The sequence below is a fragment of the Amblyomma americanum genome, chromosome 7 (assembly GCF_052857255.1).
Source record: "Amblyomma americanum isolate KBUSLIRL-KWMA chromosome 7, ASM5285725v1, whole genome shotgun sequence".
In the NCBI taxonomy this organism is placed as follows: Eukaryota; Metazoa; Arthropoda; class Arachnida; order Ixodida; family Ixodidae; genus Amblyomma; species Amblyomma americanum.
The window spans coordinates 143,064,266-143,352,623 of NC_135503.1; the positions used below are offsets into that span (position 1 = coordinate 143,064,266).

Sequence of the window (288,358 nt, forward strand, 5' to 3'; positions counted from 1 at the left end):
TTCCTATGTGAGGAGCGTTCCTTCACTATGCAGGCCTCACTTCCAGGACGCTCCGCAAAGCGCCATCTCTCGCCTCCACCCTTAGCCATGAAGCACTCTCTGGCGTTCATGAAAACCTTGAAAACCGCATCTCCATCTATTTAGACAATTCTTCCGCCACAGACTTTACTGCAGCTGCTTGCTATTCTTCCGGAATTCAAATGGCCTTTCAAAATCGCATTCCTCTTTCCACCTCTTCCACCACAGCAGAATTCTATGTCTTGTACTTCACTCTGGACTTCTTGACAGGGTGGAAGTTCCCTGCTGCAGCCATTTTAACAGACTCAAGGTCCGCCCTCCTCTGCCTCCGAGGACGCAAAACCACTACATCCTGCAGAGCCTTCCGCACACCCTTCTGCCTTTCCTCTCAAGGCCCTTGCACAGTCCTCCAATGGATCTCTGCTCATCTGGGCCTCACAGGCAAGGCAATTGCAGAAAAGGTTGTTAAAGAGGCTCATCACCCCTAGACACCTCTCTACGCTTATGTTAAACGAAGCCTTACGCTTTTTCCGCAAGCACTTGATTGTCTTACATCCCGATCCTCGCATTGTCTCTCCTGACACCTTAAACCTCGAAACATAACGCGAAACGGCACGACGGCTCCGCTCTTTCTTTCTACGCCTCCGCATTGCCTGCGTCTAAAAGGCCGAACGAATGTTTCGCAACGTCTGTGCTACCTGCTCAACCTGCAGAGTCCGGCTGGCGGTAGATTCATTGGAACTTAATTTCTTCCCCTGTCCTTCCTTCTCCGCACCACGAACATCCCTACTCCTAAAGTATACAAACCTTACCTTGGTCTACCTTCTCTACCTTTTCGGTTGGTCTACCTGTTTCGCAATGAGCGCTTTTTCTTTAATAAGAAAGTCTTTAGATGCATCTGCTCTCTGTATTCTATCCACCTTTCCTGCGGAAGCAGGCCTTGTCTCTTCAATACAGGCACGTTCCCGCATAACAACCTTCACGCAACAGAAATTTTTTTTCTCTTTCCTCTCCTCCCATTTCTGTCCACTTTGAGCTGGTGCAGTTTTCTGCGGCGCACCATCACTCCCAGTGGCCTTCTTGATCTAAACTGCTTCTCCACTCGCCTCTCTTTATCCCGCCTCATCTCATCTTTATTGGTCTTCCTCATTCCTTCAGGAAACAGGTTAGATAAGCTGCAACATAATGGAAGACAGGCTTACCGCCACCTTACCCCCACTCCCTTTCTCTCTTCATAAGCAAATATATATCTGCATATTCGGCACGCCGTTCGGATGGATCTGTTTTCTTAGCAAGCCATATTGCCTGGGTTCAGCTCCCGACCTCTACGATGAAGACATGTCTGAAGTTTTCGACATCTTTCAAAGTTTCAGAATCTGAGTTTACGATATACTTGTACGGGGTTCAAACAAATAGGAGCTTGAGCAGCGGCTGCTGGCAACATGGAATGCGGCAGCAAGGCATAGCGTCATATTAAATGTAAGTAAATGTGAACTTTGAATCGCAGAAATTAAGTTTCTTAGCAATTGGAGCGCCGTGAGAGGCATCGAGTCCTCATCAGCCGACATCAATGGTGTTTTATAAACGACAGAGCCTACTTTGAAGAGAGCGCTCCAACTAGTTCTTCGCTTAGTAACATTTTCGGAAACATCGTATTAATTTTTATTGCGAAGCAATACTACTTTAGGTCGCACTTCAGCCCGTTCAGTGGCGAGGCGGTGGTAGGCACCATTGACCTTTAGCGTGACCTCGCTGCGTGACGTCACACCACGTGACCTAGAGTGACATCACACCAGCTGTGTAAAAACAGGGCCCCATCTCACGCCGTCGCGAGGCGAGGCGGTAGCCACCAACGGCGGCCTAACTCCCGCTCCTCTCACCAGGGGCGCTACGGTCGGTGTGACGTCACACCAGCTGTGTAAAAACTGGGCCCCATCTCACGCCGTCGCGAGGCGAGGCGGTAGTACAGAGGCTAGAAGTTTTGAAAACCTTCTAGCCTCTATAGCGACAGCCACCAACGGCGGCCTAACTCCTGCTCCTCTCACCAGGGGCGCTACGGTCAGAGTGACGTCACACCAGCGGTATAAAACAGCTCCGCTCCTCTCGCCAAGGCAGTCATACAGCCAGATGTTACGATGGTGCCTACGAACAAGGCAGCTCTGCAGAATGCAAAGAGGAAGCATCAGCGAGCTACGGAGACGGAAGAAGAACGACAAGAACGACTTTCTAAGCGGCGTGCCCAGTATTCAGCTCGGCGACAACGTGCAACCTCCTCTGTGGAAACAGCAGAAGCAAAGGAAGAAATTATGAGTTTGCCCGACAGTGAGTCTCCTTCTACTAGTTCAGAACGCTGGAACGTGACTAAACGGCAGAGGCGTGTCCAAGAAACCCCCGAACAGCGGCAGCAGCGGCTCGAGAAGGAACGTGCGTTTCATTAGAAGGAAAACGAAAAGCGACGAAAACAGCGTGCAGAAGAAACACCCCAGCAGAGACAAGAGCGTTCGAAGAAAAGACAAGAGAAATCTCTCACCAAGACTGGCCCGATTCAACCCGAAGGACACATTGCAGTAGAACGACGTGAAGAACATGCGAGAAGAGTAAAGGAGTTTGAGACGGCAACGCGTGAATTCAACAGACGCTTTACTAACAACCCGTTCGGCTATGCGTGTGCAGTGTGTGACCGGTTGTGGCATAAGGACAAACTTACGCCGGTGAGTGCTCTCATGTTTCCCACATTGCTTAAGGCTTACACGGACTGGAAAGAAGAGACTTTAGCCGGTGCCGTGATGTGCAATACATGTAAGAATAGCCTTTAAGAGGAAAAGATTCCTTTGTACAGTGTTTCTAATCGCTATAGATACCCGCCGATGCCAGAAGGGCTACCGCGTTTGAACCCAGTTGCCGAGCGGCTTCTGTCTCCGCGTATACCGTTTGTACAGATTCGGAGACTAATGAATTGGAAGAACGGTCAGTACGGTATCAAGGCACCAATCGTGAATGTGCCGGTAGAGACTGACCATATGAATGAAGCAGTTGCCCAGAGACGTGGACGATCAACAGCAAATATTTGTGAATATAAAGAGACACCGCTTTGCTAAGACCTTGTATCTAGCCGATGAGGTTTCACGTGAACAGTTGCTGCCTTGGGTACTTTGACATATGGTTCGGGTAATTATGCAAATCCTCTGCAATAAGCGGCTTAGCCCATTTAAGCCTAACCACGTGGTTGAATACTACAAACGCATTGAATTTCAGCATTGAGGCAGTGCTCATGCTCACCTTCTACTTTGGATAAACGATGCGCCAAACGAAGAGGTCGCCAACAACGACATGGCGGAGACGGTAGCACTGGCCGAACGACTGCTTTCACTGGGTCACGATGCTTTGAGTAGGCCTAGAAGCCAACGACACGAACATACTCATACGTGCTATAAGGGGAACAGGAAGAATTGCCGATTTAATTACCCACTGTGGCCGATGCCTTGCACCAAAGTGTTGACACCGTTGGTTGCCCCGGACAAGGAAGCAGATCCCGAGGGTGCTAAACGATTCGAAGTACTGAAGGAAAGCGAGATGCGCTTCATGAAGCATTAAACACAACGATTTACGACACGTACGAATCAATGTGGGAGCAGCACGGCATTGAAGACTTTGAGCAGTACGAAAAGGTTATCCAGACTGGACTTTCACGGCCTACCATGCTGTTAAAGCGAGATTTAGACCAATGTAACATCAACGCCTTCAATCCTTGGATAGCCGAAGTGCTAAACTCGAACATGGATCTGCAAATCATTCTTGATGTATATGCCTGCGCTGCCTACGTAGTCGAGTACGTGAATAAGGCTAACCGCGGTGTATCGTCTCTTAGCAGAGCCATTAAGAATGTGACTGCCGAAGACCCAGAGGCTCAACTGTCTTACGAACAGGCGTTGCGAAAACTGGGTGTACACATGCTGAATGCCATCGAGATGTCTGCCCAAGAAGCTGCCTGAATGCTACTTCAGTTTAAAATGAGCCAAACAAGCACAGATGTAATCTTTGTGAACACTGTATGGCCGGAAGAACGGGTCAGAAGTAGGAAAAGTGGACGCGAAATGGATGCTGAACACTTGGAATTAACCAGCACTGATATATGGCGAAAGAGCGCTGTGGAAAGTATGAAGAACGCCCCCCTAAATTGGAGCACGTCAAGCTCGCAGAGTTTATGACAGATTACAACATCAATAAGATGACCAAGCGAAGAAAAACGGCAATACTTCGGTGCCGGGACTATGGTATAAACGATGTCGTCAACTACAAACGAGAGCACGTGATGTTGTACTTACCATTTAGAAGGGAGAACGACTTTCTGGATGTCAATGCATTTGAAATCATCTTTGACGAGAACAAAGAAAGAATCATGGAAGTGAAAAGCAAGTATAACAGTGCAGTTACGAAGGCTGAACTACTGTAATACATTCGTGACATCAATGGTCAGAATCGCCAAGAGGTGTCATCCACAAGTGTGCAGGAAGAAGACGAAAACGGGGATGGGGTAAGCGAACGAACTCGCGCTAGGCTGGTCGAAGAGAACGACGACACGGACATTGTACCATAAAGCACAGTTACAAGCGTCGTCGTGGCTGAAATGTGCCCAGGCGTGAAGAAAAGGGAAGACTGTATGCCTTTGGATGAATTGTACGCAAGAATGAAGATGACCAACCATCGCCAAAGAATGTTAATCGAAGAGGTTATAAATCGCGTCACCAATGAGGACGCCAAGCCTCTTAGAATCTACTTCACTGGACCGGCCGGGTGCGGGAAGACCTTCACTCTCCGTTTAATTATGGATGTCTACAATCGGTACTGTAAAAGTCGAAAGATTGGTTACGGAGATGGTGAAATATCGGGAGTAAACGCCTACATAGCGTGCGCCACACCAGGTAAGGCTGCCGTTGCACTTAATGGTATAACTGTGCACTCAGCCTTCAAGATCGTCATGACATCAGGCCGTGAAGACAAGGGCCTTTCTGCCTCGGATCTGAACACATTTCGAACCCTGTTCAGAGGAGTGAGATGTATCATTATCGACGAGGTCAGCATGTTATCTTCGGACCTGCTTCGACAAGTGGACCGGCGGCTTCGTCAAATAAGGCCGGACAGGATGTTGGAACCCTTTGGGGGCTTCGATATCATTCTATGTGGAGACATGAGGCAGCTGCCGCCCGTTAGTGCATCCGAGGTGTACAAGCGGCCAAAGTCGTGTGGAGCCGTGTATAACACAGATGTTCTACCGTGGCATCACCTGGAATACTTCCCCCTAACCCAAGTTGTCCGCCAAAGCGACGCAGTCTTCTCAACTCTCTTAACCAAGATTGGCGATGGCGAAATGTTGGAGGACTTTGAAGTTAAACTACTGGAATCTAGATTTATAGACCCGGAGGATAATGCAGCGCAGTGTTCCGACGCTTTTCGTCTGTACTACAGCAACAGCGAAGTGGATGCATATAATGAAAAGGTTGCCCCTGCAAGTCGAAACAAAGTACAACATCTAGCGAGAGACTTGGTAATTGGCCACAGGTCACAAGAGGAGAAAGATTTGGCTAAACGGTCATTGGAAACCTTTAGTCGAGTTGAGACGGGATACTTGCCTTCACTAGTCGTCTTGTGTGTGGAGGAACCGTACATGTTGATACGGAATTTAGATATTAACGGATTGTGAATAGTATGGTAGGGACACTAAAGCTGATTCAATATGATGCACAGGAAGAACCGTGCAGAATTTGGCTACGTTGTCCACCTGCAGTTGGCCTCATAGCTAAGGCAAAGCTTGCACAGCGCGGGTACGGTCGTCATATAAACAGCTGGATACCCGTAGACTTGGTGTCCATGGAGTTTCAACTGAAGGAAAAATTAGTAAAGCACATGTCAGTTAAGCGGACACAGTTTCCTTTGATACCTGCCAGCGCCATGACCATACACAAGTCTCAAGGAGGAACCTTCGATGCTGTCGTGTATGAGTACGCATCAAACCATCGACAGAAACTTGTCTATGTAGCCCTGAGTAGGGCTACAAGTCTAGAAGGGCTGTATCTTACCAACAAGGAAGGATGCCATAAGTTTACACACAGACGACCTAATGCAGACAGGTTCCTCAAAGCGGAGTTTGAGCGTTTAGAGAGACATAGGCTGGACACTGCGTTTAATCGATGTGAGCAGTTGGTGGCGAACAGCACGATTACATTGGCCACACTGAACGTTAGATCACTCGATGCTCATAAACACGAAATAGCCATGGACTCATTCCTTATGTCCACTCATGTCTTAGTCTTTACTGAAACTGGATATTACCCAGGCGAGTGTCCTTGGGATATGCGTGGTTTCAACTTTGTGGGTGCAGCCAGACGTGTTGACCAGACTAGAAATGCAGGAGTTGCTAAATATGTAAGATAACCTCTGCCAGCTACCGTTGTGACGCCTCCAGTACCGACGGAACAAGGAGAAGCACTGTGTATAGCAATTTCTGCCTTGGACATAGTTGTGGCTGGTGTTTACATCTCGCCGCAAACAGGAAATGATGCTGCTCTTAACATCTTGGCCAATGGTCTACCGGAACGAACTGACAGAAGAATGCTCGTCTGTACAGGAGACTTCAACAAAGATCCTACAAGAGACCCATCGTTCATCGAAGCCCTCGACACCAGATATTCCCTTGACCTATGGCCACTACAGCCAAAGTCTACAGCTCAGTGGGGTAGCAGTTCAGATTTAATCATGTACAGACATTCTGACAAATATGTAATAAGTGATGTACAAACCAAAAGTCATTACTTCACAGATCACCAAAGCGTATTTATAGGTTTAAATAAAAGATGAAACAAAGTAACACGTGTGTGTCGTCATTCTTTACTACGACTTGGTAAAAACTCCGGCGTTGGGCATCGGGTGCCATTCCCAAGATGAAATTCAGCTAAAAACGCGCGTGTTAGTTGACGTTCTAGAGATAATCGCACAACTCTACTAATACGTGATTTCAGACCCAGGGTCCACGATGCTCGATTACTACTACATCAATAAATATGCCTATCAGAAGTTGCTCGAACATTGGCGCGCCAAGGGAATCGACGACTTTAGGTTTTTCGGTGACGACGCTGTAACGTGGGAACCCCTTCCAGTGGATTACCCGTGCCCGGACGGTTTGACGTGTAGCAACGGTCGATTCGTGTTCACGAAAAGTGGGTGTGAAGCCACGTCGTGCACGCCGTTCGAGCCATACCGTCGTCTCGGCGGTCCGTCAAAGACGCCGCCCAACCCCATAAAGCGGTCTACTCGAACCATGTTCAACAAAAACAATAAAAACGCGTTTTGCTACCTGGACGAGGTCTCTATAGGCGACGCGTACGAGCGCGTACCGCGCTACAAGAACGACATTGTAAGACGCAAGATGGGTCTACCGCCGGACACCGGGGCAACCAGCGACACGCCGGACACGCAGATGCACAAGTGGGGCAAACTTAAGATGACCGACGAACGATGGGGGTGTTATGCTGACAACTTGGCCATCTACAACGTGGCCGAAACATACAAGCTACCGCTAATGCATCGTGAAGACGACGAGGAGACGTACAACAAACTGTATCGCATTTTAGACGGGGACAATAACCCCAACATTTATTACGGCGTAACGCTACCGTACTTTAACGAACGCTACTGCAAGCACCGAGTGGGCATATCTTACGACGCGGAGAAAATGGAGTGTTACCGCACCGTCGGCCAATCGATACTGGAAGATTTTGTAATGGGCACGCTGGTGAGGGAAATGTTTGTCGGCATACACGGATTCGACGGATGACTTCCTCTTAGATGATTCACTGTAAGCCGTAACCCTAGCATAACCCAAGACTACCACCAGCCATACTACCAGCTGATCCGAGAATAACACACTACTGCTTCGCAATCACCAGGCTTAACCAAGCTAAGGCACGGCCGTTTTTTGACAAGACCACGTCGCAACGACAGCTGCTGAATGAAGACCGCAGCTTCGTGCGCGAACCTGAACCCACACCAAGGAGTTCAACGGCACGGAGACTGCTCTCACCAACGCTACTGTCCACGCAATCTTCGAGCCCAGTAAAGAGAAAAAAGTCTCAACAGATGTACCAAGGCATGGTTCTGTTGCTGTTTCAAAAGCATGGTTCTGAGTGGCAGCCGGAAGCTTACAGTTCAAAACGATTACCTGATTATGAGATAAGGCACTCGCATATTGAGAAGAAAAAATTGTGGACTCCCTATGCCTATGAAAAGTGTCACAAATTGATTTACGGCAGAAAAATAATCGCTGAGACTGATCATCAGGCTTTCATCAAGGCATTAAGAAAATGGTTTGGTTATATGCCAGCAAGACTACAACGCCTCTTTCACAGGCAGGGTGCATGACGACTGAATTTTTACGTTCCCGGGAAATTTCTTATTTTAGCCGATACGCTCTCTCAAACCAAAGGCATTCAGAACGAAGGGGTTCCTCCAGACGACAACGATGTCGAAGTTCGTGTCATCTCCGTCTACTCCAGCGCGGTGTCTGAGAAAACAGGCAGGAATCTAGAACTGGAAATGTCCCATTCCTCTCAATGATCATGAAGGCTGCCGGAGACCATCAGCCCCTCAAAAGTCAGTTCTAGCTCCATGCCTCGAAATTGTCACTGAGAATTAAAGGCAGCAATGTGATCATGCCTCAACCATTCTGAGCGAAGTACTCAAGAAGGCAGCATGTACGAGTAAAACACTTGGCTGTCAGTAAATCGAAACCGAATGCTCGACAGTTGACGTTTTTGGCGAGGAATATACGAAACTATCAAGATTATGACCGATAACTAAGAAACATACAAAGTTCATTCGTATGCCCAGCCAGAAAAACCATCATAGATCCGGTGCTCTCCAGATAATCCATTGAAAAAGGAAAGCGTTGAGCTGTGTGAGTTTGCAGGCAAAAGGCATGTTGTATTATAAAATGTCTATTCAATCTACCGTATTTTCCGGGCTATATTTCGGGGGATATACATGTTTATAAACTGAAATTTCTCGTGGGTCGGACCATTTATGGATCACACTATGGATTATTTACGTTTTTATACTGCTTGCCAAAGCTGAAAAACTCTACCGTGGATATGACATTAAAAATATATAGCTCAACTGCGTCTGCGACATTTACGGTGTTGAAACGTAGAGCAAAATCAGGTCTCATTTGTAATCAACTTCGATATTCAAGCACATGCTGCTCATAGTGGCTGGTTTTCATTGCTTGATTTGTCGGAATTTTTGCTGACGGATTCTGTACTCCTCGCTGACGATTATAAAAAGTTATTTTCAGCCAAAATTTATACCTGCGGACTATAAATTCGGTGCGAATTATAGTCTGGGAGTTATGAAACACTGAATTTGAGGAGGTAAAGGGCACTAAAGTTGAGTCAGTCATTGTCAATAGTTCCAGTATGTGTACACGACACTGCACACTACTTGTGGTCCTTTCTGATGATGGCTCACCGTTTTCTTCTAAGGAGATTTCTTCATCTACAACCAGTTATGCTTTTACGCACATCTGTTCAGGCCAGCATTTCCACGCTCAAACAGGCTGTACAGATTGCCAAGAAAATAATGAAGACTTGATTTGCACGTAGAGACTTCTACCGTGGACTCATCAGCTACAACACATCACCGTTGCAGCATGGACGAATTCAAAGTGAGCTGTTGCGGGGGCGTCGACCGCGCTCTTGCCTGCCAGACAACACCACACTCACAAATGTGGCGAGTATTTGCAGTGTATTAGAAGATATTGCCCACCTGAAAGACCACGAATCATTAATAAAATATCACTGCAGGAAGTTGCACCCCTCTCTCATAAAGTCTTCACTTAGACATTTACTGCACAGTACCGAAGAAACAGGCAACACCTTAGACAGCCAAAAGATGGCACAGACGATCCATGTGATGCTACATCTTTTCCTATTCCACTCCCTCAACAAACACACGTACTATCTGCAAAATGGAATTGCACACCACCGGTCACTGTGACTCCAGACGCTCCAGTTTCAGGTCCAAGATGAGCCTCTGCCCGCTAGTGTCAACAAACTACCCAACTAAACGCATATGTTTGAGATGAAGTGCTAGATCCTGCCCTGAAAAAAGGGGTCTGCAATGCGCATCTACTCCTGAAACTATTCCAGAGATCCATTACGATCAAAGCCAATAAATGAGGTTTGATAGTTGGCAATGCAGAGCCTTACTAGCTGCTCGTGCGCATTCCTCGCTCTTATGTTATGGCGGTCTGCACCGCACTGGCATCACTGTTACACACCTGAAAAACATCAAGGTTTGAGCGGACATAGGCACCCTCACGAGAGCGAGTCCTCATGAGGGTGTCCTTACCCTCACCTCACGAGGACTTCACTTGGTAAGGTGAGAATGAGGGAGGGAGGAAGTGGTGATGTGAGCGTGAGGAAGGAAAAAATGCACGGATTGAAGATGAGGGTGCGTCCAAGTGTATGCCCCTATCCTGGCTTATGTTTTACCCTCGGGGGCCCAGCCGATTCCAAAACACACACGCACGCACGCACGTAGGAGCCTACAACTAAATGAAACCAACTAAACAACAAAAATTAGTTTAACAGCAGGGATACAAACGCTTTCTTTGAACGACGTTCCTATCTGATGCACCCCATGGACATTCCTCTTTATACCATCGCCTTTTCGCCAAACGCCTCCTCCTTACTCTACCCCCGCACGTGCGCCTAGCCCCGGGTGCTGCCAAACGCGTGGTAGAAAGAAGGTAGGCACACAGCTGCATGGTGGCGACCATTTAAGAGCAGAGGTTGCTTGGCAGCGTGGTGTCCGACCCCGCGGCACCCTGCTATTTCGCTGCTACTAAGGGAGCCGGGGATTATTTCGTGTTACTTCTACAAGAGTGCAGGGGCTGTTTTGCGACTTGCGGTTCCAATTTGTTCACTGCCTCTTCTGGTGATATTCAGGATGAGAGAAAGGAGCTGTGCACTCAGCTTAATCACGATCGCCTGGCATGATTCGTGAATAAGAACGCAGGAACCGGGACGAAAATGTTTTAAGAGCGTTACTCATCACGTTTCGAGATTTCGTAGGGTCTGCTACGGCCCTTGATGACAGCGCCATCTGTGGCAGCAAAAACTCTTCCCATTTCGAGATTTCGTGAGGTCTCCTCCAACCCTGAGATCAAAGCGTCATCTGTGGCTGCAACTGGGAAACGGAGCATCTCGCAGTGAAGACTTGTAGCGCCATCTACAATAGCACTGCAGAAACAACTACATGCTGCGTGTCAATGATGACGCCACGGTCCAATATGACGGATAGAGGTAGAACTATGTCAATATGACGTCAGGGGACAAAATGGCGGTGTAGTTTCGGTTTCTCGAATCTAAGATCGCGGCTTTTAAAATTGGTTGCGCCCTCTCATTCCTTCCCGCCCCCACCCTCTCCCCCAAAAATAACCTAAAATGGGCAGGGAAACTTTCTCATTAAGGGACTGCTATACATGCGTACATTCGTTCCACCTTATATAATCCGAAAACAACGGGAAGCCATACGGGGACAGTTGTATACCGAATATGGTAGTCAAATCGAACCCTATAGGTTGTGGTATAGAAATAAAACCAATCAAATGATAGGTAAACAATGCCTATGTGCAGTTACTAATTGAAGAGTTACCATATCGCACCGCAAGCCGAATTCTAGGCCCACCTTGACCCCACAAACGAAGCAAATTCCATTTGGGACGTATCTTGAGAGGGTGCAACTCGACAATGGTAGCCGTGTATCGTAATTTCTCTGATAGATTTCGCCAGGCGGCGATCGTTCCGCTAGGCGGCGTGCGTGCGCGCATAGACGAGCATGGTGGCAATCCACCCCGTTTCAAAAGGTATTACATTCCCTTTCTCGACACGAGCGGCGCGTTCTTCGCTTTCTTTATGTGGTAAACCAAACAGCTAACGCTCATTTCTTCACTGTCTTCCAGACGGTGACGGCCTTTTTTTCATAGCTAAAACTCAGACTGCATTTTAAGCCGCACATTACTGCGTCTGAAATTGGCACTTGGTAGCGATTCGATCCTTTATATATTAAGACAACGCATGTATCCTGAAATTAGGCGACTAATTTGTCATCAGGGGGCGTTAGGGGTTATATATTTAGTATGAGACGAAGCGCCTGTGAACTTTTTCTGTCCATGTCAATGACTTCATAGAGGACATGTTTTGCTCTCTCCCTCAGGAAGGGTTGCTTCTGGCGGTCATGAGGACATTGAAGCCTACGGGGCTCGGCCTTTTCAGAATAACGACGATGTGTCAGCAGGCGGGTTCTTTGGGTTGGTGATTGCCATCGTTCTTTTTCCGTTTGGAATATGTATTGGGTCGTGCATTTACGCTGTTCTGGGTCGCCTGTTTCTCGCGTCTAAGGAACAAAGACTCTGTGCTCTAGAAGACTTCGCAGCAGCGCCAGTTTTCAGTTACGTCGATGACTACTTCATCCTTTCGGATCAAACCCGTCAATCTTCAAAGACTGGCATATCTCATGTTCGAGAGGAATTCCGTGACGCCTTTGCCCCCTCAAGATTACTTCTCAATTCGGTCTAAAATAAAATTGTTTTTTTCACTGAATGGTAGGTCTTCATTCTGCTCATAACTGCTACGCCTATGCATTAAGACAGGCAAAACCAGTTCAATCGCACCATTCCGGTAGCGCACTCCAAGCAAGAGAAATGAAGCACTCTCTAAATGGCATTTTTTAATGCCATCAGCAGATCCTTCACCCACTGCATGCAGCCCAGCTGCAGCCAACATGCAGAGATTCTCATCCCCACCAAGTTCCCCATTAAAGTCTTCAAATTCTACGGCAAGGAACCTGAAAGTTCAGATAAAGAACGAGCTCGCTTCGAAGTATTCGTCGCAGTTCTCTCCTCTTAAAAAAAGTGAAAAGAAACAAGGCGCACTGCCATTTCTTATAGCCACAGTTTCTCTCGCCACTTAAATAGAATCGGCCAATTTCTCCAGCAGGTATATGCTCTCCGACACTAACACGCTTTCTAGGTTTTGCAACTCATGCAACAGAGAGGGAAGGTCAGGCGCCACGAACCACTGATTGCAGTTCGTGCAGTGCGCTCTCCTAATTGACTCCATTCCCTTACGCTATCATCGTCATCAGCAGCGCTTGCCCAGCAGCATGACTGCGCTCACTGCGGGACAAAGGCCCCTCTCGTATCTCTCCAATTAGTCCTCTCCTGTGGCAGCGGCGGCCATCTTATCCCCGAAGACTTCTTAATCTCGACCGCCCACCTAACCTTCGCCCCCTCCTGCTACTCTAGCTTCTCTTCATATCCACTCTGTCACCCTTGAGAACCAGCGGTTGATTTGCCTTCGCATTACGTGATCTGTGTATACCCATTACTTCTTGGTTTCAACTACGATGCTATTACCCCCGTTTGCTTCCTGATCCACTCTGCCCTCTTTGTATCTATTAACGATACACTTAAGTTGAACCCGTTTCGTTTCCCGGCACTCACCTCACAGGTGAGTGCCGGGAAGATGATACTGTTATATACTTTTCTCTAGACAAATACAGGTAAACCGGCATTCATGATCTCAGAGAACCTGTCAAATGCGCTCCATCCCATTTTTATTTTTTTATATTGCACTCTCGTGATCGGGATCTGCGGTCACTATTAGCCCTAAGTAGACGTACTCCATCACCACTTCAAGTGCCTCGCTACCAATTGTAAACCGCTGTTCCCTTCCGAGACTGTTGAACTTTACTTTGGCTTTACCAACCATTCTGCTCTGCCTGTCCAAGTCGTTCATGATACTTTGCAACACATTCAAAGAGTTACTTAGCAAGGCAAAGGCATCAGTGAATCGCAGATTACTAAAGTATTCTGCATTAACTCTTATAGTCAACAGTTCCGAATCTAGGACTCGTAACACCTCCTGTTAAAAGACGGTGAATACCACTGGCGAGATAGTGACTCCTTGCCGGACGCCCTTCCTTATTAGAATTTTATTTCATACTTTAAGGACTATGATGGCCTTGGAAGTTGTTTTGATATCTTATAGTATTTTCAAACTAGGGCTCATCTAGAACCTGATTTCATAATGCCTGCATAATTGCCGAGATTTAGCCCGAGTCAAATGCTTTCTAGTAATCGGTGTAGACTGTATAAAGGGTTGGGCTATATTCTGTGCATTGCTGTATCACCGGATTGTCAGTATGAATATGGTCTGTCGTCCAGTAGCCTTCGCTAAATCCTGTCTGATTATTAGGTGAATTGAAATGTGAGGTCCTCTTTCTATAATAACTTTTTGGTAAGAGATAGTAAGCTGACCGGCCTGTATTTTTCATATCCTCGACTTCCCGCTTTGTATGGATTAAGTTGATGTTAGCGTTCTTCGCAGCTTCTGGTACGCTCGAATCCTTAGACATTTCGTATGGAAAGTGCTTAGTTTTTATAGCTCAATCCCCACCTTCCCTCCACAGATCTGCTGTTACCTGATGCTCACCTGCAGCTTTCCGCTTTGCATGACTCCTGTGGGTTTCTTTACTCTCTCTTGCGTTACTAAATTGGCCCAATCAGTACAGGCGTCAATGAACACCTACGTAAATAAAAAATTAGGTGGCACTCGGGCTCCGCCTTAAGGGCATGACGCATTCTTTAATGGGTCCTTCCAAAGGCCTGAGGTCCTCTTCGCGTATTACATCGCAGACACGAAGAATATTCTTTCTTTCAACGTCACATAACACTTAGCCTACCAATTATGTTACAATGCAATAGCATTAGGGATCCCTCCCACGAAAAAACTTGTTTGCTGTCGCCCATATTCGGCTTACATGTCTATAAATGCTGAATTAACCAGTTTATACTTTACATTCATAGATAGCTGTGAGTCTTCATTTCAATGCTGGCGCAGTGGTGCAGCAGTTAAGAGATGAGCCACTGCCCCCGCTGGTGGCTGTTTCAAATATAGCCATTGGTGGGGCTTGTGAGGGATTGCTCCTCTCGAGCATCCTCTCGCGATCAGTCATTAATTTAACTGGCACTTGCCACGGTGTGCGGTTTACTTACATTCCGATGGGCACGTTGTGACAACTTCACAAGGTTATGTGGCCTATGTGGTAGGTGGACCACCTTTTCTCGACACACGAACGCTGGGGTTGCCACTGAACGGCACCTTTAACAATATCGTGTTAATGAAACGCGGAGAAAGTTATTCTGGGCACCTCTGTGTCTATTGCATGGATTCTGACTGCCTGCCACTTTTTGGAAGCTGCTCCATAATCAGAAAATGCGTCTATCGACTCGTTAGAGAAGTACAGAATCCTTCAAAATTTACAGCGCCGAAGACCACTGCGTGAGCATCATATTGGTTGCATTCGCGGAAAAAGAAGAAGAGCAGAAGGAAGAGGAAAGGCAGGGAAGTTAACCGGAAGAATAAACGCTTTGCTCCCGTGTACGGAGGGAAAGAGTTGAGGGATAAAAAAAAACTCGCAGGGCGGCTATGTCTATGTTACCCGAGATTCAGCGACAGCTGTTTAGGCGTTATGTTTTGGGGTTATTTTGAGGTAGAAAGTATATACATTTACCTCATGACCCACTGGTGTAGTGGTCAAGCGATGCACCCTTGCACTGGCAGGCGGCTGTTCCAGAGACACCCATACGCTTATGCGAGCCAGGTTGACCGTGACATAAGGTGAGTGCGTTAATGACATCCACCCACCGGGTGGATGTGATTAACGCACCTACCGGTTGCGCCGACGGGACGAGACCGTAGGAAGCGCAAGGCAGGGACGGGCGCCTAACAGCTATCGCTTTAAGAGATGAAGGAGTAAAGATTAGCAGAAAAATGAAGTCAGTATGCAAAGTCAGCAAGCATTAGGTAATGTCACAGCCTATCGTACAGGCCAGAAGTTCGCAAGGAGCGGAGCAGTGCCTTAGAGGTCTTCAGATCCGACGATCACTGTGGCCAGTGGCCGAGGGTCTTCATTTCTGCGAGTGGGCGTGCATCTAGACGCTCCAGCGCACGGCAGAGTGACTGGCTTTCGGCACTCTAGGCCGAGAATTCACAAAAAATGTGGGCTATAGTCTCGTCACACCCGCAAATGGCACATGCAGTTAAACGAAGAGAGCGATGAGACACAGACACACGAAGAAACGACACACACGAGCGCTGTCCGTGTTTTATCACGCTGTTTCTTCGTTTAAATGCACTACCAGCTAGCCCGGAACCTTGCTCTTCCGGCACATAAAGGTTTGTCAGCCGTACTGATTAAGAAAGAGTAATGGTCGATTAAAGCTGCACTAAGCCACAGGTGAAAAAGCAGTTTCTTCACGTCGTGGCAGGCCAGACGGAAACCGGAGCTTCAGATCTGGGCCCAGGGATTTTTAATGTGCATTCGAAAATTGACCTGAATTTCACGCGGCAAGCGCGATCTCCCGCTCAAATGCATGCGCGAAGCGTGCCCGCTGCGTCTGATCTCGAGCATTGTTTATGTCTGTACATATTTTTCTCGATCATTATCCTTGTGGTAATTCTACCATGCCTCTGGTTCTGTCGGCCACCGCGGTCGCTCAGTGGTTATGGCGCTCGACTGCTGACCCGGAAGACGCGGGTTCAATCCAGGCCGTGGAGGTCGAATTTCGTTGGAGGAGAAATTGTATAAGTCCGTGTACTGTGCGATGTCAGTGCACGTTAAAGAACACCAAGGGGTCGAAATCTCAGGAGATTTTCGCTACGGTGTCTCTTATAGCCTGAGTCGCTTTGGGACTTTGAAACCTCATATATTAAAGCTTCTCTTTTTATTTATGTCTCATTGCAATTCGTTAGTCGCGTACGCTTCAATGCCTTGCGATTTTGTAGTCACGTTGTTTGCCAGTGTTTATTCGAAGCTCGATTCGGGGTGAAGTGCTCTGTTCTCCTATGTGCCGTGTAGCTCAGCGCGTGTAGAGCGCAGCGGTCCGCGTCTCCTTCTTGCGCATGTGGGGATGAATAGTTTATCGCTCCCTTCCCACCCAATTTATGGAGTGTGCATCCGTAATCTGTTTGGCCCGATTAGTTACAGCGGTGCCTCTTGTTACTGGCAGCAGGGAGAATTTCCTGGCTGAAATTCTCCCGGCACACGGCTCTGATTGGCTACCTGGGGCGTCGTGAGAAGCGTTCTGCGCCTTTCACGGCCCTCATTCTCCTGGCATAGTTCATTTTATCCGCTCCCGGGAGAAGCACCAGACTGACTCGACTTTTGAGAGTGATAGGCCACAGCATCAACCACAACGTCCGTTATTTCTTGCGAAAATTCTTGACTATTGTCACAAAATATCGGCGCACAGTTGGACAGTTGGAAAGCCGGCGTGGCGCTGAAGAAATCTCGCCCTCGCGCACCGTAGACGATTGGAGAACTTTACTGGAAATTGCACTCATTGCCGACGGAGAGCGCATAACCGTAAGGTCTGATGCCCTCTCCACCACACTCGCGCATGGCTGCGCCGGGTTGGAAAGACGTGGCTCGGGCTTTCTGGAAAACTGTTTTCTTGCCTGACCAATGGATGCGAACCTCGACGGCAGGGGGAGAGGGCGGTTGTACGGTTAATACTGTGCGTATGTGCGCATCTGCATTGGCGCGAGTTTTACGAACAGACGCGGTGCGCCTCACACAGGAAGGAAATTTAGCGCCGTCGGTAAGCCCGTGCCGTAGTTCTAGCTTCGAAGCAGCGCTCCCGCACGACTCCTGGTTCGACTCCACTCGCCCAGCCACGTACCTGCGAGGGAGTGAGCGCCAGTGTTGGGGGCCCTATCGTGGTCCTTCGGTTGTCGGACTGTAGCAGTGCCCGATGAACCAATTGCGTTCTGTTTTGTTAGTTTCTCTCGTGTATTAGGGCACTTGGGGCGCAAGATCTCTCTTGTACTGTAGCCTATATCTAGTGTGAGTTTGCAATAGCATTGTTTAGGAATCATTTTGCATGTGTTGTTACGTGTGATCCTAAATTTCTCTGTATCGTCTTTTTGTTATACAAAGTTCGTTTCCTTTTTGAACCGCCCGTTTACTCCGGTGCATCCTCTGGCTTGCTACCCGTGAAAGCTGGGCACTGCCCCGCCATCCGCTATGACTTGGTGGCTGGTTTCTGGCTGAGGTTGCCACGATCAGCCGAGGGCATCTCCTCTGAAACTGAAACCGCTGCCCCAATACGCTGCCAGGGTGTCTCGGTGACAGCTATTGGGAACATCACAGTGCTACGCTTAAGAGATTCATTTGGCTCCAAACAGCCGAAACTCTTCGCAATGTACCATAGTTTGCGCCTAGCGCACCGGCATATATCGGTAACTCGAGTGTTAAAACTGCTGATTGTGAAGGTGAGAGTGAGGAACGAATTGCGAAGTCAGGGTGAGGGCTAGGCACGGCAGGAAAGGTTTATAAAATCAGGGTGAAGGAGAAAATGCGAAAATCAGTGCTTTTGACCGCATCTGGCTGCAAGTGGGATTAAAACCTACCCTTATTAGCGGTTCAACCAGTAGTACGCTTGACTGGCGCCTCCAACCACTCACCCGTCTCCGCCAGGCTACTTATGATGCTTGTAGCTGCTATTTCCGTCTACACCTTTGGAATTTACGCCTCTCCCCCCGGTCCCCAGCGAAAGTTTTACATTTCTGCATAACGCACTTGTTATATTTTACTACAGTGCACGCTTCATCCAATGCGTCTTCGATGAAAAAACTGCCCTTCGCATGGCCCTTCGCATCGCCGAGTTGAAGTGCCTTGAGTTGTAACTAGATGGCGTCACAGTCTTTAGCGTTCGCGGTCTGGCAGCGGCCCCCTCTCCTCACTATAAGCATGAGTTTGCTATTGCGCTCACGTGTAAAATTTGGATGCGTTAATTTAAGTTAGTAGTGAGTTTGGAAGCACACTGACGGGAGATCAATCCAATTTTTGTCCGTATTAAAATGAAATTTCGCTCTTCCTGGTAGTGGTAACGATTGCGCGGAAACAAAAGACGCATTTATTCCTGAGAAACATGCATGTAGAAACGTGTAGAAATGGGCATCCTGCCACTCGTTCCAAACTTTTGACGTTCACCCCGAAATGGATCCCGTGATCATCATTTTGCAAGCGCGCTCTGTCGACGCTCCGCTGCTTACATGCGGAACTGACCATTGATGCCGATATCTCACATCAGTTTAAGTTCCTTTCTAGCTTATAGAAACTGTTTTCAATGAGCATAGCAAGATTGTTATTAGAATGGGCTAACCTATCTGCACGAGCCAACTTAAATTATTCCTAATTTTTTCTTTCAGTGCATTTCCGGAGCTTTCTTCTTGTATAAGCGTGAATCGGGTACTAACATCACAACAATGCGGTCGGTCTAAATTAGTGTTGAGTCAGCGTACGGTTTTGTTCTCGTCCTTGCCCCTTCCCCTTGCATTCTTTTCACTTTGTATACGCGCATGGCGGAGAGAAAGACTCAGTGTAAAGCATGTTATGCACCGGACAAAATTGGTTTTTGGGAAAGTGAGGAACAGCGTGAAGAATCAACTCACCCAGCTTTAGGTTTCACTAAATTAAGGAAGCAGTTACTGTCCCACTTCTCGGTGGAGCCCTCAACAGCGGCGTGAGGCACGGAAGGAAGGTAGGAGTCAAAGAAGAAAGAGAGAGGGGGGTGTCGGACAAAAGGACTCCGCAAATATTTCCGCCACCTGAGCATCTCTAATCCGCAATGTCATCGCACTAGTGTTCCGGTTTATGCTAGCATATACACGAGCACTTGTTGGCACAGCACACAGGCGACTATCGCGTTTTGCCTCCAAAAAAAGTGGTCGCCGTGGCCCTGATTGAACCCTAGTCCGGCGGCTCAGTAGCCGACCTGCTTAACCGCTCTGCCAGCGGGAATGATGTGAGCCGGGGCAATAACGATAACACGAACATAAAAGAAGAAACTGTACAGGCCTGTCAAGTGCCGATCACTGGGATTCTATAACTGAGTTTGCGGCGGGTAGGGAGTTTAAAGAAGGGGAGGTGAAGGGCATGCGTCGCGTCAAAGCGAGAGACAGAAGAAAACATAATTTAATGCCGAAAAATATACATGCAGGTGCTCGACTCTCTTCACTGAGGAGGAGGGTGTTGGGGTAATTAGGGTACTGTAAGGACATGGGTCTGGTGGAAATTATTTGTGAAACGGCGATTGATTTGAACAGCAACAGCGTGAATTTCTGGCCTAAATGAGACGGCTGCACTACGAAGGAGGGGAGAGTTGTGGGAAGAATTTATCGTAAAATGTAAGCGTCAGTTTTATTATCGATGTGAAGACCTCCCCCAACATCGCCCAGTTGCCGAGAGCGAAGAACCATCAGGTTCTCTCATAGATCAGAGAAAGGTAAAATGTTGCGCGTAGCCGATTTGGCCCGGTGATCAAAGAGGTAAGTCGATTACGAGCGACCTCTGATGCTGATGTCCGCCGGCTGACTCTAGGTGCTCAACGTATAAGACCTCCTTCGACATCGTATAAGACTGCCTTCGACATCGGCGGTGGATTCTGGTACGTTGTCCAATTCACAGGTGGTGGTGGCGGTAGTGGTTTTTTTAATAATAGTAAAAAGGAAGGAAAAGGTTTTTGCTAGCCCCGGCATCTGCCATCGATACTGAAGCACCTGATCTGGGGCAGCGGAAATAAATGATAGCAGGCAGAATGGAGAAATGAAATGAAAGAGGTGAGGGGACAGGAAGAGAGGATAGGGGGAGAAGTAACATGTACAAGCTATTTACACAATAAGAAATGTGTCCAGGTTGTGCACGTGATTAGTTCATTTTAGAGTAATTAAATCACACACGCGCACAGCACTGTGTTGGTTACAACTGGAGGGGGGCGTCCAGTTATTAATCGTTCAAGGTAGAACTCGCGAAGCGTTCAGTCACTGCGGGCAACTACCTGACGGAAAACAGACGGGACGTGAAGCCCGTGTGTTCGAGGAATGCACAGAGGCTCACCAAGGTTCGCTCACGAGTGCGCGCACTGCTCTGCAGCCACAATAGCGTCTTTATGGAGTCTGGTAGTATGCCGTGCGCCCTATAGGCCGCGAGCATATCGCGACGAGCATCGGCGAACGCGGCACAGTGAAGGAGCAGGTGTTCTAGTGTTTCCACTGCACCGCATCCGTCATACACATCACTCGTCGCGATTCCGTGACGCACCCGTCGTTCCCCGAGCCACACGCAGCAAATGCGCGCGCGGAGGATCATTGCACGTTGTGACCGTGTGAGTGCGCGACAGCCGGTCATACTGTCGATGCGCTCACGTCCTGCGATACTTGGGTCGGGGTGCTGCCTTCGGAGATGGTCGTGGATGGCTGCACGCACGTCCTCCAGCGCAAGGGGCAGATCGCTGGCAGGTAGTTGGTGTGCAGCGGTCGCGAGGTCGTCAGCTTCTTCGTTGCCGGCGATGCCGCAGTGACCAGGCACCCACTGTGCACGCACGGCACATCCTCTCTGCGCGAGGCGCTCGATGCGCGAGCGAATTTCCCGCACTAGTGGGGTACCGCGGCCGTTAGATTGCAGGCGGCTGAGGGCAGCGCGGGAGTCGCACAGCAGAGCCCTCCTGGCCGGCGGAGGGCCGAGAGTGAGTAGCAGGTCCAGCCCGAGCCGGATCCCCATCAACTCCGCCGTGGTGGAGGAGCCCAGGAAGGTTGCGTGTTGCTGGCTGTGCAGTCGTAGGGCGGGGAAGGTAGCCGCCGCGGCAAGGGAGCAGCTGTCGCGGGCCACTGAGCCGTCGGTGTACACGAGGAGATGGTCCTGCAGCTCCTCGTGCATGACGGCTCTGGCCAGGTGCTGCACAGCACAGAGGGGTGTGCTCCGCTTTCCCGCAATGCCGACGATCTCTCGCTGTACCTCCGAGGCAGCAGGCCAGGGCGCGCAGGAGCCGTAGAGGGGTGGGCCTTGTGTCAATTGCTCATACTCGAGCAGCGCCACGCCCATTCGTGAGCGCGAGAGCGAGCGCATACGCTGCAGCAGGGAGCCGCCGTCCGGTGCGCGGTGAAGCCGGTCGATGTGGTTCAGCGCCCTGCACGCTGCTTGGAGCTCAAGTGGCTACGCTCCTGCCTCGGCCAACGTTGCGGCGCACTGCGAGTCTTTGGGCAAGCCTAGGCACACGCGCAGAGACTTGCGGTGCTGGAACTCGAATTTCTTCCAGCAGGGCTTATGCACCGTGACGAGCGGCAGCGCATAGAGCACCGCCCCCAAAGCTGCGGCATTGTATAGCCGCAGCGCGGCTTGCTGGGAGATGCCCTGGCCACGAGCGGTGAGCTTGTGCACGACGGCGGTGATCCTCTTCATCTGCAGACAGGCCTTGGTCGCCGCGGGGCGGAAGGAAAGGCGTCAGTCGATGTCCAGGCCAAGGTACCGCACCGATTTACGCCAAGGAATCGAAGTCCCGTCCAGTGACAGTGGCGCAAGGTGCGCGCGCGAGCGCGAAACGCAGGCCATGGCCACCGATTTGTCCGCGCTCAGCGACAGACCAAGGCCGCGCAAGCTAGCATCGATTGCGGTCAGAGCTCCCTGAAGGCACCCCCGCACGCGTAACGCCTCGCCCGGTGGTCCCCGGCACCACAGAGCTATGTCGTCTGCATATATGGACATGTACACATGGTGTCGGCCGCTCGTAGGGAGGGAGGCCGGCACCACCGACATGGCCACATTAAACAGAAATGGTGATAAGACAGAGCCCTGCGGCACGCCATGTCCACCGGGCGAGGCTTGGAGAACACACAGAAGAGCTATCGTCTCCACATGCGACCGACCAGAAATAATTTTTTTTTGACTGGTTTTTCGGGGAAAGGAAATGGCGCAGATCTGTCTGATATATTGTTGGACACCTGAACCGCGCTGTAGGGGAAAGGATAAAGGAGGGATTGAAAGAATAAAGGAAGAATGAGGTGCCTAGCGGGAGGGCTCCGGAATAATTTCGACCACCTGGGGTTCTTTAACGTGCACTGAAATCGCACAGCACACGGGCGCCTTAGCGTTTCGCCTCCATAAAAACGCAGCCGCCGCGGTCGGGTTCGAACCCGGGTATTCAGGATCAGTAGCCGAGCGCTTTAACCGCTGAGCCACCGCGGCGAGACTGCTACCGACCAGAGCTTCGGCTTTCGAGGAGCAGCAAGAGCAGGAACGATGTCGCAGGCTGCAAAATTTGGCACTGTACGCTTGTATTCCTGCAACAGGGGCAAAGTACTTATTCAGAGTGGTCGGCGTCAATGTTAAAATCGCAAATGAGAAGCGATGGCACAAAGCGTTGTAGCGGAACGACGACGGTGATAGGAGATAGGCGTTGATTTGTGATACATCGGGAGGCGTGCAGCCTTTGTCATAAGTAAAGTTCGGAAGGGGGATTGTTCTAAGCGTATGGTGGGGCTCCTTCATCAGGCGTGGAAGTGGGAACGTTAGGAAGCGTGATAACGAGAGTTCCACCGACATTCAAGCGATTTCAAATACTGCCGTAGCATAACGAGCCACGAAGCATGGCTAAGATGATTTGATAAATAGGTTGTTGCAGAAAAGAAGTAGCGCAATATCTGTCTCACTTCTGGACGGACACGTGAACCACGCCGTGAGAGAAGGCATGAAGGAAGGATAGAAGGAAAGGAAGGAAGAGATGCCGTAGGGGAGTGCTGCGGAAAAATTACGACCCCCTAGGGATCTTTAACGAAACACTGGTTTTTGAGGAAAGCAAATAGCGCAGTAACTCTCACATCGGTGCGCAGCTGACCTCGGCGTAAGAGGAGGGATAAACGAGAGACAAAGATGAAAGTTGAGAAAAATGCACCGTAGTGGAATGTTCTGCATAATTTGGACCATCTGAGGATCTTTAACGTACACTTACATCCCACAGCACATGGATGCCTTTTGCATTTTGCCTGCATCGAAACGCGGCCGCCGCGGTGGTGTTCAACTCGTGTACACCGGCTAAGTGGCCGAGCGCACTAGCCACTTCGCCACTGCAGCGGTGTCTTGGCCCTGCACATGCGGGGATCCTGGAGTAGCATGCCAGGTCAACAGCCTGGCAGGCCTCTCCTGCTTCATTAAAAACCCTAATCCTCCGTGCGGCGATAAAGGCGAATAAGGTAGGGGGCGCTACTACCCGCGCGCTTAACCACCGGGCATCACCTCTCCCGCTGCCTGATCCGGCTCCTGATTTCAATCCGGCTATTACTTTTCGGGAGATCTGTATCAAACCACTCACGGCCGGTACCCACCCCCTGTAAAGGCCTCCAGAAAGTGGAGGAGCGCTGGCTTCTTCGCCTCTACACCAACAAGGTACTGTGCCCGGCAGTGTTTAAACATTTCAATTCGGCCTTTTCGGGCGGGTGTGCACACTGCTCGGAAGTGTTTGCGGACACTACCACATGGTATAATCATGTCCTGCCCAACTACTTTCCCACCCCCCACCCCACCCTACCAGACAGGACTGGGAGGCTGCCCTGCTCGACCGCTCAACTCTAGAGGACCAACGAGCCTTGGTGACAATACCTCAGGACGTCGCAGACGCCACAGGGGTCCCAGACTAGGAACACCTCCTAGTGATTGTGAGGACCGGGCCCCGGTCCAAGCAATTGCTTTTTATAAATAAGCAAAAATAAATGCTTTCCACCACCGCCTCAGAAAGAAACCCATGTTCGCCCGCCGCTAAATATGACAGCTACTGCGTCTTTTGTTTCCTCAAACTAATGTTGTTAATTGACAGAGGCGTTCTTTTCCCCTTTCGATCCCGGCCGCGGCGGTCGAATTTCGATGGAGGCGAAATTCTAGAGGCCCGTGTACTGTGCGATGTCAGTGCACGTTAAAGAACCCCAGGTGGTCGAAATTTCCGGAGCCCTTCACTACGGCGTCTCTCATAGCCTGAGTCGCTTTGGGACGTTAAACCCCCATAAACCAAACCAAACCGTTCTTTTCCCAGTCTCTATTTTTGTATTCCTGCATGTGTAATTTCTCATGGTCCTCTTTTCTCCATTCTCGTATGTTTGCATTTGATCCAAGCGTAAGGATTCTAAGTTATGGGGTCAGACGCCACGTTTCGCGTACATATCGAACGAACAACTGCAGCCCTAAAATTAAAGATTGTGAAACAGATAATGCGCTCCAAGTATTGACAATTAACAAATGCAAGAATCAGGTAAAGTGAAGAAGGTAAAATTAATTTAAACAAAATTACACTAAACAAAAAATCAAATAATGAATGTATGGGTACACTCTAGCGAAGAGAATATAGATAGCTCCTAGAAGATTGTTGAAAAAAACAGCGACGCCAAGATAACGGCACAAGAAAAGAACGCGTACGTTGTCTTTTTCTTGTGCTGTTGTCGTTGTGACGCTGTTCATTCAAAAATACACCAACTCGCCCCGTCATCATCACGTTCATAACCATGACCACGCCAACTCAGGACAAAAGATCTTTCCCGTGTCTCTGCCACTACCCTCTTTTTCGTTAGCTGTGACCACCGTATCACTGCCAACTTCTTAATCTCATCATCCCATCTAACTTATGCCACCCCCTCCTACACTTCCCTTTTCTTGGAGTCCAGTCTTTTACACTTAATGACCAGCGGTTATCTTGCTTTCACATACCAGATCGTTGTCGGATCCTACAAAGCATCCGCGGCCGCAACGGAGACTATATAGAGTGGGCTTGCTACCACACAGGCTGCAATCACACTGCTGAAAAAATCCTCTAGTACCTGTGGAAGTGTACAAACACAGGGCACAAACGGCGATCTAATTGCCTCGCTAAGTAACTCAGGAAATTAGCTGCAAAACATGATGAATGAGTTACACAGGATGAGCAGAATGGTCGGTCTAAACATTAACATGCAGAAGACCAAAGAAATGTTCATCAGTCTAGCAAGGGAGCAGCAGTTCACAGTTGGTAACCAGATGTTGGAAGTGGCAAGGGGCAGGTAGTGACTGCTGATCCGGATCATGAGATAGAAATAACTAGAAGAATAAGAATGGAATTGAAAGCGTTTGACAGATGGTAGATTCTCAGATCATGAATAGCAGTTTATACCAATATCCCTCAAGACAATGTTTTCTACGGCTCTATCTTGTCGTTACTCACGAATGGGGCAGAAACATGGAGGATAACGAAAGGGGTTCAACATAAATCGAGGATCAGGCAGCGCTCTGAGGAAACAAAACTGATAGACGCTACATTAAGAGACAGGAAGGGTGTAGTGTGGGTGAGCGAACAAACGGGCGCTAATGACATCCTAGTCGAAATCAAGGGGAAGAAATGGGCTTGGGCAGTGCATGTAACGTGAAGGCAAGATAACTGATGGTCCTTAAGAGTAACGGAGTGGATTCCAAGAGAAGGCAAGCGTAGCAGAGGGCGGCAGATAGCTTGCTATGTGGGTAGATAAGATTAAGTTTGCGGAGATGGGACGCATGCAGCTGGCACAGGACAGAATTAATTGGAGAGATATGGGAGATGCCTTTGCCCTGCAGTGGCCGTAGTCAGGATTCTGATCGTGATGATCACGCAAACGATGGGCTTGCGCGAACTGAAGGCTGTTCCTTAGTACTCTAGAGAGCAGTACACTCCAAAATTTTTCACGCTTAGCAAGCGTGAGTGTCGATGATTTTTTTGCACGCTTGTTCAAAATGTTGCGAGTTTTCACGCTTAGTAAGCGTGAGTGTCGAATGAGAAATCACGCTTCCTAAGCATGACTCACAGGAGGAGTAACGCTAGCCAAGCGTGAGTGGAGGCAATTTTTTGCACGCTTGTTTTATGCGTGCTGCGCTTTCAGCGCTTACGCTTGACATGCGTGACTGGCGATCTGCCGAAGCTAAACGCGAAATAAAGGTTTTTCACTTACTCGATGCGGCATCCTCGAGCTGTGTAGGGCGCCAAAACACATTTAAAAGGAAGCTGAAAGGAGTAAATTCTTGTTGTGCCGCATTTATGGGCTTGGCGACTGCTTGTAAAATAATGATGATTACTATTAAATAGCTAATTACAAAAATTAACTTTAACTTTTCATCTCGCGGCTATATGAAAAATAACATTGCGCTATGATAACGTTACAAAAGATAGCTAGCTTTTTAGAAAATCAGAATGTCATTTATAGTCCAAGTATAAAGGAAAAAATTAGACATTCCTCCGCTCATTCGTTGGCTACTCTCACCATTTTGTGCTTAACGGCACATATCGCGTGCTTACGCACTGCTCAAGACCGGCAATTCGTCATTGTGTGCTATGTTGCCTGAAACGAGTATGCCTTCACAAGAACGCTTTTTCTCACGTATATACTGCACGTTATTACAAGCGAGTTTCAAAACACTTAAAAAGTGGCCTATCTACTCTTATTCACTGCCGTCGCCTTTAGAATCTTAACATGAGCCTGAATGTTGTAAGAAAAAATTTAACATTTTGTTTTTGCTATAACTCTAGTTTCATGACATCTTCCTACATATGGACAGCGTAGCTAATGAATGAAGTGCAAAAGAAGGTCCCCTCATTTCAAGAATATTTAGGAGGTGCATTATCAAAATAACTATTCCACAAAGTTGGTAGGTTTTATACCATGCCAGAAAATAAGCTTACAGAGCGCGAATTTGTTTAGTTTCCTGACGAACCCAAGCTCCGTTGAAGGCAGTGCAAGATAAATTTTCATAAAGTATGTTGCCCCCCAGATATGCATTCTTACTGCGTCATCGCATCACCTATGCTTTTATAAAGAAAGTTAAGTAAGAAGTGTGGTCAGGTTTTACATGTAGAAACAAAGCTAAGGAGCACTCTACGAACGCGAAGTAAAACGAATTTTAAATATGAGTGGAATATTTTATTGATCATAAGTTACAAAAATTCTTCTCTAGAAGAACAATCTGAGGAAAAATATATGTACAGTAGAATCTCGTTACAACGAACTTCACGGGACCGCCGAATTTCAATCGTTATTTTGAAATATCGTAGTACTGAAAAACCATTATTTTCATGTCAGTAATGCATCACAAGAACTAAAATTAGGTACCTTTGCAGCAGATTTATGTGTTGGTAAGTAAATAATAAACGATAACGCTGGGCACAGTTTAACTACAATTTATTGCTTTAATGCATCTCAAGAACTAAAATTAGGTACCTTTGCAGCAGATTTATGTGTTGGTAAGTAAATAATAAACGATAACGCTGGGCACAGTTTAACTACAATTTATTGCTTGAAAAAGTCTTATCTTCTTCTGGCGAGTAGACGACAAACGCTGCAGGACGAACGTCTCCACATCCTCGACCTTCCTGTGCACGTCATCGGGGACATCTTTGCAGCGCCCGAGGAATGATCGGGTCTTCTCTAGAAAGACTAGGACATCCGAGCTGGAAACAATCTCTTCCTCTTCGTGCGCTGATCCAGTGTTGGCATCGTCTTGCTCACGCACTTGATTCACGATGTCTTCGGTGGTGAGCTCCGCGGATGTAGCCGCCGCGCTGTCGCTATCCACATAATTCGAAAGTCGCTGTCCACGGTAGTTGCCCAGCCGCAGACGTTTTCTTGAGGGAGCCAGCTGCGACACTCGATGTAGTTTTACGATCTTGTCCCGATCTTGGAACATCGTTGCTATTGTTGACGGTGTAATGCCAAGCTCCCTGCACAAGTCCGCTTGCTTTTTTCCAGCAGCTGCGACAGAATGTCCGCTTTTTCTTTAAGCGAAAACTGGCGTCGCTTCTTTTTAACGCGGGGGCCAGGAGAACTCATTGTCAGCAAAGCTAATGCACAACACAATCACAGCGCCGATAACTTCGCAGATCCTAACGTTCGCTGTCGACGTGGTGACACTGCGCTGAATAGGCTTAAGACTGCTGCCACTGCTGCGCAGTACGTATGTGACCACACGCTGGGTGGATGATAATGGCCTTACCCTTTGTATCGGGCGGCAGCTCGCGCCGCCTCGCGTGATGGCGATACCGCTGGGGCTGTATCCGTTGCAACGAGTTCCCCAGCGCATAGCTGATGCTTCGGATGATGATGACAGGCGTCAGCTTCAGGGATTTGGTACGGAACTTCGTAATAACGAAGCGTTTTGCGACGAATGCGAGATTAAATTACATACGTTATTCTGAAATATTCGGTAATTTGAAATTCGTAGTACTGAAAGTTTTTTACATTGAAAGTATAGGCATTTTGGCGGGGATTTTAAAAAAATTCGTAAATCTGAAAATTTCGTTAATCTGATGTTCGTAGTAACGAGATTTTACTGTAGTTGAAAATAAGCTCAAGATGCGTCCTTGATGGTGTTTTAAAGGAGCGCATGAAAACTGCTATGCAAAGTCATGCCGGAATGAAACACCAGTGCGCATATACCCTACTTTTCCACTTTGCAGGGAGATATAAATTTCCAACTATTTTATAATAATAATAATTGGCTTTGGGGGAAAGGAAATGGCGCAGTATCTGTCTCATATATCTTTGGACACCTGAACCGCGCCGTAAGGGAAGGAATAAAGTAGGGAGTGAAAGAAAACTATTTTATGAATATGTACTTCGGTAGACCTTTTGCCCTTAAACATGAATGATGCTTGTTATTGCCAAGTACACAGGTAGGATATTGTTTTGTTGGCACGCGCTGTTTGCTTTTCATTACGGCCTGACTGTATACTTCTCTCAGAGTGGAGCTTCGACAACAAAATCCCGTAGCCTTTTTTGCGCGCATGTAATTTCGATTATACCGGCACATCCTACAACAGCTTGAATAAAGTCTCTGTATACGTAATGCCCTTTACGTAACATACGCGCAAACAAAGCACTAAGGACTTCTCTCAGATGTGTCAGGTTGCAAGCTGACGATTGCACGGGCTCTCTGCAGCATATCAGCTGTTTCCTGTCGCCTCAAAAAATGCACGGGCCAACGTTGACTGCGGGTGAAACATGGCAAAAGAAAAAATTAACAAAATAAAGTGGTACCTGATGGAGTGAACCGTTGACAAATCTCACTGAGGGAAGTAACTGCAAATTTATAAAAACTTTTTCACTGTCGCATCCTAACATTTCGACTGCGCCGTTAAATCTTCGTTATACACGACTCAAAAATGAGAGTCTTGGCAAAATGGAACAAGTTTAGAATTGCGCATGAAACTTCGGTTGTGATAAACGATTTTGCTCACCGTTGAGATTGGGGAAGTTAATGCGAGCGTTGGCAGCAGGTATGTGCCGAGGCCAGTGTACGATGTCCAGTTTCGCCGCTGCTTCGTTTCAAGGCTCACCACACAGCTCTTCATTGCAGAATACCTTCTTTGTCCCGAGTTCATTAGCTTGTGTGTAATGAGTTCCACTTGACAGGAGTGTTTCGATAAATTTAGTCGTCATCTGTGAAGAGAGCGTTTAGCTCTGTTAAGAAGAAATACTATTGAAAATGCTGGCGAAATGCAGACGTATAGAAACTTAATATCAAAGGTCATCGTGGTTGCTCCCCAGTAATCGTCCCTAGCCGTGGGCTCCGGGCCATGTTGGGCGCATTTTTCAGCAGGTGGTGCAGACTAGTCTGAAGAAAAGTGTACAATATTAGCTTGCGCCTTATCACTTTTTGTTTAAAAATGGATTTGATCGCATGATTTAGTCTTCTTCAGTTACGCACAACGTGGAGTTGTTTTGTGCGCACCACGTATGTGAGTATGTCGTTGATTTCTTCAACCTGAAACGAATTTACTCACTACAAATAACTCCAGATTTTGCGCCTATTTATAAGGCGCAGAGTTTAATCGTTTAAGGACACAATGCCTCACAGGATCGCAACATTAAGTCGAGCAGGAAACTTCATGCTGAGCAGAATTACGATATATACTACCATCGATTCTAAGCTAACGCTACCCAACCAACTGCAAGGAGCCGTTCTAGATTTTCTGTACCTCTGCTCTGTTGCAGAGGCGAGGTGCTCGCTTCGTGCTCTTGTAGTCCGCTTTTACTGTAGCTTGTTATGCGATTTGCCGATGGCGGTACAAGCGAAGTTTATAAACATATCGGTTCATAATTATAAATTTCGTAGCATAGGAGAGTTAATGACACCCGTGAAAAACAAAAAGATGGGCGTAAATTGTTTAAATGATTGTCATAAAAGTCACTATTATGAAATTCGTAGTAGTAACTGTATCCACATCCAAATAATATGTGCTCAGCACATGGTGTGAAAAATATTCGTCAATCAGAAAAAATCGTTAGACTAGAGTTCATTGTGACTACGTTTCGTTTATCAATAGAGCTTTCGACGTGAATTTCAGGAATGGCATTCCAGAGATCAGCTCTTCTATAGTCGCAGCAGTCGGTACCAAACAAAGCACAGGCTTTTTGTTTTCATGGCATTTTTGTGGATCAGCAGTTAAATGTGCAAGTCATAATTCACGGCTTTAACACGTCTGCTGTTCTTGAGCTGCTAAAAAAACAGCTTTTCTGCCCGTTCGTATACAATCATTGCGAGAACATAACATGACCTCCACTATGCTGCATCTTTGCCGCCGCGACAGCTAACAGCACCGCCCGCAGCAGCACTGGCTCTACGTACCAGACCGCAAACCTATTTGTGCTGCCTCCCAGCAATGCAAATATTAGTTACACACGAATGCGACTTCACCCAGCAGACTGAAATTTGTAAAGGTAGCAGAATTGTGTCTTAAAATATAAGGTTAGGTTACAGTGCCGCCCACAGTCACATAAGATTTCAACACAATACTATTATATAGATGCGTCGCGCACTGTCATAAAATTAGTGAACTTCAGCCGCGATGCGCAGCATAAACAGGCACGTTTTAGTGTGGCCTTAACGCTCCGGTTCTGTGTAATGTGACAAGTTTGAACGCGTCGTAATGTTCGCTTCTACTGTGAATTGCAATATGCCATTTTTATCTCATTTTCGATGCTCTCCGCGGAGAACGGTGGAAGCAGACGCTTTCTACCTCCCCCCCCCCTCCCCTCTGCTCCTCTCCCGAAAATGGCCACCGACGCCAACCGCAACGAGGCCGCGAAACTTTACGCCAAAGAGCAAACGCTAATGAGCGCAAGACGCCGAGACAGGTAAAACCGGATCGCAAACGAGACGACTCACAGCAACGGCAGCGAGAGAAGAAAGGAAGAAAGAGGTGCCGTAGTGGAGGGCTCCGGAATAATTTCGACCACCTAGGGATCTTTAACGGGCAGTGACATCGCACAGCACATGGGCGCCTTAGCGCTTTGCCTCCATAAAAAGGCAGCCGCAGCGGTTGGGTTCGAACCCTGGAACTCCGGATCAGTAGCCGAGCGTCCTAACCACTGAGCCACTGCGGCGGGTCCTAAAAAAGATGAAGCAGCAGCATTCGGTGAGGTGGAGAGAGATGAGTGGTAGAGAACAGAAGAAGAAGAAGACGACAACAAGGCTTACGTGGACTAACAAAAAAGAGTAATTCAGGAAAAACTGGTCACCACAGCATTTTGGAAAAGGCAGTTGCTGCTGCAGATCTCTCGGCAGAATCGGGTCTCTGAGAGTGCTGCAGTGGAACTGCCGTTCCATTCAATCAGCCTTCACTGATTTAGTCTTTCAAATCGATTTTCTCCTCATGTCATTGCGCTTCAAGAAACCTGGTTGTCGAAAGAGTTTTCATTTCAAATGGGCGGTTTGCTTCTGCTGGTTTCATCCAGATTCTGTCACAAGGCACGATTGGTGTTTCAGCGTGTGGACGCTCATTGCGAAATTCAGGCAGTGGAACTTTCAGTTCCTGGTTTCCATCCCATTACTGTCGCAAATGTATATTTTCTATCTGGGGTTCATGACACACGGCCATTAGATTCCTTACTCTCTGTCAGCAGATCACATGTGTTGCTTGTTGGGGATTTCAATTCGCATCACTTGACTTGGGGTTATCGAACAGACCAGTGCGGTTTGCGTTTATGGGACTGGGCTTGTGTGAATAACCTAAACTGTCATAACTCGGGTTTCCGACGTTTCTCCGTGGGCACTCCTGATCAGCATTGGATTTAACGTTTTAAACCCCAGGGGTAGCAGTTTCCTCCTGGACTCCGGTTGACTCTGCAACAAACAGTGACCATTTCCCACTCACTTTTGACATTGTGTGTCCGATGACTTCTATCGGCGGATTCAGTTGCACCTTAGTCGATTACAACAAGTTCAAAAGTTCACTCAGTTCAGAACTGCTCTCTTTGCCGAATTTGTCTCAGGAGAGCAGGGTGTTAGGCTTGTGCTCTATTTTAGATCGGGTACGGAGGCAATCAGAGTTTACAGTATGCGAAAGCATAGGCACTTCTATGAGCCCTTGGTGGAATGCAGAATGTTCAAAGGATTATAGGCGGCGCAAGGCAGCCTGGAAGAAACTTATCCATAATCAATGTCCCCGGAATTGGATCGATTATAAGTTTCTTGCAGCTACCTTCAAGCGCACAGTCGCTAGGGCAAAAGAAAAATATGATGAAGAGAATTATTACCATCTATCAAAATCTAATAACAGACAAGCCTTGTTTCGCTTTCTGAGGTCAAGGAACAGGCTGCCACCGCCTCACAACATTCCCTCTAATGTGCTGACTCCAGAAGTGCTTTCCGGGTCATTAGAAGCAATTGGCAAAGGCTTGGAACACCGTTTTTCGGCTGCGCTCTCTCGCCCACAGCTGCTTGGGAATCACTATGATTTCCTTAATGTCTCGGTTTCTGAGCTCTCCCAGGTGATAAATCGGTTACCTTCTGCAGCTCCTGGTCCTGACCGTGTCACCTCTGCGATGATTAAAATACTGTTCGACGAATCCCCCAATGCTATTTTGGAGCTGGTAAATTACTCTATTAGAACCCCATGGATCCCGGATGTATGGCGTGTTTCCAAAATTATCTCGGTGCTTAAAAAGCCAGGCGAAGGGTTGGTCTCATACAACATTCGACTAATTTCATTGACATCGAATCTGGTGAAATTGGTTGAACGCGTGCTGTATGGACGAATCATGCCAATTATTACTGAAAAGGGACTTCTTAACCCCTGTCAGATTGGTTTCAAGCTTGGGTGCTCTATATGGTGTGCGCATACTGACCTCGAAAGCCGTGTCCGACTAGCGCGCCGGCGTCGACAGTATGCTGCGCTGGTAACTCTAGACATCTCGAAAGCATATAACAGTGCCGAACATGGGCCTCTGATGTACAGACTAGGGCTCTGGGCTTGCCAAGTTATTTTGTGGAATGGGTGTCAGCTTTCCTGGCTGACAGAGAATTTCATTGTTGTCAACGCGGAGTTTCTACAAGGAAATTTCATCAATCTAGAGGAGTTCCCCCAAGGTGCAGTTCTCTCCCCTGTTCTATTCAACCTCTTACTCAGTTCGATTCCGACTTCCCCTGACGTGACTACGTACGTGTATGCAGACGATATAGCTTTCTTTGCTGCTGCGAGTGATTTACATTCTGTGTATATGGTTTTACAGTCATATTTAAATTCCCTTGACCGATGGTTATCTGAATTAAACTTAAGCCTTAATGTAAACAAGTGCGCTTTGTTACCTTTTCCGGTTACTCAACAGGTACACATTTCATTGTCTTATCGTCATCATGTCATTCCTCAGGTATGTTCCCTAAAGTATCTCCGGGTAACTTATGACTTCTCTCTCTCTTGGCGGTCACATATAGATCAGGTTGCTGCGAAAGGGATTCGGGCGGTAGGCCTTCTGCGAAGGATGAGTAGTCCTCGCTGCGGTATGCGCAGACATGCTCTTCTGCTGATTTACAAAATGTATATCCGGCCAATCTTGGAATTCGGTTGCGTTTTGTTTTCTGGAGCAGCTGCATACAAACTGCGCCCACTTCTGCTCTTGTAGCGAGAAGCTCTGCGCCTGTGTTTGGGTCTCCCTAAATACGTGGCAAACAATGTTTTGTATCTGGAAGCGCGGGTGCCGTCTCTTACTGCAAGGTTTCGCCTTTTGACAGTACAAACGTTTTTAAAGTTTTGCGACTCGGAGCAGCATGCATCCGAGTTGATCTTCCTAGGGCAGCGAGCGGAGTTCTTGGGTGTCGGATGGTCTCGCCTTCAAACTCCCCAAATCTGTTTCGTTGAATCTTTGCTGGGCCCACTCAACGTGCGAATACCTGAAATTGTTCCGGTGCGGTCCATCCCCGCAACTGTGCCTATCATCTACGATGACATTTATCTATGTAAGGCAAAATTACTGCCTTTCTCATGGTTAAATGGTATGTTGCAGGGTTATTTGTCGACCTTCAGCTCACATGTTGCAATTGCGACTGATGGATCGGTGTGTGCAGAAAAGGCAGGTGTAGGTATTTACTCCCAGTCCCTTGACTGGTCTTTTTCTCTCCGTCTCCAAGATTTCACTCCTATCTATCTGGCTGAGTTTCTAGCAGTGGTTCTCGCTCTGCGCAAGGTACCAATTTCTTTATCAGCAGTAATAATAATTACGGACTCGTTATCTTTATGCACTTCCCTCTCGGCGTCCACTGAATCGCAGCTTTTTCGGATACTAAAATTCCTGATCTCTCCACACATCACATCAATTCGATTTCTTTGGGTTCCTGGGCACAGGGGTCTTCTATTAAATGAATCAGCTGATGCTTTAGCGAAGGCAGCCCTGAGTGGACCGATTGATGACCCGCTTCCAACAATTGCTTACATCACGGCGGCACGCTTTCGACGGTACACTGCAATGAACGAATTGGGCGCATCAGCGCTTACTTCCTTGGACGACTTCCAGCACCTACTGTTCCCTTGGAGAAGCTCAGTCTGGCGATCGCGCAATCTTGAAGTTTCCTTCACGAGGCTTCGTTGCCGGGTGCCGCAACTTAATTTTTACCTCTACAGGCCTGGTCTGGCGATCTCCCCATTGTGTCCGTATTGTGCGGAGCCGGAAACAATAGAGCACTTTCTTCTTTTTTGCCGTCGCTACTTATCGATTAGGAGGCGACTATTAGAAGTTCCAATACAGAATCTCAGTTTGCGCCTGTCTTCTGCGGTTGTTCTGTCTCTTGGCGCTTCTATGCTTGGCCATACCAATGGGAAAGTTTGCTCTGCCGTTCAAAATTATCTCCTAGAATCAAAACGTCTACCATCATGAGCTTTCGTCCTGCCCATCCCATTATCAGCTTCTGTATTTCGGTTTTTACAACCACTTATAGTAATCCCTACCCCTTCTTTGCCTAAATTTTAGTTTGTATGACCCCCCTAACCTCCTGCAACCACCTCGGCTACGGAAACTGAGCGATCCAAATTTGGGTAGGTCATCCCATGCTTTCCACATGCAACTGGTCATTTAAATAGTCACCGCCTGGTTATGGCCAATCCCCCTTGTGGGTATGTGCCATTGTGTGAGGTCAACAACAACAACAACAAAGGACTAACGCCAAGGCTATAAAAGGAGGAGGGAGAGCGAGGTCCTAGGGGGAAGAAGAGAGAAGATTGGGAGAAAAGATAATAATAATAATAATTGGTTTTTGGTGGAATGGAAATGGCGCAGTATCTGTCTCATATATCGTTGGACACCTGAACCGCGCCGTAAGGGAAGGGATAAAGGAGGGAGTGAAAGAAAATAGGAACGAATAGGTCCGTAGTGGAGGGCTCCGGAATGATTTCGACCACCTGGGGATCGTTCCCTTACGGCGCGGTTCAGGTGTCCAACGATATATGAGACAGATACTGCGCCATTTCCATTCCACCAAAAACCAATTATTATTATTATTATCTTTTCTCCCAATCTTCTCTGTTCTTCCCCCTCGGACCTCGCTCTCCCTCCTCCTTTTATAGCCTTGGCGTTAGTCTTTTGTTGTTGTTGTTGTTGACCTCACACAATGGCACATACCCAAAAAGAAGAAGACGAAGACCTAGTGGGTGGCTACGTGTCTGCTTCTAGGTCTGTGTTTTCGCTTTTCGCTGTCTTCTCGCGTGTGGCGTGGGTCGGACAGTGCCCTCCGTGAGACCGAATGCTGACGACGCCCCTGCGGAGAAATTCCCGGCACGGTGGGCGCATTCTCAAGTGAGAAAACCCAGCCGGAACCCTCAGGGGCAAGCTAGGCTTAGCTCGGCGCTGCCCAGCGAGGCCGCGCTACGCGTCTGCATGGATTCTGCGTTGTCGACGACAGCTACGCGGATGCCCGCTGTGTTGCCGCCTGACGCGACCTCCACGTTCACGCAATCGTCAGCGCCTCTGGCCCTCCAGCCTGCGCCGTCTTCCGATGCTACGAATTTGGCCTGTGACATGGACTGCTCTACCGCCTCCGTGCCCGTGGCACTCCCTCAAGAAACTGTACCCGTCGCGCCGGTTCAGTATTCCCACCAAGGGCCGTCACCAGCGTCTGAGCCTCCTCCACAGATGCCTCCCGTGAGTCAAGGCTCTCTTCCGCCTGCTGCGAACTCGTTCCGCGTTACCATCGAGCCTACATTGCGCTTTGATATGACTGCCATCCCTGCCCGGAATGTTCAAGCCACAAGTGACCATGCTCTTGGCTCTTCGAACTACTGCGGGTTTGTCGTCCACCGCCCATCGAACACCATCACGGTAAACTTGTCATCCTTGATGGACGCCCAGAAACTGCGCAGTTACGCGGATCCCCCTGGATGACAGCAAGCATGTCCCGGTGCAAATATATTTTGCATCTGGTCCTGACACACTCCGCTTCATGGTTTATCATGTCGACAGCAAGAGCCCTCCCGAGGAGGTGCGCGCAAATATTTGCAGCTCAACTCATGTTGTACTGCATGCACGGCCTATGGGTCGCCGGGGATCATACCTGCTCATCCTGCAAGGCCCGTTGACTCTCCCGAAGTACCTTACCTACTACGGTGCGATCGTCAAACCACAGCCCTTCCGACCACGTCGTATTTTTTATCACTGCCACAAAGAAGGACATATGCAAAATACCTGCCCTAATCCAGCAGCTGTGGCCGACATGAATGAACCAACAGTTCATTGTGCCCTGTGCAAATCGCCGGACCATGACATTCGCTTCCCCGCTTGTCCAAAGAAGCAAGCGAAGAAGTTTCACAAGTCGCCTGCAAAAATGGTTGTTCCTACAAGTAATCGCTTTGCGGCTCTCGCATGTGACGACAACGACTTCCCTGAACTTCCTTTATCTGAGCCCGCTGCTCACCATACGTCTCCTCACCAGCGTACATATGCACAAGCGGCTCACCTTCCCGGATCAAATGGTACGCCAAAACATCCAGTGCATCCATCACATGTGGATACCATAGATGAAGACACAGCTTTAGACAATGCAATCGCGGAGGCTCGCCGCCGACTATACGAACTCACCCAGCGCCGGGAGCAGCGTCGATCTCAATCCTCTCGAAGAATTCTAATAACTCGGGAGCAATCATCAGAGGAACCACCGAGGGTAAGCACTGGCCCACAATCAGGTGCCGACCTCCTGTTAGTCGTGACTACCCCGACAGCGGATAAGATATTAGCGCTGATGAAGCAGGTGACATCCCTCATCGTGGAAGCTCTTCGGCCTCGTCATGGATAGCGCATCATCATCGGTGGTGGTGCAGTGGAACTGTCGAGGATTCGCTAATAAGGCCTCTGAAGTGAACATCCGCCTTCGCGACGAAAAGCTGAGGGCATGGGCGTTCCTACTGCAAGAGCATAATGCACTCCCGCGCCTTTCAGGTTTCTGCGCATACCATTCACGCTCTATCTTTGATCGCCGTTGCACCGCCTCCCCCCTCAGCCCAGGTAAATCTGCAATTTATATTCACAGTTCAGTTCCGCACACACCGCTCGACCTTTCACGGTGGTTCAACACACGTCAAGAGGTTGTCGCCCTTCTCATAAAACCTGCACGCACACCCCTTATTCTAGTTTCTTTTTATAGTCGTCCTGGCTCCGCATCTCCCAATCTGGGATGGGTTCGTTTTCTACGTTCTACCAACTCGGGTATCCCTATTCTAGTTGGTGGTGACTTCAACGGCGCACACACTGCGTGGGGTTACCCATCGGATTCCTCAAGGGGTGCACACATCCAAGGTAGCTTTTCGGATCATTCCTTTCAACTTTTAAACCACCCGAATACTTCCACCCGCCCACGAGGTGGCCCGTATTCACCTGATTTGACTTGGTGGTTAGGCCCCGGTAACCCTCGTTGGGCTGTTGATTCTGATACTTGGAGTAGCGATGACAGCCCTATTTTTATCTCCCTCACGCCTACGCGTCTACGGAAAATACGCCGCACTGTACGAATAACATCATGGGACTCTGTACGCGCAGACGATCATTTATCTACATTCAACCCCTCTTCAGCATTGTCTACTCTCTCTGCTGTTCTCGCTACTCACACTATTACCACTACTGTAAATGAAGATGACCCAAACCCGGACATACATCTCTTGAATCTGTGGGCTCTTCGTCGACAGGCGGATCTTTACGCTACTCGTCACCCCGATGACCCTTCGGCTCTTCCTACTCTTCACCGCGCTACCGCACGGGCGCGGCGCTACGCAAAGCTTCTAGGCAGGCAACGTTGGGCTGCATGGTGTGCCGGCCTGTCCTCTACGCAGGGCAATCGACATCTTTGGAGAGTGTTTCACGCCATAGAGCGCCCTTCTCAGGTTGCAGATTACACAGAGAGCATTCGCCTCGCGCTAAATGTGGATGAGGACACATTTGCACAACAAGCGGCCCGTCGATATTTTCCAAACCATGACTGCACCGCTACGTCTCCACCTGACTTATCGGTAACCGAGGCCCCCGATGGGATTACTTCTGACCTCACCATGGCAGAGCCGCTGGCCTCCAAGGAACGTTTAAAAACTACTACTACTCCCGGGCACGGCGGCATACCTAACTCCTTATTCCGTAACTTGGAAGGGAGGGCTTTGCAAACCCTACTTGATACTTTTATCGAAGTGTGGCTTTCTGGCGTCATACCGGGAGACTGGAAGCATTCTATTGTGGTTCCAATACCCAAGTCAGGGCAGCCCAGTATCTCTCTCGGCCCTTCGTCCAATTTCCCTTACGCCTACCATCTGCAAGCTTTATGAAAACATTCTAGCCGCACGCTTGTCGTGGTGGCTGGAATCCCATGATTGTTACCCAGATTCCCAAATTGGTTTCCGCCCACAAATTGGAACGGAGGATGGCCTTGCTACTTTGGCTGCTGACGTGCTTGACCACTTTCTGCAGAGTCACCTTGTACGAACCGTAATCGCTACAGACATAACAAAGGCATATGATAACATCCTTCACTCTGCTATTCTTGCCTCCCTTCAAACTCTTGGTCTCCCTCACCGGTTCCTCCTCTCCATTCACGCCTTTTTAGCAAATATCGAAACTTCAGCGTGCATGTCCACGGAAAGCCCTTTGGTAATTTCACTTCCAATAGAGCAGTGCCGCAGGGCTCCGTTCTCGCCCCCACATTATTTAATGTGGCATCAATTCCTCTTGTTCTAGCCCTAGAGACCATCCCTTCTACCCGCGTGCTTGCATATGCCGATGATATCACCTTGTGGTGCTGTCATCCAGATGCGTCTATTCATCAGTCGGTCCTTCAACACGCGCTGGATGTATTGACATCTTGCCTCCCACCTCTGGGTCTAACACTCTCTCCTACTAAATCATGTTTCATTTGAATTGGAAATAAAGCCGGCTTACGGAAAGCTCCCCCTTTAAATTTTACGGTACATAATTCTCTGATTCCTCAGGTAGAAACTGTTTGTATTCTTGGTCTTCTCCTCCATACATCTGGGACTGGCACCTCGTGGCTGACAGCCACCCGTAAATCGGCTCACGCTGCTCTAGGTCTGATTCGCCGCATAACTATGCTCTCTGGTGGCGTACGGGCTCATACGGCCCGCCAGCTTGTGCGCTCTATCCTTCAGCCACGGATAGTGTATCAGGCACAATTTCAACGTCTCACCCGCAGACAGTGGGACTCCCTCGAAGCTATCAATCGTGAGGCTATGCGCGTCATAACATATCTGCCTCGTTTAACACCCATACCTGTGCTACAGGAGTTCGCCCAACTTAATACACTCAGTGAAATCATCGACCAACGGGCGGCAAATAGAGCTCGAAAACAGTCTCTCAAACTTCATCGTTTAAAGGCACTGCCACCGTGGTCCTATTGCCAGCTCACTGACAATTGCCCCACTGTTTCCCCGTCGGTATCAGCAGCGTATCTGCCTGAAGAGTGCATATTATACACGGATGCATCACATTCTGCAGAGAGGGGAGTTACTGCTGTGTATAGTCCATCTCATCCGCATCTCAACTTTTGCGCGATGTATACTGCGGATACGTGCACTCCCCTGGCATTGGAACTTGAAGCCATTTATAATGCCAATGCTCCCCTTCCGCTCGTTCCAACATTCAATACAGTTCATATTTACACCGACTCCCGCGCCGCCCTTAAACAGCTTAAGGCTGTTCGACGAACGTTCCAGATTTCACAATCTATTCATGTGCTCTGCGCAAAGTATCCATGTCCTGTGCGCATATACTGGATTCGCGGCCATGCCCAGGATCCACATAACATTCAAGCGGATGCTATGACTCATCTTCATACATTAGACGATCCGCCACCTTCCCCTCTTCCCCCAGGTCTGTTCCTACCCCATGTTTCCGATTCCGAAGTTCTTCGCCAGTGAACACGCGCTCTAATTCCTCCGTGTTCGCTCCCTCTCCCCCGTAGTCTTACTCGGCAGGAGGAGGTATCCGTGCGCCGGATTCGGGCAGGGGCGGCTCTGACACCATCTGTCCGTCATCGGTGGCGTGCCAAAGATCTGCCAGTACCTGACAGGTGCCCTCACTGTAGCGCTGCACCGGACATTTGTGATGTGCGGCACTTGTTGTGGACGTGCCCAGCGACGGCTGCTATCAGAAAACGGCTCCTCAGGGAGGTGGGCTGGCGGTGGAACCGCAAAAATGACTACGTGAAGTGGGCAATAAACAACCGTTTCATTAACAACCTCTGCGACTACCTCAGCGCAACGGTTCTTCACTCCTTCTTTTAACTTTCAATCCCGTGCATTCATTTTCCCCTTTCCTTTTTCAACTTAGGCCTCATGGCACACTTTTCGAATAAAAAAAGAAAGAACATAGAAGCGGAGCGGAGAAGGAAGATCGACCGCACGGGTTTTTTCTTGGCGTGAGTTTTCGATCCTCACGCATGGAATCTTGCATCACGCGTAAAAGAAAGTGAGTTGGTGTTCCCTGAACGCGCGTCACGCTTGTATGGAGGAAAACAACGCTTATTTTCAGTCACGTGGTGCTCAAAACGAAGTTCATGCCACGAGGACCGCGTTTCATGCTTAAAACCGGTCCGCGGCAGGACTCTATGCGTGAAAATATTTAGAGTGTACTTTCTCAACACCAAGAACAGCTGTGTCCGATTGTTTCTGGCACTCCTTTTGTCAGCGTAATGCGGCTTTTTCTTCTGCCAGGTTTGCATTCTGCTTTATGCAGGCTTCCAAATCTAACTCTCATGTTTCGGCAGCTGTCGCTCTTTTGTGCCCAGACGCCAAAGCTAACGCATAAAAGCAAAAGCGGGTTTTGCGTTGTTTCAGGATCTTGTTGGTAGGATCTTGTGGTTGTAATGCATTTTTTGAGCCAAAAATTAGGCAGGACGCTATAAAGAGACACACGCAAGACAAACGCTGAACTTGAACTGATGGTTTAATGATATGAACCATAAATATGCATGCACAAGCAAAAAGCCTGAAACAGCCAAACCACAAGCGCTTGCCCCATTAATTCGCTCGCTATTAAGAAAACTACCTTTAAGAACGAGCAAAATTAACATGCTGCTCTTTAGAAAACGGACCTCTTTGGATACCAACACAGCGCAGTGCTAACGTACTTTTCTTCTCTGTTATGTATTTGTAGAGCGCTCAAAATTTTCACTGCTCTGTTCTTGAAGCTGCTCAGAGCACAAGCGCTTGTGAACGCAAGTGTGCAAGATTGTCCGCTAGGACTTGAGCAGGGGCTGCAAGTTTCGGCTCAGAAGCCAAGCGTTACAAGAGACTGGACTGCGGGCTTTGAGCTGATGACATAGCCAAATAGAGCTTGCATACACACGCAAAAATTCTTAGCGCGGAGTAGGCACGTTTGTTCTTGCGTGAATGTCTGCCGCTGCAACCAGGCGCTTCTTGCCGCACATTGTTTGTTCACTTCTGGCTCAGCCGCTGAACGGAAACTCACAACGTTGTGTATAAGGTGTCAAAAAATATGATATAATTTTTTTTTTGGAGGGGGGGGGGGGGGGAATGGCACTGTATCTGTGTGACATATCGGCGAAAAATATCTAAAGTTATTGACGCGGTTACTGAGGTACGTGATGCCGTACGCATATAAGAAGATGGCTAACAAGGAATAGACAATATTGGGAGTGAGAAACACATGGCTGAATACAAGTCACAGAAACCTAGGAGCATAGGGCGTGCTTTCTTTAATAAGCGGTGTTGATCGATGAGAGGTTAATAGATAAATAAAGTAAAGGTAATTGAATGGAACCCAGAAAAAAGCACAACGACGTTCCGGAGGCAAAATCCGAACCCAAGAGGGCGACGCTGGTGAACACTCTCAAGTATCGGTTACACTACACATAAATACCCCCAAAGCAGAAGATTGGACAACCGTCGCAGTAGCTTTGATGGTGAGGTATTGGACGCAATATAGAACGTAGTCTCGTGGTCGTGGTCGTGGCCGTAGTTCGTGGTCTCAACGCGGAGACCACGAACGGCCTACAGTGACGCTGCTCCCTGAAATGGCCGTTGTGCGTCTCCATTGCGATTGGGATTTTAGAGGAAAGGAAAGGCGCTGTATCTGTCATACATAGCGGTGGACACCTCAACCACGCTGTAAGGGAATGGAGGACGTTTGTAGTGAAAGAGAAAAGACAAAAAGAGAGACCGTAGTGGTGGTCTCCGTAGGCGCCGCACTCGTTGGCCAGAACAGGACGCAGACGCGTACTACAGGGCAGAAAACTGAGCTAGTTGGTATACGTTCATCAAATGCGCTCGGGTGGTATCGGTTCAAGGACATTGCACTGACTGACATTGGCACAAAGCATGGCGCAAACTGGTCCGGTCTCCGCTGCCTGTCCGTCTGAAGTCCGAAGAGGTCGCAAAGGGTTGCACCTATGCTACTGCCCACAGAAGAGACACTGTCGTGTGGTTAATGCGCTCGTCTACTGAGCCGCAGTACCCGGGTTCAAACCCGACCACGGCGGCCGCGTTTCGCTGGAGGCGAAACGCAAAGACGCCCGTGTGCTGTGCGATGTCAGTGCACATTAAAAATCCCCAGGTGGTCAAACTTATTCCGGAGACCTCCGCCAGGGCACCTCTTCCTTTCTTCTTTCATGCCCTCCTTTATTCCTTCCCTTACGGCGAGGTTCGGCGGTCGGCCGATATACGTGAGACAGTTGCTGCGTGACTTCCTTTGCTGAAAACCAATTTTTCGTTTTATCACCGGGCTCCGCTTCCGGACCAGTGGACGTCTTCAAAGGTTTCGTCTGCCGGTCCTCCAAATTCAAACCGACAACCCCTGACCGATGTCAGTGCATGTTAAGTCGTAGGTCGCCGAAATTACCGAAGCCAGGGTAGCGGTTAAGTACCTGGCGGTATTGCGCTAGATTGCTCAATTTCTTCTTCTTTTTGTCTGTGCCTGCTTGCTCCTGTCCTAGGGTGATTCGGCGCGGGACGAGAGCTTACTGTCTACTTCTTCTACCGGCCGGAGGTTTTCCCCTCGGTCGGCATCTCCTCCTCAATGCCAGCTCCCAATTGATCTCTTTTTCCGCAGTGGAGTTTCCAGCATTTTGGTCGCTTAAGTGCCTCCTGATGGAGGTGCGATCCGACTGAACTTCCCAAAGGCAGTACTGGCAGACCTTCAATCCACATCGAAGCACTTCATGCACATTACTGATGTCCGGCAGTTCGGCAGGGGTGGTATCTTGTGCAGGTCACCGGATAAAGACTGTATTGAAGACCTGTTGAAGTGTACGTCATTAGCCAACCACCCGGTGAGAGCATTCATTCCGCCTCAACTAGCGTGTTCCAAGGGCTTAGTCTGAGGGGTCGACTCTCGACTGAGCCATATGGAAACACTTGATAACCTCTCGCCTCCGGGAGTGATTGCTGTCCATCGATGCAGCAGGATGGTCGACAGAGTAAAAGTTCCTACGGAGTCCGTCATTGCCACATTTGCAGGAATATTCTTCCCGTCAGATATTAAGGTGTGGCCACTGGTATTTCGTGCAGATGCCTTTAACTCTCGGCCCCTTCAGTGTCAAAACTGCTGGCAATTTGGCCACAGCCGTAAAGCCTGCAAATCAGCCTTACGCTGCTGTGCTTGTGGAGAAGGTCACGGCAGAGAGGAATGTCCTGAACAGCAAGAGAAATGTTTTTGTGTAGTGATGCTCACCCTGCTGATTCGCCTGACTGTGTTGCATGAGCACAAGAAGTTCAGGGTCTCGAGCTTATAGACAAGCGCAGATGCACGCGGAGAGAAGCTTTTGCCGCAGTCAAGGAGAGAGCCTTAGGCTACTCTAGTGTGGCCGCCAAATGCCCACCCAGAATGGAAGCCAGTTGGTCCCAGTCTATTACAGCGGCAGTCGAGAAATCTATGGCAAATGCAATAGATTGCATTATGGAAACCGTATCCACGTGCATTTCGCCGGTAATAGCTACCCAGATGACCAATATGCTGCAGGTGCCCAACGCTTCGCTCTTGCCTTTGGCTTCGGAAGCTGTTCCTCCTTCTGTGGTAATCAATTCCGCTCCGCAGGGCCAAAAACAATATTAGCCAAAAAACACCTCTCAGACCTCTCCTCCGAGCAGCGTTATGGACGCATCCTTTATGGACTGTGTGGATATACAGCCTGATCTCTGCGCCCAGAAACGAAGTAGTTCTCTTTTCAAGATTGCAGGTCCATCTTGCCCCAGTTTAAGACAAAGAAAAGTAACGCTAGTCAAAATCCTAAGACCAGGATTCTAGAAAAGGCAGTCGCGGCTGCGGCCCTCCTGCCAAGATAGAGTTATTAAGCGTACTCCAGTGGAATTCCCGATCTATATTCTCAGCTTCAACAGATTTAAATTGCCTAAACTGTCAGCTTCTACCACAATTAATTGCATTACAGGAAACATGGCTAACTAAAATTTTCAATTTTCATCTCAAAAATTACCGTTCGTTCCAGCTTGACAGGTCATCATGAGGGAGAAGGTTGTTAGTGTTCAGCTCTACAAAGTTTTGTCACAGGGCATGCATTTCTTTCCATTATGCGGACAATTAGTGTGAAATCCGTGCTTTTGGCCTAAGTGTCCAAGGTCAACAGCCTTTTACGGTAGCAAATGCATATTTCCCGTCCGGTGTGCATGACACTCGACCCCTTGACTCACTGATGTCTAGTAGGCGTTCTCAGGTTTTATTACTTGGAGACTTCCATTTTGCACCATGTGACGTGGAGTTTAAAACAGACAGATTTGGTTCTAGGCTATTTGTATGGGCTTCTGACAACAACTTCATCTGCAACAATTCTCGATTGCCTTTGTTTCTTCGGAGTGAATGCCGCTCTGCCTTGGATTTAACTTTTTTCTCCCCAGTAGTCTCTTTTATGTCTTAGGCGCCTGTTTACGGTGCAACAAACAGTGACCATCTACCAATTAGTTTCATGGTTGTGTGTAAATTACAGTTGCTTTAAAGACACGCTTAAATCAGCTCTCAAAATGACTTCAGACCCTTGCTCTGAGAGAAGTGCCGAAAGCAAGGCTACACATCTATGTTCAGGACTGGACAATGCAAGCCAAAAGTCTGAATTTTTGGTTAAGGAAACCAAGGGTGCCATCGAGAACAATTGGTGGAATGCTGATTGCACGCGTGCATATACACGACGGAAACCAGCTTGGAAGAAACTTCGCAACAATCAATGCCTAAAAAATTGGTTGGTTTATAAGTATGTTGTAGGAACATTTAAGCGCACTGTCGCCAGTGCAGAGAAGGAATATAATACAAAGCATTATGATTTCCTTTCGCAATCAGGAAATAAACAAGCTTTGTTTATTCGCATGAGGGGCAACAAGGTGTTTCTACCGGCTGCCAACATTGAATTCCTCGTTCAGTCCCCTGCTGACATCGCAAAGGCCTTAGAGGACAATGCGTGTGGCCTAGAGCTTCGCTTCACATCTGCTCTACCTTCTCCTGCTATATTCACATGCACCTCAAGTTATTTCACTGAGGTCTCTATGCCTGAGCTTTCGCAAATTTTTCTGCGCTTATCCCCAGCGGCTCCTGGGGCCAGATCCCACTGCGGTTCCGTTCGGGAACCAGTTCCTTTCGGTTCCTCTCATTGGCCGACCGTCGTCACCGGCCGGCCGGCACAAGAGCTGATACGAGTAGGTCCACTTCGCGGGAACCGCTGCTGCACACTTGTAAACAAAAAAATTGCAGCGCTCGTGAACCCGTTTCTTTTCGCGGCTCTTTGCGGCCGTACTGGACAGAGAAGACCAAGAAACAGGGAAAATTCCTTCGATCTGCCGGAGGAGGATTTCCACCGCAATTTCAAGATGAGTAAGGTGCTGGTTCGTAGGCTGGGTGCTGATCTTGAGGGCGAAATCGGGACAAAGTGGCCGACCTAACTGCCGACAGAAGGGAAAGTTCTCTGTGCGCTTCGGCTTTTGCAACCGGGAGCTTTTAGACTTCTGTCGGCAGTGAGGTGACCATCCAACTCTCGCAATCCTCAATGAGCCGCGGCATCAGCGCAGTAGTGCTAGCTATAACTCGCGCCGGCAAGCGAAAAGGGTGGGTAACCTTTCCGTGTACGCCAACTGAAAAGCAGTAGGCAGTGGCAGAGTTTTTGCACCGCGGCCGAATTCCTGGTGGTGTTGGCTGCATCGATGGAACCTTCGTTGCCATCAGTCAGTTCAAAGGCCTCACCCTTGATGAAACGAAGGTATTCATGAGCAGAAAGGGCTACTACGCCCTAAACATGATGTTGGTAAGTAGTACAAGTACGTCCGCTCCTTAAAACAAAATCATAATTCGCGATCTTCAGCCGCCTGCGTGGATTGCGTGCATTTGTATTCTAAAATTTGAATTCACTCGTAATCGGAGTGAGGAAACGTCACTTACATTGTCGGGTAACATGTTAACGATACTCATGAGAAACAAATTCTGCCGAGGTTTCCCCATTATTTTCTTAATATATTGCATTCTGCATCGCAATACGGTTATTGTGGCCCCACATGAAAACATTTGCCCCACATGAAACACATTTCCAGAAATAGTTACCATCGCATCTGAGAGCAAAACACGCTACTCCTTTAAAAGGCGAGTGAAAGAAGTACTATTGGGAAATGCCGCACAGTTACACCAAGTATGGCCACCAAACTATGCCATGAGGGCGTTGTTCACACTTCGGAAGTCCAAAAGGCACACTTGTAAGAAAGAAGCAAAAAAGGCAACCAAAACGATTTGGCTGATATCGCAAATTAACACGGAAACATGTCTCGCTTTCACTTGCAGTCTTGTTACTAATCCGTACCCTTATCACCTGTGCAAACCAAACCCTCTTTATTTATGCTTCCTGTCGGTGTTGTCAAAGAAAATGTGCAATTGTATTGTTGGTTGTCCGTTTTTTCGTGCAGATATACTGCTTTGCCTGTATTACTTACATATATGTTTTTTTTTTTCCAAAACATGTCGCGTTTGGCTGTCCATTATATTTTCCTTTTCGAAACTTGTCGCGTTTGATCTTCTGTAAAACTGATGTCAGACAGTTCTGTTTATCGCCATCTAGAATCTACTGCCACTGAACGCTGCCGCACTGCGCACGTGAAGGCCACGAGGCCATGTCAGGCGCAATATGACACCTTTTGCCTCGGGAACCTCAGCAGATGTAATCACGAAATGAATCCTATATGTACTGCAGTTCTGCTGAAAAATAAAAATACTACTACTACTATGAAAACAGTTAAAATTGATACGTAAGACAGGGATGCTTGGCAAGTCAACATATAATAGGCATCATTTTTTATTAGAATAATCTCAACTTCACTGTCTTTGCAAAAACGTAACATGAATAGTTAATAAAATTATGCTCATATCATGTTCCAACAGTGTGCTGCTTTTATGGAAATTTTAGAGTGCATTAAAGCCATGGCTTTTTTTTCTACGCATTAGTTTGTCTCCAGCATGTTTCAATCTTTATACTACCTTTCTATATTCGTAGGTCTCAGATTGAAAACTGAGAATCCTCACTATTGATCCGCGGCAACCAGGATCCACTCACGATGCCTTTTGCTAGAAATACTCATTCCTGCGGAGAATTGCCGAACAAGGGCTACTTCGTCCTGGGGAGTTTCTGCTCGGTGAGCCGTCTTATCCGAAGCAGGAAAATGCAGAGACGGAGCACGGTTTTATTTTTATTTTTACACAGGTGACAGTGGCTACCCGCTGGAGCCCTGGCTGAAGACCCCTGTGCCTGGCCATCCAAGCCTCCAGACACCAGAGGGCGTACAATCATGCTCACTCTTCAATGAGTACAGCTTTAGTGCGCTGCATTGGGGTGCTGAAAAGCAGATATTGGTGCCTTCAAAGGTACAGAAATCTGCATTACAGCCCCAAGCGTTCAGCTACCATTATTGCAGCATGTGCAGTGCTCCACAACCTGTGCCTTGAAGAAGGTGATTCTTTTGACGGCTCATGTAGCAGTGATGACAACAACGACAGCGAGAGTAGTGAGCAGGAGGATGACACTGCTGCACAAAATGTACCACCATCTTCCACTCGCTCCACACTAATAAAAGCTAAGGCAGTGGGGTGCCGCATTATACATTTCTTCTCCCTACCACACCCTAAGCACACTGCTTATTTGAGAAGTGTGTCAGCGTGTGATAATGCAGCTCGCCAGGCAGAGACGATACACCTCACAGTGATGCATGCACTACGGTGACTCAGATCTGTATTCACACAAAAAAGTAGTGATTTTTGTAAGGCTTATGCAATGTGTTCGCAGCTGGTAAGGAAAGAGTAAAAAAGGCAATTCATTCAATTTTGGTATCCTGTGATAAGTCGTCATAAAAAATGTCAGGTGGCTTTCCAATACACTGTAGCATATACGGTTTGGCTCAGATTGGTGGATTGTACTTCCCCAAACAATTCAGTTTTTGAGAGATCCCATACTGAAGGGCTCCACTAAATATTTTTTAACGCGCACTGACGTCTCGTGCAGTGCATGAGCCTGAAACATTCTGCTTCCATTGAAATGCGATTTTTGTGTTCGAACCCAGGCCTCCACTATAGCTGCCGAACACCATAACCACTGAGCCGCCGCAGCGGTGATAATTTATATGGCATGCATATAATTGAATAAAATATTTGTGAAGTGCTGTTGTCTTGCCGTTAGCTCTTTTATTTATATTCATCTCCCTTTTTGTTTAAGAAGCAGTCAAGGTGACATCAGCTTTTTTCCAACAATGAACTGCTTATGCATGTGTTGTTGTGTGAGAGCATGGGTAATATTCAGTTCAGTACCAATTTATATCGCAATTATATTGCAGTTCGTATTGTCGTTGTTTGGTTCATTTTTAATTTGTTGAGCTATTTGAGTACTTATTACTGTTGTATTTTTCTATTTTTAATTTGTGTCCTTGAGTGTAGAACACAATTTCATCTGTACCACGCTGTTTCTCCTGTGTATGAGGTTCTAAACTTAGTCAGGTGCAAGAAAGCACCTTTTGTTCGGGGTCGTTTACTATCTGTATGAGGAAACTGAGAATAAATGTAAACAACTTCAACCTCAACTTTCAGCATTATGACTTGTTTCTGGTCCTATTTGCCTTTTGCAGATGAGATATAACATTGTAGAAATAGCTGCTGTTAGAAGACCTAACACAGCTGCCTAGTTTGGTATGAATAATTCACACTGAAAATAAAATCTTGCTTGTGGCTATTTAACATGCACTGAGCCTCTTCATCAGCGGTCATCTTCGACACAATCTTGGTAGAAATGAACAACACTGCTACAAAATGTGCTCGACTGAATTAATGACAGAGAGCATTCTTGGTAGCAAAATTATATATCCCATGGTGCTTCTCGTTGACTTTGATACTTATGCAAAAATCACAGCAGAACTTGTCTCTACGCGTTGGCTACAGCAAGAAGCTGCTGCCAAGTGTACGCACTGCTGCCATAACCTCACAGAGTATTTGGCTGAGATAGGATAACATTGTGAAAGAAAATAATATAGTGGGCTGAAATAACAAATTGCCGTTATTATTGGTTCCACACTGCCCAGAGGCTACCACAGCTGACAGGATTAACAATGTAAAATAATGGTATTAACAAGAAAATGTTATGGGAGTTTAATGAGCTGAAGCTGCGCATGGGCTATGCGAGACATCGTAGTGGAGTGCTCCAAATCAATTTTGACCTACTAGAATTTTTTTAACGTACTACACTCGCATTGAACAATTTCATCATCATCAGCTTGACTATGCCCATTGCAGGGCAAAGGCCCCTCCCATATTTCTACAATTAACCCAATCTTGTGCCAGCTGCTGCCAGTTTAAACCTGCAAACTTCGTAATCTCTTCCGGCCATGTAGCCTTGTGCCTCCTCCTGCTACGCTTGTCATCTCTTGGAATCCATTCTGTTACTCTTAAGGATCATTGTTTACCTTAACAAAATCGCACAGCTCACAGTTATCAGTATACAGTTGGCACAATGCTGTAAACATGGGCTTAAGGTGTTACTAATATTTTTCTAAGACCTGAAACCCGGACACCATGATCGCCTTTAGGTCTTCGAAAAACTTTGGTAAAAGCATGTTAATTTGCGAACAAAAAAAGGACGACACAAGAAAAAAGCACGACACGACAAGCACAAGTAATAACTGATTGTATTCAGTGGTTGACACTTCCAAATATGAGAGAATATGAAGTGATTGAAGCAGCAATGGTGAAATTAGTTAACTTGAACACTTTTTGTCTTCAATTGTTTGTTTTTGTTTTTATAAGTAGACCTCCAAATGTATCCGTGATTTTATATCCTGTCAACTTTTTCTCCCTTTGACCTCGATATGCTCATGAGTCACTGCAGTACTCTATTCACCATGAGTGTCATACTCGGGCACGGTCATGCAAGCGAGCTAAAGGCTTATACTGGCCTGTTTGTGTTGTAACGCATTATTTGGTTATAATAAACATTATTATTACTTCCTTTATCAAAGCAGATAATTTTGTGTTCTGAGTATTTGTGCTTGTATTCCATTTGCCTCTCTACATATTGCGATATTTGCTGCTGTCATGATCTAAAATGCTATGGGACCCAGAAGCTTGTTAAGCTCGTCCGAGGATTTTGTCTTAGGGTCCTCAAACACAGCAGAAGTTGTACTGTCACGTGAAGCTGCAGCCTTGTAAAACTGGCTGGCAATTCACGACAGGGCGCATTGCTGTCAGTAGTTTGAATATATCACAGTTACCATGATTCCAGACACTTAGCAACATATGCAAAGTACACTTTGTGAATTACGTGAAACAGAAATAATGTACGCAGCCATGGAATATTGAAGCAGTGCAAACAAGGAAACTATGAGACACACAGAAAAATGCAGTTTGATGCACTGCGGTATTGAACTTAGGCAACAATACATAGCCATGTTTTTCATTGAAATTTCCTGATGCTGTTACACTGAAATGTGTCTGAACTCAAGAATTTCATTTTTGATATGCTTGGGCGAGCTCCACATCTATGTGAGCAGCTTTCTTTGCACCGGATGCATTCCAAATATGGTAAACATGCTTAACGATATCTGCTGTAAGGCTGTTTCTTTGCCCCTACCCCTACAATAATGCCCACAAGAATACTCCAGCCATCTGAATAAAAAAATAAATGTGCCTCTTCCACTTAAACAGCCAAATCTGATGTTTTCTTTCTCTTGTAATGAGATTTAAGAAAAGCTTGATTTACATCATTTCCTCACTTAGTTCATTCATTCATTTTTTCTTTATTTATATTTTTCGCAGTGTACACTGAAAAAAGGATCCAAAGGAAAAGCCGCTCAAGCACGGCTTGAGTTGTCCTTGGCCCCACTTATCAGGCCGGGGCAGCAGCGAGAAAAGCGCAAAAAGCAATGTCCTAGGACGCAGCTTGCTCGGTCAGCATAAAGCAAAATACACACCAATAAAAATTGAACCGTAGCAAGGGGCACCAACATTCAACTTATCAAAGTAAACTACATCACACTGGAACAATTGAGCGCATAACACATGGCATATCATATGGACGCCCTTAGGGGATGCAAATCTATTCCACCTTGGGGGGTCCCCTTATGCACAGAACTAGTATAGGATAACACTGATAATTTCTGGGATACATAGTTGCATATTAAGACAAATAAGGCAAATAAGGTAAGGCCTATTAATTGGAGGGGGGTCGTATCAAAAAGGCACAATTGTATGGTAAGTAAAATGAAATAGCACAGTAAAATGAAGAGACAGTAATCATTCTGGGTGGGCATCATTATTAAATTATAACGGTGTCTGACTAAGGTGGCAGTAGAGGAAAATGAAATAAATGCAATCATTGTCCCTTACACATGACTAATAGTTAATGCACTGTACACGGCTGAAATCTGGGGTACGTATAAAAAGAAGATGAATAACGATACTCTTTGGAAATAAACATCATTACAAAATTATTGCAGTGTCTGGCTGAAAAGATGCAGTTAAATAAAATGAATTGCCATTAATCTTGGCAACACACACCTTGAAGTTGCCAAAGTCAACTGGAGTAACATACAAAAGTGAAATAAGAGTAGTAACATGATAATATAAAATAAGGACGTAGTGGCTCTTGACTACAGATATATAACAAGTATTTGTACTAAATTTCTTTTGGATAATAGCGCACATTAAAAATTAAATGGGAAACAAAAACCACAAGCTGCTGTTTAACTACAGCTGCTGCCTTCCCGAAGGTGCCGCATCAACATTGAGAACGGCGGCAAGCCAATGTAGTTGCTGCACTATCATCTGGCATATAATCACTTTCCGCTCAGCTGCAGAAAAAAGGCGTGCCTGGGATGCAACTTTGTTGCTCAACTGCAGCTCTGCAATTGCTGCCCAGCGCCCCAGCGCCCCAGCGCAGCGGCCTGGCGTGCCTGGCACTCATCCTGTGCCTCTGCTGCGGCTGCCAAGCGTTGCAGGGCAGCAGACAGGCCCACGGCGGTCTCGACCAGTTGGTGCGAGCTTGTGGCGACCATTGCCACAGCATCTTTGAGCTGCTGCGCCTCTTGTTTACAAAAGGATGCCGATATCATGGGCCAGCATATTAGCTCACAGTCATATACAAGACAACTAGTGCAAAAGTTTTCAAATACACAGGTTGCACGCTATTCTCGAAACTATGCTAAGATGTCTGTCCCAAATTGAAATACATCAATCATCAATCAAAATCGATCATAAACATCGTGATCCGCAGCATGTGCCAAGTTGCAGCCAGGCTGATGCTCCTAGCTAACTCTTTATTTAATGTGTTTTGTGAACGATGCTCCTAGCCAACTCTTTATTTAATGTGTTCTGTGAACTCTGCATAGCATGTCGGTACATAGTGCAACACAACATCACCGTCCTAAGCATCGTCTGGCCTTGCATTCTCCTTCATTGCTAACAAGAATGTAGTAAACAGGAAAACGTGTACGTACAGACGATCTAGGAAGCCAACTCCAAGGTCTTCTGATATCCAGCTGCTATGCCGGGGAGAAAATCTGCAGGTGACCTGCGTGCTGGCGTGCGCCGCTACTGCTGGCCTGAACCTAACAATATACACACACACAAAAAAATTGCGGTACTCAATTGCTGCAGTGTAGATATTCTAATCTCATGGCAATGTACACAATGACGTGCACCAGGGAAGCTTGTAACCACTAGTAGCAACTCTTGCCGCCGCGTTTGGTGAGTGGTTATGGTGCTCGGCTGCTGGCCCGAACGACGCGGGATCGATCCCGGCCGCGGCGGTCGAATTTCGATGGGAGCGAAATTCTAGAGCACCGTGTACTGTGCGATGTCAGTGCACGTTAAAGAACCCCAGATGGGCAAAATTTCCGGAGCCCTTCACTACGGCGTCTCTCATAGCTTGAGTCGCTTTGGGACGTTAACCCCCCATAAACTTAACTAAACTAACTAGTAACAACTCATGCACATGGTTTAACTTACGTGACGAGCCACTCGTTCCTGGCTGTTCCCCAACAGATATATGTTGGGACAGGGACTTCCGCCGAGAGGGCGTGACTTGGGCAGCAGGCTGCAGGCTGTGCGCTGCACATCAGCAGCTGATGAGGAAGTCCGTTGGGGATACGAAGTACGCCCATCCAGAGACTACGCAGCAAAAGGTGGTGGACTGCTATCCTGAATGCACAAGGTGACCACAATAAATATCGGTATTGTGATTTTGCTTTCAACATAAATAATCTCAACTGGTCACATAAGTGTTGCTGCAAACAAACGGTAAATTAAACACAAACAGATTAGACCTCAGAACCATACAAATTCACTGAATGTCCATGAACGTTCACAATATTTCACATCGTAATTCATTGAAGCCACATTTGCAGGATCATTTTGAACAGATAAATATGTGTGCATTTTCTAAACATGTCACTCAATGTAAATCGCAGACCTTCTAGCAGGTCACTTTTTTGTGGAAAGTAAAAACAAAAAATTTACACTGTTCATTATGTGTTCAGATGGAGTTAATGCATGTTGACCTCAATTGTCTATTTTAAAAAATGTGTGCTGCTGTTTATATGCATCGTCTTACGACCGAGCTTTCGACACTTACCTTTTAATGTGTTTTTTTTACTATATCCTATACATTTTACCATTGTTCATAGCAAACATAATGAAAGATTGAACTATTCATGTTTTTATATATCGAAAATTGATGTGCTCACGTCTGTCTTTTGTTTTCATGCAGACAGATTTCTGATCTGAGAAAATTATGACTAAACTTCTCTACTTTAGTCATGCTAATCAAATGGGCAACACATCGCCACCGGGTTCAGTATGCAGGGACCTTCCAATCACTTGCAGACCTAAGAAATAAATTTTCGAATCAACCTAGATCGATATCCCTAAACATGTAGTTTTTGTCGAACATACCTCGTCGAAAAATCCCCCGCACACACCTACGGCTCTTGAGCGGCCGACAAGGGCGAGCATGCGGCCACGTAGCCCGGACAAACGACCGCCGCCGGTGCCCCTTCGAGTCAACAAACCGCTTGTTACACAACAGCAGAGCCACATACCCGATCATGGAGTTCAGTAGAGTCAGTTCTTGGGGTAGTTGGTATTCTTGCTTCACGTTCATAGTATTCCAGCACAACGGCACATAGCCAAAGAAAAGAAGACGAAAAAGAAGAAGGACGAACACAGCTCTGTGTTCGTCCTTCTTTTCCGTCTTCTTTTCTTTGGCTATGTGCCGTTGCGCTGGAATACTATTAACGTTAATCGATCATAGAGCTTACCTGAGTTCGGCGTCCACGATGGCTGCGTCGTGGCGAGAGTTGTAAATTTTCTTTGTACAGATGTTGGGCCACTATTCGACTGTTTTCTCCGCAGGCCCCTCATTCTTCAAAGCTGCGGCGAGCCCACGCCACAACAGAGCCTTACCAGCTTTCGTTATCTCCGGTGTTAACACCGAAAAAGGTCACTTCATCTATGATCAAAATTTTGCTCAATGGACCTCCTGAAGTCCTGTTGACTCTAGTTAACCATTTCATTAAAGGTCCTTGGATACCTCATGAGTGGCGTCTTGCTGAAATGGTTCCAATGCTTAAAAAGCAAGGGGAGGGCTTTACTTTAGAAAACATACTGCCTATTTCATTAACATCGAACCTAGTGAAATTGGTGTAAAGTGTCCTCAGCCGTGTCATGACAATCATTTCTAAAAATGTTCTCTTGAATCCGTGTGAAATTGGTTTCAGGCCGGGTTCTTCAATTTGTTGTGCTCATACTGACCTAGACAGTCGTATTAAATTTGCTCGCAATAAAAAACAGCTTGCTGCGCTTGTAACTTTGGATGTCAGCAAAGCATACGACAATACGACAGCGTTGAGAACTCGATTCTGTTACTGATATTACAGGAGCTCATCTTCTCAAGGTATTTTGTAGCCTGGATTTCTGCTTTTTTGGAAAATAGAGAATTTTATTGCTGCCAAAATGGTTTCCTCAAGGAGATTTCAACAGACAAGAGGTCTACCGCAAGCATCAGTTACCTCACTTGTCCTTTTTAACATTTGTCTAAGCTGAATTTTATGCATTCAAAATCTGAAAACTTATTTGTACGCCAACGATATTGCTATTTTTGCATCAGCAGGTGATATTCACAATCTTTATCGAACCCTGCAAAATTACCTCCATATTCTTGGCTACTGGTTAGGAAGAATTCGTCTGTCCCCCAACGTGAGGAAATGCGCATTGTTAGTATTTCCGGTTTCTGTTCCTTTAAATGTCTGCCTGGTCTATAGAAATAACAAAATTCCTCAAGTTCAGGCGGTGAAGTACCCCGGAGTGATATACGATTCTACTCTATCCTGGCCCTCAAACATTCAGAAAGTTTCTGCAAAAGGAATTCGGGCCATTGGCATCCTGCGCAGGCTTTGTAGTGCTAGGTCAGGCATGAGAAGGCATACACTTCGGATGATTTATAAAATGTACGTCCGTCAAATTTTGGAGTTCGGTTGTGATTTATTCTCAGGAACTCCTGCCTATAAACTTCGCCCTCTTGTGCTGTTGGAGCGTGACGCGCTGCGCCTCTGTCTGGGGCTTCCAAAGTATGTCGCCAATGCTGTTCTGCACCTTGAGGCGCGAATCCCATCGTTATCAGCTTGGTTTCGCCTTATACGAGTTCAAACATTTTTAAAATTGTGCTACTCACATCTTCACACCTCGAGTATAATATTTCTAAGTAAACCTTCCGCCTTTTTTTAGTGCCGCCTGGTCGCGTTTTCATACTCCGCAGATATGCTTCGTGCGGTCTCTCCTTGATCCCATAAACATTCATTTCTCAGATGTCCGCCAAGTGTATAAGAACTCATTTTTAGTCCAGATTGAATTCGATTACATTTTCCCATCGAATGCAAAGGTGCAGCTCTTCCCTCTTCTTCAGGGTTTGTTGCAGGACCACCCAAGCTCCTTTCCCTGTCATGTTCTTATTGCTACCGATGCCTCGCAGGATCGCGAAAAGGCACGTGTGGGAATTTTTTCGCCTTCACGGGGCTGGTCTTTTTATCTCCGTCTTTCTTCACTCCGATTTATTGGGCTGAATTATTAGCAGTAATCCTAGTCCTACGAAAATTAGAAACTACCGTTTCCCAGGTAACGGTTATGACGGGCTCTGTCAATTTGCTCTTCATTGTACTCACCCACTGAGTTTCGGGCATTACGCCTCTTTAAGTTCCTGATTTCGCTCCATCTAAATTCGGTAAGGTTGCTTTGGGTACCAGAACACATGGGCTTTCATTTAAATGAGGTTGCAGAATCCTTAGCGAGGGCCTCTCTCTGCGGCCCAATTGTTGCAGTACTGCCAACGTGTGCATATACAGCTGCAGTGAGGTGTCGCAGCTACAAAATATTTCAGGAATTTGCTGCCTCGGCTCTTACATCATCTCCCGAATATCAGCATCTTCTGCATCCTTGGGGTAGCAAAGACTGGCGCGCACACAGACTAGAGGTCTCTTTCACGCGATTGCGTTGCCTACAAAGTGTTTGCTAAGGTAATCGCTAATAAACTCAGGGCAACATTAGGTTTCAATCGACCAAATAATCAGGCAGGCTTTCGTAAAGGATATTCCACAACAGATCATATTCACACTATCAATCAGGTGATAGATAAATGCACAAAATATAACCAACCTCTATATATAGCCTTGATTGATTACGAGAAAGCATTCGACTCAGTGGAAACCTCAGCAGCCATACAGGCATTGCGTAATCAGGGGGTAGAAGAGCTTAATGTCAAAATACTGTAAGATATATATAGCAGCTGCACAGCTACTATAGCCCTCCAAAAAGTCAGCAATAAAATTCCAATAAGGAATGGCGTCAGGCAAGGAGACACGATCTCGCCAATGCTGTTCACCGCATGTTTACAGAAGGTATTCCGAGGCCTGAATTGGGAACAGTTGGGAATAAGAATAAATGGAGAATACCTAAATAATCTGCGATTCGCTGATGGCATTGCCTTGATGAGTCACTCAGGAGGTGAACTGCAAACCATGATCAATGAGTTAGACAGGCAGAGCAGAACGCTGGGCCTTAAAGTTAACATGCAGAAAACCAAGGTAATGTTCAACAGTACGTCTATCAAGGGAACAGAACTTCACAATTGGCCGTAAGAGCCTGGAAGTTGTAAAGGAATACGTCTACTTAGGGTAGGTAGTGACAGCTGACCCGGATCGTGAGAGGGAGATAACTAGAAGGATAAGACAGGGGTGGAGCGCATATGGCAAGTTCTCGGAGATCATGAGTGACAGTTTACCAATTTCCCTCAAGAGAAAAGTGTACAACAGCTTTATCTTACCGGTACTCACCTACTGGGCAGAAACGTGGAGGCTAACGAAAAGAGTTCAGCTTAAGTTACGGACAACGCAGCGAGCCATGGAAAGAAAAATGATAAGTGTAACGTTAAGAGACCGGAAGCGGGCAGAGTGGGTGAGGGAACAAACACGGGTTAATGACATCCTAGTCGAAATCAAGAGAAAGAAATGTGCTTGGACAAGGCATGTAATGCGAAGATAAGATAACCGCTGGTCCTTAAGGGTAACGGAGTGGATTCCAAGAAAAAGTAAGCGTAGCAGGGGGCGGCAGAAGGTTAGGTGGGCGGATGAGATTAAGAAATTTGCAGGCAAAGGGTGGATGCAGCTGCAAAGGACAGTGTTAATTGGAGAGACATGGGAGAGGCCTTTGCCCTGCAGTGGGTTAGTAAGGCTGATGATGATGATGATGATGATGATGATGATGATGATGATGATGATGATGATGATGATAAATTGAGAGAGGTCCTGCCCAGTTACGCGCTGCGACAGATAGCACTTCAGGAAGACAAAATCGGGCTGAAATTAGATGGACTCACAGAAGTAGTCGACGCTATGGAGACCAGCCGAGGGAAGCCATCAGGAGCTAGCGTCCTGCGCATGAGTACGGCCAGTGGTGAAGGACGTAGAATAGAGAAGATGGCTGGGGCGTCTCAACTTCAAGGGGAAGTACAGATTGAAGTGAGGTATGCCCCATTTAAAGTCCATGCGACAACACAACAGTGTTACCGCTGTGTCACATGGCTTGGGAGTGTCAGGAAACTGTAGTAAAAATCAGAAACGGTGATTACAGTGAACGTTGCTATGCAGGAGAATTCTGCTGGCAGAGAATGGGGGCAGGATTGAGAACAAGACTCCGCGTCACCTCATTCTTGCCGCTGTGGCCGTTTAGGTCATATGGTGCGAGAATGTCAAGAGTCAAGCTATGAAGGTTACCGCCACAGTGACAGTGATAGAGGTGAACACCCACAACGCTGAAGTTCTGTGCCAAAATCAGGAGTCAAAGAAAAGCACTCAGTGGATGGAGACATATAATGTGGGTGACGTTTCCCTGTTTTCGGGCGAATCTGTCATCTTGGCACGAGTGGATTCGGGCGCTGATATCACAGTGGTCATTAGGTCACTGCTGCCGCAGGAAATGGTAGATCCACGAGGCAAAGTAGCATTGAAATGAGCCGCCAGACATTACATTAAGGCTGAGCTCGCGTATGTGCCGCTAAAAGTCGACCCGGGGGGCGTGTGGGGGGGCGGGGGCTCACATGTTGCCATCTTGTGCGCAGTAACAGAGGAGTTGGGGAGCGAAACTGACGGCTTGTTAACAATGAAGGACTATAACGAACTGGTCAAGCAGAAGGAACCCCTGAGATTGGAGAATGCGAGCAGCGATGTTCGAGGCTCGTCTCGGTAAAATGGTGTTGCTTTTCTGTTTATTTGCATGCATGCTTCTTATATAATTGACGTTAACTTGAACTATGCGATCCTGCGGCGTAAAGTGCGATGTGTAGCAGTGTACCTTCCTTTCTTGTACTCCGCCAACACAGCCTTAGCTTTCGACTTACGAGCGTTAGTTGCGGGAGCTTCAAATGTCTACATCGGTGTGCTCAGCAAACGAGGAAAAGAACAAATCCAAACATTCGCGGATATTTTCCTTCCGGGCAAAATTCTTTCTAAGACACAGGCAGCGCCATCAACTTCATTGATTTTACACTACTATTGCGATTTATAGCAACCTTCTCTATACCTGGCACATTTACTCGTTATATCAGGTAATACACTTAAAAAACGTGCGCATCACAATACGACGAATCGTTTGACACTATCCTGAACCCGGTGCTGCCGCGGTGGCAAAGTGGTTATGGCGCTCGGCTGCTGGCCCGAAAGACGCGGGATCGATCCCGGCCGCGGCGGTCGAATTTAGATGGAGGTGAAATTCTAGAGGCCCGTATACTGTGCGATGCCAGTGCACGTTAAAGACCTCTAGGTGGTCGAAATTCCCAGAGCTCTTCACTACGGCGCGTCTCTCATAACCTGAGTCGCTTTAGGACTTTAAACCTCCCTAAAACATAAACAATCAGCTATCCTGAACTACCTGCAACTAACGGTTCGACCGTAATGGCCGTCTAAAGATCCTCGGAATGCACGGTTTGGGGGAGAAAAGGTCATCGGTGCGAATCTCACACATATATTAAACTTCATCTCAATTAGTAATTTTATTCTGAGGAACATGGCAATTCATTTGACGCCCCTTCAAACATTATGCGTCCAACTGGTGGCCCCCAATATTTATGAAAAATGGTGGTCCCGGAGGTGCACATATATAACGGGTCGAAAGTATCGGTATCAGTTGAGGTGCTACGCGCCCACTTTTGCTATGTAATATAGTGCGGTCACGCTGCTACTGTATTTCTCACTTTGACTTTCACTTCAGACAAACGTGTCCTTGACACACGTAAGCAGTAAGAGCTCACGCTCGTAGAAATGTCACGTAATTGCTTCTCCTGACTTCTTTCCTTCCCCCATGTCTTCCACAATTGTTTGGGCGGATAAGATGTCTATGTTCGCAGAACTGAAACGGAGCAGGAAAACTGAAAGAAAGCGCCGCAGCATGCTTAAATTTCTGTCATCCCAGGGAGATAGTTGCTCTCCGTTCTGCTAGGGGTTTGAACAACGTTGCGCATTCGAAAGAGACAAACACAGGAAAAGGCCAAGAAGACGGAAAAAGCGCAAACTATCAACTGAGTTTATTTGTGTGAAGGTGCCATATATAAGCAGAATCACAGCAAAAGGACTAGGGTAATGAGAGAGGGGGGAAGGGGGGGTAAAGCCAGTCATCTCCTGATCAACATGTGCGCAGAAAAGTCGTGTCCTTCTTGTACAATTTGACAGAAGTGTCGCTTATACATTTATCGCCATTTTCTTTTATGTGGTAGGCCTCCAAAAGCTCACACGCTGTTTTGTTTTTACTTTTCCTTGAATTTTTATCTTAAGCAGGGGCTTGCATCCACTGCAGGCAAGTCAGTAAGCGGGCAGATTCGCTCCTTCTTTATTCTGAATTGATCGGGAATGTTCCCCTGCGCGTTCATTCACGCAACGCCTGTTTGTCCCACGTAGGCGCCACCACACTGGAGCGGGATTTCATAAACCACGCCCGTGGCACATTTGACAAACGTTTCAGCTTGTTTTTTGCCACATCCACTGCCTCTAGCTCCTTGGTTACTGTTTCTCGGGCACAAACCTGCGAGTTTCGGTGGGGCAGAAAATACGACAGGGACACCATGCCTCCTGGCCACTTTTTTTTACATTGTGCGTCACTTTGCGTATATATGGCACCACTATGATCTTTTTTGGCAGCGGCTCATTCGCGCTACCTTGATCTGTTTTTATTGCGAAGCAATACTACTTTAGGTCGCACTTCAGCCCGTTCCGTGGCGAGGCGGTGGTAGGCACCATTGACCTTTAGCGTGACCTCGCTGCGTGACGTCACACCACGTGACCTGGAGTGACGTCACACCAGCTGTGTAAAAACGGGGCCCCATCTCACGCCGTCGCGAGGCGAGGCGGTAGCCACCAACGGCGGCCTAACTCCCGCTCCTCTCACCAGGGGCGCTACGGTCAGAGTGACGTCACACCAGCTGTATAAAACAGCTCCGCTCCTCTCGCCAAGGCAGTCATACAGCCAGATGTTACGATGGTGCCTACGAACAAGGCAGCTCGGCAGAATGCAAAGAGGAAGCATCAGCGAGCTACGGAGACGGAAGAAGAACGACTTTCTAAGCGGCGTGCCCAGTATGCAGCTCGTCGACAACGTGCAACCTCCTCTGTGGAAACAGCAGAAGCAAAGGAAGAAATTATGAGTTTGCCCGACAGTGAGTCTCCTTCTACTAGTTCAGAACGCTGGAACGCGACTAAACGGCAGAGGCGTGTCCAAGAAACCCTCGAACAGCGGCAGCAGCGGCTCGAGAAGGAACGTGCGTTTCGAGAGAAGGAAAACAAAAAGCGAAGAAAACAGCGTGCAGAAGAAACACCCCAGCAGAGACAAGAGCGTTCGAAGAAAGGACAGGAGAAATCTCTCACCAAGGCTGGCCCTGCTTCGCAATCACCAGGCTTAACCTAGCTAAGCCACGGCCGTTTTTTTTTTATCTTCCTTAGAAGATTCTCCGCCACAGCTCTTATGACGTCGCAGGGGCCACCGGCTGAAAGCAGAATTTCAATTTGGTTATTAAAGCTGATATGCACTGCATGCGGGCATGATTTGGTAAGAGCAGATTCCAGGCATGAACTTGCAATTGCTCCCTTGACTATCTTCGAGTGCGCGGAATCATACGGCAGTAGCTCTTTCTTTGCTCGTGGCGCGTAGTGCCAGCAGGCACGTTGTAAGCCGACGTTCAGGTTAATATCTAAAAACTACAACGACCCATTAGAAGGAAGTTCATGCGTAAAGGTCAAGTCTCGCCCATGCTGTCTAAAGACAGTTAAAATTCTACTCACTGAATCAGTGTGGGTCAATGCTATTTGTTTGGATAATACAATAATAAAAATCTTCAACATACCGAAAACACTTCAGTACCCCCAGGTAAGCAAACTCGTCATTTATGGAGCGGTCAGTGGCGGCTAAAAATGTTACTAAAAACAGGGGCGACGCAAGAACCGGTACAAATTTCTTGCCGTTGAATGTAAAAGGTGGCTTTCAAATAAAATTCGAGCAAAGACACAAAGCCATCCGCTGATACCCCAGCTGAGTTTTGAAAGCCTATTATCGCACTTCTTTCAATGCCACCTCTGACAGCTACAAACAACCCTTGATGCGGCAATGAATAAAACAAATCCTCACCATCTACAGAAAAGGAGTAGCTGATATGGCCATTGGAATAGAAGAAGGCTACTACATCAGTCGAGTTCTTAGTATAAAAAGGGTCTTCAAGTTGTAAAACATTGAGGTGCTTCAGTAAATACTGGCTTATGAGAAACTGCCATGATCCCTTCTCACTAACGATCGTTCTAAACTGCATTGAGTCCTTGTGCGCTTTTGGAGCGAAGAATACAGACAGTGCTTTCATTTTATATGTAGTTATTGAGCTACGGAGCCTGGACAGTCCAAGGTCACTTCCTTTCCCTGTGTTTGGCTCTTTTCAATGCGCAGCGTGGTGCGGAACTTGTCAAAAATATTGCGGCTGCGGGGTCTGCTTCTTCGCCTGAGGCCAGCACGGACAAACTCCTGCAGCGAAGGGCACATGAGTACACTACAGAAAATAATCCAGGCCAAACAATCTTAAAAACAAAAACCTTGCGCACCACCGTCCATGGCCGACGCATACTGAAATATTTGGGATGCCTTGCTCTGGAGAAGACATTGAACGTCCCACTCTACCCCACTACACTGAAGGCTGACAGTCTCCGCCTACATTGAAAAAAAAGGTTTTTGAATGGAAATGGCACATGAAATGTGTCAAATTTCGGTGGACAACCGAATCACGCCTTAAGGTAAAGTGGGATGGTAGGAGGGAAAGAAGAAACCGATGGGCCGTAGTGGAGGTCTCCGGAATAATTTCGACCACCTGGAGATCTTTAACGTGCGCTGACAGCGCACAGCACACGGGCGTCTTTTGCGTTTCGCCTCCAACGAAACGCGGCCGCCACGGTATGGTTCGAACCAGGGCACTCCGACTCAGCAGCCGAGCGCTCTAACCACTGACCCACCGCGGCAGGTCCGCCTGCATCCGTCCTTCTGAAGCTTCCACGGCGAAATACATGCGGGACGCCGGTGCACCAACGCAGAACACCTCAGCCGCTGATACGGAAATATACACGATATCCTAAATAGTGACACGGTACTCCACGTCGACATCGCCGCCGCCGTGTGGTCCGAAACAGACTGGACCCTCAAGACGGCAACCACTATCCTCTCCAGGGCATCGGGGGTGAGTTGCTCTAGCTTTGGCAATCGCTCACGCCGCCGCCGTCGGCGCCCTTTTTCGAGCAGTTCGCGTAGCACGACTTGGAATGACCACGAACAGTTTTTCGTTTCATCGCATTTATTGCAACGTTCTCTTGCTTGCGTCAAGAAAAATCTACGTGCGGCGTGAACGCGGAGATCTCATTTCGTGCCGAAGCCCTCGCATGTGGCGCTGTGCTTTTCGTTCAACCCGAGCCTGGGCGCCAACTTTTTCATCCACTATGCAAAATAGGCGAAAGGCGTCTGCCGTTGCGCCTCTTCCGCTTCATCACTGAGCCTTGAATGGAAAAAAAAGAAGCGGATGGCCGCGCTTCCCGTCGCGCTGCCGCGGGTCTCGTGAGCGGAGGGCGAGGCCGCATCTCAGCTTCCTCCGTACGGCGCCTGTCTTGAAGCGCATCTGACGTAAGGGCAGCGTCTATCGAGTTGCGAACGACAACCGTATGCGACGCTTTCATTGTATTCCATACCTTTAGCCGCTAGCGTATTTTCAAGCCGAAATCTTCGAGCGAGCGTTCTTGCTTTCATGCTATACAACAGCCTGCGTTGCGTGGCTAAAACCCGTGTGTTCTCAGGATCGCGATAGGCGAAGCCTCCAGACCTCATCACGTATGTTTCTTCAAAAACATTTTTGATAAAGAGCTTGTTATTAGCATTCGCTGTAGCTTTTGACGACAGCAGAAACGTCAATGTAAACAAAACACAAGTTTTATTGAACTGCACACGATTAAGACTGCTGACAAATAGCTAGAGATCTTTAGATTGCGCCGAATGATATTTGTGAGGAACCAACCGACATGTCCCTGCTACATTTCATCATCATCATTATCATCATCATGCCCGACTTTTCCTACTGCGGCGCAAAGGCCTCTCCCATGTCTCTCCAATGAACCCTGTTTTGTGCCAGCTGCGCCCATAATGTTCCTGCAAATTTCTTAATCTTATTCACCCACCTAACTTGCTGCCACCCTATAGGCTATGCTTGCCTTCGACATGCCATGGCAGGCCTATTTTTTCCATTTGATTTCGATAAAGATATTAACCCGCGTTGGTTCTCTCACCTCCTCTGCCGGCTTCCTGTCTCTTAATGTCAAACCTATCATATTTCTTTCCATAGCTCGCTGCGTTGTCCTTAACTTAAGCTGAACCCTTTTCCTTAGCCTCCTCGCTTCTGCTTCATTGGTGACTACCAGCAAGATACAGTTGTCAACTTTTCTATTGAGGATATTGGTGAACTTCCATTCATGTCCTGAGAGAAAGTGCCAAATGCGCTCCACCCCATTCTTATTCTTCAAGTTATTTCCCTGTCATGATCCGGATCTGCGGTTGCTGCCTGCCCTACGTAGACGTTTTTCCTGACTAGCACCTGTGTACTGCTGTTTCCTTACGAGATTCTTGAGCATTACGCATTACTTGATCATGTTTCACACTTCATATCTGAGTGACTTAGAAAGAGAATGTCATCAGCGAGTCACAAATTATTTAGGTATTCATAAACCTTTATTCTCAACCTCCTATAAATAGGCAGTCCATGTCCAGCATTTTTTGGCAAAATTTTTTAAAATTGTTAAACTCTAAGTCAATGTTATGAAAATATTGAAGTTAATGGTTCATCCTTCTGATATGTACAAAAATCTTTCTTTTAGAGTGTTTCCATCGGTCGCATCAAAAGTTAAGAGTGGCAGAGGAAGTTAATAGGGAACGCTTTTGACGACAGCAGAAACTTCAATGTAAACAAAATACAAGACTTCCGTGAGGTGACCTGCGGTTATATTGATTGTGTTAGTGAAGTCTCACATTATATAAAAAAATTGCATACCTAAACGCTTTCGCACGCAAAGATGCTTTTCTCCATAATTTCTCTGTATGTTTTAGTTCAGAGAAAAGTAAATGATGGAAACTACCGACCTATTTCGCACATATGCACGTGTTGCAAGTGCTTGAGCATATAATAGCCGAGCATGCATAGACCATCTTGAATCGGTCAGGCCTTCATCGAAAGTCAGCATGGTTTGCGCAAAACTATCCCTACAACGCAGCTTTTATGCGTAATTGCCGACTTCTCCCTGATAATTATTAACCCGGAAAGAGAGATGCAATTTTTCTGGATTTGTCAAACGTATTCGATTGTGTACCCTACAACTTCCTTATTGAAAGGCAAAAAAAAAATTCGGATGTCACACAAGCTCCTCATTTTGTTCCAAGCTTACCTACAGAATCACAGACAGTTTCTGGAATGTGATGGAATGAATTCCGAGTGCTTGCCGGTTCTGTCCGGTGTACTGCAAGGAACAGTGCTCGGAGCGCTATTGTTTCTCATATACGTCATTGATATTGCTCAACATGTTGACGAAGGTATCGCTGTGAACTTCTTTACCGATGATTGCGTCACTTACTCTGTCTTTAATAATTCCTTCAGCCAGTAACTATTCAATACCAGTATACTTAAACTCGTGGACAGAAAGTTTACATTACGTTTACTAAATTGGGGATCCATGCGTAATTTAAGTAACATCCATTAATTACCTATGTCTAAAAATTACTTCGATCTTTAATGGAATAGGCATCTTAATGATACGCACTGAAAATCATACTGAAAATTGTGCTACCTGAGCAAAAAATTATAAGTTCCTCGGCAATCGTGAAACATGAAACGTATCACACTATGATTCGACCAGTCCTAGAGTACCCCTCTGTTGTGTGGGATTCATACTATACCGAAAACATTGAGCAAGTGGAGCTCATCCAAAGCCATGCAGCAAGGTTCATTTCATTCATTTATCAGAAACGTTCATCTCTTACTGAGGCAGCATAATTTAAAGACCCTCCAGTTGCGCAGGCAGATTTTCATGTAAAAATTTTTGGACTTGCTGTATCACAGCAAACCAAGATTTCCACTTGAACCGTACACCTTTTCAGCATATTGTCAACCATCAAAATTAAACCACACAGAAGTTAAACGGCGATATTACGCCGGGAATAAAAAAAAAACAGAAATCTTTGTTCCTTTACACAATCCAAGTATGCAACCGCCCGCCTACTTTGATTGTTGAATGTATTAACGTTAATACTGTTGAGCGCTCTTTAAAAACTCCACTTTTGTAGCCCTCTCCTGCTTGGGCAGCACTGCTGCCTGCAGTATTTGGAAGTAGATAAACAGAATGAAAAAATTTCCAGTACCGTTCAGCCACCCGCGTATAGGAGTTGCTCTTATCAAGAGCGTCACCCCATGTGGACGAGGTGCAGAACTCAGTCTACAGAGACGCCGGATACTCAACCGTTTTATATCGTGTACAAGCACTGTTTGGCCTTGCTATCTCCTTATCTGGCGGGGAATCCTTGGTTAAACAGGTCCTGGACACCATCTCGCATAGGCCGAAAACGCGTTTGCCAGGGATCATCTGCAGTTAAAATCAAATTGTCCTCAAATATCGGCGTGCGGTGTGCCTGCGAAATTTTCTAGATGGTAAGAAGGTTGAACATGTAAACTTCACTTTCTTGTATAGTCCGGCCTAGTGGGTGGTGGTGTTTTTGTTTTGTTTTTACCACCTCTACGCAAAACAAGTGAAAGGCGCCTTCTGCTGCCCTTCCTTTGTGAAATCAGTGTCTCGCGTGAAAGTGGATGCGCGCTGCCTAAGTTTTACGGGTGCAAGCAGTACGTACAGGCGCGGAAAGAAGTAAACGGAGCGCGCCGCGCAAGAAAGAACTAAAGTCACCGGAGAAAGAACTCGTGTCAGCGGCGCCTAGTCGAACCAGACGAAAGCTCGAAATCGCCACGCGCATGTGCAGGCCCTCTTCCGGCGCGACCCTCTCAATGCTCCGCTTGCCTCGCATTTGTCCGCCATCTATGTCTTGCTGATGATCATCGTGATCGGATGGTCACTCTCTCTGTAGCTAGCGAGCATTTCGGAATACACAGACCGCTGTCTTGATAAGGCAAATTGCGCAAGGACCGAGTTACCATTAAGCCGAATTTTTTTCACCCCATTCGTGTGAGACAGCTGGAGGCGCGTTTGCGCCGAAAATAACCCGCTTGTTTCGAACTTTTGCTTCCGCTGGAGCTCTTCTGCGTCTCGCTCGCAACCAAACGCGCTCGAAACATTCGGCGTACTGCCGCAGCTTTGTGTTAATTTTCTACAGTAACCACTGATGATTCGCATTGTCCTCACCAGGCGCCGACGCAGCACTAGTGCATGCACCCTGCATGTCTACACCGAAGCACACTGTCCCTATATGGAACCTGCTCTTATCTCCACCGAGAGAGTGCGCTGCGTATCGCGCAGTCATGTGCGGAGCCGAGCTCATGGGAATAACCTTGCCTGCAGCTTCGGATCTCAGGATGAATACAGGCATCCACTGTCTCACCCACGTGAATGCTGCGGCAGCGGTGCTTCACCGCTGAGTTCCCCGCGTGCGAAATTCGGCATAACCGCGTACCCGTGTGCGCCCACTAATCAGAGCATGAGCCACGACAGACACCGGCAAGCGATCCGAACTATTCTGTGCGAGCTGTGTTACTTCCCTGCTACCGGTTACATATGGAAATTGGTCTGTTTGACAATATAGGCTTGGCAACACAGCAGCTGCATCCAGCACATTTGGAAGCAGTCACTATTCTTGCGAGGCTTGATCGCGCTAAGAAAGCGCCAAGAGCGGCAGTTTCGTCTTATTTTAAGCTGACCTCCTAGGCCAGGCTCCAATGCAGGAGCAATGTGCCGCAGGACAGACGCACAGGGCGCATCATTTGCTTCTCCATCGGTTCCTCGTAGTAGCAAGCGGGGAATGAAGGTAAATGTATTATAAAAGAACCCGAAAGTGTGGTGGTGGATTCAGTGTTTTGAGCATATTTGGTCAATAGCGAGACGGAAATAAATCCCAGAGGCAACTAAAGTTCGAAGGACGCGCGCTATTTGCGATCGAAACGTGCCTAGAGCTGTCTCAGATGAAACGGCATAATTGTAGCGTCGCCCCCACGGAATTTGCGGCATCAAGGCAGCGGTCTGTGAGTTCCCAAATGCCCGGTCGCTACAAAAGGCGCAACCATCCGACCATAATCATCATCAGCTGCGACCCTGACGCCGGCCGAATGCGAGGCAAGCGGAGAAATGAAAGGGTTCCGCCGGTAGGGGACCTGCAATTGCGCGTCGCGATTTTGAGCTTATGTATGGTTTGGCTAGGCGGCGCTGACGCGCAGTTCTTACTTTTTCGGCGTGCTCCGTTTACTTCTGTCCGCGCCTGTACATTTGCTTTAGGTTATGGCAACCCAAAAAGAACGAAAATAATAAAGACGTACAAAGCGAGGCGACGTTTCGCATCCGTTTCCGCTCTACTGCATGACCGGACGGCGCCGTTCTTGAAGCGCAGGTGGCGGAAGTGTGCGCTGTGTCACGTTGCAAGACATTAATCTATACCGACTTCGCCATTGCATTTCATATCTTCAGCGGCTAGCATATTTTCGCAGGCAGCGAGTTGCAGCTCGCTTTATTGCACATTGTGACGCAAAGCGACTGTATTTATTCGCTGGCACGTGTTCTCTCCCTTCAGATTCTTATAAGAGAGTGGCCTGCGTTCCGTGGAGACAACTTGTTTGTTGAAAGATTCGCGGCAGCCGCAGTTTCCACAAGTAACCAGGTATGTTGCAGTAGCTGCATCTTTGCTAAATCGCTTGTTATTGGTCTTCTCTGCTTCTCCTTGGCAAGCACCGAACAATGCACGTCCACTGTGTACCTGAACGGTCTGAAGTTTTTTTTGTGTGTTTGTGTAGACCATTAACCCTTTACGTCCACTGTCGCGAAATCGCGCCGTCCGTAAGCATCGCTGTCGAGGCACAACAACGGCGATTACCAGACAATGAAAATTGGTTCGGGATATTTTTCGGAGGACATGCACCTCGAGAGTGCGTATTGGGCGTCTGTTTGCCGAGACAGCAAATCTGCCTATAGTGCTAAATTTGTCGTAGAAGGTGGCCGCGCTCTCGCCTGCAGTCACATGACCAACCTGTTCATGTATGGCGAGTCTCACACCGCGCTTGGTGCAAACTGTTCGCCTTTATTCAACCCCTCCAGGTGGTAGGAAGCTGAAGAGAAGGGCATGAACACATGGTTGAATACCCGCAAGCATTGGCTCTAGGGCTGTAGAAGGTTGAAATTTGGTAATAGAGCGGCGGTGGAAAGAAGTGAAACTCCTCCTAGCTCTCGTTCGCATTACTCGCACTGTTCACGCCCATTTCCTTTTATTGCTTTCGCCGCCACGATGGCTCAGTGGTTATGGCGCTCGGCTGCTGACCCGAAGGACGTGGGTTCGATACCGGCCACGGGAGCTGTATTTGTATGGAGGCGAATTGCCCGTGTACTTTTCGATGTCAGAGCACATTAAAGGAGTTCAGGTGGTCGAAATTATCCGGAGTCCTCCACTACGGTGGCCCTCATAGATCTTGGTTGTGAATAGGATGTCATTTACTCGCACTTCGCGCTTTTTACCGTACTGCTTTCTTTCGATCGCTTAATCTTACACCAATCATTTTGCTTTCGATAGCCCGCGGCATTGTCTTCAATTTAAGCTTAATTCTTTTTCGTTAGCCCTCATGTTTCTGCCCCATAGATAAGCACCAGTAAGATGCAGCTGTTATTTACTTTTTTATTGAGGAATATTGGTAAAATGCTATTCATCACATTACATCGCGTGTTAAATTTTATGTACCCTCATTTCTATTCTGACAGTTATTTGTGGTCCGGATTTGCGTGCATTACGTTTCCTCAGTAAATGTATTCCCTACCCACTTCAAACGCTTCTTTTGATTTCGTAGTCTGCGGTTCTCTTCCAAAACTGTTGAATATTACTTCATTCTCAGCATATTAATTCATTGGAAGGTTAGGAACTGCGCAAAAGGCCAAGGGAAAAAGGTAATGAAACGAATCCACAGAGCTGGGTTACATAACAAGGCTACTTAACTAGCTAACTGTGATTACTGAGGTATTCTTCGTTAACTTCTCTCCCCAGTTCCTGCCATACCAGTTCTTTCAATGCATCTTGTAAACTCGGGGGAAACTACCAGCGAGATTGTCTCCTTGCCTGACACCCTTCCTGATCGGTGTTTTATCATCTTCTATGTGAAAAGCTAAGGTCCCTGTGCGACCGCCATAGACATTTTACAGAACCCTTACATAGCCCTTTTCTGCAGCCTGGTTTCTCAATATCTGCATTGCCACTCGGGTATCGGCTGAGTAATATGTTTTCTTGAAATCTGTGAACACTTTATATTGAGGATAGGTTTACTCAGCGCATTTCCCGGTCACCTAATTGAACATGGTCTGTTGTCGAGCAGTCTTCGAGAGCCAGCACGGTCCTTTCGCTGACAGAAGTCTGAAAGTGATCCAATTGATTAGCAAGTGCCTTAGTACATCGAGTACCTTAATAAATACGTTCTGGTCCGCCGCGGTGGCTCAGTGGTTATGGCGCTCAGCTGCTAACACGAAAGACGTGGGCTCGATCCCGGCCGCGGTGGTCGAATTTCGATGGAGGCGAAATTCTTGAGGCCCGTGTACTGTGCGATGTGAGTGCACGTTAGAGAACCCCAGGTGGTCGAAATCTCCGGTGCCCTTCACTACGGCGTCCCTCACAGCCTAAGTCGCTTTGGGAAGAAAAACCCCCTTAACGTAAGTAAGTAGAGTAAATACCTTCTAAAAAAGCGACAGTAAGTTGATCGGTTCGCAATTTTTTCAAGTCCTTGACGTGTCTTTTAACGTAAGTAAGTAGAGTAAATACCTTCTAAAAAGTCGACAGTAAGTTGATCGGTTCGCAATTTTTTCAAATCCTTGACGTGCCTTTTAACGTAAGTAAGTAGAGTAAATACATTCTAAAAAAGCGACCGTAAGTTGATCGGTTCGCAATTTTTTCAAGTCCTTGACGTGCCCCTTCTTGTGAATGAAGATGATGTCAGCGCTCTTCCAAGATTCTAGCCTGCACGAGGTCATGAGGCAATGCGTATACGTAACGGCGCGTCTTTTATCACAATGTCCTCGTAGTCCATCGGCAGGTCGGCTGTTACCCGATTCTCTCCAGCCGCTTTGCAACTTCATATTCCATGTAATGCTTTGTTTGCTTCCTCTATTTGTTACGAACCGGGTGTCCTATTCTTCCACACTCCTGCCTTGATCGTTAGCATCCTGAGTACCTTGGCTGCTGTAATAATTCGATATTTTAAATATCTATGTTCGTCATGACATTGTCTTCCTTGTCAACAGGCACATGAACCTTATTTTTCTCTTAGTAATTACCTCTTGAACGCTTTTATAGTCAGCGTTCATTCTTTACAGAATGTTCAAACTTCTTTTTAATATACTTATTACTTTCGTTTACCTTGCACTTGATTACCTTTGATAGTTCTGCTAGCTCTATCCTATCTGTGGGGATCAAGGCGTTTTAACCAGGCTTTTTACCAGCTTGCCAGTTTCATGTCTAGCTTCCCTACCATCTGGTTCTATGGCCTTCTCTGTAATAATGTACTCCTAACTTTAAGGCCATTGTCCTCCGTTAAAGCGGAATAACTGTTCTCCAGCGAGATACCCGATTCCTCCTCTTTTCATCGTACCGACAGATTGTTGTTAGGCTTCCACCTCAAAAGATGTTTTTTCGTTTCCTCCTCAAGGCTACTTCGAGACCTTATCTTCATCTTCCACAATACAGCTCAGATAATAATAATAATAATAATAATAATAATAATAATAATAATAATAATAATAATAATAATAATAATAATAATAATAATAATAATAATAATAATAATTGGTTTTAGGGGGAAAGGAAATGGCGCAGTATCTGTCTCATATATCGTTGGACACCTGAACCGAGCCGCAAAGGAAGGGATAAAGGAGGGAGTGAAAGAAGTAAGGAAGGAAGAGGTGCCGTAGTGGAGGGCTCCGGAATAATTTCGACCACCTGGGGATCTTTAACGTGCACTGACATCGCACAGCACACGAGCGCCTTAGCGTTTTTCCTCCATAAAAACGCAGCCGCCGCGGTCGGGTTCGAACCCGGGAACTCCGGAACAGCTCAGATCCAAATCCCGTCGCTCGGTAACTTTTGGGAAAGGGGGTACCTACTTGAAGTTCCCCATCAGAACAATGGGCGGCGTTTTTGCTGTAGCCATTGCATACTTTACATAATCGTAGAACGTTACAACGCTCTCGTCGTCATGACTGGATGTACGTGCATAGGCCCGTACGACATTCAGTTTGAACATCTTATGAAGCTTTCTTACTATAGCTGCCACCTTCTCGTTTGTAGGTGCGGGACGCGAACGATGACGACGCTTTGTTTTGGCCGAAAATGCATTCTGCATTGAAAAGCATGAGCAGGGCGATGAATGCAAAGTGGGATTTGGAAAGACTGCAGCAGCTGCGACCGGAGGCAATGTTTTTGGAGATGCTGTTGAAAGAAGTGGTCTTAATTCGTTCTTGAGGAGTAGACTGTAGAGCAGCAATAGAAAGATGATACCGAGATGGAGTTTCGAGCAAAGCCCTTATAGAATAGATTTCATTAAGACATCGTTGCTGCATTTTCGTTGATGTTGTTGATGTCTTTTCATTAGACCAGGGTTGTCATGCCATTTCTCGTTCTTTTCTAGCATGTGCACTTAATGGGCACGTATGCGTATGTCTCTTCGCGCAAGCGCCGTTTGCCGGGGTGTCCAGATTTGAAAGCGCAGGACCAGACGGCGTGTTTTGCCAAAACGTCCCGCCAACAGCTCCCGATGTAAAATTAAAATTAAATATTGAGAAAAATTAAAAGCGCCGCAAATTTGGACACTTAACCAATGCATTAATCACGTGAACAGAGAAATATGCAAATCGTTATGAATGAATATTAGTAATGTCTTAAATTATGATCCTCAAGCCACGTTTACGCTGTTCGAAAAGTAGGCTAGGCAGCACAAAAGCAGTTAGCACCATATTTTGTATCCGCTCCTCTATGCTCTCATGATCGTGTGTATTCAAACTCCGATCGTGTAATGAAACATCGCGTTTTCTAGCGGAATGTTACAAAGCATCGGCGGCGAAAGCTGAGGACCTCAGTAATGTAGTTGCACGGCGTGCTGCACAGAGTCTAGATAACAGTTCCCAAATAATGCTGAGAAATTTGTGAGTGCACAACACACATGATTGTCTTGTGTGTTAACTAAGAGCGTCCTTTATTCTAGAGAAGTGTACTCTTAGCACCGGGTACATCCGGCTTCGGTTTTTTTCCAGTTTCAGCGCTCTGCAGGATTCTCCCTGTCCGCTTCATTACTTTTTTCTTCCTAATAGCGGAACCAAGGATTGCCCGAATTTGCGCGGATCATTTTTCAGCAGGAAGACAACATATGATTATTATTTGTGCCATGTTCTGTCTCTGTTTTTTGTACAGAGTTTTGTTCAGCGAAGGTTCAAGGACCATTTTTTTTTTAGTTTTAGGAGAATGCACGACTTTAAGAGTTGAGAGTTTTTGCTTAAGTGGCCCGACAAAGACCTTATAAGCCAATCTTGGAAGACAGGGTTTTTTCTACCGTAAGGCTCCAGCTCCTTATTATGGAAACAACACAAGGCAACTGTAAGGTCCGGCACGCTGTCGCATCTATTTGTACATGTGTTGCAAACATTCGGCAGGAGGGCAGTGGTCTAGCTGCGCGTCGCGTTTTGTTTTTTGCTGCAGGTTCTCCACTGTGCGAGAAAGTGCAGGTTTACGCACACAATATTTGCTACATTTGTATGGCTTTCCCGATGGGAACCGTTGTGTCGCGATAACCTATTTATTTCTCTAGAGTCTGGTGGAATCGGCCTTGTTCAATTATTTGTGGATCAGCTTGCTTCGCGTCTTTTTTCTTTTTCAAACCTACAAACCACCATTTTTAGTAGCTGTGTTCAAAGGCGTCTCAGTGCTCATTTGCCCTTCCTGTTCGCACCGCCTGGACATATTCGTGAGAGGCCTTTATGGAGGTTCCTTAAGGAAGCTGCTGACACCTTCAATTTTCTCACTGAGTGCTTTTCTTTACGCTACCTGTAATGCCATTTCAGAAGGCAGACGACTCAGGCACTTAGAAGAGTATTTCTTTCCTGTACCATTATATCGGCAACCTTTTCTGGAGTTCCTTGACACCAGCGTTTTAAAACATGTTCGGCGAATGTGCATTTCTTCTGGCGCAAAAACATTCTTCTTTAAACCGTACACATACACGCTGCCTGTGAAAGCACGGCTTCATGCTAAAGAGATGCTTGCGCCATGCACGGTGAATTGCCGCCTGCGTACTACAGCAGGGACATTTGACCATTGTTTTATTCTGTGCATTGACGCTATGTTCTCCTGGGACATATTAGAATGAACAATTAAGAACGACATTGACATAACACACTACAGTATCCGTTTTTAGCCTGTGGCGAATAACTGTGTTGTGCCATATGATCTATTTATATTGCTGCTACAATTTAGTCTGTGGAAAACCGCAGTGGTGGCCAAGTGGTTGAGCATCCGCCTCGCATGCCGGAGGTGCGGGGTTCGATTCCCCGTGCCTCCGGGTACGCACCGGTGATAAAATGAATACAAGCTTTCCCCAGCCTGATGCTCGGCTTCTTTAGGCTGATATTCTTGATGAATGGGTCTTCGACCGCACCTTGAGTGGTCTAAAAGACCTTGTGCCATGGCGCTCTTTGGCCACAGACGCCATTGCACCATAAAAATCAATAATCATCCTATTTAGTCTCTGGAAGAGCCGCATGATGGACCGCTGCGCCAAATCACCACGGTCGTCGAAATCTTTGTTTCGTGAACAATGCGCTTTCGTGCGGCGAGTATATGGTGCCCTGGAAGAGCCGCCTAGCTGGCTCCCCTCTCTGGATGCATGTGTGTGCCTCCCGAACTTTCGATCTTTTGGAAGGTGGGATAATGCAGGGGAATGGTGGCCTGATGTTTTGTGGCGTAAGCATGCTTAGATTTTTCTTTTCGGCGCTATTTCAGTGAAGGCAATAAGGACAAAAAAGTCGTGCTGGAGTGGAAACATCCCATGCTCGAACGCCTATTTTCCGCTGGCCTCAAGAACAACACATCTAAGCATTAGAAGTGGTGGGTTATGTTGTTGTATCTCCTTCCTACACTGGGGTTTCCAATCGAGCATTTCGCGGTGCATGGAATAAGCCAGTTGTAAGCATACGCCGTTACCATGACAATTAGAGAGGAGCAAGGTGAGGCGTGCGCTTCACCATCACCGTGGCCGCGCGCCCGCTCTACTGTTGGAGCCGAGCGTGACGTCACGCGGATGAGCAGTTGTGTGCATGTGCCGATACCATGGTAACCAGAGGGACCCCACAGCTGTGCCGCGTTCTTCGTGCACCTGCAGTGCATTCTGTACAGCTGGTACGTGCATGCTGGAAAGCAGCACACGCATGGCATTCACGATTGGCTTTAGCATTGCAACCCGACCAGCAGTAGGCTCAACAAACTGGGTGCGCGGTGCTGAGGTTGGTGCTGGGTGCTTCGGGAGCGATGGCCAAGTCACTTGCCGGTCCCGGTCTTGGACCGGTGTTGTGACTTGTGCTTGATTAGTAATGGGCTCGGGACTCATTACCTGCTTAAGTACGCATCACCTGCTTGGTCACTGCGGGTGTGTGAGCGTGAGTTGCCGCACACTCACGTGCATGCCAGGCGACACGCAGCGAATGCGCGCCTATTTTTCGCTAGCTTCATGAACACATCTAAGCATTAGAAGCCGTGAGTTATGTTGTTGGATCTTCCTCTTGAGTGCCTTGAATCCTCCTTCCGTGGTGATGTTCGCACTGCGAAGGTGAAATTGCACGGATTCACGCGGCTATGCGGTAATCATAAAGTACCAGTGTCGAGCTTATGGCCCCTTTCAGCCTGAAGAGCCACCGTCGCTCCCACGCGTACTTCCTCACATACTTTTTGCGGCATACAAGCTATTGCGTCACTTATCACTGCAATAGAATATGTCGCCTTAAGAGAAGGCGGAAAGAGGAAGGAGTATGCCCTTATCGCATGCCTTGTATCGTCCGGGTTTCGCCATGAGCGGATGAGCCGCCACGAGAAAATAAACGCCCGTTGTCGGCAGAACTAGCAGGAGCGTGGTGCGGCCGCGAGCGATCTGATTGGCTGTGATGAGCCCTTTCAAAGACTTCTTGCCATTTCTGCGCAAAATAAATTTTTTGTCAGTGGTAGGCTGTGAAGGTCGGAAGGAAACTAATTGACTGGTTTTTACATGATAAAAAGTCTATTTTAAACAGGTATGTACACTAGCGTGTAGAAAGCGCCGTGATCACAAAGCTCAAACTTGTAACAAGGCACGTTAGCTTATGTAAAGTTTCTTTTCATTCAACCTTATCTTCGCAACCAAGTCGGCAAGTAGCAAAAACGTAGCCAAAGCCTGCGATAATTGGGTATTGAAGATGTTTGGGGCAATGAATAAAACTAAATAGAATCATTGCAGTTAAATGGCCAATTAACCGGAAAATGCTTTTCGAGGAGGTTATTTTCTTCGGACTGTCTAGAGATTTTTACTGTCCGTTTTTATTGTTAATCACGGAAGAAAATGAAGCAATCCGTTCGAATCTAAATTCGAACTGTTTTTTAAACTCGTTCAAATCTGCTTCTGACATAATCACGATATATTTTCCGTGTAACAGCTGATTATTGAGGTCACACAAGAATGTCTTTTGTTGCGAATGCCAATACAAACAGCAGCATGAACAGATTCTGATCACCGCTAGGTCGAAGCCGACGTGTCCTCCCAAGATGGTTTTTGCCAAAATTACGAAAATATAAAGGTTTAAGTCGGGAATAAAGTCGGCTCATGTTAACGTATGCTTCCTTATTTGGTGAACGGTATACATTTAAGGGATGAAAAAGTTTTATTCAAGAGGCGGAATATATGTCCAGGGCATGAGCTTTAAAACGTTATGTGTCACTTTGAAGGCAACCAAAATCTTCGAAGAATGCTAACATGAGCTCAATTTATAAGAAATGGGTTGTCAAGGCATTGAAAAGTTACAGACCGATCAGCTTACTGTTCGTTGTCAATTGCGTATTTACTGAGGTAATCGCTAATAAGGGCAGAACAACCTTATATTGAGTCACCTAAATAATCTAGAAAGATTTAATTAAGATAACTCTACAATAGACCATATTGACACTATTAATCAGGTGAGAATAAATTGCGCAGATTATAACCAACTCCAAAATTTAACCTTCATAGATTACGCGAAAGCACTTCACTATGTCGAAACCTCGCCGTCATGCAAGCATTGAGAAGTCAGGGTGTAGAAGAGCCCTGTGTAAAAATACTGGAAGCTATCGATAACGAGTTCAGAGCCAGAATAGTCCTCCATTAAGTAAGTAATTAAAATGAGAGGGAACACTGCAGCTCAGCCTTAAGGTGTGACGCCTTAGAGTAATGGGTTAATTCCTTTAAAATGCAGAACGTCATTCTCTACTTAATATTCATAGGGACCTGTGAGTCCTCATACCCCTCCTGGCGCAGTGGCGCAGCGGTTAAGCGATGTGCTGCTGCTTGCGATGGCAGGTGCTCCCAGCGGTGGGCCTTGGCGACCCAAGTTGCTCTTCTCGAGCGACAAATCATTATTTTAACTGCCACCTGCCACTGTGGGCTGTTTGCGCACTATCCGGTGAGTAGGTTGCGGCCACAACGTCACGTGACATAGATGACCGACTTGCCTCCTCGGTTGCTCACTGGGAGCCACCTGCCAATGTCATGCTCGTAATTTCTTGCTGAAGACGCCGATGCCGGATATTCTGTGTAACGGGGTCTTGAATACTATCGCGTTAATAAGTATGGAGCAAAGCTCAGTTGGCAGGTTCTCCCAGATCATGAATGGCAGTTTAACAATATCCCTCAAGAGATAAGTATATAACATCTTTATCTTACCTGTACTCATGTATGGCACAGAAACGCAGAGGCTAGCGAAAGGCGTTCAACTTAAGGATAACCCAGCGAGCTGTGGAACGGAATACGAAAGGTCGAACTACAGATGGTCTTGCGGTTCAGAATCTACCACGGCCGTTTGAAACAATTGGGTGTCGCCGGGCATCATCATCTGCCTGACTACACCCACTGCAGGGAAAAGCCTCTCCCATGTCTCTCCAATTATTAACCCTGTCCTTTTCCAGCTGCGACAATCCTATGCCAGCGAACTCCTTAAACTCATCCGCCCACCTAACCTTCTGCCCTCCTTGCAACGCTTCCCTTCTCTTGGAATCCACTCCGTAACGCATAAGGACCTACCGATAAAATCGGTACGAGGGCTCTCCCGGCCTGGTGCTCGAGACGCGGCCGCCGCGGTCGGGTTCGAACCCGGGTACTCCGGATCAGTAGCCGAGTGCCCTAACCACTAAGCCACCGCGGCGGAAATGGGTACAGATTCTCCGACTAGTTGCTCGGCCGCTTAAGAGCTTCATCTTTATCGTTAGGTTCTATGGTACTTTCTCCAACGCGGATTGTCTAGACGCCTTGTCCAACTACAGCCGTCGTTGTGGTCGAGCGTCCAGCCAAGCCGAGGGAGACACTTTGGTGTCGCCGGGTCATCATCATAAGCCTGACTGCAGGACAAAGGCCTGCCACATGTCTCTCCAATTAATAATGTTCTGTGCTAGCTGCGGCCAATCTATCCACGCAAACTTCTTAAACTCATCACCCCACCTAACTTTCTGCCGCCCCCTGCAATCTAGTCTGTTACCCTTGAGGATCATCGGTTATCTTCCCTTCGCATAACATGCCCTGCCCAAACTCATTTCCTCGTCTTGATTTCAAATAGGATGTCATTCAACAGTGTTTTATCCCTGAGCCACTCTGCCCTCCTCATCCTGTCTCTGTCGGCCTGCGCGTACCAAAAGATAAAAATAGGTACTTGGGCGCTGCCGGCCTGGTCCTTGGCCGTAATGTGACCTCAAAACTGAAAAAAAATGGCTATGCTTGTTTTTGGGAAGTGGCCTTGTCGGTAAGGGCGGCCATATTTTCACTCTCCCTCAACAGAAAATCTATCCGCCAGGAACCAAAACCCACCTTTTGCGGTAAAGCCCAACATGGGCTATTTTTTAAAGTGAAAGCTTTACTGGCCGCGAACTTGCGATTTCGTCGTGGCGCTGCTCCGAGAAGGCAGATGACTTCACAACGCGCGCCTAGCCGTGGAGCCGAACCGGTCTGGCCGAGCCCGGAGGCGGCTGGCGCACCCGGCGCAAAATAAGACATGCTCCAAGTCTCTGCCAGTGCGATCAGAGTGCGCCGAAATCGCCGAACGCGTCTGTGGTCGAGCGCAGCTGAAGTGTAGAGGGTCTTGCTTTAGCCGACGTGACGTCGCCATGCAGCGCGAGCGCGCGCGTCACGCCGGAGTATAAACGCGCCTTAGTAGAGCCTGCGCTTAACCGCTAACCAACGTATTCGGTGGCGGCATCCATGGGAGCCACTCAAACCCCCCGCCCACTCACTGAATAAAAAAAACAAAAATCCGCCACGCTGGCTCACTGGTTAGGGCGCTCGGCTACTGATCAGGAGTTCCCGGTTTTAAACCCGACAGCGGCGGCTGCGTTTTTATGGAGGCAAAACGCCAAGGAGCCCGTATGCTGTGCGATGTCAGTGCACGTTAACGATCCCCAGGTGGTCGAAATTATATTGAAGCCCTCCGCTACGGCACCTCTTTCTTCCTTTCTTCTTTCACTCCCTCCTTTATCCCTTCCTTTGCGGCACGGTTCAGGTGTCCAATGATATATGAGACAGACACTGCGCCATTTCCTTTTCCCAAAAGCCAATTATTATTATTATTAGTGCCGAGGCTCGGAATCTAATCAGGGCCTTTGGCATTTAAGGCGGAGACGCTACCACTCCACCACGACGGATTTTTTTGCATGTAAATAGTGCCGAAAAGAAAAGTCTAAGCACGCTTCCGCCACAAAACAGGAGGCCACCTTACCCCTGAATCACCCCTCCTTCCAAAACATCAAAAGTCTGGGAGGCACACACATGCGTCCAGATAGGCGAGCCAGCTAGGCGGCTCTTGCAGGGCAGCATATACTCCCCGCACCAAAATGCATTGTTCACGAAACAGGTTTAGACGACCGTGGTGATTCGGCGTGGCGGTTCATCATGCGGCTCTTCCAGAGACAAAATAGTCCAAGTAACATAAATAGATCATAGGGCACAACACAGTTTTTCTCCACAGGCAAAAAAATGGGCACTTTAGGGTGTGATGTCAATGTCATTCTTAATTGTTCGTTGTAAAATGCCCCAGACGAATATATCATCAATGCACAGAATAAAACAATGGTCAATTGTCTCTGGTGTATTGCAAGGGGGGCAATTCACCGTCGAGGGCGCAAGTATCTCCTTAGTATGAAGCCATGACTTCACAGGCAGCGTGGATGTGTGCAGCTTAATGTTTTTTGGGCTGAACAAATGCACATTCACCTAACACGTTCGAAAACACTGGTGTCAGGGAACTCCAGAAAAGGTTGCCGGTACAACGGTACAGGGAAAAAATACTCTTTAAGTGCCTGAGTCATCCGCCTTCTGGAGAGGCTATACAGGTGTTCTAATGAAAAGCGCACAGTGAGGAATTTGAAGGTGGCAGCTACTTCCTTAAGGAGTCCCCATAAAGGCCCCTCACGAGTGTGTCCCGTCGGTGCGAATAGAAAAGACAAATGAGCAATGAAACGCCTAATAAGCACAGCTACTAAAAAGGGTTGTTTGACAATTTTAAAAAGAAAAACGCGGAACAAGCGGATGCACGAATACCTGAACTAAGCCGATTCCACCAGACAGCAGAGAAAGAAATAGGTTACCGCGACGCAAGGGTTCCCATTAGGAACGCCATACGAATGTAGCAAATATTCTGTGCATCACCTGCACTTTCTTCCTCGCACAGTGAAGAACCTGCAAAACACAGGCAATTTTTGAAAACAAAATGTTGCAGACTTGAGCCCGAGCAATCACTGATAGTTCCCCACCCATCCAAGACTGGGTTTGTCGCCTCATGGAGACTATCTGTGAATCCCAGTAGGCGCCACTGTTGAGAATTTCGCGAGGAGGAACCCCTAGGTAGTGAAAGGTCCCGCAGTCCCAGCTTATGCCACAATAATGACTTGGCATTGTAACATAGTCACCCAACCAAAATTCCTAGGATTTAACTAGATTAAGAGCTGCACCTTTTACCTCGCAAAACAGTTAAGTCAAATTGAATGCCTCAAGCACGCTTTTTTTGTCAGAACAAAATAGGGCGACATCATCTGCATAGGCTGAAATCTTAATTTCACACTGCGCCCAGGAGAAAGCATGGACAGATGTGCAGTTAACTGAGGCAAGGGGGTTCAAGAGGCAAATGGGTTCAAAAGGCAAAGAGATTCAATGGTAAGGGCAAGCAACAAAACCGATAATGGACAGCCTTGGCGAACAGATAATTTCAATGGGATAGGTTTGGTTAGCTCTTGGGTAACAATTAGCCTTGTATAGGACTCCTTATAGCACAGTCTTATGCCCCTAAGCAAAACAACTCCAATATTTGCATGCTCTAAGACCGCAAACAAGAAATCCTGGCGAACTTTATCAAAGGCCTTGGCAACGTCAATCTTAATTAGAGCTACTTGTCTGATCTCATCTGATACTGTCGCCACTACTGAACGTGCAATTTGAATATGGGTTTGTATCCTGCGACCTCTGGTACCACAGACATGTAGCGTGCTTATTAAGTGACCGAAAACTAGCTGCATACGATTACAAAGAACTTTTGCGAAAATTTTGTAATCTACATTACAGACGGAAATTGGACGATATCCGTCAACTGTTTTCAACCGATTTTAATCTGTCCTTTTTGGAATTAATATATTATGCCAAAAATAGAAGGAGGGGAGGGGCAAAAAACAAACATCGTATAAAGCCTAAAAACATTCATCAAGACAGGCTCTAGGCAAGTGGAAAATGTTTTATAGAACTCGCTAGTAATGCCATCTGGTCCAGGATATTTCTGAGCCGTCAGGTCATAAATCACAGATTTAATTTCGTCCAAAGTGATAGGCCTCTCCACTACAGCACGCTGCTCATCGTCAAGTCGTGGCAACGCTTCGAATAAGTGACTGTGATCTGACGTCACATTTGTGCCCGCACGACTGCCAAACAGCTTCCGATAATAGTAAAAGAAAGCCTCGACAATACCAGGACCATCGCTGTATGTGCAACCACCACACTGAATTTCCAATATTCCTTTAGCTACAGCAGTCTGCCTTTCATCTCACAGGGCCCGCCGAGATGGTTGCTCATCCAGAAACCTACGTGCCCTAGATCTTATCAAGGCCCCTTTGAATTTTTCGGTGTCAAACTGCTGAAGCTCTACTTTTACGCAGTGATTCTTCTGAATAGGCACCTGGGCTAATCCTCTCTAACTCATGTAGCTCAACCAAAGTACGTCAGAGCTTTCCAAGCTGATGTCTCTTCATAAACGCGATTCTTGCTGAGGCTTCAATAGCAATGTTTTTGTTCTTGTTTAAATAAGTCCCACTTTTGAAAAACAGAGAGATGACCGCGTGACAACGTGTCCTTCAAGCAAATAGACACAGCACGTTTGAAGATTTCATCTGAGAGCAGGCAGCTATTCAGCTTTAACAGCTCCCATCAAAGATGTAGTATGCGCGACTGTACCTCTCTATCTGAAGAGACAACTGCATCACTGAAGACAATGGGATGCTCCCTGTAACCAAAAACGGTGGACAACATGTCTGCTGAAACGTAAATCCTGTCAAGCCGAACGATAGAGGAGCACTGAAAATGAGTGAGATGAATGTTATGTCCCTTATCATACCCAACATCCACCAGGTTGTATTCGCATGCCAAATCAGTAAGTAAAGCAGCACTAGGGTCATATCGCATACTTAACACTTCAACCCTACAAACATAATTGAAATCACCCAACAGCATAACTTTACGATCCGTGGACTAATGGTCGACTAGCGACAGGAAAAACAGCTTTCTATCACGCTGCTTTACAGGGGCATAAACACAAACAATGCTCCACTACACACCCGAAATTGCGAGGTCACAGCAGATAAGTCGCCCGCCAGCATCTGTGCTATACGACACAGCGCTAATCCCCCCGTGTGTTGGCCAGGAATAGCATGCACCCACCTGATAAGCCTCTCGAGTGACTAACGATAACATCGAATTGTTACAAAAAAGGCTCGACAGCACCTTCAACCTCCTCATCAGAGGACAACTTGGTTTACTGGATGGCTCCCACACTCACACCCCATTTGTATAAAAGATGCCGCAACTGATGTTGCCTTCGACGATTAAGCGAGCCCCGAATGTTGAGGGTAGCGACCTGAAAAGCTGTGACGCCCGCCATTTTTGGTGCTTGTCTTATGGAACGCCATCCCCTGTACTGTGGTGGCCGGCCTGCCAATCGGCGGCCTGTAGGGCAGACATCGCCCTTCATTTTGAGGTGACCCTTCCCAATGCCACCCTACCAGGTGCCTTCTGCTCATCGCCTTCGACTCACACTTCATCCCCTGCAGGACGCTTCAAAGGTGCGCTGTTGTCCATTGCCTCTTCTGAGATAGCCAAAGCTTTGGTCCATGAAGCCGAGTGGACCGCGTCACTCGCAACCACGCTGACAGCCGATGCAACACCGAACGCACTAGAAGCGGACACTTCAGGCGACACACTGCTGCACTCCGGCGACGAAGGGGCATCGTCGACGCAAGATGCATGTCGCACATTCACTGGCTGAAACGCCTCCACTGATTTTACAGCAGGGGTGTTCTGCTCTCGTGATCGTTGGGTGACATGTGGCTCCTGAGCAGCAAGCACAGGACTCAAATGTACCAGGCCCGGGCAGATCCGGGCCCGGTGGCTTTCGGTCTGGAGACAGGGAATGCTGTTTGTCCGTACTTGCAGGCGGACCCTTGCCGTTAATCGGTGCAGAAGCCTTTGGTCGATCTTCTGTTTGGAGCTCATGACTCAGTCCACCTGACGTTTCCACAACATCCGAAACATCCATAATGTGCCCTCACTCCACTTCATCCTCATGTGCCCAGATGATTTGGCGTAACCTGTCAGCATAACTCATACCACAATTGTCTACTGTGTGCCCGAAGCGTCAGAAGTGGGTGCATCGAGGCGTACGGCACAGACGCCGTACATAACCCACACGGTTACAACGAAGACGCAGCGGCGGCCTGCCTGGGATCACAACTAAAACTTGCACCCCGTAAACGTTGAGCATGTGAGGAATTGTACTTTCTGACTGTCACGGATCTCCTCGGAGAAGACTCGAACAGAAAGAATGGACTAGGCGACAGGTGTACCCACACAGGCGAACATTTAATACACCCTACGTGGCACACACGCTAACATACCAAACTAACAAAATTAACACAAAACACAAATACTCCAAATACACACGACCCGGGAACACTGCTACCAGCGTCTACTACCACCGTTCTACTGTTAGTGGTCGGCGTTCGTGCTCACGGTTGCTTCAGTGCGGCCGCATCGTTGTATGGGTCCAGTAGCCGGCGTCGAGTTGGCGTTCGACGTGCTCAGGCTGGCGTCGATGGCGGCGTCGTTGGCTGCGTCGTACAAGCTCCCTGTCCAAGCGCCCGTGGAGGTGATGCCGGTGTTGTTGGCGTTAGGGGCACCACCCGGATGGTGGCAACAGCGCTGGAGACACGCCTGGCCGTAGCAGGTGGTAGCTTCCTCAGTTAACCCCCCGAAACTGGCTCAGGAACGGCAGGAAGTCCACGATACGAAGCCGTAGAACGCGAGATCACCGGAGCAGTAGCCGGTGTCGCTCTCTTCCAGCCGAAGCGTCCCTGACCCGCCGGTGCCTCCGCTTCTCGATTTTTCCACCTCGTGCCTCGCTCTCTCTCGCCCTTTTCTGGCCTTGGCGAGAGTCCACGTAAGCCTTGTCGTCTTCTTCTCCTTCTTGTCTTCTCCGCCAATCATCTCTCTGCACCACACCGAATACTTCTCCACCAATCCTCTCCATCTCACTGAATGCTTATCCTTCATCTTCTTTAGTCTTCGGTTAATCGACGTCGTCTTCTTCACACCTCTTTCCTTCATAATTTTATTTTAGACTCCCTATTATATGGAACAAGGGCCCCCTGTCTCAAGAGCTTTTCCATGAAAAACTGGTCACATCATCCTCATCTTCAACCCATCCAGCCAACCGACTCTTCTGTGGCGATTTCGGACTCAGCCCACAACACACCGCAGATATCCAGTACACACCAAAAGCGTACCACTAACACAGCACACCATACTACATTTTCGGAACATTACAACACCACTGCCGTTGTCCGTACAGTCATTAATAAACATGTTGATGTCCACAACACACTCCCTTGTATAATCACATAATAACAACAACATCAACAAAAACATCAAAAAGATACATTCCAAAGATAGCTAGAGCCATTTAGTTTGGTCTATCGGTAGAGAGGTCTTATTTGCAACATATGACCTCCGTTTTGCTCCCTGCATCTGAAAACACCTCCCCCTTGATTTGGAGTAGAGCTATGATCGTCTGTCTTCGTCCAGATTGGGCTTCTTTAGTGCGTCATCCCCTCCTGCATTTTTCTTCCCACTGCACGCGAGCACCACGACAATAGCACCTGTCTCCTCGGCCACTACCGAACAAGCTATCCTTTTGGCAAACCATACGGGACCCCGTTCTTCGTATTTCTTCAACATATTTACATGGAAAACCTTCTTAGTGTCATTTATCAACAACTCATAATCCATGTCCTTTTTTTTCCGCGTCACTAGGTACGGGCCCTTCCATTGCATCAGTAAGTTATTATGATCCATGGGTAGCAGGTTGAGAACCCTGTTGCCGGGATTCAGATTTCTGTGAATGACTTTGTTGTCATAATATCCTTTATAGCGTTCGCGCGTCCTTTCCACGCCTTGAGGTGCAAACCTGCATGTTTTCTTCAACTTTTCCCACAACTCAAGAACGTATGTACATGTGTTGAGATCTGACGCAATCTCTTTACTGGCCCACAGCTCCTTGAGTATTGTAAGTGGACCTCTAACAGTTCTCTCATACAACACATCAAAGGTCGAGAAACCGAGACTCGTTTGCGGTACGTCGCGGTAAGCGAACAAAAGAGCTGGGAGATACCTATCCCTAGCAGCAGGTCTGCCCTGGCATATATTCTTGATCATATTTTTGAGGGTGCCGTTGAACCGCTCTCCAAGCCCATTACACATGGGATGGTAAGGCGTTGTCTGTAACTGCCTTACAGACAAAAGGCGGTTTACCTCTTTCAATAGTTCTGATGTGAAGTTCGAGCCCCGGTAAATCAAAATTTCCCTCGGCAACCCATAACGCGAAAACATTTCCTCAAGACCCTCCGCTACTTAGATACTGTCAATAGTCGTCAATGGAATAGCTTCAGGATAACGAGTGGCCACGTCAACCAGAGTAAGCACACATCTATTGCCTCTGGCAGAAACTGGAGAGGTAGGCCCCACAATATCAATAGCCACTCGCTGAAACGGTAGGTCGATGGCTGGCATCTTTCCCAGAGGTACGGGACCAACTCTTCCCTTCGGAACTGTGCGCTGGCACAAGTCACATGAGCGAACAAAGCGCTTAACGTCACTGTGAACACCCGGCCAAAAAACTCCTCGGTGATCCTAGACACCGTCTTTTGAACACCCTGGTGTCCGGCCATAATGGCGTCATGCCCTAAGCGTAGCACTGTCTCTCGCATATCTCTCGGTAACACCAGCTGTAGGACCCGCCTTCCTGAGCTAGCCTGATCTAGCCTACATAACTTACGTATTGCCGAAATTAGAGTATGCAGCCATAGTATGGGATCCCTTTCATCTAAAGCATAAACATAAACTTAAAATGGTTCAGAGCCGAGCAGCGAGGTTCGTTTTCAACACGTTCAGGCCCACTGATTCCTCGTCACAACTCATGGCTGACAAGCATATTTCAACTTGGAATTGCGAAGAACTATAGCACGACTTAAATTTCTTTTCACGATGTATGACCAGTCACTATAATTTAATGGACGGCCATACATTCAAAGTTACCTGCCACGCGTGTCAAGGCATCGTCACGCTCACAATTTGCTGCCTTTTCTTTTTTTCCTCGCACAGTTAGTCAGTGGAATGGTCTCCCCTGTGAAATTTTTTCAACTGATAATTTTGACCAGGTGCTGCTGCTGTATTTTTCGTCGTGACATTCTGTGACATTTTTTTCGTAATTTTATCAGGTTATCATTATTCTGAGCAATAACTGAAATGCGTGCTTGTTCACTTTTGTTCTCTTCCCATGTTTTGTTCTCTTTCACGTGTTAAACTCAAGAGCTTATTTATAATTGATGTTAATCGGGATAAAATGTTGTACGACATGCCCACCTGCTTGGTCTCGTTGAGACCGCAGTATTTGTAAATAAGTAAAAATAAAATATGCATTCTCTGAGCAGAAGGCCATTTACCAATTGATATTCGAATGGCGTACGACTCTTCTTTTCACCTTTTCCCCGACTCTTTCGAAGCACGCCTTCAAGCTCGGGTCTTCTTTTTGCCTAATTGCAATTTCGCCCAGAGTTACGCTCAGGCACATCGCAACAGGAGTAGAGAGCGGACGCTGCGTTGCTCGGGCTGTCGCTTGAGCTCTTGTCTCAACTGCCGACGAGAAGCTGACTGCACCCGTCTGAGCTGTCGCGGGCCTTTCCTCCTTTGGATGTTCTTCAACGTCGATCATCCTCCACTCGGGGTCGGGGTCCTCGACCCTTATTGCACCCGTAATGTTTCCTAAGTTGAGATCGTAGACTGGATGCTCTAAGCATTTTGCCACTACCTGCCCAGTATAATATGGCGTTTACATTAGAATCGTGGCTTCAGGAAGGTACCTTACTGTGCTATCTACAAGAGTGACGGCCGACGCTTCCCCTGTAAGATCCTCGTCCTTCACCAGGCTTCTACGAACCAAAACTGTGTTGGCTCCGCTGGCTCTAAGCACCAATATAGGACGGTCCCCTATTCGTCCAACCACCACCGGCATTGCTGCTTTCGACTTGTGTGTTCCGCTCACCGCTTCATTTCCCAGCGGCGTTTGCTCTCCTTTCAGCTGTGGAACCTCAGGTGGCGTGATAAGTTCTACGCTAGAGTCGACAACGCATGCAGCTCGTTCCTGCGTTCTGTATCGGAACTCATCGAGAGTATGACCCCTCGTCTTACAACCTTGACACACAACCTGTGTCTTCCGGGCAACGCTACTAGTCAGACAGTCAACTGCACGGTGTCCCACCTTGCCGCAGAAAAAAACACCTTACTGGCTCCTTAGATGCACCGCCATATGCTATAGGTTTTGCCTTACTCAAGCTTTTCAGCCTTTGAGCCTCGAGGAATTGATTGATCTCCAGTGTTGGCAAACTCTTCCAGTGAACACAACTTTCAGGAACAGCGCTAGCTTCGAGCTGCAACATACTAAAAATTGCTCTGTGACCAGCTTGTCACGCACCCCTTTAAAACTCCTTTCTGTGTTTGACATATCAAGTCACGTATCGAAATAATTGGTCAGCCTGCAGGAAAACTTCTTAGCGGTTTCAGAATCCTCGGGTTTCGCGGTGCGAAATCTCTCACGGAAACCCTCTGCCGTAAGCCTGAATCTTTGCAGGAGTGCCTCTTTGTCTTTCTCATAGTCCATGGAATCAGCCGCAGGTATCCTTCCAAACACATTCAGTGCCTCCTCGACTAAACACATGCTCAATGCCGTGGCCCATTCACTGCGCTCCCAGCCTTGCCCCAAAGCTATCCGCTCGAATCGTTGCAGATATGCGTCCAGATCATCTCTTTGGTCATCAAAAGCAGCCATCAGCTTCCTGGGACAAACTCTGGTGGGTCTAGCACATTCTCTATCCGCTAAGAAACGCTGATCATTGTCCGTAATCTCCTCATATTCTCCCGCGACATGCGCCTGTTTCCACAAAATAAATTCCTTCTCTCTTTCTATCCTTCTTTATTCCTGTTCTTCTCCTCTTCTCTCTGCCTCGCGAGCTCTTTTATCTTCTCGCTCTTCTGCGTTGCGAGCATCTGCGCGTGCTTGCGCCCTTTCCTCTCTCTGCCTTTTTGCCTCTTCTTTGTCCTCGTAGCTGGGACACATCGCCTCTTCCTTGCTTAACCCTAGCTTGAAGGCCAGTTCAAACGTTCTTGACAAATCAATACTTTCTGCCGTCGATAGAACGGAAAAATCCGAGACAAAGCAAGAAGAAAAAAGGAAATGACTCCTGGCAGGCTCCCCACTTTGTCAGAGATCTCCCCGGAGAACAATCCGACGGAAAAAATGGAATAGACGACAGGTGTACCCACACAGACGCACATTTAATACACCCTACGTGACACGCTATCAAACAAAACTAACCAAACTAACACAAAACACAAATACTACAAATACACACGACCCAGGAACACTGCGACCAGCGTCTACTACCAGCGTTCTACTGTTAGCGGTCGGCGTTCGTGCTCACGGTTGGTTCGGTGCGTCCGCGGCGTTGTATGGATCCAGTAGCCGGCGTAGAGGTGGCGTTCGACGTGCTCAGGATCGCATCGCTGGCGGCGTCGTTGGCTGCGTCGTACAAGCTCCCGGTCCAAGCGCCAGTCGAGGTGATTCCGGTGTTGGCGTTGGGGGCACCACCCGGACGGGTGGCAACAGCGCTGGAGACACCCCTGGCCGTAGCAGGTGCTAGCGTCCTGAGTTAACTCCTCGGAACGGGCTCAGCAACATCAGGAAGTCCACGATGCGAAGTCGTAGAACGCGAGCTCACCGGAACAGTAGCCGGCGTCGCTCTCTTCCAGCCGAAGCGTCCCTGACCCGCCCGAGCCTCCGCTTCTCTGTTCTTCGCCCTCCTTCTTCGCTCTCCCTCGCCCTTTTATAGCCTTGGCGTTAGTCCACGTAAGCCTTGTCGTCGTCTTCTCCTTCTCTTCTCCGCCACTCATCTCTCTCCACCTCACCGAATGCTGCTTCTTCAGCTTCTTTAGGACCCCCCACGGTGGCTCTGTGGTTAGGGCGCTCGACTACTGATCCGGAGTTCCCGGGTTCGAACCCGTTTGACGCGGCTGCGTTTTTATGGAGGAAAAACGCTAAGGCGCCCCTTGTGCTGTGCAATGTCAGCGCCCGTTATAGATTCCCAGGCGGTCCAAATTATTCCGGAGCCCTCCACTTCCGACACCTCTTTTTCCATTCTTCTTTCACTCCCTCTTTTATTCCTTCCCTTACGTCGCGGTTTAGGTGTTATACGATATATGAGACAGATACTGCGCCATTTCCTTTCCCCAAAAACCAATTATTATTATTATTATCTTCTTTAGTATGCAGTTATACCACGTTGTCTTCACACCTCTTTCCTTTATAATTTTATTTTAGGCTCCCTATTATAGGGGACACTAACACTCCGTCCTCAAGCGTGAGCGAGATTTCACGGTTCGCTGTTTTCATGTGCTCCATTCCGGGGCACCGCCACTTCTCACGCTCGATATTTTGTACATTTCCAAAGGGCTCCAAATCTTCCAGAGTCGTCCGGTGCTCCATATAGCGCCGCGGGAGCCAAAACAGCTTAAGCTGCACGTTTTTGGTGTCCGGGTCAAACAAGATATATTTTAGACCTTTGACGTGGAACGCCACGACGACTTTAACCATGAATAAAGGTGCATCTAGTGAATGCACTCTTTCGATGCAGAAGTCGCCGTACCCGCCGCGGTGGCTCAGTGGTTAGGGCGCTCGACTACCGATCCGGAGTTCCCGGGTTCGAACCCGACCGCGGCGGCTGCGTTTTTATGGAGGAAAAACGCTAAGGCGCCCGTGTGCTGTGCGATGTCAGTGCACGTTAAAGATCCCCAGGTGGTCGAAATTATTCCGGAGCCCTCCACTACGGCGCCCCTTTCTTCCTTTCTTCTTTCACTCCCTCCTTTACCCTTCCCTTACGGCGCGGTTCATGTGTTCAACGATATATGAGACAGATACTGTGCCATTTTCTTTCCCCAAAAACCAATTATAATTATAATTCCAAGCAACCTGTGCATTGACTGCACCGCAGCGCTCACGCTAAGCATGTGAATTACTTTGCGTAAAATATAAACAATACTAATGAAGCCCTTAGCTCTTTTGATTCTTTGGTTCAGGTGCCTACTACTCCTTCAGTCTTTTTCTTTCATTGGCTTCAGTACCAAATGCTTATCTTGTGCCCCAGATATCGGACGTTGCAGTGAAAGACCTTCAAGTTGTCCGCGCTTACCTGGATTGCATGCTTTCGCAACCGCTGTAAAACCTGCTCAGTGTTTCATGCACACTCCTCGCGCGTTCTGCATGCCATTAAATCTTCAAGCAGGTAGCAAGCAGTTCTCAGTTCTTTGAATGCCTCGAAGGTTTTATCCATCCCTGACTGGAAAAATACAAGCGGACTTGAGTCGACGCAAACGAAACAATCATATGCGTATGTTCACGGTTCGAACTTGTCGCACATGCTCTTCGATCTCTAGTCATTAGAGAGTTTGTTTCACGTACGTAGAGGCTTCACGTACGTAGAGCTCTTACGGGTGACCAGTGCGCATGCGCAGAACGCAAAGGGTATGAGCGAGTCTCACGTACGTACGTGAGATTCGGAATTTTACGTTGCGGTCTTTGCGTTGCTTGCGTACGTAGCGTTGACAAGCATGGCGGCGCCCTGCCCGCCGCTTCACGGCGATAACAGCTTCGTCGCTAATCCCTCGAGGCGATATGTTGTTCTAAACTGCTGTATTCGCCTTCGATTTGCCCATACTTACCCTCGCATAAGGTTTCAAGCGACAAATAGCTTTCTTTTTTCAGACAGAAGGGCGATTTTTTAGCTGCTAAGCCTGACGAAGTAGCGTTGGTCGTCGTCATAGCAACGGTCTCGCTATGAATGGCTTCGCTTAATGACTTGTCTTCGATGATTTTGGCTACAACCAGTGTCTGTGTTTCTTAGTACATGGCGCTAGCCGTAACGCGCGGCGTGTTTCGCGTACGTGTAACTATAAGGGTTTCAAACCACCTCTGTGCAGGCTACGTAGACTTCTCACGTTTGCGTACGTGAACCCTCTGCGTACGTGAAACTAAAACTCTCTATTATACCGCGCGTCTTTTCTATCCTGTCTTTCTCATCTTCTAACTCTCCTACTATCTGCACGTGGTAGCGATCGTGGCTCGGCTTGAGCCAGTGGGCAGGCCTGTGCACTTTCCTTTTCTTTCTTCTTGGCAACAACAGACAGACTAGTTGGCGATAAGCGTTCGACAAGTCAGACTGTCAACAACATTTCTCCCCAGAGAGACGCAAAATATCTTCAGGCAATGAAAGCGGATAGTGATTTTCTTTTATCTTCGATTGATTCTTTCACGATAATCTCCGAAAAGCCTCGAAGTGTTGTCTTTTTTTCGGAACGATAAACGACACTTTTCGGTCGCTGTGCAGACCGTAGGTTACCTGGCTTTGCGCCAACGTCTTTAGATGTTCTTCCACTCGTTCTCGAAGCGCGTAAGGCATCGGCCAGACTTTGCAAAATATCGGCCTAGCGCTCTCTTTAAGAACAATGCTTACCTCGAAGACGTTGATTGTGCGAAATCCCTGCTTGAACACATCTCTCCACACTTCTTTCAGAGACGTTTGAGTTTCTGTGCGTTGGCGTGCACTATCTCTTGCCAACGTATGCGTCCTTTTGACCCCAAGTTTCGCGTCACTACTTCTTTCACACTCCGCGCGGTAATCAGCAGCACACTGTGGTCATATCAATCACAAGTAACCTCTAATCGACTTGTCCAGTAACTATATGCAGATTAAAGCTGCCATTTTAGCTTTTCAACTCCTGAACCAAGCAGTAGGTGAAGGGATAAAGGAAGGACTTAAAGAAAGAAGGGAGAAATAGGTGCCGTAGTGGAGGGCTCCGGGATAATTTCGACCACCGGGGGACCTTTAACGTGCACTGACACCGGACAGCACACGGGCGCCTTGGCGTTTCGCCTCCATCGAAACGCGGCCGCCGCTGTCGCGTTCGAGACCTGGTACACCGGATCAGATGCCGGGCGCGCATTGGCGCATTGCGATTGTGCACGCGTTCGGTGCCCCGCTGATGAGCGTTCCATGCAACGCCGGTGAACTTTCAATGCAAAGCTCGTCTTTCGTGGCTCGCTGATGATGGCGTTTGGGGAGGCGTTTCTCCTTCTCTCCAGTGCCGATATAAATGCCCTCTAGAACACCTTGGGCGGATTCCGTAGACCATTGTACTCGCTCAAGCGCCATCGTATAGTCTGCGTGCCTGCTGTTCGTGTCTGACGCCCACACCAGTCGCAATACTGAAGAGTACCAGCGAGAGTACCAGCGAGGTTCGGCGAGAGTTCTGCGTTCTGTCTCAGAACAGTCAGGCGACGGCGTGTGCACCTCGCGAGGTGGGAGGCACTGTCCTGGAGACACCGTGGCGTTGTGGTGAGCTGGCCGACTGACGCTGCAGTCGCACCGTTCTCTGCAGTGCAGAAAGGCTGCTTTGTCTGCATAGAGGAGGAGAGGACGTTGCGCTAGTGTATGAGCGCTTCGCTCGCTTTTAAGCCGCGTTCGCCGGAGGGAATCATCTGTAGCAGCAGGCGAGGTCGTTAAGAAAATTAGGCAGTGGCTTAGCTCTGGTTAAGCCTGGATATACAAGCGAAAAGCTTCAGTTATGCTTGGTTTGACGTCATGGTTATGCCCCGTAGTTTAGCTGGTATTGTATACATTGTTTATATATAGGCTTAAACTTAGTTCCTCAATGGCATATGTTTACGAGTTAGATACAGAAGCGACAGTATTAAACTTCTTTATATATTATTCTTGGACACATTGTCTTGCAGTTTCTCTGCAGCCACAAAGACAGCCCGGCGATCCGAGTAGTAGCAAGCGGCTGTCTCTATGCTTTCGCTGTTGTGCAGCCAGCTCCCAAGCGAGTAGTTCTGGATCGGACGAATTTAGTTTCTCAGCTTTTCTGCGTAGTCTAGCAGAAGCCGCACTCTACTTCCCTTCCATGTCGAGTGGGCACGCCTATTCTCTGGCAAGCGCTTTAAATAGCCTCCTTGCGCATGCCCATGACGCACATGTGCAGCAGCTCGCGGCCGCGCCGAAAGGTCAGGCGACAGAGTCGGTGGCGGCGACGGCTGCGGCAGCGGCGAGGAGCGACCACCTGCGCCGTGCGTGACGTCACTCGTTTTCGCGCATGCTCACAACTCTCCAGCCCCCGCCTGCGCCGTGCGTGACGTCACTCGCGCTCCGACATATGCCGGCTCGCGGGAAGCGCGGTGTTGACTAGCCTAGTGAAGCTTTTCGCTTCAAAACTCGGCTTGGCCCGCGATGGGTGAGGCAAGCAGCGTTTACGGAGCTTCCCAAGGGTACACCCAGAAGAAAGAAGGGCACCAAGCTCAGAGACGCTTGTACCGATTTTAACAGCGAAAGATTTTACTACTCCCCTTCTCAGCTTCGCCGTGCGCGCGAATTTGACCTTGAACGACTGAAGCTGCAGGAACGTTCTAGACTCCGATGATTTTGAGGATTTTGAGGAAAAGGGCGCGTAACTGGCTCCCTGGGTCATTGGATCGCCCTTTGAGGTGCGTGGCGGTGGTGAGAGACAGATATGGGCTGCATGCGTTAGCGTTGACAACGATACGGCTGACACGCGCCACTGCAGCAGCACTGCCGGACGCAGCGTTCATTGAGTGAGCAACCTCGCGCGATCAACTATTAGTTTAACTGCCACGTGCCAAAGTGGCAGGGTTGGCACGCTGCCTATCCAGTGTCCAGAACGCACTCAACGTTGCAGACGCGAAGCCACGTGTAGTTGCCTGATACACCACAGCTGTCGCTTTCTAACCAGGTTTAGCAGTAAAAGCGCGGCTAATGTTTTTACCGGTGGATGTACGCCGGTGGATTTCAAACCAACCCATCCTGCTGCCGAGATCAGCGCGCAAACTGAAATATTTTGGTGGTCTTCAGTGCAGCATTACTTGCAGTTTACTCATGTGGCTAATGATTTTTGCTTCTAGTAACCCTGGCAAGACAAGCATAGAGTTGCTTCTGTTAACATTTCCCCCTTAGTAAACTAAGCTGCTTTATTATCTAGGCTTCTCCGCTTGGCATTACGCTCGCTGGCATTAGTGAAAAATCTATACAGAGGGCAACCATCAGGGAACATGCGAAATAATCAACATAAGCCTAACGTGATGTCATCATTGTAGAATAAAAACAAAATTGAAAGCAACACTTAACCTTGGCGTATCCCAGAAGTTACTGGGACGCACCTGGAAGAAACATCATTCACAGCCACACATTGTCTCCGTAGTAGCAGTTATTCACATATACAAATAATTACTAACTCGTGTAGGTTGTAGCTGCGCAATTTTGAAACAAGGGCGTGAGAAACTATAAAATGCGTCATTAAAACCCAGAAATATGCAATTAGCTGTCGACTGCCACAACAACATCATGGACGAACCCAAACTCTGTTACACAAGGAAACCCGCTAAGGAAACCGCGCAGTTGCACAAGGAAAGCCGCTATGGAAACCGCGCTGAGAGGGATTTAGATGCTTATGTTTGTTCTAATGTGTCTGTATACAACTGCACAGAACGTGTCTCGTATATATTTTGCAATAGAAACGAGCCCATAGTTGCCGACAAATTTTTTTGGATCACACGTCATAACTTCCAGTCCGCCGGTATCTGTCAGCGCGGTTTTCATAGCGGCTTTTCTTGTGGAACAGAGTTGTTTGAGTTCGTCCATGATGTGGTTGTGTCAATTGACAGCTGATTGCATACTTTGGAATTTTAAAGACGCGTTTTATAGTTTCTTACACCGTTGTTTTAAAATTGCGCAGCTACATCCTACACGAGTTAGTAATTAATTGTATATGTGAATACCTGCTACTACGGAGGAAATGTTACACTGGCCCACTCAGCGATTTTTAAAACAACCGCACGAAGTACACTACAGAGTGCCTGAACTGTTCCTCAGTATTGCTGCAGGTATATCATGTGGGCATCAAGTTTTAGATAGTAGTAGTCGTAGTTCGAGACTTTATTTGAGCGCAACATTTAGGCGCCTAAGACGTACGTCGGTGGCCTGCTGCACGGCAAGACTCTGTTCTTCACCTTCAGCTCCAAGCCAGTCCAGCCAAGTCACGACAGTATGGGAGGGGGTGGGAAAGAAACGCGATTGCATAGCAACCGGGCAGGAGAAAATCAGTGGGAGAGGGCGTAAGGGGCGGGGCAGTTCGGACATGAAGGATCATGACGGAATTTGCATAGACAAACTGTGCATGTGTGAAAAGTGCATTGAGTTTTATCTGACGAAGGAGATGAGGCTCCCGCACAGAAAGACTAGGGTGACGGTCAGGGTAGAGTTTACTATAAAGGAGGAGAGCATCGTAAGGGTCTTTGATGGTAGCACAAAGCGACAGTCTCGACCAGCCCACCGTAGGCCTTGGCCGGATCAACGGTGACCGGATGAGCGTTTCACGGGCGAACTGTTTAGCCAGCTTATTGCCGTAAATCCCCGTGTGCTCAGGGATCCGCCGGAGCTTCAGACGGGGCAAGGCTGCAGCGACGAAAGTGCGGCCTCGAGTTCCGTGTACGGATGTGGTGGGAGTGTTTTTGATTGAATGGCAAGTATGGCTGCATGGGAATCAGTGCAGATAGTATATGTAGATACAGGTGGAAGCGAATGAAAATTTTTAGTGGCGTGGATGACGGAGAGGACCTCGAGCGAGAGAATGTCAGGGGGGCGTAGGAACTGGCCGCTAGTGTGAGTGACAGGGGTAGAAAGAAGGGGATGAAAGAGGACTTGGCCAGCGGAGCCGTGAGGAGCCACGTGAGAGGCATCCGTGTACCCCACTCCATGGGTATTGAAGTGGGACTGTGATGAGAGGCAGCAGCATGTCGGCGGCTAGCATGCAGCACTGGTGACGTACTAGAGGGAAGAGAAATATACGCCGGTTAGAAGACTCCGAATGGGAGGGAATAACAGAGGGGCCGTCTGGATGGGGGGTAGGTTAACGGTTAATGGGGATTTAAGGTCCCAAAGTGACTGAGTCTATCAAGGACGCCGTAGTGAAGGGTTCCGGAAATTTCGATCTCCTGTTTTTTTAACGTGCATGAAATCGCACAGTGCACAGGTTTCTACAATTTCTCCTCCATCTAAATTCGACCGCCGTATCTTTCGAATCTGCATCTTTCGGGTCCGCGCGATACTTGTTGTTCATAACCTATATTCACATCATCGTCCTATGCTTGCGAAATGTTTTTCTCTTGAAGCAATTCTCTGATTTTTGGTGAATCCCATTTCAGCGTATTGCTGGGGGTAGTGTTATTCACGCGTGGAGCAACGAGGTGTACGAATGTGAACATGAAAAAATGGCCAGCTAAGACTCTGCTGTTAGATCTGTGTTAACTTAATTGTCTTCAAGATTGGAAAGAACATGTTCGATGATGGCAGAAGACGTGTCATTTTTTAAGCCGTAGGATGACAGCAAGATTTGATACTCAAAGCTTTCTTGACGGCATATGTTAATATTAAAATCTCCAGCTTTTAAAACCCTTGCGTACTGATTCGAAAAGCCCAGTATTTCTTCCATTTTTTTTCAAAAATGTTGGTAGTCGTGAATCGGGTTATCTGTATATTATTCCGATCATGACGCTGCCTTGTAGTTCAACATATTGGATGTTATATTCTCCTTCCTTTGTTACTATGTGCCGCGCTATTTTCTGCATTTCAATTTTGATATGTTCAGTACCACGTCTGCGCATCTAGCTTCTACCATGTTTTCATTAGGTACATTCAAGAATTCATTTTCTTTCAGACAAGTTTATTACACTGCAATAATGCGATACTGTACATTCCTTCTAATTATCATAGATAATTCACGATTTCATTTGATGCTACATACATTACAGAGCAACAATCCTAAATTACTAGGCAAGGCGGCAGCGGCGGTTGGAGCGGTGAATATTTTGTTGAAATGATCTCGGTCGGATTAATGACGCGCAATGTCATTGAACTACACAATTTTGTAGACGCCAGCGGGTGTGGCGATATTTACAACTTTCGAGTTTTCTGACTTGACGGCCAGGGTTTTCGGATGGGCTACCGACACAAACTTCTATTTCTTTTCCTTCTTCTTGGCAATACCCATACCCAGCAGTATCTTATATTCAGGGCAGAGGTGTCCGTAGATAAACGCCGATTCTTTGTCAGAAAACCACTTTGATTGGCCGCAAATGTTTTCTTTTTTTAGTGGCTTCGAGAACTGGTCCCTTTTTGCTCGCGACGCGAACCTGACGAAAATGTTCCTTGTCTCTTGTGGACACGCGGTGCATCGCGTCCATTAAGATTGTGCAACTCCCTGCCAGATTTGGTCTCTAATTTTCTTCACAATTTTCTCCAGAGATTCCTTTGGTTAATGTCAGATGCCCTTTATTTCTATGCAGTTGCTTCTCCTATACTGTTTGAGCCCTGCCAGCTCTTTTTTGAATCAGACAGCGCCTGTGCCATCTGCTCCTTCTCTGCCTTCAAAGCAGCATGCTCTAGCTTTAAGGCGTGCAATTCTTGTTTGGCCGCTAGACGCTCTTCAAACGTAGCATTCATGTGAAGCTCTCTTTTACATCATCTATTTCTTTTTTTCAGACATGCATCTGTATCTGTCACAAATTTAAATTGTTCCTTGATGGTGGACGGCGCTTTGTCACCCATATCGAAAAGCCAGCGATGCAAGAACCAGCGAAGTTATTGATCTCGTTCGGGTGGTTGATTTGGTGGCTTCCTCATTCCATGGTTCGAATCCCAGTTGCGGTAATATATGATTTTTATTCATTTATTTGATTTCACACAAACCCACAAACGTCGCAATTAAACCCACATACATCAGAAGAGCTTTCTGCGAATTTACCCATCGGAATAGTGCTTCCACACTACCGTTGATATAAAGGACAACTTCGTCGTATCCTTCGGTGTTGATATATTCGATTCGACTGTATCCCCTTTGTTCCCCGTCTTCGCTGCGAGTAAAGAAATTGCACATGGCCCGAAAGGTAATTGCTGTCTTTTAGTGCGGCAACACTGCTAGGCGCACATGCAGGCCTTCCAGGTAACGAGGAGGCTCACTTTGCCTGGCCCCAGGCCTCACTTTCCGGGCTGGGGAGGAACGGCCATCCTCGAATGCAGGGGAATGCCTACTGTCCTTTCTCGACATCATTACATACCACCGCTAAAATAGGAGAACATGTTTTCCCTCTGCCCTGACTCCCACAATCACACAAGTCGCCCATTATCGCAGACTACAAAAGCGCACAACCCCACGCCCGCTCTCCTGATCAATTTCCTAGCACCTACAAGCTCTGTGGCAAACCTGGAGACTTTCTACACATACTATTCATCTGCCCCTCATTTCCACATCCTTCCGCACCAGAGGTGTCCCTAGACTACTGGGAGCGCCTACTCACCAGTACTTTCGATGGGTCCAGCGCAAGGTTATTACTAGCGCTCTCTCTATAGGATAGCCCTTTAAGGGCTATCCTTTCCTTTGTAAGGGGGCCCTCCCTACACGGGCAGGGCTCCCAAGTGCATGTAAAGAGCTGTGCCCCAACCTCTGCAATATTGGCATTCGATATGTCCACCACCAAACCTTCTGCTACTGTTCTATCCTCAGTTTGGCGTGTGAGGGCTTTTTATTCCTTTGCTCATTTGAAAAAGGGTGCACCACGTTTATTACCTATTACGGCTCTAAAACAGTTCTAAAACCTTGTCAATTTTTATTTCTTCGTAATAAATAGCACGTATATATGACGATTTCATTTCTCTTCTGAAATTCGCCTTGCGTTTGCGCTTCTGCTGCGACAGTGATGGAAGACATGAAAGAAGTCGCGCTGAGATGTGCTGGAATGTGCTGAATGACATATTTACTGAGGTAAAGAAAAAGATGATGAGCTGGAAGCTCGCCTCTGGGGTTGTCTGCAGGTTGCCTGGCTCCTCACTGTAAGCTGGCGGATGATTGCACGCTCACTGCGACTAAGTGAATGGTAGGTGACACCCGACGTCACCAATGGCGATGAATACAGAAGCGGCGCTCTTTGCACGTGTATACCGTGCGGCGCATTGCCGCAAGACGTTTCCGAACGAACTCCTCTCGCTTATCCCTTTGTAGCTCTGGCATCAAGGTGCACTTCTGGGCATATCGGAGGCATAACGACCGAATGTTGCCTAGGCTTACGCACACGAACGAGACGAAACATTGAACGACACTAAGGCACGGATTGGCGACGCTCAGTCTGCATAAGTTCCTAAAAACGCAGCGGTGTTGTTTATTCTCGTTATTCTTCTCCTTGAGTCTTCGCCATGCCCAAGCACCGCCTACACCACGTTCCATCGTCAACGGTGTTTTCTTCGTTTTACCTCGCTAAAACATCCAGCACGCATTCCATAAAAAAGAGTCGTCTTCCTTGCGCGGTTCCCTGTACTAACGTGACGCAAGATGCCTCGTGCACTCGAAAGTTTCTTCTCATGCTTCATCTGTACTTGCTTGCTTTGTGATCAACTTCATCAAGGGTTCTAAATGTAGTTTTTTTCACTGTTCGTATCTTCCGTTACGGACCACGTCAAAAAATTGTGTGACCACGTTTTATGCATTCCACCGAGGAAACTCGCAAGCTTGTTTTGATAGACTGCAATTCTTTGCAACACTATACAGACGCACTGTGAGAGGCAGTCCGATTGTGTACTCAAAATTTGATGTTCCATTTCCAAAACTGGCGCATTGGCTGTTGTTGCAACCAAGATAACACAGCCCTGCCTTTTCTTTTCAGCTATCAGCAGTAATGGCTCTCATCAGTGAGTCCTGCATTGGCGGAAAGATGAGGGACTGTGACGACGTACCGGAGCCGAGCTTTCCGATGCCTAAGATAGAACCAGGTAATTATGATCAAAAAATTCTCCTTCTCTTTCTTACTGAAAATCAATCGCTAATTGGACCACTCCCATAGCGCGCAGAGTCCTATAATAGCTTTGTCGCATTACTCGTTTCTCTGCATAAAAAATGAGGTATCCTGTGGGAATACAAAGAGGCAGACTAAATTACAACCGCCCCCAATCAGCTCCATTGCGCAATAGTCCGCAAATTTTAGTAAACCAAGGCAACTGAACACGCTCTGTATAATCGGGTGGATATGATCAAACAGCTTTAAATAACTTGCTGTCTATATACTCTCATTACTGCAACTATTTGCCGCTGTCTTTTGTGATCAGTGATCTCCCGCATTTACGCGTGACATTTTGGTGGAGGTTTGCTGGGTGGCGCACCCCATGCCCAGAACCCCTCCAAGAACCCGGGACTCCAGCCCGCCTGAATCCTTGAAAGTCGAAGTTACGCCCACCAACCAAAGTAGCCAGCGGCTGCACGGACTGCAAGCAGAGTTAGGGCCTCTGCAGTCTCGTCCGACCGTGAGGACACTGACCTCCGGTTCAGCGCGACCATTACTGTCCACACAATCCCCCGTCAGCATGCCGGATGGCATTCCTTCGCCGTCCTTTGTGCTGCAACCGCCACGCGAGCCACCCACCTTCCAAGGTTTTCCAGGCGAGGGCCTGGAGGACTGGCTCGAGAAGTTCGAGCGCGTAGCCCAATACAACAGGTGGGCTGACGACTCGACGCTGTAGCACGTGTTTTTTTTTCGCTGGAGGGTGCAGCTTGTACTTGGCATGAGAACCGCGAGGCCATAATGACAGCGAGGGGTTCTTTCAAGACTCAGTTTTTGCAGGCTTTTACCACCGTCCTCAGGAAAGAACGTTCCGAGCTGCTCCTCCAGACACGCGTCCAACTACCAAACGAGACCGTCCTCGTTTACTCCGAGGACATGGCGAAGCTCTTCCGCCGGGCTGATCCCAACATGTCCGAAGAGAAGAAGCCGCGTTTTCTTATGAGGGGCATCAAGGAGCAGATCTTCACTGGGTTAGCTCGAAGCCCGCTCAAAACGGTCGCCGAATTTGTTTCCGAAGCCACTACGATGGAAAAGATGCTCGACATGAGATCCAGACAGTACGAGCGTCCGCCGTCGCTGATGGCTACCAGCGGCGTCGATGCTTCTAGCTTCGACGTCCTTCGGGAGACCATCCGGACCGTCGTACGCGAAGAGCTTCAAAAGCTCTTTCGAGCCCCGCAGTCGCCGCAGGTTTCTTCCATTTCCGACATTATTCGTGAAGAGGTCCAACAGGCGCTCAAGCCGCCAGACCCTCTTCAACCGAACACAATACCCCAGATGTTGGCCTACGCCGCAGCCGTTCGCCGTCCACCGCCGCATCCAAGTCGCCCCAATACACCTGTCCACATTCGCCGCCAACCACTCCTTCCTCGCCCTTCTCAGGTCCCCCTCTCTGAAGAGCGACATCTGGCGTACTGCCGATCATCGCCCTCTGTGCTATCACTGCAGCGGGTCCGGTAAAGTCTACCGCAACTGTCGTTACCGAAGCACGGGTCTGCAGGGATACAGTGCCGATGCACCCCGAGCGCAGCGTGCATGTCAATGGGAGCGAGAAATATGCCATTACCTGGCCGCGGCCCCCGAAGCACCACACTATGCCCGATCGCTGTCTCCACGTCGTTTCTCGTCTCCACGACGTTCTTCCGGCGACATTTCGCACGGAAGGTCTCCTAGTCTCCGTCGGGAAAACTAGAAGCGGCAACCTTTGGGAGGACGGTTGCTCACCGGCGACACGTCCAAGATCCTCCGCCGCTGCACAGACATGACGGACCGCTTCTACGACGCACCGACGATCACCAGACCGATATCACGCCTCGCCGCATCAATTCTCCGTCGCAACGAAACCGCCTGGCGCCGCACCGCCGCCGTGAGCGGACTCCGCGACGTTTCCGTACACCTACGGCTACAACTGCTGATCTGAACATTTAATTCGACGGTACGGACGTCACCGCACTTGTGGACACCGGCGCCGACTACTCGGTAATCAGTGGACCTTTTGCCGCGACTCTCAAAAATGTGACCACATCTTGGACGGGCCCACAGCTTCATACCACCGGGATCATTTGATCACCCCAGCTGGCAAGTGCACGTCACGAGTGACCATCGAAGAGGACACGTATTTGGCCACCTTCGTCGTAATCGACCAGTGTTCCCGGGACGTAATCCTTGGAATGAATTTTTTGACAGCAAATGGCGCGGTCGTTGACCTTAAATCAAAGAAAGTAGCGTTCTCTACCGAGAATGCTTCCGAACGTCCCACGGCTCTTTACATCATTGATGACGTCAACATTTCACCCCGTTTGAGCGTTGTGGTATCTGTCGGCTCGAAGACGCTGCGGAAGTTTGAGGGTGTCGTCGAAAGCAAACAAATTATGCTTTTCGACCGCTGTCTTGCTGTCGCCAGAGGGGTCGTTTTCCTCGAAAATGGAGAAACCGAAGTACTGCTTACGAATTTGGGAGGTGAGCACCAACATCTCGCGCCTTAGGACCACTGTGGCCCTCATTCCTGGTATTGCCGACATTCGATGAGCACCCAGCTTGCCATGGTGTCGTCAACAGAAGTTCACACCTGTATTTCCGACTTCCACTGGACATTAACACCGTAATAAGGTGGATTGTTGAGCTAGTTGGTGCATGATCGAATAAATGGCAGCGGAAAGTAAACGAAGACATCGAAGAAACACACAGACGAGGACGATGCTGCTCTTCCTCGTCTGTGTGTTTCTTCGATGTCTTCGTTTACTTTCCGCTGCCATTTATTCGATTAACACCGTACTTTCGCCGCAGCAGCGAGGCCAAGTAGAAAATCTCCTCTTGTGCTGCGGCGATACCTTCTCGACTTCTTCCCGCGTCGGAAGAACACACTTGGCCAAGCATCAGATAATTAAGGATGACGCCGTGCACCCTCTAAGATAATAACCTTACCGTGTGTCTTCCACTGAACGCACCGCAATCAGCCGTCAAGTTAAGGACATGTTTCGAGACGACGTAATTCAGCCCTTCCGTAGTCCATGGGCGGCACCTGTTGTCCTCGTGAAGAAAAAGATAGGACACTGCGGTTCTGTGTTGACTACCGCCACCTGAACAAAGTAACAAAAAAATTTTTTTCTCCCCTTCCTCGAATCGACGATGCTCTCGATCGCCTCTGCTATGCAAAATATTTCTGATCCATGGACATCAAATCAGGATATTGCCAAATCAAGGTAGATGAACAGGAGCGAGAAAAAAACGCATTTATTACTCCGGACGGGCTGCATGAGTTTAAGGTAATGCCATTTGCTCTGCACCCGCAACGTTCCAACGGCTTATGGAGAGTTCTGGCTGATCTGAAGTGGCAGACATGCATCGTCAACCTTGAGGACGTTGTTGTGTTCGCCCCAACGTTCGATGAGCACCTTCGGCGCCTCGAAGTTGTGCTGCAAGCCATAATGTCTTCTGGGCTAACATTAAAAAATGAGAAATGTAACTTTGCTTACACTGAACTTAAGTTCTTGGGCCACGTCGTCTGTTACGAAGGAGGGCGGCCGGAACCAGGCAAAACCAAAGCTTTTGCCAATTTCCCGCCTCCGCAGGACCAAAAGGCAGTCCGCCGCTTTCTAGGGTTATGTGCCTACTACCGTTGCTTTGTGAACGATTTCGCTCCAATCGTCCAGCCCCTCACGCGTTTGACGAGGAGAGACACGCCTTTCACGTGGGACGCCCCTCAAGCACAAGCATTTGAAACTCTTCAATGCCACCTGCAAGCACCTCCAGTTCTGGCTCACTTGGACGAAAACGCAGATACGGAGCTTCATACTGACGCAAGCAACATAGGCCTGGGTTCCGTTCTGGTTCAAATCAACAGCAGTCGAGAACGAGTCATCGCTTACGCCAGCCGCTCTTTGTCTCACGCTGACGCTAAATATTCAGCAACTGATAAATACTGTCTAGCGAATGTGTGGGCGACGTCGAAATTTCGACCCTACCTTTATGGAAAACGTTTTACGGTAGTTACGGACTATCATGCCTTGTGTTGGCACGCGACCTTAAGGATCCGTCAGCCCGCCTTGTCAGATGGAGTCTGCGCCTCCAAGAATACGACATGGCAGTGGCGCACAAGTCCGACAGGAAGCACTAGGACGCCGATTGCATCTCGCGCGCCCCGGTCGAATCCTCAACGAAGGACGGCAACTATGACGACGGCATCACCTTAAATACGATCAGTGCAACGAGCCTCGTTGCAAAATAATACGCCGACCCCGGAACTTCGGCACCTCATAGAGTTTCTTAACGGTACCCGCCCGACTGTCCCGAAGGCTTTCTTTCAACCGCTCGGTAGCGTCACTCTGCGTTCGCCATGGTGTTCTCGTGAAGAAAAATTTCGCCACAAACAATGAGCAATACCTTATTGTCATACCGACGAGCCTATGTGACGAAATCCTTCAAGATTCACACGAGGAACCGGCTTCTGCACATTTGGGTGTAGCCCGCACGCTTGCAAGGATCAAAGAGAAGTATTACTGGCCCTGCCTTCAGTCGGACGTTGCACATTACGTCAGAACGTGCCGAAGCTGTCAGCACCGCAAAGTGCCCTCAACAAAACCAGCTGGACTCCTGAAGCCTATAGCACCACCATCGCAGTCTTTCCAGCAGATCGGGATGGACATGCTGGGCCCATTCTTTGACATGCGGGAAACGAGTCATCGTGGCAACTGACTACCTGGCAAGATACGCGTAAACGTCAGCTCTGCCAAGCGCCACAGCCCTTGACGTGGCAAAATTTTTCATCCATCAGATTGTTTTGCGTCACGGTGCACCGGAGATCCTAATCACCGACAGGGGAACAGCATTCATGGCTGGCCTCTTAATGCAGATTTTACGCCAGTCATACAAACCACCGAGAGGCGACATCCTACCCCTCAGACGAACGGTTTAACGGAACGATTAAACAAAACGCTAGGTGACATGCTTTCAATGTATGTCGACGTACGGAACAGAACTTGGGACGAAGTGCTCCCATACGCCACCATCGCATACAATACGGCCGTACAGGAAACGACGAACATGCCACCGTTCCGTCTCGTTTACGGCCGCGAAGTGACCACGATGCTGTACGCCATGTCACCGCATGTGGACGACATCGACCCGAATGCGGATCTTCACACCTTCCTGCACCTCGCTGAAGAGGCTCGTCAGCTGGCCAGAGTGCGGTTTCTCGACCAGCAATGCCGAGATGCCAAACACTATAACCTCCGACGCCGTGATGCTCAGTACACATCAGGAGACCGTGTGTGGGTCTGGTTTCCCATAAAAGCTCCTCTCCGGGTATTTCGGACCCTACAAAGTGATCAGGCCAATTAGAGACCTTAACTATGAGGTCGTTCCTGACGGCTTTCAGAAGTCTCGGCGATCCCTGCACCCTCAGGTGGTATACGTTGTCCGTCTCAAGCCTTACTACGAGCGGTAGCGGTAGAGCTGGACTTTTGCGCGCGCATCATGCTTCCCCTAGTGAACTTTTTTTAAACACACTAGCTGTACGCATCGGGGCGATGCTCTTTCTTTCCGGGGGCCAGTGACATAGTTCATTCCGCATGTTCGCTTCTTCAATACATCCTTTGATGGCACGTGCCAGTTCTGTGGGGAGGTGTCTGACACCTTCCACATGGTTTGGGAGTGTCAATCTAACCCATCTATCCCCCCCAACCCCAACCCCACCAGAGAGGACTGGGAGGCGGCCCTGCTCGGCTGTCAAGACCTGAAGAGCCAAAAGGCCTTGGTTCAACGGACGCGGGCGGCGTTGCTTGCCAATGGGGCCCCGGAATAGGGGCTCCACCTAGTACTGTGAGGGGAAAGGGCCAATAGGGTCCTACCCCAATCACCTTTCTGTAAAAAATTTATTGCTTATAAATGTTTTTCACCACCACCATGTTCGCTTAGCGCTGACCTGAAGCACGCGCCGCCTCAAAAAGAGGAAGTGGAAGTGACAGCGATCTGGAGCTGTGGTCCATACGTTCGTCGAAGGCCACCGCTGTCTCTTGTGATCAGTGATCTCCCGCATTCACGCGTGACAATATACTCTCATTACTGCAACCCTCTGCGTACTTAATTCTAACGAAATTCTTTTCTTTTATTTTGCAGAGGCTTCATTCGCGTGGCTTTCTCGAGGACGACGGCTTCAAGAAGAACCAGCTGTTAAATGTGTAAGCTTGGTTAATTTTGCCTTGACACAACAGGGTCATGCCGATTGTCACTCCTACCTTTTACTGATTCTGTTGCTCATTCTAGCCTCTTAATTCTGACGACTTTAGATCTGAGCTAGGTTGTAAGAAATAAACCGTTTGCTACGGTTATATCTTCCAAAATATGCAGTACCAGGTCCCTAAAAAAAGTTGAGGCTAAAAATTCAGCAGTCGATTATTCACCTTCATCTTGCGTGCCTTACAGATAAACGACCTTACAGATAAGCGACATTAGGCAGCTGCGACTGCTGCGGTAGCCTGAGCTTGAGTCGCGGGTAGACGTCTAAACCGTCGAAATCTCCGATGCGCGGCGTGCCTTTACTGTGAGGGGCCAGAATTTCGAGGCAACGCCGTGAAGTCGAAGCTAGGCCCGAGAAGAGTCGGGTGTCTTGCAATCTTTAGCAAACTCTGCGGTCTCGAGTGACATAACGCGGCCCGGGCAGCCTGGTGGCTTAGTGGTGTTTTTCACTCCGCACCCCTCACTGCCGCCAAATATCATGTGGTGCTGAGACGACGGAAAGCGCAGCCTGCATAGAAGCAGGCAGGAAGGCCTTCGTGTCGCTCAGGAAAACTTGAACTGGGGAGCTTGAGCACACATAGAATAGAAACTCGCTTACGAAGGTAGGGGTGCGGACTAGTTGGTTGTTCATGCTTGAAAACCAGCTCAAGTGACACGAACTGCGACACACTGCGTTGAACTCAGCTGCGCAAAAAGCGACTTTTGTTTTTTAGGAAAAGTTCATTCGGCGATAGTCAGGGCAGAATGCAAATGGCTTCTTTCTGTGCTCTGTTTAACCGAGACTGAGATTACCATCTTTCCGGAGAGATTTCATCTAATGCTACCAATCAGAAGGCCGGTAAATCTAGCCTCGCCTATGAAACAGTGTAGCTTTGCACTGTTCGAGTGTGCCGTGGGGTGTGTTGTTTAGTTCTCGTAGGCTCTCTTATCCACTGTATTTACGTTGGAAGGTTTGTTTACTGATATTGCGCTTGTTATCATCAGCTCATGAATGTTCCGTACATCGTTCCCAATGACTTGCTTAAAATATCTGGCGCTAACTCCTCACTGCGAGCCAATGAAGTTGACAAGTACTGCGCTTACTTCTCGCGGACTAAAGGTTGCAATGTGCGGCGCGTGTGTAAAGTTATGAAACCGGAGAGAGAAAGCGGAAATGCGACACGTACTTTCAGGGCCTTTCTCCTTAGGAAACAAGAACACGCCCCTTTTAGGCAAGTTGCATCTATGTTGTGTAAGAACTTGATATCAGAAAAATAAACATCCGGCCCGCGCCGGCTCCTCTTGGTCGCGTAGCTCACCAGCAATGCTCCGAAGCAAGTTCGCTCGGAAATTACCATGATCATAATGCTGTTATGTACATGCGCCATTCATGAACATCGTTTCTAGTGCTCGTGGCTTCGAAATTAACCATGCTTTAAAAGCAGTATTCCTAAAGATCAGGCGATGTTTTTTTTATGATCGGCTTTGAACTGTATGTAGTAATATAAGGTAGTGCCGATTACTAGGTCCCTCCCCAAATATAGGCGCTTCTGTTCCACCTGGATCTCTTTATGGCCTGTTTTTATTTTCACTCTCGCACGAACCCGCATAATCGCCAAGGAAAACGCACTCCATCACCCATGATAAGTGTGTTGAGCATTTCACATCATTCGGGGGAGCTGTTTGCACTCTACCGCATTGGCAAGAGACCGCGTGCTGTATTTGAAGCCAATTGCACTCTTACCTGATGTTTTCTTTCCTCATCCGCAGGGAAACATGGGCGGCCAAAGGACCCTTTGGAGTAAAAATGCTGTGGTCATTGTAGGCTTTACTGTCGCCGTTACCGTTGCCTTGCCACTATCCGTCCTCTCATTGCTCGATCAAAAGAAGGACAGCACCGACGTGCCAATTCACCGCTTACTGGTACCATCGCTGAAGTTGTGCGACACCAAAGAGTGCGAGTTTGTGTCGGGATTGTACCGTAACACGTTGCCGCAGCCCTGCACTGACTTTTATGAATACGTTTGTGCACGGTGGAAGAAAGGGGACGACTCTTTCAGTACCAGCGTAATTAACCAACGGAACAACGAGATTACAGAGTCCGTGATAGCAGTTCTGCGTGACATGTTAGTGCCCCCGTGCGACCAGACAGCTGTGCAAAAAGCAGCTGGCTTGTTCCAGTCTTGTGTGGCCCTCAGCAACCCAAATGGCAGCTCAAGTCAAGACCCGAGGGCTGACATATTGAGGTTCCTAGCCGAACACGGGGCGACGCTGGGTCCTCAGTCGGCCGTAGGTGCTTGGTATTCATTCCTAGACTTCTCACTGGTTTACGGCCTGCCTACACTCGTCGATGTACAGTTCGGCAGACTGTCGCACGACACGCAACACACGCAAGTGGTTCTTGGCATGCGACCAGACTTTACTTACAAGCATCTTCGGAATGAGACGGTTATTGTGAACCACCTGAAGTGGCTTGAAATGGAGGACAAACTGATTCCGGCGACTTCAAGTGTGATAAAAATCATGGAACGATATTTAGTTCTTGTCAGTGAGGCCATCACGACCAATGACGAGCCAGAGCAGAGTAACATTAACGTGCACGCTCTAGCAAAGCTTGAAGAAGCTATCACATCCAGGACAGGGCAAGGCTGGAACGGCTACATGAAAAACATCAGCGACGGTTTCCTGCCGGGAGATCATAATGTGGTCTTTCTAAACAACCGCATAAAAAACTTCCTACGGAAGTTGTTTCGGAGTGTGGACGAAAATCGATTGGCGCTTTGGATTTCTTTTGATGTGTCGTGGCAGCTAAGACAGATGACGCATATGGCAATGCCAGGAACACATCTTGAAGAAAAGCTGAAACTTTACCACGTTCAAATGCGAAGGCCTTTCTTACGGCACCAGAAATGTCTGATTTATACATCGACAGTCATGAATAGCGCCACATACTCTGCTTATTATCATCCGGTTGTGACGAAAGATGTGCTTTCGAAGGCGATCGACACGGTTTCCAGCGTAAGAGTTTCTTTGCGGACGAAGATAACCGAGTCGCGCTGGCTGGACGAGGGAATGAAAAAAGACATGCTGGAACAGCTTGGAAGTATGAAGCAGCTAATCGGCTATCCCAGTGGTACACAAGATGAAGAGTCCTTGAATAGTTTCTACGCCTCGTTCGAGGACACAGGAGTCTCCTTCATAATGAGCTGGCTAAGCGCTTCGCGCTCCAGGACAAGGAGGGCACTCAGCTTTAAATCTGAAGAAGATACCATTGTGGCTCTCAATGAGGACATGTCTCGGGTAAATGGCAAATATGCGCCCACTCGGAACACGATTGTGATAGGCTTGGGACTTTTGATGCCACCGTTTTTCGACACGGTTCCGTCGATCGACTACGCATCGATGGGGCACTTCGCCGCACACGAAATGGTGCACGCTTTTTACGAGCTGCACACGAGCCGCACCAATCAAAAGTATTTGACATCGAAAGAAGAATACCAGAAACGACTAAAATGCATTCGAGACGCCTACTTGCTGCCCAACGACAAGTTCAGCTCATCTAACTGCGCAAAAAATCCTGAAATTGTGGCCGATTTCGGTGCTCTACCCGTAGCCTACGACGCCTACGTGCTTCAGAAGAACAGGACTAATTCCCCGCTGCGGCTGCACAGCCTACCAGAAATGAGTGACGAGCAGCTGTTTTTCACCGCCTTTTGCTACATGTGGTGCTCCAATTTGCCACCGTCACATCGCTATCCCGAGTTCAAGGCCAGGTGTAACTCGCTCGTCAAGAATATGCCGGAGTTCTCAACTGCCTTCAACTGCCCGGCTGGATCTCCGATGAATCCAGCCCTTAAGTGTACCTTTTGGTGATGTGCAGTGTATTACTCGCTTCCAAACTTCATTGCTAGCTATCTTTATTATACTGTGTGTTCAAATACCTTGTAGTCAACTCTCTTCGTGGTAGCTAGGAAATTTATACCATTCCAGCTGTCCTTGGTCCTCTTTATGCAAAAAGGCACATAGGCTCACACGCCGTGTTTGGGAGAGCAAAACCAAAGCGCCTTTTATGTCTAATGCCACTTGCACTGCAGATACTTTTTGCCCAATGCGGCCGGTGCAGCCAGTGGCAGCATCAGGCACCAGCCGCTTCAAGACTGCGGTTACAAGCATATTCAGAATCGTGCACGGGCGCCAGCATTGTGCGTAGAGGGACTTTGGGAATGTTCTGCGCATTTCCTGCTGCTAATTCGTCCATAGCTTAGACGCGGACGTCTTAATTATCCGTCTGAATGAACTGTTTGCAGCAGATGCTGCTTTTTTATGTAAAAGCCATGTTTAAATTCCAGCGTATTATAATGTGGCATTGAATTCAGTAAATCATAAATGTCATTTTCCCCCTTTTGTGCTTACGTGCTGTTCCACTGCTGTAATTGTACCCGAAACTACGTGCATGCCAAAAGCTACTAAGCCGCACATGGTGGCTTTGAACTGAGGCAGTTTTGCTAGCAGTGTGGAAAATAACTGCTACTGCATGGCTTAAAGTACTGGAGTTCTCTGTTAAAAAAGACAAAAAAAGGCCAGTGTTACAGGTCTTCCAGGGCGGCGGCGTTGTGGAATTTTTCGCAACCGTCCAGAATCCTCGTGCATCTGCGTGTGTCCGTGATGTAAAACATCTCTTTACATTGAACTCAGACACGCGCATGATCCTTTAAGCATTTTATAATAAAGATCAGTGACTACTTTTAATATTAGTGGAGCATCATAATATACCATTGTGTGAACTGACCACGACACGGAAGGCTATATGTAACACGTCTTGATTATTAATGTTTACAAATAGAAATTCCCTCTTACGCCGTCAGTCTTTAAAATATCAGGACAGGTAACCCAATGCATCCCATATACACGATGCTCATTGAATAAAATTGGTGTCATACTTTGAACAAACAAACCGATGTGAGACGCTATGAGTTGCCAGCGCAACACGGAACCTGAGGGGTAGCTGCGCATTGTCTGTATAGATATGATCGTGATGTGAGCAGCATTTGCTGCTAGTGATCTCTTGACTACGTTCTACAATATTTGTGCAACGTCACCAACATTGCAGTGAATTAAACGCTGTTCATGCAGATAATAGAGTTTATTAACACTAATATTTTGTCTTACTGATTGATAACACTTTGAAAATGCTGGAGCGCGCTGGTGCTCTGTGTACTTTCTTCTCGCACGCCTTTTAGATGTCTCGGCAACGTTCACGATAAATCGCTACTTTCTTCAAGCACTCTTCTCATCAATACACCTATTTTGCTTGCCTTCCCTGGCGCTTAATCTGCCACTTTTTTTTATTTTTGTCTCTCTCTTTCCTGAGCTTTCATTGCTCGTCACCGCGACATGAGTGACACTCGCGCTCACGCTTTTCACACGAACCTTCTACTGGGAGAATAGACACTGTAATCGTGCACTCAACGAACAGTCCAGCGGCACTGCCAGTACCGATCTACCGGTGCCGATAATCGATAGAACTGGCGATGGGACGAGTAGAACGGGCCGCACTGCTCAATCGAAACCTTACCAAAAAGTGCCTCATTTACTTGTTGCCCTCCTTCCTCCTGCATGATTTGTTTTTCAATCTTCACGAACCATGGCGCCGTCGTAGCGGAAGCCTCTGCATGTGTGACAAAAGCAAGAGAAGCTTTCTTTTAGAGTGTTTCAGTGAGCACCTTTGGCGTGCACTGTTAAGATATTCGTTAACGCTTGAAATAACGCAGCATTCGATTGTGCATTTTAAAAATGAACGATGTAGCGCGATTACGCCAAATGCAAATTAGTTGCGCAAGCACTTCAGTTTAGGTTTCGTTTCGAGGGTCGGATTTCTAGGCCAAGCAGATTTCAAACAAAGATCGGGGAAATCGGGGCGTGGGGCCCTTAGTGCTAGCGCAGAAAACGGGAGAGGACACTTAATTTCCACCTTAAGAGTATGACGCCATAGATTTAATGGGTTAACGCCCATCTATGCAGAATTAGTCATTCTCCATTTTGCATTCATAGATCGCTGTGAGTCATCATACCGCTCCAACCGTGGTTAAGTGGTGCACAACTGCCCTGCTATGACAGGTGCTACCACCGGAGGGGCTCGTGAAACCCAAGTTCCTTTTCCCGAGTGACCTCTCGCGACCAATCATTAATTTACTTGCCACTTTTCACATTGGGTACTCTCCGAACAATCTCATGGGAAGGTTTTCATAGCGCCAAAAAGTTGCGTAACCTATATGACTAACCTAGGCTGCTTGAAGGTCAAGCAGGCTTCGTTGGAGGCGGAGAGACAGTAGCGAAATCGGCGAGTTGTGGTCTTAGCTTTAGCGCACTAAATGTTTCGGATACTGGCTGATCCCTGGATGTAGGGCGAAGCCGCCTTGGCTAACCGAAAGAGAAGAGAATTCCAGCAGCGTGAAATGATGTGGGAAATGACGGTTACAACCAAGTTAAGTATGAAGAAAAAGAGCCAATGGCCTACATTGTCACGTAAACATCTTAAGCGCTGTTCTTACCATTTAACTATATATCTTTGCAGTTCACAAAATGCTCCGGGCCCACTGAGCGCGTAATTACGTGTATGAATGTGTATCACAATTAAAGAGTCTCCCAGCACAGTTCTTTTAGGCTGTAGTCGGCGGTCTCATATCCCACACTGCCCTTTTCGGTGCATTTAATTAACTGACATCTAGCTTATCTAGTCATTCCAGCATACTTGAACAGATTGCTTGGTAACACAAAACCACATGTGTTATTCGATCGAGGACTCGTTTATGCGTGAGGCAGTAGAGACGCCTACATTTGGTTTTTTTTGTGGGCTCACAGCCGTTGCCCATTCGAAAATTGCTTCTAGTCGGCCTTTCATGCCACTTGCGTTGTAACTACCGCCACACGACAGGATATCGCACGACCCCCCCCCCCCCCCCCCCCTGCCAGCAAATGCAATTTGTACACGTTTCGTACAGGGCTTGTGGCGTTCGCCAACCTTTACTATCACGAGCAATATGAGCAGCAACACGAGAGCGCGTGTCAGATAGCCTCGAACCTTCCTTATGGCGATGCACTGCGGCCACTTTTCGCAGCACTGTGGAAAGGGTTCTGTGGCGTTGCCTGCTTCTGAGAAATAGAGGAATGCGCCCTCCTTTCCCCTTTATTTCTGAAAGCGGCTGCCACGTATCGCTACACGTAGGGTTCGAGACTATCGGGCACGCGCCCCCGTGTTCCTGCTCATATTGCTCGTGGTAGTACAGCTACAAACCCTTTGTGGGAAAGGAGCGGGAACGAATGTTCAGTGCTGTCTGTACTCGGACACAGCAGCCATGTTCCGATTTGTGCCAACGCTCCTGTGGATGGTGTCCCTGCATTTCTTCGGGCTTCTGCTGCTGGTTCCCCTTCTCCTCTCACTCAGAGCTCGGCAATGGTATTTCGCCAGCTTCTTTCGCCTTGGCAACGTCGTATGGGCCGCAGGCTTTGCCAAGGCACGAAGCCTCGCCCTGAAATCGCTCTGTTCGTTTGAGTCACACGACCCCGAGCTCAGGAAAAGCGGTTCGCTCAGGGTGCTGGAGATCGGCGCAGGACATGGCGGCAACTTCGAGTACGTGACGCGGCCCATCAAGTACACGAACGTGGACCCCAACAGGGACTTTGGCGCTGTCTTCTTGGAGCAACTGAAGAAGAACCCCAAGGTATAGGTCACCATTTTGGTGGTGGAGAGAGGATTATGCAGGACACAGCCCGGTTTAATCACTGACAAATTTCATTTGGGCGTTGTTTCTCCTTCGATTGCATCTTACACACGGACCGGTATAGGCGGCGGGCAGGTCTCACCCAAGGGTAAGACCCCCTTTAGCTTTCCATGGTTGCCTACAAGTTAATGCAGAAGCAGCATGCAGCGCCTGTCGACGAGCTCCTGACTGACGAAAAAGTTGACGTGGTGGTGGTGGTGGCAGTGGTTTTATTAAAAATAATAGCAAAAAGGAAGGAAACGATTTTTACTAGCCCCGGCATCTGCCATCGATACTGAAGCACCTGAGCTGGGGCAGCGGAAATAAAGAATAGCAGGCAGAATGGAGAAATGAAATGAAAGAGGTTAGGGGACAGGAAGAGAGGATAGGGGGAGAAGTAATATGTACAAGCTATTTACACAATAAGAAATGTGTCCAGATTTTGCGCGTGATTAGTTCATTTTAGAGGAATTAAATCACACATGCGCACAGCACTGTGTTGGTTACAACTGGAGTGGGGCGTACAGTTATTAATCGTTCAAGGTAGAACTCAGAAATTTCCTCCTAAGATGATGGCACGCGCCGTAGGAAAAGTAATATCTGTCGATCTTTTGTGTTGTAGCATAACCGGCTCGCAATAAACGCCCACATAAATTATTCATTACGCTCGTAGCCGTAAATATTTACAGGGGAGGGTGGGCTTACAGAGATATCACTCGTATCATATTTGGAGGTTCATGTTCACGAAGCATACATTCGCCAAAGGAAGTACACAGCATTAATAGGCATGATGGGCATGAGGACGTGAACCTTCCGCTAAATACAAAAAGGGCGCAGAAATATACCAAAAGGACAGCCTACTGAGCACACAAGGGAATGGAAAGAGGTAGCCATTATGCCATACATGACGGGAACTAACAGTGGCCGAAACCAAGGAGCATAGGAGCAAAAGCCTTCATCACGCATGTAGTGCAGTAAAAGGAAGAATTGCGGTATTATTGCTTAAATCATGATATGTAATGTAACAGTCGCGTTGCCTCTGTTCGAAAGGAGTGTCAGAATTCTTAAATTCTCAAAGTGTGATAAAATGTCTTCCTTTCTGAGCGTATGCTTTATTTTTCAAAAAAACCCAAAACCTTCGGGCCCTCTGACTAGTAATCTATCCATAAGCCTTTGATCCTACTTTATGTCCGCAATTTATAGGAATCAATCCTGGCTTTAAAAGAGACCGAACACTGAGTTTTAACGAGCCAGTTTTTTTTCCCTTTTTTAACAGCGTTAGGCCTTGTTACTTATGTTTGTCAAGAACGCATTTGTCTACAGTTGAGTCTGCCAGTGTAGCAGCCATCGAAGTGGGACAATCCCCCCTCCCTAACCCCCCCCCCCCCCCTCCATTCTGCATAAAATGTGCGGGCCACCCGTTTGACGCAGAATGTTCGAAGTGCTGTCAAATGACTTGGCATGTGCCACATGATAAAATTACTAATTGAGATGAAGCCCAAAGTATGTGTCGAATTCGCAACGATGACCTTTCCGCCCCCAAACCGTGCATTTCGAAGACCTTCAGACGGCCCTTACGGACGAACCGTTTCTTGCAGGAGTTTCCGGATGGTGTAAAACGATTCGTCGTGTTGTGATACTCACGTTTATATTAATTATTAACTGATATACCCAGGAAATTTGCCCCATATAGCGAAGGTGGCTGTATACCACAACAGTAGTGCAGAATCCATTAAGTATAGGGCGCTGCTTGTGTTTCAGAAAAAGTGATGGTGATTATGGTGATTATAGATTTTTATGGCGCAAGGGCATCTGTGGCCAAAGAGCGCCATGGCAAAAGGTATTTTCCACTTCTCAAGGTGGGGTTAGGAGCCTATTTCCCAAGCATTTCACCCTAAATAAGCCGAGCACCAGACCTGGTGAACGCTTGCACCCATTGTATCACCGGTGGGTACCCGGCCGCACTAAGGATCGAACCCCGCACCTCCCGCATACGAGGCGGATGCTCAAGTGACTAGGCCACCGCTACGATTCAGAAAAAGTATGAACTCATAAAAGTATGAATCTTCAAAGGGTTAAACTGGGATGCAAGGAACATTTATGGCTAAAAGGAAAAGTGGCAGGGGAGCAAACAGTCCCTGGCTTTGTATTCCTGTGGACCAAGCCTAATGCCAAAGAGGGAAACATGAAAATGGTAGAATGTGTCGCAAGGAACATTTCTGAGCTAGGAGGACAGGCCTGGATAATCATATTAGGCGACATGAATGCACACATAGGTACACAGATGGGTACACAGATTCGGCAGGATATGTGTGACAGGCATGATTTAGTTGTATGCAACACTACACAGAAGTGTGATGGGTTCATAACATGGGAGGCAGGGAGTCTGCACTCGACGATAGATTATGCACCTATGTCACATAGGATGTATGACAGGTTAGGGGTAATGAACATAGATGAACATCGCTCCAAAAGTCTAGGTAATGACCACAAACGTATTAAGTTTAGTTCAAGCAGTAAAACCAATGTCGGACTGAAGCGAGAAGAACAATCAGAAGGGAAATTTTTCTCGGAAAAACAATTGGAAGCCGCAGCCGAACAACTTAAGCAAGTAATTTTCGATGATAATGAAACAAAATGGACTTATACCAAATTACCTCGATTACTTGTGCTAGAGCTAGCTAAGAGGCGAGTCAAGCCAAAAAGGAAATGAAAACGTAAACCCAAGAGTTGGCGAGAGAAGGAAGTCAAGAAGGCCGGGGAACACAGTTATTCCAAGAAGAGGAGGGAGCCAGAAGCTAGTGTAGACAGAAAATGGTATACCTTCATAAAGTTTAGAAGGGTAGCATCGTACCTGTTCAATGAGAAAGAAGAAACGGTGCCCAATGGATGTCAAAAGTAAATAAAAAGGATAAAAAAGTAGCTCAGAAATTTCTGAAACATCTCAATTCCATGAGTGATAAGACTAGGCAAGAGCAAATGTTTACTATTACAGATCAGGGTATTCGGCTAGAAGGGGATGAAGCAATGCAACATGTAGGAGCTAGGATCGCAGAAAAATTTTAAAAATAAAGAAATGTTACACATAATTTATGGAAGGAGGATAGACCGCTTACCTCAATTGTTTCGCTTGAGCAATGAGAATGGGAAAGAGCAGGGAAGAAGGTTCCTAGTAGCACGTCGACAGGACCACATGGTATTCCGATTACGTTAACAAAGAAGCTAGGACCAAAATCAAAGCAAACATTAATAAAGGTAGTGAACAAAATGATAGTTTATGGCAAAGCCTTCTATGGATGAATATGCAGAATGCAGAATGAATATGATATATAAGGAAAAGGGGGGACAAGGCTGACATAACTACCGTCCCATAACAGTGACACTGTGGTTTACAGCGTTGTGATGCAGATTATAAAAGACCGGAGGCAGGCTTGTGGGGAGAACGATGGGGTACTAGGGGAGCTACAAATGGGTTCCGCAAACAAAGTAGGTTGGAGGACAACCTGTTTTCATTGACGGATTGTATAGAGATTGCTGAAAAGGAACACAAGTCCCTATGGCTAGCATTTCTGGATATCAGAGGAGCCTACGACAACGTTATTCAAGAGGATTTGTGGGACATACAGGGCACATTGTATGTGAAACATAGAGTAATTAATCTTTTAAAAGATATATATAAATATATAAATGTAGCAGAGTGGTTATAAAACAAAAAAAAATGTATCAGGACCTATAGAGATACAGCGCGGGCTTAGGCAAGGTTGCAATGTCCTCTGTCTCCTTGCCTGTTCATGTTGTATCTGCAAAGATTGGAGACCAAGCTAGAGAGGAGCGGACTAGGCTTCAACGTTTCTTTTTTCAAGTAACAGGAATGAATTAAACAGTCATTACCGGGACTAATATGCGCGGATGACAGAGTGCTAGTGGCTGACAACAAGGAAGATTTACAGAAGTTTATAGACATATGTGGTACAGAGGGAGATAGATTAGGTTTCAAGTTTAGTAATGAAAAATCTGCAGACATGATATTTAATGATGAGGGCGGCGAGCATAGACTACAGGAGTTCATGCTAGAAGTATTGGATGAGTACAGGTATCTTGAGGCGTGAATAAATAACGGTGCTGAGTATCTGACAGAGCATGAAAAATATGTAATGAATAAAGCTAGTAGGAATGCAGCTGTCATGAAAAAAGGGCACTGTGGAAATTACATTTGGTATGAAGTGGTAAGAGGGATCTGGAAAGCGGTGATGGTTCTTAGCCTGACTTTCGGCAATACGGTCCTGTGCATGAGACCAGACGTTCAAGCAAGGTTAGAAATCAAGCAACACGGCGTGGGAAGGCTAACTTTGCGAGCACATCACAATACGCCTAATCAGGGGGTACAGGGTGATATGGGATGGGCGTCGTTCGAGAGCAGAGAAGCTAGTAGTGAGATAGCATTTGAGGAGCGATTGAGAAAAATGGGGGAAAAGCAGTGGGCTAGGAAATTTTTAAGTACCTGTACACGAGAAATGTGGACATAAAATAGAGAAAGCGAAATAGTAAATTTACAAGCAAATATCTGTACAGCAATTTGGCCGGCAAATCAGCAGTTTTCGTTAAGAAAAAGGTTAAAGAAACAGAGGGAGCTTCATGGAAAACACGGATGCTGACGAAATTGGCACTGGGAACATACAGGATCTTGCATGTATGTATTTCTCGTTTGCAATACCAGTTTTGCCATTAAGGACATTATAAAAGAAAGAGAGTCTCAAATATTTTCTTCTTTTTTCAAATAACGGCCACGCCAACGTGTCGCGCAAAACAGAAGAGGTTTTTTCGAAATTAAAATCGTCAGAGGCAAACCTAGCAGCCCGTTTTTGGACACGCTCCAGTTCCTCAATATTCTGTTTTTTATGCGAGTCCCAAGCGGTGCAAGCGTATTCAAGTGCAGGGCGTACGTTGGACACGAATAAGGTCTCCTTGAGTAGATTTGGCCCAATCCTTAAGTTCCGTCGTAGGAAGCTTATGTGCGGCTGGCTTTAGCCGATATATAATTGACATGTGTATTCCATGAGAGGTCAGCTGAGAAAAATTGGCGGTGGTTTAGCCCTGGTTAAACCTGGAGTGACGCGATAGCTACAGCTGGCCGACTAAAACTTGGCTACATGACCAACCACGTGGCGAACCACGTGATCAGCCACGGCGCCGCGCCGCCGGCTGCTGCTCCACACCACGTGATAGCGTGGCGGCGCAGTCACGGGGTGGCAGCGCTGCCAAGCTGAAGGCTCGAAATGCTACCGTAATGTAGCTATCGCTACAAAAGACTCTCAAGTACTTTTAACTTGAAACAGCAGATAAGTCTGAGCTGCCAAGAAAATTGTCTGTTAGGAATTTTTTTCATTTTCGTAAACCGGATGAGATTACATTTGGAGAAATTTAGCGCCATATTCCATTTTTTCGCACCAGCAGAGCACGGAGGTGAGGTCATGTTGTAAAGTAGCTTCATCTGCTTCCGAAGAAATGTTGCGGTAGGTACAACAGTCATCTGCATAAATTCTGATTTTACTTGAAATGTTGCTAGTGGGATCATTTACAAATATTTAAAAAAAGAAGAGGATCTATAACCAATCCCTGCGAAACACCTGAAGTAACGCCCAAACTTGCAGAACTGATTCCGTCGTAAACTACGCATTGTTTTCTTCCAACAAGATATGCCTTTATCCAGGTTATGAATGTAGTAGGGGTATTTAAATATGAAAGCTTCTGTAGTAATTTGTTGTGAGCAACTAAATCGAACGCTTTTCGAAAGTCTAGAAAATACAATCTATCTGACAAGCGGAATTTAAGGAAACAGAAATGTCATGGGTGAATTCTACGAGCTGTGTTTCACGCGAGAAACCAAACGTAAATCTATTTGATGTCGAACAGAAAAAGTAATTGTTTTGTAGGTGGCTAACTGAGTATATATTGCAACCCGCTTTGTGTCGACGACGAAGCGGGGGAGATCGGAAGCGTAGAGGAAAAAAGCTGGTCGGCCTGGCCGGGATGAGCTCGCCGCCCTCTCACTAAACCTTTTAAATAGACGCCCCAGACGTGCTCAGTGCCAGCTGAGTATCTAACAGTTGTGGTGGACGTTGCTGGGTGCCAACACGAATCCCTCTCGTCCTCGACGGTGTCGCAGAGTTGTTGGATTTCCTCCCCTTTCCTTGGATATTTCTCAGGACAGCGACGCCGAGCAAGCAGCAGTTCTTCATTTCTACAAGATCGACCGTCAAGAGGAGGAGGCTTACTCATACTAGTTTCTTCTAAATTTTGTAACAGGACTAAAATTACTTTTCAGTCCTCTGACCACAGGACCACAGGAGTAATTTGACCACAGGACAGCGGTATTTTATACAGTGTACAGTGTACAAAATACCGCTGTCCTGTGGTCAAATTTACATTGGTCAAACAGGACTGTGTATTAACACACGACTGAGAGAAAATCTAAACTCTTTAGATTCTAACCGCTCCACGAATTTAGTTGATCATTGCCGAGAGTGTAAATCATGTTTTCCTGCCTTGTACTATAGTGACATATTGTATAAACACCCCGTTCAATTAACCAGAGAAATCGTAGAAGCCTACAAGATGAGAAAGAAATCAAGATTGTGCGTCAGCAAACCATCCCTGCTCCTGCGTGACAGCGAGGTTGCCTATCTTGACCCAACATAGTGCACGTGCCTTGTGGTTTTAATGTTTGGTTGTTGCCTGTTCACTTATATTTGCTTGTTTGCTGTGATTAAACTTTAGTTGAGAGTCAGAGCTTGTCCTGTGTTTTCTACCCTTGAAGTCCCCGTCTTCCGCGCTGTAATTTTTCAAATATGTATCACCAACTCGCCCGCCTTGCTATCGTATTGACTTTAAGAATAGCTTGGTCGAAAAGTAATGTTCGGCTGGGATCAGGTTGTGGTGTTTCGGCGTGTTGGGGGTGAAACATTAGTTCCACTTGGTGCCTGCTTTGCGAATGTTATTATCGATGGACAAGTGTTCAGGACAGAATTTACTGTGCTGTCGCATTCTACACATGACGTCACACTTGGAATTGACTTTTTGCAGCAGTGCGGTGCAACATTAGACTGTCGTACTTGAGGGATTCCATTGAACGCTACTCTGATGTCGGCGCTACCGTTATGTCGGCTCCTCTCTTGATTTCGGAGCGTTCTCAGTGTCAGAGGACACAGTTGTCCCGGCGATGTCCGCCGGATTTGTGCCGGTTGTTTCATATCACATTTTCTGTGACGCTTTTGACGCCGTGGTGGAAACCACTGCGCTTGCGTGCGCTAAGAAGAGTGTCCTCGTGCCCCGCTGCATAGTCCCCGTGATTAGTGGCCGAACCACGCTGTGGACAGTGAACTATTCGGAAGAGGCCGCCGTAGTACCTCGTGACATGAAACTTGCCCCTTTCGAGGACGGCTTGTATGTTGCAACCGCGGCGCTCAGTAACCGCGCTCTTGAAGAGCCGGAACATCCCTGTGAAGAGTCCAAAGCTCAGGCTATGATAAATAAGTCTTTCCACAAAAGAGAACCGCGTTTTGGTGGAACTGCTTTCGAAGCATGTCACTGTGTTTGATTTTTGCAGGGACAAACCAACACCGATTCCAGGTTAACGCATTCATCATGTGATCAAAACTGGCTCCGCACCTCCAATACGACAAAGGCCTTACCGCGTATCGCCGGCCTAACGTGAGCTGATAGACCAACAAGGTCATAACATCTTAAGCCGAGGAGTTATCCAGGAATATTAAAGCCCTTGGGCGGCTTCAGTTATCCTCGTAAAAAAGAAAGATAATACGTAGCGATTCTGTGTAGACTATCGTCGCCTGAATGGCATCACAAAAAAGATGTGTATCCGTTCCTGCGCACAGACGATGCCATCGACTGTCTTCACTCCGCCTCATACTTTTCCTCGGTTGATTTGAGATCAGGACCACCGGCCGACCTCTTCTCCTTTCCTCTAATTAAAAAAAATTCCCTCTCTCTTGGGATTAGGTTACTGGCAAATACCTACGCACCCGAACGATAAAGAAAAGATGGCATCTGTCGCACCTGACGGACACTACGAGTTATGCGTTATGCCTTTTGGACTACGCAATGCACGTGCCGAATTTTAAAGATTTATAGACACTATTTTGCGCGGTCTGAAATGGCAGATTTGTTTGTGTTATTTGGATGATGATGTGATCGTTAGGAAGACATTTAGCGAGCATAACAGCCGCCTTGCTTTGTCCTCGACTCCACTGAAAGAGTGAGTCTAGCGCTTAACTCTAAGAAGTGTCACTTTGGCGAACGCCAAATAATTGTCTTCGGTCATTTGGTTGATAAGGACGGTGTCCGGCCTGATCCCCACAAAGTTGATTCTTTCACCAACTTTAGAGAGCCGCAATCAGCCAAGGAACTGCTCAGCGTTTTAGGGCTATGCTCGTATTTTCGCCGTTTTGTTCCGCGGTTTGCCGACATCGCCTCCGCTCTCGCGTGCCTCGAACACAAGGACGTGTCATTCAAGTGGACCCCTGACTGTGACTCGACTCTGCATTACGCCATCTGAAATTTCTCCTGACGTAGAGCCCTATACTGCACCATTTCTGCCCATCTGCTGCCATCGAAGTTCACACCGGCGCCTGTGGTGTCGGAGTTGGCGCTGTGCTCATCCAGCTCCTCTGTGGAGATCAGCATGTGATATCTTATGCCAGCCGGTCGCTGAGCAAGTCGGACAGCAACTACACAGTTACCGAACAAGAGTGTCCCGCGGTAGTTCTCGCTGTGCAACACTTTCGTTCCTACATATAGTATATGGCAATGCTTTTACCATCGTCACCACCCATCATTCGCTCTGTTGGCTCGTGAACCTCCGTGACCCATGCGGCCGGTTTGCCCACTGGGCTTTGCGGCTACAGGAGTTCAACTTCACTGTCATGTACAAATGCGGTCGTCAACACGTTGACGCTGAGTGTATCTCGCACTTGCCGCTTCCGATGCCTGGTTGCGATGGCGACAACTTCGACGACTACCTCGCTTCTGTATCACCAACGCTTCCTCTTATGAAGTGGACAACGCACGGACACGACGTTAATGGCGCTCTTCGACGCCGCCGGCCATTTCCCTGCTGCCCGTTTCTGTATTAGTGCCGGTTTACTTTTCATGAAGAATTTCACGCCAGGGTGCACGGTTTCTTCTCGTCGTGCCGGAAAGCCTTCGCATCCCTGTTCTTCAACTGACGCACGACAATGCCACGTCTGGCCACTTGGTAGTTGCCCGGACCGTTCACCGCACACAAGAGCGTTTTTACTGGCAAAAAATGCGTCAAACGATCCAACAATACCTAGCCAGCTCTGTTCAGTGCCAGCGTTTTAAGCTTCCTACGTCGTGTTCGCCAGGCCAGCAGCACCCTGTCACACCTCCAACCACACCATTTGAGCAAGTGGGCATCGGCCTGCTGGCCCTTTTCCCCGGTCTGCGAATGGTAACCGCTGAGTTATCATGTGTGTAGAACACCTAACACGATACTGTGAAAGAGCCGCCATTTCGTCCGCCACTGCTTCCGATGTATGTCCTTTTCTCCTGCGCTTTCTCATTCTCCGTCATGGACCTCCTCGCGTTCTCATCAGTGATCGTGGGCGCCAGTTTACCGCGCAAGTTGTCGAGCAACTACTTCGTCGCTGTGAATGCAGTTTTCGTCACTCGACACCGTATCAACTACAAACGGACGGTCTCGTCGAACGCACAAATCACACGCTCACCCCTATGCTGACACTGCACGTCGATTCGGACCATAATAAACTGGGATGACATCCTCCCATTATTACGTATGCGTACAGCACTGCACAACGTGAAACAACTCGTTACAGCCAATTTTGCCTTGTGTACGCTTTCGTTCTCTGCCGCTGTATAGACACCATCCTTCCTTTTTCTATCCACGATGCGCCTTCCATTGCCGCCAGACACTGCCGAGCTGTCGAAGCACGTCGAATTGCCCACCTCCGCATTTTGGACTCACAGCAGCGCTCTAAACACCGCTACGACATCCACCGCCAACCCAGTTGTGCAGTTTGCTGACCTTTCCGCAAACCCGTTGGTCGTGTGTTTGCAACGAAGGCCGCTCGGAACTCGCCAACAAAGGGACCCATTGGCGCCCGCGGGCCATACGGGCGGAGGTCAGAAGAGCGCCGCACCACAGGCGACATCGACGCAGTCAGCGATACTGCAACTGCGGTTGCAGACCGAAGAAGTCGAGAGGGAATCGCTGGAACTGAAGCGCGAAACGGATCATCTTCGTTCGGAGCGTATCGCACGAGAAGAGGACAGCTAGACAGAAAAAGTACAGGTGCTGGAAACACAGGGAGCGTGGCCGGAATTAAGACATGTTAATCCTGAGTCTCACGTCACGGTCCCTGGCAGATTAGTTCCTCAGAACTGCGAAAGCGCACGACAAACTTTAAAGGTAACAGCAGGTTCCGATCAAGTTGTCTCCGAGGTGGCCCGTAGGCCATCACTGGCAGCTGAGGACGCGCCGCTCGTGTCGGTCGAGCTGTCGATAAAAAGAACGCCGATTGCGCTAACTAGGACAGTTGTATTGGCAGACACATTGCGCGCACCGGGCGACAGCAAAGAGCTGCGTGAGGATTCAGCGACGGTTTCCATGCATGATTCAGGGACAAAGGAAGCGCACGCAGAAAACCATCGGACACCTAGAAAGAGTCGTCGCCGCCGAGTGTACCCTAAACGCAAGAAAACCGAGTCCTCTCAGACTACGCCTGCGGGTGCCTCAGACGGTAGCAAGAGGAAGGGCAAGGTGAAGGCGTGCTTATCGGCCGCAAGAGCCGTTCACGTTGTGGATAGGCAGCGGCAGGCGGGAAGTGGCGCAGCACGTTATCAATGGGAACAGCACTGTGCACGGAAAATGAGAGGTGAGCGAAATCAGGGCATAAAAGATTCCAGAAGACGCTGGAGCGCCGCCCAAAGCAGAGAGTACCTGGCAGGCGACAGTCAGGGCTAACTTGTCGCGCACCCCACATTACAAAGCAAAAACGCTCATCGGGCGCGCCAAATTACCGATTGCTGCCAAAGGGGGAAAGCTTCACAGGGAACGGCGCTTTCATTCCAGAGTCTTTGTACGGCCGGACCGTTCCACCATCACCACGCTGCCGGGCCTTTGTCGGTTTATTACCGAAACGTGGAGGCGCTTGCAAAGGGGGCGCGGGAGTTGTTCTTTTTTGTGACCGGTCGGCACCAGTGAGACCGCGTCCCAGCCGGGCGCGGCTGAAGAGATTATAGCATACCAGTTCTCCGAGTGCTCAATGTTTGCATTCGTTAGTAACCAGTAGATGTAATGTGGGAAGTGGAGGCTAGGGACTAGCTTGGCAGTTGGCATGCAGAGAGCGGACATGGCAAGTTCTGGAGCGTGAAGATTGGTGTCCTAACCTTTTGTGCACGGAACGAATTCAGGCTGTGTGTGCGAACCCGCAGTGCTGCCTGGAACCTTGTGGCCGCACTTTTATGTCACACTGACAGCAAATGTCCGCGTGACATTCTTGGTTGGGAGGTGTGGAGTTCGCTGACCTTTCCGCAAACTCGTTGGTCGTGTGTTTGCAAGGAAGGCCGCTCGGAAGTCGCCAACAAAGGGACCCGTCCCGTACCGGCCTCCCCTGCTTGCGGCGGACGTCCTTATCTCATCCGCGCCGTCACGGGCATAGGCCGTCTTAAAGGGGCTGCGAAACACCACTTGAGCAGATGCCGGTTACGCTTCAGATGGATTCTTTATGTCACACAGATGCTGACTCAAAAAGAATTGCGAGAATCGATGCATAGGAACGGGAGTTATTCAATGAAGAAATTTCAAAATACAAGCAAACAAAATGCTACCTTAACTCAAATTTCGCGAAGCTTCCCATTCCCATTTCACTCTCCCAATGACGACGATTAGTGCGACCGATCAAAGCAGCCTATCTTAGCACGTGGCGGAAGTTTGCACTTCATGCTTGCCTGTTCTCGATAACTCGTTCATGCCAAGGCTGGCAGCGCCGTTTGCACTGTAACAACAACCATGTCAACGCCCAGCTGACCCAGCGATGCTTCACCGTCACGTCGACGGCGCAGAAGGGAACACTGATCAGTAACGTTCCCTTACTTATGGATCCGAACTCGAGCGCAAGACACTGCGATGGTGTGACAGCCTACGCAAGATATCAGACACATTTAGCATAGCTTGAAGGCTTGGTTGGTTGGAAGATTGGGGTTACGGGTGCGGTATTTGGCTACCCTCTAGGGTATCAAAATGCCAAATACATAACGCGTACCGCTACTGCTTACCGCCAACCATCGCCCGTCGCTCCTAGCGCGCTGGTTGGTCACGGAGAGAAAGGAGCGCGCGCTGTTGAAGAGAACGTGGCGCCATCTGGCGCCACCGCCCGGTCATCCTCCACAAGCTGACGATGCGCACTTCGTGCTAAATGTGAAACGAACGCATCCTTCCTTCGGACCGAAACTAACGCTCATAGAGTGGAATGGCTCAATCGGATCGATTCTGCAAAGCCGCTCTCAGATACATAGAGAGTAGCCATAAGTATTTTGTGCTAGGATGTAGGATGTTTAGAGAGAGGCTCAAAGTCCTTCGATGCAAAAAGTAGCCAGAGCCTCTAGTGGTGTTTTTTTGTTTTACTTGATTTACAGTGCTTTTATCTAGGGCAAACAAGTTGGTTTTGTTAATGTAATATAAACACAAAATGTTGACAAAACATATCTCTAGTTATTAACTCAATTTGCAGTATATTTACTTTTTGTCCAATCATAAAGCTCGCACTAAGTGATGTCATTTCCGCTGCTAAAAACCGCCACTGTATAGTGACACCGTCAGCGCCACGAATTTGTTTTTACGAGCTAATGAAAATATTAAAAACCACAGTATACGCGGTACGACCGATGCTAATAGCATCACTATAACTCATTCTATGCAACCAACAGGCAAAGCAATGCACTGAAAATGTGTTTCGGGTCCCCTTTAAGAAGCCTAACCATGCACAGTTGTCGACATTTGTGCGTTGTGAAGGGGTTGCCGAGGCTTCGGGAATACACGAGATACGGCTGAGCAGGAGCTGAGTGACCATGAAACCCATTATTCCCGCACTGTAAAAACAAACCGTCATTTTGACGGCCACTTTTTTATCTATTTTGACGAGCCGCCGGCGTCAAACGGGAAAGACGGAGACTTCGCCGTGAACGAGCGGGCGAGGAGAAAGAGACGGAGAGCGCAACACAAAACGAGAAACTCTATTGGCTGGCGCGTAGGGGTACGTCATGTGAGACGTGGCTCAACGCGCGCTTCCGGCCCCCGCTGTCAAGGAAGGAGTCCGGTTGTCGTGGTTCCCTCTCGCTTTTCTTTGTGCGCGCTGCTTCTGCCCGGGTGTGCGTTGTGCTTTTTGCGCCATTTTGCCTTTTTGTGTGCGACGCGTTGGAAGGCCGCGAAGACGCAATCAAGGAACGTATGGGCTGCAGCCGAAAATCAACTGCAGCGGGTAGAGGTAAGTGTTCTGCTTATATGCTTCGTTCGTGCAGTACGCGTTCTGTGCGGCACATAGCTACGAGGAGCACGCTAGTTCTCACGCGTAATGTATACACGCACTGATGGCCGTGGGCCCGAGATTGCCGTTCAGAGACGTGCTTCTACGTAAAGCGTGAATCGCGGCCTCATGGTTCAGCCACGTGCAGCGATTTTCAGGGGCTGCGTGCGCCCACGTGTAAAAAAAAAACTTCCTGTGAGGAACACTGAAGCGTACGAAGAGCATTGGCGCACGTTAATTGAAGAAAGTCGAAGAAAGTCGTTTATAGTATCTCTATCATGCGGGCACATACAATCGCGATCGAGCCTGACTTTCGGTTACGATTACTGCTACGCAGGCCAAGGATCGAAATCGAGTTGGTCGAGCTCTAGCGCGCCATGCGCCTCTGTTTAAATGCAGAACACCTTATGAATGGGCTTAATGGGCAGTAAAAATAGTCGTAAAAACCATTTTTTACATTTTCAGTTGTAATTCAGGCCAAGACATGTGCTATGACTACCATGCTGGCCATCTGCAGCTCCCTTGAATTCATGCTGTCGGCACTACTGTCGTAGGTTCGTAAAAGTATTCGTCAATAAAAAGCAGACTACTTTTCGTGCACTGATCAGCTTTTTTATGTTTTATTTCTTACGCTCTCTCTTTTTTGTTGTTCCTCGCTTCCTGGCACACCGAGCCCCATACGTCGGTGTCCGGTGGCGATGGGGCAGCTCAGTGTTTAGTTCGTGTACTGATAGTGTGCAGTTTCATTCTTGTATAGCATTAAGATATGGGCCTAATTATTTCAGCAATAGTTATTTCCAAATAAATTCTATTCATTTTTATAGCTTATTGCCTATAAGCCTCAAACAAGGGCCAAAAATTTCTTTCGACTGGCATATCCATTAGCTGGGAATTATTGAATCAAGTAAATTTGTAGTCTTGTAATTTTATACCGCGTTTTCATCCATTTCTGCTGAAATGATACTGTACCCGAGGTGTAGAAAGTGCCTTGATGACAGCAGGATCGTTGGAAGTATGGTTATGATTTATTATTGAGATGCATGTATCTGATCACTGATGTTTTCTCTGGAGTCTAATAACATGTGGCTTGTGAATTCCCAGCATGCAGCTGAAGGGGGGCTGGAAGGACTGCCAACAACTCCGCACCTTGCTGTGATTGGTATGTATTTGTCATTTATAGAACTTTGGCTCAAAACATGGCTGTACAGTGTATTTTATTATTTTACGATGTAACCTGATTTTGTGTAACTTCACTCTACTTAGTAGGACATATTCAAAACTTAGGAATGAGGCTAGCCCTGGATGAAAGGCTTAATTGCTGCTTCATCTTATGTATGTACAGTTTGTTTAATAATTAAACATGATAACAATGTGCAAGTTTGGCCAGTAGTTTTCCATTCTTATTAGAGTGTACAAAAAATTTGGAACTCAGTAGCAGTACTGTTGATAAGTGGGGAGGGTGGGGCAATCTCCGCACTATAAGGTGATATGCCAGAGTTCATCGAGACTAATGTGCGGCCTTTTGACTTGCCAAAAGCATGACGTTCTGCTGGAAAGCATGAACGAAGCTGAGCTTGGCTTTTCTCATCAATGTCATGGCAGGCTAGGTACAAAATGGAGGGCCTTTGAAAAGTTGCCTCGGTGCTTGCCCAAGTTTCGTTACCTCATCACTATTCCCCATTATTTAAAAAAAAAAACGAAGTATTCTGTCGACAAAGTTAATTCTTTTTTGTCGTGCAATATTTGTAAAGCTTTTTCCATAAACAAGTTCTATGTAGTATGTTTACATGAAGCAAGCATCTTCAACAGATATAATTAGTGGCGTGTAAAGCACTGATAAGGGAGGGCATGTTGCATGTGTCTGTGTACTGCCAGGGTACCATAAGGCCTAGCAACAAGACCCAGTATGGCTTTTTACGAGGACATTTGAATTCGGCTTCTCTCAGTGTACACATCGAAGGCCATAGAGTTACTCGAATTATTAGATCACCCCTTTAGTGGGTAGCGTTTGCGTGTGACTAATTTTTTTTCCTTGCAGGATCAAGCATGGGGGACATAAAGAAGATCATCGTTGCAGTGGATTCTACAAGAAGTCTTGAGAAGGCCATGGGCCTCCTCCTTGGTGCCTTCTTTGTGTTCAACGTTGCGTACCCTCCCGACTGCCCCCTCACCATGGAGCTTTTGCAGAGGTAAATGAGTGAATGTGGATGATGCGTTTGATAAGCAATCGGAATCCGAGGCAATAGTGTGAGCAGCAGGCTTCTTTTTCCTGAGGAAAGGCACTCGCCCTCCTTAGCCAGTGCCTGCAAATGATCAGTTCTGCCCTGTTCCCCTGAAATTCTGATGTCGTCACATACATTCCTCTCGTGCATTTCTTCGTTCTCTGGCACAGCACCGTGTTGCTTTTTTGGCACACCTGTATGGTGATTTGCCAGTCACAGGCGTCTTTAGAAAGTAGAATGGTAAGATTATTGACATAGTGCTGCTTGCCAGCAGTACATGCTAACAAGCCTTGCACATTGGCTAGCTCTGGCAATTGCGAGATGAAGGCCGGACTTTTAATTTTAAATTGCACCCAGTTCTGGTATTCTGACACTCGCAGAATTGCGGATTTGATCATTGTCATGTAATGAATGCACCAGGCTGGCAGTTTGCATTGCCTAAACTTGGTCACGTGTCCTGTGAGTGCATCTAGATAACACTTTTCAGTGTTTTGCTTATTTTTTTGGTTGGCTACTGCGAGAAAGGGGCTAGAACGAAGAACCAGATAGGACGGGCGACTGTCAATTATTGCTAAATGTAATGTGTGCAGCACTTTTATAAGTACCGACGTCAGGAAAAATAGGAGCGAGGATTAAGTGTAAATGCAGTTATTTTAAGTCACTCTACTATGTATCGTGTCCACTGGCTAATGTCCTAGTGCAACATTACAGTGTGTCTGACTATGGGTTGCGTCCACACATGTGGCAAGTTGCCGGATGCCTCTCTGCACTTTTACAGGCCTCAGGTTCCCTTGTTACCATTGATGCAGTGCTCGCTGTAGCCTGTGTACAATCAGCCCCGAGAAAGTAGAGCTCTCTACCTCACCTTCTGGGCACTCAACAAACCTTTTGAAATGATGAATGTCAGATTTCATTTTGCATTGAAACGGGAGACGTGACACATAGGCAGGACAGCTTCACAGGTACTGTCACAACCATTACATGGCACTTTCCCCTTTCACCTGGTGATCTTTTAGGAGCTGGCAGGGTTATTAGCCCCTTTCAAAAAAAATTATGCTGTGATCCCATATTTGTCCAGAATTGCTCAGTACTTGAAATGGACAGGTGAAAGAGCCATCGTGAAGTCTGCTATGTTGGCACCTGAGAAGTTGGCCACCCTTTGTGTCAACAGTTGCAGTGTAAAAGAAAAAAAATTAAGACATTCATCATCGTGACAGGTTTGTTGATTGCTCAGAAGATTTCAGGTGTGATATTCCGCTTATTTGTGGCCAAGGGCACAGAAATTAGAATGAGCATTGTGCAAATGGTAAGATGATGAGGCATGATAATGAGGTTTTTAAATGTATGCATGGTTGCCACATGTGCAATTGCAGCCTATACCTGGACATCAGGGTGTTACATCAATACTGACCTATGTTTGCGGCTGATAGCTGAAAACACTGAAATGCAGCAAAATGCTCTTGCATAGTTATGGTTTCTAGACTCTGTGTATGGTTCCTGTACATGATGAGCACCTATTGTTACTAGAAATACTATACGGTGTGTATGTGCAATTGTGGGCTGTTTTTACGAGTTATAATAATGGTTACATTTAGGTACATCATCTATTGTTAGTGCATGTATATGTAGCTATTTAAGCGCACTACTAGTGTGCTCACATTTGTTGCTACCTGATTTTAATCTCGTCTTTCAATTTCGTAATGCTGTGTGTTGCAGAAGGTAGTGCAGTTCACACATTCATGGCATTTCACGCGTGTAGGCAGAGTATGTGATTGGCACAGTTTATGGAGCATGGATTTATTCTATCCTCGTTTTGTTTCCAGGTACCTTGGGCAGAGCAACCCAACGAAAGGACGCGGCAAAGGCAGGGCCTGCGGAATCGCACCAAAGTTGCTGAGCCTGCTGAATGCACTTTAATTTATGAATAAATGTGCAAGTAGAAATGTAAATTTGTTTTTGTTGCATGGTTTATGAGGTACTGCCCACTGCAAGTGACTTTCATGTGGTCAGGTTCACCACACTATATATTGACACAGAATTATGTTGAGACTTGTCGTGTTGGGCCATCATACTGACAACACAGTTGCATTTCATGTTGACAAGCCAAATTTTGGAATGGTTAAAAGCATAGTCATTTCGAAATTACAGCCTGCTATTACCTTGATGGCCAAATGCTGTACTGACAGTTATAGATAATTTCAAATTTGCAAAAAGTCTTGAAGTCATAAAAACAGTTTTAAAATTGACAGCTTGCCATCGCAGACAATCAGTGGTATAATTACAGTTTGGCTATATTTTCAAATCGATAAAAATGACATCGAAGTCAGGAAAAAACATTGTCATTTAGAAATGACATCTTGCTGTAACTGCTACGGTCAAATGCTATCAAATTGACAGTTTGACTGTATTTCACATTGACAAGAAAAACATCAAAATGATGGAAAAACTGTCATTTAGAAATGATGTTCTGCTGTCACTTTGATGGTCAAATGTCATCAAATTGACGGTTCAGTTGTATTTCAGATTGACAAGAAAGACGTCAAAATGATGGAAAAACTGTCATTTAGAAATGATGTTCTGCCGTCATTTTGATGGTCAAATGTAATCAAATTGACGGTTCAGTTGTATTTCAGATTGACAAGAAAAACATCAAAATGATGAAAAAACACCGTCATTTTAAAATGACGGGGTGCCATCATTTTAACGGTCAAATGCTTGGAAATAGAGCTGCCAAGGTATTTCCCGTCATTTTGACGGATTTTTTTTTACAGTGCGTAACGACCGTCTTCTTCTCTTTCGATGTTCTGTAAACAACTTTAATGATCGTCTCGTCTGCATATATTTGTCGCGTGTGCGAAAGAGAAAACAAATGACAATGTTAGGAAAGTGGTAGCGGCTTTGCCATGGGGATACCGTGGGAAAGGGTGCTCGCGTTACTGCTGTTTGTGCATTTTATTGCAACCTCTCCTTTCCCAAATGCTTAATCAGTACTCTTTCCCACTCTGTGCTTAGTTGGCGGAAACCTTATTTTCATTTCCCTAACCACTGATTAGTGAGGTGTGTCGCTTGCAATCTTATTGGTGGCTGTCCCCGCTAAGGGCGGAGACAGGGGGTTAAAAAACAAGCGCTCTGGGTTGAACGAGGTCTGAATTCGTCTGATCAACGGTTTAGTCATGTTTTAAACAATTTTCTCCTTGCTTTGTTTCTTCCTGTTTTACTTATTTTGTAAATAAATAGTTAACCTTCTCCTTTCTTCGAGTAACGTGAATGCTGGCGAGTTAGAACCACCGGGTCATCAAGAAGCCTCGATTTCATCATCAACAGAGTGATTCCTCTCATCGCCACCAAAGAAGGGGGAAACTCAACTGCCGCAGTTCGACAGGATCACAACTTCTTTCTACTCGAGGCATTGGACGGAAGCTGAGAAGAACAAGTCGGTTGACAAGCTGTTTGTCCTATAGGAGAAAACATGAAGCTGCTCGAAAGACGACGTCGAGCGCTACAGGATCACGGGACAAGTTCGAGAGGACGTCGGAGGCTCAAGTCAGCGACGAGCTGAAGGAGCCGGGCAACGGCAAGCCATCGAGGGTTCGAGTCAGCGAGTTGCTGAAAAGGAACCAGGCGACCAAGTGAAGCGAGGTCTGAAGCGGTGAGACGCTGAGGGACCAGGATCAACTCGTGGGCGGCTACCTTCCCGGGAGCCCGCTGTCATCACACTGAGATCGACAGTGCTGCGGTCGTCGGAGCATCGAAAGAGGCAGGGCACCTTCCTGCTTTCTCCGAAATTGCCATGTCTGTGTAATAGTCGTAAGCTATACGGTAGCATTGAAATGACTGATGCAGAGATGCATGCCGCAAGGGAGAATGGTCTATAGCCTATCGAGCAACTCGCGTCAACAGAGCAGGCACTATGAAATATGACGCAACTTTGTGGAAAGAAAAGGAGCGCAAGGCTCAAATGTTTGAAACTGACAAGTTGAAGCTCCGAATTCAGCTTAAAGTAATAACATTTATGCAAATGCAGCTTCCGCTACTAGCAGATGCGCAACATGGACCGCGGTTGGGGGATTATGCAAATGAATTGAAAACGGTGCTGGCTCCTATGTCAGAATAGGGCCCATTGGCACCCGTGGGCCATACGGGCGGACGTAAGAAGAGCGCCGCCACAGAGGCAACATCGAAGTAGTTAGCGATACTGCAACTGCGGTTCCAGATCGCAGAAGTAGATAGGGAATCGCTGAAACTGAAGCGCGAAACGGATCATCTTCGTTCGGAGCGTATCGCACGAGAACAGGACAGCTAGACAGAAAAAGTACAGGTGCTGGAAACACAGGGAGCGTGGCCGGAATTAAGACATGTTAATCCTGAGTCTCACGTCACGGTCCCTGGCAGATTAGTTCCTCAGAACTGCGAAAGCGCACGACAAACTTTAAAGGTAACAGCAGGTTCCGATGAAGTTGTCTCCGAGGTGGCCCGTAGGCCATCACTGGCAGCTGAGGACGCACCGCTCGTGTCGGTCGAGCTGTCGATAAAAAGAACGCAGATTGCGCTAACTAGGACAGTGGTATTGGCATACACGTTGCGCGCGCAGGGCGACAGCAAAGAGCTCCGTGAGGATTCAGCGACGGTTTCCATGCATGATTCAGGAACAAAGGAAGCGCACGCAGAAAACCATCGGACACCTAGAAAGAGTCGCCGCCGCCGAGTGTACCCTAAACGCAAGAAAGCCGAGTCCTCTCGTACTACGCCTGCGGGTGCCTCAGACGGTAGCAACAGGAAGGGCAAGGTGAAGGCGTGCTTATCGGCCGCAAGAGGCGTTCACGTTGTGGATAGGCATCGGCAGGCGGGAAGTGGCGTAGCACTTTATTCAGTGGGAAGAGCAGTGTGCACTCAAAAAGAGGGGCGCGCGAAATAACGACGTAAAAGATTTCAGAAGAAGCTGGAGCGCCGCCCCAAACAGAGAGTACCTGGCAGGCGACAGTCAGGGCTAACTTGTCGCGCACCACGCATTAGAAAGCAAAAGCGCTCATCGGGCGCGCCAGATTGCCGATTGCTGCCAAAGGGGGAAAGCTTCACAGGGAACGGCGCTTTCAATTCAGTCTTTGTACAGACCGACCGTTCGACCATTACCACGCTGCCGGGCCTTTGTTGGTTAATTACCGAAACGCGGAGGTGTTTGCAAAGGGGGCGCGGGAGTTTTCCTTTTTTTCTGACCGGTCGGCACCAGCGAGACCGCGTCCCAGCCGGGCGAGGCTGAAGAGATTAAAGCATGTCATTTCTCCGAGTGCTCAATGTTTGCATGCTTAAGTAACCAGTCGATGTAATGTGGGAAGTGGAGCCTAGGGACTAGCTTGGCAGTTGGCATACAGAGAGCGGACATGGCAAGTCCTGGAACGTGAATATTGGTGTCCTAACCTTGTGTAATATAATAATAACTTGTTTTTGGTGAAAGGAAATGGCGCAGTATGTCTCATATATCGTTGGACACCTGAACCGCGCCATAAGGAAAGGGGGAAAGGAGGGAATGAAAGAAGAAAGAGGTGCCGTAGTGGAGGGCTCTGGGATAATTTCGACCACCTGGGGATCTTAAACGTGCACTGACATCGCACAGCACTAGGGCGCCTTAGCGTTTTCCCTCCATAAAAACGCAGCCGCCGCGGTCGGGTTCGAACCCGGAAACTCCGGATCAGTAGTCGAGCGCCCTAACCACTGAGCCACCGCGGCGGGTAACCTTGTGTGCACGGAACGAATTCAAGCTGTGTGTGTGCGCGCGCAATGCTGCCTGGAACCTTGTGGCCGGACTTTTATGTCACACTGACAGCAAGTGTTCGCGTGACATTCTTGGTTGGGAGGTGTGGAGTTCGCTGACCTTTCGCAAACTCGTTGGTCGTGTGTTTGCAAGGAAGGCCGCTCTGAAGTCGCCAACAAAGGGACCCGTCTCGTCCCGGCCTCCCCTGCTTGCGTCAGACGTCCTTATCTCATCCGCGTCGTCACGGGCATAACCCGTCTTAAAAAGCCTCACCATGTACAGCTGTCGAGAACATGTGTGCGTTGTCAATGGGTTCCCGAGGCTTCGGGAATTCACGATATGCGGCTGAGTAGGAGCAGAATGATCATGAAACCAATTATTCCCGTAAAGACTGTAGCCCTGTCTACATGAACCCGACAGGACCGGGTAGAGTGAGCGTCGGGCTAGGTAACTCGCCTCTGACTCGCCCCGATAGGTGTCTACATGAACTCTGTTCAAGCGCGTATAGGGTGCCTCGATGCCGGCGCAGCGCTGGCATCGAGGCACCCTAAGCGCGTAAGTATCGCAGCGGCGCCTAGCGTCGAGGTTCGCAGTTATCGTGCAAATTTCCGGTTCCTGTTTTTGGCCCGCAGGTTTCCGCAGCGCGCTCATGAGGTCATACCACTTCCAAGCCGACGGTGCAGCTCCACTTCTCTCTTGCTCCAACCGTTCCTGTCACACAAGACAGAATTGTGCTGCAACGTCGTATCATTCCGTATGGGTGTCGAAATTCGGGTGAGGGAATGTTTATACTCACGGCCGTGAATCGCTTCTTCACACTCTTCCAGCAGTTCCGCAACTGCTGCCACGTCCAGTGGTAGCCGAGATTGGCCATTTCGGCCTGCAGATCTTTGAACACGTCTTGGTTGCGCTGCCGTCTGCTGCCCAGCGCCTCGCTCGCTTTTTTTTTCCATTTATTAGCCCCAGAAAACATTCCACTTCCCGGTCGATCCAAGAAGCTCGGGTGGAAACAGCGCGGGGACCGACGGCGGCTGCCATTTTGGTCGACTGATCATATGACCGAAATCTTTCTCAGAGTTCCCTGTTACCCGACTGCGTATACATGGTTTTTGGAAAGGCGGGCCAGGTGAGTTAACCTATCTACATGAACCCGGCAACTGGTTTTTTACCCGAAAAGCATTCTACTCAACTCTATCGGGTTCATGTAGACAGGGCTTGTCTTCTTCTCTTTCGATGTTCTGTAAACAACTTTAGTGATCGTCCCGTCTGCATATGTTTGTAGCATGTGCGAAAGAGAAAACAAATGACAATGTTAGGAAAGTGGTAACGGCTGTGCTGTGGGTATACCGTGGGAAAGGGCGTTTGCGTTTGTGCTGTTTGTGTTTGATTGCAACATCTCCTTTCCCAAGTGTTTAATCAGTACTCTTTTTCTACTCTGTGATTAGTTGGCGGAAACATTAATTTCCTTTCCCAAACCACTGACTGGTGAGGTGTGTCGCTTGTAATCTTATTGGTGGCTGTCCCCGCTAAGGGCGGAGACAGAGGGTTTAAAAACAAGCGCTGTGGGTTCAACAAGGGCTGAATTCGTCTGATCAACTGTTTAGTCATGTTGTAAATTATTTCCTTCTTGCTTTGTTTCTTCTCGTTTTATTTATGTCGTAAATAAATAGTTAACTTTCATCTTGCTTCAAGTAACGTGAATGTTTGCGGGATATAACCACCGGGTCATCAAGAAACCCCGATTTCATCATCAACAAGGTGTTTCCTCTCATGACCACCTGAAGGGGGGAACTCAACACCATCTCCTATGACCCTGGCGATCGAGTGTGGTTATGGACGCCGCTCGGGAAGCGTGGTTTGCGTCAGAAGCTCCTATCCCACCACACTGGCCCTTTTGTTGTGCTTGAGCGCATCAGTGATTTAAACTACGTCGTCTCGCGCCTTACTCGCCGTGGCCGATGCTCACGAAAGACCCAGGAGGTACATATTGCTCGGCTCAAACGAATCAGCCCTCGGGACACTGCTTTGCTCGCCGTGGGAGGCTTCGTCTGCGGAGGGAGAAATGTGACGTGCTTTGTGTCGGCGACGAAGCGGGGGAGATCGGAAGCGTGGAGGAAAAGGAAGCTGGTTGGCCTGGCCGGGTTGAGCTCTCCGCCCCGTCACTAAACCCCTTAAACAGACGCCCCAGACGTGCTCAGTGCCAGCTGAGTACCTAACAATATGACATGCTCGAGTGTTTTGAAAGACACGCCCGTCAGAGATTGGGGCGATAGTTGCAAGTTTTGTTTTTATCACTGCTTTTATATATTAGAACGACATTGGCGGTCTTCCAGACAAGAGGTTAATCACCGGTATCTAAAGATTTTTGAAACAATTCAACTAGATACGGGGCAACATCAGCAGCACAATTTTTCGAAACGTAATTGGAAATGTTGTCAGGCCCTGGTGGTCATGTGACCTTAGTTTTCTGTAATAAAAGCATGATTCCCCGTTCAGAAAATTCAATGTCATGCATTCTGGGCAGGATGCTTGGAGTCTAATATACCGTCTGTGTAATAATATGGTCAGAAAACACTGACTGGAAATAAAGTTTGAGGCTGTTAGCTTTGCCTTTCGAATCTTTACGAAAATCACTTCCATCTAGTATGTCAGGCAGAGTGGCACTCGTGTTTGGTCTGGTTTTAACATATATTTCCAGACTTCATTTGGGTTTGTTTTTAGCCTTTGCCCAAGTGCGTTCAAGTATGCCCTTTTCGCCTCACATATTTCATTGGGTAGGTTTTTAGTCTGGTTTTTGATCTCGGAATACAGATTTAGCGCAGGCGTATCGCAGGATCTACAAAACAGGCGTTTACGTCAGTTAATCATTGCTCGCAACTGTCTATTCATCCGGTGCTTATCGCCACGACGCTTGCCTGAAATGAAGCGGGACGAGATGGAAGTGTGCGTCAGGGATAATATTTTTGTTTTAAACACGTTCCAGAAAGAATACATATTCAAAGGCGATCCATGTGAAAGAAAGTCAGGAAAAAACGCATCGAGTTCCTGCGATAAGGAAACGCAATCACCTTTTTCATAAAAAAGAAAACTCTTTGGGTGCATGAGAGTGCTGGCGTTTCATTGCATTACAAGACAATTTTCTTAGAACTACATCATGATCGCTTATAAATGGCAGCGTTGTGGTAGATGAGACTTGGCTGGGGTCACTGCGGTGCTGGGGTCTAGCACATTGTCACTGGTAAAACCGAGTCTCGTAGGAGTTTGAACAAACTGGAATAATGAGTGAGCATTGATCACTTCACGGAAAGCGGTATATAATAGGGATGTAGTGTGAATTACTGGTTGCAAAGTAGACCATGGTACGCTAGGCAAATTAAAATCCCCGCCAAAAATAATTTATGTTGCCTTTAGAGCTAATATTGCGTTACTAAGTTGAAAAAATTGCCCTGCACTGGTAGACTCTGGAGGCCTATAAAAAGAACCAACTGCTAATGAAGTACCGTGGCACAGCAGTAGCCTCCACTAGACAGCTTCACAGGAGCTCTCTAGGTTGGCCGACGTACTTCTTAAACTGCTAATGAACAGGTATGAACACACCACCGCCGCGTGCATTGCGATCCTTCCTATACAGGTCGTAGGAAATATTTCACTAGGCATCGCTTATATTGCTGTCCAGCCATGACTCCGTTCCAATTACCACATGTGCATTTGTTATTTCCAGGAGCGAGTGAAATTGGTCACTTCTATTTTTTAGACTAGGGCAGTTAACAACAACGCAGATAAGTTCACTTGCAATAACTTTTCGTGGGTTATCTGAAGAGCGCGGTGATGGCTATTTCTATACGTAAGTGATAGTGTCTGTTTCAGTGTTGTACATGAAAATTTTATTGTCCAAGTTTACTTTATTGAACCGCAGTTTCAGTTTTCCTCCGCGCTTTTAGCAAACTATATAGGTTTTATCCTTTGTTGCCGTACTTTAGCCGAATAGTCCTCGCTTATCGCCCAGTTAGAATCCTTCATTTTTCCGGCATTTTAAAGGACACAGATCTTTTCTTTAAAACACAAGAATTTTACAATCAAAGGCCTCTCCTTGCCTGCGCATAACGCCCTAGTCTGCGCGCCCTGTCTGTGCGTCGATAGCCGCAGCATCAAAAGAAGTGTTTAATTTTTCATCACAGAATGAGATTATTTGCAGGCATGCATTAAATATCACGCTCACTGATATATGATTTCCACCATCACGATGCATAAAAACGGGCGCATTCAATGTTTTCAAAATTCCTGGTAAAAGTGTTGTACAGTGTTTTCCGCAAAACCATTCCGGAATCCAACACCTTAAACAGCAAGCTTTCTGTTCTGCCGAAAAAAAAACTGCCTCCTTAAAATTCAGCGTTGGGCCCCTTTAAAACCCAGGATATACTCGTATAAAATTAACACGAATTAACACGCGTCGACGTCTTAAATACTTTAGAGTCACATTCCCGTCTAACTTAAAATGACACGCTAACGTTGGCACAATATGCGCTAAAGCACTAAGAAAACTTCACTACTTAAAACACACACTAAAAAACTCAACTAGAAAGTGCAAATTAACTTCCTACTACACTCTCGAGCGGCCCATTCTTGAATACCCTTCAGTTGTGTGGTAATCGCACCGCGCATTTGATATCGACAAACTGGAAACCATTCAGAATAAAGCAGTGAGATTTATCTGTAACTGGTACGACCGTAACTTTTCACCTTCTACATGTGCTAAGGAATTATCGCTCCAGCCATTAAATCACTTACGTGTGTGTGACCACATCGTCATGTTGCACCGGATCGTTCATAAACTGTCATCCATTGCTGCCCCTATCACATTCATAGTCCAACCCTCGCACAGAACACGACGCACTGACCCCCTGAACATTGTGCTTTTTGATGCTTTTTTAGACTGCTTCAAGTTTTTTTTTTTCCCATGTCAACTGAAATCTGGAACAACCATGATGGTTCCTTGCGTAGTTTGCCTCCTGAAGTGCTTGCCAGTCATTGCTTTTTCATATTACGACATAATACCCTGTTCTTTTTTGTGACCACTCCTGCAATTTCTCTCACCAGAGACAGCAGTATCTGTAAATAAATTGCTGACACAAGGCAGGACCAAAGGCTAGTGGCCATATTGTAGCGACTAGAAAAGGAAGGCGAGTGGCGACCGCCACGCGCCAACGATGACGTCGTTGCTGGCGGACCTGCCTGCTTTTGTGCTCCTGCTTGCAGATGTGCTCACCGCCGGCCTCTATACGTCAACGGGTGGCATTTGCAGGAGGTGCTGGGTAACGCGTCTCATGCAGCGCACCCCGCCTCGTAATTAGATCCCGGTACTCAGTCATTGCCGTCGAGTTTTCGTGGAGCCCTCGGCAGAAAGACAGATTCGCACTAGCCGACGTCAGCAAGGCCAAGTGGAGGAATTCGGACTCTTGCACGAGGGATCGAGGACATCTAGGACCAACGCCACCATGGCGTCCCGGTCGCAACAAACCGACCCCGCGATTGCGCCGAGGATCGTTTACGTGCCTGCCACCCCAAGATCTGGCGCCCCGTTCCGTGGTGATGGACTTGATGTTGAAGACTGGGTCTAGCACTACGAAAGGTCAACATAACAGGTGGACACCCGACCAATGTGCAGAACCTATACTTCTTGCATGCCGCAGTGAAATACTGGTTTGAGAACCATGGGGCTTCGCTAACATCATGGGAGACGTGCAAGCGCGAACTGAGACGCACGTTTGCGAAGCATCACCGGCGACAGCTTGCTGAAGATCTGCTCCACGCTCCTATTCAGCGTTTTACCGAGAGCGCAAGAAGTTTCGTCGAAGACGCCCTGCGTCTGAGTGCCTGCGCTGACCATCGGTGTACTGAAGACAAGTAGGTGCGGCCCTTGATGAGTCGTGTCGGAATTACATCTTTGGATGCCTCATCCGCAATCCTCCTACCACACTAGCCAAATTCGTCACTGAAGCTACCAACATCGAGCACGCATTGGCGATAAGAATCAGTCACTTTCAGCGACCGAGCGTCTTTCCTGTCGTCTGAAATCTTGCCTCGTCTGGCCTGAGTGGTGTTGGCCTCGCCGATTCTCGCGAAATAATCCGCGACGCCGTCCGCGAGCACTTGAAAACGTTGTTTCCAGCTCCTGAGCAGCCTGCATCTGTCTCCATCGCGGCGGCTGTTAGGTACGCACAACGACACGCGCTAGTGCCAGACGACGTAGCAAGCCGGCCAACCATCTTTGAGCTACGCCGCCGCCGTCCGCCTCCCGTCCATCCCCTGTACCAGAACGCTGTCGATTCCAGCCCTCAACGCCACGTGTCCGTGCCCCCCCCCCCCCCCCCCCCCCATCTGATGCACGCCTGGAACCGCATGGCCACAGGAAAACAGACATCTGGAGGACTGCAGACCGGAAGCCGCTGTGTATCCACTGCGGTGAGCCTGACCACATGTATCGCTACTGCCTGTACCGCGAACGCGGCCATCGAAGTTTCAACCGGGCTGATCCGCCCTCCACCCCCCCCCACCCCCCCTGATTCGGTGAGCAGCCCCGCGAGATACACGACTACCTTCGACAATCTCCATCGCCAGCGTCAGCTCCACCTCGCACCACCCGGACGCCGCTACCTCGCTGCCCGTCGTCCCCCTCTCGCGGGTCTCGCCGTGAGAGCCTTTCGCCACTTCAAGAAAACTAAGTACAGCAGCGCCTCGAGGTCGCGTTGCAGGTGTCGCACGCATTAAAGAGCCTCCGCCAACACTGGAATGTCCCAGCTCGACCGATGGCACCCTTGGAAGCGAAAACGTATTGTGGCCTCCAGCAGTATAAATGATTTGATCGACGGTCGCGACGTAACGGCGCTTCTCGACACCAGCGCCGATTACTTGATCATCAGTGGCAACTTCTCTCGGCGTCTTCGCAAGGTTACCACCCAGCAGGACGGCCCGCCCATACGTACCGCGGGAGGTCACCTCGTAAATCATGTTGACCAGTGCACTGCCCGCGCCGAGATTCACGGCGAGACGTGCCCCGCCACATTCGCGGTTTTGGAGAATTGCTCTAAAGATGTCATTCTTGGCATGGACTTTCTCCGTGAGTACGGCGCCGTAAACGACATATGGAGGAACCAGTTCATTGTCCGCGCACGTTCTTAGCGCCAGTTCCTCCCCGGACCTCCACGCTGCAATCAAAGTTGATGCAGACCATATTCACTTGCCGCCGTTGTCGAGAGTTTTCCTGCCGGTCCGAGTCGATACAACCGCATGTGGCGAAGGGCTTCTAGAAGGAATTGGCCATATGCTACTTTCGTGGCACGTTGGTGTAGCGCGACGGATCGCCAATGTAGAACGTGGGCATGCCAACATTTTCGTGTCCAACTTCAAAACTAGCCGCAGCACCTGACGAAAGGGGCAGTTATAGGCCAAATGAACGAACTTCGTGACGTTCGCGAAGGTGCTGTGCTGCCTGAGGAGGAGGCCGCGCAAGTGTCACGCGACCCTACAACGTCGCCCCTGGACATCGATCCCAAGCTTGAGCCTACCCACACACACTCGAGAGAGAGAGAGAGAAAAAAACTTTATTGGCGCCAAAAATTGGTCGATTCAGCGGGACCCGGGTGTCTTCATGCTGAAGTTTCGAGTCTTCCAGGGGTAGTGCCCTTATTCCAGGGCCCCACTGAGTCCTGCTGCCTCATACGCATGCTGGACCAGTCCTTTTTGGACCGCCAGCATGCTGCTGGTGAGCAGGCTCTCCCACTGTTCCGCATTGGGCTCTTTTAGTTCATGGAATGAATAATTGTTTTTACACTCCCATGTAATATGGTATAAAGTGGGGGTGGCTCCACACCACTTGAATGTGTCCGCGTACTGGTTCGGAAACATTTAGTGAAGCATATGTAAGTTATGAAAGCTTCCTGTTTGCAGTCTACGCCAACCGACTGCCTCATATTGCGTTAATAGCTGGTGTGGTGGAGGATACGCTATCCTCTGTCCTCTGTAGTGATTTAGGATTTCCGCGTACGATGGTTCCACCGTTGTGGTGGGCTCAGGGTCACTAGACGTATCTGCTCGGTTGGTAATCTCGCGAGCTAGATCGTCGGCCCTCTTGTTCCCAGTCACCCCGGTGTGCCTCGGCACCCAGAAAATTTTGTGCTGAATTTCTTCGTTCGGGGATACCGCCTGGCGGATGATCCGTAGAGCTCCCATTCCGATCCTACCATTTAGTGTAGTGCCTGCATGCTTCTTTGGAGTCGGTGATTATTGTGAGCGATTTGTTTCTGCGGTATCCTTCATCTACTGCTAGCGCAACAGCAGCTTCTTCCCCCTCGGATACTCTGCAGCCGCTCTGTGCTATACTGGTGACTACGTACCAGTAAATTCAAAGATGGTTCTTTGCGTTTCTTCGGAGGGGCACAGGACCTCTCCAAACGTGAATTCGACGGTGTTGAAGGAGTAGACGATGATTGATGCCAGGTGATGTAGACAGAGAGAAAATATATTTACAGGATGTACAAGGGCAAACTGCGTTACAAGTTGAGTCACACAGAACGTCAAGCTGTAACTGACGAAGACAATTCTCACACAGAGAAACTGGACACGACCTTACTCATCAACCCGAGGTTAGAGTGTAGGTCTGTACAATTACGTGCCACTGCACGGAGCCTCTAGCTCAACTAGACAAGACTAGACAAGACTGCCCTTCAATGATTTTACAAGCAATTTTAAAGCTTTTGCAATCAAAGAAGTTAGGGCGGTCATATTAGAGGCCCGCCCTAAGCTTCGATAACCAATGGAGGTAGCCACAGCCCCTGAAGGTTGGGCCCAGCTTCGAGCCCAGGCCTTGGCTAAAAAGAAAAAGAAACACATACAAAAACATTCTGAAAACCCTCTCCCCGGGGGTGGGGGAGGGGGAGTTCTCGTCCTTATTGCTTGATGCTTTCCCCTTCCCTGCTGCACCCGCACGTCGCCTCTCGAAGGATGAAAAGTTGTGTTTCAGCTAATTGGCGGGACCACTGATCCACTGGCTCGCCGCAGGAATGTCAGACGGCGGAGAACCGCGACGCTTCGGTGCCATCGAGAATGCCAAAAAAAGAAGAAAAAAAGCGGTCCATCGCTGAATGCGAGGTGGTCCGCATTCTGCCGCAGAGGGAATGCTGCCCAAGACCAAGCGGTGCCACGTGCTCGTTGTGTGCGCCTCGCATGCTTTCTTGGCGCGCTTAACAAAGCCAGGTGTCTTAGGCCGTCACAGTGGTCAATCAGCCAGTTCCTCCTGCTCCTTTGCCACTGCTTGCGGGGGTAGTGGGGGGAGGCACGCGGGTAGAGGGCGGAGCGTAGACTGGAGGCCCGCAGTGACCGCAAGCCAAGGGAATAAAAAAAATGTACGCGTTGGTGAAGCGCGGCCTTACAGTCCCCATGATGGTTCACCACCACCGATACTACTCTGTGTTCCTTCGTGTTTCTGTTCCATCGATGCCAAGCCGCATCTGTGTATACTATATCTGTTTTTTCAGCTAAGTCGAATTGCTCTCTCTTTTGCATCGGTACCACGACTGTTTCGCGACGACATCCCGAGTTCACCAGACGCCCATCGTCAATCATAAAATTAAAGTCGATACCCGCTACAACGAACGTCGCTTCAACGTATATTTCTGATTCCCCGTCAGCTCGCCATAGAAAATAATGGAACAAATTTCTCAACACAACGAACACTTTTTAGGGCGCGTTTCCTCTTCAACGAAATTTTTGCTATGCGAACCTAGGTTTAAAATTCTATCTCGCCGCCCATCTGTGCACTTCCGTAGGCCCACGCTCCTTTGTTTAACTAAAGTTTCTCCGCAACGAATTGATGCACTCATTCAAACGCATTTGAAGACTGCCATTGCTTGGTGGTGATGACAATCGGGCTGGCTGCCTTGCGACAAGGCGCGGGGCCGGCGTTATTTCGACCAGGTGAAAATAACGGAAAGCCAAGCCAAATCGTTATTCCGACCTGGTCGTAACAACGAAAGCGTTATTTTCACCCATGGTATATAGATTGGCTTGGCGTCATTTGTGATTTGTGCATCGCGGTCGTGCGGGCGCGGGCGTTTTGCATCGCTTGCTTGTTTGGTCGGCCTCTGGATGCTCTGGACGTGTGGTGTGGCACATTCGTTGTGAAAGGACGCTTGTGTGGTTTGTGGGCTCGCACTTGTGTCGTGCCTGTGCCTTCGAAGGCGCTCCAGAAAAATGAAAGTCTTTTCGAAGCTTTCTCAGGAAAATCTTGTCGTAATTGACCGTATGAAAATACGCTTTCATTTCGCATAATTTATGGGTTGTTTGAGTGGCCATATGTGCGCTCATCCGTTTCGAGCTTTCGTCCTGATTTGCGCAGAGTATAGACAAGTTAGTAATGTGAATTCTTTACAACGTGTGGCAATGGTCAGAAATACGATCAGGCACGCTGGTTCTGCCGTCCACGAGGCATCCTTCAGTCGAAGCGAGCAGCGGTCCCATACGTGCAGGGTCGTCCACCCTGAACACGCGAGTGCGTGGCTGCACTCTCTGGAGGGCCACTGCGTCGGACACGGCCACTCATCGCAGTCGAGTGGCGCCTGGGCGTGGCGCTTCCCGTCATCTGCCACTTCGCTTCGATGCGCGGCCGTGTCGGACGCAGTGGCCCTCCACAGAGCGCAACCATGCGCTCGCGTTACGACAAGAGAAGAAGGTTGCTAGCGACACGTCGACAGGACCAGATGGTATTCCGATTATCTTAATAAAGAAGCTAGGACCAAAATCCAAGCAAACATTGATAGATTTAGAGAACAAAATGATAGTGGATGAATGGCGATCAGGTAGAATGAAAATGATATATAGGGGAAAAAGGGGGACAAAGCTGACATAAGCAAATACCGTCCCATAACAGTGAGGTGTGTGGTTTATAGAGTGGTGATGCAGATTATAAAGGACAGACTGCAGGCTTGGGTAGAGAACGAGAGGGTGCTAGGGGAGCTACACAGTGGGTTCCGGAAACAGAGGAGGTTGGAGCTATCGACAATCTGTTTTCATTGACGCATTATATAGAGATTGCTGAAAAGGAACACAGGACCCTATGGCTAGCATTTCTGGATATCAGGCGAGCCTACGGCAACGTTATTCAAGAGGATTTGTGGGACATACTAGGCACATTGGATGTGCCCAGTATGGCACATCCAATGGCGATCAAGTAGAATGAACACGATATATAAGAGAAAGGGGGACAAAGCTGACATAATCAAATACCGTCCTTCAGAAACGCACTGAGATGAGTCTCGGTTAGCCTGAGCAGCTGTCTGTGGAAGGTATTTAGCAATGAAGGGGGAGCATACCTGGAGCGTGCGAAGATGCGGTACGCGTGCGCTTCTTCGCTGCTATCGCGGTGGCCGCATTAATCCCATAGAATCATCGCTATATTGAAATCTATAAATTGTGTATTTTAAGGTGCAGGCGACAAGAATAAAGCGGTTGGCAGAAACAAAACTGTCGGAGCGAACCCACGCAAGTGCATTTCGTACAGCGCTGTTTGTGCCGTCTGCCGCGGCATAGTTTCGTTTTTGTGCTGTCGTTCGCGCTAGCGTCGCAACGTCGATGTAACTGTGCAAACAGACGCACAAAAATCACATGGTCTGTAAGTATGTTGGCATTGGCCTGGGTGCTTCCAGACGTTGCCGAACGCAGCGGCGACAAGTGCCTGTATAGAGTACGTGTATAGTATCGCTTTTTCTGGCCGGCGTCGCCATTACGCGCGCATTTAACGAATTCCGGGACGGTGTAAATTACCATCGTGAGATGACTTTCGCGACGTACGACAAGGGAATTATGCAACAATTGCATTATGTAACAAATATAGGCGATCGAGTTTCAGATGTAGGGGCTTCTGTGGCAGCTGGACTATCTGGCTCATATGAAAAAAAAAAAGAAAACGTACCGGGAAAAACGCAGCAACCGCGAACGTAACAGCGGGTTTTACTAGATCTTTGTTTTGCAAAGGGAAAAATTAATCCTGCCTCTTTTCATTGCGAGGGCTAGAAGCGCCAGATGCGGAATTCCATCTTATATCGATATCACCGTTTCGCTGTGCCGCATGCAAGCACTATGATCAGTGCGTTTGGTGGTAAAACCTTTTATGCGCGATCCTTCCTCAAACACACGCTCACACAGTGAATTCTCGTCGTTTCGTGCTCACTTTTATAGCTCAAACTTTCGGTCAAGCTATTGGAAATGAATTAAGAGCGCCAAGAGTGAACGCGTGTGTGCGGCGGTGGTTTTGTAGTCGTGCTCCCTTTGAGCAGTCTCATATATAAATTTGTCGCTATAATGAACTTTTGAGATTTTCAACAGGTCTTTTGAAGATGAAGACAATATATCCAACGGTCATTACGTTTAGGGAGAAATTGTGCGCGCGCCATGGATGGGAAATATACATATGACCACGTACCAATGGTCAGGCATTCGACGCCTCGGTACTTCAAACTATTAAGCAACCGAAAATTTGTTCAGACTATGCTGATTAGAAACAAAGGGTAAGGGGACAGAAAAATAGTTCCTTACGCAGTTCGCAATAAATTTGAGAGCCCGACGATGATTTGGTACGAGTTTTTTCATTCTTATGCGACCGCTCATCAGCACTGACAGCATTAATAGCGGCGCCTCATAGATTCCACTCGATCGGCCCCGCATGTGCTAAAATAAACTGGTCCTACGTCGTGGCAGGAACCGGAGCGCTTATAGGGAGAGAAACTGCACTTCGAAAGCACCGTGTGACAGGGGTAGTAGACCAGTGGTTCTCCACAATGGCCGCATGCAGCACGCTGCATTGCCATGCTTCATCGGTCAGGACAGGCAATAAGCTGCAAGGCCGTTGCGTACGCTTATATTACTGCCAGCTTTGTCGCACTGAAATACGCGATTTTGATGGGAGTGAAGTGCCAGTTTGTAAATACTGTCGGTTTGAATTAAGCGATTTCCCTGTCTACAGTACACACCTTACATACCCCTCTGGCAATAGTGGCCGTCAGCAGCTGAGAAAAGAAAAAAATAATCTGACATTAACAGGTGATGCAAATTCACTCAGCCACCGTTCTCCTTGAGGAAAGATAGATTACAACAGTAAGAGAAGACTATAAATCAAATTTAGCAAATATTTAGGGCCTCTTGTTAGCAGTTAAAGCCCGATATTACCCAGTTTGTGCACCCAAAACATAAATCACGAAAACCAGGGTAAACCCAATTCCTGCTCAAAAAGTGCCTTTAAGAGAAATGTAATTTTCCAGTGCAACAGTCTCAAGCTACCGTATAGAAACTGGCAGATGTCTTGAACCTGAAGGCAATGGATAAACCGGCCATGTGATGGTTTTCATGTCATGAATTACCGAGGAAGACATCGTTTTCTTTATGCTCTTTTACAGTGCAGTTTCGGGTAATGCGAATTTCAAAAACTGCCAGCAAGAGCCCAGTTCTACAGAATCCGCCTCGTTTGCAGCGAAATGCAATCCCAGTAGCACTGCTAGGACTGTTATCGTCCCTTTGTAAAATACCTACAAAGAACATTCAATTCAAAGGGTCTCAATTAAATGTTCAGTGGGCTTCAGCACCCGTTTAGCAGTTGTCTCAAAGCAGTATGTTGGCGAAATTTATTTTTTTTTTTCATTAGCTTTGTGGAGCATTTTCTGCTGCAATGGCATAAACAGGAGGGCAATATGCGGTTCTGCAGCAACACTTCAGACTGTGATGTGACACACGGCAAGCCCTTACCTCAAAGATGAGTAGGTTGCTCAGAGGAAACAATGTGGTGGCTGGGTATATGGCCTTAAAAAAACTGCTTTGTAACACGGTTTTTCTATATGGCCAACGAAGTTGTTACTCATTTATTCATACGCTTCATCAATTACTGACAAGGCGTGTCGGTAGGAATACTTTATTTGGCAAGGAAGTCCTGGCCGACGTGGGCCTAATGCGACTCTGCCTGTAGGCCAAGGTGCAGACTTGTGGGCACAATCTTGAGCCAGTAGCTTGGAACGGGGAATAGGTGCCTTGGACCAGAGAATGCCGCGCCATGCAAGGTCGGCTGCTGCAGTCCCTCCACTAGTGTCAGTCATACACAGGGTTGGATGCCATGAAAAGAGAAAAAGTATGCAAGCTCAGAACAATAAAATGCAACTAATAAACCACTAAGAGAAACCCACAAACAAATACACAAAAAATGGAATGCATGAGGGAAAAAAGATAAGGACATCTCCCAACAGGCTACAGCAGCAGCCCACGCACTCCTGCAGTGGCTTTGCGTATGGACATTAGAAAGGTCCTAAAAAAAGGATAAAAGGAACATTGTTCAAGATGTGCCAGAGGAACCACACACAAAATGAAGTGTGTACAAGGCAGAGACCAAGAATGAATAAAAACAGTCAAGACAAACAACGAAAGGGTTTCTGAAAGGCTTCTGACGCTGGCACACAGGAGGTCACAAGCTCCATATGCTAAACCCAAAACCTTACAGGGGTGGAGACATCAAATTTTTGGTTGGAGTGTTCTTATGGTGAATTCCAATCGCAGGCCCGGAGCGGTCTGCACGCTCTGTGACAGAGCGCCTGAATCCGGCGCAGAGCGCGCGACCTGAAATTGCGATTGGAGTACACTTGCTCTGGCCAGAGCATGTAGGGCGCCGCTGAAAAAGAACGTCACCCAAACTTCCGGTCGGATCCGCCGATTTCGGCGGAGCAGTCCCGACTGCTCCACGGAGCAATCTCGGCTCGGCAACCGCTCCCTGTCTACGATTGGAAGACGCGATCCGTGCCTCAGATCTGCGTTTGGAATACAGTTGCTCCGAAAAGAGCAGAAATCGTTGCTCCCGAAGTGCTCCAACTCTGCGATTGGAAGTCACCATTAGTTTCAAACGTTGCATACTCCCACCCGGTGCGTGATGCGTGCTCCACAATTTAAATATGAACATTAAAAATATTACCGCATTATTTACACTGAGCGATTTCGGTTTCTGAGTGTCGGGGAGCATTATGACGTCACTCCCGAGGAAGAGCAGCAACCCTGGTCATGTGGATTCCAAACGTAGTGACACAGGGACCGCTGCATCGTCTGCTCTCGTACACATGCTGTGCATATCAGGGGTTTTCCAAATGCCGGCCAGTACTACGATATGCTTTATTTTCGAGTAGTTCAAATTAAAAAACACTTGAAATTACAATACAAACATGTTTCCACAAAATGCAGTGATGAAAAGAAACATTCCACACAAATATTTCATTCCTCTTCATAATTTATCGCATCCTAAAGCTTATTGAGTGTCTCAATGAATGAGGGAAAATCATGTAGAATGGTACAATTAGCCTGAGCCATAACTGTGTTCAGGAAAAAACATGACAGCTTGACTTTGTAAGCTGCCGAACGACAATCTTTCGGCTTTTCATTTCTTGGCCTTTTGGCGAAGATCATAACACCGAAGGTGCTGTGTTCGATTCCCAGTGCCGCCGGGTGCCCACCGGTTTTAAGATTTCCCCGCCATGGTGCTCGGCTCATCTAGGGTGAGATGCTTGGGAGAAGGGTCTTTGACCAAACCGTTGCCTTGACGGATCAGAGATAAGTTCCGCCGTCAAGCAACCCTAAATCCACCTCGTGCGGTAGAAGCCCATCTTTTTTTTTAACCCGTCATGCACATCTGCTGATGCGTGTGAGCCAGCCACAACGGTAGCAATCAAATACCGCCGCACTTTGCTCGAAGGGGGTTTGTGAGCGGAGAGTGCTTATGGCACATCTATCTTGAGGGTAGAGAAGTGAACGTTGTGAGTTTTGTAACTGGCCCAAGGCGAGAGTTTTGGACTGCGGGTTTTAACCACGTGGAGACGTTTTTGTGCCCGTATTTGACGGGAATTTTGAGGCGCAGTCTATCCTTCCCACGCAGTGCAGCCCTGGAGAGCCGAGCACTAGGCCGGGGGACCGCCTGTTCCTATTGCATTAATTGGCTGGTGGACCGGAGGCCGCGGGGATCGTACCCACGACCTCCCGTAGCCGAGGCGAGCACGAGGCCGCGGTGGAGATGCGCTTGTCACAGTTCAGACCCTGAAAAGGCGTATGACATGATGTGGCATTGTTGAGAAACATTAATGACACAAAAGATCGATGAACAGCAGATTAAGGTACAACAAGAGTGAGAGCATTAACAAGACGACCTCTTCCACACTTTCTTGTGACACCTCCAGCTGTGGAATGCTGCCCCAGATGCAGCATTCTTGACGGGACATGGCCCACTTAACTCTTGTGTATGGGTTTCACCACACTGGAATCCCTGGCCGTAACGGACCCACAGATGCTGGCACATTTCAACTAGGAATCTGTGCTGAAATTTCAGCAGCTGTTTTCCTTCTCACTGGACGAAACGTGCCTGACTGATCCGGACTCTTAGATTTGGAAGTTTGTTAAAATTATGCTCACAAGTTTTTGCTTTCTTTTAATGGTTCATAAGAGTGGTGGCCATATGTGCTGACATTACATGTGCTTTCACAAAAGAAAAAAAAACTCAAAAAATTCTGGAAAATTTCTAAACGGAACACTCTGCATGCTTTCAGGGACTCCATACACTGTTCATTGTACTGCAAAAGAATATTTCAGGCTTTCAAGAAGGAACCCTTGAACAAGAGGGGTGACAAAGGTTGGTTTGCTTATCACTGAGGAGCACTGCCTTTTACTGCCTTTCCAATGAAGGCACACTCTGGCATCCCTTTCGATAGCAGCAATGCCACAGGACAAGCACCAAGCATTTCCACAAAAAGCAACAGCCTTTTACGACCTCGTCATCACAGCTCGAACCGCAGAGAAACTAGCCTCTGTTTGTTTGTTTCTGCAATAGCCTACAAGATTGACGAGGCCTGAGAGCAAGATTTACAGATCGATTTTGATGCCACACTGGGGTGGCGTGGCACCTCGCATCAGTATACTGAAAGCGCATGAATTCTGCACATTCCTATGACTACGGCTTATTCCACAGAAAATACTTTTGAACGTAGCTGTGTCTATTCATATGCACATGACCAAACTTAATGAGGAGTGTGGCAACCTGTACAGAACCAACTAGTATATACAATGCTCACTTAATTGAAGACAAGAAAAAGACAGCTAAAACAGACAGGCTGCCATGCCTAATACTCATTAGAAGCAAAACTATGTCATGCCAATAAGAACGGACCATGTGCTGGACACTCACAGTATCGTTAAAACTCGCAGCAGACCTCTGCGTTAATTTCAGTCCGTCCTTTTCCGAGACTTGACCACTTTCTTGATGGTATCCTTCACAACTCCCAGATTTGTCCAGGTAACCGAAATTCCTCTTGACAATTCTAGGTTGCTAGACACCCTTTAAAACCGTCACAGCCCTTCAAAGAAATACAGTAGAACCTTGCTGTTCTGTTCTTGGTTTGTGTAATCTGCAATACCACAAAACGAAAAATTATGCGTGTTGTGCTATTTTTATTCACAATAAAAATCCTGGATAACTTTTTGAAACAATTCCCTGGTATACATGTCCATAATTTTGCCAAATTCTGACCATATGATGCATTCAGAGACCAAGAGAAAATGCCAGCCAAGCTAGTCATCATTTTTGGATGCCTTGCCCACATGCAACTGAGCACTGCGGAGAAGACGCCGCTGCTGCCCTGCACAAAGCATCCTAAGACCAGCTGCGGCTCTTTCACAATGCATAAATGTAACGGGACAAAGTATCTGAGAACGGTAAGAAATAGTTGACGGACTGGACATGCCATGAAACTTCACCCCCATGGCAAGCAAAAATATGGAAACAACTTGCAAGCGCTAGCAAAGGAACTTTTCAAAATTTGTGCCAGCACATTCACAAAAGTTTTACTGAAGTGAAAGTGCCAATAAATGCCAGGGACTAGGAAATGGCACAAAACCTGGGCATAGAGACAGTCTCGTGCAGACCAGCAAAAAAATTTTTCATAGGGGCTAATTCAAACTTGTTGCTAAAACATTGCATTCATAACATCCAAGAAAAAAAAAACCTATGAACAGGGAAAGAGGGGGAGAGAAAAATAAAAGGGAAGGTGGCACAAACCTTTGCCTTATAAATGCAAAAGCCGTTGTTTCGTACCATTTGCAAAAGCTATCAAGTCAGGATTTCGCATTCATTGAAAAGCAGTGTGCAATCACCTTGAAATCAGTGTGTGACAGATTAGCCAGCAAATAAATTACTGTAATAAAATTAAAGTAATTAAATTGCTTTTATTAGTAATTTCTAATGTAATTCATTACTTTTGCGGCCTGGCAATTTAGTAATGTAATGATCTACCTTCAAGCAGTAATTTCACGGAAAAGTAATTACTAGCCATATTACTTTTGCTGCATACCGAGTCCATGCTTCTCGTATCTGCCATGCTTTGGCCTCGCGTTTGTGGAGATGAGCATATACAAAGCAAAGATGCAGTTTATGGGGGTTTAATGTCCTAAAGCAATCGACTCGGGCTATGAGGGATGCCATAGTGAAGGGCTCCGGGAATTTTGACCACCTGGGGTTCTTTGAAGTGCACTGACATCGCACAGTACAGGGGCCTATAGCATTACACCACCACCGATATGAGACTGCTGCGGCCGGGATCAAACCAGAGTATTTCGGGTCAGCAGCCGAGCACCATATAACCAATCAGCCACCGCGGCGACTCCCAAAACAAGGATTTCGGAGGGCACTAGAGACTAGTTCCATGCTTTGAAGGCGAAAAACATTCACTTTTTAATTTATATTGTTTCCTTCCTTTCTAGTGACACACCTTCTCATTAGCATACAGTCATAGGGCAACACATACATTAAATGAATCATTACTTGCCACGAAGCAATGCGGTTTTGTGGCCCATGGGTTGTGCGATCGCCTCACAATCTGAAGGCCCTTGGTTGCTGTGTTTTGTCTTTTTATTTTGTGTGCGTGTGCGTTTGTGTGTACATTTTAAGTGAGCTTTTTTTTTATTCAGTGAAGTTTATTGCACTTTTTCGTTTTTTGCGACACACGCAGTAGATAGAACCCAATGTAGCCAAAAGACCGCGCACAAAAAATGGCAGGGCTATGGGCTTGGGCCTCTGTTAGAACAGAGGCGTTTAGTAATGAATAAATAGTAAAATTTATTAGAAATTACATATTACTTTTAAAAGTAGCAATTTTATAGCGGACTGTAACTATGCAAATTAATTTCTAGGCGTGATCTTTCACGAAAACCTTAACTGGACACCACACATCGATAGCATCTGCACCAATACATCGAAAACCTTAGGTATCCTAAACAAATTCAGGTACATTTTACCCACGTGGTTCAAGCGACAGTTGTACTATGCAATGATCTACTCACGACTACACTGCTGCGTACTGGTATGGGGCACGACTTCAAAGGGCAATCTTGAACGGCTTCATATCATGCAGAAGAAAGCGATTCGATTTATTGAAAACTTATCAGCACGTGAACATACTCAAGGTTTTTTCTATGAAAACAAGATTCTTACATTTACTAACGTATTTCGCCAAGTACTAGCACTCAGAATATACAACGAAATTAAACGTGATCAACCAGGCTTTTTCGCAACATATGAACGTGCTCACTGTGGCTACGAGTTGAGAAATGTATTGTTTACTTCAAACCTGATCAGAACATCCTACGGGAAACAGTCGGTTGACTTTCAAATCCCTGCACTTTTAAACATGTTTCAGGAAATTGTTCAAATAGTCTGTAACTCCAACTCAGTAAATAGTTTTAAGAGACAAGTTAAAACTTTTTTACTAGATAAAGCATAACTGCGCTGTTTTGATGTATGCTGTTTTAATTTGTTTGATTTTTTCTTAAGTGTTTTTTTTATGTACGGTATTCCATTGTATTGTGACATTCCTTGTGTGCTACGAGGTACATTCCTTGTGTGTGCATCGAGTTGGGGCTTAAGGCCGCCCCTCTTTTCCAGCTGCATACCTTTGCAGAAAGCAGGACGCCGGCACACGCGGAAACCGCTCCCCAGTATAAGCGAGAGCCCCGAGTACATACCGGGAACGAAAATTGTCGCTTGACGCACGGACCCCCCACCCCCTTTCGACGTGGGCTATCGCCGGGAAGGCACCCACAGCTTCCCGCGGTGCCTCGTGAACAAAAGCGCATTCCCAGAAGGGCCGTGACGGACACCTGTCAGACAGACAGGCAGTACTCGCCAAGAATGTGGAAAAACAGGGGCGACCCTTAATCTGGTTTCCCGGAGCGACAGACGAACCCCTTCATGATTATTAGCTGTGTCCCGCCGTCGGTAGCGCGGCAGCATCGAGGGCGCTTTCGCCCCCTCCTCTGTTGCTGACGAACGACGCGGACCGATGGTGGGTGGCGGTATGCATGCCTGAGGCAAGGATTAGCTCCGAAGGGAGAGCCTGTGGATACTCTCACTTGAGAGAGAGTGGTGACGTTTTTGTTGTTTATTTAGTTTGTATTGTTAACAAGAATCTGGGTTCGAGGCTAAGCCCAACCCAAGGGGTTGTCCCCATCTCGCATGTTATTTTTCATTGGAGAATTGATGCTTTGGGCGGGCCACTGAAAATGACCGCCCTTAGTCCTTTGTTAATCAAGTGCTTAAAAGCGCATGTAAACGGATGCAGTCCAGTCTGAGCTGGGGCTCCATGCTTAGCATGTAATGTGATGCTACTTAGGCACTAACCTGCCCGGTCGATGAGTAAAGTAGTGCAAAGTTTGTTCTTTTGTAAATTCAGTTCTGCTTTTTCCATTTTAACTCTCTGTATATGTATGTTGTAAAATTATGCTCTGCTGTCATCATCTACAAGCTCGCCTCCTGTTCATCTTCCAAGCCGAACGACACTAGAGGAAGGGTTTGTGAACCATCCTCGAAGAAACGGACGACTATTGAAATTCTACTGCATACACGCTCAGGACGACATCGTTCGCCAAGAGGGCCTTCAGCGCCGAAGCCCGACGGCGTGCAGCTTCTGCCAGCAACCGCTCGAGCCCAACTCCGGAGCCACTCCATCGCCCCCATGAAGTCGTCGGCACGTAAGCTCGGACGCCCCAGCCTCTGATGTATAATCTTAATCATGTGTAATTATTGAATATACCTGTTTGTTTAAACTGAGCCATACGGTGTCTCTTTGCCTCTCCGTCCCGTGTGGACCTGCGCCTTATGGGGTCATCACACTGGTGTCAGAAGTGGGGTCTCAAAAGCAAATGTCCTCTGAATGCTGCGACATTCATGACTTCAAAATTGTAATCAAAAGGGAATCACGGGACTGATTGTGGGACTTTTACCCCCATTTGAGAGGCTTGAGGCAACAGAGGGCTTAAAAAAAATGTCTTTATCTGAGGGAGCTCCCACTCCACAGCCGTCGCTCGGAGCAAGCATGCTGGCATTAGGAAGCGTCATTCCGACGTTTACAGGAGATAAGACAGGGGTTCCAATCTGCGATTTCTTTTCCATGCTAGAAGAGATTGGGAAAATGGGGGGATGGTCCGATGCTCAAATGCTGGGAATGGCGAGGTGTAAGATGGCAGGAGCTGCTCATGATTTTGCATGGCGAGACGAGAAAGTAAAATCCACAAAATCATTTGCGGAATTTAAGAAGCTCGCGTTTGAGCATTTCGACACTGAACCACGTCACGTGCGGGTACAGAGGTTCCGTGACGCCGGACAGATGGTAGGGGAGGACGTGCGAACATTTGCGTCGCGGCTTCAGCGCCTAGCACGCGATACGTTAAGCAGGGAGGAGGAAGGAGACCAGCTAAGGAAGAAATACGCGGAGGATATACTTAAAGAGGAAATGACCGCTTTGTTCGTGGCTGGTCTGCAAGACCCCGTGCGCCGGTTCGTGCTCTCGCGCAAGCCGAGCAATTTCGACCAAGCCGTGGAGGCCGCATTGGATGAGGAACGAAATGAGGCGTTAACGACAGCCGCAGCGAGAGTACGCGTCATAGAGAGAGCGGTGCTCAACCCTGAGGTTGCTCTCTTGACAGAGCGGTTAGATCGCTTGGAACAGCTGCTAACTCAGCAGGTAGAACGCCAGGTTGAAGCGCGCGCTCAACAGCGCCCATTCGCTGGAAACCGGAGACCGCCACAAAGCTACAGGCGCGGTATGCGAGATTTTGAAGAAATCGTATGCTTCGCTTGCCAGGGTCGCGGACACATCGCCAGGTTGTGCCAAAACGTGCGCCGTGGGGAGCCACAAAGAGAAGCAGGCGAAACACGCCCTAAGCAAGCCGACAGCGGGGCTCCAGATACCGAGACAAAAAACTAGTTAGTCCTCTCCAGCCTGAGGAGCGTGGGGAGGGAGCAGTAGATGATGAGGTGGTGGTAGTTTGTGTGGCCGACGAGGCATGCCCTGTTGTGCGTTGCAAGTTAAATGGTTGTTGTATGGAATTGTTGATAGATACGGGGTCAAAGGTGACATTGCTTAAGGAGAGCAGTTTTAACACGCTTCGAAGGAAGGGGGACCGCGAGGTGTTGGAAGCGTCTGGTGGTATGGCAACCAAATTTGTAGGCATAACGGGGGATCCTCTTGGCATAAGTGGACTCTACCTGTTACACTTCTCTCTCGGCGGAATTGCATTGGAGCACCCCTGCTACGTATGCCCGGACACGGTGTCTCTGCCAAATGGAGTGTCAGGTATATTAGGGCAGGATTTTTTGAGAAAAGGGAAGGTAGTAGTCTCATTCTCTGAGGAAGAGGTTAATGCGGGCGGCTCAAAAGTTCCGTTTTTGAACAGGAGAGGGGCTGAGATTCGCATTACCGATATTGACATCCGTCAAACAGTGGGATCATTGGAGAAGGTATATTCGCGAGTTGCCGTCCGGCTGGTCGAGGAGGCGGTCGTCCTTCCTTGGTCGGAGCACATTTTGTACGCGTTTGTGCCTTCAGATGTAGAGAGCGGCGCCGTGGGAGTGCTTGAGCCGGTCGACTCTCTCAGCAATGGCCTGAAGGCAGCCGCGTGCCTCGTGACAGTTAATGACGCCCACAGAGTGCCCCTACGGGTGGTTAACTGTAGCCAGCAGCCACTGAGCCTTCCCAAGAACAAAACATTGGCTTTCTTCACCTCTGCGATAGAGCAACGTGAGCCCACCGATACGGTACTCGCAACTGTAGAGCATGCTAGTCCTTCGGCTGCTCCAAAGGTGTCGTTCGATCTTTCTCACGTAAAATCCAGGGAGAGGGAGGCTCTGGCTGGTTTGCTGAACGACTACTCGGAGGTATTCGCCGCGTCCAACCTGGATTTGGGCTGCTGTGGCGTTATAAAGCACAGGATAGAAACCGGCACTTCATCGCCCGTTTACCAGCGTGCGTACAGGATTCCTTACTCCCAACGTGAGGAGATGGAGCGGCAGGTGCAGGACCTGATTGATCGCGGCATTGTCGAACACTCAAAGTCACCCTGGGGAGCACCAGCACTATTGGTGGAAAAGCCAGATGGCTCGTATCGATTGGTAGTGGACTACCGCAAACTAAATGCCGTAACTCGCATCGATCCATACCCCATCCCCAATATACAGGAGACGCTTTCTCAGCTGGGCTCTGCCAGGTACTTCACGGTAGTGGACATGGCGGCGGGATTCTGGCAGATAGCAATGGATCCGGCAGATGCCGAGAAAACGGCATTCAACACGCCCTCAGGGCACAATGAATGGAAAAGAATGCCGATGGGTCTGGCCAACAGCCCTGCTGTCTGGCCGAGAACCGCTGATGTTATCCTGGCAGGTCTTCTGGGGAGGCTGTGCTTCGTGTATATGGATGACATTATCATATACAGTGACAGTTTTGATAACCATTTGCGCGATATTGAGCAGGTTTTGGTGCGACTAAGAGCAGCGGGTCTCAAGCTGAAGCCCTCTAAGTGCCAATTCCTCAAAAACGAGGTGAAATACCTCGGGCACGTTGTTTCAGCTGACGGCGTGCGACCGGACCCTGAGAAACTAAGGTGTGTCTCGGATTTTCCATCCCCGACTAGCGTCCGCCAGGTCCGGCAGTTTCTCGGCCTGATCGGTTACTACCGAAGGCACATAGAGGAGTTCGCCAAGCTCGCTAAGCCGCTCACCGCCTTAACAGCCAAAAATGTCGCCTTTCGCTGGGACGAAAACGCGGAGAATGCTTTTGGGGCCCTGAAAAGGAAGCTAATGAGTGCACCGCTGTTGCGCCACCCGGATTTTAATCTGCCCTTCGTTATGGCCACAGATGCGTCAAAGTTCGCAGTTGGTGCCGTGCTATCTCAGGTTATCGAGGGCAAAGAACATCCCGTTGCTTTTGCTAGCCGACAGCTGAGCCCCACAGAGCAAAAGTACGGAGCTACGGAAAGGGAGTGCCTCGCCGTTGTCTGGGCAGTAAAGCACTTCAGATGCTACCTTTACGGCCGCAAATTCAAGCTAGTCACAGACTGCCATCCTCTGAAATGGGTGATGAGTGTCAGGGACCCTAGCTCGCGACTCGCTAGATGGAATCTACACCTGCAGGAATACTGCTTTGAAGTTGAGCACAAGTCAGGAAAGACACATCTGAATGCTGATGCACTCAGCTGCACAGCTGCCGTGGCAGCTATAGATGAGTTTGTCCCCGTAGTCGACCCCGCCGAATTACGCACACAGCAGTGCTAAGATCCTGACCTGAAGCGAATAATCGAAAGCTTAGAGGGCGCACCGTCTCACCCCGAACAGCTAGGTTATTTCATTGGCAAAGACGGTACCCTGTGTCGGCGCACGAGGCCAACCAGGAAAGGGAGACCAGAGAAAACCGCTTGGGAGAGAGTCGTCATACCTCGGTCGTGGACAGAAAGGGTTCTTCGCGCGTTTCACGATGCGCCATGCGCCGGTCATTTTGGCGTAGCGAAGACACGCAGGCGTGTGGAGCGTTTGTACTTTTGGAGTGGCATGCGACGGGATGTTAGAGACTACTGTGCGAAGTGTCATTCCTGTCTCGAAAGAAAAACACCCAAGAGACGAAGACCAGCTCCAATTCAGTCGTTCCCTGAGGTTTCGGCTCCCTTCGAGCGGACAGGTATGGACATAATGGGCCCATTGCCCCCGACCACTTCCGGAAACAAGTACATTTTAGTATTTGTCGACCACCTTTCAAAATACGCGGAAGCGGTAGCACTCCCCGATCAGAAGGCAGACACGGTTGCAAGAGCATTTGTCGAACAGATCGTGCTCCGACATGGACCCCCGAGGCAACTCTTGACAGATCGGGGAACGAACTTCGTGTAGCAGCTAATGAGGAGAGTTTGCGAGCTGCTTAAGATCGCTAAGAAGCAGACAACACCGTACCATCCGGCTTGCAACGGCGCGGTGGAGCGACTGAACCAAACCGTGGCCGGGTTCCTGTCGCATTTTGTTTCGCGCGACCAGCGGGACTGGGACTTGTGGCTCCCGTATGCAATGTTTGCCTACAATTCCGCAGCACACGAGAGCACGGGCGAATCGCCATTCTTTCTTCTCTACGGCCGAGACCCGGACCAGCCTAGTGAAGTGCCAGAGGGCCCCCGTCGTGTCCCATACGCTTCACTGGACGACTATAAGGTTGAGCTAGAATCGCGCTTGCAAGTGGCGAGGGACATCGCAAAGGAGTCCTTAAAGAAAGCGGCGAAGCGCAGGAAGGAGGTGCACGATCGCAGTGCTAGAGACGCGCCGTTTGATGTGGGGGACAGCGTGTACATTGAAAACTGCCAAAGGCAGATTGGGCTAGCTCGTAAGTTCCAGACGAAGTGGAGAGGACCGTGCGAGGTTGTCGAGAAGCTTTCTCCGGCAAACTTCAGAGTCCGAGACGTGAACCGGCGTTTGATAAGGATACACGCAAATCGCCTCAAGTCGGCACCGGTTCAGTATTCACGAAATGAGGAAAGGGAAAGCGCGGATTTTGATGGGGACAGAAGTGAAGCGGAGCGCGCAGATAGTTCGCAAGAAACGCCCTCTCCTGCATTTGTTCGGCAGGCGCCCGAGGTGACGGCCGGAATGCCACCGGATTTACTTCATGCATTGCTAGAAGAAGAAGCGCGCGAGGTTGCCGCGCAGATAACGCCAGGAGAGGCTCCTGCCACGAGCCCTCGCGAGTCCCAAAGCAGACAAAGGGGTACAGACTTACTTAGTATGACTCATGAAGGCCGATATCCGCTGCGAAATCGGAAAGCTAAGTCGGACTAATGGCGTAAACAGAGCGGAGTTTTGAACTGGTTAGAATTGTGTAATGCCACAGCTCATAACATTGCTATGTGCTTATGTGTTAAGTTATCGGAGTTGGTAGTAAAACCTTTCTGTCATTAAGTAACACCTTCACAGGAGAGCATGCGGAGCGCATGCAGAACCTGCCCTACTTCCTTTCGTTATCTATATTTTTGTCTGTGCCGTGATCGTGCTAGAAGTGGGAGCTCCTTTATAACTGTGGTAAATTTATTTCGTCCAGTTTGGACTAGAAAAGAGAGGCTTGGGTGCTGAGTTTCATGTTTATCTGTAAAAGAAGATCAGTGCTGCCCCTGGAGACGCCAGTTATGACAGCGGAGGCATATGGTGTTGTGCAGTGGTGTTGAGTGCAGCGAAAAGTGTTTTGTCGGACGCACTGTGCGAGGCGATTCAGAAAGACAAGGGGAGCTGCAGGGACTCAAATGTTCGGAGAACATTCTTCTGGAGGGTGAGCGAGTGTGACATTCCTTGTGTGCTACGAGGTACATTCCTTGTGTGTGCATCGAGTTGGGGCTTAAGGCCGCCCCTCTTTTCCAGCTGCATACCTTTGCAGAAAGCAGGACGCCGGCACACGCGGAAACCGCTCCCCAGTATAAGCGAGAGCCCCGAGTACATACCGGGAACGAAAATTGTCGCTTGACGCACGGACCCCCCACCCCCTTTCGACGTGGGCTATCGCCGGGAAGGCACCCACAGCTTCCCGCGGTGCCTCGTGAACAAAAGCGCATTCCCAGAAGGGCCGTGACGGACACCTGTCAGACAGACAGGCAGTACTCGCCAAGAATGTGGAAAAACAGGGGCGACCCTTAATCTGGTTTCCCGGAGCGACAGACGAACCCCTTCATGATTATTAGCTGTGTCCCGCCGTCGGTAGCGCGGCAGCATCGAGGGCGCTTTCGCCCCCTCCTCTGTTGCTGACGAACGACGCGGACCGATGGTGGATGGCGGTATGCATGCCTGAGGCAAGGATTAGCTCCGAAGGGAGAGCCTGTGGATACTCTCACTTGAGAGAGAGTGGTGACGTTTTTGTTGTTTATTTAGTTTGTATTGTTAACAAGAATCTGGGTTCGAGGCTAAGCCCAACCCAAGGGGTTGTCCCCATCTCGCATGTTATTTTTCATTGGAGAATTGATGCTTTGGGCGGGCCACTGAAAATGACCGCCCTTAGTCCTTTGTTAATCAAGTGCTTAAAAGCGCATGTAAACGGATGCAGTCCAGTCTGAGCTGGGGCTCCATGCTTAGCATGTAATGTGATGCTACTTAGGCACTAACCTGCCCGGTCGATGAGTAAAGTAGTGCAAAGTTTGTTCTTTTGTAAATTCAGTTCTGCTTTTTCCAGTTTAACTCTCTGTATATGTATGTTGTAAAATTATGCTCTGCTGTCATCATCTACAAGCTCGCCTCCTGTTCATCTTCCAAGCCGAACGACACTAGAGGAAGGGTTTGTGAACCATCCTCGAAGAAACGGACGACTATTGAAATTCTACTGCATACACGCTCAGGACGACATCGTTCGCCAAGAGGGCCTTCAGCGCCGAAGCCCGACGGCGTGCAGCTTCTGCCAGCAACCGCTCGAGCCCAACTCCGGAGCCACTCCATCGCCCCCATGAAGTCGTCGGCACGTAAGCTCGGACGCCCCAGCCTCTGATGTATAATCTTAATCATGTGTAATTATTGAATATACCTGTTTGTTTAAACTGAGCCATACGGTGTCTCTTTGCCTCTCCGTCCCGTGTGGACCTGCGCATTATGGGGGTCATCACAGTATCTTGAGTATTGCCTTTGCATTGTATTCTACCTGCTTAGCGATTGATGTTTCTAATAATGGCGTCTTGTACCGAATCTTTCTGATTGTTTTGTAACTGCACAGTTTTGCTGCCTCCTTATTCTTTCTTGTTGTTGGCGCGACCGGCCACTCGTCTGTCCTGATGCAATATTCCGGAGACGAGGCCTCGTCAGGCGTGCATTAAACGCCTTTTGCCTCGTCTACCTTGGCAGTGCTTTATACCAATGTGTGTTATTCGGTCTTGTATTGTAACCAGTTCTGTCAAAATAAAAAGAAAGAAAGAAAGAAAGAAAGAAAAGAAAGAATATTTGTTTAAAACAAAACTTGACGGCAGCAGCGCCCCTGTAGCTTGGCGGCAGAATACTGAAGCTTTCGAATGCTTTTGGAATAGTCCTGTAGCACCGTGCGGGTCCGTCCAGTCCGAATGCCATTCGAAGTTTCGAATGCCGTTCGACTCGAATGTCATTTCAACGTACCCGTGTAGCACAGGTATAATTCTTTAGACCCAACATTCTGCTTACTGATCTTGCTTTGCAGTTCATCTGCTGAGCGACTTAGCGATATCACCTGAGAATTGCAGATTGCTAAAATATTCTCCATTAACTCTTATCCCCAACTGTTCTGAATCCAGGCCTCGGAATAGAGCAGGTATTCCTAAATACCTCCTGTTTACAGGGGGTATTTTGTCGCAGAGGACGCATTGCGGAGAGTCATTTTTTTTGCACGATTTGTGATGTATTAGACACTGCAGTCCAAGACTTCTTCAGCACAGTTTGGTATTGACACGGTTGCTTCCATCATTGGCAAAACGCCATCCAATGAAAGTAACGCCTACATGGAAGCTGAAGACAGCTAAACTTGTACTGTCGGAAAAAACTGCATGCGTGCTAGACACTTGCTTGTTCACTCAAATACGGCCTAATAAAGCAGCTGGGACACGGGACCTGGCTTACATACCTTCGAGGGCTGCACTCGTAGCTATGTGATTAAAAGGTTTCACCTGCGCATTCTTTGAAATGCCTTAGGTATCATCTTTTACCAGGTCAACGGATATACTCAGGCTGCTTTCAGTTTGGGCATATTGTTAAGTGGCGACCAGCCGAATAATAAGCGGCGATGAACGATGGCAGTGAGATCATTCTAATGGCCGCTCACCTATAGCGCGATCTTTTTGTTCCTGCGCCACTGCCAGCTTTGTCATTTTAGTGACACTACCCGGGGCTGCCGAGAGATTGTCCCGATAATGAATAGAAGACACCGATGGAGAGACGGCTCAGTGGAGATGGGTTCAGAGGAGGATGGTACAACAGAAATGGCATGGGGGGAAGTGCTGGCCGCCACGATGAAAGATATGTGTGAATGAATCCTGGTCGACAAAGCTTCCGGGACACAGGTCGCCAGTAGCCGACGGACGAAGCCCGTGAATGCACCGAATGGCATGGGCAGAGGGGCGGTGTCCTCACGTGTGGGCGGCGTCTCGGGTCGCGGCAGCGTTGTCATGTCAACATGCCTTGTGGTCAGGGCAGGGGACGGGACTGGGGTGAGCGGCGAGGTCGGTTCAGGTTCGGCGGGCTGAGGCACAGCAGGGCGAACCAGGTGCACACGGCCTATGGTAACGGCAGGCGGAGGACTCCGAAGATCCAGGACCAGGATGGGGATGGTGTCCCGCATCTCACACCAAATGTTAAGTGGCCACCAGCCGAATAATAAGCGGCGATGAATGATGGCAGTGAGATGATTTTAATGGCCGCTCGCCTATAACGTGACCTTTCCGTTCCCATACCACTGCCAGCTTCGTCGTCTTCGTGACAATATTGCCGCTTTGCACACAGTTTTTCCACAGTGCCGCGAGGTATGCCTTAACGAGGTTTTACTGTACCTGTGAGTACTAACGTTGCTGAATTTGATGCATGTCAATGTGAAATCTGAACCGATTCATACACCTCCTGCAGTAAGGCCCATGATCCAACTATAAAATTGAAGCTCTGATCTATTGCTACGCGATGCATTCAGAACAGGTGCTGCCCTTGATGGTCGCACAGATAACTTTGATCACAATGGCAACAAAGGCATCAAAGGTTGCCTCCAAACTATAGCTCTACACCATTCGTGGCATGTTTTCCGCTGCTCTACTGTCTTTTTCCACAGTGGCCCACTCATAACTTACCCCAGTTCCGACTGTGGGGCTAATCCAGCAAACAAGCCTTACGCAGTGCTGTTCGGATTGACCTTATGGCCATGCCACTGCTCTAATTACACCCCGCCACTTTCGCTCGGTCCAATGGCGACATTCCTAACAGAGGTGGGGGAAGGAGGAAGTTGGAGTACCATGAAAGCCAAATGTACAACAAGGACGTAGTGCAGTGGCCTCGCTCAAAGCTCTTGCCCTGATCTCAAACAGCACAGGTACTTCTGGTTGAGCTTACAACTTTGTCATGCCCGAGCTGACAGCTCACCAGCCACACACATCGAAAGAAATTTTTAATTACACATGCCAACAATGCCACATGTATTAAGATATGGAAGATGGTGTTAAGCCATCTATGCTCTAACCAACCCAATATTCTTACCACTGTCAAGCAGATGACCTCGGTTCTTTTCGGCAATACATCCAGCTCATTACTGTTCACAGCTATGGTAAATTGTCATTTTGACCTCTCAGATTTTTCTCACCAAGAGGCACAAGGGCAATTGGTTAACTGTACGGTTCTTGGGACCAAGCGCCATTAAGCAATCACTACAAGCTCTGGGCAAACACTCCCTGAAGTGGCCACCGAAAATCTTGCACCAAAGCTGTAAATTATACTGTTTTAAAGGGCATTATTTTTTTATTTATTTGTACTTCAAAGGCCCACAAGGGAGTATTACATGAGGGGTGGACTGACATGTATTAAAACATCCTGCCAGAGAATTTTTCAGAAAAGGCAAACTGAAGAACTAAACTATCCATCTACATCCTTGAGGCTTTTTTTTCCTACCGTAATTCCTACTGCTCTAGAAGCTGTGTGTTGGTGCTTGAATCTGAATGCCACACACCCATATGCATGCAGCACACATCCTTTTACCAGCATAGCACCACGTAAGATCATATCAATGCCTCATTCGGGGACAAGGGGTGCAAGCACACGGAACAGTAGGAACAAAACGCAAACACTAATGTGTGAGTCACTCCTGTGCTCTGTCTTTTGGGCTACATGTCTAAAGATGAACAACCCCCTTCCCATTTTCCTTAAAAAGTGAAACTACAACAAACATCTACTCCTAACTTGTGAAAACAAAACGGCGAACACAGAAGGAATAACATAAACATGTCTCGTCCTTGTCTTTCCATGTATTCTTCAACTATGGGAACTACTTCCTCGTTCAGCTCCCTGTCCTACATACATTCGTGTGTGGCTTCTCGCCTCTCGCCACTGCTTGTCTCTAGGGGCACAAACGTTGCCAGTTTCACAGCAGGAGGCCCACTTTCAAAATTATAATTTGCTAGATCCGTGACAGCCTAGTTGTTTTGTTCACTACACAGGCAGGCTTTGTTCACTTGGGGTCTGTAGGTGAATGCTGTAGTCTTAGTAGTGAATGTTTCCACGTTTCCTTTTTGTTTCTTCTTTCTATGTAATGGCTAGGACAAAAACTGTCGCCCACCCAATGCAAAGGAAATAGCCACAAAATCATAAGGTTTCTTCCATTTGGCTGCACTTTCTGCACTAGTTCAAGAAGTGCAGCACGAGTTCTAGGCTGACTCGCACTTGCCGAAATGGAAGCGCAGCTGCGGTGCAGCAATACGACGGTGCCCATGTGTAGGTCGAAGAAGCGGAAAAGGTATGGCACTAGTTATTTGATGAAATGATGACAGTTCTTTGTTGAAAGCTTTATGATTTATGACGGTTTACCGTCCCACAGTGACTCAGGCTGTGAGGGATGCCATAGCGAAGGGCTCTGGAAATTTCGACCACCTGGGACTCTTTACCATGCACTGACATCACAGTACACGGGCCTCTAGAATTTCGCCTCCATCAAAATTCGACTGCCGCGGCCACCATCGAACCCGAGTCTTTCGGGTCACGGGTTTCATCCTGGCCGCGGCGGTCGAATTTCGATAGAGGCGAAATTTTAGGGGCCCGTGTACTGTGCGATGCCAGTGCACGTCAAGGGAGCATAGAGACCCAATTTTGGTGACATATTTTCTTCTTTATAATGATGCGGAAGACACTACTATGCATGAATCCCCATGTGGTATTCACCTACAACCACTAAATAATTTATAGTCGAACATTTCTGTCATGCTGTTTCAGTTTCAACCGCCGAATGAGAGCTGTGACGTCAAAGAGAGGTTTTAGGTCATATGAGGCAGAGAAAAACTGCGATAAAATTGCTGCTTAATCGTTTGAATTTACTGCAGTACTGAAGCCAGCCTTCCTCAAGAGCAGGAATGACAACAAATGTAGAAGCACCAATTATATTGCAGTTTTTCACACCTCATATGACCTACAACCTCTCTTTAAGCTCACAGTCATCGTTCAGCTAGTGAAACTGAAACAGCACAAGAAAGAAATTCAGTTATAAATTATTTAGCAGCCATAGGAGCATACCACGTGGTAATCCGTGTATAATAATGCCTTACACCTCATTACAAAAAAAGATTGGCTTGGTTTATGGGGGTTTAATGTCCCAAAGCGACTCAGGCTATGAGGGACACTATAGTGAAGGGCTCTGGAAATTTCTACCACCTGGGGTTCTTTAACGTGCACTGACATCACACAGTACATGGGCCTCTAGAATTTCGCCTCCATCAAAATTCAACCCCCGCGGCCGGGATCGAACCCACGTCTTTCGGGTCAGCAGCCAAGCCCCATAACCACTGAGCCACCGCAGTGGCGTCATTACATTAAAAAGAAGAAACCACGCACCCAAAAGTTAGGTGTCTATGCTCCCTTAAAGAACACCAGGTGGTCAAAATTTCCGGAGCCCTTCACTACTGCGTCCCTCATAGCCTGAGTTGGTTTGGGACGTTAAACCCCCATAACCCATAACCTTTCAGCAAATAACTGTCACTATTTCATTAAATAGCTTGTACCATACGTTCTCTGCTTCTTCGACCTGCACATAGAGGAGGTGAGTGACTGTTTGAGGAGTCATAATGAAAACCTAAGCGGTCAAGTCGAGTCGCATGGGCAGCATTTCAGCGCTAATTCGTAAGTCGCCTGTGTGTATACATGCAACGATTTTTTTTTTCTTTCTGTGAAACGACCATTTCCTAGAGCAGGTTCATGGTAAAACTTCATTGCGATTTGCTGCTTGAAAATTCTTCCAAGTGTTTCAGGATTTTGGTGGTTGTTGGTGCCGGCGGCATGCAGTTGGTTGCAATTTCGTGACGACAGCAAGGCTATTGGACAATCGGGCCTGCACTCGACCATTCGTTTTGAAAGCGGCCAGTGCCAAGCTGCATTTGAACTGCCTGAGCTGTTGTTGCACGCTGCCGGCACCACCGCGGAACTTCACAGAACTAGTGCAGAGAGTGCAGCCAAATTAAAGAAACCTATCATGACCAATCTTAACAAAGTTGTAGTTAGGGCTTGTTCGTATAGCATATTAGAAGACATAGCGCAGCACAATGGGAAAGAGAAAAGCACACAGGACAAGTGCTTATCCTGTGTGCTCCTTTTCTCTGTCCCATTGTGCCACACTATGTCTTCTTCTAATATCACCACAATGACCTGTCACACACTGCAACAGTGCCTTGTGAGCTCTATGCACCTCACAAGCTTCCAAACAGTTAAAGGACATCAAGCACATTGCCCACAATGTACATCTCCTTAAGGGCTCTTTACACCATCAGCTGTAAAAATGTCTTAAGCTTAGAGGCCTTAAAATTAAGCTTGCTTCTCCGGCTGCCTCATGCGCTCCATTCTAGTTGGCTACCTGGGTCCAAGCACCTTTCCCACGTAAAACCGATGCTCGGCGCAGGTGGCACAGCACTCATTTTAAAATTCTCACAGAAGGTTGAGGGCTCACCTTGTGGCGCCTTAGAGCCTTTGCTGCCTCAGCATTTTAACGTCCCATTTGTTCAGCCCCTGCGCCAGCAAGCCAACGCCGGACTCGAAGCAGGAATCGGGAAGGTCCGTGAATACCACAAAACTGCCAGTCAGTTCTTAAAGTCCTGTTTTCTGAAATAAATACGAATTTAAAAGAACATGTTTCGCGCTGCAGACACCAAAGCGTAATCGCTTATCTCACCGCATTTTTCGCACCTGTTTTAGAAAGCGAATTGTAACAGCAGCACACAACTGTAAAGGGCAGCATTAATTAAACACTCTACACACTTTCCCAGCCGCGGGGTCACAAAAAATCGGACCGCGTACAAAATTCATTGCACAAATGGTTAGTTCAACTGGACAGTTGTCAAAAGTTTCCCGCCTTTTTTCGGGAGCACGCAAAAGCTGGTAATTATGCATGTCGTACATGACCATGAGTTACGTTGGGCTGGATTGACAAAAGATATAAAACACGCTCAGCGCAAGCTCTTTTCTGTTGAACTGCACAGAGCTTTTGAGCAGAACTTACGAAAAAACATGAGTCCGTCCGGGCCTTTGGGTCCACTGCCGGGCAAGCGGGCTCAGCGCTAGTCCTGGGTTATCTGCTAACACAAAATATTCGGGCGCAAGGAAGTTGACAATGAAATGCTGAGTGTCAGATAACGAGAAATCACTCAGTATGTGCATACCGAAAGATAGCAAGAACAAATTACTCACGTGCAACACGATCGCGCGCTCTTTCCGTCGACCGGCCATAATGCTACTGAAAGCAATGCTCGGCTCGGCTCAAACATGGCTCAAACAGCAAAAAATTTGCCGCACGTGACGTCTTCTTTAAACCGGATGCGACGTCATGGGTTGAAATAACGCTTGCGTTATTTCGACCTGGTTGCAGCAGTCACTGCCCAAGGCGCGTGTGCAAGCTCCCGTTTTCTTCCAAGCCAGATCCGCAACCAATCCATCGCCAAAAGACGCAGCAGCCTGACAACCGCAGCAGCGCGTTTTCCCATGTTTTTTTCACTCGTGCTTGTGCGCTGCAATCGACACGAGCATGGCGACTTTGTCTAAGAAGCCGAAGTTCTTTTCTCTTGAAGAGAAGGCACGAATTATCAGCGCCACATCGAGCGGCAAGAGAAAGGGAGATGTCGCAGCGGACGTCTACATTTCGCAGAGCACGCTATCAGCGATTCTGCAGGAAGTCGGAAGACGCGATTGCCCAAGCTCTTTCTTCGGCTGGTGTTAACCATCGACACCGGCCCGGCAAACAAAGTTGATTTGTACGTGGCTGTACATATGGTCGCAGACACGTGGACGGCAACCAGGCGCAGTATCATCCACAGCTGTTTTGTGCATGCCAGCTTTAACTCCGATGCTCAACTGACAGCGAAATCCACGTCGGACGAGGAAGGCTGCAGTACAATGGCTCCGCCCTCCACAGAGGCCAATGCGCCATGGGCAGCCCTTCAAGACTCCGGAGATGTGCCGGCCGATGTTGACATCAACGATTACATCACAGTTGACGGAGACGCGCTCGCTGACGAGAAACTGAGTGATGAAGCCATAATTGAGGGCGTTCGCCACAGCGAGGGATCATGAGATGATGACAGCGACGCAGATTATTTACCACCACCATCTGCACCAAAAGTGATGGAAGCATTTGATGTGCTGCGCAGATTTATTGTTGCTCACGACGACGATGTCGCGATGTTTTTGCTCCCCGAATGCGAAAGTTGAGCCCCGGCACTCGTGGCAAACAAAAACGAGCAGAAGAAGCTGATCGAGTTATTTGGAAATAAATCATGATTTGGGAATTTGTTTTCGAACCTGGCAGTGTTTTTGGCCTCTTTTCGCCTCAATGAAATTTTTTCGTGCCCTGTCAGTTTCGTTGTGGCGAAGCCGCAACGCACACGATTCTCCAACCGCCGTACCGCGTTTCCTTCAAGGAAAGGGAAACCACACAGGAGCAAGTGGGGGAAGGATTAACGTCTACGTCATCCAGCCATCCACCATTCCGTGGGGCACACCTGTAGTACTGGTCAAGAAAAAAAGACGGGACCCTTCGATTTGCCGTGGACTGCAGGCGACTCATTAAGGTGGCCAAGAAGGACGTGTATCCACTACCTCGCCTCGACGACACCTTAGATCGTCTCCGTCATGCCCGCTATTTTTCGTTCATCGACCTGAAGAATGGATACTGGCAGACTGAAATGAATGAGCGCGACCGCGAGAAGACCGCATTCATAACACCGAATGGCCTCTGCGAGTTTAAGGTCATGCCGTTTGGCCTGTTTACAGTCGTGGTCAATTTGAAGGTAATCGTTCGAGTGGCGACCGAAAGAAGGAGCAGCGCCTCGTTACGCCATCACCTTGCGTGGCGAGGGAAACATGAGCGTAGCTTCCCTCTTTCTTTTCGCTGTTCCTTTAGCTAGCCTGTTGTACATTAGTGGTGCAGGCAGGGGCTTGTTAGCTTTCATTCTTTATAGGTGGCACCAACCTATATTTTGTTCCTGTAGCTTACCCGCGGTACATTAGTGGAGCGGGGTGTTTTCCATCTTTCGGACTCACCTACTTTATATATGTTCCTTTAGCTGTTTCTTTCTTTTCTTGGGGGCGGGGGGGGGGGGGGGGGGGGGAATCCGACTGTGCGGCCTGCTCGTGCCCCCCCCCCCCCCTCCCCGCCACCACATACGAGCCGGTGTTATTTCGGCTACTAGGCTTTGTTCCTGTGCAACGCCAGCGGTGGGGATGGGTTGGCCGGGGCCCATCTCAGGCGATCCGAAACTCCATGGGAGTAGCAGTGGCTCCCAGGCGACTGTGAGGGCTAGTCGCGCTCGTGTGGTCCGATGCCCAAGCGGAGGCAGACCTGGGGACACACCCAGGCTGTATCCACGAAGTCCAGAACGGAAGGCATATGTCAAAGTTCAAAAGGTTTTCAAATACATGCTCCTCGCCTCCGCACGCGGGGCGTGCACGTCTGGCGACCGACACGCCGGTTTTTGTCTAAGGAGAGGCCATTGCGGGACGCCGAGGTAAGGGAGCGTAGTACGACCAGTGCAAAATCCGTCGATGTTTTGGAGTACCGGCGGAGTAGACCCGGGTCATCTCACCCTAAGCCAAGTTCTTGCTTTATGGCCCGGTCAGCCCGGCCTTGAACACACCATCCTTAGTAGGCGTGGAGCAAGCTAGGGGAGAACATAAGTGCATCGTTGGTTGGTGGGAAGCACAAGTGGGTCCCCCGGAGGTGTTAGGTCGTGGATCCGAGGGCCGGAGGGCCGAAAGGCTGACGACCTAAGCTTCTATTGGCCGGATCACACCGCACATATTTCCGGTGTCTGAAAAACCGCGAAAAGCATTCGACGGCAAGTAGCTGGCAGGTCAGAAACAAACCCTGAAAGTCGTGGAAGGGCCCGAGGTAGCTGACGGCGGGTTGGGTTTTCCTTTCTCCGGCGGTCGGAGCCCATTGCGTTTGGTGGGTGGCCGGGCATCCTGTAAGCTGGACCGCACCATTGGGCAATCTTGACGCCCTCCCTGTCCTGGCCAACAAGGCTAGTAATGGAGTCGAGATATCCGAACGATCGGAGCAAAAAAACTGGCAGTCCCCGTTCCCATCCCAATACCCATTACCCAATTTAACCCATTCTCCCGCTACGACCGAGGGGAGATCCGTGGAGTCACCCCGAGCTCGCTCCCAAAGCTGTGGGTCGCTATGTAGCTTTTTATCCCCCCCCCTTTATTTTTTTCCATTTTCCCAACCAACGGCTGGTAAAATTATATCACTGCCACGGGCCTTTTTATTTAACTTCACATGGGATTAACCCTGTTGTACGTTAGTGGTGCAGGCAGAGGCTTATTATTTTTCAATCTTTTTAGGTTGCCCCAACCTAACGAATGTTCCTTTAGCAGCTGTCACTCCCTCCTATCAAGTCGCAGCTTTTCGTTGTTCCTTATTGCGCGTCAACAAACAGGTAGCGGTAATATCGCACGTGCCGTATCCTTCTGTATACTGTGGGAGTGGACGCAATCGTTTGGAAGGCTATCGTGCGAGCGTCAACTTATGCTAGAAACAGCCGCCTTGCGCATAATTTTTTTATCTTCCACGAAAGAAATTACGCTAAATTCAATTGCCCTGGGACTCTTCCACTAAGAGGGGGCACTCTTCTCAGTAATGGAGTCAGAGTTCACATTTTTCTTAGTTCTTCCTTCGCACAGCACACTACAGAATCTATAAGCTGTGCGCAGTCAGGGCGTATAAAGCTCTCCAGGAGTTCGAAACTTTTAACTCAGAAGCAATGTATGGGCCATCGGCAGGAAAAATGGGGCGACGGCGGCAGCGTCCACAAAAACTTAGGTGGGCTGCACGAGAGATAACTGCACACCTGAATTTTCGCTAGCAAAAGAATAAATTGAAGAAAATCAAGGAAGTGAAGGCGCGGTCTCTGTCACTCTTTTTAGTGGAGTACATGTACGATGCGAGGGGGTCGGGGAGTGGCGTTAACTGAATACTCATAATTGGAATTGCTTGAAATGAACCGATATTCCCTTTTCTACCTCTTCTCCCACGGTCCGGTTCAGGTACCCACGAAAAAGAGGGTGACATCTACTGCGCCTTCCTGCCCTTCGTTTCTACTCTCTGCCTGTGGTCGCAAAATTTGCTATTAAAGAGTCAAAAAGAATTGGCCATAACATTCGTGAATATTTTATTCACTTCAGGAAAAGAATAATTCGCAGCACGTTGCACTTTCCCGTAACATATGCAGCCAGAAGTCTGTCCATGCTGCCTGTTTCAGAAATGCATCGACTTGCCTTCAACACTTCCGACGGGGTGTCCTCCTTTCTATTGGAGCTCTTCGGTTCTTCTGGGCAATGATGCGTAGAGCAACTCTACAAAAGCAGAGTCTCCAGGAATGCGATTCCTATCAGCTTTTACTGCTTGCCACAGCATTTCTGGGCCTCTTTGGTCCGGTCGAGCCAGATTAGCTTTCGTAATGCCCCAAATATTCTCAATTATGTTGAGATCTGTACTCCACGGTGGCCGCTCCAGCTGTGCGATGCGACTGCCATTCATACACTCCTGCACTACAGATTCAGTGTGTGCGGGGAACCCGTCACGCTGCAAATAAAAGCAGGCATCCGTGAAGGGTCCATTAAATGCATGCGGAACAAGAATGCTGTCACAAATTTCTTTGTACGCTTCAGCTGTCAGCCTCCCTGGAATGCGGTACAGCGAGCTAACATCTGCGTACCTTATGGCGCCCCACACGTTTACGGAGGCGCGTCCGCTGGCAGAAAAATTCAGGGCGATGTTCTCGTCGTAAGTGCCGCAATTCCTCTCACTCCATTTAAAGTCAACTAGGGGGAGCCTTACACATTAGCTAGGAATTGTTATCACTGCACTCACGGACAAACCCCTGAATTATTTACATCTTTTCTTTGGACATCGGAAAAAAGGCTGAAACGCCGAAATGTGCTGCTTATTATTTTGACCGCACCTGTGCATGTTGTGGACGCAGTTGCCTGCCTTAGGCCGTGTATGCGCAAATCTCTAAGTTTTTATGCGTTGCATATTGCTATCACTCAGTTCAGCCCTTGGGCGCGGCCGAGCAGCCACCAAACCACGTGACGTGACGTCACAACAGCCGGAGGAAAAGCTGGGCCCCAACTCGCGCGCGGCCGCAGCCACCACCTGACTCCCGCTCCTCCCGCTAGGGGCGCTGCGCCGGCGCGTGACGTCACGGAGAAAAAGCTGGGCCCCAACTGGCGCGGTCGCGCGCGGCCGCAGCCACCACCTGACTCCCGCTCCTCCCGCTAGGGGCGCTGCGCTATGATTGACGTCACGGCATATGTATAAAAGAGCTGCGCTCCTTCGCCGGGACAGTCTTATACCCCTGTCACACGGCCAGTTTCAATCACCCTCGAGTCGAGGGTCTTCGAGATTCTCAATCGCCATCGAACTCGCCGCTGCTACACGGCAAATCTCAATGGCCATTGAAATGGTTCTCGTGTCTTACGCCACAGATGAGTGGCGCCACAATCGCTACTTTGGATTTTGCAAAAATAACAAAAATAGTTGGTAAATGTATACTAAATGCTGAAATACAGGCATACGCGAAAGTCGTTAAAAACGCTTTTAATTGCACGTACGCGACGTACATATGCATACACTGCTGTAGCCACTTTAATACAAGACGAGCCAAAACCAAGCCAGTCCAACTGCGTCGGAGCGCTGCTTCGTCAGGCTTAAGACCGGGGAAATCGCCATATCTGAAAAACAAGAGCTATTTTTCTCTTGAAACTTTATGCGAGAGTAAGAATGGGCAAATCGAAGGCGAATACAACAGCTTAGAACACGATATTGTTTTGAGGGATTAGCGACGAAGCTGTTATCGCTGTGAAGCGGGCGGGCAGGGTGCCGCCATGTTGTCAATGTTAAGTACGCAAGCAACGCAAAGACTGAAACGCAAAATGAATGCGCTTAATGCGCTTAAAACCAGTCTAATATAACTTTAAAATAATTTTACAGGCTGCTTACATTAAATTTTATGCGAGTAATGTTTGTTCATGTTTTTTCACCGTGAATGTGTCGTGTACGAAAGTGCGCTTGGCGCCGCTCGGAGCAACGCTAGCAACCTTGGGCAGCGCTCGAAGGCCCTCGAAATCTCGATGGAGTTCTGCGCTACTCCGTTGACTCGATAGGCTATTGACTCGATCGCCATTGAAACTGCCCGTGTAGCAGCGCTCGATCGCCTTTGAGTTGATAGACTATCGGTACGAGGGCCCTCGAAATGCCCGTGTGACAGGGGTATTATACCCCTGTCGAGGGCCCTCGAACCGATAGTCTATCGACTCAAAGACGATCGAGCGCTGCTACACGGGCAGTTTCAATGGCGATCCCCTGTCACACGGGCATTTCGAGGGCCCTCGAACCGATAGTCTATCGACTCAAAGGCGATCGAGCGCTGCTACACGGGCAGTTTCAATGGCGATCGAGTCAATAGCCTATCGAGTCAACGGAGCAGCACGGAACTCCAACGAGATATGCAACGCATTCTTGGCTTAACCAAGCTAAGCCTGGCCATTTTTTAAGCCTCCTTTTGCCGTAATGCAAAACCGGGGTCAAAGGTTTATCGAAAGTGTAAAAATGAAGAACGCTCGCTTTACTGGCACTGCTATAGCCGCGCTGCTGTAGATTCGACCGGGATGGCCTCAGGCGGTTTTGCGGCTGCTGTAGTCCCGAGACCTCTGAAAAAAAAACCTTTCTTAAAGAAGAAAATTGGGGAACACATTTAACTTCATCGCCGTGTTTTTTTACGCAGGCAGGAATTGATGCAGATGAATGCCCCGATAACACACCGCGTCAATAAACCTCGAGTAGCGCACCAGGAAGGCAAGAAAAAATAACCTTTTTCGAGAGCCTTATTCTATAGGCTGTTGATGGCGAGTGTACATTCATATTTCATGCGTATATATGTTATTGCAAGGCTTACCGCAAAGTTGCTCCTCCTTCATCGCTTTTTTTTATATGAGTGCAACGACAAGCTGATCAACTGCTCGTCCTGGGGACATTTCTACACACTTGGTAGTAATAACCTTTGTGCTTTCTTGACTTGCACTCAAATCAGTGACCGTAAATTCCGCATTCGAGGGTTTTCTGTGAGGTAGCAGTGTCAAAGTGATATTGCTTGTTTCTTTACTTCCATGCTTGAGCACATGTATATTGACGCTGCCGCCGTCTTTCCAGGTCGAGCTTGAAGGCTGGATCCAAGGGTACGGCGAAGACATGAGGCAGTTAGCGAGTGACCAGTTCGACGTCGTCATGTTTACCTATTTGCTCTGCTCCGTCAACAACGGGAGGAAAGTCCTCGAAGAAGCCAAGCGAGTGCTGGCCAAAGTATGTGTCTTTATAGCGTTGCAGTTCTCTATTGCGGAATTATGGTGGGCAGTCATCCGCTCCGCACTTCCACTCCGCGGTTGCAGCATCTTGGCTCGCTGACCGCGGAACGCCTAGTGCTCAAGGAAATAAGGGCAGGGAGGGATCACTTATATCCTAATTATTACAAATTTCAAATAATACACAGAGCGGTCCAGCTAGCTACAAAAAATCGAGGCATTCCTCGGAAGTAGACGGCTATGTAAGAAGGGCTTCCGAATTACCGGCTGCGGCATGGGCGCGACTTCGGATGTATCGGCGGCGAACATTATGTACACGCTGACAATGGCGGCCGGGTTTTCCCGTGCGCGCCGTATTTTTGGGTCAAAGCCATCCCCGGGCAATTTCGGGGGGAGGTGACGAAAGCGCGCGTTTGCGGTGCTCGCTTCGCTGCCAGGAACCACACACAAATGAGGGGTAGAAAGCGAGAAGTTCAATCCAGCAGCAGGGCGCGGGATTTTCCCGAGCGCGTGGCCCAGGAGGGGAGGAGATCATGGGGGCCGAAACTTGGCCAACGACGTTGGCCACTTCCGAAGAAACTCTCACCGTCTCCGCGGAATCCGGGAAGCCGTCGAGTTGGCACTGCCGTCGCTGCTTTCACTTCCACCTAGAGGGAGCTTACCTCATAGCCCAATCGGCGCTTTCCCGACACATGACGTTGATGAAACGAGGCCGCGTTCAGACAGGAGAAAACCGACGTTCCAAAAGACCAGTGCGTTTTTTGATCAGTTTTCAAAGTACTTTCTCATATTTTTAGAGAAATGAATGGATTAATGCGGTGCTTCAAGCCTTTGAATGCAAAAAGTGTTCTTGTTTTTCTCCGCTATCAGTATTAAAAGCTTTCTTCGTGTGGAGTAGCCGCCAGGCTACTAACAATACCGCCATACGCCCCCTTACCGAATACGAACGCAGCGAGGCTGAGAAAGCGAAAATACAGCAGTAGCACAAAAAAGGAACGTATAGCCGAATGACTCAGCCCACATAAGTATAAGCAATGACGTGAGCGTAAGTTCTGGAGCATGACCTATCGTCGCCATTAGGACACTGCCTGCCCTGTCACGTAAACCTCATGTGTGACCCCCAACATCAATCTTCATTTAACTCCGTAATGAAATAAGTGCATATACCCTATCGAGGCCAATTTCTTTATTTCGTTTTCCCCTCTTATTCAATGCTATCCTTCATAGCATTTTCTTTTCATCAATATAGACCTCACTCTCGGCATTATATATCCCACAAAATTTCATTTCATAGGCTACATTTCTTCGGAGTACCAGTCTGTATCCACAGCTTCAAGCAGTGTTTCATCGTTGTGCTTAAGGTATTCTACTCTCTTACATCCTTATTTTCTCAACCAGCGCAGTTAGACCACCATGCAGCCACACCACGAGAGCCGCGATTCCTGCCTTATCGACGTCCATTGGCTCCACTAGATTTAAACTTGGATAATCCTAACTCATAAAGTATTAAAGACAATAAAATCTTACTAATTGGTATGAGTTCCACCATCAAGGTCCCAATCTTGCGCTTCCAGGGTGGACGGCTGATCTTCCTGGAGCACGTGGCCTATCCCAAAGGCACCTGGCGGAGACTTCTGCAGAACCTAATGACTCCTCTATGGACTGTCTTCTGTTGTAACTGCCACCTCAACAGAGAATCCATGCAGCTAATTGAAGCGGCCTGCTTTTCGCAGGTGACGATTCACTACATAGATGTGCCAATGGGGACTGTACTAAATCACCAGGCCTACGGAATTGCCACAAAGTAGAGCTTACCAACGCCGAAAGTCAATTTTTACTGCATTCCGACTAAGACCAATAAAGGCTCGCATGCACTCTTGAAACATTCTGCTGCATCAGATTGCCTTTTTGAAAAAGAAAGTATTCAGTTGATCACAGGTTCGTCTGCCAGTGGTACCTACGATGCACCTGTAGGACGCTGTTCTCTTTTTGCAGAAACACAAAAATTTCTAGATCGTCATAGAGCATGAAGAAAGGCTTTTCATTACATTATATTGTACCTCAATTTGCATGCTCACCATGGATATATTGACACCTCCGGCACATTAGTCTACGTTGGAGTGTTTTTCGCCCACAATTAAATCGACGAACAACTGCAGCACGCTACTATCACTGTGACATCTATATTTCAGGAATTATCGTAATTCGCACATTTCAATGCTGTGCTTAAGAACATTCCACTTGTGAAGAATAAGCTTTCAACTAAGCCGACTGCACGTGTGCCGCGAGAGACCGCAGTTCCCATCGAATGTGATGCGAGCTCCAGGCGACACTGGCAACGAGCGGACACACTGGCTGCATGCAAGCAAGGCAAATTCAAGTCGCCACTTTCAAATAATGAGCTCACCCCTATACAAGTTATTAAAAATTAAGATTTGCGGATTTCTTAAAATTATCTGATGAGAGTGCGTGAAATCTACCGCTGCGTATACGTTGTGAGGCCAGGAATACACAACGTAGATGATAATTATCACCGTTAGACACGTAATCACTAAAATAAATTAACGAACTTAACGAAATTAACGAAACAGACCTGCCGTAAGCAGGTCTGTTTATACTGAAAACACAGAGGCATTCGTATTCTTGCACAATTTCATTCGATAGCATACTCCTCGATCGTATGTGTGCCGATATATTCTGCGAGCAACTGGCCCCTCTGTATACTCTGTTAAACAAGATTCTCTTCCAGGTTTTAAGCTCGATTTGCGTATTTACATATGCAAGGTGGTGACGATCGGCGCGAAAGTCCTCCCACTGTGACGGGGCTTTTCGTCTGCCAACGGCCTATGACGACCGTGATAACTGTTTCTCTTTGACTTTTCGCTATCAAAATGAAAGAAACGCCCGACGCAACAGCTGCTTCACGCTAGGGAGGAGTTGAAGGTGTTTCACATGTAGTGCCACCGCCATGTATGCGTCATTACGCGAAATTATCGGAAACTTTGACTGCGAATACCTCGGAACACGAGTGCTTTGGAAGAATTCTACTAAATCGAGTAGTCTAGAAATGGGACCGCCGTTATGTTACCAATATAAACATTGGCGCAAGCCGCATGTGGCTAGAAATTTCATTAATGTTTTAGTTAATTAGGTAACTAACGGTGACAATTATCACCTCAGATAATGTCCCCTGGCCGCATACCTCTTTTGCAGCGGTGGGTTTCACGTACCGCTCAGCACCTGTGGAATCTGTAAAGCTCTATTTTGAGGGCCCTGTGTATGAGAAAGTGGAGAACAACAGCTTCGCATTAACCGATATAGTCGAACAGACTTTGTGGTTCCTATGCGTGCAGACGACGGCCGCCCATGCGGAAGGCTGGTCCAAGCACGGCGGTGGGTGTAACACAGGCGTCAGCAGCACCATGACCGACCACACTGTGACGTTGATGAAGGGGCCACTGCACAGTTAACGACCTCGACATCGCAAAATGACCGTCGCCAGTGTTCGGCATCGGCCACTGAAATGAAACAAATGCCAACACCAGTACTTGTTAGCAGCCTTTCTTGGCACGCAGTGCTACCAAAACTACTGAGTGGAAACACGGCATCATCCTACGTAGCTGAATAAGGCCCATGGCTGCAAATATCTCTCTGCCAATGCAAATTATAATAGTAATAATACTTGACATTTACGGCACATTTCAAAAATCACTGAGAATTTTCGACATTAAAACGTCGCGGCTAAGACAGCTCTTCCAAAAACAAGACGCTTTTCAGGCTTACTCCTGTTTCAGGTTTTCCAGACGCCCGTCTCTAGCACAGAAGACGGATTTTGCTCTCGTCTTCGGATCATCCAGAAGAAGCCAACGTTTTCATGAAATAACAAGCATTAGACATGTAGCGCAAGAGGTGTGCACCGGATTTACAAATTAATAGTAGCATAAACGGTAAAACACTGATACCATAAAAGTCCCAATTGGGCATCATATAAAGTCTACTTATTTAAGGACTTCTCTAGCGCTGCTGAAGGGCCTGTGCACGTTGCGAGTAATGTGACATCTGCTTGCGCTTGTCCATTGAAAGAATTGATTTACAATTTTTCATCCGAATATCTAAGTCTCCAGTAACTTTATATATTTTTCATCTCTGCCCTGATGACAGTTTCATCACCAAAAGCCCAACCCGCACATATTCCTGGATTCATTTTCCATATTTTTCGATGCTTTCAAGCTGGATGTTGTCACCAGGCACTCATGTGCAATAATGGCACAAAGAAATTAGAACCATCACGCAGGAGAGGGCTTTCGTGTTAGCAACGGCGTGCATTTAAACACAGTTTGCAAGCCAAAGTTATCTTAGTGCCTTGTATTCTTTTATTATGAGGCACTGAGTATTGGTGTCAAGATGCGGCAAACCGGTCTTAGCGAGTCACGGAGCATTCGCGGTGTTTGAGGACCCCATCCAGTGTACGCGAGTATGATTTCAGCGTCATTCTGCTCATCGTGTGCGGTTGCGCGAACTGCAAAGACCGAATTCTACTTCGTAACTAAAGTGCAAGGAAATTTCCTCACCACTGGGGTGCGTCTCTATACCTCTTCCGTCTAGATCCATCTTGTCCCTTTTGTCCTTTACGCGTAACTGGAATTTAACACCGCCATTTCCTGTGTCCCGTCGGAGCTAAGTCATCCTGCCAGCTTGTCCCTCCGCCTGTCTCTTGGAACGGCCTTTACTAGTCGTTCGCATTGGAGGATCAACTGGCCCTGGTCCGACAAACCGCCGGTCTCTGGCGATTAATTTTGCACAAATAAAGTTTATAAATAATACCACTAGTTGTTAATAAAAGTTCTTCACTAACTTTGTACCCAGAATCTATGCGTGAGTGCTCGTTTTTTTTTTTAATGCGGGGATGATTATTTACACGGCGTTCACCCAGAAGCGAAAGCCTTGTGGTAGCCGGAGATCGGACGGCTGTCGCCGAGCTCCTTTCGTTCGCGACGCATAGGATGAGTGCTCAACATGTAAATGAATTTTGTTCTGCGTTAGAGCCGCCCTTCCATTCGTGTCGCCATCAGAAACGTTTTGCCACCCGATGGTCGGGGACAAAGCTGTGCGTGCAGCTCAGGTCGCATTTCTTACTTTTCCGTTGGAACTTTCTTGTAACTAGCATGTCACTAGAGATGACAGCAAATATCGTACCGTCTCTGTTGAAAACAGCGTTGATTCGAGCAAATCAGCTGTGACAAGTAGTTCTGTCCCAACGTGAAAACACAAACGAAAATAAGTGAAAACTGCGTTTGCCGGCTCAGTTTAGTAAGCACTAGCTGAAATAATATCGGTTGCAATCAATTTAATCACCACGCCACGTTAATATATTCATCCATCTGCCAAACATTTCGTTACGTGACGGCAAACCATTAAAAAATGACAGGAGGGTAGGTGATGTCCTGATTTTGTGGCTGCGGGCCTGGCGCGAGCGCTCCGTGCCTCGCCACTGCCCATTTCGTCGTCTTCTAGTCCGTGACACGACCCGGGGCCACCGAACGACCATCCAGACATAGAAGAAGGGTACTGACTTTAAAACACAGGAGGAGACGATAGGCATGACAGAATGGTTCAGCACAGAAGTGAAGGCGAAGGCCTTTCCGTCACAATGAAAGAGATGAGCAGATGATGTGCCAACGAAGGCTAGAGCTACCGGTCACCGGAAGCCAACGCCGAAGCCTATGGACGCACCCAACGACGGTGGCGGGGCGCTGTATTCCCACGTGTAAGCAGTCAGAGGGGTCTGAGATCAATAAGGTTTTAGTCATATCGTCGTGTCTTCTCGTCGAAGCTGAGGGCGGCGCGGAGGACAGCGGCGATGTTGGATCATATATGCATGCTGGGGCAATGCCAGGAGGTGCGAAACCACTACCACTCCACAGACGACGTCGGCACACAGCAGACCCCGAGGCTTCCGATTCGAGATGAAGAGGGTGCCCCGCACATCACGCCAAATGTTACGTGACGGCAGGCCGATGCTAACAGAACGACTTGCCGTCCAGCCCCAGGTTTAATTAACCGGGGGACGGGAGGCCTCTCGGGAACGGGCGCGCCTGCCGAGGCGCATCGCTTGTATACGCAGATTACAACTTTTATCGCGACCTAAGATGCACTACCCCGCCCTTCACCCTGACTTGGACAGGGCGCAAGCCACGACACTCAGATACCTACAAACAAAGGCCATTATTAGCCTCTACCAATTCTGTTTAATTAGAAACGGTGAACGCACTGCGGTGACAGGATGCATGCCACCAAAGACCTTATGCTGTGACATTCCGTGTGTGCTACGAGGATCCACGTTCGACGGCGCGGCATAGACGGAGACCCGTGACAGCGGCATCATCAATTACCCAGCCATGCTCTTTGAGTGACGACCAGAACAACCGGACCCGCCGCCGCCCCGGGGAAACAGGCTTTATCCTCCCCAATTTCCGGGCACATTCCAGGACAAGGGAGCTGTCAGCGGGCCAGAGCGCGCCGTACCACAGCCGACGCTATGCGCTACCGCGAAGACAACATTCTTTCCCTCCCCCCCCCCCCTTTGTCGTGGGCTATCGCCGGGAAGGCACCCACAGCTTCCCAGAAGGGCCGTGACGGACACCTGTCATGGCGGACAGGCAGTACTCGCCAAGAATGTGGAAAGACAGGCGCTAGTGAATTAGCTCCGAAGAGAGAGCCTGTGTATACTCTCACTTGAGAGAGAGTGGTGGCGTTTTTGTTGTTTATTTAGTTTGTATTGTTAACAGACTCTGGGTTCGAGGCTAAGCCCAACCCAAGGGGTGGTCCCCATCTCGCATGTTATTTTGGATTGGAGAATTGATGCTTTGGGCGGGCCACTGGAAATGACCGCCCTTAGTCCTTTGTTAATCAAGTGCTTAAAAGCACATGTAAACGGATGCAGTCCAGTCTGAGCTGGGGCTCCATGCTTAGCATGTAATGTGATGCTACTTAGGCACTAACCTGCCCGGTCGATGAGTAAAGTAGTGCAAAGTTTGTTCTGTTGTATCATCATCTACAAGCTCGCCTCCTGTTCATCTTCCAAGCCGAACGACACTAGAGGAAGGGTTTGTGAACCATCCTCGAAGAAACGGACGACTATTGAAATTCTACTGCAAGCACGCTCAGGACGACATCGTTCGCCAAGAGGGCCTTCAGCGCCGAAGCCCGTCGGCGTGCAGCTTCTGCCAGCAACCGCTCGAGCCCAACTCCGGAGCCACTCCATCGCCCCCATGAAGTCATCGGCACCTAAGCTCGGACGCCCCAGCCTCTGATGTATAACCTTAATCATGTGTAATTATTGAATATACCTGTTTGTTTAAACTGAGCCATACGGTGTCTCTTTGCCTCTCCGTCCCGTGTGGACCTGCGCATTATGGGGGTCATCACACTGGTGTCAGAAGTGGGGTCTCAAAAGCAAATGTCCTCTGAATGCTGTGACATTCATGACTTCAAAATTGTAATCAAAAGGGAATCACGGGACTGATTGTGGGACTTTTACCCCCATTTGAGAGGCTTGAGGCACTGGAGGGCTTGAAAAAAAAAATGACTGTATCTGAGGGAGCTCCCACTCCACAGCCGTCGCTCGGAGCAAGCATGCTGGCATTAGGAAGCGTCATTCCGACGTTTACGGGAGATAAGACAGGGGTTCCAATCTGCGATTTCTTTTCCATGCTAGAAGAGATTGGGAAAATGGGGGGATGGTCCGATGCTCAAATGCTGGGAATGGCGAGGTGTAAGATGGCAGGAGCTGCTCATGATTTTGCCTGGCGAGACGAAAAAGTAAAATCCACAAAATCATTTGCGGAATTTAAGAAGCGTCTGGTGGTATGGCAACCAAATTTGTAGGCATAACGGGGGATCCTCTTGGCATAAGTGGACTCTACCGGTTACACTTCTCTCTCGGCGGAATTGCATTGGAGCACCCCTGCTACGTATGCCCGGACACGGTGTCTCTGCCAAACGGAGTGTCAGGTATATTAGGGCAGGATTTTTTGAGAAAAGGGAAGGTAGTAGTCTCATTCTCTGAGGAAGAGGTTAATGCGGGCGGCTCAAAAGTTCCGTTTTTGAACAGGAGAGGGGCTGAGATTCGCATTACCGATATTGACACCCGTCAAACAGTGGGATCATTGGAGAAGGTATATTCGCGGGTTGCCGTCCGGCTGGTCGAGGAGGCGGTCGTCCTTCCTTGGTCGGAGCACATTTTGTACGCGTTTGTGCCTTCAGATGTAGAGAGCGGCGCCGTGGGAGTGCTTGAGCCGGTCGACTCTCTCAGCAATGGCCTGAAGGCAGCCGCGTGCCTCGTGACAGTTAATGACGCCCACAGAGTGCCCCTACGGGTGGTTAACTGTAGCCAGCAGCCACTGAGCCTTCCCAAGAACAAAACATTGGCTTTCTTCACCTCTGCGATAGAGCAACGTGAGCCCACCGATACGGTACTCGCAACTGTAGAGCATGCTAGTCCTTCGGCTGCTCCAAAGGTGTCGTTCGATCTTTCTCACGTAAATTCCAGGGAGAGGGAGGCTCTGGCTGGTTTGCTGAACGACTACTCGGAGGTATTCGCCGCGTCCAACCTGGATTTGGGCTGCTGTGGCGTTATAAAGCACAGGATAGAAACCGGCACTTCATCGCCCGTTTACCAGCGTGCGTACAGGATTCCTTACTCCCAACGTGAGGAGATGGAGCGGCAGGTGCAGGACCTGATTGATCGCGGCATTGTCGAACACTCAAAGTCACCCTGGGGAGCACCAGCACTATTGGTGGAAAAGCCAGATGGCTCATATCGATTGGTAGTGGACTACCGCAAACTAAATGCCGTAACTCGCATCGATCCATACCCCATCCCCAATATACAGGAGACGCTTTCTCAGCTGGGCTCTGCCAGGTACTTCACGGTAGTGGACATGGCGGCGGGATTCTGGCAGATAGCAATGGATCCGGCAGATGCCGAGAAAACGGCATTCAACACGCCCTCAGGGCACTATGAATGGAAAAGAATGCCGATGGGTCTGGCCAACAGCCCTGCTGTCTGGCAGAGAACCGCTGATGTTATCCTGGCAGGTCTTCTGGGGAGGCTGTGCTTCGTGTATATGGATGACATTATCATATACAGTGACAGTTTTGATAACCATTTGCGCGATATTGAGCAGGTTTTGGTGCCACTAAGAGCAGCGGGTCTCAAGCTGAAGCCCTCTAAGTGCCAATTCCTCAAAAACGAGGTGAAATACCTCGGGCACGTTGTTTCAGCTGACTGCGTGCAACCGGACCCTGAGAAACTAAGGTGTGTCTCGGATTTTCCATCCCCGACTAGCGTCCGCCAGGTCCGGCAGTTTCTCGGCCTGATCGGTTACTACCGAAGGCACATAGAGCAGTTCGCCAAGCTCGCTAAACCGCTCACCGCCTTAACAGCCAAAAATGTCGCCTTTCGCTGGGACGAAAACGCGGAGAATGCTTTTGGGGCCCTGAAAGGGAAGCTAATGAGTGCACCGCTGTTGCGCCACCCGGATTTTAATTTGCCCTTCGTTATGGCCACAGATGCGTCAAAGTTCGCAGTTGGTGCCGTGCTATCTCAGATTATCGAGGGCAAAGAACATCCCGTTGCTTTTGCTAGCCGACAGCTGAGCCCCACAGAGCAAAAGTACGGAGCTACGGAAAGGGAGTGCCTCGCCGTTGTCTGGGCAGTAAAGCACTTCAGATGCTACCTTTACGGCCGCAAATTCAAGCTAGTCACAGACTGCCATCCTCTGAAATGGGTGATGAGTGTCAGGGACCCTAGCTCGCGACTCGCTAGATGGAATCTACACCTGCAGGAATACTGCTTTGAAGTTGAGCACAAGTCAGGAAAGACACATCTGAATGCTGATGCACTCAGCCGCACAGCTGCCGTGGCAGCTATAGAAGAGTTTGTCCCCGTAGTCGACCCCGCCGAATTACGCACAGAGCAGTGCAAAGATCCTGACCTGAAGCGAATAATCGAAAGCTTAGAGGGCGCACCGTCTCACCCCGAACAGCTAGGTTATTTCATTGGCAAAGACGGCACCCTGTGTCGGCGCACGAGGCCAACCAGGAAAGGGAGACCAGAGAAAACCGCTTGGGAGAGAGTCGTCATACCTCGGTCGTGGACAGAAAGGGTTCTTCGCGCGTTTCACGATGTGCCATGCGCCGGTCATTTTGGCGTAGCGAAGACACGCAGGCGTGTGGAGCGTTTGTACTTTTGGAGTGGCATGCGACGGGATGTTAGAGACTACTGTGCGAAGTGTCATTCCTGTCTCGAAAGAAAAACACCCAAGAGACGAAGACCAGCTCCAATTCAGCCGTTCCCTGAGGTTTCGGCTCCCTTCGAGCTGACAGGTATGGACATAATGGGCCCATTGCCCACGACCACTTCCGGAAACAAGTACATTTTAGTATTTGTCGACCACCTTTCAAAATACGCGGAAGCGGTAGCACTCCCCGATCAGAAGGCAGACACGGTTGCAAGAGCATTTGTCGAACAGATCGTGCTCCGACATGGACCCCCGAGGCAACTCTTGACAGATCGGGGAACGAACTTCGTGTCGCAGCTAATGAGGAGAGTTTGCGAGCTGCTTAAGATCGCTAAGAAGCAGACAACACCGTACCATCCGGCTTGCAACGGCGCGGTGGAGAGACTGAACCAAACCGTGGCCGGGTTCCTGTCGCATTTTGTTTCGCGCGACCAGCGGGACTGGGACTTGTGGCTCCCGTATGCAATGTTTGCCTACAATTCCGCAGCACACGAGAGCACGGGCGAATCGCCATTCTTTCTTCTCTACGGCCGAGACCCGGACCAGCCTAGTGAAGTGCCAGAGGGCCCCCGTCGTGTCCCATACGCTTCACTGGACGACTATAAGGTGGAGCTAGAATCGCGCTTGCAAGTGGCGAGGGACATCGCAAAGGAGGCCTTAAAGAAAGCGGCGAAGCGCAGGAAGGAGGTGCACGATCGCAGTGCTAGAGACGCGCCGTTTAATGTGGGGGACAGCGTGTACATTGAAAACTGCCAAAGGCAGATTGGGCTAGCTCGTAAGTTCCAGACGAAGTGGAGAGGACCGTGCGAGGTTGTCGAGAAGCTTTCTCCGGTAAACTTCAGAGTCCGAGACGTGAACCGGCGCTTGATAAGGATACACGCAAATCGCCTCACGTCGGCACCGGTTCAGTATTCACGAAATGAGGAAAGGGAAAGCGCGGATTTTGATGGGGACAGAAGTGAAGCGGAGCGCGCAGATAGTTCGCAAGAAACGCCCTCTCCTGCATCTGTTCGGCAGGCGCCAGAGGTGACGGCCAGAATGCCGCCGGATTTACTTCATGCATTGCTAGAAGAAGAAGCGCGCGAGGTTGCCGCGCAGATAACGCCAGGAGAGGCTCCTGCCACGAGCCCTCGCGAGTCCCAAAGCAGACAAAGGGGCACAGACTTACTTAGTATGACTCATGAAGGCCGATATCCGCTGCGAAATCGGAAAGCTAAGTCGGACTAATGGCGTAAACAGAGCGGAGTTTTGAACTGGTTAGAATTGTGTAATGCCACAGCTCATAACATTGCTATGTGCTTATGTGTTAAGTTATCGGAGTTGGTAGTTAAACCTTTCTGTCATTAAGTAACACCTTCACAGGAGAGCATGCGGAGCGCATGCAGAACCTGCCCTACTTCCTTTCGTTATCTATATTTTTGTCTGTGCCGTGATCGTGCTAGAAGTGGGAGCTCCTTTGTAACTGTGGTAAATTTATTTCGTCCAGTTTGGACTAGAAAGGAGAGGCTTGGGTGCTGAGTTTCATGTTTATCTGTAAAAGAAGATCAGTGCTGCCCCTGGAGACGCCAGTATTGACAGCGGAGGCATATGGTGTTGTGCAGTGGTGTTGAGTGCAGCGAAAAGTGTTTTGTCGGACGCACTGTGCGAGGCGATTCAGAAAGACAAGGGGAGCTGCGTGGACTCAAATGTTCGGAGAACATTCTTCTGGAGGGTGAGCGAGTGTGACATTCCGTGTGTGCTACGAGGATCCACGTTCGACGGCGCGGCGTAGACGGAGACCCGTGACAGCGGCATCATCAATTACCCAGCCATGCTCTTTGAGTGACGACCAGAACAACCGGACCCGCCGCCGCCCCGGGGAAACAGGCTTTATCCTCCCCAATTTCCGGGCACATTCCAGGACAAGGGAGCTGTCAGCGGGCCAGAGCGCGCCGTACCACAGCCGACGCTATGCGCTACCGCGAAGACAACATTCTTTCCCTCCCCCCCCCCTTTGTCGTGGGCTATCGCCGGGAAGGCACCCACAGCTTCCCAGAAGGGCCGTGACGGACACCTGTCATGGCGGACAGGCAGTACTCGCCAAGAATGTGGAAAGACAGGCGCTAGTGAATTAGCTCCGAAGAGAGAGCCTGTGTATACTCTCACTTGAGAGAGAGTGGTGGCGTTTTTGTTGTTTATTTAGTTTGTATTGTTAACAGACTCTGGGTTCGAGGCTAAGCCCAACCCAAGGGGTGGTCCCCATCTCGCATGTTATTTTGGATTGGAGAATTGATGTTTTGGGCGGGCCACTGGAAATGACCGCCCTTAGTCCTTTGTTAATCAAGTGCTTAAAAGCACATGTAAACGGATGCAGTCCAGTCTGAGCTGGGGCTCCATGCTTAGCATGTAATGTGATGCTACTTAGGCACTAACCTGCCCAGTCGATGAGTAAAGTAGTGCAAAGTTTGTTCTGTTGTAAAATTATGCTCTGCTGTCATCATCTACAAGCTCGCCTCCTGTTCATCTTCCAAGCCGAACGACACTAGAGGAAGGGTTTGTGAACCATCCTCGAAGAAACGGACGACTATTGAAATTCTACTGCAAGCACGCTCAGGACGACATCGTTCGCCAAGAGGGCCTTCAGCGCCGAAGCCCGTCGGCGTGCAGCTTCTGCCAGCAACCGCTCGAGCCCAACTCCGGAGCCACTCCATCGCCCCCATGAAGTCATCGGCACCTAAGCTCGGACGCCCCAGCCTCTGATGTATAACCTTAATCATGTGTAATTATTGAATATACCTGTTTGTTTAAACTGAGCCATACGGTGTCTCTTTGCCTCTCCGTCCCGTGTGGACCTGCGCATTATGGGGGTCATCACAATGCTTTGGGCATGCGCTAGAAAACCCCTCCGACGGCACTCTTACCAGCTCCTTCGGCGGAGGAATGGGACAAGTTCTTGGCCTGCTCAAAACAAAAACACAGCTGGTCCTCATCATATGAGCTCAAAAGGTCGCCCCGACTGGAGGCCACCTTGGACTCGCCCTAGCCGCAACTAATCCATACTCTTTGTGGCAATAAAATTTGTAGCCACCACCACCACCTGACGGATGGTGATGACATAATTCAATGGCAGCGGACCTAGCTCCGTGCCGCGCCACTGCGCACTTAGTCTTCTTAATTCGTGACAATATATTTTCAGCGCCTGCTTATTTAATATGAGAGAGAGAATAACCATTTATTTCTAAAAAGGAGACCGAAGCGCATTGTGGGTGAAGTCCTCAGTCCAAAACTCCAGTGGCTTCCCCCGACGCTTTGGCGATGGCGACTAGCGCCTCCTGGTCTTCTAGGGTGCCGCTGGCCAGCGTCCCCTCCAGTGCACCAGCGCCGCTTTGTGCGGCTTTAGGTTGTTCGGTTTAGCTGAGCATGTCCATTTAATGTGCGTGATTGTGGGAATTTCGCCACACCAAGGACATGTATCTGCGTATAATGTTGGGTGAATGCGGTGTAGGTGGTGGCGATTGGGGAAAGTGTTTGAATGCGTCTTAACTGGTAGGAGACCTTCGGGGCAATTTTCTTATGTGGCGGGGGTAGAGGCGTCTATTTAGGCGGAGGATCTCTAGGCTGATTGAAAAATGTGTTGTGAGAGGGTGGAGAGCATAGTCAGTGTGCTCCTCTTAGTTGGCATAATCTCGACCTAGGCCGAGACCTGAATAATATAATCGCGACCTGCATGTCCTGGAACCCAGGTGATGACGTCATCATGCTACTAAACGTTCTTCGTTGTAAGGTCTCTTACTTTGCTGCAGACCTTACTATGTTCTTTGAGTTGCTTCTTCTCCGCACCAGAGGTGCCCACCGCCCGAGACGGTTGCTTTGTTGGATGACCGCAGAATTCTTTTCCGCACCAGGGGTGCTCCGTCGTAGACGGTATTGCAACGACTCAGAATGCAGGCGTTAAGGGGAGTATGAATTGACTGTATTATACGAAATGTTTACATTGCAAGCACTTTGATATACATGAGATAAATTGAAAACGGCAAAAAGGTTAAAGAACAAAAAGGCGGAACTGGCTAACACTAGGGGAGGCCCCTACTCGGCATAGCCGAAGATGCATTACATCTGACCTTAGCCCAGAACATTTTCCAGGGCTCCGGGCCCTGGTTTTAAAGACCTAAAGGCCCAGCCCATCCCTTGCATCGCCCAATCACAACAAAATAACTCATGATTGGTTTACAAACTGCTTGGCACGCCTTCCAGTTTCGGCAAGGTTCAAAACCCTCTCCCTAAAATACACAGCAGGAAAAGAGCATCAAAATCGCTATAAGAATGGATAAGGAATGGATTCTCGAAACGAGTGGCCCACCAGGTTTACGTGCCACGCCCCATACTTCCACAGTATGATTCGAACTCTCTCCCTCAGAAGAAAAAAAGCCCAAACAACCACACATCGTACCCGCACGTGCAAGCGGTTTCCTTTGACTCTCGGTTTCCCTTGACTGAAGCTGTTTCACAATTAGCTCTGTCATCGGACAACAGCGGGGCGCTTCCGCGGTGCAGCCCGTCTGCTCGTTTTTATTTACGACCCTCCTTGACGAGCTTACCCCTTTTCACGAGATGCATGTCGCAAGGTCGCATCGCGTTTGGCGCCGTTCTGACGAGGGGACCGAACAATGCGAGGGTCAAAGCGCTTGACCGTCGCTGTCAGGGGCTCTTGACCCCAAGGGCGCTCCTTTTCAGTGCGGCGCCCCGCCGCCGCCCGCCACCGAAGGGGAGGGGGAGAGTTTCAAAGAGGAGGCCGCCTCAGGGAGACGACGAGCGGGCGACCGGTTCTAATGACACCGCGAGTCGTACGATCCCTTTACAATGCTGGAGATGGCCGCCCTGTAAGCGGAGAGCTGTGCGCGGGACACGTCCACTCGTATAGATCGACATGCGGCTTGAGAGACTGTAACAATGTGGGTGTCATGTGTTGGGTGTCGGTCGTTTTGATTGTGATGGCTATTGGAATGGCTTCTGCGGCTGCCGGATCCAGTGCCGTGAAGGAAGCTCCAAGATAAAGGGTGTTGGCGTGGTTTACAGCAGCGCAAGCATATCAGTGGGGCTGTGCATAGGAAGCCACATCCACATGCATAAGCCAAGGTGTCTTGGCCGCATTTCCTACGGAGGCTGCGAAGACGGGCTGGACGTACGGCGCGGGACCTGTGACTCGTGGTTCATATGGCGAGGGATAGGTTTCACGTAAAAGCATGAGCGGAAAGCATTTGGAAGCACTACGGTCAGGCCATGGTCCTCGTCGCTTGCGAGTCGCCTATCATTGAAAGGATGCTCCTACCCACCAAGGTGGGGAGGAGATGAGTCTGTTGGCAGTTCAGAACAGCCTCGTGGATTTCCGCAAAGGTGTTGTGAATCCCGAGTGCAAGCAGTCTTGTGGTTAATTTACACATTTGAATGCCCAGAACTGTTTTCTCTAAGGTACAAATAAGGATATCGATCCTACTCTCGGCGGTGCGATCAATATTGCGGCATAGGAGACCATACTGGATTCGACTCTTGGCCAAGACCGTGACGAGGTGGATGGCGTCATCCTCGCACATGCCCTTGCGATGTACAGCGATATGTCGTACTATACCATACGTGCAATATTGAGCACAGACGTGCGTAGAGTGGCAGTGGTGTGAGGGGGCTTGCCGTCATGCTGGACACAGAGGCCATGCACTCGGACGAGTGATTTTACTTTATAGGGTGGCTGTGAGCTTCGAGCATGATTGGGCGAGGGGAAGATAGCGGGGACCATGAATACGGATGATTTCCGATTTGCCCGGTGCACATTGCATACCGCTGGTCTGAACAAAAAGCACGACCACACTTATGGCTGTTTGTAGGGCTTGCTCTTTGTCGGCGAGGGATCCTCGGCTTGACCAGATGGTGATGCCCTCCGCATAGATGGCATATCCGATGTCGGAGAGTTGTAGAGAGCTTGTGGGCGAGAGGGGCCATAGCAATATTGAATAGCAGTGGTGATAAGACAGCACCTGTGGAGTGCCTTTGTCAGGTAATTGGAAGGGAGACGATCTAGTAGACATCATACCTGTCGTGGCCGAGCGGGCAGTGAGGAAAGTGGAGATATATTGGAACATGAGAGAGCCACAGTGCATCTGATTTAGACCTTCTAGGATTGCAGAATGGGAAATGTTGTGGAAGGCGCCCATAATGTCAAGTGCCAGAAGAAGGAGCTCTCCGCCTGGAGGTACCCCGTGAGGAGTTCGTGTTTGGGAAGAAGAAAGGAGTCTTTCGTAGAAAGACCTGGTCGAAAGTCGAGCATAAAATGAAGAGAGATATTATAATCTTCAATATAGCTTTGCAGGCGGGTTTGGATGATTCGCTCGTATGGTTTGTGCAAGCGGGAGGTGAGCGATAGGGGCCTGAGAGGAGAGAGGGAGGGTGGCTTGTTTGATTTATGGATGAGTATAACTTCTGCGTGTTTCCATTGCGGGGGTATTTTTCCTTTGGTCCACAGTTGTGGAGAACCTGTTTCTCCCCTAAATTTCGACGCGGCCCATCTTCACCATCGTGCGTCAGGACAGCACAGGCTGGGCGGGGAGGTAAGCCTCCCTCGTGGGTGGAAGCGAAAGCGGCGACGGGAGCGCCACCTCGAAAGCAACGCGGATTTCCACTGAGCCGGCGATGGCCTCCTCAGGATCCGGCCAGCGTCAGGAGCGGTTGCAGCCGCACGCACTCGTCACCCTCCACGGCAGGCGTTCGGAGATACGCCGTGCCTTGTCGCTGAACTTCTGGTTCCAGGCAGCGAAGTGAGCGCAGCAAACGTGCGCTCTGGGCACCTTCCCCAGCAAATGCTAGGGGTGGCTTTGCCCAAAAATGCGGCGCGCACGTGAAAACACGGCAGCCATTGTCGGCGCATGCAAACATTCACCGCCAATGCCTCTGAAGTCGTGCCCCTGCCCCAGCCAGTAAGTCGGAAGCCCGTAAGTCGGAAGCCTTCTACTTCCGAACAATGCCTCGTTTATGCTTTGTAGCTAGCTGGCCCACTCTGTGTATTAATTGCGAGTGTAATAAATAGCATATTAGTGTTAGCGCTTAGTCGTCCCTCCTTTTTGTTCCCTCCAGCACGAACCCCTCCGCGGTTAGCGAGCGGGAACGCTGCATCCGCGGAGTGGAAGTGCGGGGGCGGAAGGGTGTCCCCCCTCCATATTTCCACACAGTTCATCACTGATGTATTGGGTAAGTGCTTGAAGGGAATTATTGGAGAGGTTGCGTAGCAATGCATTTGTGGTTTTGTCGGCACCTGGGGCACTAGAGCGGCTACAAGCACCGGCAGCTGCTAAGACCTCTTCATAGGTGATTGGCGCGTCGAGTTCCGGGTTGGTGTGGCCGCTGTAAGTGGTAGATGAGGTAAGCGGCTGTCGAGCGCCGAAATATTTGGAGCGGAAGTCTACAGTAGCTCTTGGTCAGTGCCGGTGAATTGATGGGCTACCGCTTGCAAGGTTGTATTGGTAGACGCCTTTGTTGTTTCAGGATGTAGAAGGCTGCGCGGTATGGCTCATGTCTTGGAAGTACTCACGGTGTCACGGAGGGAGTCGCAAAACTGATGCCAGTTTTGGGTGGAGAGTTGCGTTGAGTAGCCCTCAGCATGTAAGGTAAGCTGCGCTATGCGCTTTTTGAGGGTGAGATTATGTCGTTGTCGGCGCCAACTCTTCAGTAGGCCATGACGGGGCTCCCAGAGGTGGAGGAGGTGTGGGTCGACTGCGGAATTGACAACGATCTGTTGGAGGGTTTGCGTGTGGGCCTAGCTGTGTGTTATGGAATTCTGCCTTGAGTTTGGCGATTCGTGTAGGTTGAGTTTATGGTGCAGAGGAGGCAACAACTGACCAGCTCACCTGTCGTTTTCAGGCGGGTGCTTCCAACTGTAGACCAAGCCCCTTGGTCGTCCCGGATGGTTTGCTGACCGGTGTTTTACTTGTCTTCATACGCATTGGGGAGGGGGTCTGCTTGCGGAGAGGGTTTTCTGAGGAGTCCCTTTTGGAGTTGAACCATCTTGAGCGAGCCACTCGAGTCTTGGGAGTTGACGTTTGCTTTTTCCGGGTAGTATTTTGAACCAGGCGTTGATGGCATTCCCATGCGCCAATGAGGAGAGCTTCCCCGCAGGATGCACACCTCGCGGTGCAGGGATGTCCAGAGGTTGGGATGAGAGTCCCACAGATGTGACAGGGAGACGTCGGAACGGTGCCCCACTTGGTGACAGACTTCACATACTTGCTTGGTCGGCTTGAATGGGTAGGAGGGCAGTTCACCTCCACAGTATAGGTGACCGAACGCGGAGCATTACGGGTGTTGATTGTAAGGACGGCCGTTCTGGTGGCGCAAAGCATGCGAACCCGGAGGACTTCCACGCCGGGAAAGGGGGTCCTGAGGCCATCCATCAGCTCGGTTTCCGAGGTGTTGGGGTTGAGGCCGTGAATGACGTCCTTGGAGACGGTCTCCGCGGTTGCAACGTAGGCAGCAACAGCGGATGCCTTGGAGGCGAGCATAAGGCTGTCGATTTGCCGGACTTCATTCGCCGTATCAAGATCGGAGTTGCTGGTGATGATGTTGGAGCCCTGATGAATGCACACCCTGAGGCAGCTCGGATTTATGGGGGAGCGGCAAACTTGTAAAACTGCATTGGAGATACCTGAGGTGGTGAGATTTTTAAGAGGAAGACCTTTTTTGCGGCGGATAACAATTTTGCAGCCCTGCTTGGGTAATGCGGGAATGCGGTCGCAGCGAGGCGGAGTCTTCGAAAGGGCGGGTATAGGTGGCGCAGATGAAGGTTGGATTGGGACTCCCGCCAACGTGACTGTCTCACCTCGAGCCAGGCTTTGGTGTTTGCTGTGCGTCAGATAGAGTCCGATCAGAAGGTGAGTCCTTCACATGCGTCCCTGTCGGAGGACCAGCGTTCTCTTGTGCCGGCGGAATGTCTGGAGGAGGAGGATTGAGCTCCATGTCTTCTTCCTCTCCGGTGGTGGAAAGGAGGAAGCACCGGCGGTAACGCGAGCTCTGCGGAGCTTCATCGTCGGCGGCGCAGGCTTCTGTCTCGTGGCTCGTGCCTCGAAGCTATGGGCGGACCACCGCTAAGACCAGGTATGCTTAGCACAGCGGCCTGAACACTGGGAGTTTCAGAGGGCCAGAAAAATTTAATCCGAACTTCACCTCCAATAATACGAGTACGAAAGAATTTAGTACGGACGCCAAGGGGATAATCCTAGTGCCAGAGTTCAACTTAAGCGCCCGCCCATTTAATCGACACGCGGAAAAGAACACAGTATCTGTGCTAAGTGCATAATGCAAGATGTCATGAGTAAAGTGAATTTGGCTGAACATTAGGAGCATGGGGCCTCTTTTTGAAACAAGTGCAACTGTACGTTTTAGGATGTAAAACCTTCGTACCTGGCACACATCATGCGGATTTCAGCCGCGGAAGCGCGGACAGTATGTAACTACGACAGTTGGGCTGTGATATTTTTACACTTAAGATGTGGTATTTTTCAGCGTTTACATATACATTATTTTAATGCACATTCCATGTGTGGGCCGCGTAGTAAAGTTGAATTTTAATAAAACTGCAGACATAAAAACTTTTGTAATAGTCAGTTTTAAACCTGACACCCCGGGACCAAAAGAAATGAGGCGGACAGAGCAGTGTAATGTCCAACAGAACGTGGCGATAGGACTGCTGGAAGCAGAGAAACTCTCTTCCATTTTATCTGCGTGTACAGAGCACGCACAACGAGGCAATGATATATAGAATAATCTTGGTTCAACCCGGGCGAAGGAAAAGCGTCAAACCTCTCAGTGCTATCTTCTGTTCAGCGGCGTTTAAGGGAAAACTTCACGACCCCGTTAATACTCCAGGTGAATGGCGTTTACCTCGCTCGCCTTTGGGAATCTTTCCAGCTTTTGTCATGAGTTCCAGGCTCAGAACTGGCCCCTTATGCTCTTTCGGGATACTGAACCGCGTCAATGCTCCAATCTATAGGTTGAATTTTTTTCGGCTTGAAATCTATTGAACCCGTTTGCACTTGTTCGGAATGGTTCGAACCGGAACAGAATGTCACTCTGGACCTGCGCCAAGAATCGAACCCGGAAATCGTGAACTTGAATAGAATCCGAAAAAAACTTTGGTCCCACATACTGCTGTTGCGACATTCGCCGGTAGACCATAAGGACGCGGGATGAAAAGAGCCCGCAGAGGCCACGTTGAGATGGAGGCGAAATGGAATAGATGCCCGGGAGCTGTACGAAGAACCCCAAGTGGTTAAAATTGCATATCAAATTGGTTTTGAGGAAAGGACAAGTACGGTAACTCTCTCTCTTCTCGGTGGGCTCCTAAGTCGCGAAAAAAGGGAAGTGTGAGAAAAGGTTGTTTGGTTTATGAGTTTTTTGGGGTTTAACGTCCCAAAGCGACTCAGGCTATGAGGGACGCCGTAGTGAAGGGCTCCCGAAATTTCGACCAATTGGGGTTCTATTGCGTGCACTGACATCGCAGAGCACACGGGCCTCTAGAATTTCGCCTCCATCGAAATTCGACTGCCGCGGCCGGGATCGAGCCCACGTCTTTCGGGCCGGCAGCCGAGTGCCATAACCACTCAGCCACCGCGGCGGCGAAAAATAAAGGTTGTAAAAGAACTTAATACTGTGACGGTTGAATAACAAATGTATAATCTTGTAAGAATGTATGACATTTATATGACATTTGTATGACAACGTGAGAAGTTGATCTAGTTTGGAGTGTGGAAGTTTGGAGAATTTGGAGTAGAAATTGGGAGTTTGTATGACAAACCGGTAAAAGGTCATGACGAAATGTAGCCCTCGATCATAGAGGACAAAACGAAGAGGACGCCACATGCTATAACCTTCAATTGATTTTTTATTCAACGCACTACGGCTTTCAACGGGTTCAACGAAGTAATGTACCGCCTCATATACTGATTCCCCCGTGAAACCCTAATTTGGCGAAAAACAAAGTCAGAAATAAAGTTGGCGGAAATAGGCCTGCACCAGCTGAGCTTTAAGCAGGCTTAAACCAATTGGTAAAAATAAACGAACAGGGCCCTCGAGAAAAAGGGGCCAAAGCGCAAAATTAATTTTATATATAAAAAGCCAATCGAAAAAATAACAAGGCGGGCCCGTGGCACAAAACAGTGTACTAAAAAGCGCCAGGTACAGCGAGCACATAGTGAAAACACTGCGCGTGGGCTGGTTTATTTTTCACAGAAAAATTCAATATGAAAAGAATCAAGAACAAGTGACCAAAAGAAGACAAAAGAAACAAAAAAAGATAAAGAAAGAGAAAAAATCAGAGATGATGACGCCGGAACTAGAAAAAAACACAACCACCCCAGCGAGAAACCCACCCCGCCGGCAAGTTGGGTTCATACACAAACAACCACTTTTATTGAAACAAAACCCCCCCGGTAAAAGCACCGAACTAAAGAAAAATCCCGGGGAAGAAAAGAAAAAAACGGGAAAGCACAGCAGGGAAGATAATCACAGTACACCAGAGCCACACGAGGAACGTGTGAAGATTAACAACACAGCAAAAAGTACCAACCCCGCAAAGAAAAACCGAACCCAACCCAAAGGACTCTACAAAAGAATTTGAGAAACCCCCAAAATAAATGGTCCTAAACAAAGCGAAAGAAACAAAAGAACCTAGGAAAACTAATACCACAAAAAATACACACGCAAAACAAGACCAAACCACACTCACATCACACACACACATACAAAAAAACACGGGATGCGCTCGGTCAGGCGGCGGGCGCAACGCACCCACCTCGACCGGCCAGAAAGACCCCCCAACCAAAGCCGCATTCCCGCAGCAAAAACAAAAACACTACTGCACGCCTCTCCTGTAATCTGGCAGTGCCGCAGACACCACCGCAATGACACGTGCCAAAAGCGCACGGCAACGCGCACTATTCAGCCACGACCTCCACAGGGAAGCATTGTCCTGGCCGCCACCACCCCGCGGCAAACGGGCCACAATTTCCCGCGTCAACGAGCACGACGACAAATAATGCCTCACGTCGCCCACGGGGTCCCCGAACGGACACACCGCAGACGACGCCGAACCAGATCTACAGAAATAGACCGGAAACCGGCCGTGGCCCGATAACAAAGTGGTCAAAGCACGGGGCGGCGGAAAAGCCTCAGGAATGTCCCGCACATCCGGGACCCAGTCAGCTATCCCCGTGCCGTCAGCATACTCCCTTCACCATTCGGCCCACCGGGAGCGCACCACCGCCCCAAACGCGGAGCGCACCCACGCCTTGGTACGCTTCACGCACCGAACCCGCGGGGAGCGCGACGCACGAGACGCGACATCTCCCAACTCGTTTCCAAGAACGACCCGGTGACCCGGGACGTGAAACAGGCGAATGATCCGCCGCACCGCCACCTCGCGCAACGCCTCCTTCAGAGAAGCGATCCGCCCATCGACAGGGAGGCGAGAGCGGACAGCAGGGACAAAGAATCTATGTAAAACACACAGGCCCCGCCAGCGACAACCTCGTCGCCCAATCGACCGCCTCCGTAAAGGCCACCACCTCGGCCGCATAGGAGCCCGTGGCACCCTCCACGCGGAAACGACCAACCTCCCTCAAACGGCCCGTAAAGGCACGCTCACACTAGCGGGAAGCTTCCCGCACCGGCACAGCGTCAACGTCGACGCTGCCTCGCAGCTCCTCGGAATGATGCTCACACTGCGCGCGTTTTCTCGCTGCGGTTGTCTTGGAATGTGGAGAGAGGAGGCGCTGAGGGAGGACCCGAACGAGCAGAAAGAGAAGGGGATAGTCACGTGACACCAGAGAAGACTGGAAAGCGCACCCTTTTCTCGCGTCGTCGTCGTCGGCAAAGCAGCTGCCGAGTGCCCGGCCGGCCGGCCGGACGCGCGCAGCCTCCGCCTCCGCCGACGGGGTCACTGAACTGGGACCGACGTCACGGTTCACGGTCGGCGCCCATTGGCTGTTCTCGTCAGCGGCACGGGAAAAATAGGTACCGAACCCATCGCTCTGCGGGACGGCACAGCAGGCTGTCCGCGGGAGAAAAACCGGCTTGTGCGGGAAGCGGCACGCGGAAAACGTCCTGCGTTGCGCGTTTTCCCGCTAATGTGAGCGCGCCTTAAGACGAAAAACGACGAACGTTGCCCCGGTCGCGAACGACAGGAATGAACCATCGGTGTAGACGTGAAACACGGGCGACGACGCCCACGCCACCGCATCGTCCACGCCCAACCGAACTTGTCCAAACCGCACCGCCGCAGCCGGGTGCACCAGCGACTCGTCGTACGGAGACGCCTCCTTCGACCACAACGCCACCCTGTCGAGCGCATCCTCCGCACGCGTCTGCATATCCTTACTACCGTCCGCAGGCACAAGGATTACAACGTAATCCGCATACGCCTGGACGGAGACGCCCTCCCGCGTCGGCAACGCAAACAAGCCACTCACCACGATGTTCCACAACAGCGGGGAATCCTGCGGACTGCCAAAAGTGGGACGTGCCACCGCGTCTCCCGCCCTAGAGCGGTACACCACCTCCCGGTCCTGCAAAAAGGACCTGAGCAGAGCACAGAGATTCCGCGCGCATTCCCATCGGCCGAGCGTGGTCAAAACCAGAGGATGCCACACGCTGTCGAACGCTCCCTGAAAATCGATGGAGATCATGAGTGAGTAGCGGCCGGCCACCCAAATCTCTCGCAATTTAGAAACGAGGGCATATAGCGCCTGAACGGCGCCGCGCCCCCGAGTAAAAACCTTAGGAGGGCGGTTCACATGCAAGCGAATTGGCGAACAGAGCGAACAGCGGCGCGGCGCTGCGAAGCGGTTCGCGAGCTTTCGTTTCACATGCATCGCCGCTACGCGTTTCCCACCGCTGCGAAAACCAATGTTGCGGGCAAAAGATATGCGCCTGTAACCGGTTTCGGTGGCCTGCAACACAAAAAAAAGCGTAGTATAGAAGCATCGTTTTGTCATTTCTTTTCATAGTTTATTTAAATAAATATAATTATTGCGTTTTACGCATTAAACAGCGCTTTATACAATTTCTTTCCTAAACAAAAGTTTGTACGTGCGGCGTACAAACTCGCGTGGCAACGCCGGGCCAGTCTAGCCACCCTTGCCGGGCGGTCATTGGTTGAGATGCGGTGCTGCCGCGTCGCCGCCGCGAAAATTTCCAACTTGCCCGAACCTCGCCGCTCCAGCCGCTGGGGCTTCCTCCGCCGCTTGAGAGAGGGTGTATGCGCCGCGGCTAGGGTGGCTAGAACTGTTTCAGGTGTGAAAAGCGCGGCGCGTTTCCCTTGCCGGAAGTGGCACCGCTGCCCACCGATGCCGCCAGGGGCGCTGATGCTAAAGGCGCCGTCGCGCGGTCGCTGATCATGCACGGTGGAAAGCGCGCGGACCGCGTTTAATTGCGTGATTTGCGCGCTGTGCTTTGCTTTTGGGAGGCCGCTGAAGATGAAAATGGCTTCGCGATGGTGGTTTGTACACTCGATGAAGTTATGAGCTCCGAGTTCTGAAGAATTATTCACCAAGCAGAACTGCTTTCTTGCGCAGCAGACGACAACCAGTCGCTGGAATCACTTCTCTTTTTGTTTCTAAAGCAGAATTTGCGGAGGTCTGATTTAAAGGGAACTGGAGCACTCATCAGGTTCGATTTATGTGCTGGCATGAAAAGCTGCTGCGCATACGTTCACACGCTTTTCAAGAACGCGCTCGGCTGTTCGTTTGTAACATGAAAAGGAGTGCCAGAAGTTTGCTTCTCCCCCCTCCCTTCTTTTTCCATGCCGCTAGAGCGGTTCGCTCGCGCTGCTTTTTGCCTTTCAGTTTTAGTAAATTCTTTTGCTTTCAGCTGGGCTTCCTTCCTCAATAATGTGTGGTATTTTTGTTTTGCGTCACCAGCCGCCGTGGTGGCTGAGTGGTTATGACAGTCTGCTGCTGACGCGAAAGACGTGGGTTCGATCCCGGCCGTGGCGGTCGAATTTCGATGGAGGCGAAATTCGAGAGGCCCCGTACTGTGCGATGTCAGTGCACGTTAAAGAACCCCAGGTGGATGCAATTTCCGGAGCCCTTCTCTACGGCGTCCCTCATGGCCTCGGTCGCTTTGGGACGTTGAAGTACGTACATGAAGTGGGAATTGAGTGTTTTGCGCCAGCACCTTCTCTTGCCTCCCGCGATGGGGTTCGTTAAGGTACGCACGTCGAGTAGCAGCGGATAACAACCGAGCGACTAGATCTGCCTCTCAGGAGCTTCGATTTGAAGCCCACACGCTCTAAACAAGGCATGTAAATTTGCGCTGCTACTGTGTGGAAAATGGTTAACATATTCGGAAAGGGTTTCATGCTTTTTCTTCTGCTCCTTAGACCAATGTATGTGAAGACTACATTGTGTCGCATACACGTTCGTACAGTGAAAGATTTAGTGGGTTTTTACGTGTCGAGGCCGAAAAGCAATAGTAAAACCGTAGTGGAGAGCTCCGGATTAGTTTTCCGCGGCGTGGAGTTTTTACATGCGTTGCAATCTGAGCAAACGAGAATTCCCTTTTCAAAGAAACGCTCTCAAGAAGTGCAGTTCATGAAGCATAGAATTGTGACGAGGGCGCTTCCACAGTAAAACAGCACAGTAAGAAAAAGACGCGTTTCTGGAAGAACACTTATTTTCAGTTGTTCATCCACGTACTATCAGCAAGAAATGAAACGCGAACAAGACAATTGAACCACGGACTGCAAGATACGCCACTCTTAGCCAGGAGGAGCTAAATACTAGTTCCTACTATTTTAATTTCGAAGGAGTGAAGACTCTTCTTCAGAAATGTTTTTCAACCTGGCTTGTAGTTCAAATCAAGGAGCTAATATCTTCCCGTTTTTGTGTTGCCGTCTCAGTTTTCTGGTTCGCGTTTCATTCGTTGCTGATAGATACAAAACAGCATGATAAGCCCGCTAAAGAACGCATGGATTCACGGTTTTTTCTTTCCTTTCGTCTTCCTTTCGATTTACTTAAAAAAAGTGAACCCGTGTTATAAGCAGTAAAACTTGACTTGAGGCACGAAACACCAACGCTTAGTTTTTCTTTTGTCTTTTGGTCTTTGTGGCATTCTCAAATCTCGCGGCAGAAATAACGCATCTAGTGGTCCATGCACCTTAACTTTACCTGCTTCGGAAAGCAACAATCAGCGCGAGCGATGCTTTCTTGGTGCGCGCAATGCTCCGATGTCTCGCTCTGACGGCGTCGCTGTCTTCAGCGCCCCCGCGCGGCATCGGTTGGTCTTGGGGGGCAGCTTCCGGCAGCCGCTTTGCACACCTCAAAAAGTTCTAGCCACCCTACCGCGGCGGCGGAGTTCGCGAGCGGTTCGCTTGCATGTGAAACAAGGCCGATCGTTCGGCGAAGCGGCCGCCTCCCCCCGCAGTGCAACTTGGGAGGGCGCGTCTTCCTCGCTCCTATTGCACGCCACCTGAGTATTGAGGAGGAGCTCCTCCGACTCCAAAACTGAAGCCGTGAGAGCCCCGTCCGGACGGGGAACAGGAGGGAGCAGGACCGACCCGCGCAACCAACCAAAAGCCTGCTTAGACGGATGGACAAACATGTAAGAGCGCAGCGCCTCCCTCGCCAGCTCCCTCGCCGCCGCGTACCGCGCGCCCGCCACGCGCTCCAGAAAGGCCCGGAGGGACAGGTAATTAGACAGTTTTAGCAGAGCGTATTTGCGCCTCCGCTCCGGTAAGCCGGCTAGCGGGAGCGCTACTGCGCATGCGCCGAACGGTCAGACGGGAGCGCGTGAGCGGACCGGCCCTTCCGTTCCGCTCGCGCGCAGTCCCAGCGGAGCGCGAAACGGCGAGACGAGCGCGGCTCAGGCTAGGCCTTCTCACGGTAGGCGCTGGCTCGCAACTGTGCTCGTTAACAAAAACGAAAAAACGTCTGCTAAAAAACAGCATGTGCATATTACCTTACATGTTATAAAATGTTTACGTGCAAAATTATGCCTTTATAGTGCAATGGAAAATAAAGTTATTCTTTTTTTCTTTTGCCTAGTTTCACATTTCAACGCCAGGGGGCTCTTTGTACAGTTCGCTTCGTTCCCTCTCAGCTAAAAAGAAATCTAATGGCCAACGCTCCGGTTAGAGTGCGCGGGAACCGTGAGCGGAGCGGAGGCGCAAATAAGCTCTGCTAAAACTGTCTATTGTCGTTTTTAGCCTACCGGAGACGTACTACCGGAGACGCATACCGGTTTACCGGACCCCTCTTGCGCACGGGCAGTGGCTCCTCCTCACCCCAACAATGCCACTGCGCATGAGCAAGAGGGGTCCGGTAAACCTGTATTCGTCTCCTGTAGTACGTCTCGGGTATGCTAAAAGCGTCTAATATCGCGCACCTAACTCCCTCCTGAGTTGGTGGCAAACAGCGCAACGACGCGGACAGAGTGGAAGAAAATATAGGACAAGCGCTGACTCACAACTGAAATTTATTTAAGGAAAGCAGTACATTTTATAGACAAAGTGGCCAACTTATCAGCTAGTACCTAGACAAAACCCAAGTTTCTACGTGGCATCGAGGTATGCAACCTCACTGTCATATAATGAAATAAATGGCTTACTGACACATAACCTTGTTTTTTTCTTCATGTGATATGCTTCCATAATCTCACGTGTTAATCGGGACGGGTGTTTGTAGAGGATACCACAGTAAGGCAAGTTGTCTATAAAATGTACTGCTTTCCTTAAATAAATTTCAGTTGTGAGTCAGCGCTTGTCCTGTATTTTCTTCCACTCTGTCCGCGTCGTTGCGCTGTTTGCCACCAATATGTACCACCAACTCGCCCGTTTGGCTATTGTCCCTCCTGAGGAGGAAATCCCGGCAGCGCTGATACCGCCTCCGCATCGCCCGCTCTCGGGACGCTCGAGGGCGAGATCCTCTGTCCACCAGGACGCGCCGCCCACAGCTGCACGCCCCGATGAACGCCCCCCGCGCACCGACGAGTGCCTGCGCCGCTCCTTCTCAAAGCATTCCTGGAAGCGCGGAAGCACCGTCTCCAGCGCCTCCACCGACCGAATGCAAGCACCGGCCAGACGATCCACGAGCCCCGACCGCCTGAGCGCAGCCAGGACACGCGTGGTGCCCCGATACGTCAGTCGTCCCTTCCTCGGCGCCGTGCCCGCACCAAAGGGCACTTCGGCGAGCCGGTGCTCCGACAGTCTGATCGTCTCCGCCACCCTCCATCGCAACCCCATCAGCACCAAAGATGGGGTCGCAAGGGTGACGCCGATCCAGCTGTCAACATACGCGGTGGAATAAGTGGGGGGAGTTAAGCCGGGGCGTTAAGCACGAGTAGCCCCGATCCCACGGCAAGTCGGAGGAGCTCACCTCCCCGAGCATCACAAGGATCAGGGCCCCACGTTAGGTGCTTGGCGTTGAAGTCCCCCCCCCCCCCCCCCCCCCCCGAGCACCACGGGCACAGCACCGGCAAGGGAAAGACAAGCTCGCAGATCGTCAAAAACCGGCGCCATCGACCGGTGCGGCGCAGCGTGTATACGGAGACCACCACAAAAGTACCTTCCCTCCCCGTACGGGAGACCGCGACGACACGGGGAGTCACCAGCACCGGGAACACATCCCATGCTACCCTCCTAACCACGATGGCTGCTCTTGGCCCCACTCTCCGCCGCAATGCAGGCACACTCCTTAAGCAGTCCCGGAATTGCATTTCCTCGAACGTAAGGATCCGAAATCACGGCTAAGTCAAAATCCCCCTCTCCCAAGTGGTCCACAAGCACCCCCGTCGCCTTTTTGCAACGATCGACATTTACCTGAATGAACGGAAAAGAAAACGAGTTAGCCATCTGAAATATAGAAAAATATCCCGAAAAGAAACAGTCCTGATAAACAAAAAGGAAGAGAGCAGAAGGAAAATCTGCTATAGGAAAAGCACACCAAAAGCAACAAAACCAAAACACACAGCACGAAAAACTAATCTAAAAGGCAAAAAAACACCAGCAAGAAAAACAACCAAAACGGCGTTGCCAAAGGGAAAAAACAAAAAGATTATAAACCAATTTAAAATGCAAACAATACAACCACACTTCGAAAAATAAAGAAAAAACATAAATGGAAAATAGAAAAAATGTTGAAATCAAATCTCACGAAAACAAAGAAAATTCGGAAACACAAAAAAGAAAATCACAAGAAAACAAAAATACCAAAGAAACCCCGAACTCATACTGCAAAAGGCGAGAGCGGCGAACAGCAAAAACGTCCGAAAGCCTACCTCTGCCCAGACACCAGGTAACAACCAGAAACCTTCCAACACGCACACCGCCCGGGAGAGAAAATGGCCACCGCCGCCCCGCCGAGAACACGCACCGACCACTACATACCCCCCAGACATGGGCCGCCCAAACCAGAACACAAAAAGCGTCCACCCACACCGCGCAGCAAAAAATACAAAAATCAGCACGGCGTGCCCGATCGGTGCGGGAAACAAAAAAATAAACAAACGCGCCACGCGCCGATCGAAACAGACCTCAGCACACGACCGGCAGTGAAAAAAGAAAAGACGGTAGTCAAAAATTTTCACCACCTCAAGACATGCCGCCGATGGGCTCGGCGCGGCCAGGACAAGGCGGCGCAAATTGCGCGAAACGAAAATGAAACAAACCAAACCGCTAACGCACAAACGTTGAGTTACTAACTTCTGAAATTGTACCCTTAAAGGGAAACGCAGCGAAAAAACACAAAACCCCCACAAACCAAAAACCGATGCCGGCAGGTAAAGAAAACGAAAACACCCGCTCCCAATCAAAAACACAGCACCGAATTTGAAAAACCTATCAAAAACAAAAAGCTATGCGCGCCTGCCACGCAAAAGAAAACAGCAGAACACACCGAATTACTAAATAAACAACGCCCAACAAGGGCGCCTTGCCTCACAACCATAACAAAAAAAATGCTGCGGTCCCCCTAACGGCACACAGCAAAAGAAAACCCATACCATCCATATTCCGTTGCGATCTTAGCCTCTCCACGCGAGCGCGCACGACCGGACACGTTTGGACGCCCGCGCAGTGATAGACGCGGACATTACGGTAGCGGAGATCAGAGCAGCTATCGCTGAGCTAAAAACTCGCTCGGCCCCTGGCCCGGATAAAATATCCAATGTCATGCTCAGGAATCTAGACGGCGACTCGATAGATGCAATTGCGCGGTACATGAACAAAGTATGGACGGAAGGTAAATTGCCAGAGGAATGGAAGCAGGCAGAGGTTGTTCTCATCCCCAAGGCGGGAAAAGAACCAAACTTGGAAACCTTAAGACCGATCTCGCTAACGTCGTGCGTGGGGAAACTCATGGAGCACGTAGTGCAAACGAGGTTAACGAGATACATGGAAGATGGAAACCTATGGCCGCACGAGATGGCGGGCTTTAGACCAAAGCTCAGCACGCAGGATGTAATGCTCAGACTCAAACATGACATTGTAGACAAGAAAGGATTAGATGCCAAGGTGATCCTAGGTCTTGACCTCACGAAGGCCTTCGACAACGTCCGACACGAGGCGGTGCTCAGAGGTCTGGAGGAGGTAAACGTGGGCAAGAGAACATACGAGTACATCAAGGACTTTCTCCAAGGGAGGAAGGCGGTGATTAAATTCCACGACGCAGGGTCGCCCAGCATAAGGCTGGGCAGCAAAGGTACCCCGCAAGGCGCCGTACTGTCCCCCTTCTTATTCAACATAGCGATGAGAGGTCTCCCGGCCATGCTGAACAAGATCCCTGATCTAAAATTCAGCATGTACGCGGACGACATAAACATGTGGATGAATAACGGAAGCGACGCGGAAATTGAGTGGAGTCTGCGAAGGGCAGCAGACGTAGTGGTGAAGTACGCGGCCGAAAGAGGCCTGGCGTGCTCACCGCAGAAGTCGGAGCTCTTCGTGTACAATAGCGACAGCAGGAACAAGAGAGACGTAGAAATTAAAGTGATGGTGGGAGGCCTGGAGGTGCCCAGGGTCGAGGAAATGAGGATCCTAGGCATGTTTATCAACAAGAAAGGCAACAACACCAATACCATAAAGAAATTCGCCACATATGCAGACCAAGTGGTAGGCATATTCAGGAGGGTAGCGGTAAAAGGGCGAGGACTAAAAGAAAGGAATCTCCTGAGAATGTCGCAGGCGTACGTAATAAGTCGGATCTGCTACGCGACGCCGTACCTAAACATGAACAAGGCAGAAATAGAGAAGGTAGACAGAATATTGAGGAAATGCGCCAAGCGAGCTCTGGGACTCCCGACATCTATGTCGACGGAACGGCTTGAAAAAATGGGGGTACACAACAGATGGGTTGAGCTAGCAGAGGGGGTGAGAATATCCCAATTAGAACGGCTCGGCCAGTCTGAAACGGGCAGGACAATACTCGAATGGGTAGGAATCCGGCCAGAAAGTAGCACGCACAAGATGGTAAACATCCCGGCAGGAATCAGGGCCAAGATATGCGTCCCACCTATGCCGCGGAACATGCACCCCGTGTATAACAAGGAAAGGCGAGAACATAGGGCTAAGGCCTACGAGAGGAAGCTGAAGGAGCGACCGGCAGACCAGGTGGCGTACGTAGACGCGGCGTGCGGACAGCACGGGGCGGCAGTATCCGCTGTGGTCGACGGGGCAGGAGTACCAACGGTAGCGGCTTCGAGCCGCACAAGAGATGCCAATGCGGCGGAAGAGTTGGCGATAGCGCTCGCTTGCGTCGGTACCAAGGCCACGACGATTTTAAGTGACAGCAAAACTGCAGTAAGAAACTTCGCGAAAGGAAGAATCTCGGAAGAGGCCAAACACGCCCTCGAGGCGAGGCCGATAGAACGTAACATAGAGATAATATGGATCCCAGCGCATGAGTCTATTGCAGGAAATGGCTGCACACGAGCTTGCCCGAGCTCTCTATCACCGGGCGGCCGCAGAGCAGCCCTCTCGCATAGACATGAAAGATGGCCTAATTTCATACCACGAGATCACGGAACATTATAAGCTGAGCAGGAGGGTCTATCCGCCGCCCGACCGTTCCCTCGCAACAGAGGAGGCAATTGCGTGGATAAGATTGCAAGGGGGGAATCATATAAGCCCCTTCTGGGTATACATCACAATCTCCAAAGAGGAGAAAGACCAATATTGTATAACGTGCGGGGAGAGGGGCACTCTCGACCATGTCATATGGGAATGTGCTAGAAGCCCGGGCGCCGAGCAAAAGATAGAAGATAGACCTTGCTGCGGAGCGAGGACCCCGCTAAGCAGCGACAAGCCATCCGCCTGGCGGCTGAGGCCGTGAAGCGACAATGTGTCTTCACCAGACCTTAGTTTGCGAGGCTCCTAAGTAGGGCTCCCTTAGGCCTGCGTGCCGGGGGGTCCAAAAAGGAGTTTCATTTCGGTGGAAATAAACGTTTTGATGATGATGATGAGAGTCCGAAGGCCTCCCCGCCCTCCTGCACAGCAGACTTACGCGTCCCTGGCCCTAACCCCGCACGACTCTGCCAGGTGCGCACCCCCGCGTTTCGTGCAAACGGCCCTCGCGGGGTCGGAGCGCGCGCGACACCCCCTGCGCGGTGGCCGTAAGTGGCGCAAAAGGTGCACATAGGGACGTGCAGGTCCTCCTCCACCCGCGCCCTCGTCCACCGCACCGTCACTCGACCCTTCGACATTAAACGCGCAAAAGCGTCCGGTGCGACGGACAAGACGTGCGTTCGATTACCGGATCGCTCTAAGAAAGAGAATCGAACGACCGTGGACCCCGCGTCCAGGACCAATCCCTGGTTCCGCGCGTTCAAAACCCGAATTAAATCTTCGGGCGAAACGTCCGCGTCAACCCCAATAAGTGGAACATGAGGCCGCCTCCTCTCCGCTACTCTGACTGTCATCGCCGCACTCGCGGGCGCGCTCCTTCTAACCGCCTCCGTCAACCTGTCCAGCAACTGCCGGTCCTCCGCGAGCACGGTTACTCTGAGCCTCGTGTGGCGAAGGACGACCGGCCCAATACCCGCGGCCTCTGGATCTATGTTAGACTTGAGCACCGCCGCCACGTCGCGAGCGGGCGTAAGAGAGGGCGCCGCGGGTGTCAAAAACGCGACGTGCGCGTGCTCGCGGCTCACCAGTGCCGCGCTTGAAGGTCCCGGTACCGGCGGCGGCAGAGTCCCCCGCCGTCCTTCCTCCGGCAGACGACACCGTCCCGGACCTCAAGACCTCCGCAAACGTCCTGCGCGGAGGCTCCACAAGGCCGGAACGCAAACGAGCCTCGGCGAAGGCAAGGCGCTCCCGCAACATGTCCGCCTCCCGCCGCGCGGCCTCCCGCCTGGCCGCCACAAGTTCCGCCTGCGAGGCTGCCCACATGTCGCGGAGCACCTCAGCACGATCCCGGGCGTCAAAAGCCAGAGCCCGAAAATCGGCCGCCGGCCGCACAACGCCCGCCACTTGCGTAGCGAGCGCCGTGCGCAAAGGCAATGAATGCTTATTGTCCTTGTCGTTCAGTTCTGCAACAATCCTCTCCTGCGCCGCCACGGCAGCATCCACTGACGGCACCGGCTCGAAACACAGGCCCCTCCCCGGCACCGACCGGACCTGCCCAGCCGCCACCTCCAACGACGACTCCACACTGCCCGCCGACTCCAAAAACGGAGCCAACTCGTCCGACCGCTCGTGGCCGGACACCGTCGCCTCCACGTCCGAGGGACCCGGCACCCCCGAGGTCCCACCCGGAACAACACCGTCCGACGGCGGCGGGGACGGCCCGGAAAGCTCCAAACCGGCCGCGGTCCGAGGCGCAGACCGGAACAGACACCCCGGCAAGGAGCTCGTCCGCAGCCTCCGAGAACGACGGAGAAGCGGCCGAAACAGACGCAGCCGCAGAAACGCCCGGATCCGATGTCGCGCCCGGCGAAAGCCGACGAAGGGCGACCACGGGCACTGCCGACTCCGCGGGCGACGCCGAAGGAGAAGCGCCCGAAGCGCTCATGGCGGCGGCGGCGGCCGAAAAGACCCCCGACAACCAGTGGGTCAGTGCGAAGCCGACCGCAGGCCTCGCAAGGGCGACACCTCGGCGCGAGGCCCAAAGGCCGCGCCCAAAAAGTAGAGCCGAGCGCTTGTCAGGCCGCCAGGAAAGGACCACGAACAGCCGCCGGCGGCCGGACCGCAGCAAGCGGCCAGGACGACCGCGGACCGAGCCCGCAAACCGGTCACAGCACCACCGAGCAAGCCCGGAACCGCCAAACTCCGCCGGTACAGGCGCCCCGACAGACCCCAAAGGGGCCCCGAGGCAGCGGCACCGCTCAAGCGGCCGAGAAGGAAGGAAGGAAGGAAGGAAGGAAGGAAGGAAGGAAGGAAGGAAGGAAGGAAGGAAGGCCTCAGACGTTGCTGGCACATACACACTACGGGGGAGTGGCCAAGACACAGGCGGGTAATTGCTGGATACAGGAAAGTTTTGACGGGAAAAGGAGTGGTAATAGTATGTAATCTGATAGATTGGATGACGGAAAGACAAGGGTTCTGTTAACTTGGAGATCGAAAACGGGACAATGGCTTAATGTGCATAATAGTATACAATGCCTGTAATGTTTTAATGTCGTACTGACTGAGAGCAGGAAAAAGAAATTAGAATGGGAGTCGCTGCGTTTCTTGAAGAAAATTTTGCACAGCAGAGCGCACACTCCTGTCGCTTCGTCCAAGCAAAGAATCGCCAATGGAAAGAACCGCGGAGGACACAGGCAAGCCCAGTTCAAGAAATGGAATTTGCAAAAGACGCTTCCTCAAATGACAGAAGCGGCGGCAGAACAGCAGGGAGCGATCTATTGTCTCAGGTTCGGCACAAAAAGGGCACAGTGGGGAGACGCTGCAGACGGTGCTCCGGCGCTTCCAGGAGTGCTTCGACACGGAGTGGCGGCGGCACTCGTCGGTGCGCGGGGGGCGTTCATCGGGGCGTGCAGCTGTGGGCGGCGCGTCCTGGTGGACTGACGATCTCGCCCTCGAACGTGCCCGAGTGCTCGCGATGCGGAAACGGTTTCAGCGCTTCCGGGACTTCCTCCCCAGGAGGGAGTTAGGCGCGCGATATTACCTGTCCCTCGGGGCTTTTCGGGCAGGCGTTTGGTCGGTTGCGCGGGCCGGTCCTGCTCCCTCCTGTTCCCCGTCCGGACGGGGCTCTCACGGCTTCGGTTTTGGAGTCGGAGGAGCTCCTCCTCAATACTCAGGTGGCGTGCAATAGGAGGGAGGAGGACGCACCCTCCCACGTTGCACTGCGGGGGGAGGCGGCCGCTTCGGATCTCGGTGGGCCGAACGATCGGCCTTTGGCGGTCTCGCGTGTGCGCGCCGGGACTGGACGGTCTCACGCCTCGTGTGGTGCGTGCATTGGGGAGGACCACCCGCGATTTATCCAGCTAGTGTTTAACGCGGCGCCGCGAGTGGGCCATTTTCCCTTGGCGTGGAGTCGCGGTCGCATGGTTTTTCTGCCAAAGCCCGGCAGGAGTCCGGAGCTGACCACTTCCTACCAGCCCATTGTGATTAACTCTGCGCTCGGCAAAGTTCTGGAGCGCCTCTTGTATGGCCGTATATATCATTTCATGGCGGTCGGTGGCTTTTACCACGCTGCCCATTTCGGTTTTACTCATCAAGTAAGTGTCTTCTCAGTGGAGTCTTTCACGCCCATACTATTGCATTTCATTTAACTAAATCTCTTGTATTTCAGCTTCCGCTATGTCCTGACACAAGCTCTCAGCGATCCTGTTGAATCGCTCTTCAGCAGCCTGAGACAATTCAATGGTGGAAACGACAGGGTCGACGCACGGGCCGCAGTGTTCACATCAGAAAAACTGCCGAAGGCACCATCTGTAAAAAAAGCAGGCAGGTGAGGAGTTACATATTTTGCCATTCTTTATGCAGGTTGGAATCCTTCAAACAGCAAATGCTCCCATGGACTCCGAGGCGAAAGCAGCTGTTAAACTTCCCATCCAGGATGGTGCAACTTGTGCCTTGCTAGCTGCCATCTCATCTGCAGCCAAGGAGCTCTCGAATGAGCTTGAATTCATCACTATGCGGAGTGAGCCGGTAGCTGGCATAGAGTTGGCACCAATTACATACCTGGCCAGTTACGCTGCACGTGCATGTGAGGAAAAGGTACAATTGGTTTACAAGTTTAAAAAATTGAATTAGGCTTTCATTTATTTGTCCTTTGTTTAGATGACTAATTCATATATATATATATATATATATATATATATATATATATATATATATATATATATTGTTATTCTCGTTTTCAGGTGGCTTGTGATTCCTGCAAACTCCTTCAAGCAGCGAGGCCAGCTGGAGCAATTTATGGATTCATGCGCAACGTTGACGATGGACGGCTAAGGTACGCAACAATGGAAGCAGTTGGCCTGTGTAAGCTTCTATGCACCTTTGTCACTAAGGTCATGAAGTGCTCGGATATGAGACAAACCAGCAGGCTATGCAACACCTTTACATTCACAATACTTCCTCATTTCACACAATATCCGGCGTTGACTTGTGTGAAACAGGATCGTAACGACGCTGAGGACCTCTTCAGAGTATTTGTGAGCAAGCTCATAAGACCATTGCTGACGAACTGGGCTAGCAACCTGAATTCGCCAGTGGAAAAAATTTTGCTTACACATAAACCTCTCTCAAGGAAAATTCTGCGCTTGTACTCACTTCTGGTTGTCTTCTTTTCTTTTCGACCATTGATGTAGGCTAGTAGTGCCCATTTGCAAAATATTTCCCGCTCTTAGAGATGAGAGGTCCTTGAGTGAGCTGACTCAGCGCCGCAGGTCCCTTCTACGAATGCCGCTGTCGGACTTGGTTATGAAGGAAACTGTACAGGGGGTTTATTTACATTATATACAAGATATAGGAACCCATTGGAGGGTGTTGGGGGAACGTCGGAGGATCTAAGATCTGAGGATGATCGAGGATTCCCTCCTCACGGCACTCGTCGTCAGGTTTTATAAGGGCCCAGTCCCTAGGATTCTCCAGGTTTGAGTAGGTATTCGCCAGGGTGGGCGTGGCCTAACTTACACTGTCGTACGCACACACACACACCACTTCACATAGGGACACGCACCCTCACATGTCTCGCCGGAGAGAGAGGGTGCCACTGGACCATCGCCCCCTCAGAGAGAGCGTTGTCTTCGCGTCTGAACGAGAGTTCTCACGCTGTCAAGCCGGACACGTCTTCCGGGAAGTCCGAATGGGCGAGGCGCCGGTGAGCTGGCACAGTAGAATGGGTGAGCCACCCCTGCTCGGGTTGGCGGTCGCTAACTGCCTCCGCACCGCACGGATTGATCTTCCGGGAACAATGTTGTTTACAAACGGCGGCAGAGTCCTCCGTCTCGAATCCAATAACCCAAGCGGGGACAGGCCGTGAAAACCAAGATGCCTATCGCCGTGCAGGGACCCCGGCTGCAGGTGTCCCGGGCCGACTACGCAGCTAACCCAGACGGGCTGTCACCAGAATCCTTAAAGGCGCGCTCACATAAGCCGGAAAACGCGCAACGCAGGACGTTTTCCGCGCGCTGCTTCCCGCACAAGCCGGTTTTTCTCCCGCGGACAGCCTCCTTTGCCGTCCCACAGAGCGATGGGTCCGCGACCTATTTTTCCCGTGCCCCTGACGAGAACAGCCAATGGGCGCCGACCGTGAACCGTGACGTCGGTCCCAGTTCAGTGACCCCGTCGGCGGAGGCGGAGGCTGCGCGCGTCCGGCCGGCCGGTCGGCCGGGCACTCGGCGGCTGCTTTGCCAGCATGGACATGCGACTTGAGACGGTGCAGAAGCGACGGTGCAGAAGCAGCGAACAAACAAATAAAGTACGATTACGGTAGCCAACAGCTCATCGTTCGAACCAGCCATTCTCGACACAAAAAGGTCGACGGGAGGAGAGCTAGCAGACGATCAAGTCGACGACGCGAGAAAAGGGCGCGCTTTCCAGTCTTCTCTGGTGTCACGTGACTATCCCCTTCTCTTTCTGCTCGTTCGGGTCCTCTCTCACGGCCTCCTCTCTCCACATTCCAAGACAACCGCAGCGAGAAAACGCGCGCAGTGTGAGCATCATTCCGAGGAGCTGCGAGGCAGCGTCGACGTTGACGCTGAACCGCTGCGGGAAGCTTCCCGCACCGGCACAGCGTCAACGTCGACGCTGCGTTGCAGCTCGTCGGAATCTCTCTCTCTCTTGTGGCTACGTGGGGGGAATGTGCTCGATTTCTGCCACCCATATCGCGGGGGCACAGCTTGGAGCGGGGATGGGGAAAGGGGATGTGGGGAGGGGGACCTCGGAATGATGCTCACACTGCGCGCGTTTTCTCGCTGCGGTTGTCTTGGAATGTGGAGAGAGGAGGCCGTGAGAGAGGACCCGAACGAGCAGAAAGAGAAGGGGATAGTCACGTGACACCAGAGAAGACTGGAAAGCGCGCCCTTTTCCCGCGTCGTCGTCTTGATCGTCTGCTAGCTCTCCTCCCGTCGCCCCTTTTGTCTCGAGGATGACTGGTTCGAACGATGAGCTGTTGGCTACGGTAATCGTACTTTGTTTGTTCGCTGCTTCTGCACCGTCGCTTCTGCACTGTCTCAAGTCGCATGTGTATGCTGGCAAAGCAGCCGCCGAGTGCCCGGCCGACCGGCCGGCCGGCCGGACGCGCGCAGCCTCCGCCTCTGCCGACGGGGTCACTGAACTGGGACCGACGTCACGGTTCACGGTCGGCGCCCATTGGCTGTTCTCGTCAGCGGCACGGGAAAAATAGGTACCGGACCCATCGCTCCGTGGGACGGCACAGCAGGCTATCTGCGGGAGAAAAACCGGCTTATGCGGGAAGCGGCGCGCGGAAAACGTCCTGCGTTGCGCGTTTTCCCGCTAAATGAGCGCGCCTTTACAGCTCCTCCGCGGCCCGAAAATTCTCGAATGTCCAGCGTTGACGACCGCTGGGCAGGAAGAGATGGCGTCCGTGTTGGTCCCCTGTATTGCAATATCAGCGCCCCCAAGGCAAAACCCAAAGCACCACCAACAAAGGAAAGCGCAGGTGGGACGTTCCAAACAGCAAAGCACTTCCCCACCCGCAAGCGCTCGGAATTCGCCAAAGAATCACCAGGCTTCTTCCATTGACAAGACACTTTTAAAAAATGTGTTTAAATTTGGGTTAATTTTGTGCCGACAGAGCGTGAAGCATCCCCTTTTTAAATTGCCACAGCCGGACTACTCGGAACAAAGTAAAAAAAACACTCACACAGGAGGAAATTCCTCTAAGTTCTCCCGCTTACATCAGTCTGCTCAAGCCATCAGCATTTCTGTGTAGTTTCCCCTTCTTATAACGCACCGAGAAATTGTATTGTTGGAGAGCCAGACTCCATCTGAGCAAGCGACCATTTTTGGGGGACATCTGTCGCAGCCACGTTAAAGGGCAATGGTCAGTCTCAAATACAAACTTTGCTCCGTACAGGTAACACGACAACTGCGCTGCCCAAACTAAACACGCGCACTCTTTTTCGGAAGCGCTGTACGCGTCCTCTCTACTGGTCAGTTTGCGGCTGATGCAGAGAACTGGGTGTTCTTCATGGTCGTAGCCAACTTGGCTTAAGACAGCACCCAGCCCTCTATCGCTGGCATCCCACTGGACTATAAACTCTTTCCCATAGTCAGGGGCCCTGAGCAAGGGTCGAGACACGAGTGCTTCCTTCAGGCTTTTGAAGGCGTGTTCTTTTTGGTTATCCCAACTTACGTTAGTAGGTGCTCCCTTTCGCAAGGCGTCAGTTAAGGGACTAGCCCGCTGTGAGTAGCGAGGAATATATCGCTGGTAGTACTCAACTAATCCCCAAAAAGAGCGAATGTCCGTTTTAGTCCGTGGTTGCGGAAATGTTGCGATCGGGGCAATCTTTAACTCGGATGGGCTCCTAGTTCCCTGGCCTACAACGTGGCCCAAGTATATACGTCACCTAAGAGCAACCAAATTTACACTTTTCTGCCTTCAATGTCAGTACAGCCTGTCGTAAACTGCAAAACACGGTCTTTAGGTGTTCTAGATGCTCTTGCCAGGTTTCCGAAAAATAGCGACATCGTCTAAATAAGGGAGTGCAAAGCACTGCATGTCCTTCAGTACGATGTCCATGAGTTTTGAGAAGCTGTAGGGGTCATTCTTCAACCCAAAACTAAGCATTAAGGGTCGAAAGGTTCCCGCTGGGGAGATGAAAGCGGCATACCTGCTCGCGCTTTCTGAGAGGGGTACTTGCCAATATCCCCGTACGAGATCGAGGGTGGAAATGAATTTCGCGCCGCTCACCCTTTTTATCCTTTCCTCTATGTTGGGAATCGGGTATAGCTGATCCCCGGGTAATCGCATTCAGCTTTCTATAATCCACGCAGGGACGAGGATCTTTCCTTGGGGCATATACAAGAACTAGCGGTGAGGTATAGTCACTTTCCGCTGGCTGTACAACCCCTAACTCCAACATGCGCTGAATTTCAGCGTCCATTACTTTTTGCCGCTGTGATACCCTGTAGGGTTTCGACCGTACCGGCTCGTCCGATGTGAGCTCAATTTCGTGCGTCGGGAGGTGTGTCTTTCATGGGCGACTGCTAAATGGGTCAGCTAATTCGCTCAACAACTGCTTTAGCGTGTCGACCTGGGTCCCGCTTAGGAAATCTGCATTCACGGAAAGAGCCAGAATGTTCTCCACGTTGTCACTACCATCCGCACCTCCCTTCCAACCCTGACTCTCGCTGCCCAGCTCTTCTGGTTCCTTTAGAGTGAGACTGACGATCCCGCTGCGTTCCACGAACGGCTTCATCAGATTGCAGGGATAGATTCTCACCTGCTTTCCCCTCCTGGAACCCTTAGCGCGTAGTTCGTCTCCGAAAGTTTTTGCAGCACTTCCACTGGACCATCCCAGTGAACTTACAGCTTGTGTTTTCTCGATGGCCGGAGGATCATCACGCGATCGCCCGTGGTGAAACCTCGAAGGCGCGCGTTTTTGCCATAATAGACCTTGGCGGCATCATGGGCAGCTTTCATATTTCGGTTTACTAATTCCCTCGTATTGTTAAGGCGGTACAGTAGTTTAAGCACGTACTCAACCACTGTCTGGTTCTCTCCTGTCCCTTCCCACATTTCTCTCAGCATTCGGAGGGGAGAGCGGAGGGCTCTTCCGTACACGAGTTCTGCTGGCGTAAACCCCGTAGCTTCGAGCATGGGGGACTGTTCGTAAAGCGAAAAGTGTGACCGGCAGACAACCCTCCCAATCTGCTTTATGCTCATAACAAAGAGCGCATAGCACCCGCTTCAGCACCGAATGCCATTTCTCTACACTGCTGGACTGCGGATGATACACCGAGCTGTGTAAGTTTTATTCCGCATCTTTCTAGGAATGTGGTCGTCAAGGCGCTTGTAAAGACCGTCGCCTGGTCGGCTTGGATTTCGGCCGGAAACCCTATTCTCGCGAACACAGACAAAAGGGCGTCAGCTATTTCTGTGGAGGTCAAGTCCTTCAACGGAATTGCTTCGGGAAATTTTGTGGCGAGACATAGCATAGTAAGCAAGTACTTATAGCCTTATTTCGTTTTAGGCAAAGGGCCTACTGTGTCTATTACAAGCCGGCGGAAGGGTTCCGAGATCAATGGAACAATTTGCAGTGGAGCCTTCCTGTCTCTCCCGGCTTGCCCATGCGCTGGCACGCATCGCATGATTTTACGTAGCGTTCTGCATCTTTGAAACAACACGGCCAATATTATTCCATTAATAGCCGCTTTTATGCGAAGCATACTAGCCGCACAACCGAGCTCTTCCTTGCTGCGCCGCGCGCGGCCGCGTAGCTACCACTTGACCTACATCGGCGCACCACGTGATATGACGTCACAACAGCTGTGAAAGCTGGGGCTCAACACGTGCGCTCGCTTGCGGACGCGCAGCCTCCGCCGGCGGCCTAACTCCCGCTCCTACCGCTAGGAGATACTGACGTCACGCAATTGTATAAAAGGCGACGCACTCGTTGAGTCAGTTGAGCAGCGAGATGTCGGCCAGGGAGAGGGCGGCTCGCCAGACCGCAAAGCGCAAGTTACAAAGAGCCACGGAAACGGGAGAAGAACGAGAAGTACGGCTTGCCAAGCGACGTATGCTTCGCATCCTAGGCTTAACCATAAGCTAAGCCAGGCCATTTTTTTTTGTTTTATTGATTCCCAGATGTCCTGCCCAGCCATTTCCGTGGCAGAGACACACAATGTCCGCTCTGTATATTTCGGGCACGACCAGCTGATCAAATGTTTTGCCTTTTCTGTCCTGGTAGTGTCGCTATAGTAAGCCTCCCTTTTCATGCATCGTTATGTTGCGTCTCACGATGCCCTCTTTAGCTGTAAGGTGCAGTCTTTCCAAAGTGGGATCCTGCTTGTGTTCTTTTATTAGGGACTCCCTGTTCACCTGCAGAAGGCTTTCAAAACGACGCGATGTTGGAGATAAAACGGATCATTCAGCGTTTCCTGCCTCCTCTACCGACTTAGTGGTTGAAGTCCCTGGTCGCTCATCTGCTCGGTCAGCTGTCTGGCTTTCATTCCTCGTTGGTTCCCTTCCCTCATTTGTTTGCAACGATATGCTGGCTGGTGCGTCTCTGGCTACCTGAGGTTCGGGAATCTGACATAGTTGAGATGCGAGCTGGCGAGTTTTTGACCTTGTAAAAGCTTGTATCACCCCGCTTCCGAGCTTCTGGCCTCTCTCACGTAGCAATTGGTCTGATCGATTCGAGAAGAGGTAAAGATACTGAAGTGGCACGACCTTCGAAACTGCGGCCTCAGTGACTAGCTCTCCAAACGGTCCACAAATTTTCACTCTACCTATGGGAAGGCATACACTGTGTTCTTCTACTGCCTCTTTTATCCACGAGACTTCTTCCGTAAAATCGTCCGCGGAAACGTAAAACGGATGGACAACGTCCATCGTCGCGGCGCTATCACGAAGCACCCTGCACGGTGTCCCGTTAACGTGCAACTCGTGCAAGTATGGCTTAAGGAGCTCTAGATTCTCGGCGTTATTCTCGACGCACGAGAACACCAAACGTTGCTGCGAAGTGCCCAACACCATTGCAGTTGTAGCAACGAAATGGCCTACTAGCCTCAAACTCTTTTTTCGTGGCTTTGTCTGCTCCCTGTCTCTATGCCTGTTCTTCACGCTTTTCTGGCGCTACCTTCGTTGCCTCCGATTGCTCCGAACTTCTAGCACTTCGCGTCTTTCTGCTAGGCCCTTTATTTCGCATCGCATTTCGAACGTGTGACGCACCCTCTTCAGTGCTCAACCTTCTGCGCGAAACGTACTCCTCTCCAAGCTCAGCAGCCCTTTCAACTGTGTCGACTTTTTCCGTCTTGAATCCACAGTTTCACCACTTGGGGAATGCTTCGGTAAAATTGCTCAAGGCAAAAACACTCGATGATTCTGTCTCGGCTTTCGTAAACCTCGGCTCCTTTTAGCCACTCTAGCAGATTCGCCTTTAGGCCATACGCGAAATCCGGATAGCCCTCGCTATCGTTTTTCATTGTGCTCCTGAAGCGCTGTCGGAAAGCTTCGGCTGACAGCCGGTGCTTTTTTGGCAGGCTGGCTTTGACTTTTTCGTAGTCAGCTGCGTCTTGTGTGCTGTCTCGCTATGACTTCAGCTACTTCATATGCCAAGTGTCAGAAGCCGTTGCGGCCATGTACTGCGAGCAAATTTCTCCCTTTTGCAAGTTCTCTCAAAGTTTCCGAGGTAGAATCCTATGTCCCTTCCACTTGCATAGGGCTGCATGAATCTGTTCATTCTATATGATTGCACATCGCTTGCTCTTTCAGGAGACTCCCAGCAAACAACGTACCTCCCCAGGAGCGCCCAGAAAGGGTGGAATGTCCCTGTCCCAGTACAACATTTATCGAACATTTCCAGGCCGTAGAAGCAGGACATAGAAACACAAGCAAAAGGGAAGTGCGCCCACTAATGACCTAGAAACGTTTTTTAGAGGGTGTTAAGCAGAAAGAAAAACAAATCATAGCATTTTGGTCCCAGAAAGGTAACTGAGAGAACGTTTTTGGGACCAATGCTTTTCAACAAAAAATACAAATTGACTCCTCGCTCCCTTTTCTCTCTCCCTCGCGCCAAAATCTACGGAGAGAGAAGGTTTTGCGCTTGCACTCGCCGTTTTGAGAGATCAGACAGTTTGTTCGAACAGCGGAAGGAAGCGCAGTTCACCCCGCATCTCTCTCGTGGGCCGTCGGCTCCATGCTGCAGGCAGGCAGTCGACGGCGGTCTGCCTTTTCATCGCATCGCCGGGAGCGGCGGTCACCAACGTGCCCGTCTTCAATAGTGTTTCGAACTTCAGCACGGTGCGGCGGTCCCTGCAGGCATCTCCAACTACCAGCAGTCCTCGTTGCGCCGCTGTCTAGCAGAGGCACAGTAATGGGCCTCCCGTCGCTCGCCCGGCTTCCTCGCTGGACGGAAGCCATCTTGCGCACACGTACTCGCGCAGCCCCTAGCCGCTCGCGCGCAAGCCCCAGCGCGCGGCAGCTCTTGCTCTCATCACTGGGCTGTCGTGAACTTCGTAGCTGCGGATTCATGGCAGCTTTCTCACGCACCTCGGCGTGCCCACATAATTCCTTTTGGAACTGATGCAGCGGCGCGCGGCGCATCGCGTCTTTTTCACAGCTTCACGGCCCTACACCACAATGACGCTCTTACAGGCGTCGTTCGCGGCAGCGGATTTCAAAGCAATGGGCGACTCCTAGCGCGCACTCTGCATCCCTCAGCGCCTCCGACGACTGTGGCGGGTTGTTGGTGGCAGCGTGGCCGTCCACTGCGGTCATAGGCGGGAGATCTTCGGAAGCCCACCAGACTCATGCTGCGAGTGCCGATGGATTAACCTGCTCTAGCTACATTGCCGTCCTGTCGCAGCGGTATAGTTTGTGTTGTGTTCGCGTCGCTGACTCTTAACCCACCCCCACCGGATTACTTGTGCCTTTATCACCTTGATCTCTCCTCCTACGCCATATTGTGCCGCACGCGTGGTCTGCTGTACCATAGGTGCGGCGAGCCCGGGCTCCTACCTCAAGACGACCCCCCTTTCCGTCCGGCTCCAAGCAGCCTTATCTCCACACTTAGTCACAAGAAAATAAAACGGGGGTGTAACGAGGATGTAACGCGTATGTTTGAGCGTTCGCTGTGCCGTAAGGAGCAGGACAGAAAGCTGCGTTGAACTCACGTATATAGTTGCAGCATTTTATTTTATCCACGGGTTTCTGTTGGCAACGTCGTCAAGGTATGTGGTTTATGCTCTTTTTATTTTCGCCTCGTAGAATTAATTTTTTTTCTGTTTTGATAACACGCTCAAGATTACTCCGAGGCTCGTGCGAGAGGCAAAGCGAGAGGGAGGTTTCACCCTGCAGAATATCCGTAACCTGAAACCGCATATCTGTATCGTACGCCCATATCGTCTTTTCTATTGGCACTCAAGTTGCTCTTCACATGCGTTTGCTTTTGAGTGTGCATATATGCTTTTGTACCCTTTAGAATGTTTGCTTAAGGTGCATCAACTTTCAGCCTGTATTATGTTTTTATTGCTCCATTTTTTTTCAGATTTCTCAGAGCTAGAGAAAATTTTGGCCATTATTATTTGCTGGCGTCGTAGTGCTCCGTACATTGTGTGTTAAATGGTGCATACATATGCGTCTCCTGTTTGTATTCATTTAAATGCAGAGAGCACATCTAATAAACTAAAATCACATCTGTATTGCGCTGCTATTTCCTGTTATATGGGCGGGATCGGGCGACTTTTTGAATTAATATTTCCTTTCTGTGTAAAATTCTAGCACATTCATTTCATGTTCTTGTGGCGGGAGCAGCGCAGCACGAAACAAAGAAGAGAGATGCGGGAATCAACGCTGACAAACAACCAGATTTTTAATCCACGTTCGGTCGAATATATACATCTCGCTCGTGCAATAAGGAAACGACAGAAGCATGACAAACGCATAAGATGTACATATGGTAAAAGAATAGGACAACGCACGCAGATAATCAATTTCGCTGTCACGAAACGCTATCGAAAGTATGCTGACGCATATACGTCGCTCTTATGCCCGATGTTGAAGGCTTATTCAATCTCCCTAGTCCATTGATTAAAATACGACGGGATGACCATTGTGTTGATAAGCTGCGGAGCGCATTCATGCTCTCTGCAATGTTTTGCTAATTCAGTGCTCATGGCGCCCTTTAGGGATATTTTGTGCTCTCGAAGCCATTCATTCAAACAGTGCCCTCTTTGACCAATGTAGATGCATCCGCATGACAGAGGTATTTCCTAAACCCCGCTTTTCACACATTTCACATATTTTTTTCCAGTGCTTTTTCTTGCATTGAATTTTCTTTGCTCGCTGTTGACGTTGGTGCACAGGCTTCTTAATTTGTTGGGTGCTGACATGAGCACTTTTACACCAGCTCTTGCGCCTACCTTTTTGAGACTGTGGGAAATGCCATTAATGTAAGGAATGACCGCGTACGGCTTCCTTTCTTCTGATGTGGTTGTGACATATTTCCTGCCTCTAAGTGCTTGCAGAATCCCTTCTGCGACACTGGATAGCAGCCTCGTCGGGTAAACTGCTGCTTTCAGCCGACTGTTCTGGGCGTCAAAACTTCCTCGAACTTCATGATGACAGGATCTCGTCAATGCGGCTCTCATTGCTACTTTTGCTAAGGACTAGAACTAGGACTAGAAATAACAAGTGAACTCCCAGAAAACAACGTTATGCGATTGCTTGACTTGACGCTAGCCTTTCTAGGCGCTCACATATGCTGGCTGTACGGACCACGAAGCTAGAAGGGACTGCTCCCCTACACATCTGCGCACTCCAAGATCATCAAGCGGGGGTAGAAAAAAACAGCAATGCGAGCCGCATTGACGAGATCCTGTCATCTTGAGGGTCGAGGCAATTTTGACACCCAGAACCGTCGGCTCCCCGCAGGGGGGCGCCTGCAGCTTGCAGGCGTCGCGATGGTGAGTGGCGTCACCGCGGGTTCCCGAGCATCCGCAGGGACATCCCTGCAAGGGGATGATGGTGAACTGTGCATCACCACGGACCCGAGCACCCGCGCCTCGCTGTGCGTGGCATCGCCGTGTCCGGGGAAAAGGGGATCCTGGTGGTTGAGCCGATGCCGAGCGTTTGGACCCTTAAGGCCCCTTGGCAGAGGCAACACACCACTTTGGCCCCAGCTTCCTGCAGACGGCACCTCCGGCCTGACCCGACCGGGGGGAATCGGCAGTCGCCTTTTCCTATCCTCCTCTCCATCTTTCACTTTCCTATCTCTGTCTCACAACTCTTCTATATCCTACTCACTTCTTGGTTTTTCCTGTTTTCCTGGCGGCGAGGGTTAACCTTGTGTGACCAACTACCCTGAGTTGAGTCATATTTGGTTATAGTTAAGGTGTACAGCTGGCGTGGGCAGGACTTGCTTTCAAGTTCCTGTCCCGTCCCCTTGTTGGACTCCGTGGTGGGTGGCTGGCACCATGACCGAAAAACAATTTTTTCATGGCTCCACCCTTATCCAAACCTGATCGCTCTCTAAAAAGAGGGCGGAACGAAGCAGCTGATTTTTTCTCAAAAAAGAGACAAACATTTTCAAAGTTCCACGTAATCCACAGTGAAAGTGACAGAATACAGGCAAGAATAATATCCCCATTCCTTGTGTCAAAATGCTTAACCGATACCTTGGGCCCTGGCTACAAGGTCTCAAAAATGTCCAGCGGCGACTTACTTCTTGAGCTGCGCGACAGCATCCAGTGTTCAAAACTCTCCAACATTGCGTCTATAGGGGACATCTCTGTAACCCCCCACCGATCTCTAAACACAGTCCGAGGTGTAATCTCGGAATCAGACTTTATCCATATCACAGAAGCTGAAATGCTTGAAGGGCTTACCGACCAGAATGTAATCGATGTTCACCGAATCAAGATCCGCAGGGATAACAAAGAAATAGATACCAAACACATGGTCCTCACATTTAATACCAGTACCTTGCCCGAAGCGATCGAAGTTGGATACTTGAAAGTCAACGTCAGACATTATATACCCAATCCCCGCCGATGTTTCAACTGTCAAAAGTTTGGCCACGGCTCACAAAGTTGCCGCGGCCGCAAAACCTGCGCGAAATGCGCTTCGAAAGACTAGCATTCTGAGGAATGTGACGCAGCACTGCGCTGCGCAAACTGCGAAGGAGACCATGCAGCGTACTCCAGGGCATGTCCGTCCTGGAAAAAAGAAAAGAAAATAATTACCATAAAGACAAAAGAAAACATTTCATTCAAAGAAGCAAGGAGGCGTTTTGCGCTTACGAACACATTCTCTTTCACAGCAAAACCCAACTTCGCTGATGTGGTGCGCGGGGGCGTAGCACCACACAGCTCTACGGCACCTGCCGTTGCTGCTTTCACAGAGCCAGTGGCAGGGCCATCCACGCCCCAGGCAGGGACAGCGAAGGCTGCTCTGCCACCCTCAAAGCAGGGAGCGCCGGTCCATGGGTCGGCATCCCGCAGGACCTCCCCCCGTCGGGAGAGGCCTGAAACTAACACAACCGCGGGCCCTCCGCGGTTCTCCAGCACCTCGGTTGAGGTGATGGATACAGCACCCACTCCGCCTCCACTACAGAGGCGGAACAGCTCTCTTGAGCGGAAAAAAGACAGGCCCCTCATAACGGGCCCACCACATAAGTAAATCTCCTTTCATTTTCTCTCAAAAACATAAACATGGCTTTTTTAATCCATTGGAATTGTAGAGGACTTATGCGGAATTACAGCGACATAACACATATTTTAGGGTCAATGTTACCCACAGCTTTATGTCTTCAGGAGACCAATCTTGGTCCACAACATGTACATATCCTGAAACATTATAAAACTTTTAGACGCGATCGAGAGCAGGCAAATCGGCTATCGGGAGGCGTCGCGATAGTCGTTCAAAGCGGTGTCCCTGCTCAAGAAATTAAACTCAAAACAAAACTTGAGGCGGTTGCAGTCAGTATCGTAAGCTACAAAACATTAACAATCTGTTCCGTATACATTCCTCCACATTTTATGTTAACACTCCATGATCTACAGCAACTGATCAGAGAACTTCCGGAGCCATATCTGTTACTTGAGGATTTTAATGCTCACTCCTCCCTGTGGGGAAGCGAACGCTGTGATGCTAGAGGTCAAATAATCGAAGATTTTATCCTGACGAATAATGTATGTCTTTTAAATACGAAAAAGGCCACATACTGTTCCCCAACGTCTGGGAAAATGAGCAGTTTAGACCTGTCTTTTTGTTCACCTTCTGTTTTTAGTGATTTTAAGTGGGACGTTTTAGACAACCCGTTTGGGAGTGATCACCTACCAGTTTTTATAAGCCTATCATCCTCACCTGCAGTCACCCCAACCAAACCACGGCGATGGAAGCTACATCTAGCTGATTGGGCGTTGTTTAGAGAAAAGGCCAGATTAGAGGACATTTACTCAGAAACACTTAGCATAGATGAAATCAATGAAATTCTCACAAAATGCATCATCGATGCTGCACGGCTAGCTATTCCCCGGTCCACAGGCGTGGTGCGCCAGAACCACAAGGTATGGTGGACGCGAGAATGTTGGGAAGCCAAAAAACAACAAAATAAGGCCTGGGGTGTATTTCGTAGGTATCCTACTCACGAAAATCTAATAGCTTTCAAAAAGGCAAAAGCTAAAGCCCGATATATACGGCAGAACGCGGAAAAAATGTCTTGGCAGGTCAGAAAAGTAAATGGCAGCTATTCCCCATTCACCCTTCCTCTGCTGACGGATCCTGGAATTCAGACAAGTATTAAAGAACAGGCAGACATTTTGGGGCAACATTTTTTTATAGTTTCTAGTTCTTCCCACTATACACAGTCATTCTTAAAATACAGAAACATAACCGAAAAACAAAGACTCCCTACGGCAGGCAGCACAAACGAGCCTTACAATAATTTGATTACACTTCAAGAAATACAGAGAGTACTGTCTATAGGTAAACAAACTGCACCAGGCCCCGACGAAATTCATTATGAAATGCTGTCCCATCTATCTGAGCAATCTGTAGAAGTTCTGTTAAAATTTTTTAACAAAATATGGGTAGTAGGGAAAATGCCAGCTGCTTGGAAAAAAGCCATTATTGTTCCATTTCTAAAACCAGGAAAGCCACCAACCTCCCCTAACAGTTACAGGCCTATAACCCTTACAAGCTGTCTTGCCAAATCTTTTGAGAGTGTTATAAATATTAGATTAATGTTTATTCTGGAATCCCGAGAGCTTCTTGATGTCCACCAATGTGGCTTTAAAAAAACATGTTCCAGAGTCGACCATTTGGTCCACCTGGAAAACACAATCCGAGAGGCCTTTATACACAGACAACACTGCCTTTCAGTTTTTTTCGATATGGAGAAGGCATATGACACGACCTGGAGGTTCGGGATTCTTCGCGACCTGGCAGAGCTTGGTATCCGCGGGAGGATGCCGAAATATTTGAGCGACTTTTTGTCCAACCGTTCTTTCCAAGTTCGTCTCGGCGCAACCCTCTCAAATAATTTTACTCAGGAAAACGGCGTTCCTCAGGGATGCATTTTAAGTACTACATTGTTCATAGTAAAAATGAATTCTTTAACCAGTATAATTCCACAGTCTATTATGTACTCGGTCTACGTTGATGACCTTCAAATTGCATGCACATCTTCTAGCCTGGCAACTTGTGAGAGACAACTACAACTCACAATAAACAAATTAGCGCTTTGGGCAGACAGAAATGGATTTAGGTTTTCTCCACAGAAAACTGTTGCGGTTCTTTTCTCGCTGCAGAGAGGACTGCAGATTAATCCCACCCTCCACTTGAACGACATCACACTTCCAGTAAAACAAGAACACAAATTTTTAGGCTTAACTTTTGACAAAAAGCTAACGTTTCTACCACATATAAACACCCTAAAAAAGAAAGCCACCCAATCCCTGAATATACTTAAAGTACTCTCACGGAAGCGTTGGGGATCCGATAGGAGGTGCCTATTGCACATCTATCGCTCTCTAGTATGCTCTTCGTTAGACTATGGATCCATAGTGTATGGGTCTGCGAGGCCATCATACCTTAAAAAGCTAGATCCAGTACAAAACCTCGGGTTGCGCCTTTCAACTGGTGCTTACAGAACATCACCCATAAATAGCCTTCACGTAGAAGCAAATGAACCGACCCTCACCAACAGGAGAACAATGCTTACCTGTGCATACGTACTGAAAATAAGGTCGCTACCGAAACATCTTTGTTACACCATAGTTACAAAATGCCCATCCAGAACACTGTTCACCAACAAACCTCAAGCTGTAAAACCATTGCTCCTCCGCTTTGAAGAAATATGCCAAGAAATAAACATACTAGATGCACTTCCTGATGTTGCCCAGAGACCCGATAGGTTGCCACCTTCGTACTTGTTTCCTGGTGTATGCGATTCCGCACTGACACACATTCAAAAAAGACATACCCCACTGGAATATATACAGCAAGAGTTTCTTGGAGTAAGCGAAAAATACAAGAATTGCACAGATTTCTACACAGATGGATCTAAGACAGCACTATATGTAGGGAGCGCGATAGTGCAAGGGAAATGGGAAAAAGTAGTCAGGCTGCCTCAGTGCGCTTCAATATTTACAGCAGAATGCTACGCCATTGCTCTAGCTGTAGAACAAATATTGAAGAAAAACATACAGAACAGTGTTATCTACAGTGACTCCCTCAGCGTAATTACAGCAATAAACCCCAGAAATGCAACTTAACCCTTAATAGGAAACATAATACATAATGTAATACGAGCTGATTCACAAGGACATAGTTTTGCTGGGTTCCCAGTCACGTGGGCATCAGCGGAAATGAGAGGGCTGATGCAAGCGCCGCACTTGCCCTTAACGCAAAAATAAAACCAGTAAACATACCGCATAAGGACTGCATCAAGTCAGTCCAGAATAAATTGAGAGAAAAATGGCAGGCCTCTTGGGACAACGAGGTTAACAACAAGCTGCACTTTGTAAAACCTGTCCTGGGTGAATGGAAGACCTGTAGGCACCAGGAACGATTTATTGAAGTAATTTTATGTCGTCTCCGCATTGGACATACACACATTACACATAATTTCTTACTAACGAAACAAGACAAACCTCGTTGTGAAAGATGTGGAGACGAACTAACAATAAACCATATTTTATTCTCGTGTGCAAAACTCGAAAAACTAAGAAATAAGCACTTTACGAAGTTTTATAATGAATACATTCCTTTACACCCAGCGCTGCTTTTAGGCGAAAATGCCATTGTTAACATATCGTCCGTTTCTAGCTTTTTAAAAGAAGCAGATGTTCTTCAGAAACTGTAAACTTTGATCCACAGCTTTGCTTTAAAATGGGATGCATTTCAGCCATTTTCTCATTCCATGAGAAGAGGGCTGAGGTGGTTATTTGAATGGTTGGGAGCCTCAGGATCCTTGCCCAGCCAAGGATGGCTACTGAGGTTATCTGACCTTCTTGAAAGCGTTTATTTTTAGCCATTTATAAAATTTCTTCTTTCTCTTATTACTACCAGAACGAAATAGCAATGTAAGTCCTCTACACAACCATGTTTCCTCCCACCTACAGAAAAGTGTTCATACACCTTGAGCCTGGCGCATGATAGCCTTAGCTGCTTATGTGCCATTAAACCCAACACAACACAGAACCGTCGGCTGAAGGCAGCAGGTTGCCCGACGAGACTGCTATCCAGTGTCGCAGAAGAGATTCTGCAAGCACCTAGAGGCAGAAAATATGTCACAACCACATCAGAATAAAGGAAGCCGTCCGCGGTCATTCCTTGCATTAATGTCATTTCCCACAGTCTCAAAAGGGTAAGAGCAAGAGCTGGTGTAAAAGTGCTCCTGTCAGCACCCAACAATTTAAGGAGCCTGTGCGCCAAAGTCAACAGCGAGCAAAGCAAAAAATCAATTCAAGAAAAACACCTAAAAACATGTGAAATGTGTGAAAAGCGGGGTTTATGAAATACCTGTCATGCGGACGCACATACATTGGTCAAACAGGGCGCTGTTTGAATAAACGGCTTCAAGAGCACAAATGATCCCTAAAGGGCGCCATCAGCAGTGAATTAGCAAAACATTGCAGAGAGCATGAATGCGCTTCGCAGCTTATCAACACAACGGTCATCCCGTCGTATTTTGATCAACGAATCAGGGAGACTGAAGAAGCCTTCAACATCCGACCAAAGAGCGACATATGCGTCTGCATACATTCAATAGCGCTTCGTGACAGAGAAACTGATTATCTGCGTGCGATGTCTTAATATTTCACCACATGTACATCTTATGCGTTTTTCATGCTTCTTTCCTTTCCTTCTTATACGAGCGAGATGTATATATTCGACGAACGCGCATTAAAAATCTGGTTGTTAATCAGAGTCGTGTCCCGCCTCTTTGTCTCGTGCTGCGCTGCTCCCGTCACAAGATCATGCACCAACCAGCCCAAATTTTCACCTTCTTAAAGCACATTTCATGTAAACAGGTAAGCCTGAATGGCCTAGCCAGCAAGCATTCACGCGAGTTGACAGATGTATTACATCACCTGTAACGTAAGCATGTGAATGAAATTTGGCACATATATGCGCTTAGATGCCTGAAGTCTGCATGAAGAAGAAATAATTTTATTGAGCCAGAGCCGAAAATTTTAGCATTAGCCTTTTGGGGCTGTCCCTCGGACGCACAACTTTTTGGACACGGCTAGTTGTGGGGACGTTTTTTGGACGTCTTCGGGAAAAATGAGAACCTCCTGGGGACATTTCAGGCGCGGTTCAGGTGTCCAACGATATATGAGACAGATACTGCGCAATTTCCTTTCCACCAAAAACCAATTATTATTATTATTATGGGGACATTTCAAACGTCCTGATGGGATATTTCTGGGAGATTTTGAGGTTTTGTTTGTTGGGACTCGGCTCTCGTACTGTCGCCTTTTTTCCGATTTTCATTTTCAAGCTGCAATCGCTTTAGATTTTTCTTCCTTTTCAGGTTCCCACTTTTGCCGCTCCTTGTCTTTTTCCCATTCCGCTTCATTTTTTTTTTCCTCCTAATCGGCTTACTCTTTACGTGCTTTTCCCTCCCGTACCAAATTCTACCAGCTGATCTTCCTCTACGTGTTTTTCAATTGTCTTGCATATTTCAGGTTTTGTAATTTTGCCCTGTGCTTCTATTGACAGTTCCTCGCATAACAGCAAGTGCGGCTTTAACAATTTCATAAGATCCATGACAACACTTTCTCCGCTTAGGCAATGCTATCTCCAAAATGTCGTGAGATTACTCTTTCTCAATTGACATACACTTCCCAGTGATTCTAGATTATTCTCTCAAAATCTGAAGCCTGGCGAATCCTATAGCAAAATGCCGAAACGCTTACCGGTTGAGAAAGCACGATGTCACACGGTCCATCCAAGCTGCTGCCAACCAGTTGTTAGAGATGAGAGGTCCTTGAGTGAGCTGATTCAGCGCCGCAGGTCCCTTCTACGAATGACGCTGTCGGACTTGGTTATGAAGGAAACTGTACAGGGGGTTTATTTACATTATTTACAAGATTTAGGAACCCATTGGAGGGCGATGGGGGAAGGTCGGAGGATCTGAGGATGATCGAGGATTCCCTCCTCACGGCACTTGTCGTCCGGTTTTAAAAGGGTCCGGTCACTAGGATTCCCCAGGTTGGGCGTGGCCTAACTTGCGCTGTCGTACACACACACACACACACACACTTCACATAGGGAGACGCCCCCTCACATGTCTCGCCAGAGAGAGGGTGCCGCTGGACCATCGCCCCCTCAGAGAGAGCGTTGTCTTCGCGTCCGAACGAGAGTTCTCACGCTGTCAAGCCGGTCACGTCTTCCGGGAAGTCCGAATGGGCGAGGCGCCGGTGAGCTGGCACAGTAGAATGGGTGAGCCACCCCTGCTCGGGTTGGCGGTCGCTAACTGCCTCCGTACCGCACGGATTGATCTTCCGGGAACAATCTTGTTTACAAACGGCGGCAGACTCCTCCGTCTCGAATCCAATAATCCAAGCGGGGACAGGCCGTGGGAACCAAGATGCCTATCGCCGTGCAGGGACCCCGGCTGCAGGTGTCCCGGGCCGACTACGCAGCTAACCCAGACCGGCTGTCGCCAGAATCCTTACACCGCGTACACCCGTCAACCGGCTGAACTATAACGCTGTACAATTCTGCGTGTCCAGAAATGTAAAACAGCATGTCATCGGCTCTAATTGTAAACCAGACTGATCAGAGATCGAACCTCTTAAAACAAGCATTTTTTTTTATGCTAACCAGCTACCGTATTTACACGCCTGTAAGTCGACCCGCCCAAATCACATTTCAGAAAAATAAAAAAAAAACTCAGGTTTAAGCTTGACCTTGATTAGTTGAACGCGATAGCACTATCCAGTGATGCCATTTATCGCCTGCCACGTGCGGGTGTGCCCGTGGGCACATTCCAGAACGAAAATGTATTAGTCACTGGACTATTCGTCCTCACTAGTGCTGCCGTCGTGATCGCTGCTGCGGTCCCACAGCACGTCGTTCTAACGTTGTCGTCAAGCGAAATCTCGCACTTCGCAAACAGCCACATCACGACATCGCGTGGAACAGCTGAAAATTTTTCTCGCTGCAGCTGCCACACCTGTATCACCCGTTGTGAACGTTACACTTGCGGCCCGGCGCGCGGCTGTTCGTTTCTTTGGCGTAAAAAACGGTAGCCATCTTCAACATAGCCGTGAACGAGCGCCGGACGCTTGCAGGACCTAGAGCACGGATGATGACTGACGAAGCACTACATTAAAAACTTGTGAAACGCGGCCGGCAATAGTCAAATGTGTCTGATCCAAAGAGAAACAACACATTTATGCGTGAATGGTGTCGGCTCTTCTGTCAGCTACCGACACAGCTGCCGTTCTGAGTGGGGCTGCCGCCTCGATTGGAACAGCGGCCCTTCCATCAACTATCAACACTCCCTTGAGCACTGAGCGCGCATTTTAAAATAAAAAGAAAACTTGTTGGACGCTTGAGCTCCCCGTAGAATGCGATTGCGTTATCGGGCCGCAACCGCAGTCAGCAGCCATGTGTGGGTTGCCAGTTTGATGCTTATCGATAGCCGCCATCGGCCGCCGCCCGCACGCGCGGGTAGGGGATGCCAGTTCTGCGCATTGACATAGCAGCTGCTGAAGGCTAGCACCAAGAGCGATGCGACGGAGCCACGCAGCAAAAATGCAACCATGCTGTAGCATGCCTGGTATCTCGTTTGTCTTGCCTTTGCTTATCGTGCGATGTTTCCGTTTCAATTGTAAGTCGACCCCCCCACTTCGGATTATCAGATTTAATAAAAAGGTCGACTTACAATCATGTAAACATGATAATATATGCAACAAGTTAATATAGCGGATAACCAGCTTCGTGTGTGTCGAAAGCGAGTTACTGAATAGGCGAACGCTCGAAGAAGCGCACCCAACATAAGTGCCTTCCTATGCAAACTGTCGCTAACAAGTGCAGCGATGCTGACGTACTGCTATCAGTAGCAAATTGCCAGTTGGCATTACCATTCATATTTTGTAAAACAACGCTACACAGCTCTTTATTGCAACAAATCAAGCGCTGACCGCGCGGCCGCTGCAGGCGGACAGCGCAGCTCTTCGCCCGCAACTGTCCCGGAGCAGTGACACTGCTGCGGCGGCGATGGGAACTAGGCGTGTCACGCTTCTCTCGGCTGACATGACGGGCCGCACCAAGTGCGTTGCTATTGAGTGGCCGTGCCATGAGGGCCTTGGTGCCATTAATGGGCGTGTTCTGTTCAGTGAGCCCATACCTGAGGATACTGCTGTCTTGCACGGGCAGCCTGGAGCTCGTCCGCTTGCACCTCTGGGTTCACACGCGCCTTAGGTTTCGTCTCGGCTGTTACTCCGTTCACGCCTCTTACCCCTTGCGAGCCCTGGCCACGACCTTCACATGAACTTTCGCGCAACGTCGTTCCCCCATGCGACCTTGAACCGCACATGGAAACTGTGACCGGCAGCAAAACGTTCACACTCCCTAGCAGTGAAGCACTTAAGGCGACGGCAATGCCTAGCCCATAGCCTAGCGACCAAAAGAAGCAATTCTGAATTGGCCTCAAAGCGGTGTTGCGACACTACCGGTCATACCATAAAATGCGCTATAGCAGCCTCATACTATGTGGACACCAGGATTGTGCTCTGAAGGAGTGAAAGGTGCAGACCATGATGTAGCACAAGTCTAAGAATAAGGAGCACGTCTCTCGTCTTGCAGAACGTTTTCAATTTGCGCCCTGCACTCCAAACAAACGCAATTCAAGGTCAGTCCTGGCCGTGCCAGCCGCGTTTCGATGGATGCGAAATGCAAAAAGACGTCTGTGTGCTGTGCGATCAGTCAATGCTAAGAACACCAAGGTCGAACTTTATCCACAGCCTTCCACTACAGAGCCGCTTTCTCGCTTCCTTCTTACATACCCTACTCCCGATCGCTTCCGTTACAGCGGGCCTTGTTTCAATGGGGCCAAAAAACACAGTTTCCCCTTGTGCCTCCATCGAAAGAACCTGTCCCCAGCGACTGCATTTCGATGGCAGCGAAACGCACAAGGCATTCTTGTGCTGTACGATGTCAATGCACTCTAAATATGCCCAGAATTACGGAACGATCAAATAAGAAACCAATCACAAACGAATCCATTAGCCCCACTCCTATTGGTTGATATGTCCGCCAGTCCTGCCAACCAATAGGAGTGGAGCTTTGTTACGATTTTGTGATTGTTTTGTGGTCGAAATTATTCTGAAGCCCTCTACTACACCACCTCTCTCTTTCTCCTTTCACTCCCCTTTTTCTCTCTTCTCTTGCAATGCGGTTATGGTGTTCACGAAGAAGTGAGACAGTTACTGCGTCTTTCATTTCCTTATAACCAATCATAACCCAATGGCGCCCATGTGCTGTGCAATATCAGTGCACATTAAAGATCCTCAGGTGGTCAAAATTATTCCGGAGCCCTTTACTATGGCACTTTTCTTGCTTCCTTCCTTCACTTCCACCTTCCTACCCACACGGCAAGGATGAGGTGCCCACCGTGAAGTGAGACAATTACAACGCCTCTCATTTCCTCAAAACTATTTTCCCCTGCATTATCTGTCACGGCAAAATAGCCTCCTCACATGAGTGCCCCTGCATGTGCGACTCCAAACATTCGCCGCTTGCCAGACGCATGTGGCAGACAGGGCACTCGCAAGACCCCTCGCCACTGTTATGTGCACGCAGCAGATGAGTCCACGCGTTTCCTCTCTGGGTGAACCGTTTCCCGCACACGGAACACTGGAACGGCTTCTCGCCAGTGTGGGTCCTTAGGTGGGACTGGAGAAAGTCAGCCCGCCAAAATCTGCTTTTGCACTGAGGACACCCGTACGGCCGCTCACCCGTATGGCTCCGGATGTGAGCCCGCAGCGACTGCTTTGCAGCAAATGAAGCAGGGCAGTGGGGGCACTCGAAGCGCTCGGCCGCACCATGGGCGCGAAGGTGACACTCGAAGTCAGCCCGCGCAATGAATGCCTTGGGGCAGAGGTGGCACTTGTGAGGCTTGTAGCCCTTGTGCTGCAGGACGTGGGTGCGCATGGTAGAGCTTCTGGAGAATGCCGCTGGGCACAGGTTGCATGCGAACGGTCTTTCGCCTGTGTGCACCCTGACATGTTCCACTAGTGATGCCCGCCTCCTCAGTATTTTCTGGCACACGTCGCACTGATATGGACCCCGAGTGGACGTTGACACGGGCCTTTCCTTGAGTTCGACAGCTGAGGGTAGATGCTGGACTTCGGTGTGACCAGAAGTGGAATCCATGGAAACTCCGGCTAAGAAAAAAAGCCACCAGCAGAAGATTCTTTTGTACGTATATAAGCTTTCTTGAAGTCACTTTTAGGACCTGCTCGTCTGAAGCATTTCTCCACCGTTGTTCTCTCCTTCACGCACAAATGAAGTGCGGTTCGAAGTGACCGGAGCACGACCTCCTTTTCACGATACTCGTTGACACTGCAGGGCAGATCGTACCTCGGTGCTCCACTGAAGAGCTCTGCAGGTGGAGAGAATGAAATCAAAGGTCATGCATTAAGTAACATATTTGCCCTGGGTACAACAGCAGCACATCTGAGGCGAGCAGATGCCTATTTTGTAGCAGAACAAACTTTTACACTAAATGTTTTCATAAAAAAGTTTAATCTCTGAGGCTAGGTGCAAAACAAACAAATCTAGGCTGCTACACGCACAAATAACAAATTCAAAGTGACAACGACCTCTGTGATTCAAAACAAGCCAACACGCCACAGCACATGATTCCTGCAATTGTTGCTATGGCAGGAGCTGACCTGAATTAAAAGCGCTTTCACCTTTCCACAGAGCTAACAGATGGCAATAGCTGTGCCGACCCTTCCCCTTCAGCTGCTCCAATTCCAAACCTCGACATTAGTGACTTCAAAGGAGCACAAGGGCAGTTGGGAGCATCGAAAGAAAGCCAGCTTGAGAAGTGTAGCTGCTTGGGCTGGTTGGTACATGCTTTGACAAACAAGAAATGTCACAAGAAAACAGAACAGTGCACATTGTGCATGCTATTTGTCTTCTTTTTATCGTCCTGTTTTTTTACGCAATTGTTGTTTGTGAAAACTGGCATAGTTGGTAAAAGCACCCTTTCCGCTCCGGTCTCCCTGCCATGGAAAGCATCACGGAGCCGCTCAACAACTTGCATTTTCTGCCCGAAATTGGACAGTACCGATATTTAGATAAGCCCTAAATACAAGGCATTCCTCAGTGCTGGGCCCAGCAGCAGTCGGCAACTGGAAAGATGATCTCAAGTGTCCAGCAGATGTGCACTTCAGAAATATTTTCGTGTACCTAGAACAGGCCTGGCCCATAGAGGCCTGGCCCATAACCTTGCAATGAAAGGGTGTGTTGGCAAGAGGGTTATGTATTTCAGACCTTGGCAATGGGTACTGTATTATAAAGCTCATTCACAAAAGTGATTTCCATCGTCACGGCGCTGTTTTTAGTTCTTCAATTATGCGTCAACTCGCTCAGTTTTCGGTCCTTCTAATCGTGCGGTACGCACCGCGAGCAGTGAGAGGTGGCGTGCAATCCGCACCTCGCCAACATCGTGATCGCTAATAATAAGGTGCACAACGCAAGCAGTGAACGATGCTATGGCTGCACGGCCGTGAGTAAAACCCGTCAGCCGTATACAGAGCTGCGTAAAAGCATTTTTCATGCTTCTGCATACGAATTTTGTTCGTTTAAATGATACAAAATTTCGGATGATGCGAATTTTTGTGTGATCACCTAAGATTCGTGTCACTGAGATTCTACTGTATTGCGGCCTTCAATGAACAGAACGGCCCGGGCAAACTGGCTGTTTTGCATAATGCATAGCAAATATCTAGTCATGATATTTATAGCTTAATTCACTTAGGGGAATGAATGCTGCCTATTTAAACACGGCAAGTGTCTTTGCATTGTTGCTGCATTTCCAAAAAAAAATATTAGTGCCCAAATGCTCCAAATGGAGACCTTGGTCATGGTGTTAGTCCTGTAAATGCTACTCCCGAGCATCAGGGAATTTAAGAACCAATAAGATTTTTTAATGCAGTCTTGTGGGACTGTTCTCAACAGGTATGAGCATTTAGTCAGAACTATGCCCCAAGAAAACTGAGAAAACAACAGGTGTTAGTGCAAAACCTTACACATACTGCTCAAAAAGGTTTGTCCTTAAAAGGTGCATTTACTGACTTTCATTTGAGAGTTACTCTGCCAAAAGTATTTTGTTATGGCAATATGGCTGCAAAGAGCAAAACTCTGACGGCTGATGCTTTGAGGGCTGCCACTCTTGCACACTGCTTGTGATCAACAGAATCCCTGCATGCAAAGTACAAATCAGGTCAAGGAGAGCAGCTGTCCAGGACAAAGGGAACAACTTGTAAGTAGGTGCAGTGGAGACACCCACTGAACACTGAGTAGTTGAATAAGACAATGGGAGACAACATCAGGCATTCTGCACAAGTGAAAAATAACAGCTACACCTGCACCAAGTGCTATTATGCTCAATTATGAAGATTAGAAGATGCTGACAAGAATTGCTAGATTATGACACATTATGATTATGATTGTTATTATGTTGCAAAAAATCCTACAGTCGACAAGAGATGAATTTAGGGCCTAAAAGTTGAGAAAAAGGCAGGCAATGACAAATATCAAGATTTGCAAGACCAAGCAATCAAACACTGAAACAGCAGGGGAGAAACAAACATATAAGAGCAGTGCGCTGTATCCTAGGTGATAATTTTTATGGATGAAAAACAATGTTCTGAAACTAAACATGTGGAATCTACAATCAATGAAACGTGATGCCGATACAAAATAGACTGACCTGGCACAAGAAAATGCACAAACATGCCCAATGTAATCGCTACATGCACAGTAAAAAGCATTCGAAGAAGAAATACAAGGTGACGTGACCCATAACATTCCCATAAAAAGATTAGATATTTGACAGTGAGCAGGATATCAAGTAAATAGAAAAACAACCGACTTCTACTGTTTTGTCATTGTGTAAAGATCTGGCAGTATGAAATTTTTATGCTGATTAAATTACAGTTCATAATTGAATTGAGAAGTCTTGTGTGACCAATATTCAAATCAATTTGGCACTTTTCTATGATTTGAAAATAACCTTCACTGTCAATCAATGCCTTTCGCGTGCCGCTGTGGTGGCTCAGTAGTTATGGCACTCGGCTGCTGACCCAAAAGACGCGGGTTCGATCCCAGCCGCAGCGGTCCAAATTCAATGGAGGCAAAATTCGAGAGGCCCGTGCACTATGCGGTGTCAGTGCATGTTAAAGAACCTCAGGTGGCCGAAATTTCCGGAGACCTTCACTACGGCGTCCCCCATAGCCTCAGTTGCTTTGGGACGTTAAACCCCCATAAACCATAAAACCTTTCGAATCAAACACTGCACTAGGCAAGAGCACTGAAATGATTCGCTAATGATAATGACACCCACTCTCAAGTATTTTCCCTTAGATTTGTCTAAAATACATTTCTAACCCTTGTTAATACAGAAAAACTGCCTTTTTCACTGCCCTACTGCTTCACTTTTAAAAATTTGCAGGCAGGGTAGCATGGCTAAGCGCAGACTATCATGCAATTATTTCATATGAAACACCCCTTCCCCCTCCTCTTTGTAAGGAAATTCTGGTTTTAACAGCACTTGATTGTTAGTAGCGCACATGGATGGAAGCTGACAAAGACGATGACACGCAGTGCATAGCGCAAGAGAGTGGCAGTTAACACGGGAGAAATTGGTTACGGTGATACCATATTGCTCTCATGCAAAGCATGCCAAAGCATTACATGGCAAAGCATGCCAAATTGCCCTATGCTGCACCACAAAATAATTTCTTTTCCAATCCCCACATCCCCTCTTGAGGGGCATTTTTTCAGTACATAGGCACCCCATAAAAAAGCTAGAATAGGCTTAGTTGTACAATGCAGTTGTAATGCTAGATTGAATAAAAGATCACAAAAGCTAACAAAAGCGTTACAGACCTGTTCTGCTGTGACAGTGCTTCACTGCTCCTGCAAGCTGCCATGTCCAAACTGCAATCCAGGATTCTGAGAACCAGTCACTGTTGTCACGGTGACTATCACCATTGGCCCCTCAGGAAAGTTGAGGGTAGCAGTCACGAGTAGTTGTCACTAGCTGAAAGAATTGGAGAGGAGACCAGAGAGCATATCACTGCAAGATGCACTAGCGGCTACAACACCGGCACTGTTGGGATTCAGGTAGCGTGACTGGGCCGGAGAAGAGGTGAGGACGATCGGAGGAAGGAAACTTGGAAAACTTTATACAGACTATTTACATAATGTACAAGTAGGGCAATTGAGAGTGCTTCTCCGTAAAGAGAGCTTCTTAGCAGTTGGGAGTCTCTGGTACCTCTCAAAAGGGGGGCTCTCTTCCGGTAACAAACCAGCAGCTCCTTAAATACTCTTAGTATTCCCCAGATCCCTAGCTGGGGAATACAGTTCGAAGAATGATGTCCAATCACACGATGGCACTGATGGTACCACCCACGGCAGGGCGGTCCTGATGTTCTCTCGCAGCTCGGTCGAGGGAAAGGGAACAGGACCCGGTCACGTTGTCGTCTATGCGGCCTCCAGGTGGGCACGCACGTGGGTCTGGACTGCACCGATGTGGCACAGGAAGGCGCCTGCGTGACACAGGAATGCGGGATGTCTCCCAGCAGGGGTTGAAAGATCTTGTACTGATGACCGGAACACAGAACCTCTGTCGAAGGCGCAGCTCTCGTGCAATTGTTCAACCCCAGCGTGACTGAAGAGGACAGCATTGATCTTGTACTTCGTCGTCTGATGACCGGAACGTGGAACCTCTGTCGAAGGCGCAGCTCTCGGGCAATTGTTCAACCTGAGCGTGACTGAAGAGGACAGCATTGATCTTGTACTTCGTCGTCTGATGACCGGAACGTGGAACCTCTGTCGAAGGCGCAGCTCTCGGGCAATTGTTCAACCCCAGCGTGACTGAAGAGGACAACACTGATCTTGTACTTCGTCGACACGATGGCATGTTCGAACACGTGGGGACGCTAATATCGTCACTGCTTTTGACATTCCTGCAGCCACGTTTCTTCCAGAGGGCTCATTCACCTTTGCGGTGGTTTTCAGGGAATCCTCCCCATGTCCAAATTCGCCGAACTCAACAGCAGGAAGGGAGCGCGAGCACAACAGCACAGAGAAGGCCACATATGAACAGTTAAAATTCAGGTGCACATAGGTATACATATCTTGAAGCATACTATAGCACTGCGCGGGCCATAATTATTGATCCGGGCTCAGTATCCTTTACCGTTACCCGCCTAACCCGGCCCGGTTTCTCTAATACATGCCCAGACCCGGCCCGGCCCTTCCAGAAGGCAGGCCTGACTCAGGCCCTAAACAACACAAAAGCTGCAAGCGTGCTACAGAAGCGCAAATGTTGTTGTTACTATGAACTTCAGTGAAAATGAGTGCGTCGTTATTGGAACAAAAGTCAAATTCTCCAATTTCTGCTTCTGGTTGAGCTGGCACTTTTTTGTTTTTTCCCCCGGGAGAAAGTACACTGCATTGAATGCCACACATACAAATTTACTGAAGATATTCAAATGAAGCCATTTTCTGCCTCTTAGTTTCGGATTTAATTTTGCAAGCATAAGTCAAACAGCCTGTAACACTGAAATCGGATCATAGACAATTAGTTTAGAAATCTTTTGCAGAATTAAAGGGCACAAAAAAATTTGAACAGAAAGGAACAGGCAGGACTTGACCGACAAAAGAGAGAAGTGTCAGAAATATTGTGGCATACATTATGAAAATTGCTTAGAACGTACACATAAAGCAAAAGGAGAGAAACCACACTACATGAGTGCGATGAACTAAGCATTTATTAGATGCACCCTCCAAGGGCCAGATTAGCCTGAGGCACAGCCTCCTCTATGCTGCGGGAAACCCAGGAGAGTACCACCACGAAACAGAAGAAATAATACTACCATTATTAGGAAGTATGACACTCATTAGTATCGAGCGTGGAACATTACCGAGCCAAGGCGCGTGCTGGAGAGGAGGTAAGTGCAATGCACTCAGAGCTGAAAATCTAGCATCAAAACAGCGACGACAGCCTCACAGTTGATGTTCATCTATATCTCAATGATAATTGCAAAATGTTTCTTCATTTTATGTGCAGACGCTGTACTTCCTGCATAACAATTTTATTCATTGTAATTAAAACCGAACTGCCAGCATTTCTGCAATGAAATTAAATCTTAGCTTGCCATCTTTAGTATCTCGCCGTAAAGCCCTTAGACTTCCACTTTTTCACAGGATATTTCATCATCCTTCCCTTCGTGACAAACTGATCTACCCTCCCCAATATATTTAATCAAAATTAGATCACAGTAACAAAGTCGAAATTCCACTATGCAAAACCAATGCCATGTTTCAGTCATTCCTCCCGTGCATAGCTGTTGAGTGGAATCATTTTCCCACATCAACCGCTACCTTTGTTAACAGCCAACACTTCAAGACAGCATCACAGATCATTGTACAAGTAGCAGCATCTGATTCTTTTCATTCATTGTACTAGCATTTTTTTTTTTCACTATACAGCTGCACTGTATGTACTGTATTATATTCTATTAACCAGCACATCAAGAACCTATTAGATAATATTGCATGACTAGGAGCCGTCATTTCTGTATTACCAATTTTTGCTGCTCTGTAGATTGGTTTCTTTTTATTATTTATGTAACCACTCCCCTCTATAATGCCTCTGGCCCTGAGGGTAAACGAAATAAATAAATTTCACAAAGCCAAGAAGCTGGCAAGCAAAAGTACTACTTCGGTAAGACTTTCAATGCTTCAGAACTTGCCGTTTGTTAATGCTATGAAAACATAAGAAGCGGACGTTCAGTGAAAGTACCCGTTCACTGCACAAGCCCAAGCACGGCTCAGGCTTATCAGTATACAGGCCTGAGCCCGGCCCAATCACACAATCCAAAGCCCAGGCCCCGCCCAGGCCCAGCAAAAAGTTGTTGCACCTGGCCCGGCCCAGGCTTTCGGGTAAGTCCGAGCCCGTGCAGTGCTCTAAAGCATACACAAGCATCTGAAAAGTACAAATATGCTATGAACAAATAATTTCAGACTAATAGTACCGCTATGGGCGTTCCATTGAGGACATTCAGTTGGTTGAGTTGGTACAGACGCATTCTTGTAAAACAGCGCGAACTACAACGGTCAAGAACAAGGATGGTAGCCTTGCAGTAGAGCATCCGCCTCACATTCAGGAGGTGCTGGGTTCGATCCCCAGTGCCGCCGGGTACCCACCGGTTTTCTAATGGGTACAACATTTCCCCAGGGTCTGGTGCTCGGCTTTCCTGGGGTGAAATGCTTGGGAAAAGGGTCTTGGATCAAACCGTTACGTTGAAGCGCTCGTCCCATGTCCTTCTTGTTCCTGTCTGTCGTAGTTCGCACTGTATTACAAGAATGCATTCCAAGGAGCTCATAACTGAGAACAAAAACCTATGCACAGCTGCAGGTGGCAGGCGCTGACCTGTGTTACTGCTGGTAGCATTGTGAGTTGCTGTGACACAATACACTAAATGCATCGCCAGTAGTACAAAAAAATACTGCAGGTGAAGTTCAACTCGATTGGCCAAGAAAAACTGTGCCCATCTGTGCAGGCTAGCTACATGCATAAACAGTAAAGGGAGGAGCATTGTCGCAGTGTAGCACTCTAAGCGAGTTCCAGATCAGTCTGGAGGCCCTGCATCAAAACATGGCAGTACATGGTGCTTTGCAGTGATGGAAGTTGAGGCAAGATCAGGAAAAAAGTGCACACAACAGTGCTTGCAGCTAATACCACTGTGCACACTGAGATGCTTCACCATCCCTATTACCATCAGCCAAATAATGCCCACTCCAATTCGCCCTTTCTTGCACGAACTGCAGCCAACCTATCTCTGCAATTTCCTTACCTCATATCCCCATGCGATTGTGCATTCCCTTGCTATTTTCTGCTTCCTTTGGAATCTGCTCTGTAGCCCTAATGGACCAACAGTTATTTTCCACGCTATATGCCACATTCATTTCCTCTTTACCTCCACTAGAATACCATTTATTTAAGTTTGCTAATACACTACCCTTTCAGTCTCTTAGCGTTATTACCCTATAACATGCCTTACCAAAGCTGACTAAGCTGTCCTTAATTAAATGTCAAGCTTTTTTATTAGCACCCAAGCTTCAAACACGAGTGCTAGTACTGCTAAGATACAACAATCATGTGCATTTCCCTGAAGAAATATTTGCAAGCTGCTGTTCATGGCTAAGTACCTGCCAAACGCACTCCATCCCATCCTTATTCTCTTAGCTATTTCACTCTCATGGACCGGATCTGCCGCCAACCTGCCCTGAGTAGACTTATTCCCTTACAAGTTCTAGCGCTTCGTCGCCTACTGTAAAATGATGTTCCCTTCACATACTGTTGACTACTACTTCAGTTTTCACCATGTTAACATTAAGGCTACTGTTGTTCTTTGAGTGGTTAGGCTCTCAATCATGTGCTGCATTTCCTCCCAATTTACTCCACAGGACAGGGTCGTTGAATAACCGTATGTTACAAAGTTGTTCTTCCTTAACTCATATACCTAGCTGTTACTATTATGAACAACTGAGTACCACTTGTGAACATATGTAAAAAAAATTCTTAGGTGATCAAAAAAAAATCTTGGTAGATCATCTGAATGCGTTAGAAGCCAAACGTTCTTAATATCCAAGGTTTACATACTAAAGTTCATTATATCCAAGGTGGTATGCTTACGTTCTTTATATCCGAGGTCAACACACTAAGTGCGCTACATCCGAGGTCCAGATATGCAAGCTTGTAGCACCCGAGTTGGCATAGCAAGGATTGTCATATCCGAGGTAGTATACTAAGTTCGTATAGGTAGATACTAAGTTCATTCACTGCCTGGTGGGCCACCCGCCAGTGTCTATTGATCTGCTCACACAGACCCTTCTAATGCCAACACGTTAACAACAGCGCAGTGTGCATTCCTTCCCTTGACAGCCTTCCAGGTTGGGATTCTATGAATTCCTCTGTGGAATACTATGCATGCTGTACAGTCCCAGCAGATGTTTTCAAGCATATTTAAATAGTACTTCCTTCATGCCGTAGTCATTCAATGTCTGCATTATTGCTGACGTTTCAACTGAACCGTGCATTTTTTTAAATATACGAAAACTGCCTATTTGTTCATGTGAGGGTTGAACACAGTCGATTGTCAAGTACCCTTTCACAAAACTAGCAGATTTCCTTGAACCCTGGTTGATTGAAGGTTAACGCAGCATGATACCATTAGCAATCACCTAAGTAAATAAAATTAAGCAAACAACAGTAAATTGACGCATCATTAACTTTTTAAGTCTTTGACATCACCCTTCTTGTGCATTAGTATTTGCATTAGCATTAGCACACAAGCATTTGTGCATTTTAAATTAATCTTATCAGCATTTTTGAAGGTTGCTGTGCCAAATGCACTCAACTTCATTCCAATAATCATTTCACTCTCGTGGTCCAGATATGAGGTGACTGACTACCTTCCCTAAGTAGGCATACATTCCATTTTTACGTGGAACCAATGAAATCACCATTGCATGTGAATCAAAGGGTCAAATTCTTTGGGCTAAAAATAAAGCAGTTTAAATGGGCAGCCTGCCTGCAGTGAACGGCGCGTCGACCAACCCGTAACACAGGTGTCAGAAGTCGAGACAAAGTTACTAATACCGTGAGCATTACTGCGATTACAGTTCTAGAGCACTGTACTGTGGTGGTCATTCATACCTTACGAGATGACAAGATCAGACCTGGCAAAACGCGACGGTCGCGACCCACACATGCCTGTTGATGCCAGCCGCTCACCTAGCGCAGCAAATTATTCAGAAGGAGAGCATTTCTGATAAAAGCGCACAAAAGAAGGCGAACATGGCTTGCAAAAACCTTATCGCATTTCTTGAGTGTATGCAACTGTTTACTGCATGCTCATGATACAAGGCAACACGACAACGTTTAAGACTCTGTTTGACCTGCAAGCACTGGTGTCATGCTGACGCATGCAATTGGGCACCCCTTAAAAACAACCTTTATTAATTTCTCGTTCCATCTTGTCTCTCTGCTGCAGCTGTGCAGCCCGCCACAGCAAACAAACAGAATGCATGCTTCCGGACATGCTCGAAAGCAGCGGGGACGCACAAGTTGCGAACGCCAAGTTAACCATAACGTAGACATACTCGCTTAGATCCCTTGGGTCTTCACTGCTCTGTGTAACAGTTTATGATTGCAGCGCGGCAAAACCTAATCGCAGGGCTCTAAATCGACCTTTGGCTCTCCGGACAAAAAGCGCCGGGAACGCCAGCGAAGCCAACCGACCGCAGAACCTTTTCAAGTTCAGCCAGTTCAGTTGCTGAACTCCTTGTTGGCCACATTCGAAGTATGCGGTGAACGAGTTCAAACTTTGAGGAGTAACGAACTGTCGCGCCATCTGTGCAATTTAATGTTCAGTGATATGAAACTTCGGGCAAGGAGAAACAGAGACTGGGATAAAGAACACAGTGAGAGATATTGAGAGAGACGGACAGTGCTCGCCTGTACTTCTCTTCATTGTGTTCTACTCTCCAGCGCTGAGAACATTGCGAAGTAATAACCAATGCTTATTATAGCAGTAAATGAAACTTTGGAGCCTAGGCGACGCCACCATCCGCAGTGTGAGAGCTGTCTGAGTAAACGGGCTGAGTTCTGCAAGAGTTCCAATCCGCCTTGAGAGTTCCGCAGTTAGTGCAATCAAACGCCTACCGTACTTACATGGACCTACCGTGGCTTCGTTTTGCTCAGAAACAAAACCAAAAGTACTTTTGTAGTCAGCCAGTAAAAAAAAATTAGATGAGCCTCCCTTGGAGTGTCTAATCAGCACCTCAATGATCTCAGCAGTCATGTCAGCATTATTTACAGCCCTAATCGTAATAACTGCGATGTGTTGTGTGCAACGTTACTAGATCTAGTAACGTTGGTTGTGTGCGCGTGATGATTAACCTATTTAGGACTGCGACCTTAGGAGTGGCATTCACACTATTGCTGTTTCAAATCCAATCCAATCCAATTCAATCCGTGCCGCTTGTTTCGTGTTGTGTGTGGTACGGAACGCGCCGATCTCTATCCATTCTGTTTATGATCCTACGTTGGTGGGCTGCTTCTATCACGCGAGTTTTTTCGTCGATCATCGCAGTGCATCCGTGCACGCACCACAGTGAGTAGCCGTGGTGCACTGAATCACTCTGGTATTGTTGCACGTTTTTCTTTTCTGTCCTTGTTTAGAGGTATCGATGTGAAGAAGTTGACGTGTTGGCCGGTTTCGCGTGCTGTCAGTCTCCAGAAAAAATCTCCATAGGGATCCATGGGTGTTTTCTTCTTCAGGAATACTGCGCCGCACGGCGGCCAGCTGTGGAAGGGAATTAACGGAAACGAGTAGCGGTTGTGAGATGCGCAGTCTTGATTTTGTGACATCGCAGCGACAATAGGTTTTCCTCTCCCAGTGTGTTCGCTCGAGAATGTTGATGTTATACTACACAGCAAAATACGACGCCAACTGATGCCTCCAGTAATCAGGTTCGCTGTGTTGTTTGTCGTGTGCAAGCGTGTGGCAAGCTATGCGTCCGTCAGTAGAGCCTAAACCTTAAACTTACATAATCAGTGGCACAAAATGCGAGACATTGAAGAGGCTTGTACAAGTTTTTTCACGATGGTTTGATTTTTTTTACGCCCATAGCAAGCGTCACTGCTTTACCTAACCATTGTGTCGTTCGCCTGTCCCCAGAGAATTTGCGTACTTTCAGATTTGTGTGAAACTGATGTAAACTGTGGATAGCATAGGATTGTTGCAGAAAAAGCAAGAATTTGAACTTGAAATTCGGCTAATCGAAAAGCTGGGCACTTGGACTGCCTTCTCAAGACTAAGACATCAGCTGACTGCCACAGCAAAAGCAACGAAAGGTAAAGAGAGCTTAAGAACATATTGACCCTAGATACTGGACAGCAGCTTGAAACATAACTGCAGTTGTTGCGCAGTGGTTAGAACTTGATATACTTCTGATGAACTCCAACAATATTCTGAAATTTGTGGCCTTGTGTTTTAACATAGCTAAATTCAGACTTCTGTAGTCGGGTACCACTCAAGAATGCAGCAGCAAAGCGCCCCTCAGAGGGAGCCCTGCAGCCAATGGCACCAACCATTCGCCATGACATCACGGTTAATCCTTTTGCACCTCCTATTGCAACATCACAAGGGGCTGGCATGTGCATGGGAATTAACCATGGTTTAACCAGATTAACCTCAATATTTTGATAATCATGTGACTTTATTGGCCGGGAGGCCACCTTTGATAGATATTTGCTGTTACATTCTTGAGATGCATCTGACTCTAAGCTTTTACGCTCAAAAGCAGGAGACAGTACTGCTCAGCGTTGGCACGCCATCTGCTTTGGCATGGTCTTATTGGCTTAGCTGTCTGTTTAGGCCATCATACTCAAGCCAGAAGCAAGATGTAAAAGACATGTAGTCTGCAAACTATGTCCTTTAGTCCACATGAAAGCGACTAAAGTCACCTTGGCATTTTGCATTTTATTGTGTGAACAGATGAAATCTCTTGAAGACAGCCAAAACAGTCTAATAATATTTAACATGGGTTATCCTACAACATGCAGTCATTGTTGCTACTCACATAAGAGCTCTTTTTTATTTTTGTCACTTTAAGCGGTGTGGGACATTCAGCCTCTCTTACTGATTATAGCTCGTTCTCAGTTCATCCCATATCTCTATATTGAGTTTTATTGGGACTCGTAAATTAACTCTTGGGAACAGGTATCAAGGCCCAAGTAGGCTATTTTGTTTACCTCTTCCCTTGTGTGTGACTGTGTAACTCACGAGATGCTAAAAGCATGAAAATAATTTCAGCTGATAGCTGTGATCTGACCTTCATTTTGTAGCATTTGCATTTCTTTCAGCAAATAACTAGCTTTTTGTCTTGTATCACATGTGTGGCACTAAAATGTTTTTTTGTGAGAGAAGCCTCCCTTTCCGCCGATGACATTTGTATATGGTGTTCCGGACGCAACAGGCGCATTGTGCATGCCCGATTGCAGAGGACAATAGGCTGCATTGAATCGTTTTTAAGTAAGCGCGGTCTCGTCATATCGTCAGATAAAAGCGCAGCAATTGCATTTTCGAGGTGCGATCTTTCACACTATGTGCTGAAAGTTGCCGGTACCCCAATACCATACGTTAAAAGCCATAAATTCCTGGGGGTGACATTTGACAGGTCACTGTCATGGTCCCCACATATACAACAGCTTAAAATCAAGCTCTGTGCTTGCGCCTCTGTCTTTCGTATGCTCTCCACCACCAGAAAAGGCTGCTCTACAACTTCATTACTATGGCTGTATGGTGTGCTGCGTGAAGGCCTCCTACGCTACAGTCTCCTAGCTCTTGAGGGTATCTCACAAATATCAAACTCCTTGAAGCTATGCAAGCTAAGGTCTTAAAAATCTTCCTTGGCCTTCCCAAGAAGATCTCCACAGTGGGTACTCTAGCAGGGAGCAGACGTCTCTCTGCATCAGTACTGCTAACCCAGGAGTTGCTTCGTGCCCAGATGTGGTTTGTGGCTCGTGTACCTCACCATCCACTCGCAGCGCACTGCATAGAGGAAGTTTCTGACCTTCTTCCATCCCACGACCTCCTCCCCGCCTTGGAGGTACACAGCATGGCAAATCAAGACAACAGTTCCTGGCATCAAAAGGAAAACAAACACCCCCGGTCCTGCACTTAAATATTTTGAAATTCAACACGATAGCAACACGATTTTGCTCTTGAACACATTTATGGATGCTACAGTGCGTACCGTCACATCTACACTAATGGCTCTGTCACATCCATCTCATCAGCGATTGGCGTCAGGGTTCCGTCAACGCGCACCACAATTTCAGCGTTACTCAGTCACCACACCTTGACTACTGCTACCGCGCTGGCTGCTCTGCGAGTAGCATTTACTTACATTCTCCAACAACCACCAACAGCGTGGGTTATTTTCAGTGACTCTCGGGCTGCATCACAATCTATAAAGCCATCAGGAAGCCTTCAGGAGCTGATCATCGATGACATAAACAGATTCCACTCCAAGGCCTGTGAGCTTGGCCACCGTGTTGTGTTGCAGTGGTTACCCGCTCACTGTGGCCTTGCAGGCAACGATCATGCTGACGGTGCAGCGAGGTTGGCGCATGGCGACACCATCTTGCTCCTACCTGTACCGTTTTCTTGCAGTGATGGTGCGAGGCTTCTAACTACAAAATCCTGGCAGACGCAACGCTTTTTGTGGTGTGATCCGCAGCATTAATATAGACCCCTTCTTCGTATCGACCTCACTTGTGACTTCCGCATGCCACGCAATATAGCTAGACGTGATCAAAATTGCCTCCACTGAATTCGCCAGGGCGTTTCTTTCACTAAATCCTATTTACATAAAATTGGTGCATCAAGTAGCCTCTGTGCCCCACATGCAGTGTGCCCGAGGATCTGCCACATTTTATCTCCCGCTACCAACTCTTCAACAACCATCGCAATGCACATTTAAGTGCTTTAGGACTCCGACAGGATAGCCCGTGCACTTGGAGCCTATCCTTGGACCGTGGAGGGACATGGCTTCTGGTGTGCACGGGACAAAAGCATTTTTAATGTTTTTAAGAGACACGGGTTTGGTGGACATTCACTGACAATTATGTGTGTGTGGGTTTGTGAGTGTGCTTGATTTCACCATTCACCCTTTTTTTTTTTTTCCTTTTCTTTTCACCATCCTATTCTCTAATCTTCTCTTCTTTCACCCTCACCTGGAGTAGCATGCCAGACCGACAACCAGGCAGACCTCTCCTGTTTCATTAAAGTTCTCCTCCTCCTCCTCTGGAGTGGTCATTGAAGTGAAAAATTGGCCAGAACAAAAATCACAATGCAAAATTGTTGGCGATATGCTAAAATGAATTGAATCACAGAAATTTGTGGGATAAGAACATAAAATCTCAGGGCAGTAAGCACGTGCAGTCATTTTCCTAGAAACAAATTTAATTTATTTTATTTATCAAACATCAGTTTATTACGTTACTGCAAACTCTGGTTGCTTCTGGAGTCACTCATTAAGGTGGTAGCCTTTAATGGTTCATACTGGTCCGTTACATCGCCACCTAGGTCACGTGACCTTGTGATGTCACGTGACCTTAAGATCACTGAAAGGTCTATAATTTCACAGCATCTGTAATAAGCACGGCAAATTCAAATCAGTGCAATGAGTCGCAAGCGCCTTACACCTCCCTGTAGTTAAGAGATATCTAAGTGCCTCCAACAAATTTTTTAGCTGCTAAGCTTGCGTTTCTAATGACTTTATTGATAAATACTTGAGCTTTGTTGTTGAATGTTTATTGGGTTGTGTAGTTGATGTTCCTTTTTCCATCTTTTTCAATATAATGTGTTTTTTTCTTTTGGGTATTTACTTTGTTGTGTTGGCCTCATACAAACTTTATGTACCTCTTCCCACCACTTCTCAGTAATGCTGCTGGTGCTGGAGGTATGTGTGAATACAGTCTAGCCAGTGTATATTGGTCCCAGATATTTAGTATTTTTGACTGCGTTGAATGTGTAGATTATCTCCTTGAAAACCTTTTGTGTAAGTAAAGGAAAGTCGTGCATTATATCGAACTCCAATTTCTCCATATGCATGCCGCACCCCTGCAAGTGGCGCTTCTCATAACGGCACTCTTCAAATAATTTTCGCGCGAGTAGACGGGTTGGCTCAACGTTCTTGGGCACCTGCTAGTAGCACTAGCGCCATGAAACTGCGTGATGATGTGAACTTCGGACGTGTGAGAGGGTGGCCTTCGGTCTCTCATATACTCATTTTCCATGCCACAGTGCTGTCATGCGGTGAGGCCAAGCTTTTTAAACGCGTATAGACACCTAACTTTTGGGTGCGTGTTTTCTTGTTTGTTATGATGCGCAAGGCATTATTATACATGAATTATCACCTGATATTCTTCTATGACTGCTAAATAATTTATAATCAAAATTTTAGTGCTGTTCCGGTTTCGGTTTCAACAGCTGAATGAGGATTACGACGTCAAAGTTTGGTTATAGGTCACATGAGGCGTGGAAAAACTGCAATATAATCGCTGCTTCCACACTCGCTGTCATTCCGGCTCTTGAGGAAGGCTGGCTTCAGCACTGTAATGAATTAAAATGATGAAGCAGCGATTATATTGACGTTTTTCCATGCCTCACGTGACATATAACCACACTTTGACGTCACAGCCATTGTTTGGCTGTTGAAACCAAAACCAAAATACCATGACAGAAAATTACGATTATAAATTATTTAGAAACCTTAGGTGAATACCATAAGGTGATTCATGCGTAGTAGTGTCCCATGCATCATTGTAAAGAAGAAAACATGCCACCAAAATTAGGTATCTATGCTTCTTTAATGCCCAGTGGTGACCCTCGTCTGACGTTCTTTGCTCACTTCTCTTCCGAAGGCATTGCGAAAACCAGCTGTACCCAATTTTAGTGAGTAGTTATTCCATTTTTAGTTCACTGATATCAGAATTGGACATCCTGTGACAGTCAGTGGCTAGTCCCAAAGCATCATCCGCTGCAGTTGTGATGCGAAGCAGGTTGGCTCTGGCTCTGCCTAGCGTGTGGTGCGATACCAACCGGCAGCATGTGACTGCGAGAAGTATGTCGCTAGACTGGGTGCAATGTATTCTTGATTCCAGTTTATGGATAAGCTGAGCTGTATGTATTTTTCATATATCGAATTATCGATATATGAACTACTTCGAGATCCCGTTTGAGTTTAGATGTATGTGGTTTTGACTGTAGGTCAGATAAAACAAATACTTTATTATTCATGATGATTCTTTGGGTCATTCATATCCAGTAATTTCAGTTAAATTTGCTTTTCTGAGACTTTTGAGACTTACAATGTGCAGACCATTCATGACATCCTGGTTTCAATCGCAGGTTTTTAGTTGCTGTACCAGGCGTGCCAGTGGCGACTGCAACAACTAGGATGGCCATACCAGTTGCATTTATAATGGCTGCCTTGGAGATGACTGCTGCATTGGAATGCAAACGTTTTTGACACTGTTGTGGACTCCTTCGCTCAGGCATACCTGGGCGAATCCAGTATTTTGAACTGAAAAGGTGTGGGGAATCTTTCTTTATTTAAAACTGCTTTTTTTTTGTACATTATGGTAGCCGCAACAATCTCAAGGCGTTATTAGTGGCCCCAGGTTACGTAGTTACACAGACTTGACAGAGTTGAGTTGGACTTGTCTGCCATGTAGGGAACTGGCTATCGGATGTCATGTAGGGAGCTGCTAGTAGGTGTAGCAAGGCAGGTGGGGGATTTGTCAAGCGAAGTTGTTATTCATATGTTGAATATTTCAGCATTATGTTCACATTGTAAGAAGGCGCTTTCAGTTAGCTTCTGTTTTGTGCTACATGTTCGTGTAAGTATAGTATTATTTTCAGTAAACTATGAATGAAAGAGCGTGCGAAAATGTCCTTTTCTTATTTTTCACGGTAAGGAAAGTCAAAAGGAACCCCAGGTGATTTAAATTATTCTGGTACCCCCTCTATGGTTATCTCCACTCTCACTTTCTTCTTTCGCTTCCTCTTTTCTTCTTTTTCTAACAGCATGGTTCAGGTGTCCACCAAGAAATGAGACAACTGCTGCATCTTTGCTTTCCTCAGAGCCAGTCTTTCCCCACAAGAAGGAAGGAGTGCCAGAATTGTGTTGGCAGGACACTTGCCCTGTGGAGTGACTCTGCACAGCTTAGAAATGAAGCTGGACATACACAATCCTGGCTGGGGGCAGTTGCCTTAAAGGACTATAGGCACCTAATATTGTTGCATGCTTAAGCGCGATAGTGTTAAGGCTCGCATTCTGCAGAAAATCCGGTGGCATCGTCGTCATGAGCAAAAAATTCCTGGAGAAACAACCAACTGGGCCATCTAGGTCATGTGACCTTGTAACCTCATCACAACCTGCCCACCAGATTGTTAGTAAAGTGACCACAATGGCAGATGGCAGTTAAATGAATGATTGGTCACTCGGGAAGAGCAACCTGGGCCGCACAAGGCCCACAGGTGCTACCACCTGCCATCGTAGGGCAGTGGCGCATCACCTAACCGCTCCACCACTGTGCTACGAGTGGTATGACGACTCCCAGGGTTAAGTGTAAAGTCAAGAAAAACCAATTATGCATATATGGGCATTAATTAACCAATTACACTATTGCATCATACCCTTAAGGCGAAGATTAAGTGTCCCCTCCAATATTTCTTCTTTAAAATGATGCGTTAGACATAGATCATGGATCATTGAGTAAAGCTGAGATTTGGGCGAGTTGCTAAGCATTCATGGTTGGTGAACTGCTCAACAAAGGCGGGACTCTGTTGCTAGTCAGCGCTTGTCTTGCCTTTGTCCCACCTTTGCTGCGCTGTTCACCGACCATGATCATGGATCACCACGTGCTATTCGCCTACAACCGCTAAATACTGGTAATTAAATTCCTTCTCTCATGCTGTTTCGGCTTCATCAACCAAGAGATGTCTGTGACGTGCAGTTGAACTTTAACATGAGGCGCAGAAAAACTGCAATATAAATGCTGGTATGTACATAGTTTTAACTCACTACAGCACTTAAACCTGCCTGCTTCAAGAGCTATAATTACAGTAAATTACAGTGAAATTTCTCTCATTTTCCGCAAAAAAGTCAGCAGTTAAATTTCCATTTCTTTTTGCGCCTTGTGTCGCCTAAAGTTCAACTACATGTCATAGCCATTGTTCGGTTGATTAAACTGAAACCAAAATAGCATCAAAAAGAAATTCAATTATAATTTAGTTAATAATCGTAGGTGAATACCACGGGGTGCTCCGTGTATACCATTGTATAATGCATCGTTTGAAAGAAACCATGAAAGCAAAAGTTTTGTCTTTAGTCCTTTAAAATGAGACCAGGAGAGTCAGGCTGACGGATGAAATTAACAAGTTTCCGGCAGTAAGATGTGTGACGTTCCTTGTGTGTGCTACGAAGGGCCTCGTTTCGGCGGGCCTGGCCCCGTGACAAGACGGCGGGCATCATCAATTACCGAGCCATACTCGTTGAGAGTGAACGACCAAAACGAAGGGGTTTAAGCACAACCGGACCCCCTTTTCATAGTGTCGGCACGTGTCGAACGCCGCCGCCGCCGCCGCGGGGAGACGGGTGTTATCTTCCCCAATTGCCGTGACCGTGCCGGGGACAAAGGGGCCTCGTTTCGGCGGGCCTGGCCCCGTGACAAGACGGCGGGCATCATCACCAACCCTCCCGAGCACATCCCAGGACAAGGGACCACTTTCCCGGCCTTTTAGTGACCTCGCGTTCCGGCCTTGAGTGGCGAGTGTCATTTGATGGAGAACGGAGGTCGGTGACCGACGGGAACCGTCAGCGGGCCAGAGACCGTCTACCGCAGCCGACGCTACCTCGACGACAACCTTCTTTCCCTCGGACTCAACACGTGACGGGGGCGAGACCATAAGTGCGGTGGTGTGTTTGTGCGCCCAAGTGAAAGCCCTAGGCCCCTCCCACTCCGGCGTGGGCGTCCTCACCCTAGGGAATGTGGGGATAAGAGGATATAAAAATCGACAAGGCGTACGGAAGAAAGGACGCTCAGGACGACATCGTTCGCAAAGGGGGCCTTCAGCGCCGAAGCCCGACGGCGTGCAGCTTCTGCCAGCAACCGTTCGAGCTCAACTCCGGAGCCCCTCCATCATCCCCATGAAGTCGTCGGCACGTAAGCTCGGACACCCCAGCCTCTGATGTATAATCATAATCATGTATAATTATTGAATATATCTGTTTGTTTAAACTGAGCCATACGGTGTCTCTTTGCCTCTCCGTCCCGTGTGGACCTGCGCATTCTGGGGGGCCGTCACACTGGTGTCAGAAGTGGGGTCTCAAAAGCAAATGTCCTCTGAATGCTGCGACATTCATGACTTCAAAATTGTAATCAAAAGGGAATCACGGGACTGATTGTGGGACTTTTACCCCCATTTGAGAGGCTTGAGGCACCGGAGGGCTTGAGCGAAAAAAAAATGTCTGTATCTGAGGGAGCTCCCACTCCACAGCCGTCGCTCGGAGCAAGCATGCTGGCATTAGGAAGCGTCATTCCGACGTTTACGGGAGATAAGACAGGGGTTCCAATCTGCGATTTCTTTTCCATGCTAGAAGAGATTGGGAAAATGGGTGGATGGTCCCGATGCTCAAATGCTGGGAATGGCGAGGTGTAAGATGGCAGGAGCTGCTCATGATTTTGCATGGCGAGACGAAAAAGTAAAATCCACAAAATCATTTGCGGAATTTAAGAAGCTCACGTTTGAGCATTTCGACACTGAACCACGTCACGTGCGGGTACAGAGGTTCTGTGACGCCGGACAGATGGTAGGGGAGGACATGCGAACGTTCGCGTCGCGGCTTCAGCGCCTAGCACACGATACGTTAAGCAGGGAGGAGGAAGGAGACCAGCTAAAGAAGAAATACGCGGAGGATCTACTTAAAGAGGAAATGACCGCTTTGTTCGTGGCTGGTCTGCAAGACCCCGTGCGCCGGTTCGTGCTCTCGCGCAAGCCGAGCAATTTCGACCAAGCCGTGGCGGCCGCATTGGATGAGGAACGAAATGAGGCGTTAACGACAGCTGCAGCGAGAGTACGCGTCATGGAGAGAGCGGTGCTCAACCCTGAGGTTGCTCTCTTGACAGAGCGGTTAGATCGCTTAGAACAGCTGCTATCTCAGCAGGTGAAACGCCAGGTTGAAGCGCGCGCTCAACAGCGCCCATTCGCTGGAAACCGGAGACCGCCACAAAGCTACAGGCGCGGTATGCGAGATTTTGAAGAAATCGTATGCTTCGCATGCCAGGGTCGCGGACACATCGCCAGGTTCTGCCAAAACGTGCGTTGTGGGGAGCCACAAAGAGAAGCAGGCGAGACACACCCTAAGCAAGCCTACAGCGGGGCTCCAGATACCGAGACAAAAAACTAGATAGTCCTCCCCATTCTGAGGAGCGTGGGGAGGGAGCAGTGTATGATGAGGTGGTGGTGGTTTGTGTGGCCGACGAGGGATGCCCTGTTGTGCGTTGCAAGTTAAATGGTTGTTGCATGGAATTGTTGATAGATACGGGGTCAAAGGTGACCTTGCTTAAGGAGAGCAGTTTTAACACGCTTCGAAGGAAGGGGGACCGCAAGGTGTTGGAAGCGTCTGGTGGTATGGCAACCAAATTTGTAGGCATAACGGGGGATCCTCTTGGCATAAGTGGCCTCTACCGGTTACACTTCTCTCTCGGCGGAATTGCATTGGAGCACCCCTGCTACGTATGCCCGGACACGGTGTCTCTGCCAAATGGAGTGTCAGGTATATTAGGACAGGATTTTTTGAGAAAAGGGAAGGTAGTAGTCTCATTCTCTGAGGAAGAGGTTAATGCGGGCGGCTCAAAAGTTACGTTTTTGAACAGGAGAGGGGTTGAGATTCTCATTACCGATATTGACACCCGTCAAACAGTGGGATCATTGGAGAAGGTATATTCGCGGCTTGCCGTCAGGCTGGTCGATGAGGCGGTCGTCCTTCCTTGGTCGGAGCACATTTTGTACGCGTGTGTGCCTTCAGATGTAGAGAGCGGCGCCGTGGGAGTGCTTGAGCCGGTCGACTCTCTCAGCAATGGCCTGAAGGCAGCCGCGTGCCTCGTGACAGTTAATGACGCCCACAGAGTGCCCCTACGGGTGGTTAACTGTAGCCAGCAGCCACTGAGCCTTCCCAAGAACAAAACATTGGCTTTCTTCACCTCTGCGATAGAGAAACGTGAGCCCACCGATACGGTACTCGCAACTGTAGAGCATGCTAGTCCTTCGGCTGCTCCAAAGGCGTCGTTCGATCTTTCTCACGTAATATCCAGGGAGAGGGAGGCTCTGGCTGGTTTGCTGAACGACTACTCGGAGGTATTCGCCGCGTCCAACCTGGATTTGGGCTGCTGTGGCGTTATAAAGCACAGGATAGAAACCGGCACTTCATCGCCCGTTTACCAGCGTGCGTACAGGATTCCTTACTCCCAACGTGAGGAGATGGAGCAGCAGGTGCAGGACCTGATTGATCGCGGCATTGTCGAACACTCAAAGTCACCCTGGGGAGCACCAGCACTATTGGTGGAAAAGCCAGATGGCTCGTATCGATTGGTAGTGGACTACCGCAAACTAAATGCCGTAACTCGCATCGATCCATACCACATCCCCAATATACAGGAAACGCTTTCTGAGCTGGGCTCTGCCAGGTACTTCACGGTAGTGGACATGGCGGCGGGATTCTGGCAGATAGCAATGGATCCGGCAGATGCCGAGAAAACGGCATTCAACACGCCCTCAGGGCACTATGAATGGAAAAGAATGCCGATGGGTCTGGCCAACAGCCCTGCTGTCTGGCAGAGAACCGCTGATGTTATCCTGGCAGGTCTTCTGGGGAGGCTGTGCTTCGTGTATATGGATGACATAATCATATACAGTGACAGTTTTGAGAACCATTTGCGCGATATTGAGCAGGTTTTGGTGCGACTAAGAGGAGCGGGTCTCAAGCTGAAGCCCTCTAAGTGCCAATTCCTCAAAAACGAGGTGAAATACCTCGGGCACGTTGTTTCAGCTGACGGCGTGCGACCGGACCCTGAGAAACTAAGGTGTGTCTCGGATTTTCCATCCCCGACTAGCGTCCGCCAGGTCCGGCAGTTTCTCGGCCTGATCGGTTACTACCGAAGGCACATAGAGCAGTTCGCCAAGCTCGCTAAACCGCTCACCGCCTTAACAGCCAAAAATGTCGCCTTTCGCTGGGACGAAAACGCGGAGAATGCTTTTGGGGCCCTGAAAGGGAAGCTAATGAGTGCACCGCTGTTGCGCCACCCGGATTTTAATTTGCCGTTCGTTATGGCCACAGATGCGTCAAAGTTCGCAGTTGGTGCCGTGCTATCTCAGATTATCGAGGGCAAAGAACATCCCGTTGCTTTTGCTAGCCGACAGCTGAGCCCCACAGAGCAAAAGTACGGAGCTACGGAAAGGGAGTGCCTCGCCGTTGTCTGGGCAGTAAAGCACTTCAGATGCTACCTTTACGGCCGCAAATTCAAGCTAGTCACAGACTGCCATCCTCTGAAATGGGTGATGAGTGTCAGGGACCCTAGCTCGCGACTCGCTAGATGGAATCTACACCTGCAGGAATACTGCTTTGAAGTGGAGCACAAGTCAGGAAAGACACATCTGAATGCTGATGCACTCAGCCGCACAGCTGCCGTGGCAGCTATAGATGAGTTTGTCCCCGTAGTCGACCCCGCCGAATTACGCACAGAGCAGTGCAAAGATCCTGACCTGAAGCGAATAATCGAAAGCTTAGAGGGCGCACCGTCTCACCCCGAACAGCTAGGTTATTTCATTGGCAAAGACGGCACCCTGTGTCAGTGCACGAGGCCAACCAGGAAAGGGAGACCAGAGAAAACCGCTTGGGAGAGAGTCGTCATACCTCGGTCGTGGACAGAAAGGGTTCTTCGCGCGTTTCACGATGCGTCATGCGCCGGTCATTTTGGCGTAGCGAAGACACGCAGGCGTGTGAAGCGTTTGTACTTTTGGAGTGGCATGCGACAGGATGTTAGAGACTACTGTGCGAAGTGTCATTCCTGTCTCGAAAGAAAAACACCCAAGGGACGAGGACCAGCTCCAATTCAGCCGTTCCCTGAGGTTTCGGCTCCCTTCGAGCGGACAGGTATGGACATAATGGGCCCATTGCCCAGGACCACTTCCGGAAACAGGTACATTTTAGTATTTGTCGATCACCTTTCAAAATATGCGGAAGTGGTAGCACTCCCAGATCAGAAGGCAGACACGGTTGCAAGAGCATTTGTCGAACAGATCGTGCTACGACATGGACCCCCGAGGCAACTCTTGACAGATCGGGGAACGAACTTCGTGTCGCAGCTAATGAGGAGAGTTTGCGAGCTGCTTAAGATCGCTAAGAAGCAGACAACACCGTACCATCCGGCTTGCAACGGCGCGGTGGAGCGACTGAACCAAACCGTGGCCGGGTTCCTGTCGCATTTTGTTTCGCGCGACCAGCAGGACTGGGACTTGTGGCTCCCGTATGCAATGTTTGCCTACAATTCCGCAGCACACGAGAGCACGGGCGAATTGCCATTCTTTCTTCTCTACGGCCGAGACCCGGACCAGCCTAGTGAAGTGCCAGAGGGCCCCCGTCGTGTCCCATACGCTTCACTGGACGACTATAAGGTTGAGCTAGAATCGTGCTTGCAAGTGGCGAGGGACATCACAAAGGAGGCCTTAAAGAAAGCGGCGAAGCGCAGGAAGGAGGTGCACGATCGCAGTGCTAGAGACGCGCCGTTTGATGTGGGGGACAGCGTGTACATTGAAAACTGCCAAAGGCAGATTGGGCTAGCTCGTAAGTTCCAGACGAAGTGGAGAGGACCGTGCGAGGTTGTCGAGAAGCTTTCTCCGGTAAACTTCAGAGTCCGAGACGTGAACCGGCGCTTGATAAGGATACACGCAAATCGCCTCAAGTCGGCACCGGTTCAGTATTCACGAAATGAGAAAAGGGAAAACGCGGATTTTGATGGGGACAGAAGTGAAGCAGAGCGCGCAGATAGTTCGCAAGAAACGCCCTCTCCTGCATTTGTTCGGCAGGCGCCAGAGGTGACGGCCGGAATGCCACCGGATTTACTTCATGCATTGCTAGAAGAAGAACAAGCGCGCGAGGTTGCCGCGCAGATAACGCCAGGAGAGGCTCCTGCCATGAGCCCTCGCGAGTCTCAAAGCAGACAAAGGGTCACAGACTTACTTGGTATGACTCATGAAGGCCGATATCCGCTGCGAAATCGGAAAGCTAAGTCGGACTAATGGCGTAAACAGAGCGGAGTTGTGAACTGGTTAGAATTGTGTAATGCCGCAGCTCATAACATTGCTATGTGCTTATGTGTTAAGATATCGGAGTTGGTAGTTAAACTTTTCTGTCATTAAGTAACACCTTCACAGGAGAGCATGTGGAGCGCATGCAGAACCTGCCCTACTTCCTTTCGTTATCTATATTTTTGTCTGTGCCGTGATCGTGCTAGAAGTGGGAGCTCCTTTGTAACTGTGGTAAATTTATTTCGTCCAGTTTGGACTAGAAAGGAGAGGCTTGGGTGCTGAGTTTCATGTTTATCTGTAAAAGATCAGTGCTGCCCCTGGAGACGCCAGTTATGACAGCTGAGCCATATGGTGTTGTGCAGTGGTGTTGAGTGCAGCGAAAAGTGTTTTGTCGGACGCACTGTGCGAGGCGATTCAGAAAGCGAAGGGGAGCTGCATGGACTCAAATGTTTGGAGAACATTCTTCTGTAGGGTGAGCGAGTGTGACGTTCCTTGTGTGTGCTACGAAGGGCCTCGTTTCGGCGGGCCTGGCCCCGTGACAAGACGGCGGGCATCATCAATTACCGAGCCATACTCGTTGAGAGTGAACGACCAAAACGAAGGGGTTTAAGCACAACTGGACCCCCTTTTCATAGTGTCGGCACGTGTCGAACGCCGCCGCCGCCGCCGCAGGGAGACGGGCGTTATCTTCCCCAATTGCCGTGACCGTGCTGGGGACAAAGGGGCCTCGTTTCGGCGGGCCTGGCCCCGTGACAAGACGGCGGGCATCATCACCAACCCTCCCGAGCACATCCCAGGACAAGGGACCACTTTCCCGGCCTCGCGTTCCGGCCTTGAGTGGCGAGTGTCATTTGATGGAGAACGGAGGTCGGTGACCCGCGGGAACCATCAGCGGGCCAGAGATCGTCTACCGCAGCCGACGCTACCTCGACGACAACCTTCTTTCCCTTGGACTCAACACGTGACGGGGGCGAGACCATAAGTGCGGTGGTGTGTTTGTGCGCCCAAGTGAAAGCCCTAGGCCCCTCCCACTCCGGCGTGGGCGTCCTCACCCTAGGGAATGTGGGGATAAGAGGATATAAAAATCGACAAGGAGTACGGAAGAAAGGACGCTCAGGACGACATCGTTCGCAAAGGGGGCCTTCAGCGCCGAAGCCCGACGGCGTGCAGCTTCTGCCAGCAACCGTTCGAGCTCAACTCCGGAGCCCCTCCATCGTCCCCATGAAGTCGTCGGCACGTAAGCTCGGACACCCCAGCCTCTGATGTATAATCATAATCATGTATAATTATTGAATATATCTGTTTGTTTAAACTGAGCCATACGGTGTCTCTTTGCCTCTCCGTCCCGTGTGGACCTGCGCATTATGGGGGGTCATCACAGATGGCTGCAGCTGGCACAAGACAGGGCTAATTGGAAGTTCATGGCAAGGAGCTTTGTGCTGCAGTTAAGCTGCTGCTGCTGCTGCTGCTGATGATGATGATGATCGTGATGATGATGCTCTTGCATTCTGCTGGGCTCCTGAAAACTCACAGGTGTGCTGGAAGAGCAAAACTTCTCTGTTGTGTCCTTTGCATGTGTCAGGCTTAATATCTGTGTGTGTACTAATGCAGGTATCGACCGAGGTTCAAGGCGTAGCAATGCCCAGCTGTTTCGTGCCTGGGTGCAAATCGCGCACGCCAGCAAGCAAAGAGCAGGGCATCACATTTCATACGTAAGTGTGTTTCACCTCTTTTGTATTTCACAGAGAGTATCAGTTACGCATGCTCACACAACATCTGCACTGTGGTGTGGAATCCGCTCAACCACAGCATGATATTTATCCATCCCCTGACTTACGGGTGCTGCAGTCACAAGAATGTGCATCTCCAAACAGGTTTCCCAAAGATCCAGGAAGAAGAAAAGAGTGGGCTGAGATTGTCAGGCCCCACCAGCCCGGCTGGGAGCCGACAAAATATACATCTGTGTGCTCCAAGCATTTCCTGGAAGAACATTTTGACAGAACGTCACAGCTTGTTGTTCGCCTTCGTAGTGAAGCTGTTCCTGTTCTATGGGTGAGAGACTACAACTGTTGTATGTATGTATGTAATGTGGAAATCCTGTGAGGAATGGTGCAGTTTGTTGTGAAGATAGCTAGTAAGCAGACACATACAAGATTGAACTTTTTTCAGAGTTAGCTCTCTTTCTGCAATTTTCCCACATTCTGACATGTACGTCTCCTCACACTGATCTTGTGACTGCAGCCTGAGCTTTTTGCTTCATTCAGGTTTGTCCACTGGGTGGAATTGCCATTGTAAGACTCCGCCAGACACTTGAAACACGCTCTTGCACGCTGCTCATAGCCAGGAGGTGGAAGCCTCCAAACATGCAGCGTGTTGCACACACTGAGCACGCTGCCCACCAACGGGCTGCCTGAAAACATGCACGAGTCTATGTCCATGCATCTCATGGACGAAATTGGCAACATTTGTGCCATGCTGGGGCCACGAGTGTCCTTGCTGTACTAAAGATTGGTACGTTATAGGTACTGCAGCACTTCTGATGCGCTTCAGTTTGAAGGAGTAGAGATGCCGAATTTTTATGCATATTTTTTTCCTTTGGAGTGATGTGCTAGACAATGGTATATTGGAGTCACGATGTGCAGTTGACCTACAGCAGTTGACTAATTTATAACTGAATTTTTTTTCCTCATTTCATATTGATTTTGGTTTCAAAAACCAAACAGCGGCTCTGATTTACAAAATGCATTCAGGACACGCGAGGTGTGCAAGAAATGCGATCTAATTGCTGCTTGTTCATTTTTGTCATTGCAACTCTTGAGCAGGTTTGCATAAGAGCAGATTTAAATGAAGAAAGTAGCAACCACACTGCACTTTTTGTACACCTTGCTTTACCTGAATGCGTCTTGTACGTCACAGCCATCGTTTGTCTGTTACAGCCAAAACCGAAAAATCATGGGAGAAAAATATTAAATTATTCAGTCAACTTTCAAATTCAATATTAAACAAAAATTCAAAATATTCAATTCAGTTTTAAAAAATGCAATCCGCCTGGCTGTCTATATTTTTCATGTGCTTTGCATCATTCTAAAGGGAGAGCACATAGTCAAGATTTGGTATCCCTGCTTGTTTAACCAGGTAGTTTTCTCCATTTCAGCTGGCACCTCTGACACGTGCCATGCATAGCTGTGGGGCTATTGGCAGGGCAAGCCTCCTGCAAGTGGCACCCCTCTTCCCTCCATTTACCCCCAAAATGTCGTCAGCTTATAATGGAATAATGCCATTCTCTCTCTTCAACCTCACTCCTTTCGCAAGGGCTGGGCAAATCTTGACCTTTCCGCCACTGTCTTTGCAGTACTAGTGAGACGTTTCAAGATGTCCACACTACCTGTTGGATCACCTGGCCCTAGTTAGCATTAGCTTTGGTTGCTGTTGGCTTGACCCTGATTCTTTCGTGCAGTTACGCTTTTATTTATGCTTGACTGCTGTTTCACTGGTACACCTAATTGTCTGACTCTACCAGGTACCTTGCCTCCGGCATCTCAGTGGTGGCACGGCTGCCCCTGCACTGTATCTCGCAGGTTCCCTGCCTACACCGCACCCGCCCCTGCAACCTCACAGGTGAATACGTGGTAAGCTTCGCATGCCAGCCATGTGCACTCTCTCTAAGTTGCCAACATAAAAATTTCAATGTAAAAACACAACATTGGCAGGAGAAAGTAGAAACCAGTAAATGAATTGACAGGGCCCTGAACAAATCATTTTGTGCCTCCTCTTTCATGTTCTTGCGCCGCCGCAAGGCGGCACTGCAGAGCGATGCCAAGTATATTCATTGGATCCGGACACAGATTAAAGCCTCTCAGTAATGCCGATGCTTGAGATGCCTGCATCCCAGCCACAGTACTCCCAGCATAAAAACCTGTCCACAGTACAACTTGTGGACCGAAGCCAGACTGGAGGCAGCAGTGCACATCCTTATCATTCCTCTCCAGCCCGGCCATGGTCAAGGCAGCGCAGCTCACATCAAAGCACCTCCCACCTTGGCAGCATCGGCAAGCGTGTGTCCTGCAAAGCGACCATTCTTGCTGTATGCTCGCGATGGGTTGGCTGTGCGTAATGCCGACCTCTGCCGTTACTTTGTTGTGTGCGACGGCTGGTGTGTTATGTTACAGGTACCTCCCATTACATTAAATTGCGAAGTTCATCCAATAAAGGTAAGGCATTCCGGCAACGAAATGTTTTATCTGGGTCTCTTTTAAAGCGGAAGCTTTACTACTCCAGCCATTGTCGCACACTTCAGCTGTATGCGCGGGCCCATGAACGACCTTGAGCCGCAGCCGCGCTCCAACAGATGGCGCCGCCGCTCGCTCTATCAGATTGCTCCGCTGGTGTAGAGGGAGAGGAGGTGTCGCCTCGCGGGGGGTATATATATATATGCACTTAGCCTCAGTGTATTGTAGTCGTTATGGAGGGCGCGAAAGAGACACAACAAAGACAGAACGAAGCGAGGAAGAGACAACGCTCTCAAGAGACGCCAGAAGAACGTGCCACACGACTTGAGAAGCGTCGTAACGAAGATGCAGCTAGAAGAAGTGCCACGTCCCGGAGTGACTCTTCAACTGCGGAAGAGACTGGTTTGAGTCCTCGAGAGCGTTGGAATGAGACGCTGCGTAGATGACGTGCCAAGGAAATGAAGCTTTCGCAATTCAACTAGGGTTAACCAGAGCTAAACCACAGCCAATTTTTATTTTTTGGTTCTCAATAAATTCATAAACCTGGCTAATTTGAATCTTTTTGGTGGTCCTGTGGAATTTAAATTAACGAAGTTTTACTGTAGAATGATTTTCAAACCCTTTCTGGGTTGCTGTTTAGCGATCCTTATTAATTCCTGTCTTTCAACTTCAGTCTTCATGCTTAATCAGCTGAATACAAATGCAGTCCCCTCTGCACTGGCACAGAGATGGCACGCCTTTCATGGCAAGAAAAGTGGGTTCTTGGCACATTACAAAAAGCATCTTTAAGGGGCCCCGAAACACAAATCAGTGCATTGGTTTGCCTGTTGGTTGCATAGAATGAGTTATAGTGATGCGATTAGCATCGATTGTACCACGTGTACTCCAGTTTTTAATATTTTAATTAACTCGCGAAAACAAATTCATGCCGCTGACGGTACAGTACAGTACGGACCATACAGTGGTGGTTTTTAGCTGGGAATATGGCATCACTGGGCGGGAGCTTGATGATTGGACAAACAGTAAATATGCTGCAGATTGTGTTAATAAATAGAGATACGTTTTGTTGAAGTTTTTGCGAACTAAAATTCAATTCAGTTCAACTTGTTTGCCTTAGATAAAAATGCTGTAAAGCAAGTAAAACAAAAATGCACCACCAGAGGCTCTGGCTAGTTTTTGCATTGAAGGACTTTGCACCTCTCTGTACACATCTTATAACCTAGCACATAACACTTATGGCTACTTTCTATGTACCTGAGAATGGCTTTGTGGAATCGATCCGATTGAACCATTGCACTCTACAAGAGTTCGTTTTGGTCCCAAGGAAGGATGCAAAGAAAAAAGCCGTTCGTTTCACATTTAGCAATGCGTGTCGTCAGCTTTTGGAGGTTCAACCGGGTGGCGGCGCCATCTGGTGTCTACAGCGCACGCTCCTTGCTTGCCATGACCAATTAGCGCGTTCCTAGCGGCGGGCAATGGTAGGCGGTAAGCAGTAGTAAGCAGTAGCAGTACGCACTATGCTAAATGTATCTAGTATCTTGCACAGGCCGTCAATCCGTCGCAGCATCTCGCGCTCGTGTTCGGATCGCGTTCGGATCCATAAGTAAGGGAACATCACTGATCAGTGTTCCCTTCTGTGCCGTCAACATGACGATGAAGCATCGCTGGGTCAGCTGGGCGTTCACGTGGTTGTTGTAACCATGAAAATGGCGCTGGCAAGAACAAGTTACAGTGATTAGGCAACCATGGTATGCAAACTTCCATGACGTGCTCAGATAGGCTGTTTTGATTGGCCCTGCCCCGTGTCGTCATTGGGAGAGTGAAATGGGAACGGGAAGCCGTGTGAAAATCGAGTTGAGGGCAGCATTTTGTTTGCTCGTATTTTGAAATTTCTTCATTGATTAACTCCCGTCCCTATGCATCGATTCCTGTAATTCTTTTTGAGTCAGCATCTGTGTGACATAAAGAATCTATCTAAATTATAGCCAGCATCCGTTCCAGCAGTGTTTCGCAGCCTCTTTAACATGAAGTCCAAACTGAAAACTCGAACTGAAACCCAAACCAAAACTATTCAATGGAGGTGAGATAGAGCATATTGCTGCTGTGTGCTGTGCTGAGCACACCTGTGCTTCCCGTTAAAACAGTGGCCATGGTTGATTTTCACAACGAAATGCAGGATGTTGAAAACGAAACAGAAGTTGTTTAGCAGGCATATGCCACATAACTTGAGATTTCTCTTAACTTGCAAATGCTTCCTAGCAGCCTGCAGGTACAGGCAAGCATGCTGATTTATTATTAGGCATGTGCGAATCCTGAATTTTCAGTTCGAAGTCAATACGAAGCAAGTATTGTTATTTTGTTTGAACAGTTTCGAAACAAGGCGAATATGTTTGAATCAAAACAAATAGTTTCCGACTCGAAAAGTTATAGTAAAAAAAAAAAGAGGTAGTTCATTAGAGCTCAATAGCATATGCCGAGAGACATGGTGTGCAGAACTCACTAAACAACTAAATGAAAAAAAAATGAGACAAAATAAAAATAAACGCTTTCAAACTTGTATTAGGCAATATTCAAACAGGAGCAAACCAATGTGCACTTCTCAAGTCCTTACCATGTGATTCTTTACATGCTAGTGAGTTGAACTCTTTCCCTACTGTAGTGATAATGACCATTTTTTGTAGTTTTCTGTAGCTTTTTTTTTCTGCATATACGATTGCGTTTAAAATGTATTGAAATACTTGAAAACAATGCAAAATAAATGTCCATTTTAGGCATGTAAAGTTTTATAACAAGTTGCGCATTGCAACAGAAAATTTGAATTGCCAAAAACGTGATTTTTTGTAGAAATTATAGAAAACTATTAAGGACTCCTTTGTATCAAAAAAGAAAAAAATGTTAAGAATTTCCTAAAATATAAAAAATGCTTTGTATTCTATTGGCTACTATCTTTGAAAAAATCTAATTTCTATCTTGCACAGCATTCTTGCTACAAGATGATACAGGAAGCCTTATAGTTGGGCACCAGAGCACGGCTGCCTGTGTTCCAGGCTGGTTTCCATCGTAGCCATTGTCAGAACTGAATCCGGATGAAAAGGCACTATCTTGATACTTGATGCTGCTAGGGTCATCGATAAAATCTGCCGCAGGCTAAGCAGAGTCCTGAGATCTTCGACGCTTTAGAGCACGCGTCGCACATGGCGGAGGCTGCCAAACGACCATGACACTACCGAGCCTTCTGAGAGCGTTCAAAAAATGACACCTTGTGGGAAAAAGAAAACTACATCGAAAACAAAACTTGGACTCTGACTACAAACCTGACGCACAGTGTGCTTGGAAGCAATGTGCAAGGCTCTGAAGTTGAGGACTGAAGTCATTGGTAGTGGGTAACATGGGAGGCAATGAACTCAGTACCATGTCTTTGCATCTTTGCCGCACGATAAAAAAGTGCTGCCTCGCGGGATGAAAGAAAACTACATCGGAAATGAAACTTCGGTTCTCTGACTGCAAGTAAGACGTGCAGCATGCTCGTAAGGAGAGCAGGAGGTTCCGAAATCGGTGTGTAAGATCATCGTTAGCGGGCTAACGATCAGTGGGCGCAGTACAGATTGAGTTAAATATACGAGCTGCTGACAGATTTTTCGGACACTAACTTTTCAGACTCGTCGCATTTGATGCTGCAGTTTCTCTGACCTCATTCATGCGACATACAATCACGTGACCACATTGCGCACATGTGAGCATGTGTTTAACCACTGCCAGAGGAGGCTATGGCCTGAGTCATCCGTTACGCGAAAGTTGCACACGTGCCGGAAGTGGCATGCCACATGCCACCGTAGAGCATTCAAAGGACGCAGTACCTGCACTTTCTGAGGCAGGTCCTTGCTTAAACCAGCCTCACAACGTTACACATTGTGCTCCTCCGGGCGGAGGCATGTGATCAGCATGGGCCAGCATGAGGCGTGAGGAGAAGCGAGCATGCCCTCTTAAGTAGAACGTGTTGTCGGCTAGTTAGTACAATACTTCAGACATGGTAGTTGCATGAAACACACCCACACATGACAGGGTACGGGACGAGTGCAAACTGACAACTGAATTCATTCAACAAACACAGCACATATTTGAGGGAAACAATACACTTCGAGCATGCACAGCGAAAAGGTACAGCATGAAACAAACTGTAGCACACCAAGGCAGGAACTTATATAATCTTATCGAGGAAGGCTACCTCACTATTGTACAGTACAACCGAAGAATCACTGATACAGGCATGCCTTCTTTTCTTTATGAAATAGGCTTCCATCACTTCACGTGCTATTGAATTGCGACTCTTGTCCAGAATTCTAATCTCATGCAGCCGTGGCCAGCAGTCATTGCAGGAGGGCAAGCAGTGCTTAGCCAAAATAGAGCCCTCCCCCGTTGTTAACGATAATCCATGTTCCTGTGCACGATCATGCACGCAGCGTCCAGTCTCGCCTATGTGCGTTTTCCTGCAAGCCGGTGAGGTTGTCTACGATGTGGTTTGCACCTGTCCATGGTGAACACGCTTAAAAAAGACCTTTCTGAGGCGAGTACTTTTTTCTAAGCACGTGAAAAGGTTGCAGAGAAGCAGAGGAGAGGTGTACCCCTATGCCGAGGTCATGTGCGCAAGCAAATGGCGGTGTGCTCTTTGAAGCAAAGACTAATCAAAACGCTTCACAGTGCCGTCTTTGTCATCATGGTACCTGAAGTGACTGGCGTTTCCCTTCTCATCGAATTTCAACTGCTGAAGGAAGTAAGGCAAGGTACCACCAGCTTTGAAGTTGGTTTCCAGAGACGCTGCAGCTACAAAAACCAATGCTGATGGAACCCTCGCCTCGGGCATTCTGGTAGATCAGCATTCTTATGTATTTCGCTATTTTTGCCTTTGGGGCCCTTCCATGCAACGGGTGCTGCGCAATTCCGGCAGGGCGTGTTCACTTTCACATCTGGGCTTTTTGCCTTCATGTGCACTCGTCGATGGCATGCTGAACTGTGCAGCCGTCAAAGGCCAAGTTTGTGGATGCAACCACGGCATCATCTACACGGCGCGTGCCGACATCCAGAGCGGTGTGATTGTGCGGAAATCTCAGAGAGCACATAAGACAATCAACTGCTACATCCAGCAGCTTTTTTTTTCCATGAATTGTCGAACTTCAAAGTACATACTTCGAAAATATTAGAGGTTTCCAAATTCAAAGCCCGAATCAAATACTGCATTATGCGCTTTCGGATATTCAAAGCGTTCAAATATTCGCACAGACCTATTACACCTCTCTGTGCATTGTAATTTTGTCAGCTTGAAAAGGAAATCTATTGGTTTAGCTTAAAGAGACAAAGGATTGTCTAGAAAAGAGAAGAAATCCAAGTTGATGATATTATAACTTAAATTAAAATGATGAAATAGGTTAGATAAGAATTAAATTATGTACTATGGATGAAATGTGTTGCAGAATGTTCTAGTGTGACAGTGAGTGTAATGGTGGAAGGCTGATGTATTTGAGTGGTTCGGAAGGTTAGTAATTTTTGATTTTGAGAATCAGTTTTTGCATTTTTCTTTGTTGAAGTTACAAAGTTTGTCCAAACGCAATGTCAGTGGCAGTTGCAAAGTACAATAAAGATGATTCGAGGGCATTCAAGAAGTCTTCGTTTTACAGTGGGCTCATCTCGGCTGACGGGGGTGGGGATGAAGTTCCTGTGGACGCCTGTGTTGTGGAAGTGGCTTCTTCTAGTCAAGGCCTCCCATGTGTGGAGGATCCGTTGCAGCCATCTTCACCCACTGCCACTGCCACAGCTAGACTGCCACCTTCAGGAGGTGTCGTGGCAGCATGTGATGTCGTAAGTGTCTGCTAATGTTAGTTTATTCACATTCAGCTCTGTTGAAGGTGATTGTAGGGGCTAATAGCTGTGGTGAAAGCTCTGACATTTCTTTCATTTAGCTCATGCTGCCTGACATTCATTCTTGCTTCTTGCGAGTTTGGGCAGTATAGTGGCAGCTGTGGAAATATTGTCGCCAGTGTAGTACAATAAGAGATTGATTTTAGCATGTTGGGGTCCTCAGAAAAAGTGCATCTATATAGCTCAGTAGGAGACTGCATGAAGGCATTGGTGCTGTCAAAGGCACATTGTATGTCAGAGAACGGGAGCTAATTTTTGAAATCACGTGGCGTTGCAACACTTTTTTTTTTTTTGCGGACCAAATATCTGACATGAGTAGATATCAGCGCTGCCTGTGATGGATGGAAAGACATGGTGCACCTGCACATGGGGCGTGCAACAGCCGCACTAGGGTTAGAGTGAGATAATAGAGAGAGAAAGGTAATGTGATTTCAGAACCTTTAAGGCATATCTAGCCATCATGACACCTTCAAATGGTCAGTGCCAATAAGAAAACATAAAAAGAGTACACGAACAATGGTCATTGTCAGAGAGAAAAAAAATTAAGTAGAAAAAAATAAGTGGAATGATGTAAGCTTGTTACATGCCCTCATTATTCAGCTCACTTCGTGCAAAGGTCAATAAATGTTCTTTTTGCCATTATCTTCTGACCGCAAGGGCATTCTGTTGTTTGTTTTGATGTAACATACATTTGGGCCCACCTAGCATGCTCGTATATCCTTTTTTTGGGGCACTTCTCATAAGACAAACAAAAATTCATTGTTTCTCAAAGTTTATGCTGAACGGGATTTTTTCTGTAATTTTGTTCTTCCTGGTGTCCTTCCAGTAACCTATAGTAAAAGAACCAAGAAAAACAAAGCAGCTATTTCCCCAGTACAAGCCAAAGACTAACGTTTTCCTGCATTTTCCTTAGTTTCAGAGGCTGTTAGCTTCATTCGTCTAAATACTTAGAGTACACTGTTGACTCTCAGTAATTCGATCTAGAAGGTGACCAGGAACTTGTTTACATTATATGTAGGCTTGTGCAACTTGTGGTTTTTTGGTTCGAAGTGATTAGTAAGTTTTCTTTGAATGATTCGAAACAAATATTTCGAATACTTCTGGCACACAGAAAAGGTTGAATGGCACAATGGGCATTCCTTATAAATCATGTATTTTTCTAACACACAATGCCTTTACCTGAAGAAAAAAAAAAAGAGTGCACCGCAGATTTGTTACACACATTGTAGCTGTGTTGAATTTGTGCAAAATGGCCATCGGAAATTGGAAGAGTCGACCTACGCACAGAATCAACATCTTTGTGTAGTGTGGGTCCTATTTGTGGGATGGAGTTCTGACAACTGATCTTAAATGCAATTGATCGTTCCATGGCTCTTGATTGTAAGCAGGGACTTCGTGGTTGCCAGTTGTACGCACAGTGCACCTATGTGACCAGCGCCACCCCGCATCAGGCATTGGACAGGGGCATACATCTCCATATGACTCTTGCTGGCTCCCTCTCATGCTTGCATTGTCACACTTGATTAGCGAATTGCACGCAGATAAGTGCGGTTGCGGCAGTCAGCTCAGGCTCATGCCTTGTAAGTCAAGAGAGCCATGCGCCGTCCAATTGGTGTACGCCGCCATGCCACTTTTGGCACATGTGCACCGCAAGTAGAACTGACGCACACAGTTGACAGGTACAGATCTGGGTGCGGCACACATGCACGCAGCGCTTATGCCTAAGACGTGTCCATGGGGTCGGGACTTTGGCTGCATGAAGCAAGCATTCCAGAAACATCAATTCGCTCAAAATGAATACTTCGAGCTTTCGGGTACCAAGCATTTGGACCGAATCGGATATCAGATATTTTACTATTTGACCGAATATTCAAAATTGTCAAATATTTGCACATGCCTAATTATTTGTAGTTGTTTGAATTAAGTGGGGCTGTCGAGATGATGATCGTGATGTTTTGTTTTTTTGCAAGATCCTGATACACACTTGTGTCATGCAGGCGGCTTCTTCTGGGCTTGATCTCCTAGGTGTGGAGGACCCTGTTGAGCCATCCTCACCCTCCTCTACCACTGTTTCAGCTACATCGCCGTCTTCAAGAGGTGACACGGCAGCATGTGGTGTTGTAAGTGTGTACTGATGTTAGTCTGTTCACTTTTAAAAAGGGACGCGGGAATCAGATCGCAAAAATTGCGGAAAAAACCGATTTTTGGAACCCACGCTTCTCGGTATCTGCAACGCCTAATTTACGCTGTATCAAAATCATTTCACTGAAAACGCACTAAAAGTGCCCGAAAAAAATTAATTTGTCCGTGCGCAGGGCGAGAAAACAGTTACAAATTGCGCAAAATCACCGCAGTTCGCGGAGCCATATCTTGTCTTTCCCGCCACCGAGTGCCGCCATCTTGGTATCATTTGAAAGCTCAAAATTCCGCCGTTTTGTTTCTGGATTCTTCAGTCGGCACCATATTGTAACAGTCGCACAAACACAAAAGAAGTGCAGGTATGCCAGGGGTGGTCACACGGGCCCTCCGATGAAAGCGGGCTTCCGATTGGCTACCGGTCTGAAAGGCGCTTCCCCATTGGTTGCTGCTGCAGCTGCGGGCAAGCTGGCGTCCACAGCAGACCGCTGTTTTCTGCTTCGCAAACCATGCCGGAGTCTTCATTTGGCATGCAGATTTCGGATTTCTGAAAGCCCCCAAGTTAGTAATGGATTGTCGCTCATTTGAAAAGAAATTTTTGACGAAGCATGCCTTCGGAAAGCGGAAGCGCAAGTCTCCTATGCCGAGAAAAAGATGGCGGCCAGTGGGAGAAGCAGATCACCCGACTGAACATACGGAAACGTTCCGCGCTACCTTGCACTGCGTTACTCCAGCAGCGAAGCCGACAGTCGCCCTGTGCCATCGACGCCGATAATCCAGTCTACGGAAGACGCGCCAACGGAGTCTCTTGCACCTTTGCATACGGCCACGCGAATCGGTAGCCGAGATCACAGCGTTCGAGGCCACGCCGGCAGAGACGGTGTGCTCTGTTTCTGGCGCATCGTGTGACTCGGACACGCAGCCTGTGAGTGAGCCCTAACCGTCGATGGCCTACAGTGTGATAGCTGAAGATTCACCAGACGAATCGTTGCCCGAATGTAGCACCATTCAGGCGCGCCTCAAGCCATGTTTCGTGTCGTCGGCAGTGCTGGCAGAAGCGCAGACATGCAGCGTTCGCGACTCCCTTCGCGCAGCGTCCGCAGCTGAACGGAAGTTTGGTCAGCACTGTCAAAGGACGAGCATGCCTTGCTTTTTGCGATAGAGACGGCAGTAAATGGAGGAAGTCGTGAAGTACAATTCAAGGATCCAAGGAGCTCGCTCGGCAATGCGTGCCACCTTGGGTGTGTATCATGGTTCCTCTGCCATCCAGAGGGCTCAAGAAAAGGACCAAGAACACCTGAAGGAGGCGTCCAGAACCTACCAAACAAAGAGGCAAATGTGCAAGAAGATGCCTGACAGCAGTGATGCAAGATATTACAGCTCTGGTGCTTTTTAATAAATCTGCAGTGCTTGCAAAACTTTAGAGCCAGCTTTCTCAGAAGTGAGTTTTGGGCCGACTGTCCTGCTTGCAGAAAGCATAGAACAACTATGCCTTGTGGGATGTGCATGGGATTTGTTGCACTGTATTTCTTACTAAATTCTCTATGCAGTGACATTCCTATGTTTTTAATAACTGTCACATTTTTTTTACTGTTTAGCTAAATTGGCATGTTGATAACAACTGCATTTTTCAAACATGAATATAATGTTCTGTGTAAAAAAAATAAGGGTGATAAAAATATTTGGACAATGTGACTGCATGAACTATTCATTTGGGTAAAATATAAAAGCAACTATGGGCTTCTACCACGATTTTTTGTCACGCCAGGCTTTCTGCAAGTTGGGTGTAAATAAAAATTTGTAATGTCAAAACTACTCAAGATATATCAGTGAAACTTTGTATTTAGTCATTCAGCACACTTCCCAATAACCATGGCAAATTTCATTGCTCTACTACAAAAAATGAGGAATTTCACTCTGATCCCCAGCTCCCCCCTTAACTCTGTTGAAGACTATTGTCAAGGCTGATATACCATATATATTCAAAAAAGGGCCACACTCCCCACTTCGCAGTCAGTAATTTGGAAAAAAATAAAACGAGGGACTCGGCCAAAAATATTGCTTCATGTGTGCGTAGTTTTGCCTGTGTGTTACGTTACGCTGGGAGCTAACAGACTATAACTGCCTGCGACGCTTGGTACAACCACACAGGCATCGTCCCATGTGCCGGACTCCACCTGAAACCGCGAATGTGCGGTGCCTCAGCGCTGCTAACTCGTCTTGTGTGTTCGGTGTTTGCACCAGGCAGGAATAAAACTTGCAAAAAACTAGAATGGAGAGTACCCATCCATGCTAGCAGCACATTTCCTTACAACGCTATGCCATCCACCAGGATCCGGTGGAATATGCGCTATTCACCCATCGTTGCTACGCCTAGTGTGCTTCACATCGAAGCCACAGCGAAAGTGCTTGTCACGCCTGAGCCCATGAGCGAGATATGTGACGTCACGTGTTGCAAAAAGTTTACAATGTAGGCAGTGTCGTCACGTGTTGCAAAAAGTTTACAATGTAGGCAAGTCTACCAGCCTCGGCTGTCTTCAGTTCCTTTGACGTCTGCTCCTCCGAAAGCCAGGAAACGGCAAGCTCTCGAAACCAAGCAGAGCATTATGAGGGATGTCGAGAGCAATTTGAAAAAGGCTACAATGGCAAAAAAGTACGGTGTCGCCGGCATTACTGTGTACGCCATTTGGAACATTGGAAGAACAGCGACAACAGCTGCAGGAAGACTCCGCATCGCTTGCAAGGAAGTGGATTCGTGCGTCAAAGTAAAATTATGTTGCCACTTTGTTTCACGTGGTCCGGGCTCAGAGCGTTGCTGTGAGTGGCTCGATATTGCAAGCCAAAGCCAGATGTCTTGCAATTCAGCCCGCTGAATGGTTCTATTCAGCATTTCAAGGACCGGCACGAGATAAGCTTATCGTCGTCATCACCGACCCCGACGGCGTTGCGTGTGAAGTAGCCGCCTCGGATGAAGACATCAAGGCAGTGGCGCATGGTAGCGATGAGCCTCTATCCGAGGATGAGCCTGACGAAGCAAGTGAGTGTAGCAGAACTTTCGTGTAAAGACGCACTCAACTATTTCAAGAAACTGCGCCTCTACTGCACTCACTGAAACCTCGGCAAGCAAGCACTGAAGTGCCTCACTGTTTTTGAAGATGTTGTCATTAGCAACGCAGTTGAATCGTAGCACCAGCGTCGTTCTTTCATTCATTACGATGCTTCGACAAAAAAATCAAATAAACTTCGTTGTTGTGATTGCAGCGTTGTGCGTCTGATAGATTGTCAGGTGCACTTTGAAAGGTGGGCCGGCCATTCTCAAAACGCGAATGCATGGAAAAACTATGTTTTGGTTACACGCCTAGTCGCAGAAAGTGCTACAAGCTGGCGCCAGTTAGTTTTTTTCAATCTGCATTCATTATCATCATCATTGCACAACATGACGTTTCCGCGGCTTTCTGTTTCCGATTTTTACGGTGTCTTGCCCTGCGCCATTTGCTCTTTGTTATCTGGTGCTTCGTTCACAAGTGTGTGGAATACTTGTAGAATTTGTTGTGTTGCATGCACCGTCGTGTGGCAGGCAGCCTGCTTTTGAACGCAAAAAAAAGCAATGGGCAAGTGCAGGCTTCAAACTGCAAGTGACAAAATACGCTGAGGAACACAGTAAACAGGAGACCGGGCACAAGTTTGATGTCAAGGAAAAGTGTGTTCACTACTGATGTATGCAAATGCAAGACCTTGTCGAGACTACCCGGACCCAGAAGGCTTTCCGTGAGTGGAAACTGTGCAACTTCTCGAAACTTAAAGAGGACCTCATCGAGTACATTCTCACTACTAGGAGCAATGGCTTGGCATTGTGTACAGAAATGATCTGCATTAAAGCAATTACTATCGCTCAGAACACGAGCGTTCGACCTGCGGGCTTCAAAGCCAGTCAAGTGTGGCTTCAACGTTTTATGAAACAGCACGAACTCTGCATCCGCCGTCAAACGACGTTGTGCCAGAAGCTTAATGTTCTTTTTGCGATTATCTTCTCACTGGAAAGCCATTTTATTCATTATTTTGATGTCCAGGCACTCCAGAACTAAGGGGGGGGGGGGGGGGGGGGGCTGTGGGGGCAGTTACTCCCAACAATTTTCCAGTGGGGTCTGTGGTCCCCTTTCTCGTACCCTTGAACTGTTTGCACTAATCAGATGTATGACTTAAATGTTCTAACTTGAGGGAGGGGAGGGATTTATGGGGGCAGAGGGGATCCCCCCCCCTTCCAAGCGAGACATTTTAGATAGGAAAACCAAGTGGTACCCAGTTCTTTTCACTGTAAAAGTCTAAGCAATACATGGATGAAATGGTCCATATGAAATTAGGGGATCAACCTATGTGCAGAGCTGACCTATTTGTAGAGTCCAAGATGGTTTCGCCCGAGCCGTGGGTAGTATGTGCCAGTGCCCATTTTTGGCAGGATGCATAGAACTCCATGTGCAAAAAAAATGTATAATTTGTGTTTAAATTGGTTCGGCTAGCGAAATTCCGAATTGTGTAGCAATTACCTGGCTGATTGGCACTGCCGGTCGCTTTCCTGGATGAATGGTTGACATCATGAGAGCAAACTTCTGGTGACCTCCAGAGCATACATGCGTTGCACCGGAATCTGAGACTGCAAGGCTGTTGGCTCTTCGGTTTATCGCGAGTCAGTAGGGCTGCTTATGAGGGCCTTGTTTTATATCCTTGTCACACGGGCACAGCTGAGCTCCTTTCAACTCCCTTCAACCAGGGTAGTCATTAGTGCGTGCAGTCTCATGTGGCAGTCCTTAAGGAAAGGAATTTTAAAGAATTTTCGAGCGGAAGGAAATCATTTTGATGGATAGCACAGCGCAATAAAAGATGAGACACATGAGAAAAGCAAACAATGCAAGTACTTTTTTGCGCTGTGCGATCCTTTAAAATGAACCATTATCAACATGCCCAACTTTTGGCCCTGCTTCAGTGAAACGAGATCGGTCATCTCCTGTAAGGGTGAAGTGAGCACTCTCATTTACAGTGTGTGGTACTTAATAAAAATTAATAAATAATAACGTAAGTAACCTTTTCCTTCAATAATTTTATATTTACTGGAAATTATATTTATTTTTGTCTTACAAAATAAGTGTCCCAGCTCGGTAAGTTATGGTATGTTAATTCTATCGACTGCACTATACTCTCAAACTAGGCGGTTGATGGCTTGCTTTGACTATGCCATTTTTGTTTATTTTTGGTCTGTCACACTGTCGCCTTTGCGCACTTGTCCCATGCACTCCCAGACACCCTTATAGCCTGTAGGGGTAGCTGTCTCGGTCTCGGAGCAGATGCCCTCGACTCTGCGTGGCAAGCTCAAACCAGAAACCAGCCACCAAGGGGGGTGGTTGTTTGGTTCCCAGCTTTTGCCGGTCGCAGGCAAGAGAATGGGTCGGAGTCAAAGGTTCACAAACAAAACAAACTTTGTATAGTAAAGAGCCGGTACAGAGAAATTTCCAGTCACTTGTAAGAACACATACAAAGTGATCCACAAAACAATGCAACACATGCAAAGTAACACTAGAGGCAGGTTAGAATTCTAGAAAGATCTTGAACTTAAAGTACATTAATAAACGAGAGAGACAAACAGAACAGAGCACAATTTGTTCACCGGACACAGTGACAGTCCAACGCCCAGAGGATCACGGTGGGCCATCCTGCAGACTGGCACATGTTCCCTCGCAGATCCGTGGCTTGGCGACAGCGGTGTTCCCCGAGAGTCGTGCGGGCGCGCTTCTCCAAAGTTTGACCTACGGCACTGGCTGACAGACAGCGCTCAACGTCCTTTTTATATAGGGCACACCGCGTCTGTTCATTCCTTCATGCCTAGGCAGGCATCCACATACACACAGTATTAACAGTTCAATGGCTCTCTCACCCTCTTGCCAGGCACGTGTCGCCATTGGTCAGGCCTGGAGAGTGGCTTCCAGAGAATTCGAGTCGCTTCTTTTCAACCCCAGCAATGCCAGCATGCAAGCGAAGTGGAGAGGGCACACTCAGCATGCTCAAAGCTATGTGCATGCTCTCGGTCAGCAGTGGGTGAAGATTTCTCTACGTTTCTCGAATCATTGCCACCTTGCATGGGCGTGATTCCTTTCACGTCGTCCTGGCTTTCTGAATGGGCTCCGATTTTTGTGACACACACGTATATTCACACCTCGCACGTGTCACTGTGGAGCATTGTGATGGGCAACTCATTCTTGCAACCAGCGCAGCTTCTGCTAGCAAGGCATCGTAGCAGAGAACTATAAGAGTCGCAATATATAATGCAGGCATTGCACAATGCCGCACGTGGCGTCCAGCTGAAAAAAGACAGAAGCACTATGCTGAGAACATGCTCGTTGGTTTATGCAAAAATGTTAGTTTTTTTTATTGCTATGCTTAGATAATTGCATTTTATGAGAAAAAAAAAGGAAGTATCTAAAGCATCTCAGTTGTTTTTTATGTTATTCTTTTGTGCATTTGTACTAAATGAACAAGGCCTAATGGGCCCCCGGCAGCTCCTCTGAGAAGCTCTTTACGGGCCATGTGACATGGCGACAACTCCTTTGAGGCAAAACTCTTTTGTGCTTCTTGAGGTCAAGGAAGTTCAAGGGAGTTCCAAGTTGGCTATGTGACAGGGGTGTTATTTTCTTTGACCTCCATTTGCCTCCAACTGCTGGCTTTGCACTTGCATCATTGCACATTCATGGCTTTGAGCTGCACATGCGTCGCGATGCCATCTCATGTAATTTAACAAATAGGGCAGCTGTGGGTTGAGAGTGTCGACTTCCTTTTTGGTTAATGATGTGTGGAGGTTGTGGGGTCGACTACATGCAGAGTCGACTTATAAATCCGGATATAACTAACTTTCATTTAGAAAAACCCTTGATATTACGAAGTTTCTCAATTCCCAAATGCAGCCCCCATTGAAGTGTGTGTATTTGCGAACTCTATGTAACAAAGGTGTTGGAACGGTCACCATTAATACAATCTTTGTCCGTAAAGTTCCGAGACGTGAGTCCATTAAAAAAGAAATGTGTTTCACATTGAAATAATTTGTGCAGCACCCCTTCGAAATAGTCTCATGTGCAGTCTTTACACAACTCCCAATGCTTCTTGAGGTCTTGGAAACAGTTGGACAACACTTCTTTTGGCAGGGCTCTCGGCTCCTTTGTTGTGGCGTCTTGAATAGCCTCCACGCTCCCCATCCAGCGACCTTTTAGGGCTCTCTTCACACGACGAAACAGGAAAAAAATCGCACGGGGAGAGGTCAGGCGAGTATTGCAGATGGGGAAGTACAGTAATGCTGTGCTTGGCGAGAAATTTAGTCACGCTGAGCAGTGTGCGGCCTTGCGGAGCAATCTCCATTGTCCAGATGCCCATAAGTCGGGACGACAGGGTCCTAGTGCATCACGCATGTGTTGGAGCACGCGGATATAAAACTCCTGATTCATTGTCTGCCCTTGTGGGATGAACTCGTGGTGTATGACACCTCTGGCATCGAAAAAACTATCAGCATTGTCTTTGTTTTGGTCTTCTGTCGCCGCACCTTTCTCGACGCCAGAGAGCTTGTGGACCGCCATTCGGTGCTCTGCCTCTTTCTTTGAGGATCGTATTGAAAACACCATGTTTCGTCTTCAGCAATGATGCTGTCAACGAATGCAGCATTCTTCTCTGCCTCGGAGAGCAAATCAGCGCTCACTGATGCCCGCGTGCCCTTCTGGTCTTCTATGAGGGATTGCGTCACAGGTCTGGCATTCAGCTTGGTGGCATGTTGTCTTACTAATGTTGAGAGCATCTGATAGCATGCGGACTGTAATGGTGCGGTCTTGCTGTACGATTTCCCTGATCCAAGCCACATTGTTTTCCTTTCGTGAGGTTGAAGGGCGCCCCTGCCTTGTGTCGTCTTCCACCGACGTTCTCCCAAAAACGAATCTCTTGTGCCACTCCAAAACTTGCACCTGCGATAATGTCTCGCTGCCATAAGCGTCACGAAGAAGCTCATACGTCTATCTGGCTGCCTTGCCAACCTTCACACAGAATTTTATGTTTACACACTGTTCGAGGTGGACGTCCATCTCTCCACATTCACTCACAGTAGAATGTGCAGACGATTAGTGACAACGTATTTTTCTACATGTAGTGCCATCTAGTGGCTGCCACAGCAATTAATGTAAATAGTTTGGATTAGCTCGAAAAGATGGCGCTAAACATGCGCACCAACATTTATTTTGGGGAACTGTTTCTAGAGAAGAAAATAAATCAGTCTCGAAACTTTACGGACAAAGGTTGTATAATGAACTCACCAAGCCGACTATCCATTAATCAGTGCAGCATTACTTGAAATTTGGTTGAATTGCATAAAAGTTTCATGATGATAATACACGAACCTTCATGAGAAGAACATTCACGATCTCAATGAGCAAATGCAGTTGACACACTGTGATGTGCTGCTGTGTGACTGGTGCCTCTCCATTGCATACAGAGCAGACTCAGCAGCTTTTGCTTTTGTAGCTTCACACGAAGTGGCACTACAGCAATTCATGTCCAAAAGCAGCACGAAACAACAACACATGACAAAGAAGGCATGAGGCGAGCAGTGCACGCCCGTTTCTACCGCTCGGTTGCTCGCACAATTTAAGGGCTGACAACAGACGCTCAACAAAAGCGGGGACAGCAGAGGGCGTGGGCAAGGCAAGGTGAAGAGTCAGTTTTCTCAGTGCAGTAGTGGATGGACAGAACGCGAGACGAGCACGCGGAAAGAGGCTGATTTTTCTGACTACCCCAGTCTCGCCACCCCACAAGCTGCAGCGTCGTGCAATCTGAAGACACAGCGGTGGCTGCTGCCGCACTCACGTTATCAAGGCGATAACTGACGTTATCAACTTTGAGTAAAGGTGGTTTATTGCAAACGTTTGCTAGGCCATTTGATCTACATTTATTTTATTAATGAGAGAAGCATTACTTGGCTTATTGTGCAAAAACCCCGCCGTCATCAGAAACCCATGGCCGAAATGCAGCACGCAAATGGAGTCATCACCTCTCCTGGAGCAATAGGTCGCTGGTGTCCCCACCGCCACATAGGTCAAAGTGGGATTGAGGCATCCACTCACCCATGGAGCCAGTTTATCTTTCTTCAAAATAGGTGGGAGGTTGGTCTTGAGAAAAGGAAAGGCACATAACTGCCTCAGTTTGTAGGTGGGCACCACTGCCTGCTCACAGTGTGATTGAGGTGTCCACTGACCCGGAGAGCCAGAGAGCCAGTTTGCTCTCGCATTTAGACATCTTAAAGGTGCACTAAAAAGTAATCAGAACTCGTCTTTTTACCCGGGGAACAGTATCTACACATTCCGGGCATTCTTAGAAACTTCGAGTTGTTATCCTGTGCAGCTGATTGCTCTAATTAAATTGGATTAAACGTCCCAGCTCCTGCCTTTTTTTGGAGGGAACGCCGTAGGTAGGTGGAGTCAACTAATGCGTGGAGTGCCTTTTAGCCAGTCCAGTGGCGCCTTCGCTTTCACTTTTATTTTGTTGTTTAGGTTTCTTATAATAAACAGTTTCAGTCACAGACAATATAGCTGCAAATTAGGCCCAGGGAAATAAAAATACACGTGGACTCTTTGATTTAGGTATCACTCCGCTGATGGCCGAGTGGCAAGCCGGCACGGGACTGGCTGACGTATTGGTTGACTCCTACCTACTGCGTTGAGTTCTAAAAAAATGAGGGAGCCGGGACGTTTAATCTGATTTAATTCGGGCAATCGGTCGCACATGACAATAATTCGAAGTTTCTAAGAATGCCCGGAACGTGTAGATAGAGTTCCTGTGGTTAAAAGATGAGTTCAGATTCCTCTTTAGTGCACCTTTAAGAATTGCTTAGGTGCCCTCATAATTTATTTTGATTTCTGTTTGGCAGTTTTTTTGAAGTTTTCGCACGAAAACATGATGTAACAAAAATCTGCAAATAAAGGAAAATTGCGGACTTCTTTTGATTTCATTACAGTCGGATCCGCTTGTAATGATAGTGGTTTTAACAACATATCGGTTACAACAGTGAAAAGCTGCTTCATTGTCCACTTTTGTATGTTTTCTATGGTAAAATAACCTGTTTACTACAATGCCCCATGCCACATTATCGGTTATAACAGTGAAGTCTGGCTCCTGAGTGCTCGTGCCAAAAGGTAGTGGAATGCGAAATCTTTGAAAAGAAAAAAAAAAAGAAATTCCAGCCACTGCACCCTCCCTGCCGCGCACTCATACAATAGAACCTGTTTTCTGGCCTTCTCCGCATCACCAGAATCTCCCGCCTCTCCTCCGCCGCCCTTCCACGCCTCCAACACAAATGGGCTGCGTGCATAGCTCTACGCTGCACCACACTCCTAAACATGAATGGACCTCACCAGCGCACCAACAGCGCTGATCTGCTTACTCGCCCCTCATTCTGCGCAGTTCTGCCAATGGATTTGGTTGTTTGTGTTCGTTGATTGCGTCGAAGTCGTTCCTGGCCACGCAGTTTGTCCATCTCGTTTGAATCACCGCCAAAACGGAAGATGGCTGATCCTCCCATCGATTATCGGACAACGTTGCCGGTGAAAAGAAAGCGCACGGCTATCGATTTAGAGACAAAGTGCAATATCGTGAAGGACTACAAAGACGGTAAGAAAGTGTGTGACTTGGTTAAGAAGTACGCACTATCGCAACCGACAGTGTCGACGATCATCCGCTCCGCTGAGAAGTTCAACAAAGAAAAGTGCTCGCTTGACAGTGGGCGCAAACACGTTCGACAAGGCGCCTATAAGGAGGTGGAGGAGACCCTCTACGTGTGGTTTCTTGGTGCCCGTGTGCAGAACTTGCCTATCACCGGCCCGATTCTGGCCACAAAGGCGAAGCAGTTTGCCCTGCTG

At 48.4% G+C, this 288,358-nt stretch overlaps 4 protein-coding genes across 9 annotated transcripts; 3 read left to right on the forward strand and 1 right to left on the reverse strand.

Annotated features, from left to right (window-relative positions):
• Nucleotides 1–70,937: 70,937 nt before the first annotated feature.
• LOC144096649 (membrane metallo-endopeptidase-like 1) lies at nt 70,938–115,073 on the forward strand. 4 transcript variants are annotated; one of them, XM_077629478.1, is made up of 6 exons: nt 70,938–71,150; nt 91,358–91,421; nt 101,232–101,396; nt 103,406–103,511; nt 109,694–109,755; nt 111,563–115,073. In XM_077629478.1, exons 3-6 carry the CDS (start codon nt 101,313–101,315, stop codon nt 113,663–113,665), a joined length of 2,355 nt encoding a protein of 784 aa, XP_077485604.1. In that variant the 5' UTR covers nt 70,938–71,150; nt 91,358–91,421; nt 101,232–101,312; the 3' UTR covers nt 113,666–115,073. The 4 variants fall into 4 exon arrangements, with proteins under 4 accessions (XP_077485604.1, XP_077485603.1, XP_077485606.1 ...); XM_077629477.1 differs by lacking the exon at nt 91,358–91,421; XM_077629480.1 differs by lacking the exons at nt 91,358–91,421; nt 101,232–101,396.
• Nucleotides 115,074–116,946: 1,873 nt separating this feature from the next.
• On the forward strand, nt 116,947–182,920 carry LOC144096651 (thiol S-methyltransferase TMT1B-like). The gene is made up of 3 exons (XM_077629482.1): nt 116,947–117,513; nt 180,902–181,051; nt 182,625–182,920. The coding sequence occupies exons 1-3, from the start codon at nt 117,148–117,150 to the stop codon at nt 182,856–182,858; spliced, it is 750 nt and encodes a 249-aa protein (XP_077485608.1). The 5' UTR covers nt 116,947–117,147; the 3' UTR covers nt 182,859–182,920.
• On the forward strand, nt 132,053–135,303 carry LOC144096653 (uncharacterized). Its single transcript, XM_077629483.1, has 3 exons — nt 132,053–132,291; nt 133,171–133,321; nt 135,178–135,303. Exons 1-3 carry the CDS (start codon nt 132,189–132,191, stop codon nt 135,269–135,271), a joined length of 348 nt encoding a protein of 115 aa, XP_077485609.1. The 5' UTR covers nt 132,053–132,188; the 3' UTR covers nt 135,272–135,303.
• A 44,398-nt stretch (nt 182,921–227,318) lies between the features above and the next one.
• Nucleotides 227,319–250,517, reverse strand: LOC144096650 (uncharacterized). 3 transcript variants are annotated; one of them, XR_013306795.1, is made up of 4 exons: nt 250,364–250,517; nt 244,076–244,229; nt 235,861–240,557; nt 227,319–229,650 (listed from the first exon to the last, which is right to left on the reverse strand). XR_013306795.1 is itself a non-coding variant. In XM_077629481.1 (4 exons), exons 3-4 carry the CDS (start codon nt 240,326–240,328, stop codon nt 236,582–236,584), a joined length of 504 nt encoding a protein of 167 aa, XP_077485607.1. In that variant the 5' UTR covers nt 240,329–240,557; nt 244,076–244,229; nt 250,364–250,516; the 3' UTR covers nt 235,990–236,581. The 3 variants fall into 3 exon arrangements, 1 of the variants encoding a protein (XP_077485607.1); XR_013306796.1 differs by lacking the exon at nt 227,319–229,650 and adding an exon at nt 233,273–234,210; XM_077629481.1 differs by lacking the exon at nt 227,319–229,650 and having other exon boundaries at nt 235,990–236,667; nt 239,911–240,557; nt 250,364–250,516.
• Nucleotides 250,518–288,358: the final 37,841 nt, after the last annotated feature.

Excerpts from the sequence above, each read along its gene's own strand:
- LOC144096649 (XM_077629478.1), top strand. The coding sequence starts at position 101,313 with ATGCAAGAACCAGCGAAGTTATTGATCTCGTTCGGGTGGTTGATTTGG. Across the intron at positions 101,397-103,405 it reads TGGTTCGAATCCCAGTTGCG|CTATCAGCAGTAATGGCTCT; the intron begins GTAATATATGAT and ends TTTTCTTTTCAG. Across the intron at positions 109,756-111,562 it reads AAGAACCAGCTGTTAAATGT|GGAAACATGGGCGGCCAAAG; the intron begins GTAAGCTTGGTT and ends CCTCATCCGCAG.
- LOC144096651 (XM_077629482.1), top strand. The coding sequence starts at position 117,148 with ATGTTCCGATTTGTGCCAACGCTCCTGTGGATGGTGTCCCTGCATTTC. Across the intron at positions 117,514-180,901 it reads AACTGAAGAAGAACCCCAAG|GTCGAGCTTGAAGGCTGGAT; the intron begins GTATAGGTCACC and ends CCGTCTTTCCAG. Across the intron at positions 181,052-182,624 it reads CCAAGCGAGTGCTGGCCAAA|GGTGGACGGCTGATCTTCCT; the intron begins GTATGTGTCTTT and ends TTGCGCTTCCAG.
- LOC144096653 (XM_077629483.1), top strand. The coding sequence starts at position 132,189 with ATGTTTTCTCTGGAGTCTAATAACATGTGGCTTGTGAATTCCCAGCAT. Across the intron at positions 132,292-133,170 it reads TCCGCACCTTGCTGTGATTG|GATCAAGCATGGGGGACATA; the intron begins GTATGTATTTGT and ends TTTTCCTTGCAG. Across the intron at positions 133,322-135,177 it reads ACCATGGAGCTTTTGCAGAG|GTACCTTGGGCAGAGCAACC; the intron begins GTAAATGAGTGA and ends TTTTGTTTCCAG.
- LOC144096650 (XM_077629481.1), bottom strand. The coding sequence starts at position 240,328 with ATGGATTCCACTTCTGGTCACACCGAAGTCCAGCATCTACCCTCAGCT. Across the intron at positions 236,668-239,910 it reads TCACATCCGGAGCCATACGG|AATTGTACAGCGTTATAGTT; the intron begins GTGAGCGGCCGT and ends CTGGACACGCAG.